The following is a 288,358-nucleotide window of genomic DNA, read 5'->3' as shown; positions in this document are numbered from 1 at the left end:
CATGTTGGCAGCAGTGCACCTACAACTCTACATGGCGCCAACACTGCACAGTTGGTAGTGGTGGGAGTGCAGGCATTTCCAGGTGGTGAGACTACTAATATTAAACATTTGTGATGTCATGTTAATGGTAGTACCTGTTCAAGTTTGTTGTTGGTCCGGCATTACTGTGAGCATTTCAGGTGTTGCAAGTTTCTAATAGGGACACTGTACATTGTGACACTAGTGTCATGTTGTGGTGATTACTTTGTTTACCTGCAAATAGCATGACATGGCACGGTGTGTCGTGTGGCGGTGCTGGGGTTGGGTTGGCTGACATGGCACTGTCCTCTTGTTGCATTTTGCAAGTGGGTATTCATTTTAGCTGCTTGAATGTGTTACTTCACAAAACTGCATTGGTGGTGTCTGTGTGGGTAGGGATGCACACATTGTGACACTTCCAGGTGAACAATCTCAGGCTGATATGGTTTTCACGGTTCATTCTCCAGACATTCAGGATCAGTGTCAGGTTGAGTCATCATTGATTGTCAGATGGAATGTGCCAGGGCAGTGTGCACTCCACAGGGGTGTGATTTCTATGTGAAGTAATTAGCCACTAGCTGTGTACGGGCTGCCTCCCCCGTGCCCTTTCCCCTCCCATGCGCAGCGGCTGTGCATGTGGTTGGGGATGTGGTGCCACCACCATGTCCACGGCCAGGCCCCGGCATGTTGCAACGTTGTGCAGGACACATGCTGCCACTATGATCCTTCACACTACTGGGGGAGCGTACAACAGCTGGCCGCCAGAACGGTCAAGGGAGCGAAAGCGTGACTTTAGCACTCCGAATGTGCGCTCCACTATGCCCCGGGTTGTAATGTGGGCTGTGTTATATCTTACCTCGGGTGGCGTGGTGGGGTTCCGAATTGGCGTCATCATGTGGGGGCTGAGAGGGTAGGCACTGTCCCCTGTGGAGGTGGTGATTGGTATCATTGGTGGGGTTGTGACCTTGCTCAGTATCTGACATGCATGCATGTGCAGTATCATTCATACTCACCAAGCAGCCATGTATCGCCATGCCGCCCAGCTTCTAGGTCCCGGTTTAGGGTGGACATTCGGTAAATGAAGCTGTCGTGGGTTGACCCGGGATAGTTGGCATATACTGAGGTGATGATTCCCTTGGCATTACATACTACCTGCACGTTGATGGAATGCCAGTGCTTGCGGTTCCTATAGATGTGCTCTGATGCCCTGGGGGGACGTAGAGCCACATGGGTGCAGTCGATGGCACCTAGCACTTTGGGGAATCGTGCCACACCGTAAAAATCCAGGGCGGCAGCATGCCTTTCTGCAGGTGTTCTGGGCAGGTATATGTGCCTGCGGACTGATGGGCGTGCAGTGATGATGTTCAAGACCTGGTGTAGGCAGCGTGACTGGGTGGCCTGTGATACACCACCCACAATGGCACTTGTCCGCTGAAATGATCCAGTGGCTAAGAAGTGCAGTACATTGAGGACCTTCTCCAGGGGGCTGAGTGCTTGTGAGCACAGGGTGGGTGATGTGAGGTCATCCTCCCACTCACTCACCAGGTCCAGTATAATGTGAGGTGGAAACCTGTACCTCCCATGCACCTGGTCATCAGGCATCCCGAAAAGGCTGGTTCTGGGTGTGAATATTCTGGCCCTGACTATCCTCCTCCTCCTCCTTTGGTAGCCCACGCCCACTGCTGCTAGGAACGGTATGTTCATCCTGGGTCTGAGCTTGTTATTTTGTTAGCGCGCAAATTTATGCGTTGCGCGTGTTGTAGGCGAGCGTGTGACCCGCGCACCCCTGAAATCCAGTACACAGTCCAATAGCGTGTGGAAATTCCTGCGCACCCCGGGATACAGTACTTACGTGTGTAAGTGGCCGCGCACCCCTGATATACACGTACATAGGCCAATCGCGTGTACGCGCACTTTTGTCCAATTACACGCGATGACACTCGGACGTGCAGTCTTTCCACGTGTGCTCTGTCATCACGTGCTGTGTGGGAAACACCCGTGCGGGTCACGTCACAGACGCACTTATGCGCTGAGGGCCTTTGGTACAATAGAATCGCGTATGCGTGCTGACGCGCTTACGCGCTAAGGGCCTTTCCTCGATTTTCACGCTGACGTGCAGGATTTTCACGTGCCAAATCACTCCGTACCAAGCTGGCCACGTGTAAGCACACGGAAGACCATGCTCCTGCCCAGAAGGCCGAACTACTGCCCCCCAGAGCCCCGAGCACGCTCCCACCTGCCATCTGCTGCTGCCTGACTGCCTGCTGCACACGTGCACTGCCATTTGCTGCCTGCACATCAGCCAGGGGTGCTATTGCTGTGACCACCCCTGCTGGAACCGAAGACTCCCGACTGGAATTCCATCGCTCCACAGCCCAGCCCCAGGACCCAGTTGCCCACCCACTCCTGCCTCTGGGGTTGTCATGTCGGGGCAAACACCATCTGTGACCACTGACAACCCCCGGCCAGAGAGGCAGAGGGGCACCAGCTTCAGTGCCACCGAAGTTGGTGTCCTGGTGGAGCAAGTCCTGGGGCAGTACGATGCCCTCTTCGGAAGTTCCCGCGCCGACAAGGAAGGACAGACTCGGATCTGGACTGACATCGTGACTGCCATCAACGCGGATGGGGTGGCAGTCCGGGTCTTACAACATGTCAGGAAGCGCTGGGAGGACTTCAGGTCCAGGACCCTGAACTAGGCCCGGCGCCTCTTGAAGGCAGCGGATGCCAAGGGGCGCCGGGGCCACTTGTCGGAAGAACAGATGGGGGTCCTGGAACGCATATCCCCAGCGCTCCACGTCCAGGTCCTAGAGAAGCAGACCCGTCTGGAGTCGAGCGGTGAGTGTACATGCATCCTGATTGTGAGCAGTGCGTGTGGTGATTATTCGGTATTGTGCAGGTTGCACATCTGTTTGTATGGGGTTGAGTATGGGTGGGGGTGTACAGGGCCGTGGGGCTGACACATGCGAGGGCTGTAATGTGTGAGACATGGATGGTGCTTGTGTGTGTAGGCTTGGATGGCAAATGCAGTTGTGCGTGCACACATGTTTGGATGAATGTGTATGTAAGTAGACATGTCCGTCATGTCAGGCATGTATGTTGGTTTTGGCTGCATGTATGAGCACTGTGTACATGTGCATGTGTGTGTATTTGACAAGGGTGCAACAGTGATGCAACATGGATGCATGTGACAGCGGTATGTGGAAGCCTGATTGGCAGATGTGACATGGATGCCCGTCTGAACAGTGCGACACTTGGCAGAGGTGTAGACATGCATGCAAGTGTGGTGGTGTGTGTACATGTGTGGTGCAATTCCTGTGTTGCATGTGATGTCTGGCTCCCCTTTGGCTGCTGATGCTGTTGTATGTGTAGGGATGGTGGTGGCAGTTGCGATATGGCTGTGGTATGGCTCATGTGTGCGAGTTGCAATGACATGTGTGTTGGGGATTGTGATGACATGTCTGAGGTTTGCCAATGCCACTCATGTGCAACTGTCATGTGTGTATGTGTCCATTGTACAGTGCCCTGATGCCTGTGTTTTGTTTCTCCCTGTCTGCAGCGTCAACTGATGAAGAGGGTGGAGAAGGTGCTGTGGAGCACAGCGGCGGGGATCCGACCGCCAGCCGGAGACGCAAGGCCCGGCTTCCCTCCCGTGTTGTCATCTCGTCGGGGAGTGAGGAGTCCGGTGCCGCGTCCCAGGCCGCAGCTGCCAGGGGGGAGGTCCAAGAGGCAGAGGTTGCAATTGGACTCCTCGGCAGCAGAAGGGGCAGCTGGGACCCCACAGGGCCCAACAGGGGAAGATGGCACGGAGTCATCCAGGTTGGTGGGGGGTTTGGTGGAGGAGGAGGCCGTGCAAGCACCAGAGACGGGGTCTGGAGGTGGGGATCCCACTGGTGCTAGTGGCGCAGTGCAGGACCAGGGACAGGAGGCAGCACAGGCGGCCGTGGAGGTGCCTGTGTGCAATCCTGTCCCCGATCCTGTCCCTGCATCATCTTGCACCAGCAGGGATGCCTACGTCCAGACCCGTTTTCAAGCAGGGGATGAGCTGACGTCAACTGGCCTTCCTCTGCCTGCGGACGTGGCCATCCAAGTCCGGGTTGAGCCTGTCCTGGCTGGTGTGGCGTTGCGTCAACGGGCCATGCGAGGTGACCTGCAGTCTTTTCATGGAGAGACTGCACGTCATCTCCAAAGGCTCGTTGACCACGTCAGCCTGCTGGGACAGGTCACCCAGGCCGGATTCCTCCGTCTGATGGGGCTTGCTCCGACCCCCTCCTCAACTGGACCCCCTACGCACCAGTCGTCCTCTGTGCCATCTTCCCACCCATCAGTCACCTGGGTGCCCTGTGGAGCTGCCTCTGACGGTGCGGCCAGGCTGGTGGAGGAGGCATCCCTGCCACAGTCGGTAGTCGGAGATCCAGCATGGGTGGCCACATCAACAACTGCACCACAGCCGGCGGAGGATGTGCAGGCAGCAGGAGGCAGTGCACGGGCAGAGGCAGAGCAGCAGCAGCAACATGGTGGGAGACATGAAGGCTCGGGGCCTTCCACATCGGAGGGGCAGGCATCGGCCGGAGGGCAGGAGGACCCAGGACAGAGAGTGTCTTCCGTGTGGCAGCGGTTGGGCCACGCCATAGGTGCGGAGCGGCGGCGGGCGGAAGAGGCGCGGCTCACAATGGTCAGGGCGGAGAACTCCATGCGGAGGGCCCTGAGGCGGGCCGAGTGCCTCGAGGCAATCCACAGGGGGTTGGAGGAGGACACGGCGTCGTCCCTGCAGACCCTCGGGCCATGGAACTGGACCGCCTCCGGGACATCGAACAGGAGTTCGATGATGCCCTGGCCCGGGACACCACGGAGTGAGCCGCTGGACTTGCCCGCCGTCTTTGTATATAGTTCTTTAGTTTTAGGTTTCCTTTGTTTCTTATTATGATTTGGAGTCGACGGACACTGCTCCACTTTTTGTATATAGTTGATTTTTAGGTAGGTTTTTTAGTAGGTTTCCTTTGTTCAGTTGGGCTCATGGACCCTTGGTAGTTTTTTACATAGTTCTTTATTGCATAGAGGTTTTTTTTACATTTGACTTTGGACGACATTTTTTTGGATTCTGATTTGCAGTTATTTTTTTTAAATACGGACATGCAGCTTATTTTTTCTCATTCCCATTGTAGTTTGTTTCCTTTCTTTAGCATTCTTTATTTTTTTCAATACAATTTTGTTTTCATACTTCACTGTGTGGTATCATCTCATTGGTTTCATGCATGTCATGTTGGGTGTTTTCCCATTCAATTGCAACCATTGTGTGTGACGGACATGGGTTCATTAGCTTCATGAACATTGGGGGTGTAACATGTAATTTCCATTTCCATGTGGGTGAATGGGTTACTTGGTAGGGCTTTTTGGCTGTGGAGGCTGACCATTACGCACATGATTGGGGATTGTGAGGACCTGGTGGGGGCTGCCCCTGGTGGCTGGGGGGTGGGGGTGGTGGGAGACATGAGTGGGGGCCTGGTGGAGGGTGCCCCTGCACTGCTGGGGGGTGGGGGTGGTGGGAGACATGGGTGGGGGCCTGGTGGAGGCTGCCCCTGGTGGCTGGGGGGTGGGGGTGGTGGGAGATATGGTGGGGGCCTGGTGGAGGGTGCCCCTGCACTGCTGGGGGGTGGGGGTGGTGGGAGACATGAGTGGGGGCCTGGTGGAGGGTGCCCCTGCACTGCTGGGGGGTGGGGGTGGTGGGAGACATGGGTGGGGGCCTGGTGGAGGCTGCCCCTGGTGGCTGGGGGGTGGGGGTGGTGGGAGACATGTGTGGGGGGCCTGGTGGAGGCTGCCCATGGTGGCAGGGGGGTGGGGGTGGTGGGAGACATGAGTGGGGGCCTGGTGGAGGCTGCCCATGGTGGCAGGAGGGTGGGGGTGGTGGGAGACATGAGTGGGGGCCTGGTGGAGGCTGCCCCTGCACTGCTGGGGGGTGGGGTGGTGGGAGACATGAGTGGGGGCCTGGTGGAGGGTGCCCCTGCACTGCTGGGGGGTGGGGGTGGTGGGAGACATGAGTGGGGGCCTGGTGGAGGGTGCCCGTGCACTGCTTGGGGGTGGGGGTAATAGGGGACATGAGTGGGGGCTTGGTGGAGGCTGCCCTGGTGGCTGGGGGGTGGGGGTGGTGGGAGATATGGTGGGGGCCTGGTGGAGGGTGCCCCTGCACTGCTGGGGGGTGGGGGTGGTGGGAGACATGAGTGGGGGCCTGGTGGAGGGTGCCCCTGCACTGCTGGGGGGTGGTGGTGGTGGGAGACATGAGTGGGGGCCTGGTGGAGGCTGCCCCTGGTGGCTGGGGGGTGGGGGTGGTGGGAGATATGGTGGGGGCCTGGTGGAGGGTGCCCCTGCACTGCTGGGGGGTGGGGGTGGTGGGAGACATGAGTGGGGGCCTGGTGGAGGCTGCCCCTGCACTGCTGGGGGGTGGGGGTGGTGGGAGACATGAGTGGGGGCCTGGTGGAGGGTGCCCCTGCACTGCTGGGGGGTGGGGGTGGTGGGAGACATGAGTGGGGGCCTGGTGGTGGGTGCCCGTGCACTGCTGGGGGGTGGGGGTAATAGGGGACATGAGTGGGGGCTTGGTGGAGGCTGCCCCTGGTGGCTGGGGGGTGGGGGTGGTGGGAGATATGGTGGGGGCCTGGTGGAGGGTGCCCCTGCAATGCTGGGGGGTGGGGGTGGTGGGAGACATGAGTGGGGGCCTGGTGGAGGGTGCCCCTGCACTGCTGGGGGGTGGGGGTGGTGGGAGACATGAGTGGGGGCCTGGTGGAGGCTGCCCCTGGTGGCTGGGGGGTGGGGGTGGTGGGTGATATGGTGGGGGCCTGGTGGAGGGTGCCCCTGCACTGCTGGGGGGTGGGGGTGGTGGGAGACATGAGTGGGGGCCTGGTGGAGGGTGCCCCTGCACTGCTGGGGGGTGGGGGTGGTCTGAGACATGGGTGGGGGCCTGGTGGAGGCTGCCCATGGTGGCAGGGGGGTGGGGGTGGTGGGAGACATGAGTGGGGGCCTGGTGGAGGGTGGCCATGGTGGCAGGGGGGTGGGGGTGGTGGGAGACATGAGTGGGGGCCTGGTGGAGGCTGCCCCTGGTGGCTGGGGGGTGGGGGTGGTGGGAGACATGAGTGGGGGCCTGGTGGAGGGTGCCCCTGCACTGCTGGGGGGTGGGGGTGGTGGGAGACATGAGTGGGGGCCTGGTGGAGGGTGGCCATGGTGGCAGGGTGGTGGGGGTGGTGGGAGACATGAGTGGGGGCCTGGTGGAGGCTGCCCCTGCACTGCTGGGGGGTGGGGGTGGTGGGAGACATGAGTGGGGGCCTGGTGGAGGCTGCCCATGGTGGCAGGGGGTGGGGGAGGTGGGAGACATGAGTGGGGGCCTGGTGGAGGCTGCCCCTGCACTGCTGGGGGGTGGGGGTGGTGGGAGACATGAGTGGGGGCCTGGTGGAAGGTGCCCCTGCACTGCTGGGGGGTGGGGGTGGTGGGAGACATGAGTGGGGGCCTGGTGGAGGGTGCCCGTGCACTGCTGGGGGGTGGGGGTAATAGGGGACATGAGTGGGGGCTTGGTGGAGGCTGCCCCTGGTGGCTGGGAGGTGGGGGTGGTGGGAGATATGGTGGGGGCCTGGTGGAGGGTGCCCCTGCACTGCTGCGGGGTGGGGGTGGTGGGAGACATGAGTGGGGGCATGGTGGAGGGTGCCCCTGCACTGCTGGGGGGTGGGGGTGGTGGGAGACATTAGTGGGGGCCTGGTGGAGGCTGGCCCATGGTGGCAGGGGGGTGGAGGTGGTGGGAGACATGAGTGGGGGCCTGGTGGAGGATGGCCATGGTGGCAGGGGGGTGGGGGTGGTGGGAGACATGAGTGGGGGCCTGGTGGAGGCTGCCCATGGTGGCAGGGGGGTGGGGGTGGTGGGAGACATGAGTGGGGGCCTGGTGGAGGGTGGCCATGGTGGCAGGGGGGTGGGGGTGGTGGGAGACATGAGTGGGGGCCTGATGGAGGCTGCCCCTGCACTGCTGGGGGGTGGGGGTGGTGGGAGACATGAGTGGGGGCCTGGTGGAGGGTGGCCATGGTGGCAGGGGGGTGGGGGTGGTGGGAGACATGAGTGGGGGCCTGGTGGAGGCTGCCCCTGCACTGCTGGGGGGTGGGGGTGGTGGGAGACATGAGTGGGGGCCTGGTGGAGGCTGCCCATGGTGGCAGGGGGGTGGGGGTGGTGGGAGACATGAGTGGGGGCCTGGTGGAGGCTGCCCCTGCACTGCTGGGGGGTGGGGGTGGTGGGAGACATGAGTGGGGGCCTGGTGGAGGGTGCCCCTGCACTGCTGGGGGGTGGGGGTGGTGGGAGACATGAGTGGGGTCCTGGTGGAGGGTGCCCGTGCACTGCTGGGGGGTGGGGGTAATAGGGGACATGAGTGGGGGCTTGGTGGAGGCTGCCCCTGGTGGCTGGGGGGTGGGGGTGGTGGGAGATATGGTGGGGGCCTGGTGGAGGGTGCCCCTGCACTGCTGGGTGGTGGGGGTGGTGGGAGACATGAGTGGGGGCCTGGTGGAGGGTGCCCCTGCACTGCTGGGGGGTGGGGGTGGTGGGAGACATGGGTGGGGGCCTGGTGGAGGCTGCCCCTGGTGGCTGGGGGGTGGGGGTGGTGGGAGACATGGGTGGGGGCCTGGTGGAGGCTGCCCATGGTGGCAGGAGGGTGGGGTGGTGGGTGACATGAGTGGGGGCCTGGTGGAGGGTGCCCCTGCACTGCTGGGGGGTGGGGGTGGTGGGATACATGAGTGGGGGCCTGGTGGAGGCTGCCCATGGTGGCAGGGGGGTGGGGTGGTGGGAGACATGGGTGGGGGCCTGGTGGAGGCTGCCCATGGTGGCAGGGGGTGGGGGTGGTGGGAGACATGAGTGGGGGCCTGGTGGAGGGTGCCCCTGCACTGCTGGGGGGTGGGGGTAATAGGGGACATGAGTGGGGGCTTGGTGGAGGCTGCCCCTGGTGGCTGGGGGGTTGGGGTGGTGGGAGATATGGTGGGGGCCTGGTGGAGGGTGCCCCTGCACTGCTGGGGGGTGGGGGTGGTGCGAGACATGAGTGGGGGCCTGGTGGAGGGTGCCCCTGCACTGCTGGGGGGTGGGGGTGGTGGGAGACATGGGTGGGGGCCTGGTGGAGGCTGCCCTGGTGGCTGGGGGGTGGGGGTGGTGGGAGACATGAGTGGGGGCCTGGTGGAGGGTGCCCCTGCACTGCTGGGGGGTGGGGGTGGTGGGAGATATGAGTGGGGGCCTGGTGGAGGGTGCCCCTGCACTGCTGGGGGGAGGGGGTGGTGGGAGACATGGGTGGGGGCCTGGAGGAGGCTGCCCCTGCACTGCTGGGGGGTGGGGGTGGTGGGAGACATGAGTGGGGGCCTGGTGGAGGCTGCCCATGGTGGCAGGGGGTGGGGTGGTGGGAGACATGGGTGGGGGCCTGGTGGAGGCTGCCCATGGTGGCAGGGGGGTGGGGGTGGTGGGAGACATGAGTGGGGGCCTGGTGGAGGCTGCCCATGGTGGCAGGGGGTGGGGTGGTGGGAGACATGGGTGGGGGCCTGGTGGAGGCTGCCCATGGTGGCAGGGGGGTGGGGGTGGTGGGAGACATGAGTGGGGGCCTGGTGGAGGGTGCCCGTGCACTGCTGGGGGGTGGGGGTAATAGGGGACATGAGTGGGGGCTTGGTGGAGGCTGCCCCTGGTGGCTGGGGGGTGGGGGTGGTGGGAGATATGGTGGGGGCCTGGTGGAGGGTGCCCCTGCACTGCTGGGGGGTGGGGGTGGTGGGAGACATGAGTGGGGGCCTGGTGGAGGGTGCCCCTGCACTGCTGGGGGGTGGGGGTGGTGGGAGACATGGGTGGGGGCCTTGTGGAGGCTGCCCCTGGTGGCTGGGGGGTGGGGATGGTGGGAGACATGAGTGGGGGCCTGGTGGGGGGTGCCCCTGCACTGCTGGGGGGTGGGGGTGGTGGGAGACATGAGTGGGGGCCTGGTGGAGGGTGCCCCTGCACTGCTGGGGGGTGGGGGTGGTGGGAGACATGGGTGGGGGCCTGGTGGAGGCTGCCCCTGCACTGCTGGGGGGTGGGGGTGGTGGGAGACATGAGTGGGGGTCTGGTGGAGGCTGCCCCTGGTGGCTGGGGGGTGGGGGTGGTGGGAGAAATGGGTGGGGGCCTGGTGGAGGCTGCCCCTGGTGGCTGGGGGGTGGGGTGGTGGGAGACATGAGTGGGGGCCTGGTGGAGGGTGCTCCTGCACTGCTGGGGGGTGGGGGTGGTGGGAGACATGAGTGGGGGCCTGGTGGGGGCTGCCCATGGTGGCAGGGGGGTGGGTGTGGTGGGAGACATGAGTGGGGGCCTGGTGGAGGCTGCCCCTGCACTGCTGGGGGGTGGGGATGGTGGGAGACATGAGTGGGGGCCTGGTGGAGGCTGCCCCTGGTGGCCGGGGGGTGGGGGTGGTGGGAGACATGGGTGGGGGCCTGGTGGAGGCTGCCCCTGGTGGCTGGGGGGTGGGGGTTGTGGGAGACATGAGTGGGGGCCTGGTGGAGGGTGCCCCTGCACTGCTGGGGGGTGGTGGTGGTGGGAGACATGAGTGGGGGCCTGGTGGAGGCTGCCCCTACACTGCTGGGGGGTGGGGGTGGTGGGAGACATGGGTGGGGGCCTGGTGGAGGCTGCCCCTGCACTGCTGGGGGGTGGGGGTGGTGGGAGACATGAGTGGGGGCCTGGTGGGGGCTGCCCATGGTGGCAGGGGGTGGGGGTGGTGGGAGACATGAGTGGGGGCCTGGTGGAGGGTGCCCCTGCACTGCTGGGGGGTGGGGGTGGTGGGAGACGTGAGTGGGGGCCTGGTGGAGGCTGCCCCTGGTGGCTGGGGGGTGGGGGTGGTGGGAGACATGGGTGGGGGCCTGGTGGAGGCTGCCCCTGGTGGCTGGGGGGTGGGGGTGGTGGGAGATATGGTGGGGGCCTGGTGGAGGGTGCCCCTGCACTGCTGGGGGGTGGGGGTGGTGGGAGACATGAGTGGTGGCCTGGTGGAGGCTGCCTATGGTGACAGGGGGGTGGGGGTGGTGGGAGACATGGGTGGGGGCCTGGTGGAGGCTGCCCATGGTGGCAGGGGGGTGGGGGTTTTGGGAGACATGAGTGGGGGCCTGGTGGAGGGTGCCCCTGCACTGCTGGGGGTGGGGGCGGTGGGAGACATGAGTGGGGCCTGGTGGAGGCTGCCCATGGTGGCAGGGGGGTGGGGGTGGTGGGAGACATGAGTGGGGGCCTGGTGGAGGGTGCCCGTGCACTGCTGGGGGGTGGGGGTAATAGGGGACATGAGTGGGGGCTTGGTGGAGGCTGCCCCTGGTGGCTGGGGGGTGGGGGTGGTGGGAGATATGGTGGGGGCCTGGTGGAGGGTGCCCCTGCACTGCTGGGGGGTAGGGTTGGTGGGAGACATGAGTGGGGGCCTGGTGGAGGGTGCCCCTGCACTGCTGGGGGGTGGGAGTGGTGGGAGACATGAGTGGTGGCCTGGTGGAGGCTGCCCCTGGTGGCTGGGGGGTGGGGGTGGTGGGAGACATGGGTGGGGGCCTGGTGGAGGCTGCCCCTGGTGGCTGGGGGGTGGGGGTGGTGGTAGACATGAGTGGGGGCCTGGTGGACGGTGCCCCTGCACTGCTGGGGGGTGGGGGTGGTGGGAGACATGAGTGGGGGCCTGGTGGAGGCTGCCCCTGCACTGCTGGGGGGTGGGGGTGGTGGGAGACATGGGTGGGGGCCTGGTGGAGGCTGCCCCTGCACTGCTGGGGGGTGGGGGTGGTGGGAGACATGAGTGGGGGCCTGGTGGGGGCTGCCCATGGTGGCAGGGGGGTGGGGGTGGTGGGAGACATGAGTGGGGGCCTTGTGGAGGGTGCCCCTGCACTGCTGGGGGGTGGGGGTGGTGGGAGACATGAGTGGGGGCCTGGTGGAGGCTGCCCCTGGTGGCTAGGGGGTGGGGGTGGTGGGAGACATGGGTGGGGGCCTGGTGGAGGCTGCCCCTGGTGGCTGGGGGGTGGGGGTGGTGGGAGATATGGTGGGGGCCTGGTGGAGGGTGCCCCTGCACTGCTGGGGGGTGGGGGTGGTGGGAGACATGAGTGGGGGCCTGGTGGAGGCTGCCCATGGTGGCAGGGGGGTGGGGTGGTGGGAGACATGGGTGGGGGCCTGGTGGAGGCTGCCCATGGTGGCAGGGGGGTGGGGGTGGTGGGAGACATGAGTGGGGGCCTGGTGGAGGGTGCCCCTGCACTGCTGGGGGTGGGGGTGGTGGGAGACATGAGTGGGGGCCTGGTGGAGGCTGCCCATGGTGGCAGGGGGGTGGGGGTGGTGGGAGACATGAGTGGGGGCCTGGTGGAGGGTGCCCGTGCACTGATGGGGGGTGGGGGTAATAGGGGACATGAGTGGGGGCTTGCTGGAGGCTGCCCCTGGTGGCTGGGGGGTGGGGGTGGTGGGCGATATGGTGGGGGCCTGGTGGAGGCTGCCCCTGGTGGCTGGGGGTTGGGGGTGGTGGGAGACATGAGTGGGGGCCTGGTGGAGGGTGCCCCTGCACTGCTGGGGGGTGGGGTGGTGGGAGACATGAGTGGGGGCCTGTGGAGGGTGCCCCTGCACTGCTGGGGGGTGGGGGTGGTGGGAGACATGAGTGGGGGGCCTGGTGGAGGCTGCCCATGGTGGAAGGGGGGTGGGGTGGTGGGAGACATGAGTGGGGGCCTGGTGGAGGGTGGCCATGGTGGCAGGGGGGTGGGGGTGGTGGGAGACATGAGTGGGGGCCTGGTGGAGGCTGCCCCTGCACTGCTGGGGTGTGGGGGTGGTGGGAGACATGAGTGAGGGCCTGGTGGAGGCTGGCCATGGTGGCAGGGGGGTGGGGGTGGTGGGAGACATGAGTGGGGGCCTGGTGGAGGCTGCCCCTGCACTGCTGGGGGGTGGGGGTGGTGGGAGACATGAGTGGGGGCCTGGTGGAGGCTGCCCATGGTGGCAGGGGGGTGGGGTGGTGGGAGACATGAGTGGGGGCCTGGTGGAGGCTGCCCCTGTACTGCTGGGGGGTGGGGGTGGTGGGAGACATGAGTGGGGGCCTGGTGGAGGGTGCCCCTGCACTGCTGGAGGGTGGGGGTGGTGGGAGCCATGAGTGGGGGCCTGGTGGAGGCTGCCCGTGCACTGCTGGGGGGTGGGGGTAATAGGGGACATGAGTGGGGGCTTGGTGGAGGCTGCCCCTGGTGGCTGGGGGGTGGGGGTGGTGGGAGATATGGTGGGGGGCTGGTGGAGGGTGCCCCTGCACTGCTGGGGGGTGGGGGTGGTGGGAGACATGAGTGGGGGCCTGGTGGAGGGTGCCCCTGCACTGCTGGGGGGTGGGGGTGGTGGGAGACATGGGTGGGGGCCTGGTGGAGGCTGCCCCTGGCGGCTGGGGGGTGGGGGTGGTGGGAGACATGGGTGGGGGCCTGGTGGAGGCTGCCCATGGTGGCAGGGGGGTAGGGGTGGTGGGAGACATGAGTGGGGGCCTGGTGGAGGGTGCCCCTGCACTGCTGGGGGGTGGGGGTGGTGGGAGACATGGGTGGGGGCCTGGTGGAGGCTGCCCATGGTGGCAGGGGGTGGGGGTGGTGGGAGACATGGGTGGGGGCCTGGTGGAGGCTGCCCATGGTGGCAGGGGGGTGGGGGTGGTGGGAGACATGAGTGGGGGCCTGGTGGAGGGTGCCCCTGCACTGCTGGGGGGTGGGGGTAATAGGGGACATGAGTGGGGGCTTGGTGGAGACTGCCCCTGGTGGCTGGGGGGTGGTGGGAGATATGGTGGGGGCCTGGTGGAGGGTGCCCCTGCACTGCTGGGGGGTGGGGGTGGTGGGAGACATGAGTGGGGGCCTGGTGGAGGGTGCCCCTGCACTGCTGGGGGGTGGGGGTGGTGGGAGACATGGGTGGGGGCCTGGTGGAGGCTGCCCATGGTGGCAGGGGGGTGGGGGTGGTGGGAGACATGAGTGGGGGCCTGGTGGAGGGTGCCCCTGCACTGCTGGGGGTGGGGGTGGTGGGAGACATGTTGGGGGCCTGGTGGAGGGTGCCCCTGCACTGCTGGGGGGTGGGGGTGGTGGGAGACATGGGTGGGGGCCTGGTGGAGGCTGCCCCTGCACTACAGGGGGGTGGGGGTGGTGGGAGACATGAGTGGGGGCCTGGTGGACGCTGCCCCTGGTGGCTGGGGGGTGGGGGTGGTGGGAGACATGGGTGGGGGCCTGGCGGAGGCTGCACCTGGTGGCTGGGGGTGGGGGTGGTGGGAGACATGAGTGGGGGCCTGGTGGAGGGTGCCCCTACACTGCTGGGGGGTGGGGGTGGTGGGAGACATGAGTGGGGGCCTGGTGGGGGCTGCCCATGGTGGCAGGGGGGTGGGGGTGGTGGGAGACATGAGTGGGGGCCTGGTGGAGGGTGCCCCTGCACTGCTGGGGGGTGGGGGTGGTGGGAGACATGAGTGGGGGCCTGGTGGAGGCTGCCCCTGGTGGCTGGGGGGTGGGGGTGGTGGGAGACATGGGTGGGGGCCTGGTGGAGGCTTCCCCTGGTGGCTGGGGGTGGGGGTGGTGGGAGACATGAGTGGGGGCCTGGTGGAGGGTGCCCCTGCACTGCTGGGGGGTGGGGGTGGTGGGAGACATGAGTGGGGGCCTGGTGGAGGCTGCCCCTGCACTGCTGGGGTGGTGGGGGTGGTGGGAGACATGAGTGGGGGCCTGGTGGAGGCTGCCCCTGCACTGCTGGGGGGTGGGGGTGGTGGGAGACATGAGTGGGGGCCTGGTGGGGGCTGCCCATGGTGGCAGGGGGGTGGGGGTGGTGGGAGACATGAGTGGGGGCCTGGTGGAGGCTGCCCCTCGTGGTTGGGGGGTGGGGGTGGTGGGAGACATGGGTGGGGGCCTGGTGGAGGCTGCCCCTGGTGGCTGGGGGGTGGGGGTGGTGGGAGACATGAGTGGGGGCCTGGTGGAGGGTGCCCCTGCACTGCTGGGGGGTGGGGGTGGTGGGAGACATGAGTGGGGGCCTGGTGGAGGCTGCCCCTGCACTGCTGGGGGGTGGGGTGGTGGGAGACATGAGTGGGGGCCTGGTGGAGGCTGCCCCTGCACTGCTGGGGGGTGGGGGTGGTGGGAGACATGAGTGGGGGCCTGGTGGGGGCTGCCCATGGTGGCAGGGGGGTGGGGGTGGTGGGAGACATGAGTGAGGGCCTGGTGGAGGGTGCCCCTGCACTGCTGGGGGGTGGGGGTGGTGGGAGACATGAGTGGGGGCCTGGTGGAGGCTGCCCCTGGTGGCTGGGGGGTGGGGGTGGTGGGAGACATGGGTGGGGGCCTGGTGGAGGCGGCCCCTGGTGGCTGGGGGGTGGGGGTGGTGGGAGATATGGTGGTGGCCTGGTGGAGGGTGCCCCTGCACTGCTGGGGGGTGGGTTTGGTGGGAGACATGAGTGGGGGCCTGGTGGAGGCTGCCCCTGCACTGCTGGGGGGTGGGGTTGGTGGGAGACATGAGTGGGGGCCTGGTGGAGGGTGCCCCTGCACTGCTGGGGGGTGGGGTTGGTGGGAGACATGAGTGGGGGCCTGGTGGAGGGTGCCCCTGCACTGCTGGGGGGTGGGGGTGGTGGGAGACATGAGTGGGGGCCTGGTGGAGGCTGCCCCGCGTGGCAGGGGGGTGGGGGTGGTGGGAGACATGGGTGGGGGCCTGGTGGAGGCTGCCCCTGGTGGCTGGGGGGTGGGGGTGGTGGGAGACATGAGTGGGGGCCTGGTGGAGGGTGCCCCTGCACTGCTGGGGGGTGGGGGTGGTGGGAGACATGAGTGGGGGCCTGGTGGAGGCTGCCCCTGCACTGCTGGGGGGTGGGGGTGGTGGGAGACATGGGTGGGGGCCTGGTGGAGGCTGCCCCTGCACTGCTGGGGGGTGGGGGTGGTGGGAGACATGAGTGGGGGCCTGGTGGGGGCTGCCCATGGTGGCAGGGGGGTGGGGGCGGTGGGAGACATGAGTGGGGGCCTGGTGGAGGGTGCCCCTGCACTGCTGGGGGGTGGGGTGGTGGGAGACATGAGTGGGGGCCTGGTGGAGGCTGCCCCTGGTGGCTGGGGGGTGGGGGTGGTGGGAGACATGGGTGGGGGCCTGGTGGAGGCTGCCCATGGTGGCAGGGGGGTGGTGGGAGACATGGGTGGGGGCCTGGTGGAGGCTGCCCATGGTGGCAGGGGGGTGGGGGTGGTGGGAGACATGAGTGGGGGCCTGGTGGAGGGTGCCCCTGCACTGCTGGGGGGTGGGGGTGGTGGGAGACATGAGTGGGGGCCTGGTGGAGGCTGCCCATGGTGGCAGGGGGTGGGGGTGGTGGGAGACATGAGTGGGGGCCTGGTGGAGGGTGCCCGTGCACTGCTGGGGGGTGGGGTTAATAGGGGACATGAGTGGGGGCTTGGTGGAGGCTGCCCCTGGTGGCTGGGGGGTGGGGGTGGTGGGAGATATGGTGGGGGCCTGGTGGAGGCTGCCCCTGGTGGCTGGGGGGTGGGGGTGGTGGGAGACATGAGTGGGGGCCTGGTGGACGCTGCCCCTGGTGGCTGGGGGGTGGGGGTGGTGGGAGACATGGGTGGGGGCCTGGCGGAGGCTGCCCCTGGTGGCTGGGGGGTGGGGGTGGTGGGAGACATGAGTGGGGGCCTGGTGGAGGGTGCCCCTACACTGCTGGGGGGTGGGGGTGGTGGGAGACATGAGTGGGGGCCTGGTGGGGGCTGCCCATGGTGGCAGGGGGGTGGGGGTGGTGGGAGACATGAGTGGGGGCCTGGTGGAGGGTGCCCCTGCACTGCTGGGGGGTGGGGGTGGTGGGAGACATGAGTGGGGGCCTGGTGGAGGCTGCCCCTGGTGGCTGGGGGGTGGGGGTGGTGGGAGACATGGGTGGGGGCCTGGTGGAGGCTGCCCCTGGTGGCTGGGGGGTGGGGGTGGTGGGAGACATGAGTGGGGGCCTGGTGGAGGGTGCCCCTGCACTGCTGGGGGGTGGGGGTGGTGGGAGACATGAGTGGGGGCCTGGTGGAGGCTGCCCCTGCACTGCTGGGGGGTGGGGGTGGTGGGAGACATGAGTGGGGGCCTGGTGGAGGCTGCCCCTGCACTGCTGGGGGGTGGCGGTGGTGGGAGACATGAGTGGGGGCCTGGTGGGGGCTGCCCATGGTGGCAGGGGGGTGGGGGTGGTGGGAGACATGAGTGAGGGCCTGGTGGAGGGTGCCCCTGCACTGCTGGGGGGTGGGGGTGGTGGGAGACATGAGTGGGGGCCTGGTGGAGGCTGCCCCTGGTGGCTGGGGGGTGGGGGTGGTGGGAGACATGGGTGGGGGCCTGGTGGAGGCTGCCCCTGGTGGCTGGGGGGTGGGGGTGGTGGGAGATATGGTGGTGGCCTGGTGGAGGGTGCCCCTGCACTGCTGGGGGGTGGGTTTGGTGGGAGACATGAGTGGGGGCCTGGTGGAGGCTGCCCATGGTGGCAGGGGGGTGGGGGTGGTGGGAGACATGAGTGGGGGCCTGGTGGAGGCTGCCCATGGTGGCAGGGGGGTGGGGGTGGTGGGAGACATGAGTGGGGGCCTGGTGGAGGGTGCCCCTGCACTGCTGGGGGTGGGGGTGGTGGGAGACATGAGTGGGGGCCTGGTGGAGGGTGCCCCTGTACTGCTGGGGGGTGGGGGTGGTGGGAGACATGAGTGGGGGCCTGGTGGAGGCTGCCCCTGGTGGCTGCGGGGTGGGGGTGGTGGGAGACATGGGTGGGGGCCTGGTGGAGGCTGCCCCTGGTGGCTGGGGGGTGGGGGTGGTGGGAGACATGAGTGGGGGCCTGGTGGAGGGTGCCCCTGCACTGCTGGGGGGTGGGGGTGGTGGGAGACATGAGTGGGGGCCTGGTGGAGGCTGCCCCTGCACTGCTGGGGGGTGGGGTTGGTGGGAGACATGAGTGGGGGCCTGGTGGAGGGTGCCCCTGCACTGCTGGGGGGTGGGGTTGGTGGGAGACATGAGTGGGGGCCTGGTGGAGGGTGCCCCTGCACTGCTGGGGGGTGGGGGTGGTGGGAGACATGAGTGGGGGCCTGGTGGAGGCTGCCCCTGGTGGCTGGGGGGTGGGGGTGGTGGGAGACATGGGTGGGGGCCTGGTGTAGGCTGCCCCTGGTGGCTGGGGGGTGGGGGTGGTGGGAGACATGAGTGGGGGCCTGGTGGAGGGTGCCCCTGCACTGCTGGGGGGTGGGGGTGGTGGGAGACATGAGTGGGGGCCTGGTGGAGGCTGCCCCTGCACTGCTGGGGGGTGGGGGTGGTGGGAGACATGGGTGGGGGCCTGGTAGAGGCTGCCCCTGCACTGCTGGGGGGTGGGGGTGGTGGGAGACATGAGTGGGGGCCTGGTGGGGGCTGCCCATGGTGGCAGGGGGGTGGGGGCGGTGGGAGACATGAGTGGGGGCCTGGTGGAGGGTGCCCCTGCACTGCTGGGGGGTGGGGTGGTGGGAGACATGAGTGGGGGCCTGGTGGAGGCTGCCCCTGGTGGCTGGGGGGTGGGGGTGGTGGGAGACATGGGTGGGGGCCTGGTGGAGGCTGCCCCTGGTGGCTGGGGGGTGGGGGTGGTGGGAGATATGGTGGGGGCCTGGTGGAGGGTGCCCCTGCACTGCTGGGGGGTGGGGGTGGTGGGAGACATGAGTGGGGGCCTGGTGGAGGCTGCCCATGGTGGCAGGGGGGTGGTGGGAGACATGGGTGGGGGCCTGGTGGAGGCTGCCCATGGTGGCAGGGGGGTGGGGGTGGTGGGAGACATGAGTGGGGGCCTGGTGGAGGGTGCCCCTGCACTGCTGGGGGGTGGGGGTGGTGGGAGACATGAGTGGGGGCCTGGTGGAGGCTGCCCATGGTGGCAGGGGGGTGGGGGTGGTGGGAGACATGGGTGGGGGCCTGGTGGAGGCTGCCCATGGTGGCAGGGGGGTGGGGGTGGTGGGAGACATGAGTGGGGGCCTGGTGGAGGGTGCCCGTGCACTGCTGGGGGGTGGGGTTAATAGGGGGCATGAGTGGGGGCTTGGTGGAGGCTGCCCCTGGTGGCTGGGGGGTGGGGGTGGTGGGAGATATGGTGGGGGCCTGGTGGAGGCTGCCCCTGGTGGCTGGGGGGTGGGGGTGGTGGGAGACATGAGTGGGGGCCTGGTGGAGGGTGCCCCTGCACTGCTGGGGGGTGGGGGTGGTGGGAGACATGAGTGGGGGCCTGGTGGAGGGTGCCCCTGGACTGCTGGGGGGTGGGGGTGGTGGGAGACATGAGTGGGGGCCTAGTGGAGGCTGCCCATGGTGGCAGGGGGGTGGGGGTGGTGGGAGACATGAGTGGGGGCCTGGTGGAGGGTGGCCATGGTGGCAGGGGGGTGGGGGTGGTGGGAGACATGAGTGGGGGCCTGGTGGAGGCTGCCCCTGCACTGCTGGGGTGTGGGGGTGGTGGGAGACATGAGTGGGGGCCTGGTGGAGGGTGGCCATGGTGGCAGGGGGGTGGGGGTGGTGGGAGACATGAGTGGGGGCCTGATGGAGGGTGCCCCTGCACTGCTGGGGGGTGGGGTGGTGGGAGACATGAGTGGGGGCCTGGTGGAGGCTGCCCCTGGTGGCTGGGGGGTGGGGGTGGTGGGAGACATGGGTGGGGGCCTGGTGGAGGCTGCCCCTGGTGGCTGGGGGGTGGGGGTGGTGGGAGATATGGTGGGGGCCTGGTGGAGGGTGCCCCTGCACTGCTGGGGGGTGGGGGTGGTGGGAGACATGAGTGGGGGCCTGGTGGAGGCTGCCCATGGTGGCAGGGGAGTGGTGGGAGACATGGGTGGGGGCCTGGTGGAGGCTGCCCATGGTGGCAGGGGGGTGGGGGTGGTGGGAGACATGAGTGGGGGCCTGGTGGAGGGTGCCCCTGCACTGCTGGGGGGTGGGGGTGGTGGGAGACATGAGTGGGGGCCTGGTGGAGGCTGCCCCTGGTGGCTGCGGGGTGGGGGTGGTGGGAGACATGGGTGGGGGCCTGGTGGAGGCTGCCCCTGGTGGCTGGGGGGTGGGGGTGGTGGGAGACATGAGTGGGGGCCTGGTGGAGGGTGCCCCTGCACTGCTGGGGGGTGGGGGTGGTGGGAGACATGAGTGGGGGCCTGGTGGAGGCTGCCCCTGCACTGCTGGGGGTTGGGGTTGGTGGGAGACATGAGTGGGGGCCTGGTGGAGGGTGCCCCTGGTGGCTGGGGGTTGGGGGTGGTGGGAGACATGAGTGGGGGCCTGGTGGAGGGTGCCCCTGCACTGCTGGGGGGTGGGGGTGGTGGGAGACATGAGTGGGGGCCTGGTGGAGGGTGCCCCTGCACTGCTGGGGTGTGGGGGTGGTGGGAGACATGAGTGGGGGCCTGGTGGAGGCTGCCCATGGTGGCAGGGGGGTGGGGTGGTGGGAGACATGAGTGGGGGCCTGGTGGAGGGTGGCCATGGTGGCAGGGGGGTGGGGGTGGTGGGAGACATGAGTGGGGGCCTGGTGGAGGCTGCCCCTGCACTGCTGGGGTGTGGGGGTGGTGGGAGACATGAGTGGGGGCCTGGTGGAGGGTGGCCATGGTGGCAGGGGGGTGGGGGTGGTGGGAGACATGAGTGGGGGCCTGGTGGAGGCTGCCCCTGCACTGCTGGGGGGTGGGGGTGGTGGGAGACATGAGTGGGGGCCTGGTGGAGGCTGCCCATGGTGGCAGGGGGGTGGGGTGGTGGGAGACATGAGTGGGGGCCTGGTGGAGGCTGCCCCTGTACTGCTGGGGGGTGGGGGTGGTGGGAGACATGAGTGGGGGCCTGGTGGAGGGTGCCCCTGCACTGCTGGAGGGTGGGGGTGGTGGGAGACATGAGTGGGGGCCTGGTGGAGGGTGCCCGTGCACTGCTGGGGGGTGGGGGTAATAGGGGACATGAGTGGGGGCTTGGTGGAGGCTGCCCCTGGTGGCTGGGGGGTGGGGGTGGTGGGAGATATGGTGGGGGGCTGGTGGAGGGTGCCCCTGCACTGCTGGGGGGTGGGGGTGGTGGGAGACATGAGTGGGGGCCTGGTGGAGGGTGCCCCTGCACTGCTGGGGGGTGGGGGTGGTGGGAGACATGGGTGGGGGCCTGGTGGAGGCTGCCCCTGGTGGCTGGGGGGTGGGGGTGGTGGGAGACATGGGTGGGGGCCTGGTGGAGGCTGCCCATGGTGGCAGGGGGGTGGGGGTGGTGGGAGACATGAGTGGGGGCCTGGTGGAGGGTGCCCCTGCACTGCTGGGGGGTGGGGGTGGTGGGAGACATGGGTGGGGGCCTGGTGGAGGCTGCCCATGGTGGCAGGGGGGTGGGGGTGGTGGGAGACATGGGTGGGGGCCTGGTGGAGGCTGCCCATGGTGGCAGGGGGGTGGGGGTGGTGGGAGACATGAGTGGGGGCCTGGTGGAGGGTGCCCCTGCACTGCTGGGGGGTGGGGGTAATAGGGGACATGAGTGGGGGCTTGGTGGAGACTGCCCCTGGTGGCTGGGGGGTGGTGGGAGATATGGTGGGGGCCTGGTGGAGGGTGCCCCTGCACTGCTGGGGGGTGGGGGTGGTGGGAGACATGAGTGGGGGCCTGGTGGAGGGTGCCCCTGCACTGCTGGGGGGTGGGGGTGGTGGGAGACATGGGTGGGGGCCTGGTGGAGGCTGCCCATGGTGGCAGGGGGGTGGGGGTGGTGGGAGACATGAGTGGGGGCCTGGTGGAGGGTGCCCCTGCACTGCTGGGGGTGGGGGTGGTGGGAGACATGATTGGGGGCCTGGTGGAGGGTGCCCCTGCACTGCTGGGGGTTGGGGGTGGTGGGAGACATGAGTGGGGGCCTGGTGGGGGCTGCCCATGGTGGCAGGGGGGTGGGGGTGGTGGGAGACATGAGTGGGGGCCTGGTGGAGGGTGCCCCTGCACTGCTGGGGGGTGGGGGTGGTGGGAGACATGAGTGGGGGCCTGGTGGAGGCTGCCCCTGGTGGCTGGGGGGTGGGGGTGGTGGGAGACATGGGTGGGGGCCTGGTGGAGGCTGCCCCTGGTGGCTGGGGGGTGGGGGTGGTGGGAGACATGAGTGGGGGCCTGGTGGAGGGTGCCCCTGCACTGCTGGGGGGTGGGGGTGGTGGGAGACATGAGTGGGGGCCTGGTGGAGGCTGCCCCTGCACTGCTGGGGGGTGGGGGTGGTGGGAGACATGAGTGGGGGCCTGGTGGAGGCTGCCCCTGCACTGCTGGGGGGTGGGGGTGGTGGGAGACATGAGTGGGGGCCTGGTGGGGGCTGCCCATGGTGGCAGGGGGGTGGGGGTGGTGGGAGACATGAGTGAGGGCCTGGTGGAGGGTGCCCCTGCACTGCTGGGGGGTGGGGGTGGTGGGAGACATGAGTGGGGGCCTGGTGGAGGCTGCCCCTGGTGGCTGGGGGGTGGGGGTGGTGGGAGACATGGGTGGGGGCCTGGTGGAGGCTGCCCCTGGTGGCTGGGGGGTGGGGGTGGTGGGAGATATGGTGGTGGCCTGGTGGAGGGTGCCCCTGCACTGCTGGGGGGTGGGTTTGGTGGGAGACATGAGTGGGGGCCTGGTGGAGGCTGCCCATGGTGGCAGGGGGGTGGGGGTGGTGGGAGACATGGGTGGGGGCCTGGTGGAGGCTGCCCATGGTGGCAGGGGGGTGGGGGTGGTGGGAGACATGAGTGGGGGCCTGGTGGAGGGTGCCCCTGCACTGCTGGGGGTGGGGGTGGTGGGAGACATGAGTGGGGGCCTGGTGGAGGGTGCCCCTGTACTGCTGGGGTGTGGGGGTGGTGGGAGACATGAGTGGGGGCCTGGTGGCGGCTGCCCCTGGTGGCTGCGGGGTGGGGGTGGTGGGAGACATGGGTGGGGGCCTGGTGGAGGCTGCCCCTGGTGGCTGGGGGGTGGGGGTGGTGGGAGACATGAGTGGGGGCCTGGTGGAGGGTGCCCCTGCACTGCTGGGGGGTGGGGGTGGTGGGAGACATGAGTGGGGGCCTGGTGGAGGCTGCCCCTGCACTGCTGGGGGGTGGGGTTGGTGGGAGACATGAGTGGGGGCCTGGTGGAGGGTGCCCCTGCACTGCTGGGGGGTGGGGTTGGTGGGAGACATGAGTGGGTGCCTGGTGGAGGGTGCCCCTGCACTGCTGGGGGGTGGGGGTGGTGGGAGACATGAGTGGGGGCCTGGTGGAGGCTGCCCCTCGTGGCTGGGGGGTGGGGGTGGTGGGAGACATGGGTGGGGGCCTGGTGGAGGCTGCCCCTGGTGGCTGGGGGGTGGGGGTGGTGGGAGACATGAGTGGGGGCCTGGTGGAGGGTGCGCCTGCACTGCTGGGGGGTGGGGGTGGTGGGAGACATGAGTGGGGGCCTGGTGGAGGCTGCCCCTGCACTGCTGGGGGGTGGGGGTGGTGGGAGACATGGGTGGGGGCCTGGTGGAGGCTGCCCCTGCACTGCTGGGGGGTGGGGGTGGTGGGAGACATGAGTGGGGGCCTGGTGGGGGCTGCCCATGGTGGCAGGGGGGTGGGGGCGGTGGGAGACATGAGTGGGGGCCTGGTGGAGGGTGCCCCTGCACTGCTGGGGGGTGGGGTGGTGGGAGACATGAGTGGAGGCCTGGTGGAGGCTGCCCCTGGTGGCTGGGGGGTGGGGGTGGTGGGAGACATGGGTGGGGGCCTGGTGGAGGCTGCCCATGGTGGCAGGGGGGTGGTGGGAGACATGGGTGGGGGCCTGGTGGAGGCTGCCCATGGTGGCAGGGGGGTGGGGGTGGTGGGAGACATGAGTGGGGGCCTGGTGGAGGGTGCCCCTGCACTGCTGGGGGGTGGGGGTGGTGGGAGACATGAGTGGGGGCCTGGTGGAGGCTGCCCATGGTGGCAGGGGGTGGGGGTGGTGGGAGACATGGGTGGGGGCCTGGTGGAGGCTGCCCATGGTGGCAGTGGGGTGGGGGTGGTGGGAGACATGAGTGGGGGCCTGGTGGAGGGTGCCCGTGCACTGCTGGGGGGTGGGGTTAATAGGGGACATGAGTGGGGGCTTGGTGGAGGCTGCCCCTGGTGGCTGGGGGGTGGGGGTGGTGGGAGATATGGTGGGGGCCTGGTGGAGGCTGCCCCTGGTGGCTGGGGGGTGGGGGTGGTGGGAGACATGAGTGGGGGCCTGGTGGACGCTGCCCCTGGTGGCTGGGGGGTGGGGGTGGTGGGAGACATGGGTGGGGGCCTGGCGGAGGCTGCCTCTGGTGGCTGGGGGGTGGGGGTGGTGGGAGACATGAGTGGGGGCCTGGTGGAGGGTGCCCCTACACTGCTGGGGGGTGGGGTGGTGGGAGACATGAGTGGGGGCCTGGTGGGGGCTGCCCATGGTGGCAGGGGGGTGGGGGTGGTGGGAGACATGAGTGGGGGCCTGGTGGAGGGTGCCCCTGCACTGCTGGGGGGTGGGGGTGGTGGGAGACATGAGTGGGGGCCTGGTGGAGGCTGCCCCTGGTGGCTGGGGGGTGGGGGTGGTGGGAGACATGGGTGGGGGCCTGGTGGAGGCTGCCCCTGGTGGCTGGGGGGTGGGGGTGGTGGGAGACATGAGTGGGGGCCTGGTGGAGGGTGCCCCTGCACTGCTGGGGGGTGGGGGTGGTGGGAGACATGAGTGGGGGCCTGGTGGAGGCTGCCCCTGCACTGCTGGGGGGTGGGGGTGGTGGGAGGAGTGGGGGCCTGGTGGAGGCTGCCCCTGGTGGCTGGGGGGTGGGGGTGGTGGGAGACATGGGTGGGGGCCTGGTGGAGGCTGCCCCTGGTGGCTGGGGGGTGGGGGTGGTGGGAGATATGGTGGTGGCCTGGTGGAGGGTGCCCCTGCACTGCTGGGGGGTGGGTTTGGTGGGAGACATGAGTGGGGGCCTGGTGGAGGCTGCCCATGGTGGCAGGGGGGTGGGGGTGGTGGGAGACATGGGTGGGGGCCTGGTGGAGGCTACCCATGGTGGCAGGGGGGTGGGGGTGGTGGGAGACATGAGTGGGGGCCTGGTGGAGGGTGCCCCTGCACTGCTGGGGGTGGGGGTGGTGGGAGACATGAGTGGGGGCCTGGTGGAGGGTGCCCCTGTACTGCTGGGGGGTGGGGGTGGTGGGAGACATGAGTGGGGGCCTGGTGGAGGCTGCCCCTGGTGGCTGCGGGGTGGGGGTGGTGGGAGACATGGGTGGGGGCCTGGTGGAGGCTGCCCCTGGTGGCTGGGGGGTGGGGGTGGTGGGAGACATGAGTGGGGGCCTGGTGGAGGGTGCCCCTGCACTGCTGGGGGGTGGGGGTGGTGGGAGACATGAGTGGGGGCCTGGTGGAGGCTGCCCCTGCACTGCTGGGGGGTGGGGTTGGTGGGAGACATGAGTGGGGGCCTGGTGGAGGGTGCCCCTGCACTGCTGGGGGGTGGGGTTGGTGGGAGACATGAGTGGGGGCCTGGTGGAGGGTGCCCCTGCACTGCTGGGGGGTGGGGGTGGTGGGAGACATGAGTGGGGGCCTGGTGGAGGCTGCCCCTGGTGGCTGGGGGGTGGGGGTGGTGGGAGACATGGGTGGGGGCCTGGTGGAGGCTGCCCCTGGTGGCTGGGGGGTGGGGGTGGTGGGAGACATGAGTGGGGGCCTGGTGGAGGGTGCCCCTGCACTGCTGGGGGGTGGGGGTGGTGGGAGACATGAGTGGGGGCCTGGTGGAGGCTGCCCCTGCACTGCTGGGGGGTGGGGGTGGTGGGAGACATGGGTGGGGGCCTGGTGGAGGCTGCCCCTGCACTGCTGGGGGGTGGGGGTGGTGGGAGACATGAGTGGGGGCCTGGTGGGGGCTGCCCATGGTGGCAGGGGGGTGGGGGCGGTGGGAGACATGAGTGGGGGCCTGGTGGAGGTTGCCCCTGCACTGCTGGGGGGTGGGGTGGTGGGAGACATGAGTGGGGGCCTGGTGGAGGCTGCCCCTGGTGGCTGGGGGGTGGGGGTGGTGGGACATATGGTGGGGGCCTGGTGGAGGGTGCCCCTGCACTGCTGGGGGGTGGGGGGGGGTGGGAGACATGAGTGGGGGCCTGGTGGAGGGTGCCCCTGCACTGCTGGGGGGTGGGGGGGTGGGAGAAATGAGTGGGGGCCTGGTGGAGGCTGCCCATGGTGGCAGGGGGGTGGTGGGAGACATGGGTGGGGGCCTGGTGGAGGCTGCCCATGGTGGCAGGGGGGTGGGGGTGGTGGGAGACATGAGTGGGGGCCTGGTGGAGGGTGCCCCTGCACTGCTGGGGGGTGGGGGTGGTGGGTGACATGAGTGGGGGCCTGGTGGAGGCTGCCCATGGTGGCAGGGGGGTGGGGGTGGTGGGAGACATGGGTGGGGGCCTGGTGGAGGCTGCCCATGGTGGTAGGGGGGTGGGGGTGGTGGGAGACATGAGTGGGGGCCTGGTGGAGGGTGCCCGTGCACTGCTGGGGGGTGGGGTTAATAGGGGACATGAGTGGGGGCTTGGTGGAGGCTGCCCCTGGTGGCTGGGGGGTGGGGGTGGTGGGAGATATGGTGGGGGCCTGGTGGAGGCTGCCCCTGGTGGCTGGGGGGTGGGGGTGGTGGGAGACATGAGTGGGGGCCTGGTGGAGGGTGCCCCTGCACTGCTGGGGGGTGGGGGTGGTGGGAGACATGAGTGGGGGCCTGGTGGAGGGTGCCCCTGCACTGCTGGGGGGTGGGGGTGGTGGGAGACATGAGTGGGGGCCTGGTGGAGGCTGCCCATGGTGGCAGGGGGGTGGGGGTGGTGGGAGACATGAGTGGGGGCCTGGTGGAGGGTGGCCATGGTGGCAGGGGGGTGGGGGTGGTGGGAGACATGAGTGGGGGCCTGGTGGAGGCTGCCCCTGCACTGCTGGGGTGTGGGGGTGGTGGGAGACATGAGTGGGGGCCTGGTGGAGGGTGGCCATGGTGGCAGGGGGGTGGGGGTGGTGGGAGACATGAGTGGGGGCCTGGTGGAGGGTGCCCCTGCACTGCTGGGGGGTGGGGTGGTGGGAGACATGAGTGGGGGCCTGGTGGAGGCTGCCCCTGGTGGCTGGGGGGTGGGGGTGGTGGGAGACATGGGTGGGGGCCTGGTGGAGGCTGCCCCTGGTGGCTGGGGGGTGGGGGTGGTGGGAGATATGGTGGGGGCCTGGTGGAGGGTGCCCCTGCACTGCTGGGGGGTGGGGGTGGTGGGAGACATGAGTGGGGGCCTGGTGGAGGCTGCCCATGGTGGCAGGGGAGTGGTGGGAGACATGGGTGGGGGCCTGGTGGAGGCTGCCCATGGTGGCAGGGGGGTGGCTGTGGTGGGAGACATGAGTGGGGGCCTGGTGGAGGGTGCCCCTGCACTGCTGGGGGGTGGGGGTGGTGGGAGACATGAGTGGGGGCCTGGTGGAGGCTGCCCATGGTGGCAGGGGTGTGGGGGTGGTGGGAGACATGGGTGGGGGCCTGGTGGAGGCTGCCCATGGTGGCAGGGGGGTGGGGGTGGTGGGAGACATGAGTGGGGGCCTGGTGGAGGGTGCCCGTGCACTGCTGGGGGGTGGGGTTAATAGGGGACATGAGTGGGGGCTTGGTGGAGGCTGCCCCTGGTGGCTGGGGGGTGGGGGTGGTGGGAGATATGGTGGGGGCCTGGTGGAGGCTGCCCTGGTGGCTGGGGGGTGGGGGTGGTGGGAGACATGAGTGGGGGCCTGGTGGAGGGTGCCCCTGCACTGCTGGGGGGTGGGGGTGGTGGGAGACATGAGTGGGGGCCTGGTGGAGGCTGCCCATGGTGGCAGGGGGGTGGGGGTGGTGGGAGACATGAGTGGGGGCCTGGTGGAGGGTGGCCATGGTGGCAGGGGGGTGGGGGTGGTGGGAGACATGAGTGGGGGCCTGGTGGAGGCTGCCCCTGCACTGCTGGGGTGTGGGGGTGGTGGGAGACATGAGTGGGGGCCTGGTGGAGGGTGGCCATGGTGGCAGGGGGGTGGGGGTGGTGGGAGACATGAGTGGGGGCCTGGTGGAGGCTGCCCCTGCACTGCTGGGGGGTGGGGGTGGTGGGAGACATGAGTGGGGGCCTGGTGGAGGCTGCCCATGGTGGCAGGGGGGTGGGGTGGTGGGAGACATGAGTGGGGGCCTGGTGGAGGGTGCCCGTGCACTGCTGGGGGGTGGGGGTAATAGGGGACATGAGTGGGGGCTTGGTGGAGGCTGCCCCTGGTGGCTGGGGGGTGGGGGTGGTGGGAGATATGGTGGGGGCCTGGTGGAGGGTGCCCCTGCACTGCTGGGGGGTGGGGGTGGTGGGAGACGTGAGTGGGGGCCTGGTGGAGGGTGCCCCTGCACTGCTGGGGGGTGGGGGTGGTGGGAGACATGGGTGGGGGCCTGGTGGAGGCTGCCCCTGGTGGCTGGGGGGTGGGGGTGGTGGGAGACATGGGTGGGGGCCTGGTGGAGGCTGCCCATGGTGGCAGGGGGGTGGGGGTGGTGGGAGACATGAGTGGGGGCCTGGTGGAGGGTGCCCCTGCACTGCTGGGGGTGGGGGTGGTGGGAGACATGGGTGGGGGCCTGGTGGAGGCTGCCCATGGTGGCAGGGGGGTGGGGGTGGTGGGAGACATGGGTGGGGGCCTGGTGGAGGCTGCCCATGGTGGCAGGGGGGTGGGGGTGGTGGGAGACATGAGTGGGGGCCTGGTGGAGGGTGCCCCTGCACTGCTGGGGGGTGGGGGTGGTGGGAGACATGGGTGGGGGCCTGGTGGAGGCTGCCCATGGTGGCAGGGGGGTGGGGGTGGTGGGAGACATGGGTGGGGGCCTGGTGGAGGCTGCCCATGGTGGCAGGGGGGTGGGGGTGGTGGGAGACATGAGTGGGGGCCTGGTGGAGGGTGCCCCTGCACTGCTGGGGGGTGGGGGTGGTGGGAGACATGAGTGGGGGCCTGGTGGAGGGTGGCCATGGTGGCAGGGGGGTGGGGGTGGTGGGAGACATGAGTGGGGGCCTGGTGGAGGCTGCCCCTGCACTGCTGGGGGGTGGGGGTGGTGGGAGACATGAGTGGGGGCCTGGTGGAGGCTGCCCATGGTGGCAGGGGGGTGGGGTGGTGGGAGACATGAGTGGGGGCCTGGTGGAGGGTGCCCGTGCACTGCTGGGGGGTGGGGGTAATAGGGGACATGAGTGGGGGCTTGGTGGAGGCTGCCCCTGGTGGCTGGGGGGTGGGGGTGGTGGGAGATATGGTGGGGGCCTGGTGGAGGGTGCCCCTGCACTGCTGGGGGGTGGGGGTGGTGGGAGACATGAGTGGGGGCCTGGTGGAGGGTGCCCCTGCACTGCTGGGGGGTGGAGGTGGTGGGAGACATGGGTGGGGGCCTGGTGGAGGCTGCCCCTGGTGGCTGGGGGGTGGGGGTGGTGGGAGACATGGGTGGGGGCCTGGTGGAGGCTGCCCATGGTGGCAGGGGGGTGGGGGTGGTGGGAGACATGAGTGGGGGCCTGGTGGAGGATGCCCCTGCACTGCTGGGGGTGGGGGTGGTGGGAGACATGGGTGGGGGCCTGGTGGAGGCTGCCCATGGTGGCAGGGGGGTGGGGGTGGTGGGAGACATGGGTGGGGGCCTGGTGGAGGCTGCCCATGGTGGCAGGGGGGTGGGGGTGGTGGGAGACATGAGTGGGGGCCTGGTGGAGGGTGCCCCTGCACTGCTGGGGGGTGGGGGTGGTGGGAGACATGAGTGGGGGCCTGGTGGAGACTGCCCCTGGTGGCTGGGGGGTGGGGGTGGTGGGAGACATGGGTGGGGGCCTGGTGGAGGCTGCCCCTGGTGGCTGGGGGGTGGGGGTGGTGGGAGATATGGTGGTGGCCTGGTGGAGGGTGCCCCTGCACTGCTGGGGGGTGGGTTTGGTGGGAGACATGAGTGGGGGCCTGGTAGAGGCTGCCCATGGTGGCAGGGGGGTGGGGGTGGTGGGAGACATGGGTGGGGGCCTGGTGGAGGCTGCCCATGGTGGCAGGGGGGTGGGGGTGGTGGGAGACATGAGTGGGGGCCTGGTGGAGGGTGCCCCTGCACTGCTGGGGGTGGGGGTGGTGGGAGACATGAGTGGGGGCCTGGTGGAGGCTGCCCATGGTGGCAGGGGGGTGGGGGTGGTGGGAGACATGAGTGGGGGCCTGGTGGAGGGTGCCCGTGCACTGCTGAGGGGTGGGGGTAATAGGGGACATGAGTGGGGGCTTGGTGGAGGCTGCCCCTGGTGGCTGGGGGTTGGGGGTGGGGGTGGTGGGAGACATGAGTGGGGGCCTGGTGGAGGCTGCCCCTGGTGGCTGGGGGGTGGGGTGGTGGGAGACATGGGTGGGGGCCTGGTGGAGGCTGCCCCTGGTGGCTGGGGGGTGGGGGTGGTGGGAGATATGGTGGTGGCCTGGTGGAGGGTGCCCCTGCACTGCTGGGGGGTGGGTTTGGTGGGAGACATGAGTGGGGGCCTGGTGGAGGCTGCCCATGGTGGCAGGGGGTTGGGGGTGGTGGGAGACATGGTTGGGGGCCTGGTGGAGGCTGCCCATGGTGGCAGGGGGGTGGGGGTGGTGGGAGACATGAGTGGGGGCCTGGTGGAGGGTGCCCCTGCACTGCTGGGGGTGGGGGTGGTGGGAGACATGAGTGGGGGCCTGGTGGAGGGTGCCCCTGCACTGCTGGGGGGTGGGGGTGGTGGGAGACATGAGTGGGGGCCTGGTGGAGGCTGCCCCTGGTGGCTGGGGGGTGGGGGTGGTGGGAGACATGAGTGGGGGCCTGGTGGAGGGTGCCCGTGCACTGCTGAGGGGTGGGGGTAATAGGGGACATGAGTGGGGGCTTGGTGGAGGCTGCCCCTGGTGGCTGGGGGTTGGGGGTGGTGGGAGATATGGTGGGGGCCTGGTGGAGGGTGCCCCTGCACTGCTGGGGGGTGGGGGTGGTGGGAGACATGAGTGGGGGCCTGGTGGAGGCTGCCCCTGGTGGCTGGGGGGTGGGGGTGGTGGGAGACATGGGTGGGGGCCTGGTGGAGGCTGCCCCTGGTGGCTGGGGGGTGGGGGTGGTGGGAGATATGGTGGTGGCCTGGTGGAGGGTGCCCCTGCACTGCTGGGGGGTGGGTTTGGTGGGAGACATGAGTGGGGGCCTGGTGGAGGCTGCCCATGGTGGCAGGGGGGTGGGGGTGGTGGGAGACATGGGTGGGGGCCTGGTGGAGGCTGCCCATGGTGGCAGGGGGGTGGGGGTGGTGGGAGACATGAGTGGGGGCCTGGTGGAGGGTGCCCCTGCACTGCTGGGGGTGGGGGTGGTGGGAGACATGAGTGGGGGCCTGGTGGAGGGTGCCCCTGCACTGCTGGGGGGTGGGGGTGGTGGGAGACATGAGTGGGGGCCTGGTGGAGGCTGCCCCTGGTGGCTGGGGGGTGGGGTGGTGGGAGACATGAGTGGGGGCCTGGTGGAGGGTGCCCCTGCACTGCTGGGGGGTGGGGGTGGTGGGAGACATGAGTGGGGGCCTGGTGGAGGCTGCCCCTGCACTGCTGGGGGGTGGGGTTGGTGGGAGACATGAGTGGGGGCCTGGTGGAGGGTGCCCCTGCACTGCTGGGGGGTGGGGTTGGTGGGAGACATGAGTGGGGGCCTGGTGGAGGGTGCCCCTGCACTGCTGGGGGTGGGGGTGGTGGGAGACATGAGTGGGGGCCTGGTGGAGGCTGCCCCTGGTGGCTGGGGGGTGGGGGTGGTGGGAGACATGGGTGGGGGCCTGGTGGAGGCTGCCCCTGGTGGCTGGGGGTGGTGGGAGACATGAGTGCGGGCCTGGTGGAGGGTGCCCCTGCACTGCTGGGGGGTGGGGGTGGTGGGAGACATGAGTGGGGGCCTGGTGGAGGCTGCCCCTGCACTGCTGGGGGGTGGGGGTGGTGGGAGACATGGGTGGGGGCCTGGTGGAGGCTTCCCCTGCACTGCTGGGGGGTGGGGGTGGTGGGAGACATGGGTGGGGGCCTGGTGGAGGCTTCCCCTGCACTGCTGGGGGTGGGGGTGGTGGGAGACATGAGTGGGGGCCTGGTGGGGGCTGCCCATGGTGGCAGGGGGGTGGGGGTGGTGGGAGACATGAGTGAGGGCCTGGTGGAGGGTGCCCCTGCACTGCTGGGGGGTGGGGGTGGTGGGAGACATGAGTGGGGGCCTGGTGGAGGCTGCCCCTGCACTGCTAGGGGGTGGGGGTGGTGGGAGACATGAGTGGGGGCCTGGTGGGGGCTGCCCATGGTGGCTGGGGGGTGGGGGTGGTGGGAGACATGAGTGAGGGCCTGGTGGAGGGTGCCCCTGCACTGCTGGGGGGTGGGGGTGGTGGGAGACATGAGTGGGGGCATGGTGGAGGCTGCCCCTGGTGGCTGGGGGGTGGGGGTGGTGGGAGACATGGGTGGGGGCCTGGTGGAGGCTGCCCCTGGTGGCTGGGGGGTAGGGGTGGTGGGAGATATGGTGGTGGCCTGGTGGAGGGTGCCCCTGCACTTCTGGGGGGTGGGTTTGGTGGGAGACATGAGTGGGGGCCTGGTGGAGGCTGCCCATGGTGGCAGGGGGGTGGGGGTGGTGGGAGACATGAGTGGGGGCCTGGTGGAGGGTGCCCCTGCACTGCTGGGGGTGGGGGTGGTGGGAGACATGAGTGGGGGCCTGGTGGAGGCTGCCCATGGTGGCAGGGGGGTGGGGGTGGTGGGAGACATGAGTGGGGGCCTGGTGGAGGGTGCCACTGCACTGCTGGGGGTGGGGGTGGTGGGAGACATGAGTGGGGGCCTGGTGGAGGCTGCCCATGGTGGCAGGGGGGTGGGGCTGGTGGGAGACATGAGTGGGGGCCTGGTGGAGGGTGCCCGTGCACTGCTGAGGGGTGGGGGTAATAGGGGACATGAGTGGGGGCTTGGTGGAGGCTGCCCCTGGTGGCTGGGGGTTGGGGGTGGTGGGAGATATGGTGGGGGCCTGGTGGAGGGTGCCCCTGCACTGCTGGGGGGTGGGGGTGGTGGGAGACATGAGTGGGGGCCTGGTGGAGGCTGCCCCTGGTGGCTGGGGGGTGGGGGTGGTGGGAGACATGGGTGGGGGCCTGGTGGAGGCTGCCCCTGGTGGCTGGGGGGTGGGGGTGGTGGGAGATATGGTGGTGGCCTGGTGGAGGGTGCCCCTGCACTGCTGGGGGGTGGGTTTGGTGGGAGACATGAGTGGGGGCCTGGTGGAGGCTGCCCATGGTGGCAGGGGGGTGGGGGTGGTGGGAGACATGGGTGGGGGCCTGGTGGAGGCTGCCCATGGTGGCAGGGGGGTGGGGGTGGTGGGAGACATGAGTGGGGGCCTGGTGGAGGGTGCCCCTGCACTGCTGGGGGTGGGGGTGGTGGGAGACATGAGTGGGGGCCTGGTGGAGGGTGCCCCTGCACTGCTGGGGGGTGGGGGTGGTGGGAGACATGAGTGGGGGCCTGGTGCAGGCTGCCCCTGGTGGCTGGGGGTGGTGGGAGACATGAGTGGGGGCCTGGTGGAGGGTGCCCGTGCACTGCTGAGGGGTGGGGGTGGTGGGAGACATGAGTGGGGGCCTGGTGGAGGCTGCCCCTGGTGGCTGGGGGTTGGGGGTGGTGGGAGATATGGTGGGGGCCTGGTGGAGGGTGCCCCTGCACTGCTGGGGGGTGGGGGTGGTGGGAGACATGAGTGGGGGCCTGGTGGAGGCTGCCCCTGGTGGCTGGGGGGTGGGGGTGGTGGGAGACATGGGTGGGGGCCTGGTGGAGGCTGCCCCTGGTGGCTGGGGGTGGGGGTGGTGGGAGATATGGTGGTGGCCTGGTGGAGGGTGCCCCTGCACTGCTGGGGGGTGGGTTTGGTGGGAGACATGAGTGGGGGCCTGGTGGAGGCTGCCCATGGTGGCAGGGGGGTGGGGGTGGTGGGAGACATGGGTGGGGGCCTGGTGGAGGCTGCCCATGGTGGCAGGGGGGTGGGGGTGGTGGGAGACATGAGTGGGGGCCTGGTGGAGGGTGCCCCTGCACTGCTGGGGGTGGGGGTGGTGGGAGACATGAGTGGGGGCCTGGTGGAGGGTGCCCCTGCACTGCTGGGGGGTGGGGGTGGGGGTGGTGGGAGACATGAGTGGGGGCCTGGTGGAGGCTGCCCCTGGTGGCTGGGGGGTGGGGGTGGTGGGAGACATGGGTGGGGGCCTGGTGGAGGCTGCCCCTGGTGGCTGGGGGGTGGGGGTGGTGGGAGACATGAGTGGGGGCCTGGTGGAGGGTGCCCCTGCACTGCTGGGGGTGGGGGTGGTGGGAGACATGAGTGGGGGCCTGGTGGAGGCTGCCCCTGCACTGCTGGGGGGTGGGGTTGGTGGGAGACATGAGTGGGGGCCTGGTGGAGGGTGCCCCTGCACTGCTGGGGGGTGGGGTTGGTGGGAGACATGAGTGGGGGCCTGGTGGAGGGTGCCCCTGCACTGCTGGGGGGTGGGGGTGGTGGGAGACATGAGTGGGGGCCTGGTGGAGGCTGCCCCTGGTGGCTGGGGGGTGGGGGTGGTGGGAGACATGGGTGGGAGCCTGGTGTAGGCTGCCCCTGGTGGCTGGGGGTGGTGGGAGACATGAGTGGGGGCCTGGTGGAGGGTGCCCCTGCACTGCTGGGGGGTGGGGGTGGAAGGAGACATGCGTGGGGGCCTGGTGGAGGCTGCCCCTGCACTGCTGGGGGGTGGGGGTGGTGGGAGACATGGGTGGGGGCCTGGTGGAGGCTTCCCCTGCACTGCTGGGGGGTGGGGGTGGTGGGAGACATGAGTGGGGGCCTGGTGGGGGCTGCCCATGGTGGCAGGGGGGTGGGGGTGGTGGGAGACATTAGTGGGGGCCTGGTGGAGGGTGCCCCTGCACTGCTGGGGGGTGGGGGTGGTGGGAGACATGAGTGGGGGCCTGCTGGAGGCTGCCCCTGGTGGCTGGGGGGTGGGGGTGGTGGGAGACATGGGTGGGGGCCTGGTGGAGGCTGCCCCTGGTGGCTGGGGGGTGGGGGTGGTGGGAGATATGGTGGGGGCCTGGTGGAGGGTGCCCCTGCACTGCTGGGGGGTGGGGGTGGTGGGAGACATGAGTGGGGGCCTGGTGGAGGCTGCCCATGGTGGCAGGGGGGTGGTGGGAGACATGGGTGGGGGCCTGGTGGAGGCTGCCCATGGTGGCAGGGGGGTGGGGGTGGTGGGAGACATGAGTGGGGGCCTGGTGGAGGGTGCCCCTGCACTGCTGGGGGGTGGGGGTGGTGAGAGACATGAGTGGGGGCCTGGTGGAGGCTGCCCATGGTGGCAGAGGGGTGGGGGTGGTGGGAGACATGGGTCGGGGTCTGGTGGAGGGTGCCCGTGCACTGCTGGGGGGTGGGGGTAATAGGGGACATAAGTGGGGGCTTGGTGGAGGCTGCCCCTGGTGGCTGGGGGGTGGGGGTGGTGGGAGATATGGTGGGGGCCTGGTGGAGGCTGCCCCTGGTGGCTGGGGGGTGGGGGGGGTGGGAGACATGAGTGGGGCCTGGTGGAGGGTGCCCCTGCACTGCTGGGGGGTGGGGGTGGTGGGAGACATGAGTGGGGGCCTGGTGGAGGGTGCCCCTGCACTGCTGGGGGGTGGGGGTGGTGGGAGACATGAGTGGGGGCCTGGTGGAGGCTGCCCATGGTGGCAGGGGGGTGGGGGTGGTGGGAGACATGAGTGGGGGCCTGGTGGAGGATGGCCATGGTGGCAGGGGGGTGGGGGTGGTGGGAGACATGAGTGGGGGCCTGGTGGAGGCTGCCCCTGCACTGCTGGGGTGTGGGGGTGGTGGGAGACATGAGTGGGGGCCTGGTGGAGGGTGGCCATGGTGACAGGGGGGTGGGGGTGGTGGGAGACATGAGTGGGGGCCTGGTGGAGGCTGCCCCTGCACTGCTGGGGGGTGGGGGTGGTGGGAGACATGAGTGGGGGCCTGGTGGAGGCTGCCCATGGTGGCAGGGGGGTGGGGTGGTGGGAGACATGAGTGGGGGCCTGGTGGAGGCTGCCCCTGCACTGCTGGGGGGTGGGGGTGGTGGGAGACATGAGTGGGGGCCTGGTGGAGGGTGCCCCTGCACTGCTGGGGGGTGGTTGTGGTGGGAGACATGAGTGGGGGCCTGGTGGAGGGTGCCCGTGCACCGCTGGGGGGTGGGGGTAATAGGGGACATGAGTGGGGGCTTGGTGGAGGCTGCCCCTGGTGGCTGGGGGGTGGGGGTGGTGGGAGATATGGTGGGGGCCTGGTGGAGGGTGCCCCTGCACTGCTGGGGGGTGGGGGTGGTGGGAGACATGAGTGGGGGCCTGGTGGAGGGTGCCCCTGCACTGCTGCGGGGTGGGGGTGGTGGGAGACATGGGTGGGGGCCTGGTGGAGGCTGCCCCTGGTGGCTGGGGGGTGGGGGTGGTGGGAGACATGGGTGGGGCCCTGGTGGAGGCTGCCCATGGTGGCAGGGGGGTGGGGGTGGTGGGAGACATGGGTGGGGGCCTGGTGGAGGCTGCCCATGGTGGCAGGGGGGTGGGGGTGGTGGGAGACATGGGTGGGGGCCTGGTGGAGGGTGGCCATGGTGGCAGGGGGGTGGGGGTGGTGGGAGACATGAGTGGGGGCCTGGTGGAGGCTGCCCCTGCACTGCTGGGGGGTGGGGGTGGTGGGAGACATGAGTGGGGGCCTGGTGGAGGCTGCCCATGGTGGCAGGGGGGTGGGGTGGTGGGAGACATGAGTGGGGGCCTGGTGGAGGCTGCCCCTGCACTGCTGGGGGGTGGGGGTGGTGGGAGACATGAGTGGGGGCCTGGTGGAGGGTGCCCCTGCACTGCTGGGGGGTGGTTGTGGTGGGAGACATGAGTGGGGGCCTGGTGGAGGGTGCCCGTGCACTGCTGGGGGGTGGGGGTAATAGGGGACATGAGTGGGGGCTTGGTGGAGGCTGCCCCTGGTGGCTGGGGGGTGGGGGTGGTGGGAGATATGGTGGGGGCCTGGTGGAGGGTGCCCCTGCACTGCTGGGGGGTGGGGGTGGTGGGAGACATGAGTGGGGGCCTGGTGGAGGGTGCCCCTGCACTGCTGGGGGTGGGGGTGGTTGGAGACATGGGTGGGGGCCTGGTGGAGGCTGCCCCTGGTGGCTGGGGGGTGGGGGTGGTGGGAGACATGGGTGGGGGCCTGGTGGAGGCTGCCCATGGTGGCAGGGGGTGGGGGTGGTGGGAGACATGGGTGGGGGCCTGGTGGAGGCTGCCCATGGTGGCAGGGGGGTGGGGGTGGTGGGAGACATGAGTGGGGGCCTGGTGGAGGGTGCCCCTGCACTGCTGGGGGGTGGGGGTATTAGGGGACATGAGTGGGGGCTTGGTGGAGGCTGCCCCTGGTGGCTGGGGGGTGGGGGTGGTGGGAGATATGGTGGGGGCCTGGTGGAGGGTGCCCCTGCGCTGCTGGGGGGTGGGGGTGGTGGGAGACATGAGTGAGGGCCTGGTGGAGGGTGCCCCTGCACTGCTGGGGGGTGGGGGTGGTGGGAGACATGGGTGGGGGCCTGGTGGAGGCTGCCCCTGGTGGCTGGGGGGTGGGGGTGGTGGGAGACATGAGTGGGGGCCTGGTGGAGGGTGCCCCTGCACTGCTGGGGGGTGGGGGTGGTGGGAGACATGAGTGGGGGCCTGGTGGAGGGTGCCCCTGCACTGCTGGGGGGTGGGGGTGGTGGGAGACATGGGTGGGGGCCTGGTGGAGGCTGCCCCTGCACTGCTGGGGGGTGGGGGTGGTGGGAGACATGAGTGGGGGCCTGGTGGAGGCTGCCCCTGGTGGCTGGGGGGTGGGGGTGGTGGGAGATATGGGTGGGGGCCTGGCGGAGGCTGCCCCTGGTGGCTGGGGGGTGGGGGTGGTGGGAGACATGAGTGGGGGCCTGGTGGAGGGTGCCCCTACACTGCTGGGGGGTGGGGGTGGTGGGAGACATGAGTGGGGGCCTGGTGGGGGCTGCCCATGGTGGCAGGGGGGTGGGGGTGGTGGGAGACATGAGTGGGGGCCTGGTGGAGGGTGCCCCTGCACTGCTGGGGGGTGGGGGTGGTGGGAGACATGAGTGGGGGCCTGGTGGGGGCTGCCCCTGGTGGCTGGGGGGTGGGGGTGGTGGGAGACATGGGTGGGGGCCTGGTGGAGGCTGCCCCTGGTGGCTGGGGGGTGGGGGTGGTGGGAGACATGAGTGGGGGCCTGGTGGAGGGTGCCCCTGCACTGCTGGGGGGTGGGGGTGGTGGGGGACATGAGTGGGGGCCTGGTGGAGGCTGCCCCTGCACTGCTGGGGGGTGGGGGTGGTGGGAGACATGGGTGGGGGCCTGGTGGAGGCTGCCCCTGCACTGCTGGGGGGTGGGGGTGGTGGGAGACATGAGTGGGGGCCTGGTGGGGGCTGCCCATGGTGGCAGGGGGGTGGGGGTGGTGGGAGACATGAGTGGGGGCCTGGTGGAGGGTGCCCCTGCACTGCTGGGGGGTGGGGGCGGTGGGAGACATGAGTGGGGGCCTGGTGGAGGCTGCCCCTGGTGGCTGGGGGGTGGGGGTGGTGGGAGACATGGGTGGGGGCCTGGTGGAGGCTGCCCCTGGTGGCTGGGGGGTGGGGGTGGTGGGAGATATGGTGGTGGCCTGGTGGAGGGTGCCCCTTCACTGCTGGGGGGTGGGTTTGGTGGGAGACATGAGTGGGGGCCTGGTGGGGGCTGCCCATGGTGGCAGGGGGGTGGGGGTGGTGGGAGACATGAGTGGGGGCCTGGTGGAGGGTGCCCCTGCACTGCTAGGGGGTGGTGGGAGACATGAGTGGGGGCCTGGTGGAGGCTGCACCTGGTGGCTGGGGGGTGGGGGTGGTGGGAGACATGGGTGGGGGCCTGGTGGAGGCTGCCCCTGGTGGCTGGGGGGTGGGGGTGGTGGGAGACATGAGTGGGGGCCTGGTGGAGGGTGCCCCTGCACTGCTGGGGGGTGGGGGTGGTGGGAGACATGAGTGGGGGCCTGGTGGAGGCTGCCCCTGCACTGCTGGGGGGTGGGGGTGGTGGGAGACATGGGTGGGGGCCTGGTGGAGGCTGCCCCTGCACTGCTGGGGGGTGGGGGTGGTGGGAGACATGAGTTGGGGCCTGGTGGGGGCTGCCCATGGTGGCAGGGGGGTGGGGGTGGTGGGAGACATGAGTGGGGGCCTGGTGGAGGGTGCCCCTGCACTGCTGGGGGGTGGGGGTGGTGGGAGACATGAGTGGGGGCCTGGTGGAGGCTGCCCCTGGTGGCTGGGGGGTGGGGGTGGTGGGAGACATGGGTGGGGGCCTGGTGGAGGCTGCCCCTGGTGGCTGGGGGGTGGGGGTGGTGGGAGATATGGTGGTGGCCTGGTGGAGGGTGCCCCTGCACTGCTGGGGGGTGGGTTTGGTGGGAGACATGAGTGGGGGCCTGGTGGAGGCTGCCCATGTTGGCAGGGGGGTGGGGGTGGTGGGAGACATGGGTGGGGGCCTGGTGGAGGCTGCCCATGGTGGCAGGGGGGTGGGGGTGGTGGGAGACATGAGTGGGGGCCTGGTGGAGGGTGCCCCTGCACTGCTGGGGGTGGGGGTGGTGGGAGACATGAGTGGGGGCCTGGTGGAGGCTGCCCATGGTGGCAGGGGGGTGGGGGTGGTGGGAGACATGAGTGGGGGCCTGGTGGAGGGTGCCCGTGCACTGCTGAGGGGTGGGGGTAATAGGGGACATGAGTGGGGGCTTGGTGTAGGCTGCCCCTGGTGGCTGGGGGTTGGGGGTGGTGGGAGATATGGTGGGGGCCTGGTGGAGGGTGCCCCTGCACTGCTGGGGGGTGGGGGTGGTGGGAGACATGAGTGGAGGCCTGGTGGAGGGTGCCCCTGCACTGCTGGGGGGTGGGGGTGGTGGGAGACATGAGTGGGGGCCTGGTGGAGGCTGCCCCTGGTGGCTGGGGGGTGGGGGTGGTGGGAGACATGGGTGGGGGCCTGGTGGAGGCTGCCCCTGGTGGCTGGGGGTGGGGGTGGTGGGAGACATGAGTGGGGGCCTGGTGGAGGGTGCCCCTGCACTGCTGGGGGGTGGGGGTGGTGGGAGACATGAGTGGGGGCCTGGTGGAGGCTCCCCCTGCACTGCTGGGGGCTGGGGGTGGTGGGAGACATGGGTGGGGGCCTGGTGGGGGCTGCCCATGGTGGCAGGGGGGTGGGGGTGGTGGGAGACATGAGTGGGGGCCTGGTGGAGGGTGCCCCTGCACTGCTGGGGGGTGGGGGTGGTGGGAGACATGAGTGGGGGCCTGGTGGAGGCTGCCCCTGGTGGCTGGGGGGTGGGGGTGGTGGGAGACATGGGTGGGGGCCTGGTGGAGGCTGCCCCTGGTGGCTGGGGAGTGGGGGTGGTGGGAGATATGGTGGGGGCCTGGTGGAGGGTGCCCCTGCACTGCTGGGGGGTGGGGGTGGTGGGAGACATGAGTGGGGGCCTGGTGGAGGCTGCCCATGGTGGCAGGGGGGTGGGGTGGTGGGAGACATGGGTGGGGGCCTGGTGGAGGCTGCCCATGGTGGCAGGGGGGTGGGGGTGGTGGGAGACATGAGTGGGGGCCTGGTGGAGGGTGCCCCTGCACTGCTGGGGGTGGGGGTGGTGGGAGACATGAGTGGGGTCCTGGTGGAGGCTTCCCATGGTGGCAGGGGGGTGGGGGTGCTGGGAGACATGAGTGGGGGCCTGGTGGAGGGTGCCCGTGCACTGCTGGGGGGTGGGGGTAATAGGGGACATGAGTGGGGGCTCGGTGGAGGCTGCCCCTGGTGGCTGGGGGGTGGGGGTGGTGGGAGATATGGTGGGGGCCTGGTGGAGGGTGCCCCTGCACTGCTGGGGGGTGGGGGTGGTGGGAGACATGAGTGGGGGCCTGGTGGAGGGTGCCCCTGCACTGCTGGGGGTGGGGGTGGTTGGAGACATGGGTGGGGGCCTGGTGGAGGCTGCCCCTGGTGGCTGGGGGGTGGGGGTGGTGGGAGACATGGGTGGGGGCCTGGTGGAGGCTGCCCATGGTGGCAGGGGGGTGGGGGTGGTGGGAGACATGGGTGGGGGCCTGGTGGAGGCTGCCCATGGTGGCAGGGGGGTGGGGGTGGTGGGAGACATGGGTGGGGGCCTGGTGGAGGCTGCCCATGGTGGCAGGGGGGTGGGGGTGGTGGGAGACATGAGTGGGGGCCTGGTGGAGGGTGCCCCTGCACTGCTGGGGGGTGGGGGTATTAGGGGACATGAGTGGGGGCTTGGTGGAGGCTGCCCCTGGTGGCTGGGGGGTGGGGGTGGTGGGAGATATGGTGGGGGCCTGGTGGAGGGTGCCCCTGCGCTGCTGGGGGGTGGGGGTGGTGGGAGACATGAGTGAGGGCCTGGTGGAGGGTGCCCCTGCACTGCTGGGGGGTGGGGGTGGTGGGAGGGGGGTGGGAGTGTGGAACTTCCCGCGCACCACTGAAATGCACGTACCCTGCAGAAATCGCGTGTGGAACTTCCTGCGCACCCCTGAAATACACGTACCCTGCTTGCACGGGGCCAGTCGCGTGTGGAACTTCCCGCGCACCCCTGCAATACACGTTCCCCGCTTGGCGTTTGCTGTTTGCCAGCCCGGTGAACTGGTCCAGGGTTAGCGCAGCCCTTTGCGATGATTTAGCGATTTTGATGGCTTTTCCTTGCGCGAGGGCGTTCTTGGGGGTGTTACTGGCGCTGCTGCAGGGTCGCTGCGATTCTCTGCGCCATGGCTGGTTTGGAAGCCTAAAATCCATGAATACGCTGTGCGCTGAAATCGGTTTTAGCGCACGTGCCTGGCGCAGTCAATCGCACGCGGACACTCTGCGCCAGCCGCTTGCGACACTTTTCTGCGAAATTCTATGAATTACCCTGTTAATCTACACACGTTGCTGTTTAAAATTTCACTAATATTTTATTCATTTATAATCTGTTACCAACCTACAAAGCACACACCCTCCCTATTAAAACCCAAAATATACAAAAAAAACATCTTATTACAACTGATTTGAATATTTCATCTCCAAATTGTGTTAGTGGAAATACCAGTTTAAAATGTTCACCCCAGCAGTCGAGCGCACTCCTAGAAGGTGTCTTTTGTACAAATCTGCCTAGTTAGTTCTCATATATTTCAAAGCTGGGCAGTAAAGTATCAGGTGCCTCAGTGTTTCCTTAGCCGCATTACACAATCTACAACCCTCAGTCCTACCCAGAACTTGATTACGCGAGTTATGGACCTCTCTGTTATGGAACAGGTTCATCCTAAATCGCAGGAAAAGATCTTGGCGTTGAAGGCTTGGAAATGTTACCAAATACTTGGGGAGTGTGATGAGGACCGCGAAGTGGAGTAGGCTTGAGTTGGGGGGAGGGCAAGGGATAATGTTGATTGTGGAAAATCAATAAAAAAATGTTTACAAAAAATACTTGGGGAGTGTATTCACATCTTTCCTTTCTTGTGCTCGAATAAATTATACCAGGCCTTTTCTGTTTCTCTGGCGATCAAATCCCAGTGCCATATTTATTTTTTACGGCATCTGGGTTACATTTTAAATTGTTCTCCACACCATCCACCCTATCCAATATCGCAACACACTGCTTGTACCACATTTCCAGCATCCAATCCAACCTAACTCCGTTTTCCCCTTTAAGAACATCGAATTGAGGTAGCGATTTCTCTATAATAAGCTTAGAGTACAAAGACAAATGACTTTCAGACCACCACCGCATATGTTGAGAGGAGCCCCAGTTAGTGCCTTATGATGGATATCGGTACACATCAGGGAAGGTGAAGTATCCTTCTCCAGAACAGACCTTCCAGAGAAGGCATAACAAGACTTCAGCGCTGTATGACAAAATCGGTATCACCTTCTGTTTATAAAATGTCAACACTGGGAGAAGTGAGAATTTACCAAACTTTTTATGTATGACCAAACCCTGTGTCTCCAGGTTCTTTACCTTTGATTTCAGTTTCAAAATAGGGGGGTGTCATTCCCACGTGAATTTATCTCAGTTCCCAAGTATCTAGCATACCGTTTCTCTCTCTTCTCCAGCGCCTAGATGCCTTTGGTGAACGTGCACTCAATAAGTAAGCCTAACATAACATAACAAACACTAAGTTCACACTTTCGTTTTCTAGCCGCCAGCTTAAGGTGTCTCTTTTCTGCCCCTTTAAGCTCTCTGGCACTAAAACACCAAATTTTGATACATTTATTTTTAGCCTATTTGCCTTTACATATATCTGTAGGGAGTCCAATTTACACTGAAGGCCAATCAGGGTTTGGTCGAGGATGATCAGGTCATCTGCATATAACATCCAACCGGCCGTTTCCCTATTGACCTTCGGCAGAAATGATCCACTCTCACCCATCCCCACATTTAAATCTGATATGAATAGGGTGAACAGTTTGGGAGCCAGTGCGCAACCCTGTTTTAGGCCTCTAAATGTGGGGATTTTATGGGATAATAGGCCTTTTTGATTCAGTATAACCTGCATTGATGTATGGGTGTACAAGGCCATAATCGGGAGGAGAAGATCACTAGGGTAGCCCCAAGCTAACATTTTTGCCCACAGTAGCTCTCGGTACACACTGTTGATAGCTTGTGCAAAGTTCACAAATGCAATGTAGATTTTTATACCCTCCTTTATCACCCTGAGCTTGAGCACATTTATCAAAAGCAGATTCAGGCTACACCCCACCTCTTTCACAAAGCCTGTTTGACTACGATCATAATGCCCCAATGCGACAACCCACATTTTTTATCCAGTCAGAGTAAGGGATGAAAAAATCTTTCCCAAGACATTGAGAAGGGAAATAGGGTGTTACTTTTTTGGATCGGCCCTGTTGGAAAATTGGAACCACTAGGGCCATCTTCCAGGAGTCTAGGACCACCATCGGGGTTGTGATTTCAGTAAAAATATTCATGCAAAAATCAGCCCAGTCTTCAGGGGCTCCCTTGAGCATAAAGTTTGAGAGAACGTCAGGACCGGGAACCCTTGAGTTACGCATCCTTTTTATCAGGTCCACGACTTCCTCTTTTTTTAACCGCAAATTCCATTGGTTCAAAGCCAGGAGGGCCAAGGCTCGGGTCTCCTTTAGCGAGCGACTCTCAAACAGGGAGCCAAAAAAGTTCACCCAATTTTCTTCTTGCAGTGCATTAGAATGTAGGGCCCTCTGGGATCCCCCTACCTCGTTCAACAGCACCCACAGACTTCTAGAATCGTGAGCTGAAAGGAATTTTAACATTCGTTCAGCATCACCTTGTAGAGTGATGCTTTTGTGCGAAATTAACCAATTTTTATACTGTTGTCTGTACTTTTTGATTCGTTCAGTTCCAATCCGCCCCTAAAAGCGATGCAATTTTCGCATGTCTCTAGGGAGCTGACGTTTTTTAGAGGCTACTTCATTGTCGTACAAGTACTTTAGCTTAAATTGCATCTTTAACCCACCCAATTTAGCCTCAATGTAGTTACTCAACAAGAGGGTGTAGTCAAAACGTATACTTGTGTTGATCATGGCGGCGACATATCAATTGTTAATTGATATCACATCAGTGCGATTTAGATGAATCTATTTCTTCCCTGTTCCACAACCACTTCATTCTCCCACAAATCCACTTTCTTTTCAGTTGATAACCATATTACCAGTTTTATCAGGTCATGGTCGCTGTAATTCATTTTAACGACCTTTAATGATTTAGTCAAGGGAGACACATTTGATGGGACAATTAAGTAATCTAAGGTAGATCGCTGAACACCTCTGCCCTAGGTAGTTGCCCCTGATATATCCCCAGATCTGTCCATTTAATATGTGGAAGTTGCGATCCTCTAAGTCTCTGAACCAAATTATCGCCCTTGATTTCTTTTTTTCCGGGTTTCTCACAGGCAGTGACCCCACATCTTGTACCTCTTTCCCCATACAATCTATGTTGAGTTCTCCACAAATAATTATCAAAGCGTCAGGGAGGTTGACCTTACAATCATCAATCAATGCCATCACAGTGATATGATATATGATCTTTTTTATATAGCGCCTATACACAATGTGTTTCAAAGCGCTTCAAGGCAAGGGAGGGAACAAGGGAAAAAACATTAACATTCTTACAGGCCATGAACAGTAAGGATGTGAAATTAACTATCGTACTCGGCCTGATGACATTTCAGATAGTGCCGGAGAAAAACAAAAGATGAGAGAGAGGGGTGCAGAAAGGGAGGGGAGGAACCAAACAAGCGACTATCGTAATAGGCCTGATGACATTTCATATAGTGCTGGAGGGGGGGGGGACAAGTAAGGCGGGGGGAGGAGACAGACGAGGTTGCTATCATACTAGGTCCAGGGACAATTCTGATAGAGTAAGTGAATAGACGAAAGTAAGGGGAGTAAATAGGAAAAGTGAGAAAGGGAGAGGAGGAGAGAACAGAGAGTAAGCAGTCAAAGAGAGTGGTGGAGCAAGAGGAGAGAGGGAATACAATTGCAGAAGTCAGTAGTAACACATAATGTTGCAAGCCAGGATACAAGATGAAGATGGGAACAGCATGATTCAGGGCCACCATGAATACAAGATGCAAAGGAAGTCCAGCAAGATAGTTGTGAAAGGGTGACACACTGTGAATCAATTAAGTCCATAAAAGTCAAATCCAGCATTGGCCACAAGGCAGTGATGGTGAAACCAGAATGTATCAGGACAGACTCCAGCAGAGGTAGGCTGGAGGTGGGGGAGGGTGACCATGTCTACAAAACACACATCCTTCCAGACCATTGTGTTCCAATATAGATTAATGATTACTAAAAGGGAGGTAACCAGATTATTTTGCTTTCTCATTTGTACTGTTAGTGCTTGCATGTAGGCATTTGGGTTTCTTGTTTTCACAACTTTCATACCCATGCCATTCTTTATCAATGTCAGGAGTCCCGAGGTTGGTCTACCCTTCACTCTTTCTTGGTGGGATTTAGAAAGGGACAAAAACCGTCAACCAAAGGAGCGGTCGACATCCAAGTTTCCTAAAGGCATAAAATGTCATAACTTTGTAAATTGTTCTCCCCTCTGTTGAAAAGATGTCTAAAACCTCTGGTATTCCAGGAATCAAACAAGATAAGGTCCCTGGTGAGCGGTTTTAAACATTACTGATTTTTATTTGAATTCAGAGTTCTAGCCATCCACCACCATTTCTCCGCCTCAAATAGGTTTTGATTTGGGCAGACTTGCACAACTATCAACCTCTTTGACTCTGGTTGTCAATTAAAAAGTAACCTTTAGTGATAATCTATCATCAAAACACTCACTCTCTGAGACATAGGGCCTCATTACGAGTATGGAGGTAGCCATGCTGCTTTTAGCGCCATGGCTACCCCCATACCGGGTACCGGGTCCGGGTTCCAGCAATGGGGAATTACTGGGCCATTCCGCGCTTGGAGGGCCCGGTAATTCCCTTTCCTGGAACCCAGACCTGGTACATCCCCATTCCCATTTGAGCCCAATAGGGCTCAATGGGAATGGGCGGATACTAACAACGGGCCCGTTAATGACGGGCCCGTTGTTAGCATCCTAGTCTGCTAGCGGGTCCCGCTGAGGACGCCTGGTTTACCAGACGTCCTTAGCGGGACCCGCGAGCAGACCTCGTAATGAGGCAGTAGGGGGTTAACGGCGCTGGCAGCTCTACCGGCGCCGTTAACCCCCTGACGCCTGGGTCTCAATGAGGCCCATAGTCCATATCATCTCCACAGGCTGTGCTACCCTTTATGGTGCCTGGCCTGTTAGTATGTACCACCTTGTCATAGGCTACTAGGTATCCAGGCATTATGTTCCCTCCTCGCTGCTCGCTTATCTCGTTGAAGGTCCCCCTTTTCTCTGATATCAAGGCCAAGAGGCCACTTGTCCTCTGCACATTCTAACAGCACATTACAAATTATTTTAGAATGTATGTATAAGCAAACATAATCAAATTGCTTATTTATCCGGAACTAGACTGACGCAATATTTCCAGAGTCTAGGAATATGGTGACATAGGGCTTCATTACGACCCAGGCAGTAGAGGGTTAACGGCGCCGGTAGAGCTGTTGGCACTGTTATCCCTCTACCGCCTAATTACGAGGTCTGCTCGCGGGTCCCGCTAAGGACGTCTGGTCAGACCAGGCGTCCTTAGCGGGACCCGCTAGCAGACCAGGATGCTAACAACGGGCCTGTCATTATCGGGCCCGTTGTTAGCATCCTCCCCATTCCCATTGAGCCCTATGGGGGCTCAAATGGGAATGGGGATGTACTGGGTCTGGGGCCTGGGAAAGGGAATTACCGGGCCCTCCAAGGTCGGAATGGCCGTGTAATTCCCTATTCCTGGAACCCGGTACCCGGTTTGGGGGTAGCCATGCCGCTAAAAACCGCTAAAAGCGGCATGGCTACTCCAAACTCGTAATGAGGCCCATTGTCTCAAAACATTTTTGCGATTCAACATCAGCCTATTGTCCACTGGTAAAATACTATCCAAAATTACCCTGTTTGCCCCACGTTTGCTTCCTTCCAAAGGCTGATCTTCATCTCTAGTTCCTTTGGTAGTTCCCCAATTGGTTACGGCTAAAGGGGAGGCAGCCTTATTCACTTTTTGGCAACCCCTTGGTTGTCTTTCAGGGTGATTCTGGGCAGTGTTCTCAGTGTTTCTTTCGATCCTCTGGAACGACCAACCATTTCCCAATTTCCCAATTCGCTATCATCTAATTTCTTACTGGATCCTCTCAGTTCGGAGACGTATTCCTCTCTAGCGGTTCCTGGTATTGTAAGAGTGAAATTCCCTTTGTTTTTAGATCGCTCATCCGCATGTCGTTGTTTGTCCCACAAAGTCAGAAAACGATGAGCCTGCGTCTCAATAAGTGGCTTCAGTGTATTCAATCTCATTTCAGTTTCCTCTGGGGATTCCTGCTGTACTGAGCTTTCAACGTGCATGGTTAAGGGGGGGTCGGAAGATGAGCTCTGAACACTTGTGTCAAAGTCGTACATGAGAGGTCCAGCAATTTGTGGTAATAAGTCTCGGAATATTTGCTTCTCCAAGGTTTCTGATTATGCAAATTTGCATCATCTCTCAAATCAGTGGGGTTTAGAGCAATTTCCATCCGCCTTCTTTTTTTTTAACCTTGTTGACTTCATGATTCTGTGTCTCTGTTTCAGGGTCAGGCGAGGGGTTTCTTAAATTCCGGATGAAACCTTGTGATTTTGGTAATTTCTTTGAAGCCATATTTTTTTGTTGTTGTTTTTGCAGCTGGACTTTATTATTTCTCGGCAGCTGTTTCTTTTTTCTCCACGTGTAGTACATTTCATAGGTGTTGTCAGGGGCGTTGCTAGGGGGGGCTAAAGGGGCTATAGCCCCTGATCTTTTGGTTGTAGCCCCGGATAGAATCTCAGGAGCTACAGCCAATAGACTAGCTAGCCCCCAGTCCCAACAGTTCCGACATCAGCTTAGACCCGGGTCTTTTCCAGACCTAGCAACTCCCCTGGGTGTTGTCGTCCTCTGTTGCATTCTCCAATGCAGGTTTCAGGACCACTATGGCAGATTTTTCTGTCGGAGATACCGAAACAACAACAATTTACACTCAGTGCTTGAAATTGCCCTGGGGCTGGATCTCATGGTTGTTACAAATGTTTGAGGCACCTGTATTACTGAATCTAAATTTGCTGCAGCATCTTTATCAATGTACCCTCTTAGGGGCCGTGTTGAGTTTGGACATTTTCTTGGGTTGCTCATTTGGGACTCCTTTGAGGGGCCCAGGGGCACTTTCTGTGAAGCTTCATTGCCTCATTTCAAAATCTCTTTTGCTGCCTCCAATTGGAAATTTGTGTTTGCCCCAACTTCCACCATGTGGTTGCAAAGCAATTTCTGGAGCAGGCTCTCTGACTCTGTTTCTCTATCCAGTCTGTTTTGGATCGTAGTTAGGAAAGCTTTGATGTGTCTTAGCTTGAAGAGAGCATGGCGAGCAATGTGGCCTGACCTTTATAGTTATCATTGATCGCCTCGTAAAACTTTAGAAAAGGTGGTAGCAATATGGTTAAAGCAGACAAAAGACTGCATTGGGTCTGAAAATGTGATGTGCTGTCTGGAATGTTCCTTCCTGAGCTCTTCTGATTTTTGCTGCATCTTCTGCTCCTTGTATTAGTGCCCAAAGTGCATGTTGATTCCGAGGATGAAGATTCTGAGTCTGAGGACAGCAGTGGTTTACTATTGTCAAGCGTAGATCGCTGTATCCTGGATAGATCCTCCATACTGCCATTGGGATTGTTTAGCAGGGTCCCCTTTGGAACCAAATCCACCCTTCTAGGTTTCTTTGACTGGTTCATGGAACTAGTAGAGAAGGAGAACTTTCCGGCTTCCTGGAGGCTCTTTTTTCTCGATGGACCCTTGTTGTTTTCCAGCTGCAAGGAAATATTAGCAATGTCCCTCGTCAATCTCGCTACCAAAAAATGTGGTTCCGCCACCACAGAGTTCAGTAGCCGATAAGGTTGTTGGTGGCACGAGGGCTAAATTACACACATCAGCCGCACTATAACTTGTTAAGGGAATGCCCGATAGGGCGAGTGTCGCAGCTGCAATCACACAGGAAAACGATCCACCTTTCGAAGGGCCAAGAGTAACAGCATCATGCCTAGGGTCAAAACCCCAATCTCGTTCTCAATGAGTCCAACCAGAAGGTTCTAATTTTCTAGTAATTCCACATCAGAGAGATCATTGGAAACTGGGTCTTCCCAGTCCTTTAGAAGAGCGACTCGGGTACTTCCAAGCTCCTTGGCAGGTCCCTTAACCAGCAACCTCTTGTTCCTCTTGTTCCTCTCATTCTCCCCACCCATCCCATTTCAGCGAAATAGACATGAGTCACCCGTGTTTTCATTCCAGAGTCTCTCTTTACCCATGAACAGTACATTAGAGAGCTAAGCCAGATGCTTCTGACTGGACCGGTTTGACCTGTCATTGTTTATATCACTGTTTGTGTGGACATTTACATTTAACATGGTGTTTATTTCCATCACAGCGGGTATATCGCTAATCACCACTGAGGCCAGGGCAGCCGACTCAGTGCCACAGCCCCTACTTTTTCCCTGAGCTCTCAAGACATTGGTGTCTACTTCATACACAGACATAGCCCGCTATTGAAATCCCTCACTCACCTTTTCTTCCGTCTGGTGTAGGGCGGGATTGTCCTTGGAGTATAAGCGCACCTGCCTTCTTGTCTGCTGGCCGCTGCCCGCACGGGTCTCCATAGTAGATGCTTGAAATCAGTTGCCGGTCAGGGGACCTTTAATAACGTTCCGCAAGTACAGGCAGAGCTAGCACCAACACAAGCTCAAAGGCTTCTCAGATTCTCGGCTAGCTGGGACAGCTCTGACAGCCACTCTCCGCCAATCTGCACTGCTCAGCTGATAGCAAGGGTTTTTAGTGGTAAGCTCCTCCTCCAGCAACAATGCACACAAAGAACAGACTGCAGCTCTGCTCAGCTCTGAAAGCAACTCTCTGCCACTCCACAGCGCTGCTCGGAAAGTGAGGGTTATTAGTGGTAAGCTCCTCCTCCAGCAGCAATGCACACAAAGAACAGACTGCAGCTCTTCTCAGCTTTGACAGCCACTCTGCGTCGCTCTGCAGATAGCAAGGGTTTTTAGTGGTAAGCGCCTCCTCCAGCAGCAATGCTAACAAAGAACAGACTGCAGCTCTGCTCAGCTCTGACAGCCACGCTCCACCCCTCCAAAAGGGAAATGTGTATTCACAAATAGATCAACTGAACTTTTCAAAACGTTACAGTCTTTAAAAAACGGTCTTGAATTTTTTAAATATTCATGGTTACGTTGAGGTAATGCACCCAAGTGGAAGACAGGACAAGATCTAAAGGTGTCTCTTAACTACACTATATACTGCAAGTGATCATTATAAATGAACATTGGACATTTTTTAAAAGAGCCTGTTTACAAAATGAATAAAATAAATGATCTCCTTTTACTTTCAAATAGCCTCTTTTGTCGAGAATGCATACCATTTTGTCCCTTCAAATATCCTTTCTTTTTGAAAAGCGGAGTGTTGACATTAAAACCAATGATCCGGTTCTTCTGTGAGAACCAAGACAAGCCTCATTACGAGGTTGGCGGTAACCCGCCGGTGCGACAGGGTGGGTTGCCACCAACCCCGTAACACTGAATCCGGGACCTGACTTCCAGGTGCCACCGGGACATTACAAGTCCTGGCGGCGCAGGAACTCATGCAGCGGATTTTGTAACTCCCTATTCCCATAGAGTCCTATAGGACTCTATGGGAGTGGGGAAACGGAAGCACTGGCACTGTTGCTAACGGTACCGGTGCTACAGTGAAAAGTCTGCCTACCAGAGCCGCTGTGCCCGGCAGGTCAGACCTGCTGGGCGTGATGGTCCCGGCAGGCAAACTCGTAGTGTGGCGGTCCGGAAACAAAGGTGCCGGTAAGCTTATCGGCACCCTTGTTTCCGGACACCCACACTCATAATGAGGCCCAATATATAACTGAGAGACATCCAGATGGAGAGAGATCAGTAGAGATAAGATGGAGAGAGAGAGAGAGATAGAGAGAGAGAGAGAAAGAGAGGGAGAGAGGGAGGGAAAAAGAGAGAGGGGAGACATAGATTACACAGAGAGTGACAGAAGGAGGGATAGGAAGAAAGAGTGGCACAAGCTGCTGAAGAGAGATTGGTAAGGAGAGAGGAATAAAGAGCGAGAGAGAGGGAGAGAGAGAGAGAGAGATGTAGATAGAAATACTGAGGGAGAGAGCGGGGATAAGGAGAGAGAATGCCAGATCATAAAGACAGCATGTACCGGACTGCACTGACTCAGAGAGACTACAGTTTTCAAGACCACAATAACAGAGGAAGAGTTGAGAGAGAGAGCGAGTGAGTGAGAAAGAGATCCAGACCCCATCAACAAGAAGGAGAGAAAAAGACTGCACCGATATAGGGAGAAAGTGGCAGCCCACCAGTCCACACTTACAGAGAGTGAGAATTGAGAGACCTTAACTAACAGTGTGACTCTTGCCCAAAGAGAGGGAGCCAGAGGCACAGTGTGAGACAGATAGTGGTAGCTGAAGAGATAGAGACAGAGAGCAAGAGACAGTGAGAGAGAGAGGGAGTGAGGGAGATGGATCGACTAATTATTCACCGGGTACTGCTTGTTGCATTTATCTTATTTACTTATGTTTGATATATCATCATATGATATGATATTGCATTTGTAACGCGCCTATACACAAATGTTTCAAGGCGCGAAATCTTGTTTCAAAACGTGTTTCAATCTTGTTGTGCACTGCATGCCATGGCCACAAGGTGAGCAAAAAATCAGCAAGTGAAGCTTGGTCTCCGGGTATGATATGATGTGATATTTTATTTGTATTGCACTCATACACACGTGTTTCAGAGCGCAACGAGGCAGGGGAGGGGAACAATGGAGGACAGAAACAACAATCTTACTAGTTCCAGTGATATTGAGAATGCACAAGTGCAGGGGAGAGAGATGGGGTAAAGTGCAAGGGAGAGGGGAGAGGTGGAAAGTGCTGAGCAAGGGATAAAAACAACAACTGGTAGTGCAGCCAGCATGGTGGCAAGTGCAACGTGTAAAGCGCAGACAAGGGGTGTCTGATAAGTGCAGGTAAGGGGACTGTAGGGTTACAGGTACAGACCCAAGTGCAAGGGTTGCCAGGAGGCAGTGCGGGTGTGTGGCTGGGTGGGCAAGGACCTGGGCCCGAAATCAGAGGGTAGCCAGATGCACAGAGCCGAAGCAGACAGATCAGCAAGGGAGAGAGAGGACGAGCGAGGCCAGAAGCAAAGAGAAAGGTCTTGAGGTGCTTCCGGAACCAGAGATGGTTCTCCTCACGTTTCAGAGTGGCAGGGAGGCTGTTCCAGATGGAGGCCCCAGCCGAGGAAAGAGGGTAAGAGATAAACTTTGGAAGAGACATATTTTCAGATCTTTCCTGAACTTGAAGAGTATGGCTTGATGATAGAGAGAGATTGAAGGGAGTTCTTAATCTTTCCAAAATCTGGTCAATGTGGATTCTTGCAAGAGACGCATGGGGGAGTTGAAGATGCAGAGGTCTGGGCCTTACCCATGCAGTGCTTTATGTATTAAAGATACCTTTGAACTGTATTCTTTTTGAGGTAGGTCCAGTTGCGTAGACAGGGTAGGGGTGAGTGGATAAAGTCCATAAAAAATCTGTAATTGTCCTCTCAGCAGCGCTGTGTGGGCATTTACAGATGTTAATGTCACTGTAGTGGGCCCAACTACGTTAGCATCAGGCCCCACTAGTTAGGCAATCCTGGCTACTCCTCTGAGTAGGTCACTGAAGGAGGTAAAATAAGGCCAGTAACATGAGCTCTCTGCAGTTGAGGTGAGGAAGGAGTCTGGCTACTGTATTGGGGACCTGAAGGCATTGGTCATGGGTGAACTGGAGACCCATATAGAGACTATTGTCGTAGTCGAGGTAAGGCTGTTTGGCATTGACTATTGGGAAAGGAGAAAAATATGCAATGGAGAATTTAAGTTGAACAGCAGGATCTGATGACAGAGCTCACTTGAGTAGTCAGGACGAGTTCTCAGTGAAGGATCAGAACCAGATATTTCATAGATGATCAATTGTATAAAATAATCTTCACTTCCTCCCGGCATCCGTAATGTAAAAATTATAAAGCTGCACAAGTATTTTGACAAATCGACACCTATCACAAAACTCATCAATGCCTCCATCTGCCCCAGCAAACTCAATCATGCCACAATCAATGCATTACTAAAAAAAATAATGTAGACCCAGATAACCTAGCAAATTACCAGCCAATTTCCAGCCTACCCTGCTTCTTTAAGACTTTGCAATGGATGTCTGGACCAAAATAACTGCCTCTGAGACATTGATGCAGTACATGACCATGTTGTGGAAGCAAAACAATGCACATGTACATCAAGACAGCGTTCCTCTCTTGCAGATACTAGGGCCTATCATGAACACTCTTCCTCTGTGATCTCTTGGCAACATTTTACTAAATCTATCATGACACCCTCTTTGCTTGTCAAATGAAAACTTTCAAGAAAGAAGATATGACCAGTCAGGTGCTGGCTCTAGTCCTCCAGCCAAGTAAAACCAAGCCTCTCTTCCATTGTCTCCAGTGGCAAACCCCAAGCACCATCATTCCCAACTCTCCTTTTCAACATGTAAATGGATTGCTTGCAAAGGTTGGAAAGCTACAACACTGAATCGCATGTACCCTTATGTCCACTGAAGACAAACAACATTTCATCAGGATATCAAAGCAACTAGAAGGTAGTCTTTAAGTCAGTGACTGCTTCTTACAAATCCAAAAATAAATTCAACCGAAATACTCTGCCGCAGTGAGGCAAAGATGGAAATCCTGCTAGTAGCGTACAATAGCCCTACTTAACTCTCCAATAACTACTTCCCTTGATAAGCCAAACTCCCATTGCGTCTTGGAAGGTTCAAACCCTTATGGTCACCCTTGACAATGAGCTTTAATTGTTCGCATTATTTAATACTCCTTTAACCACCCTTGAAGTCTGCAGAGATATCTACAGCTACTAAAATTGAACCAGTGCATCGCTCTAATACTAGTAGTAGCCCTTTCACACATACATGTCTTCAACAGGATTCATGGAGGGTTTCTTGTCAACATCCTGACTGTTGAAAACGTTGCATATCACTTCAATTGGCACTCACACAATGTGACAAGCCCTGAAGATGTGCCACAGGCTGATGACTAAATAGAGAATAGCATTAACAAGGCTGCTGCTTTGCTGTACGCCAGCCTACCTGAAAAATCTGATGCCAGCTTCCCAAAACCAATGATCTCTCCAGCCAGGTAGATACACAGGTTTTGGAGCAAGAACACTTTATATAAAAGGCTTAACATTATGATACTCCCTAAACCCTGGCCCTTTGTTTCAAAAAGAACTATTTCAAGTTCAGCAAAAGTCAGATGAAGTCCCATTCCCATCAAATGTTTGATCCAAGCCCTTCCTGATCATTCCACCGATGCATGTCTACCTCTCTACTGAACCACTTGCTTAAAACTCTGCTCATTCTGCTCCACTTCCACAAAGCACGCTCAAGAAAATGCCTAACAGTGAGTGCAGTTTACAAAAACAATAAGCAAAACATTTGTAATGCTGCTGAACTGACCCAGAAGATTTTATGGATCACTGCCAGGACAAGAAATATTGTATTATATATATATATATATATATATATATATATATATATATATATATATATATATTACGAGGTTCGCCAAAGCTTGGAGTATAAAAATAACATTTGTTGCATCGGGAAGTTCTTGCTCAAAGTCTGCCCACACTAGACATACTTTTTTGCATTCATCATGAATGGCACTCATGCTAGAAAAAGCATTGTTGCAACTTCTGGTAGGAGACCCGACCACGTTAGAAATATTTTCATAAGAAAGCTTGTCTGCTAAGTTCTGTCGAGAATCCCCAGGTAAGTGTGTGATGTTTTGGGGTCTACTGGGATGGCATATTATGGAAAACAAGGGCACTCAAATGTGAATTTATAAGTGCAGTTTAAAATGTGAATTTATAAGTGCAGTTTAGATAACTACTGAAAATATACATTAAAGATATTCTTGAAAGGTCACAGTGCTAAAGAGTCAGAAGGTGTCCATAGCAAAGGAACCTTTTGAACAAACAAACTGTGTAATACAACAGATTACCTTTTGCGTACCCTCTGCCCTCTTGTTGAGTCGATGACTCTTCTTGACCTAATAATGTTATTAATAACTAATGTATTTGATGTAATTAATGCTCTGTACTTATTTTATACCATATCATTTCATTTAATGCAAACTGTATGTTTCATTCAAATAAATTCTGATGTCACAAATGTATCAAATATAACAAAATGATCTATTGTTGTTTGTTCACAAAAGTTCCAACTATTTCCATAGACTTTTCCAACTAGAATTTCAACTAGTAATAAATATGTCTTCATCTAATGTTGCTTGGTATTGTACACCATAAGAACCCTTCTAGCAGTTGGCCAACACATTTCAAATGGTGGTCAGTCAAAAGGTTGAAAAAAAATCTCAAATGTCAATAATCTCGAAACAAAAATCTCGAAAAAAAGGTCGAATTTATTATTTATTTATTTATATGTATTTTGGGGGTCAGGTAAGTAAAAAAAAGGGACAAAATAAAAAAAAATGAAAAAAGGAGGGTTGGGGGAACCCCCCCATTTAAAAAAAAACGTATTGAAAAAAAAATGCGACTTTTTTTTCGAGATTATTTTTTCGACCTTTTTTTTCGAGATTTTTTTTTTAATCTTTTCACTATAAACCATTTCAAATATAAATCTATTCTTCTTTCGGAGTGAAGCATCTTATGTTTAATTCCTAAAATTAATATAAGTCTGTATCAATATTCTGAAATATGCACTGTCCCAAAAAGTAATAATCACAAAATGCATCCTATGTAAGCACTAACCTGTTCACAACCTAACGCATCTCTCTCTGAAACTGGGCATTTGAGGAAAGTGGTAACCCTATCAAATAATTCATAATAGGAAGTTGCAGACATTATAAAATATACTTATAAAAATAGATAGTATTTAGTTACTCACTAATTGGTGACATCAAGTTCTGTTTCCAATATTAAATGGGACTTCATGCAGTAAATGCGAAACAAAAATCCCTAAAAAATATTCATAGTAAAGTTACTAACTAAACTTAAATCACAAATGTTATTAGGTAATGCAATAGCAATTTGTGGTCTTTACCTTGATTTGAGAGAGAAACAGCTTGCCGGTCTCAATTGTCTGTGTGACTAATCTGAGTATAGATAAAAGCTCTGTATTTATTTCCACAACACTGCACAAAACAGATTAATACCTAAACATAGACATAGGACTATCTGCTGTTCCAGATTTTTCTCATGGTGTCCTATGGCGGCATCTTTAAAGAGGTTAATATATATAATAATGTATCGATCAACCAGACTCTATATCACTTATCTTAAAATCAAATGTCAGTTTAACCTTTAAACAAAGGAATACATTATAATCTTCTCTTCAGAAGTGATTATCCTCTGAAGTTGCTGCAAAAGACAGAGCATGTCTATCATTTCAAATAGCCATCCTTATCACTCTGATAGCATTACTATTTGTCCAACATGTATCCTAAGATATTAAGAAAGGAACCAGTAGGTCACAAAACTGTGTTCGTAAAGCATTTCTGTCATGACAAGTGCCTTCTAATACCAAGATTTAATCATCAAACTTTTGCCAACATATGTTTAAAGAAATTGTGAGAACACATTAAAAGATGCTCACTTGTTAAGTACACAACCCATCCACAATGAAAATCAGTAATGGAAGTTGGTAGCAATCAGATTGAATGATTCAATAAGAGAAATACTAACAACAGCCATTGTATACCATCTTTGGCCTCATTTGCCTAATTTTTACACCTCTGTGGATGATTCCAACATATGAATATAAGTGTAAAATGGCAACGTCATTCAACCCTACAGGTATCTGATTCATTTCCTAGACATATCAATTCAGTAACACAAAATGACGTTAAATAACTAAAGAAATGTATACCATTTGGAATTAGGTAGCCTCAAACTATTGGAATAGCACTAACTTTCAAATAAAACTTGATATATCATATGCCAAATTCATTCTCTTGGTTTCAATGAGTCTAATGTTATAATCCAAAAGATGTGTCTCTTTTCTATACATTGCTGCCTCTACTAGGTGGTACCAATTGTTCCAAAATAATAAATCTAATCTGGGAAATGTTGTGTCCATATTTGAAAAAGTGTTCCGCTACTGGGGATGTCATATTCTTAGTTCAAATATTAGACTTATATTCGCCCCAATGAACCTTAGCTTTCTGGTAGACATTACCAAATAGTATAAGTCACAAGGGTGCATAATACTGTATACTAGATTAGTAGTATCACAAGTGGCAGTATGTCTAAATGGTGTTGATCGATTATTGTGCATTGCATTTCTTTGCAGGAGAATTTATCGCATTTTTTCGCATAGCATTTTGCCACACATATATGTGGGGGTCGTTTTAGGGGACTAATGAAGGCCACGGTTTTTAGGAGTAGCTGTGTGGGTCTACCCTCACGTATATATGCAGAAAAATGACTCTGACAAAAAATAAATTAGTCAAAATCTTGTACAAGGAAATGTTTTGACCAATGAAACCCAAACCTTGTTAATATGATCTTCTGGCCATTCCATGGGTGTGTTACAGTGTTTCCCAACAAGATGTTATCAAAATTGTGACAATTGTGGCAAGGTAATGTGCCCTTCAAATCTGTCAAATGTATTTATTTATTTTTATAGTGAAATTTGATCAAAAATGTGATCTTATAAACACAAAGTATTTTTTTTTACAAATTAGCACCATATAAAAAGAAATAAAAAGAAACAAGAAAAGTCACTGCATTGCAGATCTATTCATTATAAAAGTATAATACATTACAAATCAGTGCACTCTAAAAGTACAGAAAGAAAGAAGTAAAATAACAATTTCTACCATTCAGACATATCCCAAGAGCCAAATATATGATTCCCTAGATGAGCTAAATGGTTATGTTAGCTATAGAGATTTAATTCCTTGAGCATTTGAATCACAGCATAGGTTTATAATAGCTCTGCTCCAGCAGACATACATATCCACATATCCTCTGGGAGTACATACATATTATCATTACAGAAGAAATGGCCTAAGTATTGTGTTCTAATATCAGCCAAGGCAGGGCATTCGACCAGAAGATGTTGGGGTGTTTCTGGTCTTTCAGCAACATTACAGTATTTACAGATATTTTTTGTTCCCTCTTGCGTTGTAGATCGAACATATCGAACTTCACAAGTTGGCAGGGTGTTCAGTCGGAATCTCAGGAATGCTTATCTTGTTATAGGACAGGGATAACAACAAAGGTATTTGGCCAAATATCCTAGCGGTTTGTCGATAAACTGAAAGGATGAATGTGTTTTGTATTGACACGTTTTGTCAACAGTGGCAATCCAGTCCCCCTGTTTTAGTAGCTTTTTTATAAACAGGGAATTTGATACTAAAGCAGAGCGATCTTTGTTCATTTGGTTCAACAGATCATCGCTAAGCGCTGACATTACATTCAGAAATGGAGAGACCTTACTAATCAGACGGTCCTGAAGTTTTTCAAACAAAGTACTTAGCCAGGGAGATACCATTTTTGCTGTGATCAATAGCACTCGCCAGTTGAACCAGTAACGCAAAAACAGCAGACCCAATTCAAAGCGCAGCAATGCCATGGGAAGATAGGAGGGCAGGCCCACGACTCTTTTCCAAAGCCTGCCTTCCAGTCTATCCCAATCCATGCTATATGATGCTCTATCTAGTTCAACATCGTACATAATCTTTGGTATTACTTTACCCACATAGAAATGAATCAACAGCTTAATATAGAATGTACAGAACTTTCCCTGGATTTGTCTCATCTGAAAAGTTAGTTGGTGAATATCTTTTTCCAGATTGAAGGTGGTATACAGTTTACTGGTGAATCTATTCATATTAAATCCCAAGTACAGGACCTCTTTCATTGTATCAATCTTGAGATCATCGACATCCCACTTAATTCTATTGGTTTCATTTTTTGCATTGATAAAGGTGTAAAGGTGATGATGTGGCATTTTTTCTGGTTTATGATCACATTGTTCACTTTTGCATATGTGCTAAGCACTGTAATCAACCTCTGGAACCCTATGGGTGAGCCATCAAAAAGTGCCACATCCTCAGCGTAGTAGAGCCAGCTGATTCCCAATCCCACAATTTTGGGGCTGTCCTAGAGGTGATCATTCAAGTCTGCCAGGTACAGATTATATAAACATGGTGCAAACATGCAGCCCTGACACAAACCTTTAGACGTGGGGAAGGAATCTGACAGGGACCCACCGGCATTCAATTTCACTCTTACTGATGTGTCATTATGTATATATTCAAGGATGGCCTATAGAGGTGGCAGTATTCCCAATGTTTTCAATTTTGCCCAAAGTGACTGGTGGTTTGCTAGATCGAAAGCTTTCGAGAAATCTATTAGACATGGATCTGAATTGTTACTCCTTTCACCTTATGCCTAGAGCCATCTTTTAGTAATGAAAGGATTCAAGGAAATTAAGAGTCATAGACATTCCCTTTCTAAAACAACACTGGTTTTGTGGCAATATCTTTTTATGCTTGATCCAGATCTCTAGTTTCTCCAAGATTAGTGCTGCAAATATTTTACTATCACAGTCAAGAAGGGCAATTGGTTGATAGCTGTTGGGATCAAACCGATTGCCCTTCTTAAATATTGAAATAATTGTGGATTCTTTCCATGAATTAGGCATAGTACCAGTTCTCAAGATATCATTCAAAAGAAGGGTAAATATCAGTGACCACATGTTAGGATTTCATTTCAGGATTGAGGTGGTGAGACCATTGATACCGTCTGCATTTGAGATAGATGATTTTATTATAAGATGTCTAATGTCTTCCTACTCAAACTCTACATCTCACGAGGTTGTAATATAAGGGGTCCTATCTTTTTTGGCCCCCATACCACATATCTTCCCAATGTGTCTGCCGCTGTGTTTCATCTATTCCAATGCTCTGATATACAATTTGGGCAGTCCCACCATCATTTACCAAGTTCCAGAAATTCCTAGTGTTAGATTGACATAGTGCTTTCAACATTCACTCGCTGGACTGTTCGAATATTTGCACTTTATTGTTTCTCATCCAGTTTTTCAACCCTCTAAGTGCCACCTTTCTTTCTGTGGCATACATTATCTTATCTAACAACTTCCATCGTAACTGTTTGAACTCTACTTTATACATTTTCTTGCGCTCATAAACCAGAAAATTGAATGTGTGAACATGTGTGAAAATTCTGTGTCCACCATTTGATGGCTTGTCTCTTTGCCAGATGAAATCACAAAAACCACCACTAGTGCATCTTCTCGTAATATTATCTTTTGGGCCCTGTTTTAAGTAGGCTTCTAGTTTTGTAGTCAGGTTGACTCCCTTCATATTGAACCTTTTGATCTTTGATCTCCTACTACTCACCACAAGATTTCTATGGGACACAGCGGTTAGTTGTTTGCTCCTTAGTTGGAATGATGTTGCAAGGATATTGTGCTCACTAAGATGTGTTGTTAAGATCTCAAATCGACTACATCTGTCAAACATTAGACAAGATAAAATGACATTGTCAATGTGGGAAGACTGGAGTCCTCTTTTCCAAGTCAGTCTCTTTATAAAATAACCTTCCACATTACCGTTGGTAATCAAGAGGTCCCAATCTTCCAACAAATCCATCCATCTCAATTTACACTTAAACTTAGGACTTCTTTCATCAACATTTTCCATCAAGTTATTCAGTTTGAGATCACCCGCTATTATGAAATGCATTTCCCCTTTCACTCTCGGATTAGCCAGCACTCCTCAATGTGAGTAACAAAAGCATAACAGTTTATGGCTTTTTCATTCCAGTAAAGATTAATAATCAAGATATTCATCCATTTGATTAGAGATTTATAATTCACTGTAGTCACTAGAATACCAGGAATGTTGCTGGAAACAATCTTTTCCAATACCTGGCACTTCTTGCCCACTGCATTGCTGATCTCTGCCCCAACTTTCAGTGCTATGCGGATGACACTCAACTCATTTCAGGCTTCCTTCTGCCACCTCTCCTACTTCTCTCATCTCTGACATGTCTGTCCGCCAATCAGGAGTGGTGTCCCACCAATGATCTCTGCCTTAAGGCCAGTAAGGCCGAGATTCTCCTCATCAGCATTCCTGCTCCCTCCTTTCCTAACACTCTCTGGCCGGCCTTTCTTGGCCCCCTTCCTAATGTCTGCACTTACCCTTGCACTTGCCACCAGCTGGCTGCACTTTTATGTATTATTTATTGTCTTATTTATTTTACTGTTATCCTAGGTACTTCACTGCCCCCCCTTCCCTTGCACTTTCCCCCTTCCCTGCACTTGTGTGATCTCAATGTCACCTGGTCTAGTAGGATTGATGTCTCTGTCTTCCCTCTGTTTCCCCTCCCTTGCCTCGTCACGCCTTGAAACACTTGTGTATAGGCACGTTATAAATGCCTTATCATATCATATCTTTATGGACTGGATTTTGGTATTTCTAAATGCGCAAAGGAGGCCCCCAGAAGGACGGGCCTTTACAGATTTATAAGCCAACTGTTGCACAGTTTGGAAGCCATCTATCTATATCTTATTCAGCAGCCAGGTTTTTTGAAAAATTACTCGATGAAAATATATTATGCAGATTTTCATACTTCATGAAGCTATTGACGCCTCTGGAGTTCCACATCCTCAATCTAGGTCATTGGTGCACAACATACGGCCCGCGGGTCTGTTGCGGCCCGCCATGCCGGTTTGTCCGGCCCGCCAACAACAAAGACTTTTCTAATGGAGGGCAGCCTGCAAGCAGCATCGGCCACCCTCCATTAGGAAAAGTCTTTGTTGTCTTCCGGGCCGGACAAAACACTGGACCTCATTGGCTCAGGGCACACGAACTACATAGCTCCTACGAGCCACGTAGTGCGTGTGTGCTGCACCAATGGAGGGCCAGCACTATGGCTAGCGTGGCCTGTAAGGCTTGATGCGGGAAGGCATTTCAGCCTTGCCACGGCAGCTGTAGTACCGGACCTTGCCAGTGTTCCAGCTAGCCTGCCTTCCAGCACGTCGTCCGGTAAGTACAGATTTTTTTTTGGGAGGGGGGATGTTTGTTTGTTTGTGTGTGTGTGTGTGTCGGATCTTTGTGCTGCTTGTATGTTGAGATGCAGGTATCGGCTGTGTATCAGATCTGCCTGAATGTGTTTGTGTGCAAGTGCAGTGTGTGTTGAGATGCAGGAGTGGGGTGTGTGTCGGATCTGCTTGAATATGTTTGTGTGCAAGTGCAGTGTGTGTTGAGATGTGGGGGGTGGGGTGTTGGGTCTGCATGAATGTGTTTGTGTGCAAGTGCAGTGTGTGTTGAGATGCGGAGGGGGTGGTATGTGTCGGGTCTGCCTGAATGTGTTTGTGTGCAAGTGCAGTGTGGGTTGAGATGCGCGGGGGGATGTGTGTCGGCTCTGCCTGAATGTGTTTGTGTGCAAGTTCAGTGTATGTCGAAATACGGGGGTGAGGTGTGTGTCGGGCCTGCCTGAATGTGTTTGTGTGCAAGTTCTGTATGTTGAGATGCTGGGGTGGGGTGTGTGTCGGGTTTGCCTGAATGTGTTTGTGTGCAAGTTCAGTGTATGTTGAGATGCTGGGGTGGGGTGTGTGTTGGGTCTGCCTGAATGTGTTTGTGTGCAAGTTCAGTGCATGTTGAAATGCGGGTGTGGGGTGTGTGTCGGGTCTGCCTGAATGTGTTTGTGTGCAAGTTCAGTGCATGTTGAAATGCGGGTGTGGGGTGTGTGTCGGGTCTGCCTGAATGTTTATTTTTGTGTGCAAGTTCAGTGTATGTTGAGATGCGGGGGTGGGGTGAGTGTCGGGTCTGCCTGAATGTGTTTGTGTGCAAGTGCAGTGTATGTTGAGATGCTGGGGGAGGGGGGTAGGGTCTGCCTGAATGTTTGTTGTTGCTGTGTGCACGTTCAGTGTATGTTGAGATGCGGGGGTGGGGGGTCCGGGTCTGTATGTGCGCATGCTTGTGAGTTTTTTGGTGAGTTGGGGGATTGGGGGTTCAGGTCTGTATGGATGCATGGTGTATGCTTGTGAGTTTGTATGGTGAGTTGGGGTGGCGGAATGTTTGGGTGCATGGTGTATGCTTGTGAGTTTGTGTGCTGAGTTGGGGGTGGGGGTTCGGGTCTTTATGGGTGCATGGTGTATACTTGTGAGTTTGTGTGCTGAGTTGGGGTGTGGGGGTTCGGGTCTGTATGGGTGCATAGTGTATTGGTGTATGTGTGTGAGTTTGTGTGCTGAGTTGGGGGTGGGGGTTCGGGTCTGTATGAGTGCATGGCGTATGCTTGTGAGTTTGTGTGCTGAGTTGGGGGGTGGGGGTTTGGGTCTGTATGGGTGCATAGTGTATTGGTGTATGCTTGTGAGTTTCTGTGCTTAGTTGGTGGTGGGGGTTCGGGTCTGTATGGGTGCATGGTGTATACTTGTTAGTTTGTATGCAGGGGTGGGGGGTCTGGGATCTGTATGAGCATGTATGCATGGTGCATGCTTGGTGGCATGGGGCATAGTGTTTGGTTGGGGGTGGGGCCCATGGTGTTTGTGTGAGGGGTGGGTGTCTTGGGGCATAGTGTTAGCTTGAGGGGTGGGTGTCTTGGGGCATAGTGTTTGCATGAGTGGTGGGTGTCTTGGGGCATACTGTTTGCATGAGGGTTGGGTGTCTTGGGGCATAGTGTTTGCATGAGGGGTGGGTGTCTTGGGGCATAGTGTTTGCATGAGGGGTGGGTGTCTTGGGGCATAGTGTTTGCATGAGGGGTGGGTGTTTTGTGGCATAGTGTTTGGTTGAGGGGTGGGGGCTATGGGGCATAGTGTCACACTCCAAGAGTGAACCCAAAAATAAAGCTAAAACAGGCATAGTTAGGAGATGTACATCCTTTGCTTTTTGTGGAAACCTGACTCAACAAAGGCCATACTCTTAGGCAATCCAAACAGCAAAGTATAGCAGTCCAAAATAATGGAATGTCCAATCATGTGTCAATAAAATATATATAATTTAATTAAACAGACGATATGCAATAACTAAATAGAAATAAATGATAACAATGGAAATTGTGTAGTACAAAATGTAAGTTTGAAATACAAATAAAAATCATTACACCTCAAAAACGTATTCTTTTTCCATGTGTTTAATAAAAGTTTAATAAAAATTGGGGGTTGAAAAAGCCTCCTGCCACGACACGCAACACCGCGCCTACCGCCCCACCCCATTTACTTTTTGGCCCACTATAGCCATCATGTAAGGTACTTTCGGCCCTCTGTCAAAATCAGTTGTGCACCCTTGATCTAGGTGATCCACATGTCAGAACTCATCTTCACCAAACAGTTCCCTGTCAAATTCTGTGTTTGGAGTGGCACTATCGCTAATTTGGAAGGCTTGTTTTACACATTAATGAAATTCATCTTCGATTAAATTTAGCAAAGAGTACAATGGTAGGGAGTTGCATAATTTGGATGTTAAGATACATGTGAAGTCTCTGAGAATATAGAGCACTATCTACACTAAACCAACAGATTGCAACAATTGCTTATTGGCAACGTGTTTTCATCCTTTAAGTCTGACCATGGATAGCGGCTAGTCGTAGATTTTTTATTTTTCCTTTCACCCTTGTGTGTACCAAGATAAGGTCTGTCCTTGAGTAGGAGTCGTGGACCATTGAGTAGTACTTGAATGGTGGGTCCCCTTCTACTGGTATCGTTAATGAATCTTTGATACCTAAGTCTTGATTTATTTCTCTGAAACATTGAGATTCCACCATTTGCCCCTGGGGTAACACCAATTTCTTCATTTATTTCCTATTGTGTTCTGAGTCTAGCACCGTGCTATAGAGCCCCCCAAAAAGATCAGGTTCTGTCCACAAACATTGTAAACTTCTCTGCCACGCTCTCCCAAAAGTTGATCTGAGCAGTGTTCGAGCAGTATACCACCTCAGTGGTAGTCTTAGAGCCCTGATAGCAACCCCACAGGAACCGGTCCCTCTGGGGACCAATTTTATGATCTGTAGGGGGAATCCAATCTTAATTTAAACAATATGGAAGTGACTAAGTATCACTAGAGATAATATAATTTGATTTCCAGCTAACGCATGTGAGTTCTATACCCAGATAGGTCAACCGAGGGTCACAGACCTGCCTCGGCAGGTGTGTGGGAAGGTGCTGATGGGTTTACTTGACGTTCTTGAACGCAAGTCCTCTGAATGGCCAGCACCTCTCCCCTTTCTGTGCCTGCTTGGCCTGCTGTTCATGAACAGCAAAATAAGACTACCCCTAATCTCGCAATAACAAGATTAACCATTAACCATACCATATCATTCAATAAAGTATACATCACTGTTACAGTGCATTTATACTTTATTACACATTTATATAATGAGACTCCATAGATAGTGATTAATGATTTGGCACCATTAGGGTTTTCTAAGTGGTTTAAAAGAGAACACCTTCGCTTCCTATTTCAAAGCAAGAATTTAATGAAGATGATCACTGATGAAGACCCAAAAACCTAAAAGTGTACCTCCAGAGCCACCTGGGGGTGCAGACAGGATGACAGCCCGTTGAAGGAGCACCTCTTACCTCAGAAGTTATTTGGGTACTGTGCTCCACTAATAAACCCCTGATTGCACACCACCAGGCTGGAAAGACCCCTTGAGAGGTTCAGCGATGTCGGGGCAAGTGTGATCCTTGTAGGTAGTGCCGATCAGGAGATCCGAATTCGGAGGTGAAGGCTGCAGATTAGAGGAACACTGAGACGGAACGTGGGAGAGTGCTAGGGAGAATTCTCCAGAATGGCTAATTTCCCTTACGTGTTGAGTCCCTCAGCAGCTTTGCTGGATTTCTATGCTTTCATTTTTTCACCTGGTAAGATTGTGAGCCTTTTTTCCCACTCTTACATGTGTTTTGCTGTGTGTTGTACATTTTTTGGTCAAGGACTATGGAGTCTCACCCACTCCATAGGCATCATCTTTTTACTGTGTGTCACACAGCACCTTTAGTGCAGTGATACAGGGTTGTCTTTTTAGACTTACCACTTTAAACTCCATTTTCTGGGACTGACTACTGTCTCCCAGAACATGTAAAGTTGCCATTGACTTTACTAGTCTTTTTATAATTACAGACCCAGTACACCTTATCTTCCAATAGAGTACTGGAAGGGTTAATAGTTATCCCTTTTTGTCTAATTCTCATGGGACATTTTTATGCTCCTCTTTCTCTAAGATTTGGCTGGTGGCAGTGGTATCTACCATTTTTATTCTACCGCAAGCTATGAAAATAGCCTTGGTGCTATTAGCGGTTATGGTGGTAGCCTCGAACACTAACCCGCTGGACCCCTTTTATTTTATTTTGGTTCCGGTCGGGTTTATTCACCATTTCTATTTGTAAAGGTCTTTCTCGTGTTTTACTCTGAGCACCAAACCAGGTTTGGTTCCTTTGTTCGCTGTCTTTTGGCAGGCTTCTGCACAGAAGCCCTCCTTGGGCGCCTTAGTGTCTGGGTGGACAGGATGTGAGGGAGGGGTTTGAAGCCACCTGCACAGGGTCTCCTTGGAGACCCAAGTCGCACTCTAGTGTTATTGGCTAGGTGGCTGTCCTGCCAGGACAGCCACCCTGCTGTGTGATTGACAGCCAGGCTGTGTGAATGGGGGATTTGGTGCATAAAAAGCCAGTCTCTGGATTGGAAGGCAGAGTCGCCACTGGATCGAGAGAACCGAAGAGAAGCTGAAGGAAGACGACTGCTGCAACTACTGGACATCCCGGTGAAGCCCTGCTGCAGGTCCGAATCGCCCGAAACTTCAACAACAGAGAAGATCTGCAAGGAATCTTGTTCTCTTGAGCTTGGTGGGACCAACCAGCTTGCCAAACACCAAACGCTGGCCTCCCTCTCCTGGTCGAATTTGCTGTGCATCGCTGAAGTGAACCGGATAGCCAGGAGGAACGGAACCTGTTTGGGTTTAACGCTGTCCAGTCATTTGGTCGACAGACAAATGGTCGACAGACAAATGGTCGACGCAATTTGTTCGAAAGACAAATGGTTGAATTTTTTTTTATTTATATATATTTTTCAGGTTTTCGTTTAGAAAAAAAAGGGTTTTTTAGCAAAAAATGGGGGTTGAGGGGAACCCCCCCAAAAAAAAACCAAAAAAAGTGAAAAAAAAAACAAAACAATTCGACCATTTGTCTTTCGACCAAATTGCGTCGACCATTTGTCCTGTCGACCATTTATTTTCGACCAAATGACCTGTAACCGGGTTTAACGGAGCGCACCTTCAATTCAACGTTTTGATCTGCTGCTGGCCTCCTTCTTGTCACCATGACTGAAGCTTCAGGAACCGTCAGCCTGCAGGAAGTGCCAGGAACAACTGCCTCAGCTACAGCATTCTTCTCCATTTAAGCTACTGTGCAAATACTGTCATTCGTTCCGTCCGACCGAGGTGAAAGTGTTTGAAATCTCTCGCCTATCCGAAGGGTTGTCCTTCTCTTCTCCTTTGAATGACTTTTCCTCTGTCCAACTTCGTTTTGAACTCTTGGCAAAGACTTAACCGCAAACTACTCTGAACTGTGTGATCCTATGCAAAGACTGTGACCCATTAACATTGGCCCAGGCCTATTGACTTGAATCCTAGTTGTAGTAGCCTTTTCTAGATTGCCCTGTCTATAACCTGTTGGTGCTGTTGATTTTTGATAACCTTGTCTTTCCTCCCCTTTTAAATTACTGGAGTGCCACTTTGCTCACATTTCATTTTGAACCTAACTTGTCCAGAATTGATTGGGTGGTGTTGTAGTGTATTAAGACTATGATTTTCTGCTGCTTTATAAAAGTGAACTGTTTTATAACTGGTGGTGTAAATAAATGTATATTCTTTTACTCAGAAACCTTGAATCAGTGTTTGCTAGAATCATAGTAATTGTCCTTTGTGTAACTTCTTGCACTGCTCACTTTACTCTTGAGATAAGTCTGGCTGCTCAGCCATCGATACCACTTTACTGTGTAGTACAGGCTTGTACTAAATGTGAAATTGTACTTACACTTGTAGTATTAATTGTGTGTGGTGTTCCCAAATGGTAATGCATATGATTCTGCCTAACAGAGAGCTCCAAGTGAGGCCTTTCCGTAATAACACCATTAGTGTCAGGAAGGAACCGCTGAGGTGAACAGGATGCAGAGCGGAAGCTGACAATAGCCCTGGCGAGTCCCAAGTATTGCAGAGAAATACCAAACCAATGTTGTTCATCCATGTGGAAAAAACGAAAGGCTCCCCCTCTCGCAAGGTTCAAGAGGGGAGGTGCAGAACCACCATTGGAGGGTCTGAAGGCAGCCTTGCAAGGTCGAGGAGCCCAACTGGGAGACAGACCATGCCTCTGTATTCTCCTCCAGAACACAGGGAGTGATGAGGGTGTAACAAACTGGGTGGCTTGGGTGAGACGACAAAGAAAGGATCCCGAAGTTGATCGCAAGCAGCAGCCGAGAGGAAATCAAGTAAAGACCGAAGAGAAACTAGTGTACGTAGAAATCAAGTCACGTCATTCAGGTGGACTAAACAGACCACCTCTGCCTTCCAACAACTAAAATCACTTTTTACCTCAGCACCCCATCCTTTCTCAACCAAAGTCCTCTACTGCATACATACTGGAAGCTGATGCCTCGGATCAAGCAGTTGGAGCTGTAACCAAACAATTGCAGGAAGACCAACAGGAACATCCGATAGCCTACTACTCTAAAACACTATTGGCACTATTGGAATTACTCAGTCCTGGAGAAGGAACTCTTTGCCTTAACATTAGCATGTCAAGGGTGGCACCATCTACTTATGAAGCCTTCTCTTCCTACTCTGGTTCCCACCGACCACCGTAACCTGCAATACCTACTTGACTTTGAATGCAGAAATTGCCATCAGGCTAGGTGGGCCAATTTTTTAAATTATTTTTATATCTGGTTTTCACCCACATACCTGGTTCGAAGAACACAGTAGCATACGCCATGTCTAGCAGTCAACAACCTACTAAAGAACCTCTACTGCGAGATCAAAGATGCTTGGTTCTGATGTTCTTATTGCCTCTGTGCACTCTTTCCTGCACTGCCTCAAAACAGCTGTACTCGAAACTGCCTCACAATACACTTGAATCTATCCATGGCCTCACTAATAGAAACGGTTTGTTGTTTCTACACCAGCGATTATTTATTCCTACCGCAGAGTTACAATAACACGTTTTGCACATATGTCATGATTCTTATGTAGCTAGACACTGAGGCATACGTGCCATCAAGGAGCTACTCAAACGTTTTTTCTGGTACCCATCTCTGGAAAAGGATGTTGTACAGTATGTTTCCTCTTGTCCCATCTGTGCACAATCCAAATATGCGCCTGAAAAGCCCATCGGTAAACTCACCCAACCTGAAATACCTGCACAACCATTTCCACAGATTTTATCGTGGATCTGCCACCTTCCAAGGGTAATACAGTGATTATGGTCACCATTGATGTTTTCCAGATTGGCATATTTTGTACTTTTAAAGAAACTTCCTACAGCCAATGAAATGAACGAGATATTCATCACCAATGTGTTTCGGCTTCATGGTAGCTCTTTGAACATCATTTCAGAAAGAGGTTCCCAATATACCTCTAAATTCTGGACTGCCTTCTGGAAATCCCTCGAAATCAACCATTCTCTGTCTTCTGGATTTCCTCATGAAACCAATGGTTTGACTGAGAGAACCAATACCTCCAGTGTTTTGCTTCGACTTCTTGTGACAACTGGGCTTCCTTACTGTCCATAGCCGAATTTTCATACAATAATACCTACCATTCTTCCTTATCCATGACTCCATCTTTTTTGTACATTCGGTTACCATTCTCGATGGTTGCCTGTATCTGATGCAACACACAGCACCAACATACCGTCTGCTGAAAAAAGTACAGGTGCTCTCAAGGATACACACTAAATCTCTTTGGACAACCTAAAAAAGGCTCAAGCCTCTACTAAGTGTTTTGTGGATCGTAAACGCGTGGAAGTTTCCAGCTACAAGAAGGGGGATTGGTTGTGGCTTTCTTCTCACTATTTGCCGATACGTCTATGTACTTCCAAGTTTTCACCCAGGTTCTATGGACCATTCAAGATTTTCAAAATAATAAATCCTGTGGCTTTCAAATTGGCCCTGACTGAAAGCTGGAGGCGAATAATTCCGGTGTTTCAGTCATCATTGCTTAAGCTATATATAGAACCACCATATCTTCAGCTGCGGATGCAGAGGATGCATTGGAGTACGAAGTTGAAGACATCTGTGATTCTCATTACCATCATGGTTTTTTACAATACCTCATCCATTGGAAAGGATAACCTGCCAGTGAAAGAACCTGGGAACCTGTTCAGAATGTTCATGCTCCCTTCATTGTGAAACGCTTTCATCGCACCTACCCTTGGAAGCCAGATGGAATATGGCTTGGACAGGGGCATGATGTCATGATTTGGCGCAGACCAGCGGTCCGGAACTGGTCACTATGGTGACCTTGGTGTCGCGTTTGCCCCTTTCAAGATGGAGGAATGCATATGCTGCTCACGTAACGTGACGTTGTGACATCACAGACCCGGAACACAACCTTCATTCAATCCCATTTGAAGGCTTCCCGACCGGCGTCCGGTGCGTTGCAAATTCTCTCTGTTGCAGTAACGCTAGTTGTCCCAGGTAAGCCCTACTGGAGAAATACTTCTATTACGTGACTCCTTGCCCTTTTCATTTCTTCCTTGCTTCCCCCGGTATTCTCTGGTTTGCTAGTTTTTCTCCTTGTTATGCCATGTTCATTCCTGGATCTTTGTTGTAAATGCCACCTTGCTCAGTAACACTGTACCTGCTGCTTGACCTGTGAGGGCCTCCTTGGCTGCTGTTTTCCCGGTGCAGGTTTTTTCACCAACAAAGGTTTTTTCTCCCGCCGATTGGTTCCCCAGTCCCTGGGCAGAACCAAGCACCTAATTCTATCTCCTGGATCACAGTGGCTGTCTAAGGGATAGGACGCTGCAAGCAACTCACTGATCTGCCTGCTGAACACGAGGTAAGGCGTGATCTTGATAGAATGCGAACTAAAAAAAAGCACTTCAAATTATATTGGAGGAGGGAAAGGGGTAGTTTTGCATCAGGGTAGGGTTGTTGAGGGCGAAAGAAAGCCAAATGGTTAGTTGGGTACTTTTGGGAGGGCTGAGGGACCGGTTTTGAATGATTTCCTCTTGCCGCTGGAAAACTCACAGGATTCATGTTCAATATCATGGTGTGATTAGAAGAAAAAAAGCAGGGGAAAGAGGATAATTGGAAGACATGGGAGAGATTTACACTCGATTGAGCGGGAACCTAAAATGAAGGAAGGCTGTGCATGTAGAGTGGCAGTGGGGAAGGGGAAGACTTTTTAATTTGTGTAACTTTAATAAGTGTTGCACATTGTAGCAGTAATCAGAAACTGCTGTGTTTCTCTGGGAATGATTCCCTTGGCAATATGAGGCAGCCTCATGGTGATTGCAGTAATGTTTCTGTGGTAAATTATTGGTGGAAAAATACTGCAGGAATAAAAGAGTGGACAGTGGCCACAGCTGAAGACAAAGGTCTGTGGGACCTGGTTATTTAGTATTGAGGGGGAATATGAGCCACATATGTGGGACATGGCCTGTGGGCCACAGTCTGTAATCCTGATTGTTGCAGAGTGCCATGGATGGGATATCTCATACCAAAACCCTTCAAATTCAATGAACAAACTTAAGACACAGTTCAAATAACCAATCAATCCCAACAAAAACCATGAAATTCAACGGTTGTAGGAAATGATGATGATCTTAACTGGGAGCTCCCTACCCCCTAGCTCCCCCCACAATGATCAGTCAATTATCACATATATGCGATCGCAGCAGGGATCCAGGAATCAATAATGAGATCAAAAATGGCATCATGTATGACATTTATGGGGGACACTCCACCTTAAGATTGGCATCACGTCCCATACTCACAGAGAGCCTGGTATGGAGAGGTTTCATTTTTTCTACAAGAGAAACTTAACACATACATTCCCCCCTTGTTACCTGTGATCAGGAATCTCCCTTTTTCTGTAGTACTGACCTTCCACCACTGGTCCTAGAGGAGAAATATATTGACGATAGCCACTACGACCCAGTTAGGACAACCTTAACATCGTGGCGCTCAATTTTTGCAAAAACTGGGGCCAAACACCCATTTTATAAGTGGCTCCACTATCGAAATTTCCCAGGCTGAGCCTTACATGGGACAAGACACGGAGTTCACGCTGGCTGGGCCTGGGCTACCTAGTATTGGCCGATCTGTATCCAAACAGTTCCTTCGTTACTCCACAAACATGGTGACAGGACCACGTGACTCTGTCATAGAGCAGATGCAGTACTACAGGATTTGTGTCGCTGTCACTGCATGGTGGCCAGACTACCCCGACGAAAAGCCTGAAAATGCTGAATTGACGTACATTGCAAACTCCACAAACTGTCGTGGCCTCCTTTCCACACTATATAGGATGATATTAAATAAATCATCTGCGAAAACATCAGCAACCAGGTCGAAATGGGGGGTGAGCTTAAATGTGGAGTTTTCTGATACCCAATGGGAAAACATGTGCCTACATACACAAAATGTATCCCTGAATTCTAGGTTTAGGCTCATGTGATTTAAATTGTTAAACCAACTTTACTATATGCCTGGGAAACTGGGTAAAATGCTTAAGACTGGGGAACAACTATGCCCGAGGTGCCGTACACGTGGGGCCGACCACATTCACATGTTTTGGAGCTGTTCCTCTCTAGTTGGATTTTGGGAACCAGTCTTGAAAACATTGTCTGACATAGTGGGGGTCAAGCTGCATCATTCTCCTTTGGGCGCATTGTTTGGAGGTTGGTCCAGATTTCCGTCAAAGCACCTCAGACCCTTTGTAAGTATGGGGTGCATGATTGCCAAAAGATGCATACTGCTCAAATGGAAAGACAAGGACCCTCCAACAACCAAGTATTGCTGGTGGACCTCACAAGGGATCAGAACTGTGAGGAGGCCTACATCAATACACTCCCCAAATCCTCCAGACCAGAGACACATGCGCGGAATTCCACTCCTACTTAGCCAGCCTCACCTCGGACTGATCATCCGGCTGTTCTGTTGAATTGTCCATCATTCCCCATTACCCCCCCCATTCACATCTACTGTGATTTTGAATTGTAAAACCTGCTGCATGTATGCTGTTTCTTTATCATTGATGTGTTATGTATTTACACATCTGTATGCTCAAATATGTCCTCACTGCTGCCCGGTTTCCTCTGTGGATGTCTCTAGTTGTACCTGCCAAGAGTTATAAATAAAAAAAATGTTTTTAAAAAAAGGAATCACCCTTTTTCTCATTAAACTGGATTCTGAAGAATTGGGGACCCATCTTTCTCAGTGGTCGCCCCTCTTGATTTAAAAACAAAGGAATTTAAAATTTAATGGAGGCTGTCAAACAACAATTTTAGTCATATTAAAATCTTTAAATTCTTCTTTGTTTCCATCAGCTATGTAGTTGTTAGTATCTGCCTTCCAGTGCCAGAAGGTCAAACTTTCATTTAACAAGACACTTTAACATAACAATAAAAAAAAGGATCAATGCTTGAGAAAACTCGGCCTACTGGGATTTTGAATTGAAGAATTCAGAATGAACTGGAAGAGCCACTGGCTGAAACAAATGCTTTTGTATTAGGATATTGAAATAAAGCTCTAATTGCTTATGGTAGAAATAACTGGTTGAGAAAATGTTACATGAGTCCAAGTTCACAGATCATGTTGAAATAACCTCAGGTGCATTCTGGGGTATTGTGTCCAAGTTCCCAGGGCTATTGACCGGTAATTGGAAGGCTCTTCTCTGATACCCTTTTTGAAGATCGGGACGATTACTGCTCGGGTCCAGGAATCTGGGATTATTTTTCTTTCTTTGCAGTCCTTGAAGATCATGCTGATTAAAGTTAACCAGTCATCTGGATGTTGTTTTAAGTCACGTCCCGGTGCTCTCGACAACTTCAGCCTTACAATGACTTTTTTAATCTCTTCTTCATCTGAGAGGTCCACCCAGTTTGCGTCTGTTGGTCGGTTGGTTGGATTGTTGTTCTGTGTTGGGGACTCAAAGAGTTGAGAGAAGTGCTTAGTCCAGTTTGCTTCTGAGACTGCGTTGATCATTTGTCTATTAGGGTGTTTGTTTGATTTGTTGATGAGTGACCAGAACTCATGGGATTTTTTGTTGGTTAGTGCATTGAGCATGTCTTCTGCGTAAGTCTGGTATAGGGCAAATCTAGTTTTTCTGAGTCACTGTATTTTCTCGTCTCTCAGTGGAGAGTTTCTCACAGTATTGTTTTGTTCAGGGTAACTGCTTCTCTCTTTAATTTCCTCATAAGTCTTCGTTTAGTTACCAAGTTCTTGTTGTACGTATGGTTGTGGTTGGATTGTGATAATCAATATCATCAATACACTATAGACATCAACCTTGAGATCAATAAAACAAAAACCAAAATCTTGATTTTTCAAAAACCGGGGTACAAAAAGAGTATCTGGGAGTCCAAATTGTCAGCACCAAGAAAGCACTGAGCATGCAGCAAACACTCTGAGCAAAGGCTAAGAACCTAACGGCCCAATTACGAGCAGTTGACAGAAAGTGCGGCAAATTCTCCCTACTACCAGCTATCCAGTTTCATAAGGCAAAAGTTATCCCGTCACTGACTTACGGGATGGACGCAACGCCGGCAAACCCGCCTTTGCTCTGGCTGAAGCTGGCAGGTTTCATCTGGAGATCAGTACTAGGGCTTCCTAACTCTACATCTCCCACTGCGATAAGACAAGAACTAGGTCTACTCTCACTAAATGCAGTCGTGGACCAAAGCACCATGCAACTGTTTAGAAAAATCCAACATCCAGAAAGCCTCCAAATTTACGGAATGATCGCAGAAGAAATTATCAAAGGAAGCAACCACTTCCTAAATGACTGGCCTAAGGCACAAAAACACAAACTATGGGAGGTAGCTTGCTCAGAAGAAGAACTGCTGCAAAACCCATTAAGAATTAAAACAAAAATTAAATGTCTAGATTGGATCAAGACAAATGAGAAAGCAGTCTCAAATAAACTGCTAAGTCATCTGCCAATGACCTTCAACAAACTGAAGGAACCCATGGCATACTGTACAAAGTACCCGCGCAAAACCTTAATGAAAGCCCTACTGGAAGCACGTCTTAACCTGCTATCCACCCAGGAAATTTTAGCAATCAGGACAACAAGTAAAGAGAAAGCGTGTAGACTTTGCAAAGACCCACAAAATACAGAATCGATCAGGCACCATTTGATGACCTGCCTTGCACTAAATCAAGAAAGGAAAGCTTTTCTTCAGCCCTCTGCTCTTAAACTCTTTTGTCAACGATGAAGAAATATGGTGGAACCGTCTCATCACAGGAGCCCAAACCAGATGGTCAATAGCGACGGCAAAACTCCTGAACATCGCTATGGAGAAGACCAAACTATGTTCTGCCCTCCCTATAACTTCCACCTGAAAACATAGTCGAGTAGAAGACTCTCCACTCCTATTTCTGGCACTTGCCTCTCTTTTTTTACTCTTGAACAGTAGCAGCTGTTGTACTTTATGATTTTCTTCTCTTCTCTCTTTACTGCTGAAAACATTCTTGTAAAAATCTAAAATGATTATATACAAGTAAATAAAACAATTTTTTAAAAAAATGTTTAGTTTTTAAAGTTAAAAACATTGGGTTATGTGATGAATTTGGGAAATTCATCCCTCGTTCCCAGGGGCGAGCCACCCCCTTTGAGACTACGGAGGTGATCCTGCTCAGCAAAACCCTCTCTAGGGGTTTGTGAAAGTGGGACCTCACTGGGAGTGACTCCCTATCTGCCTACATGGGAAAGAAACTGAGTTTTTTTCAACGTTTCAAACTGGTGTTTAAATAAACACCCTTTAATGAAGTCCTTGAGTCTGACTCCTTCTTATGGTTCACCACAGAGCATTGGCTTACCAAAAGAGAGGTTGCAGGCGTTCATTGTCTAGAAAATGCTCAAACAGGTAGGCTGAGCTGTCCACTTGGAGGAAACAGTCAACATTTCTAGTTTTTATATTTTTGAAAAAATAATAATGTATCTTTATTTTCATTACAGATGACTCAGAGACAGACCAGCACATTGGTTTATCTCAACTTGCATTGTTAATTCTTATATTCAACTGATACTTTACTCATTTGACAGCATGTCATAGCGAGAACAGCAATGTTTTTTTAAATGGAGACCCGGTAGCTCAGTGGTTGGAGCATGGCCTTACCAGTAGTAAGGGTGCATGTTTAATACCTTGATTGGTTTGAACGTTCTCAAACTAATAGGTTGAGCTGACAATTGTTAGAAAGGGATTCAGGTTTCTAATGGTTTTTACTCTTATAAAAAAAATGGTGTTATCCTTATTTTCTTTACAAATGTCTCAGAGGTGGGGCTACTGATAGTTTTATCCATATTGGCATTGCTGTTTCTTATACTCATCTCCAATACACATTTGACTACCATTTCGCGCTCTGAAACACGTGTACGAGCGCGATGTAAATACAATATCAATATCATGTCATAATGAAAAAAGCTTTCATTTAAAAAAACTAGAGTATGTAGCTCAGTGGTTAGAGCATTTGGTTTACCAATAAAAAGGTTGCAGGTGTAAATCCCTCAGTTGGCTAGAAAATACTCGCACTGGTAGGATGAGCTGTCCATTAAGAGTATATTGGCTAAAGGTTTGCCTTTTAATATTTGTTACCTGTTATAAAAAAACATTATTTTATCTTTAATGTCATTGCAAATGACTCAGAGACAGAGCAGCAGATATGTATGTCACCACTGGCATTGCTAGTTTCTATTCTGATCTTTATCTGCTATGCCTTTGACAGCCATGCCATAACAAAACAAGCTATGTTTGCAAAAGTGTTTCCCAATAGGTCAGGGAATAGAGTATGGTTGTTAGTAAGGTTGCAAGACAAAGCCTCTCATTCGCATGGAAATAATCAAACTGTTAGCTTGAGCTTTCTGTTGGGAAACCACTCACCTAATGTGTATTGTTGATTGCACTTCACTGTTAAATACATTGTTGTATTTGCATTTTCATTAGACATGCCTCAGAGACCTGGGAGCCCAGTTGCTTATCTCAAATGGCATGTCTAGTTCCCATATCTATCTTCATTCATCAGACCTCTGACAGCCATGTTGTTATGAAAAAAGGAATGTTTTCTAATGGGGGATCCAGCAGCTTACCTATGGGTAATTAGTGCATGGGCTTACCTATAGCAAGGTTGCAGGTGCAAGCCTCTCATTGGCTTGAAAATACCAAACCCAGGCTAGTAGGTTGATAAGACCCTTTTTAGGAAGTGGGTTACATTTGTAGTTTTTAATGATTTGTACTGCTATGAAAACATTGTTTTATCATTATTTTCATTACAAATGACTCAGAAAGAGAGCAGCAATGTTTAGCGCACTGGCACTTCTAGGTCCCATATTCATCATTATCAATTACACATTTTGTAGCTAGGTCACGTGGAAAAAAAGCAAAGCTTTCTGCAGTGAGACCCTGGAGTGCAGTACTTAGCGCATGGGTTTACCAACAGGAAAGTGCAAGACCCTCATTGCCTATAAATGTTCAGACTGTCCCTATGAGCAGCTCAGTGGGAGAAAATAGATAAGGTGCTCAGTTTGTAATCCTTATTACTGTTATACGACATGTTTTTTGTATATTACAAATAACTGAAAGAGAGAGCAGCTGCTGTCTTTATCCAGGGTGGCGTTGCTAGTTCCCATGTGCATGTTCACCCCTCAAACATTTGACAGCATGTCATAAGAAAACACGCAAAGTTATGCTTTTGAAAAGGAGACACAGTAGCTCAGTGGTTGCAGCACAGGTTTCCAAGTTGCAGGTTCAAGACACTGATTGGCTAAAATATAATCCAACTGCTAGCATAATATACCTTTGGGGAGAAAAATGTTTTGTTTTATATGCTTTTTACTGTGATAAGACGTTGTGCTTACCATTAGCAAAATGAACGTTGAATGCCTTCCTTTGCTAGTCGATAGATCTGTCCATTGATTTTAAATAGGTGTACTGTTTCCAATGTTTTCTATGTTTAAACAACGTTATTTCAACCTTATTTTCATCACAAATGACTCAGAAACAGAGCAGCAAAAATGTTTATCCCAACTAGCTTTGCTAGTTAATATCTCCATCTTCATTCTTCATGCTTATGGCAAACATAATGTAATGAAAAAAAGCTATGCTTGCTCAAAGAGAACCCAGTAGCCCAGTGCTAGCTGCGTTTCTTTTTGATCACAAGGTTGCAAGTTCAAGGCCCTCATTAGCTATAACATAATCCAACGACTAGCAGAATATACTTTTTGGCAGAAAAAGGTAAAATATTGTATTGTATATGCTTTTTACTGTGATAAACCATGGTTTTATCTTTTTTCATTGCAAATGACTCAAAGAATGCTGATATGTGTATGCCAATTGGCATTGTTTGTTCCCATATACAGCTTTATCCATCACACATTGTATAGGGTATAATGAAAAAGTAATATTTTTTAAAACAAGACTTACTGGTGCAGTGGTGTGAGTATTGTGTTACCAACAGCAAAAGCATGGGTTTAGGCACTTCATTGGCTAAAGATTACTGAAGCTGGTATGTTGAGCCACTGGTTAGTAAATAGGTCAGATGTTTACTTCTCAATGTCACAAAAACATTACATTATCTTCATTTGCATTACATATGACACGGACACAAAGCGGCATGTTTGACCCAACTGGCCTTGCTAGCTCTTTTTCATCTTTTACAACTTTGACAACTATATCATAATGAAAACAACTTTGTTTTATACAGATGACCCCAGTACCTCAATGGTTATAGAATGGGATAACCCTTAGCAAGGTTGTGGGCTCATGCCCCCTAATTGGCATGGAAATAATCATATTGTTTGGTTGTGCGTACCTTAGGTAAATAAAAGAGTTCAAATGTTTTTATAAACTCTTTACATTAGAATAAAACATTGTTTTATCTTTATTTTCATTACAAATGGCTCAGAGACATATCAGCGTATATGCATTTCCCAATTGGCATTGCTAGTTCCCATGTGCATTGTAATCCAGCCCACATTTGACAGCAATGTTTTAGTTTAAAAAGCAATGCTTTGTAAAGGGAAATCCGGTAGTTCTGTTGTTGGAGCATAGGTGTACCTATAGAACGGTTGCAGCTTCAAGCCTCTCATTGGCTTGAAAATAGTGAAACTGGTAGTTTGGGAAGCACCTTGTTAGAAAGTACAGTGGGCCACATGATTCATTTGTAATGCTTTTTACTGTTATTAAAAGATTGTTTTATCTTTATTTTCATGACACATTACTCAGAGGGAGAGCAGCAATGTTTATCACACTGACAGTGCTGGTGCTCTTATTCACCTTAATCCATTACACTTTTGGCAGAGATGCCATAATGAAAAGAGCTATGCATTCTAAAAGGATACTCTGTAGTGCAGTTGTTATAGTGCGGCCTTGCCAATAGCAAGATTGCAGATCCAAGCCCCTCTTCAGCGAGAAAATAGGCCCAATGTTTAATTTGAAATGCTTTTTACTGTTGCACAACAATGTTGTATCTTTATTTTCATTACAAAAGAGTCAGAGACAGCCCAGCAGTTATTCTTATTCCACTGCCATTGCTAATTCCCATATCCAAAATCTTGCATCACACATTTGAGAGCCATGTCATAATGACAAACGCTATGTATTCCAGGGGTCAAGTCCTAAAAAAGTAAGTGGGGGTACTCATCAACAAACGCAATGGGAGTTGACGTTGCCAGAAATTAGCATATCAAGGTGAAATATGCACATTTCATTAAATTGGCTTTGCATAACCCACCAAATGGAACAGGACGAATGGCATTTGCCTTTCCTAAAATCAACACACACGCACAAAACCAAGACAGGATATTTTCTTCTAATAGTGTTTTTGAAAACGTTAAAAGGTGTGTATGTTTTAAACTCCATGAACCAATAAAAATGTTTTCCCTGGGACATGCAGTACTGAGATGGGATATTTCAGATTTAGTTGTTTGCTATTTTTCGTCATGTAGTGCAGTGGTGAAGTGCCTGGCCTTCAAACCTGAAGACTGCGGTTTGATCCCCAAGGTCGGCTTTAACTCATAAATTCACGGAGTGCATCCAATGATTCTATTTTACTGGGGGGACTGAGTCCACCCTCTGAATAAAGTGGGTGGACTCTGTCCCCCCACGTGTACCCTCGACTTGAGCCTTGATGTATTCCGAAGAAGACCCAGTGCTGCAGTGATTAGAGCTTGGGCTTACAAATAACGAATTTGGTGGTCCCAACCCCTAATCGGATAGAAAATACTCATACTGATATTTTGAGATGCCCACTGGGAGAATTGTTTTTGTCTTTAACGTCATTACAAATGACTCCGAGATAGAGCAGTAGATATGTTTATCCCAACTGCATTACTGGTCCCCATGTGCATGTTCATCCATTACACATTTGACAGCCATGTCATAGTGAAAAAGCTATACATTCTAAAGGGAGACAAACAGGCCAGTCACTAGAGCATGTGCTAACCGGGAGCAAACATGCAGGTTCAAGATACTCATTCACTAGGAAATATTAAAGCTGATAGGTTAAGCTGTCCATTGAGAAAAGCAAAATGTTTAGAACTTACAGCATTTTATTATTATAAAAACATTGGGCCTCATTACAATGAGGGCGCCCACGGAATGTACGGTGCCGGTAAGGGACCGGCACCGTACATTCCGGGCTGCACTATTATGAGGTCTGCAGCGGGACCCGCTCTGGAATGCCTGGTCAGACCAGGGGTCCTTAGCAGGACCCGCCAGCAGACCAGGATGCTAACAACAGGCCCATCATTAACGGGCCCGTTGCTAGCATCCTCCCCATTCCCATTGAGCCCTATGGGGGCTCAAATGGGAATGGGGATGTACCGGGTCCGGGTCCCTAGAAAGAGATTTCCTGGGCCCTCCAAGGTCGGAATGGCCTGGTAAGTCCCCTTTTGCGGGACCCGGACCCGGTACCCGGTATGAGGGTAGCCATGCCGCTTTTACCTCCATACTCGTAATGAGGCCCATTGTGTTTTCTTTACATTCATCATAGATGATTCAGAGACAGATCTGCAGATATGCCTATCCGAACTTGCATTGTTAGTTCCAATAAACATGTTCATCCATTACAGATTTGACAGCCATGTCACAATGACAAAAGTTATGTTTTCTAAAAGAAGATGCAGTCGCTCTGTTTTTAAAGCATGGGCTTACCAATTGCAAAGATGCGCATACAGCCCCCCTCAATGGCTAGCAAATACTCACACTGGTACTTTGAAGTGTCTTTTTGGGAGACAACAGGCCAAGGGTTTAGTTTTCAATACTTGGTACTCTCATGAAAACATGTTTTATCTTTATTTTTATTACAAATGAGACTCAGTGAGAGACCAACTGATATGCCTAGCCCACATTCCATTGCTAGTTCACATAAGCATCTTCATCTAGCACTTATTTGATGGTCGTGTCATGATGAACACATTTTGTTTTCTAAAGGGAGACTCAGTAGCGCAGAGGTTAGAGAATTGGGTTACCGATAGGAATGTTGCAGGGTCAAGAAAGTACTAAGTGTTATTTTGCGCTGTCCATTGGTGGAAAGTAGGGTAACGCTCAGGTTCCAGATGACACTGACGACTCTTAATAGAGCAACAAGAGCAGCAGTGCACACTTCTCCTCCAATGCCAACGATACAGCAGCCAGCTGCAAGGGTTCCTTGCTTACCCTACACCATTTGATATTTACCTCCTGTTTAGTTTTCAATGACAGGCATGTGCTTAATGGCCCTGTTGAAGGGTGCCATATCTGCAGGAACACTCTGCAACTAGTCAGTCTTTTGTCAACAAAATCTAGCCTCCCAGAACAAACAGGCAGATTATGCAGCATGAACAAAACACAATATGTGTACTACAGGTAACATTGCTATAACAACAAATGTCAGTTGATGGGTTTTCCAACAGACTCATGGTGATGAAACAGTTATGTATACGTTGGCATACGGCATATCTCTATTGTTCATGTTGAATACCACTTTATATTTTATGTTGAACACAACTTTTTTTTTTTAACATGATATATGTTTCTGCACACCACAAATATGCCTATTCTATTTGACCTTCCATAATAATCTGCATTGTGACTGGAGCAATAGAGTTTCTTTCAACATATGCATTAATATTCAGATCTGTGAAGAGAATCTTGGTTATAACTGGCATAATTATGCCTTATACTTCGGTATATTTAGGGTTTTCCTATACCTTATCCCCAGTAACACTCCGCGACTAGTCAGTCTTTTGTCAACAAAATCTACCCTCCCAGAACAAACAGGCAGATTATGAAGCATGAACAAAACAAAATATGTGTAAAACAGGTAACATTGCCATAACAACAAATGTGAGTTGATGGGTTTTCCAACACACACAGTGGTGATGAGACAATTATATATATTTTGGCATATAGCATATCTCTGTTTTACATGTTGAATACAACTTTATTTTTCATGTTGAATACAACTAAATTTTTTTAACATAATGGCCCTCATTACGAATATGGTAATTCCACAGCGGGATTACCATTACTGCCCTGGTGTCTAGCCGAATCTCTGCCGTATCACATCATGGCGGGAGCGCGGACCCATCATTGGCGGTAAGAGTAATTCCATCCAGCGGAATCACTGTCAACAACAGAGAAAGCAACGGTAAATCTGCCAATAATCAGCAGAATTACAGTTGATGCTGTGTTATTCAACGCTAATTCCGCCAGCGGGATTTCTGGCAGTGGAAATTATCGGTAGCGGAAATTCCACAGGCAGAAAATCGGCATTGCATGAAAAGGAAGCACTGCGGCAGCCATTTTGGAAAACACAATCCATTCAAAATCAGGCTGTAGGAGTGCCATCCAAGTTCCAGAGACCAACAAAATCCTGTCTGCAGGGAAGGCCAAGTCTAGGGTCCCCGATATGCGGATGCACAAACCCAAATTCAATGAGCAGGAGCTTGTTATATTGCCAGAGCAGGTGATGGCACACTCAGAATAACTACATGGTGCCCAACATCGTAAGACCAGCCAGCAATGCAAAAATGCCATCTGGGCAGAAATCGGTGAAAAGGTGATGGCTGTAGGCCACATCTCACAGGATGCTAAGAACATGAAAAAGAGGTGGAATAACCTCAAGCCAAAGTCTGCAGCCTCATAGCAAACAACCAGAGGGAGACGGTTGCCACTGGTGGAGTAACCATTGAACCCCTACAGCTGACTCCATGGGAGGAGATGGTCAGCGGCATCCTCTGCATGGTGGGCCTGGAGGTTTTGGGCTCGGCTGTGGTCCGAGCCAGGGAGTACCTGGTGAGTATCTGGGTGAATGATGGGCCCATTGCAGAACAACCATTATGGCATGTACACATACACAAACTGACATGCATCCATGCGACATCAACCCTGAAAATGCCTGACCCATCCATATGACACTGCAGTCCATAACAACATGAGTCATTGAAGCCATCAACCCACTTACATACCAACCAAGCAGGCTGACCAGGGCATGACCTGGAAAGTACCACATTTAATGGCAAGCAACAAGGACGGACGCACATCTACAGTGCACATCTTAACCAACCCTTGGCCACACACCGGTCACCCATACACAGACACATCAGCAAGCATGGTACCAAGCACGTAGCGCATGTCAAGAAAACAACACCACTGGACGTGTGTCTCAGACTAAAAACCACTGCAACTGGCCAGTAGTTGCAAGGCCCAAATGGAGACAATGATTTCCAACATCATGTCAACATGACTACACCACAACTAGCAGGTCACCCATCAGCCGACAGTACTAAAGGATAACCAAGCAACATCCGTCATGACCTTCCTGTGCACACATGACTCTGTAGGTCATTGATGCTTAGGACAGTACAGTCCAAGCAAGACAGTGCCCCCACACCGACCATATGCATGCATATCAATCAATGCAGTAGAATGCCATACTGCCAGTCACCTGAAGCATGCCACTCACCATACACATTTTCATGTCTCCCAACAGGCACACCAGACACCCAGGAACCCTCAGAAGATACTGGTACCTCGACCACACCAGCACCAACAGGTGCATCAAAGACCACAGGCCATGCCTGTTAGGGAGAATTCGCCAGAATGGCTAATTTCCCTTACCTGTTGAGTCCCTCCCTTTTCACCTGGTAAGAGTGTGAGCCTTTTTTCCCACTCTTACATGTGTTTTGCTATGTGTTGTACATTTTTTGTGCTCATGGACTATGGGGTCTCACCCACCCCATAGGCATCATCTTTTTACTGTGTGTCACACAGCACATTTAGTGCTGTCTTTTTAGACTTCCCACTTTATACTCCATTTTCTAGGACCAACTACTGTCTCCTAGAACATGTAAAGTTGCCACTGACTTTACTAGTCTTTTTAAACCTACAGACCCAGTACAACCTATCTTCCAATAGAGTACTGGAAGGGTAAATAGTTATCCCTTTTTGTCTGATTCTCATGGGACATTTTTATGTTCCCCTTTCTCTAAGATTTGGCTGGTGGCAGTGGTATCTACCATTTTTATTCTACCGCAAGCTATGAAAATAGCCTTGGTACTATTAGCGGTTATGGTGGTAGCCTCGAACACTAACCCGCTGGACCCCTTTTATTTTATTTTGGTTCCGGTCGGGTTTATTCACCATTTCTTTTTGTAGAGGTCTTTCTGGTGTTTACTCTGCGCGCCAAACAATGTTCGGTTCCTTTGTTCGACGTCCTTTGGCGGGCTTCTGCACAGAAGCCCTCTTTAGGCGTCTGAGTGTCTGGGGTGGACAGGATGTGAGGGAGGGGTTTGAGCCCCCCTGCACAGGGTCTCCTTGGAGACCAAAGTCGCACTCTAGTTTCATTGGCTAGGTGATTGTCCTGCCAGGACAGCCACCCTGCTGTGTGATTGACAGCCAGGCTGTGTGAATGGGGGATTTGGTGCATAAAAAGCCCGTCTCTGGGATTGGAAGGCAGAGTCACCACTGGATCGAAAGAACCGAAGAGAAGCTGAAGGAAGAGGACTGCTGCCACGACTGAACCTCCCTGTGAAGCTCTGCTGCAGGTCCGAATCACCCGAAATTCAACGACAGAGAACATCTGCAAAGAATCTTCTTCCCTTGAGCTTGGTGGGACCAACCAGCTCGTCAAACACAAAACGCCAGCCTTCCTCTCCTGGTCGAAGTTGCTGTGCATCACTGCAGTGAACCGGATAGCCAGGAGGAACAGAAGCTGTTTGGGCTTTTAAGGAGCGCACATTTTATTCGTCGCTTTACTCTGCTGCTGGATTGTTTTCTGGACAGTGCAGGACCCTCCAGCCATCTTTCTACTTGTCACCATGACTGAAGATTCAGGAACCGTGAGCCTGCAGGAACTGCCAGGAACAACTGCCTCAGCTACAGCATTCTTCTCCATTTAAGGTACTGTGCAAATCCGGTCGTTCTTCCCGTCCGGCCACGATGAAAGTGTTTGAAACCTTTCGCCAATCCGAAGGCTCGTCTTTCTCTTCTCCTGTGAATAACTTTTCCTCTGACCAACTTCGTTTTGAACTCTTGGCAAAGACTTAACCGCAAACTACTGGGAACTGTGTGATCCTCTGCAAAGACTCTAAACCATTAACATTGGCCCAGGCCTATTGACTTGAATCCTAGTTGTAGTAGCCTTTTCTAGATTGCCCTGCCTATAACTCGTTGGTGTTGTTGATTTTTTGTTGTCTTTTCTCCCTTTTAAATTGCTGGAGTGGCATTTTGCTCACACTTCATTTTGAGCTTAACTTGTCCAGAATTGATTGGGGGTTCTTGTAGTATATTAAGATTGTGATTTTCTGCTGCTTTATACTAGTGGACTGTTTTATAACTGATGGTGTAAATAAATGTATATTCTTTTACTCAGAAACCTTGAATCAGTGTTTATTTGAACCATAGTAATTGCTGTACTTTTTGTAATCTCTTGTACTGCTCACTTTACTCTTGAGATAAGTCTGGCTGCTCAGCCACCGCTACCAAATTCTGTGTAGTACAGGCTTGTACCAAAGGTGAATTTGTACTTGCACTGTAGTCTTAATTGTGTGTGGTGTTCCCAAAGGGTACTGCATATGATTTTGCCTAACAATGCCCAGTCCAGAAGTGGGAGTGTTCCCCCCAAGAAAAGAACACAGGCAACAGCGCCGTCCACCTCCATGGCCACTGGCACAACAGACACTATTGCAAGGCCTACTCAGGCCATTAGTGAGCCTGCAGCTCCTCCTGCAACAGGGGCAACCCCCACCACTGCTGGGGATCCAGGGGAACCACACACTGGCCAAAGTGGTGACAACAGCGAGCCATGTGCCCAGCAAACTGCACCCACTGCCAACGTGCCATCACAGTCATCCTCTCCCACCTCCAATCCACCTCATTCACGCATGAGATATTACTCACCTGAATCCTCCCCCTGAGCAGCCTTTCACCAATACAGTCCTCCCCCTCATCGTTGTCATCTTGCTGTACCCTCCAATTCCAGCATGACGACTCCTCAGATGACCTGGCAAAGCAGTCTGACTGGGCGTCCCACAATGTGGGTCTGGGCCCACAACAATCTCTCCAGCCCGTGCCAGTGCCAGGCCTCACATTTCAGGTCATTTGGGAGTGTCTGGCGGGAATAGAGGAATGGCAGGCAGAAAATCATGCCATTGCCCAAGAGCACTAGGGGCATTCACAGGCCATGATTGATGTCATCCAGAGGGCCGCAAGGTGGATGTCCAGACCCATTGATTGGCTATGCCAGCATACTGTGCATAGCCATGCCAGCAAAAGCCTCATCAGCCAGAGGGCGAGGGAGCTAGCAGAACAGATTTCCGGAGGAATTAATGTGACAATGGACCACCTCAAAGGCAGTGCGCAAGGCAGTTCAGTGTCCGCTACCTCTACCCCTGAGGGGTCGTTGGTAAGCACGCCACCTAAGCGCTCACAGCACAACATGTCCCGTGCTCCCCTGCCTGTGCAAAAAGGGGACAAAAGGAAGCGCTAGTGTGCTAAATATGGGACAGACTGATGTTGTGGGGTGGGTGATGGAGGTGGGGGTTAGAGTGTGGGGTGGGGAATGGAGTTGGGGGCAGGGTTAGTAAATCTGAAAATAAAATACAGTTGTCATAATTATTTGAATATTCCATGGTGTTGATACATGTGCATTCAGTGAATGCACAGTGACTTCTGAGGTTCATATGTGAATAGTCAAAAGAAATTGTCCATGAGTTCCTGGCAGACCATTCATCCTTCCCTCACCTCCCTACATATGTCCTGAGGTGCCCTGTATTCACCTGCATCATCTTCCTCATCTGAGCCGGGCTGGACTGGTTCTCATCTGGAGGCATTTCTATGTTTCTTCATATGCACACGTTGTGCAACACAGCGCATATTACTACAATTTTACCAACTTTCACAGGGCTGTACATGAGGGCACCGCCTGTGTGGTGGAGGCACCTGAATCTGGCTTTCAGCAAACCGAAGGTGCGCTCAATGCATGACCTGGGCCTCATTTTAGGCAGCCTCCTGTGGTCTACCAGGGTTCCTCACAGGTGCCATCAGCTAGGGTAACTGTGGACAGCCTGTGTCACCTACAAAATATTAATGTACAGTGTAAGACATGGCGGTTTGTGTGTCGGGGTACATGTATATGCGCATGATGTGATGTTGGCCCATGTGCACACATCTGTCCATGTGGATTGCGCGCCTTGCTTACAATGTGTTGGATGGGCATTGACCTACATAGTGCACTTGCAGTCATTCACAGTGTATGAGACATCATTCATTGTGTATTTGTCTAAGCGCTGATGTCACCCTTGCAGCTGTCGCTATATAGATGGCAGTAGGACATGTACTGCCCTATGACCATTCTTTGTCAGGGAATGGCTTTGATGGGTGCCTTGGTTGCGTTTTGCAACCTTGCATGCAAGGATGTCCTGTGAAGTCACCTGAGTTCAGTATGTGTACTGGGGTAAGTCAGTCAGGCTCATCACCTGTTCATTGCTTGCTTGCTGATGCATCATGGGACTTGTAGTTCTGTCGCATTACTCCTCATTCCGTTCCGCATGTGAGTCACAGATTGACTGGTACTTACCCACAAGCCAGGTAAACTGTCCTCTGTGTGTGTCCATGTACGCTGGTAGGGTGCTGTTCCTCAGCATCATGGCATCATGTGCAGCTCCAGGGTATTGGGTGCAGCTGTGGCAGATTGTGAGGTCTACATCTCATGCCATTTGGACATTTATGGGATGGTACTGTTTCCTGTTCCAGTATGCATGCTCCATTGCCTGGAGATGGGGGCACCAATGCCACATGTGTGAAATCCAATGCCGCTTTGGTGTTGGGGAATTGGGCAATGGTGTAGAAACAAGCCTTTGCTGCGTGCACGTGCACCTGGGTGATGGGCATGGAGATGTGCTGATGGGCATGCCTCATGAGCGCATCCAGGACTGTGTCCAGCACCTTGCAGAAAGTTGGCTGGGATAACACATGAAGTACCCCAACGGAGTGCTGGAATCCGCCAGTGACGCAGAAGTGTAGGATGGGCACAAGCTCCAGCACGGGATGGCAGTTCTGATTGCATTGGCATTCTGGAAAGCAGCTTGGATCAGGGTGAGTAGGTCTGTGATGGTGGGAGAATCCAAAGGATAGCGTGTCACTTGTTGGTTGTCCGTCAGTGTCCAAGGGGATGGGGGGACCTGTGTTATGGGTGCCCTTCGCAGCTCATGTCTTCTGTGCCTTTATGGTGCCTGTCTCCTTCCGTGCTGGGGTCTTGCGTGCTGGTGTAGCTGGATGAATAGAAGAAGGATGGGGATCCCATAATCAATGTCTACTTGTGGCTGCATGTTGCTTGGCTGTGTGTTTGGGAATGGTGTGGGCATTACATACTCCTTCAGACTGGATCTGATGCACCTGTGCCTTGATTTCCATTACCTGTATGCATTCACCGCCACCTTTTCGGTGGAGGTAACTGCGCTGTATTTTTGGCTGAATTACTGCTGGTTTTCAGGGGGAATTCGGTTGAATTTCTTCTTGTAATACAGAGGAAATCCCTTTCTTGTTTCTGGCGGTAATTTGGCCGACGCAATTAGCCCCGCCGCTAATTCCACCAATTCTCTGAGGAATTACCGATGGAGGTCATTCTGCCAGTGATAATTCCACCGGCAGAATGAGCGCAAATGTTCTAGTAGGCATGATTTAGTGGTAACGGTTGTGGTAACTGATTTATGGCCAATTTAACCACTTTCGGCCATACTTGTAATGAGGCCCAATATATGTTTCTGCGTACCACAAAATGCCTATACTATTTTTGACCTTCCATAATAATCTGTATTGTGACTGTGGAGCAATAGAATGTTATCATATTAATTAATATTCAGATCTCCCTACAGTATTTGTATTATAACTGACATAATTACGCCTGATAAATTGTACATTTTGGAGTTTTCCTATCTCTTAACAATGGCATAATTAATGTCTATCTGATTGGCACCGTCTTGGTCCAGGGCCCTGAGCCCAATCTCCTCCTTTTCGATAGGCGTCTCCCGCGTCTCATCCACTTACTTACTTCTCCTACAAGCAAATCTTGGGCTCCTCAACCACCTCCTTCTTCCGCCGCCTTTCTGGCACCCTCCTCCTCTTTAGCTAACCTCCTTTGATCACCTCTGCCCACTCTCGGGCCCCTCTACCACTTCCACAGGGTGTACCTCAAGCCTGTGCCCCACCACAGAAGTCTTTCAAATGTGGCAACCTGCTCCACGTCGCTACTCTCAACTACTGTCAAACACTCCTCTGACATCTGTCACCTCCTCGAAGAACTTGACCTGGATGTCCTCGCTCTCACTGAAACATGGTTCACGGCCAGCTGTGTCACAAGTTTTGACACTCTCCTCCCTGATGGCTAAAAGATCCTCTCTAAACCCAGAACCAACTGTCCAGGAGCTGGAGTAGCTCTGAACTTTCCTGAGTGGGTCCCTGCTTCTGTCATTCCTATACAGGCCTACTCCACCTTTGAATACCTGGTCTGGAGGCTCTCTACCTCTCCTGGTCTCTCTCTGACTGTGGCCACATCTACAGGCCACCCGGCCCGGTCACCCTTTTCCCCTCAGAGTGAGCTGGCCTGTCCTCTTCTCTCTTTGCCTCTACCTCTCAACTTCTATTCCTTGGAGACCTCATCATCCATCTGGGTGCTTCTAAGCCCTCCTCTGGGCTCTTCTGCAAACTCTGCGGCACTCTATATCTCTTTACATTCTACCCTCTGGTCCGACACACTCTGCTGGGCATACCTTAGATTTTCTCATCTCCTCAGACATCCCCCTCTCAAACCCTCTCACCACTCCTCTCTTTTGGACTGACCACTTTCTGCTCTCCTCTCACCTGAAGTTCCCTGTCACCCAGGCTAATCCCACCCCAACACTGCCACCTACCTTCTCAGTCATTCGGCCCATGAAGCGTGTGTCAGTGGATGCCTTTGCCGCTACTTTCTCTGCTCCTCCTACGCCTGTGGCTGACTCATACTCTGACACAGCCCTCTTTAACCTGCATCTTTCTATTTCCAACACTCTGAATGTCCTTGCCCCGGTCATGAGAATCCGTCTGAAGCCTACCTCCAAGTGCAACTCTTGGTATTACTCTGACCTTGATGCCCTAAAACGCAAGTGTAGGGTGGCTGAGAGGAAGTAGAGGGAATTGGGAGCATCCTCTGACAAACTGGCCTGTCACCTGCTCCAAAGGCATTGCAGACTCTGTCCTCTCCAAGAAGATAGCCCACATCCAAGCACGTGTCTCTGCCTCTTATAACAACACGGCCAAACTCTTTAAAATCTTGCAAGGAGCTTGCCAATCCTTCTACAGTCTCCACCTCTCCTGTTACCTCCCAGACACTCTGTACGGCTCTGGCTTCTCACTTCACCACTAAAACTCTGGACATCCTGTCCTCTCTCTCCTCTTCCTCTCCATCTACCTCTCTCGGCCCCCCTCTGGCTGCCTCTCTCTCTCCTCCTACTTTCTCCTCTTTCTCTCTGATTACACCTGACAATGATTCTAGACATTTCCGATATATGAAGTGTCATCCAAACAGGTACTCCCCTGCTCCTCCAGAACCATCAAGGACCACATTGACACTCTTGCTCCAGCGTTGGCCGATTTCTGCAATCACTCTTTTGCCACTGGAACTTTCCCTTCTCTCCTCAAGCACTTCCTTGTGCACCCCTCCTTAAAAAGCTTTCTGCCGATCCTACTTGTCTGACAAACTATCGCCCGATCTCTATCACTCCTTTCCTGGGCAAACTCCTGGAAATTCTGGCCATCTCCCAGCTTATTCTCCACAATGAATCTATTGGTTGACTCTATGACCATCAGCCAGGCTTCAGAGCAGCCAGAGGGACAGAAAGAAACTGCTCTCCTGAACACGTGTGAGGATCTGCTCACTAATTTCGAGTAATGCCTTCCTTCTATCCACATATTCCTTGGCCTTTTCTCTGCTTTTGGCATGGTCAATCATGCCATCCGGATCAATTGATTCTGTGAGAACCTGGGCATTATGGATCAGGCCCAGAAGTGGTTGACCTCTCTCCTCCTGGACCGACCCTCACAGGTCCAACCTGGGTCCTTCCTCTCCTCCACCTCTCTCTCCACATGTGGTGTTCCCCAAGTCTCTAACCTCTCACCCTGGCTCTTCAATGTCTACTTGGCCCTTTTGGCCCACCTGATCTCTACCTTCTGCTCTAGCTTTCAGTGTTATGCGGATGACACTCTGCTCTCTTCAGGCTCCCCTCAGCCTTCTCTCCTCCCTTGCTCATTCCTGACTGTCTATCTGTGATTCAGGATTGGTGTGCCTCGACTGATCTCTGCCTTAATACCAGTAAGACTGAGATCCTTCTCATTGGGACCCCTGCTCCCGCTTTCTCTCTCTCACTCTGGTCAGCCTATCTGGGCCCTCATCCTTCACCTTCCTGTGAGGCAAAAAACCTTGGTGCCATCTTCGACTCCACTCTTTCCTTCTCTCCTCACATCACATCACGGGCATTGCCACAAAGGCCCATTACTAGCTGAACCTCCTCAGAGGTATTCTTCCTTTTCTCACTTTCACCCAGAAGCTCACTGTATCCAGAGCCCTGGTTCTCTCTAGGCTGGACTACTACAACAGCATTTTCATTTTTCTCAATCTGCCTTCCTCTACTCACTGCCCTCTGCAACCAATCCAAAACAGGACTGCAAGACTGCAGGCCCAGGGACTGTATCTCTCCAGCCCTGAAATCTCTTCACTGGCTCCTGGTGGCTGCAAGGATCCAGTTCAGGACACTCTGCATAGTCCACAAGGCTTTCTGGGGCCAGGGCCCACACTACATCTAACTCTCTCTTCCAAAACACCTTGCTTTTTGAGCCCTTTGCTCGGCCACCTCAAACTCTCTGAGGGTCAGAAGCTCCTCCAGGCAGAGGGGGGTAGATCTCTTTTCCCCGCAGGTGCTTCCCACTGGAATGGCTTCCCTGCCCCTCTCAAACCTGAACCGGACCGCCTCAAGTTCTGGAAGCAGCTCAAGACCTACCTTTTTGCCTCTGCTTTCTCTGTCTCCCTCCCCTGCTAACCTACCAGTCTGCTGCGCTGACTAGTTGCCTGGCTAACCTCAGAGTCTCACTGGGTATTAGGCTCCTCCATGACCAGTCGCCCCTGCATTGCCCCTGGGCAGGGTTGTCATTTCACCAAAATGCCAGAGCTAGCGGAAGGGACATCAAATGACCCTTGGCCTCTGATGACTTCACATGAAGTCATGTAATTTGACCCCACCCCGAAGTGACATCACGAGAAGTGATGGAACACAACCTTTTAGCCCTTGACAAAACAGGAAGTGGCATCACAGAGCATTGTTCCTAAGTATACTATGAAAAATATGGTTAATATATCACTGTAATGTGATATACATTTCATACAATAATGGCTCATATGTATCGTTAATATCAGCGTGTATAGTTCCATATTACCAAATTGCTGTGAATGCAACCAGATGTCCAAAGCCAAAGGATAAGGTACTATATAAGACTTACGTGTAAGCACTTTATTTAGAACAAATATACATATATTATCACCCAACCTGTGTTGGTACTCATTTATCAACCTCAGACAGATGAAGACCTGAGTTGGCTTTGGCCGGATTTTAACCTGTAGACCACACACACATCACAGCAGCGAGCACTCAACCCACTGAGCTATCTTGCCAGCTAAAGCTATCTTACTGGCTCTGGTAAAATGAGCAATTGCATGTCACAATGTTCTCAAAGTGAGAAAGCAAATTACACTCTGTAGTGAATACCATTAAACTTGTAAATGATATTTAACAGCAGGCCAGTTCATATGCAAGCCTGGTGCAAACTTGGCCACATGTCAAGCCTGAATGGGACTACTTTTCAGGCTTCAGATGCTGCCAAAATACATACCATTGGTAGGGTTCATAACTGTGAATTAAAGTAGCGCAGGGAAAGCTGCGCACACACACGGCATCCCGTACTCTGGCTGCTCATTTCCTCATACATGCAAACAAACATCCTGAACAGCAGGCCATGGAGAGGAAAGATACACACATTACAACAAAGCATTGATTGTGGCACAATGAAACCAAGGGCCACTTCATGTGCTATGGTCAAACACAAGCTTTTAGGCACAAGGACACCGAGATGGAATGTCCTGTGATGATCGTAACAGAGAGAACAGCAGAAAAAACATACTATGACTGCAAATGACGAAAAGCAAAATACATAGTCTGAAATAGATGCTTATTCTACTCCAACTGCTTTTTGGACGTTTTGTCTGCATTGTGAAGTTGAGGTGTTTAAGAACAGACTAAATCAGTGACTCACCCCTGAAGTGTGCCTGAAATAAACCTGTAACGAGTCTAGAAATGATCGTATAGAATTCCAGAAAGACGACTTATTTGTTATCCTATTCTTTCTTATTTAGGGTCATTGCTCAAAGTGTTACACCAGTGGAACCCCTTGTTTTTTTTAAGAGGCCTGAACAAGAAAGCCAGCCACTCCCGAAACAAAGAACTAGATGGCACTGCCCACAGCCCAGGAGCTTCAATTTGTTAAACATTTTTTTTTTAGGGGTAGCAAGGGAAGTCACAGCGGTAACACGGAAGACCTCGGGAATCGTAGGTGCTACCCCTCACAATCCCCAAATTACGCCCCTGCTGCGGGCCTACCGGGCACTTAGGGGTTGTAACTATAACCCTACAGTCCTCTGCCTTCTTGGACTGATTCAGAGCCGCGCTGCCCTGGCTAAACGTACTCAGAGCAATGATGTCCTGATTGCACTTCCCCCTTCCCACTCCCTGGCACTTCCCCCTTCTCTCTCCTCCCTCTGCACTTTCGATCTGAATGACACAGGGCCTAGGCACATTATAAATGACTTGTATCAGATCATACAAATTCTGCTTACGCTATAATGCGGCGTTACAATGTTAAACTTTGCAGGCTGACAAATGGGGAGGGCAGGAACATGCTGACATCACTTGTCTGTTATGTTTGTCTCTCTGTACATCTCATGCCCGACAAAAGAGGAACTGCTGTGTGTGGGCTTCTACAATTTGACAAATTTCTTCTCCACGAAAAGCAGTCTAACAAAAGGTCTCTGTCCAGAGCAGCTGCTTGCCGCAAAGGTGCAACTTCGTGGCACATCGGAGCACTGCAGGTAATGTACCTCTCTTGATTATAAAATGTTAAATGTGATGCAACTTTTAAAAATGTTTACAGTACTTGCTCAGCGCGCACATTTAAAATGTCAAGTGCATAGAGATAGGATATTTTGAATTGGCATACCTGTGCATTTAAACGTGGTAAATGTATTATTTTGCCAACTTTAGAAAGTTGCGAATTACAGTTCGACAACCATGACACGATAAGAGTGCATTTTGTACTTTTTTATGAATGTTTTCACATAAGGCCTGATTCTGAAGGATGTGCACTGGAGCAAACCAGGAGAATCTTTGATTTGCATCTGCTGCCTCACACTTGCTGCACAAAGCCTGAATGGAAACCTTAGCAAATCACATTTGCATGTGGACATCTCAGAGATGTATTACGCATCCTAAGGCTTACTCAAGCTCAAGTAACTGAGTCAGAGAGCGTGTTCCTATGGGATTGCGCCATTATATAAACGCTTCTGTGAATCAGGCCCCAAGGCTTTAAGAATAAGTTGTATGGTCGGAGGAGCGAATCAGAGATGCTCACGGACAACTCCCGATCTGCTGCAGTGAAACCATCTTTAAGAATTAGGGCCAATAAGTTATTTTAACCCCTCAAGTGCCAAGAATGAATAAGCTCGTCCTTTTTGCATAGAGTTGCATAATAGCCTGGCACTTATTCAACGTGTAGCAAGCCTCCTTCGGGATGGGGGGTTGGGCGGGAATGCTGCAAAGGATTATCAGCATACATTTTACAATGTAATACATGCTGCCACACACAACTCACTACCGCAGGGGTGGACAGGACAATAGAGACATTTCCCTGTAGGCCTCCACACCCTGCATTTCCTCATAGGAAAGTAATTGTGCTTGCTGAAAGTGTGTAATATTGGCCCACTTTGAGCATTACTTCCAGGGCCTCTTTTGGTTCTCAATCCACCCCTGTTACTATGCAACCAGCCTTTAGCTCCCAGCTACAGGTGATCCCTAAGCACAAAGGCAAGCCAACTTCCCCCCTCTGTGCTGCTGTGGGGCACCGGGCCGCAGGTTGCAGCAGCATTCTCGAAAGATGTAGACCGTAGCCAGGGTGGTCTATGTTAGTTGGACACATGTGTCCTACCCTTCCTTGCTCTTGTCCAAACGCTGCTCCCCAAAAGCTGCCTCTTCCTCCTGGTGCAGGCAAGTTTTACCTATTACCATCTACCCCTATTCTGCATCAGATTTTAAAAAGGGGTCAGTGCCACTGATCCTCCTCTATAGCACCCCTTCCCCCCTCCTCCCCATACCTCTAAGCCCACACCTCCTGTACCTCATCTCCACTTCCGTAGTGGTTTCTGCCATTTCATTTCATCAAAGTTCAAAAGTAAAACCTGCGATGCCTCTGACCCATGCAGTCCTCGCACCACCTTAGCATGCTTTAACCTTTGACACCAGCCGAGGTCTGCTGGCACTGCATGCAGTGAGCGCTGTATTCACCCAGGAGTGGCCCCCCACTTTCAGCTGCATGCTCTTGTGTGGGTTTTCGCCACCCTGCATTTCTATCTTTTTGTAATGGTTTAATGTTGGTTTTCTTGCAGAACAGCGTTTCCTCTGAGCCCCTTTATGTGTTGTAGCATTATATTGAGAGACCACCCTAAACTTGGGGAGTCCCTCCACCCCCAATCAAGGAGTGCCACAACACTTTGCTTAAGTTTATAGCGTTGGCCCTATTGAAGACTCATAAATCCTCCCCGCCTGGGTATATAAAGAATATATACTTATTTCAATCATAACTCAATGGATAACAGGTTGATTTAATCACATACGCCACCTTCTTTGTGGCAGAAAACACTGCTATAATTAGAAAACACACTTATCTATCTGTAGGGTGTTACTTCTAAACACAGTTGTTCTGCATTTACTTGTGTCTCGCAAACATGGAACACAGGCAATCAAAACTCTTTTACCGTGAGCCCCGTTGTACGTTGAATTTCAATACTAGTAGGATGGCACACTACCAGAACATAATCTTCAACGTTTCTGACTGAGAGTTTTAGTGTTAAAACACAGACACAATTTACGTTTTATGAACTTGTTCATCACCTTCAAGCCTTGCTATATGGGGTTCCCTGCGCACTCAAAATTCTTGCAGTTGAAATTACAGATCAGTAAAAATTAATGTGTCAAATATTACTTCACCAACATTTTCCTTAGAAATTAACACAGGTTGGATTTTAAAACAAGACATACATAACACGTTCAGTGTTGGATCCATGAGGTCTCCTTTTTCCAAACACACTTCTCCCCTCAGCCCAAAAATCCAAGCATCAATGACGTGTAGCACCCGACCCGTCTGTTCAAAGGCCAGTCCTAGGAAGTAGGGACAGTTTAGAAGTTTTGTATTTCAGACCCTCCCCTCAATTAAAGGCCTTTGCTGCGGAAGTTGGACAGTTAAAATGGGGATGATAATGAATTTCATTTTTCATCTGCCCTTTCACCTAAAGGCCCTTGTTGGGGAAGTTAGACAGTTTTGAATTTTCATTTGTGGGGCCATAGGCAACCCTTCATTAAATACAATGTTGCAAGAGTGGTAATAATAGGGAATTTCGTTTTAAGATAAGGATACCTTTTATTTAAAAGCACATTTTTGGACAAGTATCTTTAGGATTGAAAGGCAAGGTTTTGAGATGTTGAGAATTATCAATTTCTTTTTGGTGGTAAGTATACCTTTTGTTTAAAGTAAGTTTTGGTAGGGGTTCAGTTGGGAATTTCCTTTTCATTAGAGAAGTCAGGAGTGAACAGAGAAAATCAAGGCATCCGAATTACATCAAATGGCTATCTTGTATCTTCCCGCTAGGAGGAAAGTGAACGTTTCGAATTCTTCCAAGCTTTCCCATGCGTCAATCTATTTGGGAGTTAAGTAAATTAATATGCAGTCAAATCTGCTAAGGGTTTACACAATTTTCCACTCCACCCACTAATGAAAGGGAATGGTTTAATTAAATAAATCCCCATACTGACATTATGTTGGACAATCTATTTACTTTTGGAAATCTCTGAGCTTGGCACTCATGGAGACTGAGCAGGGCTTCGCTCTTAGGTAAAAATAGGATTCTGGCCAGCACTTCAGTCAATGGGCTTTCACAGAGATTCTCCCTCTATAGCTCCAGGGAAATCTCGCAGCATCTGTTTTCTAGTCTCCCGAGCAGTAGAAATCTGCAGATAACATTTCAGCAGATTTCCTTTGGCGATTTTTGGCAGATGTGCCCTCTTCCATAATGCAATACCTTTTTACTCTCTAAGCCCTTCCCAAGGAAAGTGAACATTAGGTGGTGCTAACTTATGATCTCGCAACCAGGATTGGACATTTACATTTCTCTCCATCCCCCAAGTCCAGCTCCTCTTTAAGGATTGGCTCAGGAGTCTAGATCAGAAATATTGCAACTCCCCTTTCAGATTCAAATATTTTTTTCAATGTCCAATTTCAGCCAAAAAGTACCTACATGGCAAAAGTTTGTAATTTACCAATACATGCTATGATATATATTTATTAATATTCCTCTCCTCGTGATGGATTAATGAAGATACTTTCATTTCAACACCTTATTGCACGGACACGCTATAATTATGTGCCCTTTTCACAAAAAGTATAATAGTTATGAACATGAATTTACTCTCCAGATACCTAATTTTCTAACACATCAGCCTGCGAATCCTTAAATTCAGGACATTTTTGGGGAAGCGAGAAAGAGAATTCAGGTAATAACATGATTTCCAAAAATCACATGGGGATCAACTTTACATCAGAATAACCATTGTGTTACTAGCTTTCACATGATATATTAATGAATGCAGAGTAACTTATAGTTGCTGACAAAATCACTAGTTATGTCCATTTAAACTAATGGGCACTCTTCAGCATGCAAATCTTAACTCTCATTTCTCCATGTAAGTTTAATTTCTCTGCAAGCATGTGACCAGAGCATCTTGGGATACATTTTTGTATGAGGTCAGGGTAAAAACCATTGGCCTCTTTGTTCTTTGAAAGTTGGTGGACTGAGGAGATCCTTGTCATGCAGCAGACAGTTCACCCCTGCCCTGTGATGTCATGAGGACATGCTGAACTCTGGCTCTTTGTTCTGTTATCTGAAGTTGACCACAATTTTGATATCAAAACCTTATATTTCTATGTATTTTTCCCCATCCACGGCTGGGTCTGTGTTGACCTGGCCCTGCCGTAAATACGTCAAGTGTAGATTAGCTTCACAGAGATTTCCCTTGCAGATAAGGAGCAAAGCAGATCTTGAAAAACTGCCCAACAACAAGCAATAGGGTCTGTCTCTGGCATAAATAAGATTTACATGTGACATATGGAAACAAAGTAGCCTTTTCAATTGTTGCCGGTATTTTGCATGTGAAGCATATTATATATTTTAATACATTGCATCTTGCCCCTACACATTCAGTATTTTCCCTGATCAATGTTCCCTCTAAGCTGTGCGCATGTGCGCTTGCTCAGCTTCCTTTTGGGTGCCGCTCAGAAGATTTTTAGCAGCAAACACAGACAATTCTCACCTAATTAAAAACATTTAATAAGGTACACACCAGAGTAATTACCTGATATTGTCTTTCTTTTAAATTAAGCAACTAGTCTTGATATTCTGCTCATTTGCATTACACTACTATGCAAGGGTGACTGTAAACACCTAAAATCCCTAACAGCAAAATACACACACAAGAGGTTAAAAAATAAATATGAAAAACTGGCTCCACGAACAGAAGAATCGAAACAAGATATGCCTGCACACATTAACCAAATAATGTTCCCTCCCTACCCATGACCCCTAAACCTGTCTCTACCACACGTTTACCTTATGACTCTAACTTCGGCACCACAACACACTAAGATACTACCAGACAACTTTGACTGTTTCTCTCTTGGCTCTGCAAAAGGTTAGTAGATTTGTACCTACCCCCACTTGTTTTATGTTTGTTGCAACATGAATAACGGTCACACGCCAACATTTCTGTTACTCATTGCGCCTTCCAAAAGCATCACCCAGACTAATCGAACTACATGCTCAAATATCAGATACTGACTGTAAGGAAGTAGGCTACTTCGATGGGTAACCTTATCCCATACTTCCTCTTTTTTTTTACATATGTCACACAAGTGCTTTAAAGCGGCCCCCTTGCAAGTTAACGCATTATAAAACTCAAATATTAATTTACCCTCTAAAGATTTTGAGAAGACAAATGTGATGCTCAGCGTCTACTAACGTTACCCTATAAGTGGAGAGCAACATTGCAATATCATTTACATGGCCAACAAGGGATAATGGGTCTAGAGCATGTCTGGGATTACTTGTCCATAGTATCAGGGCACCGGATATTCAGACAGGAGAATGCTTTTCACACAATCCTCATCATTTCCAAGTGTTTAGAGTTCCTTTTATAGACCTTCACACATTATATGGTAACCCGCTTCTATACAAAAACCATTTCACTGAGCACTTGTGTAATCCTACACAATGATATAAGGGCGGGGTATGTTGCAAACAATCTAGTATGCACTGCAGAAGAATTGTGTACATGCAGACTCATGACATTCTTAAAATGCACATAATATGTTGAGGCATTAAAAATGCCTTGCTTGCAAAGTATTGTGGGTCTGCAAATATCCCAGTGAATGTTTACTGCTAAAATCCCTCACTTTTTACAGTACTCTATCAATTAGCATTGGAGGCTAGCACGGGGGCCGGGGAGGACTATGGGTGGAAGAGCACAGGTAATCACTCCTTGCGGGTGATGAACAAAGCAGCACATTTCAAAAACCAAGGCAGACGTTTCGGCAGTACACTGAAGGAAAATGGTTGCTTGTTTGCTAAAGGATAGGAAATTCTAGTACCTGTGTAGATAACAGCACCTTCTTTTTCTTTCTAAGCTCAGCTGCTGTGGGCTTTTCAATATAACCATGTGTTCTGTGTGTATCGTCTCTAGCAGCTCCCTGTATTTTATTTAACTGATCACAAAGAATTACAAAAGAGGGATCCATAGTTAAAGAAGGCACTCAATCAGTTGTATATGTGATAAATTGATGCTATTTACTTAAAACGCATATATATGTGATTTTCTTCACTAAGGCTCTTGTTTAATTGCATCTAGGCTGCGGTGCGGAAGGGGGGGGCAAAAATATACACTTTATTGTGCACCCTGTCATTTCTCTTCCTATGTATGTGTACAAGCGGGGTTCTAATCAGATTCTGCTCCCTAGATGCAGTCAGATGATTTTTCAGGGAGTAAAAAAGTAATTAGCCTTGCCAATAGGGATACTTTCTGCTTATTAAAAAATATGTTTTTTCATCTTAAAATTCTTCTTGAGATCGGGCATTAATATTATTGATTTCCCTCCTATGCCACTGCTCTAATGGTCACTAATTCAAAAAAATAGCAGTGGGGCTTTGTCGGTTTAAGCAATGATATGTTCATTGTTTCTCATTTTTGTTAGGCACATTTTCCTTTTTTTAGGGAGTAAAAATTGATGGTGCATGTGTTTCTTAGCTGTGAGGCTGGTGTTATCACTACCCACAGGAGATCATAGAGTGGATAGTAAGCAGAGGCACAGGAATGTTTGATCCTCATATTCTGAGGGGCAGTTATTCTGATGCAATTATCATCCTTACACAAATTATTAAAATCATGTTCTTCTGCCCTTGAATTACTTCATTAAAGTGGCACTTGAACTCCTATCAGCATGTTTTTGACACATTGCTTTTAATTGCCATTAATCTATCAGCAAATGTCCTATTCTTTCTGAATTTATTGACAGCCACATCAGTTATGCCAAGAGATATTTGTGTTTTGTAATACACAAGTGATTTTCCAGTGGCATAAAGCAGGCGTTTTTCTCTGCACAGAGGTATGTTTGCAAGGTACTGTGGCAGATTTGGAAGTCTTGGATTGGTTGATGAGTTTTCGCTATAATCACAAATTACATATTTTATTTTAGGCTATGTGTTTGGAAAAAGTGTTCTAAGATTTGTAAAGAATTGCAGTGGCTGGGAAGAGGACATTCCTTTCCAAACTCTCTTCTGCAATGGTAGCTCACAAAGTGGCTTACCACATAAGTCAGTTGCGCACATGGAAAATAATATGCGCACAACAGCCAACAAGTTCCGCACATAGAGAAAAATTAATTGGAGGGAATTATTCCCTGATATCTTTTTTTAGCAGGGGAATATTATTTTCTTGTTGCGATTTAACACTACAAAACGCACATGCCCAACCATTTTAGTTTCGGAGTTTGAAAACCCTGCTTTTCATGTAGAAGGGGCCTTTGAATTTCTCCTGCAAATACGTAGTAAAGGCTGCTTGTCAGTTCGACCTTTCCCTTTGTAATGAAAGAAGGGCCTTTTGATTTTCAATGCTTGGCCGTTACCATAATATCCTTTCCCTTCTATCACAGCTCTTCCTTGTGTCACTTGCAGAAACACCCAGTCTGCATTCATAGGCCCATTTTCAGTGTGACGTTTTTGAAGGCTGGCAGATCGTTTTTCCAGTGGGCCGTTCAGTTACATTTGTGTTGTCTGTGATTACATCCCACAGTGTTCACTATTTCACGTATGGCCTTTAATGCCAGGGGTTGCCATGATGATCACAATGTTTAACAGATTCAAGCTAACTATGGATACCACTGAACCACTGAATGTCAGGTGTGACACTTTTTAAATTTACCATTGGGAGATGGGGTTGGAGGGGGTTCAGCACAACCTTTGACCGGGGTGATGTCATGGGAAGAGTCTTCATGGGGAATACATCACACAACATGACATAACATGTCTATGCCTTGTTTTTTTAATGACCCTCGGCTTTCCTCCCAATCTAAAAAAGTATTGCATTGAAGGTTTACATGAATCAATACTATAGGCCTTGTCCTAGGCAACTTTATCTATGATCATTATATTAGCTGTTTGGGGCCATTGGAGGAGACAAGTCATTTACAAACCATTATTGGTCCTGCCACCAATGTAAACAGTCCAGTGAGCGCTGTGAGGCCATGTCCCCTCTTCACCAGAACACAAGTCACCTCAGACATGTTTCAACATCGCTGGACCTAATCAGTGAGAAGGAGCTTAATTCCTTAGCTGTAGCAAGCAAGGGATCCAGGCTTGAGCTCATACTCACACTCTAAGGGTGGGGGGGGGGTGCTCCAAAACCAAAAAGGGATGGAATTAGACCCTGGAAGCAAGCCTAACCGATGGCAATGTTCTGTGCAGCCTTCGACAGCATAATACTGCTCGACTGCAAGGCCGAAACATGGCTGGGGTTGCTTGTTTTCTTGTGCAAAGGGCGCATGGACTAGCAGGTTAAACTGCACTGATCCTTTTGGAGACAAAACCAAGAATTGCGTGTATGTGGCTGGTGCAGATGTGATCAAAATAATGCCCAGAGTAACAATCAGGTTATGGTTAATTCAACCTTTTCATACTTCACTTTTCGATTTTACACAACTTTCCCCTCCATTTAACAACTGTCATTTTTCACCTATCCTTAACAATAGGCAAAAGCATGGAAAGGACACTTGTATATAATCTGTACAGTAGCTTATTTGCTTGCTGCAAGTGACAGGTGTGTGTCCTGGATGATCCAGCAGAGCATGTATTCCATCTGAGGCTGAACAAATCATCAACCTCGAATTGGCTCATGCCCTCCTGTCTGGGGGAGGGATGAGTTGAGCAGCAAGCAGAGCTGAGCTGCTAGCAGTCTTAAACCCTAGGGGGTCCTTCCCTGGTCCTCCAGCCGACACACCGTAGCAGGAGCAATCACTCACATGTCCTTGATAATGGGAGAGAGTGGGGAAGAACTTAAGCTATGTGTGGCAGTTGGCAGCCATAAGGTCTAAGAAAGCATGTTCACCTATCACCCCACTCACAAACTAGCCAGCACACTCCTTACACAGTCAAGGCCCATGCACCAGGTGAGCACTCTTGCCCACAAAACATAGTAGTACAACACTTCTTTCACTTTTTTCCTCTTAGGAGAGAACCATAGCTCAAATGAATTGTGAAAACAGCAAGTTAAACGTTATTTACATCCTTTAGTGTGCACTATATAAATTATCAATATCATTAGAATATATGAAGCAAATACTGTAGTTTGTTTATCCATGTATGAGTGGGATTTGTGTGTAGTTTTAACTTTACAGAATCACTTCTAAGTGATGCCAATGTTTGCAGCCAAAGAACATAAGAGTCATTTGCTGAGGGATATGCCCAGGATCACATAGTTTGATCAAGCGCAAAAGCCTGGCGTGAGTGCAGGTTTCCTGTTGTACAGTTCGCAATTTGGAAGGTTTCAGACTTCTTATTCGCCTGTAACATCTTTAATTTTTGCACCAACATACAATGCGGTCTGGAAAGTAGCTGGGCAAGAGTTAAACTAGTACTTTGTGCCTGGGTGCTACTAACTACAGCATGTTATGCTTTGTGGACTTAATCTTAAGAAGTGACATCACAGGAAGTGGAAATATGCCCCCAAAAGGTAGAAGTGAAAAATGGGGGAATGGTAGCAAGCCCAAGGGTAGAAAGGTCATACGTTTAGTGCCCACCTCTCACATGGGGAGGGTGGCACTTTGCAAGTTTAAATTCCATGGACGACTTAGCATATCATCCTTCTGGGGTGAATAAAATGAGTACCATTAATTGAGGTAATGATGCATGTTATTACAGCGCTTAGAGGCTGGAGGAATCTGGCATGGGGAACTGAAAAAGAACACACATTATCATTGTTATTTCAAGCGGATATCCGATCCCAAATGTTGTCGTTTCTTTAAGATGTTTAGTATTAACTTGGTGGCACAGTGGCAGTACTGGCGCCTAAAACACGACATGGACACAAGTCATTTGACTGTCGTTTATGTAGGGAAGGCAGGGCATGTGAAACAATGAGACATTTGATTATTTACTGTGAAGCAGTACTTTACCTGCGTATCACATGTTTAAGGAGCTATGGGTATGACAAAGTGATGTTGAAAAACAAGATATTCTGGCAAAGGTGCCTGAATGGAAGACAAGTGTCGTTATTGATTTCACTGTCACACCTTTGGACTCAAATAGAGACTTTATTTTTAATTGTATAGATATATTGTTAAGTAATGAATCGTGCCAGTACATTTTATAATGTTAAGAATTGTTATGCAAATACAATATTTGTTATGTATTTTGTTAGAAGTGTGAAAAGTGTTCATGTAAACGATGACACAGATCCTCCATCGTGTCAGTCCCAAATAGCCTAATAGTCTGAAGGAAGAGAAAGTAACGTCTAACCCAGAGAAAGTGTGCTATTTTTACAGGTTTTTTTTTTAAAGCAGAAACAAAGCTTTTAACTTCAAGTTGTCCTGAGTAAGGGCTTGAGTATTTTACAAGTTCCGCTTTTACAGCACATCATTCTGTTTTCTTGTAAAGTGCGTGTGCAGACCTAAAAGTACCAGAGATGGTAGTAGCTCAAAACCAGGACTGGATGAACAGTTGGCATTGCGCAATGCTCCATATAAGATGTAATTAATTACTCTGGCTTTACATGTGTGGCAACTGTCCTTATTGCTGATACAACCATCATATTGGTATGCATTATCATGTAAGTTGCATTCCCGCCAAAAACGAAGCACACAGCAAAATACGAAAAACAACTTCGGGCTGTCAGTTTAAGAAAGAGATTTTGTTTGTAGAGTGGAGGCTATACCGCGCAAGCAAGAAGAACGCATGACTTCCAAAAGAGGAGACCTCAGTGCTCTGAGGAAAGGTTAGTGTGCTCCGAAGGTGACGCACCCCCTCTCACACATACCACCTCGGGCCTTCGCTGATTGGTCTAGCTGGTGCTCAACCAAAGAAAGCAACAACCCTTGACAAACACTGCCACGCCCTCGGACATGAGGGAAGGCCCTTCCATGTCTTTATTCATGCTAATGAGCTTGCAGTGCCCGGGTGGGGGTTCAGCGCCCTTTGGAAAATGTCCCCTGCAGTCGGGCCACTGCTGAACACTGACTGCGGTTTGTTCACCTGTCATGAGAGGTAGACGGCTGATTAAGCAAAGGGGATTCACAGCTGGTTCACACACAGCTGCTCTCCGTAATGGGAAGCTAACCTCGTGCAGCACTTGACGGGCACTTGCATGGGGAGTGTGTTGCATTGTGCGTTTTCATTATTGAACGTGATTACCAGGCTCTGAGAGCAATGAGTGTAATAGACCCTTTTGATGTTTCAGGCTTGCCATTGGTGGAAAGAGATTACTGGGAATGCTGGCATGTTAGGGAGATTTCTCACACAAGTGCTACATTTCTTCTACCTCAGAGCCCTCCAGCTCTTTTGCTATATTTTTGGGCTTTGAACTTTTCATTTTCAGTGTGTTGTACATTTTATGCTCATGGACTATGGAGTCTCACCCACTCCATAGGCATCATCTTTTTACTGTTTGTCACACAGCACCTTTAGTGCAGTGACAGGGTTGTCTTTTTAGACTTCCCACTTTAAACTCAATTTTCTGGGACTGACTACTGTCTCCCAGAACATGTAAAGTTGCCATTGACTTTACTAGTCTTTCTAAATTTACAGACCGAGTACACCCTATCTTCCAATAGAGTACTGGAAGGGTTAATAGTTATCCCTTTTATGTCTAATTCTCATGGGACATTTTTATGTTCCCCTTTCTCTAAGATTTGGCTGGTGGCAGTGGTATCTACCATTTTTGTTCTACCGTAAGCTATGAAAATAGCCTCGGTACCGTTAGAGGCTATGGTGGTAGCCTCAAACTCTAACCCGCTGGACCCCTTTTATTTTTATTTGGTTCCGGTCGGGTTTATATGCCATTTCTTTTTGTAAAGGTCTTTCTCGTGTTTTACTCTGCGCGCCAAACCAGGTTTGCTTCCTTTGTTCGCCGTCCTTTAGTGGGCTTCTGCACAGAAGCCCTCCTTAGGAGCCTGAGTGTCAGGGTGGACAGGATGTGAGGGAGGGGCTTGAAGCCTCCTGCACTGGGTCTCCTTGGAGACCTAAGTCACACTCTAGTTTGATTGGCTAGGTGGCTGTCCTGCCAGGACAGCCACCCTGCTGTGTGATTGACAGCCAGGCTGTGTGAATCGGGGATTTGGTGCATAAAAAGCCAGTCTGTGGGACTGGAAGGCAGAGTCGCCACTGGATCAAGAGAACCAAAGAGAAGCTGAAGGAAGACGACTGCTGCAACTACTGGAAATCTCCATGAAGCCCTGCTGCAGGTCCGATTCGCCTGAAACTTTGATGATAGAGAAGATCTGAAAGGAATCTTCTTCCTTTGAGCTTGGTGGGACCAACCACCTCGCCAAACACCAAACGCCAGCCTCCCACTCCTGGTCAAATTTGCTGTGCATCGCTGCAGTGAACCGGATAGGCAGGAGGAGCGGAACCTTTTATTCAACGTTTTGCTACGCTGTTGGCTTCTTCCCCGGGCAGTGTAGGACCCTCCAGCTATCCTCCTTCTTGTCACCACGACAGTCGCTTCAGGAACCGTGAGCCTGCAGGAACTGCCAGGAACAACTACCTCAGCTACAGCATTTTTCTCCATTTAAGGTACTGTACAAATCCGGTTGTGTGTTCCGTCCGACCGCGGTGAAAGTGTTTGAAATCTTTTGCCTCTCTGAAGGCTTTTCCTTCTCTACTCTTTTGAATAACTTTTCCTCCAACCAACTTCGTTTTGAACTCTTGGCAAAGACTTAACCGTGAACTGTGTGATCCTTTGCAAAGACTCGGAACCATCAACATTGGCCCAGGCCTATTGACTTGAATCCTTGTTGTAGTAGCCTTTTCTAGATTGCCCTGCCAATAACTTGTTGGTGCTGTTGATTTTCGATAACCTTGTCTTTCCTCCCCTTTTTAATTACTGGAGTGCCATGTTACTCACACTTCATTTTTGAGCTTAACTTGTCCAGAATTGATTGGGTGTTGTTGTAGTGTATTAAGACTGTGATTTTCTGCTGCTTTATAATAGTGAACTGTTTAATAACTGATGGTGTAAATAAATGTATATTTTTTTACTCAGAAACCTTGAATCAGTGTTTGCTTGAATCATAGTAATTGTTGCCCTTTGTGTAACTTCTTGTACTTCTCACTTTACTCTTGAGCTAAGTCTGGCTGCTCAGCCATCGCTACCACTTTACTGTGTAGTACAGGCTTGTACCAAAGGTGAAATTGTACTTAAACTTGACGTCTTAATTGTATGTGGTGTTCCCAAAGAGTACTGCATATGATTCTGCCTAACATGGCATTCCCATTGACTATTTTCCATAATTCACTGGAAGGTCAGCATTCCTGGGGAAATAATGGGAGTTGACACTACAGACTATTTATGCAACATGCATACATACATGAGGGCACTACATTTACTGGACTACGATGCAGTGAATGTGTTTGTACATGATTTCTCCTAGAACAATGTGTAAGGTAGGTCATAAACATTTCAAATGGGCTTCAAGGCTTAGTTTGTGAGTTATCTGTGAGTCCATGGATCACGGGTAAAAACTCTAAGGTTGGCTGGGAAAGTGACAGCAGGAATAAAGGCAATGTCCATCATGCAATATGCATGTGGGGATAAATACTGATACAGTCAAGTTGGGAATCCATTTTTCGCTTGAAACATTTGTCAATGGGAAATGTGTCCTGTGGATGCTCCCTGCGAGCACAGTACTGATGGTTATTTCACATCATGCGATGCACGGCCTGTGCTTTTCTTTAACAGTGCCATGTGCCAGGCACAGATTCTAGTCGGGCGCCCCATCGTGTAAAATGAGGCGCAGCTCACAAGCGTAAACTGATGTGATGTGCACCTGTATGTCCGTGCCCCGACACAGTGGGGGAAATGGCAATGTGACTCAACCCACAGCTACTTGACTGTCTGGTGGGGCGCATCCTGCCCTGTGAGAAACTGTCCATAGCGGTGTGTGCTCCCACTATGCACAGCCTTAGGAAGGCTTAGGATTTCGTGTATTGTGATTAGGTCTCAGGTATCATCTTCTGCTCGGAAGGTCTCGTCTGGAGTATTGCATCCAGTTCTGGGGGTAACACCGTGAGCACGGTGTCCACTTCTCTGGGCCACCTCAATTTGGTGTCCCAGTTTAATTTTTGTTACACTTTTACTCATTTAGGGGTCCACGCCTAGGGCAGTGTGTCAATTTCTGTGGTCTGCGTATGGAGTTTTGTGCAGAGGACTGGTGCCTCACCTGTGGCATTTTATCCAGTCATGGGAACATCTGCGGTTGTTTTTTTTTTGTAACTTAGAGGTCAGATTCTCCAAAGATTTTTTTTTTTTTAACATAGGGAGCCAGATTCTCAAATCCTTTTTGGCCTCTCGCAATGAGAGCCACTAGAATATCTCATCATTTGCCCCCAAAAAAGGGGACAGCCCGATTCACAATGGGCACCTGAATGAGTGCATCTTAGATGCGCTTGTTCAGATGGCCTTTTTCACCCCTTTGTGCATTTGCACAAATCAGGGGGCGTTTCTGCAGTCACAAACGGATGCGTTTTAAAATAAAATACCCAGAAATGTGGTTCATCCCCCTACACCTGTTGGGAACATGCACAGGGGCAGGTTGGTGGGGGGGAGGATTCTGGGGGGGGGGGTGATAATAATGACAGGGGGTCATTTCTGACCCTGCCATGATTTTAATTTAAGCCGTGGCTGTTACACTTGCAAATCCATCCCCAAGCATGGGTGGAAATGCTTTTAGGGCCTGTTTCTGTGAAATGTGCTTCCAGCAACCACCTGGTTGCAAGAAGCCAGTCATATAAAAGTACCCGAAGCGCGCTCCAACATTGATATATGCAAGGAGGCTGGACATTACATCTCCCCCCCACTGCTGTTCTGCATTTGTGGTGGGTTGGCGCGAATCGATTAGTGACAGACTCCTCCCCGAGGGGTTCCTGATGCGTCACTAATCGTGGCAAAAAAGCAGTGAAAAGTGCCATTTGACTCAGGCCGCCCCTGAGTCCAGTGCTGTCAGAATGTTGGAGAGGGGCGCACAAATCTCACAGAGGGCGCAGGCAGACCTGGGGCCGGTTTCATCCAGCGCTCCCTCTGCCACCCTAAATGTTTGCACGCCAGTAAAGAATGGCCCAATTCCCTTTCTGTTGCAGTCGGCAGTTGCATGCTCTTTTAAAACATCCACCCTTCCCCTGAGATCATCTGTCGTTCGGGCCATAGCTGATTTGTCGCCTTTTCATGAACAGATTCCTAAAGCTCAAACCATAACATTTTTGGAAATCCGACCCACCCTCTGTCGCACTCACCTGTGCCTCTGCAGGAGCGATGGACGAGCCTCCCTTGACCTGAGTCTTCATTTCCCCTTTTTCACCCGGAGGAATACCTGTCAAATACAAGGTGTACACTCAGACCTAAATTCACCCGATTCTCCTGGGCCCTTCCCTTCTCTTTACTGTGTGCTGTGATGTCCCCCTATGGGCTTACCTTGATCTTTAGTAGGGTGTGCACTCCATCCTGCATTCGCAGGGGCACGATTCACTCATGTGATTAGTGCCAATGTCTGTAGGCTGAGTTCAGATGCCAAATGCTGTTTTATGCCTTCACAGCGAGGCCGAGAGTTCAAGGTGCCAGTTTCTTCACTGACTAGAAAGTCCTTCCCACAAGTGAACATTGCGCAGAGAATGTTGAGTGTCCAGCATTGTCCGTATTGTCTTTGTTTGCCGGTATTTTTGTGGGTGAGCAGTGCTACGTGTAGAAGCTAGCTGCTGGTAGGTTTGCGCAGCCCCTTCAATTGGAGCGCTCCCTGGTAATGTCTCTCCCTTTCCCTTGCAGGAGAAATTATGTGGTATTAGCGCCTCGAGTCCGGGTTCGGTGTTACTGGAGACTTGGTGGTTAGGTAAGTTTGCACACAGGCTTTTGGTAAGTATGCACCGCATAGAGAGAGAGAGCACAGTGAAATAAGTGTCCGCGTTATTGGAGCGAGCGCAATGAATAATGTCTCTTCTTTCTTTTACAGGGGTTTGTGCGCTCGTACAACTAACCTGGATTCCAGCGCCGGGGGAAGATTCGGTAAGTATGCGCAGCATTACTGATGTGCGCAAGTTAACGCTGTTCTTCTTTGTTCTTAAAGGTGCCGGTGTAGAAGTCCCCTCTTGACTGGAGATAGCTGTGGCGTGGAGTAAGAACCAGGACAGCTGAAGCTGATTGATCCGGAGCGGGTAAGAACAAGTAGGATGATCCGGAGCAGGTAAGCTGAAGCAGAATGATCCGGAGCAGGTAAGCAGAAACAGGATGATCTGGAGCAGGTAATCAGATGCTGGCTGATCCAGAGCACGGCAAGTGTGTTGCTGATACAGCTCACAGTAAGCAACACGAAGCACTGGAAGAATCTTGGGTGTGGCTTATATAGCCAGCCACACCCAAACACTAGAGAGCTCATGAGTTATCATGCACTTCCTGTTTGGCAACAGGAAGTGGTAACCAGGAAGTTACTACAAACACTAGGATGGAATGAAAGGAGGGATTTATTATGGGTTCTTTGTGTGCCTATGCCAGGCCTGCCAAGCCTCCACCCAGCTTGCCCCAACTACCTTGTGATCCCCTAGAAAAGCACTGATAGATCCCGTAGGGGACTGCGCAGCCAATAGCTTAGAATTAACGGCGCCCAGGAGTACCAGACTCAGGGGAGGCCCCTGGTAAAGGGGGAGGGTTAGGGGGCTTGGAAGTCATTCCAACCCCAAATGCGGGGGGGGTTAGGGGTGAACGGAGAATAAAAAATGGGAAGAAGGGAAGCCGTGGCGAATGAGAAGAAGGTGTCACACTAAGGATTGGGAAAGAAAGAAGTAGGGGAATGGATAACGGAAGAAAATAGGGATGGGAAAGTACCTATAGGAAAGGGAAGAGTGGGAACTGGAAGGGCCCTGGGGGAGTTTAAGGTTGCCAGGGCGGTGAAAGCATTAAGGGTTGCGGAACTATCTTGCTGGGGGATGATGGCTAGAACCGGGGGGTAGGGGAAGGGGCAGGTAACTTGGGGAATATATAGAACAGAATATGGAGGGAGGGGCAAGGGAAATGGAAGAAAACTAAAGGGGGAGGAAGAGACTCGGAAATGAAGGGTGGGGGTGTTAGACGGGAGAAGGGGCCTGGGTGGGGGGTTAGAAGGATAGGTTTGGATTTAGCTCAGATGTAAGATCAATGAAGACAGTTAGGATGGGAAATCAACACTAGGGAATTGAATTAGAATAGTAGCATACTAGACAGAACAAGCAATACTATATTTTTGTTCTTATATTGCGAAGTACCGCAAAGGACTGTTTGCTGTGCTGCGGTCTACTCCCCTCGTGGAATTCGTTTTCACCCGCCTCTTCATTTCATGCTGGATTCTTCGGATGGGTCCCTTTGCTCTCTGTAGGCGGGTTGCCGCTCTTCCTGGAGGAAGTCCTTCGCGGTAACACCATTCTGCCTGTCCCACGTTTGGCTTGAATCCAGGTGTCCCGCCCCCATGTTGCCTACGTACTTGGCAACGCCTACTGCGTCACCTCATAAGCCCTGACCTCCAGCGCACCAGCGCTGCGCACCGCGAAGTACCGCAAATGACTGTTTGCTGTGCTGCGGTCTACTCCCCTCGTGGAATTCGTTTTCACCCGCCTCTTCATTTCATGCTGGATTCTTCGGATGGGTCCCTTTGCTCTCTGTCGGCGGGTTGCCGCTCTTCCTGGAGGAAGTCCTTTGCGGTAAAACCATTCTGCCAGTCCCACGTTTGACTTGAAACCAGGTGATTGGTGGACTGCCTTTTGATCGTGCTTTTGTTCGTGCTCGTGCGACTGTGCTCGTGCCTAAATGAAGTGAACTATTGAATTGTCTTCCTCATTTCTGCAAGAACTCTCTTTAATTTATATTCATTTCATTATTTTCAAAGGTGTCCCGCCCCCACGTTGCCTACGTACTTGGCAACGCCTATTGCGTCACCTCATAAACCCTGACCTCCAGCGCACCCGCGCTGCGCACCGCGAAGTACCGCAAAGGACTGTTTGCTGTTTGCGGTGCGCGGCGCGTGGTGGCTGGACTCTTTCAGTGGTGTGCGCACAGGGCATTGCCCTTTTTGGAATTCCCAATAATTGCTTTATGACTCTACTTAAGGTACAACTGTGCTTAATCATGATGTTAATCTTCATATGTTGAGAGGATTCACTATAATAGTTTCACGTCATTTTGTGTGCCCTCCTCTATGGATACTTCTTCCCTCACTTTAAGGAACGGGAAGAGATTGAAAGACTCCAATAAAAAGCGTTTATCTAACAAACCTCTAAAAACAAAAATTGAGCCATCTCAGCCATTAGAGGAAGGGCAGCCTTCCTCTTTTCCTATTCCCCTTCAAGAAAGTTCCATAGTAGATGCTGAGGAATTTGTGATGTCCCATTATCCCACTGATACACACTCAGAACCGTTCCCCTCTGTCTCTGCATCAGAAATAAAAGCAGATGTCTCTTTTTCACTCAAAATGGCCAATGATATAGACACTAACTTTGATATTTTCCCTAAGGCTTTAGACAAAACTTCCATCCCAATTTCTGATACTTCGATGCTCGCACCCGGGATTATCGCTGCTATAGAAAGACGTATTAGCCTTTCCTTAGGCCCCTCCACTCCAGCAGCAGCGTCTTGTGGTTTGCGTGAACAGGTCCACTTTCACCCTATTCCACCTGTTACCTCCCCTACATTCGCTCATCCCTCTACTTTGTTCAAACTCACTACTGACTTCTTCACGCCAAACGAATTAGGCAGCTCACCAACTAGTGAATTTGACCCTCTAAAGAAAATTCATTTAGATGATCTCCCAAATTTAGACTCTTACGATAAACAGCTGCCACAAGAGCCTCGTTCTAGTTCTTTTGCATCGCATCCTCAATTGTCGCCTCTTCCCCAAGCAGAAAACTCTTCCCATCTGTTGGAACAAGAATTACATTCCTTTCCCGTTCTCACACGTATATTAAATTTGCTGGATAAAGGTCACGAACTTACACACTTACATATAAAGGATATTAAAGATTCAATCATGCATAACTCTCTGCAACTCTCCAAAATTGAAGGATTTATGCTTGCTCAGGAAGCCTGTCACACTTTTCATAACAACTGCGCAGAACGGAGTGCTGAGCTTGTAAGGAAGAGTTTACAGTCTATAATCCCAAATCCAATCAAATCCTCCCAAAGTACTCAAACTTCTGATATGACCTTTCTCCTAAAGGGTAGGCCGACCTCATTTGCGGATGTTGTCACCCTACCAAGCAATCTTGTATTGCCTGACGCCTCTGCTTCCCCAATTGACCTGTTGGAAGTGGCTCAACTTCAACATGAAAGAATTCGGCAAATTGAACAATTACTGTATAAATCTCAGTTATTCTCTGTTGACTTATTTCAAACTGATAACACAGTGCAGTTAAACGCGCCCCTGGAAACCTCTTCGAATAGTCCTTCAGCTCTTACTAATTTATTAGATGAAGAGGATGTTAAGGAGAGGCCAGAAGGCATTGAGACTTCGCCAAACTTGTATCATGCCTCTCGTAGAATGAAAAAATCCTATCAAAGAGCATTAAAACGCAGAAACAAATCCAAGGCAAACAAAGCCCTTATGGTCATTACCAATAAGGCCACTGTTGCTGCACATAATTCAGACGGGAATCAAGTCAACACTGATGACACACTTAACTCTACTTTATTGAGTAACGAAGACCTTCAGATCAATGTCAGTCAATTAAACGAAGAGAGTTTATGTGCACTTCAATTGAAATCATCCAAAAAATTGCAAAAAGGAGCAAAAAAAGTTGCTTGTGCTCCTTCTCTCAAACCGATTGCCGAATCATTAACCAATAATGAAAAGGAACCAGTAATAACTTCATGTGCTGAAGGCCTTGTTCCCTGTATTGCTATGTCTCAAGCAAATCTCAACTAATTTTTTCCCTCAATAGAGAACAAAAAAACAACCAGCAGTTGCAATTTACGTAACTCCATAAATGTAAGTACTACATCGTCTGCTCCAGAGCTTCTGAGTGCGCAGGCATTGATTCATCAATCGGTACCATCTGTAGCTTTACATGTATCGAATACTCCGCACTTGCAGAACTCTGCTCCTTACGCATCAGCCCCACTCATAGCTTCACAAATGCCCATTCCTCCCAATGCTGAGTTGAAGTTAAACTCCTCTCCTTTTCTGGAATCTACTACCTCTCCAGTTTCAGTAGCAATGATGGCTAGTCACATTCATGGTGAACCAAAGAATGCAGATGCACAGCCGCCTCTCATTCATTCCCCTTCCACCTCATGTATAATCAATGGGGAGCTTTGTTCTTTCAATGACATTCCTGAAGAAACGCAAACAATATTTGAATTTCCAGTCACCCACAAATAAATGGACTAGTGCCAATTAATCGTTCATTTTTGATGAATACTCTTTATAAAGTTCCTGCCCTGCGTAATTTGATTTCACAAGATGTTGAATGGATAAAGCTCCCTCTGCTGAATAACAATAGGATGTTGTGCAAAGCCTTGTCACCTATCATTACGAAAGTAATTTGTGAACATAAAACTGATCTAATTTTTCTGGGGCTTGAAGTACAAGCATTTCCATCATTGGAGAAGGCGATGCAATTCTTAGAATATAAACCCCCATCGTTACCTCAAATTAATTCTATAGTTGACAATGCTTCATCTATATCCCCGGATAATGAAAAAATTCTCTCCAACCTAGCTCTCCTTACTTCTGCCCTAAATGGTCTGCTAGGGATTTTACCCTCAGCATCATCATCTGGTCAAGTTGTGCCCTCCAATTCCAGTTCTAATTCAAAGTCATAATGTAAACAATTCCTTATTCAATCCTGGAACTGCTGTGGTTTTAACAATTTGCTAACATGGTACAACAATAAGAGTCTTGTTGACTTGCCTTCACTTTTCTTTTTACAAGAAACTATGCATTGTTATGATTTTCAATTTGATGGGTTTACTGCTGTCCACAATGCTGCTTCTCTTCCTTCAGTTGGTCGTCCAAGTGGCGGCATTACTCTTTTACTTAACAATAATCTTTTATTTACAATAATTCATACGATTTCTAACCAACTATGTTTAGCCCTTATCGTTGACATCAATCTATCTGAAAAGAAAAGAGTCAAGCTAATCTCCTTATATTGGAATCCTAGCTCTCTTCGCATAGAAAATGCTCTTTACATCTTGAATGATTTGTTGTTGGACGCTATTTGCAAGTACCCTGACATTATGGTCATCATTTGTGGTGATTTTAATGCATTTCTATATGCACCTTTAGCTTCTTCTTTGCACAACATACCATCTAAACATTTTAAGATTGCCTGTGCAAATGGTAAAAAATGGGTTCAGTTTTCGTCACATTGGGATCTCGTTGTGACTCAACCACATTGTCATACATCCTTTTTTACTTGGCAGCGGGGTAACCTCTGCTCCTCAATTGACTACATTGTGGTCTCAAAACATCTTTCAGGACTTATTTCTCCAATTAGCGTGAATTTCCACTCTTACGGAGATCACGCTATATTGTCAAGCAGTATGTTTGTTGAATTAGCGTCTTTTACTAGCTCTCAAATACTAACCCTAGTTCATAGCGATCGCCAGCTTCTATCAATTAGGTGGAATACTTCAGCCTGCCGCCAAATAACCTTTCTTGTAAATCGTGATTGGTGGCCCCTTTCCAAATATGAAGCTAGGAATTCACAGACTATCTTATCCTGGAATCTTCAGATGATAAAACTGCATCTAACCGCCATAGCTAATTCATCGATAAAACAACATAATACCTGTCGCGCTGAATGTCTTTTAGCAAACACGTTAGGCAAATTAAAGCATGAAAGAAATAATGCATTAAGAATACTGAAAAAACAATTTGCTTCAGTGGATGGCACTAGATATATGGCTACAAAAAATGTCTCTTAATGAACCACAAAAATAAAATAAAGGCAGCACGTTTTTCATTCCAATTAACTGGGAATCAAAACTTGGTGAGGTTAATTTGCAATCGTAATATCCGTGATATATGGAAGATTCTTAGGGGAGCGAATAATAGCACTCAGCCCTCTTTTGAATCTGCCATGGATGGCATTTCTTGGGCTGCTTTTTTTAAACAAAAATATCTCCTACCAGAAAGTTTTAAAGAGGTTGATATTATGGCCCTAGCTTCACAGATCCCTTTGATCTGTCCATGGTCCACAGAAGATGTCCTCTGCGCTATATCTAAGTTAAAAATCTCAAAATGCGCAGGCCCTGATGGCCTCCCGCCTTGTGTCATAAAGGACGACACCCTTTTTTGGGCCACTTTATTTTTGACGATCTATCAATCTATTTTTGTTTCAAAAAGTCTTCCTGCATCCTGGACAACTTCTAATATCATCCCGCTGCATATGAAAGGGCCTTTAAATAATCCATTAAATTTTAGGCCCATTGCATTAATCGATGTTGCAGCCAAACACATTGTGGAAAAACACATTTTAAACAAAGCACAGACTGGTTTTAGAAAAAATATGGGAACCCAACTAAATGCAACCATTCTAGCACATCTTACAGTGGTAGCACATATCTCCCTTAGCGGACCTGTTTTCATTGCCTCACTGGACCTTTCGTCCGCATTTGACTGCGTCATTCGCAGTAAATTATGGGATAAGATGCTAAAACTAAATTTTCCGACATCTTTAGTTGCACTTATCGCCTTGTTGCATCACCATACTTCTATCAGAGTCCGTATTTCTAATAGTGGGTTGCTAACTGAAGCCATTCCGACAGCAATCGGCGTGAAACAAGGTTGTAACCTTGCGGCAGTACTATTTAATCTCTATCTGTCGGACATTGAAGATCTCTGGGATTCTTCACAAATTAACACAGTTCGGCTTGGCAAACTTAAACTTTTTTGGTTAGCATATGCTGATGATGTGCTTCTATTTGATAGCACCAATCCGGCCTTCAGAAGAAACTTGAAATCTTCAATCATTTTTGTGTATTAAACAACCTTACGATAAATTTCTCAAAATCTAACATCTTAGTTTTATCTTCCAAAAAAAGGTGCGGAAATTTAGTTGGCATATCAATTTAAACCATCTTCAAATTGTTACACAAATTACATATTTGGGATATAATCTTGCTAATAATTCCTCTGCTACTTTCAGGTATAAAGCATTGAGCGAAAAAATTATTCCTTTACAAAACCAAATGAAAATAATTTTTCGAAAATATTGTATGTTTTCTTTAGCACCATTGTTTGAATTGTATTTAAAGAAAGTGGAAGCAATCATTTTATATGGTCTTGATCTTCTTTTAGACCTATCCACTTTCTTAAACAAACTTCAGGCTAAATTATGGAAAACAACTTTAGGACTACCTACATATCTTCCAAATGCCATCCTCCGTCACGAACTAGGCTTAAACTCGTTGGCAGTGCGTCATAATTGGTGCATTCTCAAAATCTTTGCAAAGATGAACTTTCCGATTGAAAATTCGCTTTATGAAGACCTTTACATCATGTTACAAACCCTACATCCGGGATCGATAAGAAACTTTCAAAAGCGTATATTCTCCATCTTATCTGGAATAAATGTATCTCCTCACGAGTAAGAGTATAAATTAACCACTGCACATAAACGGTTATTTTGGAATGACTGGGCAGCTACGTGTGATCAAATCTCACTTTACGCATCATTTTCGGAATACGCATCCTTTAGACACAAACAATCTCCACGTTTACAATACCTTTTGCATCAATATTTTGTAAAGATGCGCATGCATCAAAAACAAAATTTTAAATAAAAAAAAATAGTATATAGAAGGGAAGTAGTGAACACTAAGCGGTAGAATTAGAATGGTAAGCGGGTAGAACAAGGGAATACAAATTAAATGAAAGAAGGTACGTGAAATTAGGAACGGAAGTGAAGAGTAGAAGACCATGTGTACTGTGTATAAAGGCACCGAAAGAAGTGTCTGGGTAACGTGTACTGTGAATAAAGGCACCGAAAGAGTGTCTGGAAAATTTGTACTGTGAATAAAGGCACTGAAAAAAGTGTCTGGGGAGAGTGTACTGTCAAAAGTAAACAAAGAAATGGCCATGGGTAGAGAGGGTAATGTGTAGGGAGGGATGGGCTTATCCGGCAGGGTCCACAGGACACTGATGGTGGGGGGGAGGGGTGTTTTTAAGAAACCACATCCGGCGTAGAATATCCTGTGGTGTGGGGGAGAAACGGATCACCTTTAAGATAATTCCTTGGCTTTATGCAATAAAGCTTGCTATGGCATTGTGACTTCCACCTTGAAAACTGGTCTTGCCTCTTTATTCCAGGGAATCTCCTAGAGGTCTTTTTGGAGGGGGGGGGGGTTAAGGGTGTGTGAATGAGGTAAGAGTGCCGGTGTCCGGGTAGGTGCAGTTGTGGGATGTCCCCGCTAAGAGCATGATACATTGGTAAGGAGCTGTATGAACATTAAGAATAGCCCATAACGCAGCTTCTTCTCTTTCCTGAAAGCGAGCTAAAACCTCCTTTTTCATAAACCCATAAATCATTGTCACAGCTGAGGCAATGTCCGGATATCTCCTCATCCTATTATATGCTTGACCCAAGGTGTTCTGATGTCAGGCCCTTACAGGAGTGTCTAACAAGTGTGGCCTGAAGCTAATGTAGTTGGGCCCACCACAGTGACATTCACATCTGTAAATGCCCACACAGCTCTGCAGAAATGTATCTTCAAGTTTGCCCCATTTCTTGGCACATTAAAGCAATGGGGCTAAGACCTTTGCCAATATCGGTAATCTTGAAAAGTTCTTAGTACACAAGACACTGGTTAACTTGCCAAAGACGCCAGCACTCCAGACACCAGACACCAGAAAATATCACAACATCACGCCTCCCCCAATTTCTGCCGCATACATTCATTCTACTGTAAAAGAAACATGTCTCTTTCTAGGGGCCACTTCTGAATTGTGCCCACTTCTGTGGGCCACATCAGTAGTATTCTATCCAGTTCTAGAAGCCACGTCTTCAGGCAAACAAGGAAAGATCAACAAATGTGCAGGAGCAGGGTAATGAAGGAGAGCATGGTTTAAACCACACATGTATCTTCTTGTTTATGTGTTTGTACAGCAGGCAATATAGATCTTCATAGCGTCTTGGTTTTGCAAGAAAGACAGTGATTTGAAAACCCACCCGCAGAAAGGCTGAAAGTTAAGTCATGGTTAGATAGGTCAGGCATTGGAGTTAGGTGGAGCATGTTAGAGCAGCCTTCAGAAGGTGACATGATCAATGCCGAGCTGCAAGGGCAGTAATGACATGAAGCAAAATTGGTCAGTGTTGCACACAGCCGCCAGGGGACCTGTGTTCAGGGGAGCAATTTCTTTTAAAGTTGTATTCTAAATGAGTTTGATACCATTTTGAAGGCTGTTCCAGGGCTGGGATGTGATGTGCTCTCGACATGTAGTCCTGGTTAGCTCTAGCAGGTTGGCACATGCTGATAGCTGTGAGTAGTTGGACCTTTCCCTGGAGGTACATGGGTAAGAGAACTCTCTATGCATTTATGGGAAAGGTAGGGGACATTGAAGGTGATCCTGGCTTGACAGGGAGGGAGTGGTTAAGACATCCTTATGGACTTGATATGGTCTTCATGAAGGACAATGGTCTAGGAAGGTGGTAAGTGATTCAGGACACGGGTGTCCTATCGGTACTTATTTCAATGGTAAAGAAGGGCAGAATGTTCCTCAGCAGTGCTTTTTGGAAGAACTAGGGATTGGCCACAGTGCTACCTAAGAGTTTAGGGTGAGGTTCAAAGCCTGCATAACATCAAGGTTTCCGAAATTAGCTGTGATGGGACGTGTCTTGACAAAGAAGGTGAGAGCTGTACAAATATTTCAGGAGGTGTGCTGGGAGTAGGACAAGGGTTTCTGTTTTGGAGGCATTTGTATTGAGGCTCTTCTTTGAGTTCCATGTCTTGATAGGTTGGGGGCTCTAAGATGGGTGGGAGAACATTTTTGGTTGGAGTGTGAAACATGGGGCGACTTGTGTACAAGTGGAAGTGCAAATTGTAGGACCAGAAAAGGTGCATGAGGGAGTTAATTGCGATGCTATATAATAGGGGTTGTAGAGCAGAGTCGTGTGGGACTCAGCAAGCCACAGGACTTATGGGTGGAGAGTGGAGAGACCCCTCAGTTCCATGGTCTATCTGTATTCAGAGTGTTGTATGTGATATTAGTGTTTTTAAAACAAATATTGCAGAAATGTAGCTGAAAAAATAAAGAGTGCTTAAATATTGTGCACTGTTAAAAGTAATGGCACGTTTAAAAATATAATTCTTAAAACTTCATTGAAACCAACGGTTTGCGGAAAGTTGCAAAATCGAATATTTGTTATTTTTTTAGATATTCTCTCGACCTTTCAAATCATATCCAATTGATGGCTTTGAGGAGACAGGTGCCTCATCGATGGATCAAATTGACGGATGACAAAGTCTAGCCGTGATGATGTCACGAGTGACAACATGACATAGTAGCATTCGTCATGTAGCAGTTTTGCATTCCTACATAAAAATATGCAGACACACACAAGCCTACATGAAAACATGCTTACACATTCTGTAGATAGAGGACAGATACATTTACAAACTGCCAAAGATTTTCTTTTTCTTTAGCCAAATGCAGAAATGCAAGAAAACCAAATATACATGGACCAAGCTTGCAACCACTTTATTGCAAATAATCATAAGAAGGTAGGGGAACACGTAAGGAACCTATAGGGCTCTACCGCGACTAATATCTAAGAAGATACTAGAAGGCATAGGGGAAAACATAGAATGACTGTAGTGAATACACATGAAACAGGCCTCAAATACCTGGAGGGAGAGGTGCAGTCCCTGCCGCAAGAAGCACAGACACAGTGTTCACAGCCAAGGACAAGGGTGGGTGGAAGATTCCTGATTCCCAAGAAAGTGAGTCAACTGCAAAATTCTGAATAAAATCTGCATAATTGTAGACAAAAAGGCTCAGTTTTGCAGTCCTCGCACACGTGACCCAGCAGAGCCAAACAACTACTATTTACTCATGATGTGAAGAGGAGCTGTTCCCAGCGAAGCAGACAAGATTGATGCATGCATTGTCCATCAAACTGCATGCTGCAGGCACTCTCTCAGGCTCGGTGATCATACCAGTGGCAACAATTGGAACACACAGTCTTTCTCATTTCCTTGAAAAGATACACCGAGCGCTGTGAATGGAACAGGGACCCAGGCTGGGGGGATCAGTTCCAGCCAATCCAGACGCTCGGATCATGGGGTGGTGGAGAATGTTGCATGGGCAAATGGTCTTCGTGCGACTCTGCAACAAAGTAATAGATACGTTTTGTGGGGAAGTCTCAGGCAAAGCCACCTGACATGGGAAGACCAGTGGGTTCCATAAGTAGTAGGCCCAAGCTAACCAATGGGGGACTCTGATAGGTTTTTAGGGATGGTGTTGATGTCTGTGACGTCACCACGGTACAAAACTGTGTGACACAGGCTCAGAAGATGAGATTGACAGAGATTTGTGATTTCCTGCATGATCCCTGTCTATTGAAGAATAGAAGACCGCAACCTTTGCCCAATGGCTCAGTCTTCTGTTATTGCCGGGGGAAGGTTTCTGATGGGCCATAGATACTCTGCTAACTTGTGATATCGTTACTGCAATCCTCCCCTACAGCCTCTGGCATACTATTACATCTTCACGTCTGAAACTATACACTTAAGAACTGCTGTGAGAATGAGCTGTCTCCTACCCCCACCCTTCCAGTCACTCCCCTGACATGCAAGTACTAACTCTCTATCACAATTTCAATTGCCTAAAAATGTATGAATATGAATGCAGGTGCTAACAATGAAATGCTTTGGGTTAGTAATTGCAGGGCCTTTGTTAACAGAGAAGCCCAGGTGCTGTTTAACATCTGTGGGCCCGATTCTCATCTTGGCGCAGTGAGCGTGCTAAATAGCACAACTCACTGCGCCATTTCTTGACGCCCAGGCACCACTGGTATTCTCATGTGGGCCTGGGCGTTTTCGCAAAGCACGACAGTGCTTTCGCTGTAATCCGCCTGTTTCTAATGGAAACAGGCAGATTGCAGAATCTCGGCAGCATTTTTGTTAAATAACGAGGGAATCATTATTTAACGAAAAATGCTGCCGATGCACCAAAGTAAGCAGCTTCAACATTGCAGGATGTTGAAGCTGCTTACTTTGGTGTATAAGCAAGTGTTCATGTACACCCGTGTGGTGTATATGAACACTCTCATTTAAAGCGAGCAGCTTCAACGTTGCATTCTGCAACGTTGAAGCTTCTGGCTTTGGTGTAAATGAAAGTGTTCATATACACCCGTGCGGTGTACATGAACACTTTCATTTACACCAAAGCCAGCAGCTTTGACGTTGTAGAATGTAACGTTGAAGTTGCTCGCATTGGTTTAAATAAAATTGTTCCTATACACTCGTGCGGTGTATGAACACTTTCATTTAAAGCGAGAAGGTTCAACGTTGCATTCTGCAACGTTGAAGCTGCTGGCTTTGTTGTAAATGAAAGTGTTCATATACACCCGTGCGGTGTATATGAACACTTTAATTTACACCAAAGCGGGCAGCTTCACCGTTGCAGAATGCAATGCTGAAGCTGCTCGGTTTGGTGTAAATGAAAGTGTTCATGTACACCTGTGTGTTGTATATGAACACTTTCATGTACACCAAAGCAATCCGCTTCAACGTTGCAGCAACGTTGAAGCTGCTTGCTTTGGTGTACATGAAAGTGTCCATATACAACACGGGTGTATATGGACACTTCCATTCACACCAAACAAGGCTTCTTGTGGCACTCCTCCGTACGGTACCAATTGTGTACCGTAGTTCAGCGCCAATTTCAAGCGCTTGTGAAAGTGGAGGAGTGCCACAAGAATAACCATGCAAATGCATAGTTAACGAGAGTGCCGGTTGCTAGGTTGGTTTCCAGCCCTTCCTAGCAACTGCCACCCATATTCCTAAAGTGGCGCAATCATTCTGACTTCGGAATATCGCACCACCTTTAGAATAGGGTGTAATTACGGAAAACGTCATTAGACCATTTAACAACATTTTCGGCAATTACCACCCAATTGAGAATCGGGCCCTGTGTCCTGTTCTGTCCAGTCATGGTTCTTTAGGTCAGAGTCAACATAGCCTAAAAATGTTAGGGGTAGGAGGGGCTGCAGCCTGTGCTGCTCAATGGTGTTGCGCCACTGGATCACACCACTTCAGTGATTTACGAGTTCTGAAGCCAGTGACATTTCAAAAGCTAATTCATGAGTATTCTCATGAAAGAGGCTGAATGTAAATTCTGGAAAGCTATATCTAGAGAGTGTTGCTTTTAACTTAAAATATTTAGAGACTGTATGTTAATGTTCGTTGTGCCTCGAATTCTAGGTACCCAAAAACTGTCTTTGTAATGTGCATGCTAGTGTTTTTGTTTATGCATGGACACGTTGTGTTTCAATATTCCATTTTATATTGTCAATGAAAGTACAAAATGACAAATGATTTCAGTGTTAAATCCGCAGCTTTTATTTGTGCACTGTTTTTTTCTACAAGGTATTCACTGGTTACCAATTCAGAGACGAATGATCGGGAACTGATGCTGGGAAAATGCCAAATGTTAACAGACGCTGTAGAAGGAAATTGTGGTCCACAGTATCAAAAGTCACAGCTAGGTCTAGTAGAATGAGTTCGCACAGAGAGCCTTTCCCTGCAATGTCAGCGGGTCATCCCAGACAGACACCAGCATTGTTTCAGTTTCCTGTTGTGGGCATCAACCAGATGGGCATCCGTCCAGAGTGTGGATAAAAATACACCCTGTTGCTGCAGTGTCTTTATTCGCAATTAAAAGGACTTTGCTGCCAAATGGTGGCTCCAGCCACTTAAGTGTTTTCTCCCCACAACCTCCAACCAAGACAATCGTACATTACTCCACCGTCCTGCCAGAGCCCCCTCCCACTGCTCAGGCTCTCAATCTAGGGAGTCCTCAGCTGGTGGGACCAGCCAGTCGCATTGAACCTAGAAAAGCGACACTGAAGATTAACTCCATCTGAGTTTAAGATATGTATAACCTGCACCACGTCTGTGGTGGACGACACATGCCGAAGGTACGCCAGCCATTCATGCACTATAGAATGCAGCTATGGCATGCAAATCCGGTCTCAACACCTCTGCCATTAGTATACAGTGATAACCTATGAAAAATGTCAGTCTAGCTGGGCACACATCGAATCACCTGCACTAGCACTCTATCCTAAACCACCCACAGCACCCGCCCATGTGCTGAAGCCTAGTCCGCCCTCCTAAGCCCTAACCTGGCAGAATGCACACACGCATCTTAAAGTTAACAGTTAGAATCTACAATACATGGACTTTGGTCCCGAGGGCGTTCTAACCACAAAGCGCATTGAGGACATACAAATGGGGAAATGGCGCTTTATTAATGACAAATATAGTACCATACAAAGCATTAACGCTCACGGAAGTAGATATTTGTGAATGATAATTGCCAGTTCTTGTGTTCCTAAATCCTGCAAATAGAGGGCAGTCTAGCTGCCACTTCCAGTGTATCCCCTACATTTGTCAAACAGCTTCCCACTTTCGAGTTGCCATGTAATAGCAGTCATGAAAACGGTATTAGCATAATGGACCTAAAAGCATTTTACCTAAAAAATGTGATCGAATTTGTATGACCTTTTTTTTGGTCAAATTTAATTAAATATATATATGGGGGTGGTTAAGGGTATAGATTAGGTTGAGGGGAAGTGGGCGATGGTGTTCCAAGGGGTCTCCCCCCCACATTTTAGACCGAAACAAAAGTCAAATAAATTTGATCAAATGTGATTAAGTCAAATGTTTTAGGTCAAATAGACCCAAACCATGAAAAAAGATGGCAGCAGCTATTACACTTAACCTGGCTCTATTTCCGTCTGTTGTACCAACAGTTACGCAGACTAAGTCTCACGATAAAAAATACATCACTGTATAAGATATGGTTTTCTGAATCAATTTCTGCAATTTAAAGATAGTGCGTCTTCTCCCCCAGCCAACAAAAGTTTTTTTTTTGTATTTGTAGATGGTGTGTCTGTATTCCTGGGGCTCGGCCTCGAGAAAGGCTTTCCTTCTGCTCTTGTGAGGAATTAATGACTCCTTCATTGATACGGATTTGGCCGGCAATAAAAGTTGTAAAATGTACTGCGTTTCAGACATAAATATACTTGAAATTGAAATGTCCGACTAGCAATTAGATTGTTTGGTTTTTTGTGGTGGCTCTGACATGGCGACTGGCAGAAATAACCTAAGCCAACAGCCACATTCCATTTTGTCCCATTCCATTTAAGTTTGTTTAACCGACTTTTGCAGCATTTAATGTGGTGACGTCATCACGGAATTTACCACCGAGCACTACTTTGGGATCAGGCAAGTAAGTCCTTACCCCTTGACACAACTAGCCTGTGACTTGTGAATCACCACTCACCAGGTAAGACCTCATGGTACTCCCTGAAGTACTAAGCAATCGTGTTTCCTTCCCTGCTCTGCAAAACCCTTCGTTAACCCCCTTTTAAAATTTTACACAGACTTTTTAGACTTTGCTTTCTGGACTCTTTTCTTAACCACCTCACCTCCAGATACTTTGCCTGACACTGTTTCATACCTATGATGCATTACAGCTAACAATCTGTACAGCTATGTACAATTAGATGATCTGATTACACCACTCTCCTGGTTTCTAATATTTTTTTCTATCTCAGGTAACTCCTTGCACCGTTATTTGCAGAAATCAGCTTTCTGTACACAAATATTCCCAGCATCATAGCAACCCATCATCCTACCTCATCTGGGACTACTGGTTGGTGAGTCTTTTCTTCTCATTTGTTTGAGTTGCTTGTCTACAAAAGCCACATCATTTGACATAGCTTCACTATTTTATGTTTCACATTACAGGTTCCATTGAAACCACCTTTTCGGTCCTGATGAAGTCACACTACTATCTAACATGCAAAAAGTCTTAGACATCGACCCTGGCTGCACAGACCTGTGGTTCTCCTCAACGGTGTCTAAAAATTGTATTGAAAACCTTGTCTACACACACTAGTGATCTTACACCATCTACTCTGTAACTGAACCTTGGCAGACTTTGTTTACTAAATCCTAAAATGTATGATCTTTGTCTTCTTATATGTGTCACTTATCTGAAAAGGCAACCTCTCAAAAGGGCATGTTGTCTTTGATGATGTAATTTGCTGTTCTAATGAACATCATTCTGATATCGAGGAGAAGAATAAAATATCCAGAAGAATTGAATGTCTTTTCTAACTTTGCTCCTATCATAATATTCCAGGAAACACTCTTTGGTCTCTTAAACTTAACCTTAATGTAATTGACCAAATCACTGTTTCTTTCACATGCCTTTTTTCATGTTGTGAATGCCTTTTACACTTCATTTACAGTTGTGTCTTGTACATACAATTTCACAAAGACGTCTGGGAGCCCCTCTACCGAGAATAAACACGACCGAATAACATGTTCTATGGGAAGGTGACCACTCAGGAGAGTTTACAACCATGTCTTTTTGAATGTTTAGAAACTTTGGGTTTCACCCTAAAATACCCATGGTAACCCAGAGGTGGATACCTTGTTCACCCTGCCCTGGAGTGGACGTATTTTCCACATATGATAATCCCTTTCATAGGGAAAGCACATGTGTCAAAAATTCACTTTAAATGTGTCCAACACATGTAAAGCAGCATCCTCAACGATGTGTATGTCCACGCTCTGTTCAATAGATAGAGATTGCATAAGACTTCTGAGGCCATCTCCTTCGCAATCAAGTGCTTAAGGATCCATCACTGTGAAATGTACTCCCAGCACCCACATGGGAGCTGGGAGTCTATCAGACATTGCATTAACCCTTCATATAATTATGCACTTTGCTCTTTTCCAGCACTCATGTTATTCATTTCCTGCTTTTGTCTTCAGCAATTTTGCTGATTGACTGTTTAATGCCTTCACTAACTTTACAAGCAAATATTGTAATGCTTTTCTTGAGCCTTCTCTTGCAATTTAATATTGTGACCTTGTGTACGGTCTTTATCCCTTTGGAAATGTGAATGTCAAAATCTCCCCTCTGATTCCTTTTTAGTTTTGGCTATTAGGTGGCGCTGAAAGTGCTACCTTTAAGCCGTAACTATTGTCATTAAAAAAAGAGCTTTAACATAAGAGCTTCAAATAAGGTCTTTGAATGAGGGTCTGTAATGCTTATCAATGCAGATGACATATGAGGATGGATTTGTGTTCTTTGGCTATGCATCCACCCATTTAACACCCATCTCTAAGTCAAATCAATATATGATTTTCCTCCCATTTCCACCCATCTCCACCCAAAACCACAGCCCTTTTGCACTCTTTGCCTGCATCTGCAATGCATTTCAATGCAGATGACATATGAGTATTGATTTGTGTTGTTTGGCTATGTGTCCACCCATTAAATGCCCATCTCTAAGTCAAATCTATATGATTTTTCTCACATTCCCACCCATCTCAACCCAAAACCACACCCCTTTTGCACTATTTGCCTGCATTTGTATTGTGTGCTGAATGTGTCAGCCAATTTACTTCCAAGATGGCTGCCACCATGTTAATGTAATAAAAAAGTTATTTGACTTGATTGATGCTTTAAAAAATATTTACTGCAGCTTTAAAGTTTTGTTAAATATTTTTATGTATTTTCTATTAAAAATAAGCAAATTACTGCTAAAGATACATTTTGTTATAAAATGTCTCTGAAAATACCTGTGTACTTATTTGTGGGTGTTGTTCAAGTGTGTTGTGATGTAAGAAGAATCTGATTGGCATTTTTATTGTGATTTTTTATTATTGCTGAATGTTTAAATAAAATTGATATGCGAATAATCTGTTTATTGTGCATTACTGTGTATCTACTCTCCATTGTGTAGTCCTTGAGGTGGCTACCAACCCTTTAGAGGTATTGGAAACTGATCCCTCCCTCTTTTTAGGTTTTCCTTAGGTGAGGTTGGACATCTCACCCTCTGACGACACACTGTTGACCAAGTCTTTAGATTATGTTATTTAGGTGTACCTAAAATTAGGGGGTCAGTTTTGTCAAACAGTTTAATTCCCCTTCCTCTCCTTGTTATTCGGTTGTGCTGAATTTGTCAGCCATTTTACTTCCAAGATGGCTGCCACCATGTTAATGTTGATTGATTCTTTAAAAAATATTTACTGCAGCTTTAAAGTTTTGTTAAAAATTTTAATGTATTTTCTATCAAAAATAAACAAGTTACTGCTAAAGATACATTTTGTTATAAAATGTCTCTGAAAATACCTGTGTACTTATTTGTGGGTGTTGTTCAAGTGTGTTGTGATGTAAGAAGAATCTGATTGGATGTGCAGTTTTGTGATGTCAGTAGGATGTGATTTGGTGTACAGGAGGGGCTAGTTTCCCAAAGGCAGCAATTTAAAATGTGCACTGCTAATGTGCACTGTGGTGCCCTCTTTTTTTCTCTCCCTGAGAGCAGAGTGTGGGGAGCCAACTCTGCTCTCGCCATCCAAGAGCGTGCATGTGCTCTGTAGCAGCATGAGTGTAAGGGGCACCGGGCTTTCGTTCACCTGTTTATATACTCTATCCATGCTCTACCAGCTGACATGCATTTTCTCCCCACGATGGGCTGGGCATTCAGTGAGCCCCCACGACGCCCGGCCTCCCTGGGATACAGCAGACACAATCTTGATTCCACCTGTACTGCGCCTGCTGCTGAGAGGTGGGGCGTATAGATTCCTATAGGGATATGTTTTCCATCTGCAAAAGCGCATCTACTCGGCACACAACTCGCAATCCAAGAATACCAACCACACTTCTCAAGAGCACATCTCTGTGGAGCACATGGCTGGGCGGGCAGTGATTTTTATGTGAACTTACTGGCGGTGTTCTCGGTGCACACTTTCTTGTCATCACTTTTCAAGCTGTGGAAGTTCTACCATATCCCATTGAAATATTTGTACGGGAAACCTGGCACTTCCATTAAGATCACAGAATGTGTCAGGGTCTGTGATAATAAACTGCTTCGTGCCTAGTCTTGGAAGACTGATGTGCCTGTTTGACTGAAGTGCAGTTTCGGGTTCGCAGTTGAAGCTGATACGCACGCTGGTTCAGCACTTTCAGTTCACAGTATTCAAACATAAATGACATTTGCAGTACTGCTCATTTTGCTGACGAGTTGTTTTAATGGTTAACCACAGTGGGATTTTTCCTGCCAGATCCTGCATAGGTGAACAACTGTGACTCGCTTTGTAGTCCAGAAAAGCATTTTTTTGGTATAACCTTTGTGGTGTTCTCCAGAGTTTCTAAGAAATGTGCATTGTTCCAGCCAAACATTCGGATGCTTGTGCCGCTCCTTGCCACTTTGCTCATTTTGATTTATTGTGAGTGGCCGGTAGATATCACTTCTGTTGGTAACAAACTGTTATTTCGCTCAATGTTCACCTATGTTATGTCCAATGCGACGGCAGAAGGGCCACTGACCCACATCAGCAATATGCGCTCATGGCGCTATATTTTGTGCCAAATGCTAATTTGGTCCATGAATCTGGGAAAACACACAGCAACAATTTCCTGAGGAAGATTAGCATCAGGGCTCACACATACGCAATGAGGCAGGCAGGGAGCAAGCATCAATGAGGCAGACACTAAGTGAGGAATGTATAATATTTAATGTCAGTAGGTACTCTCCGTTATTCTACAAAATGGTGTAAAGCCAAAGATGCAATTGCCCCATTCTGGCTGGCAATGTTGCCATTGAAGCCAATAACTAGAGGGCCGTATAGATTTCTATGTACTTTCCTGCCATTATGGAAGGTTCTCCCTTAGGGACAAGGATGAAAGTAACCTATGCCTTTTGTTGATAAAATATTGCAATAGTCAGACCCACGTGCTCCTAAGGACTTGTATAAATGCAATAGTCAGGCGTTTGCATAAAGTCTGAGCAGGAAAGACTAGCGACATTTGAAGGTAGTGTTGCTAGAGTCCTCCCTGGTTCAGCGTCTGGATATTAGGCCTGCATAGATCTGATAAGACCGCCATAGTGTCCTTGGCTTCCTTAAGATAGCTGTGATTGAGTAATAAAGGCTGACGCTCTACAGGATGACTGTACAAGGTGGAACAACATACTGTATAACACACACTAATCCTTGGCTCTCTTATGGCAGTGAATGAACTGGTGCAGACCCTCCAATGCATGTGAGGGAACTATGCTGGGCATGTAAGCTTAGTCCCAAACATTAGTAAAAGGCTCTGTGGAGCTAAGGATCAATTAACTCACCACAGACATGCCTACAATCCATTTAGTGTAAAGTGCTATATTAGTTTTCTGGTATTGCTATATTTCCTCACATTATCATGTAACAAGCATTGAAAATGCCAACAGTGTGGGCTTTTGTGCAAACATGGGAAAAGCACTTGCCAGGCACTGCTGTAGTGGTTTAAATGGCCATTGATGATAGCAGGGTGCAAAATGGTGAGAGTACCTGGGAATCTAATAGCGGTGCATGGCAAATGCCTAATACTTATACAGAAACCAAAACTGTTGGCTTTGCCAGTGCTTGTTTCTCCAGTATCAGGATCCATTCATTTGAATGCATATTTCCCGTTCCACTCCTTCGTCCATAACCCTCACTATTATATGTCCTTGTCATTAAATCTACTATTGCTCTTTTCTGCAAATACTCAAATACCTTTTTACCTGGATATGTGATCATTGTGATTTTAGTTTATTCGTTTTTTATATGTTTTTATTGCTTTTAATTCCATGTTATATTGCATGTTATTTGTGGAGCACTCAGTTGCAAGTGGTAATTGCTCAAAGCACTAGAGCACTCTTTATTTATTTAATTGTTGGTGGCAACGGAGACCATGGTCTGCCTTTTCCAATATATATATATATATATATATTACACGGTAGTGGCCATGTAGTTATGGTTAAGTTGGTGTTTCCATGGGAAGGGCACTTTTTTGGGTGGCTTATAACTTCGCTCCCCCTGGACGAATCCTCACCAAACTTTACATAATAAGTATATGGCTCACACTGTATTCTCTTACAAAGTTTGGTGAGGATTCGTCCAGGGGGGGAAAAGTTAGGGGGGGGTCCCAAAACTTATTTTTTTCCCATAGACTGAATGGGAAAAAACTTTGCGCACGGCTACAGCCCGAACCGTTGGACGGATTTATACCAAATTTGCAGCAGGAGCAGCAGCCTGGTCCCAAAAGCGTGCTTTTGCAAATTTGGTGTAAATCCGTCCAGTAGTTTTTAAAAAAATGACCAAAATGTAAGGCAAAAAAATTAGTGATATCTGTGTTCGCTTCGCGGACGGACTTCCCTGTTCGCTCCGCGGACAGCACCCCGATTGGCCCATGGCCTTCCGTCATGTCCACAGACATGCGATGTGTTCGCTGATTGGACGGGAGGGGCGTGGAGCGCGTCAGATTTTCTGTGGCGCCCGCCATCTTGTATTCGCCGTCGACCGCGTACAGCACGGTGAAACGTGGATAAAAAATTGTATTTAGTGCCGTGTGTTGGTGTGTAAGAGTGTTTGGGGAGGGCGGGGGAGTATGAGATAGGTTCAATGTTTTGTTTTTTTATGTGCTAGACGTTTTGTTGCGTTCGATTTGTCCACGGAAAACACGGCTGTTCTGACATTTTGTAAATAAACTAAATGGTGGGGTGTTTAGAGGACGGAGTATGTGTCATTTTTGTTTGCAAGGAAGGTAAAAATGAGCTATGAACACTCGCGGTGTACTTAATTGTTCGTAAATACACAAACTGGGGGTGTCCTCAGGACGCTGTCCGTATTGTAATCTGTCTAGTTGAATGTGTTCTAAGAACACTCGCGGTGTCCCAAAATGGTTGCAATTACACAAAATTGGGGTGTTCTGAGAACGTTGTTTGTATTGTTCGTTGTCAGGGTGAAAGTGTTTTAAGACCACTCCTTTTGTCCACTAATAGTACAATTTCCTATGGGCGCCAACCGACTTTTTGTCCACTAAAGAAACGATAAATCCGGCTGGTGTGCGCCGACATTATGTGATAATCCTATGACTGGCGCTATTGACCTGGCTGACTTGCTTTTGCGACACTAAATCATATCTCCCGCCCCTAAGCCTGATATTATCAAAGCATTCATCTTCCCCGCCTCTCTCCGTGACATTACAGGGTGCGCCATCAAACGCGCCCAGTTCTCTGCAGTCCTAAGTGACTTTACACAGAACCCGGAAGACAACACATATTATGTCACAACACAGCGCGCCACAATTCGGAATATGAAACAGTGATTTAAAAGCAAACAGCAAGATTGTAAATTTTGTAAAGTACATTTATTTGACATCAAATGTTTAGAGAATATTCAGCAATTTGCATTTGTCTTTGTTGTCGATCCGCAAAAGTTCATGTTGAGGCACGCGATGTTCCTTTGCGGTACAGAGGGTGTTAGATCAGCTTACAACTCAGTGCGGCACAATTCGGAATATGAAACTGTGGTTTAAAAGTAAACAGCAGGATTGCACATTTGGTAAAGTACATTTATTTCACATGAAATGTTTAGTGAATATTTAGCGATTTGCTATTGTCCCTGCTGTCGATCAGCAAAAGTTTATTTGGAGCCACGCGTTGTTCCTTTGCGGTAGATAGGCTGTTGGTTTATGATAAAAGCAGTAAATGGTCGCTCTGATAATCGGAAGGTTGCTCCAACAATGAGCCATTAGACCACCCTATTGGTTGGTATGTTGTTTGTAGCCGCTAGTACTGCGTAAGGGCATATTGGTCCTTGGCGATTGTCCCATAAAATGGTGAGGGTCATGAAGTTGCATATTTGGACCTGCACCTGGCAGTTGAAGACCCCATCCGCTGGAGTCTGTAAATCGTGACATAGGCAAAATGGGGCCACATACCTGTTTTAAAAAACATAACTTAGTCTCACCAGCCGATCTTCATTAAAAATCATCATTTTATTTATTAGGGCGTGAAACTATTTGCTATCGAAGATAGTGCAACGGAGTATGTTAATAATAAAATAATATTTTCCCATTCATATAGCGCTAAGAACCGTGAGGTATCTAAGCGGTGCTTATTATTAACCACGGTGTGTAGTGCTCATTTATCGACCACGGAAGGATGAAAGGCTGAGTTTGGCCTTGCCGGGATTCGAACTTGCGTTAGCAAGCTGTGCATGGATGTCAAAGCGAGCGTTGTACTCGCTGTGCCACTTGACAGGCTACAATGAAGTGGCACAGCGAGTAGAGCGCTTGACCGCCTATAGACCGGTTAAATTATTTCTATTAACCCACCCTGTGTCGTCTGCCTTTTTCAGAGCCCTCTAAATGACAAGGGATCAATTCGGCGGTGATAGTGCACGGTAGAAAACATTATGCCACTTTCAACAAACAAGTTCAACTTGAGCGGTCTTTAATGCTACGCTATTGTAATTATATTTGGTAAAAAATAATCTAAAGGGTTACTTACAGTACAATTGCAATTTCCATTGTCTACGAGTGGTGCAGTCCCAAAATACGACTCCGCGTGTGCCAACGATCTTTCGCATAGTGATATAATATATAAAAGTGGTTTCGTTTCAGAAACTTCATCTTTATCTTCTCTTACGTTTTAGCAACACTCCTTCAAGAGAAGTCTTTCATCACAATCTCTGTCTGTCAAGGTCAAAACACAATACAACCTTATAGTCCACTTCGTGAGCCTCTCCGGGGCCCGAGAAAAAAATTGAAGCAGCTGACCTTCACTGTGAACGAGCATAAATTCTTACTTTGCAACATTCTGTGTAAAGCCATCTATAGAAGTTGGTTTTTGCACGCCATGTTTGTATATTGTTTGCGTGATATTAAAAAAAGTTTGTTTAAAGGACGTTATGGTTCTAAGTACAGCCGAAAGACCCCTGAAAATCGCAAGTTATGCTAAGCTATGAAAAATAACTCGCGCCACCACCGTGCACTGCTAAGACTAATACCCAGGACATCAAAGATGACATCGCAAATGTCATTGATGAAATCACTGATGACATCACATGTGTATGTACTTTTCATGGAATTTGTGTACTAGGGATTTTTATTATAATGTTGCGAAAAAAGTGTCAAGGATATTGCAATAAATATACCGTTATTAGTGCTTTGAACGATGCATTGATATAAATAGCATTGTATTATGGGATTCTATCTAGTATACTGAGCTACTAATGGAGAAACATACCATTGTGTGCAGAGTACAAGATGAAAGTATAAAATTTGTAATGTTAATATGTTGAATAATGAAATGATAATTGTCCTGAAATGTTAGAAAATTCACAAAATGGGGGTGTTCTGAGGACGTTATTCGTATTGTGTGATTGCTTAGCTGTATGCAATGAGGGAATGGCACAGAGAGTAAAGTGGACACCGTCTGCGGACACCGCGGCTGTTCGTGGACAAGGCGTGCTACATCCGGGTTTTTCCAGGAAATCCAACATGGAAAGAAGACTGTACGGATCAGCCAATCAGATGTCGAGGTTGTGGATTTGTGTTGAAAGAGACTGTGTGTGGTGAAGATGGCAGAAGTGGAGAAAGTCAGGGTGTTGGTGCTCGCAGATATGTTTGTGCATGATTTACAGCAGTACGCTGAATGCAGGCATGTTGCAAAGAACTTTGATGTGAAAGGAGTGGAGGTGGTGTGGAGCACTGTGCCTGATTGCAATGTACAGGGAATTGTATAAGTTTGTGAGGATATGGCCACGATGAACAGTCCGCATGTGGTAGTTTTGCACTATGGTGCTTTCCATTCGGGCAACGTCAGTGCCCCTACTTTGTTGGCTGATTTGGAACGCTTGGTTCAAGCCGTAATGAAGAGCCTTCCAAATGTGAAAGTAATTTTTTCTGGATTACTACCTAGGGCAATATGGGACAATAGTTCAGTTTTTTGTCCTCAGCAAAACATTGCTAGGTGTGTCATCAACCGAGGCATGTGTGCCTTCATGCTTAGAGCTGGTATGTTCTTCTGTAACAATGAGAATATTGATGCCAGTAATGCTGTTAATTTTAAAGAAGATGGCATTTCTTTATCTTTTACGGGAAATGCCTTTCTATTTTGGAATGTAAGGGTTGCTTTCGAGAAGGTTATGTGAAGATTTTAGGAGTAAAGTAAGAAAAAAACAAGAAAAAAATACAAAATAAAAGGTGTCTGTCAAGCATCTGTAAAAAACAAAAAAAAATGGCTCTTTTCAGAGCCAACTTCAAAGGGGAAATGGGGCACACTATTTAAATTTACATTCACCACGCTCAGATTTTCGATGTGTCCGCGGATATGGCGGTAGTCCGCGAACATGAAAATCACTACGAGGGGGTTAGTATGTTCTATGTTACATGTATATGAAGTCAGGGATATTATGGTTAAGTTGTGCTACTAAAAACCTATGAAATTCAGTGAAAAAACTTTGTTAAAGGGACGTTATGGTTAAGTTGCGCTACTAAAAACCTATGAAATTCAGTAAAAAAAAACTTTGTTAAAGGGACGTTATGGTTAAGTTGCGCTACTAAAAACCTATGAAATTCAGTGAAAAAACTTTGTTAAGGGACGTTATGGTTCAAAGTAAAACCGAAAACCCCCTGAAATTCGGCAGTTATGGTAACATAAGCAACCATAACTCGCGCCACCGTGCACTGCTAACACTAACACCCAGGACATCAAAGATGACATCACAAATGTCATTGATGACATCACTGATGACATCACATGTGGATTTACTTTTCAGGAAAACTCTGTAGGAGGGATTCTTATAATCTTGACCAAAAACTGTCAAGGATCATTGGGATAAATATCATGAGCTAATTAGTGCATTAAGCAATGCATTGATATAAATAGCATTCTATTATGAAGTTCTATCCAGTATACTAAGCTACTCATGCAGAAACATAGGCAGTGTGTGCAGCATACATGATGAAGGTGCCATATTCATAATCTTGCCATGTTGAATACTGAAATGATAACTGCTTTCTTATTAGAGTTTTGCGTACTGTGAAACATGTAATAAGTAGATAATAAAACCCACTTAATACATAATTATTACAGACAAAACACAAAGAGACAACAACACATACAAATATGAGTATATACAGGGACAGTGAAGTAAACAAAAAAGCAGAAGTAGTAGCAGAAAGAGTTCATAACCTAACTGATTGTCTTTATGCAGAGAAACTATTGCTCTGTTTCAAAGCTGCTACTTACCATATGTATGTGTATCACATGATGCGACTGCACCCAAAGGAAAGGAGAGTGAGTATAATGTATACAAATATGAGCATATACAGGGAAGGTAGAGTAAAAAAAATAAAACTATGAGAAAGTGCTGATAACCCTAATGATTATCTTCATGCACAGAAAAGATTGCTCTCTTTCAAGCCTGTGTCTTCCGCTATGTATATGTTTCATATGATGTGACTTGACCCTAAGTCTACAAATATAGTACCTTTTCAATTTTTACTTCCTGACTGTTACTGAAGAAAACTATGTGGCTTCGATATGTCAGTAAAGGATAAAAAGGGAGAGCCAGCCATGTGATGTCATCAGTGATGTCATCAATGACATTTGTGATGTCATCTTTGATGTCCTGGGTGTTAGTGTTAGCAGTGCATGGTGGCGCGAGTTATGGTTGCTTATGTTACCAAAACTGCTGAATTTCAGGGGTTTTACGGTTTTACTTTGAACCATAACGTCCCTTTAACAAAGTTTTTTCACTGAATTTCATAGGTTTTTAGTAGAGCAACTTAACCATAACGTCCCTTTAACAAAGTTTTTTTTACTGATATATATATATATATATGAGCAATACATCACATAATAATCACTGGAAACTACCATTCAATCCTTAGAATTATTGGAGAAGAAATCTCTTTGTTTGATGAGGTCTGTGTATTCACCGTAGCGGCCCTGTAGTTATGGTTCAGTTTCTGAACCCATAGGAAGAGCACTTTTTTGGGCGGTTTCTAACTCCGCCCCCCCAGACGAATCCTCACAAAACCTTGCAGAAAAATGTATATGGCCCCGTCAGATTGATTCTACAAAGTTTGGTGAGGTTTCGTGCAGGGGGGGGGCAAGGTTGTAGGGGGACTCCCCCAAAATGTGTGTCTTTTCTCATAGACGCAATGGGGAAAAAGAAATGTGCTCACGCTTACAGCCCAAACCGGTGGACGGATTTTCAGCAAGCTGCGGCCCAGTGATTGGGTGGTGAAAAGCATGAGTTGCGTCATATTTTTGGAAACGCTCACCACGTTGGGTTTGCGGACAGCGGCCGTGTCCGCGAACACCGCGGTGAAAACATATTAAAAAACACAACATTGCACTTATCAAACTAATGAAACAATCTATGGAGAGGTGAGGGGTGATGAGGATGGGATATGGCCTTAAATACCCCCAAAAATTGTGTTTTTTCAGCTCAGACATGTGCGAACAGTCCTGATGTCTGGGGCAGTCCTGTGATGTTCGCAAACATCGAAGATGTTCAGGACATTTATACTTATTTATGCATTACATGGTTGGTGAAAATACATTTTTGGATGGTTTATAACTTTGGTGCCACTCAATGAAACTGCATGAAATTGTGGAATTTCATTCCAGACCTGACTTTGAATGATTCTGCAAAGTGAGGTGCTGTTTTGTGAAGAGGGAACAAAATTAGAGGCGGGGTCCCAAAATATTTTAAAGGTTTATAAATGTGGTGCCATTTGACAAATCTGCACATTAGTTTTGCAAAAAAATTGTAGACCTAGATATGAATGTTTAGTGGAATTTTGTCAAGAGGAGGCAACATTAGAGGCAGGGTCTTAACATTTTTACATCGCTTACAACTTTGTTGCCATTTGACGAATGTGGACAAAAAGGTTTCAGAAAGACCCAACCTTGTATGTTTGTGCAAAGTCTGAATGGATTTTGTCAAGTGGGGGCTAAGTTATATGACTATTGTATGTATGTACATTTTGTCACTTGTGAAAAAATAAAAGATGGGCGGATTTGCAGCAAACTTGTGTAAGGAGCATTTGCAAGTGCCTGAAAGCATGGTTTTGCAAATGTGTCTGTGTTTTAGTTTTTGAAAAGTGTCATAATATAGGTACAAAAACATAGTGATATGCCTTTGCTGACTGAGGTATAGCCTAAGGCCATGACCTGGACAATCTGACTACTGGCCATGACCATAAGGGACCAGCAATGGGGATAAAGTGGGCATGGCCACCAGGGACTAGCTATGTGTTAATGAAAAAAACATCTGCCTGTGGGTAGAGTTTGAAGTGCTGGACGGGATTTCAGCAATATGCACAAGGAGGGTTAGCAAGAACTTGAAAGCATGGTTATGCAAATATGTCCTGTTTTATTTTTTTTTTTTTAAAAGTGTAAAATGTAAGTAATGTTACAGTGATGTAACATTGATGTCTGGGCAATGGGCCTGGCCGCTAGCAAGGAGAATTGTGTACTGTAATTTGCTTATTGGGGCATGCAGCATGGCCAAAGCGGTAGGTTTGAATGGGAAAAAAATATTCTGCGTGTGGTTACAACCTGAAGTGGTGGACTAGATTACAACAAACCTGCGTGACAAGCATTAGCAAGGACCTGAAAGCATGTTTTTGGAAATATGTCTTGTGTTTTATTTTTCAAAAATGTAATAATGTAAGTAGAAAAACTAGTGATATATATGGGTAGTGGGCCTGGCCGTCGGCAAATGCAAATGTGTACTCTGATTTGCTTTTTGGGGAATGCTGCATGGTGGACGCCTATTCCCCATGGATTTTAAGACTGGACATGGCTGCAAGTCATGAGCGATGGCTATTGGTTAGATGATTAGGGTAAAGTGGACACTGAGCTAGGGTGGAGGGTATGTGCATTCAATAATAGGGGTGGTTTGGTTTGGCTGGGCTTATGGTGGAGGCTTATGCCATAGGCAATTGAAAGATGATTTCCAGCTCCAGCATGTGCTGCTGATAAAGACAGACATAAGTATGGGTTGCAAAATATATGTTTCTTAAAGGAGGTTTATAGTACTTTTATATGTATATGAAAAGAGGAATTATTAATAACTTGTATACAGTGATGTAACACCATGAAAAAGTTTGACTTATAAAAACTGATTAAATTGAAAGAAACAACTTTGTTAAAGAGATGTTATGGTTAAGATGCGTCCCACCCTTGGGACTCCTCTGCTCCAGTAGTTAGCCAGTGGCGTCCCACCTTGGCATTTGTATTTGTGTTTTGTATTTTTGTATTTGTATTGTTTTAATTAGTGCCTTAATCCAAGGCGCTTTACAGTTAACAACAAGTAACACATAAAACATGGAACAGTAGAAGCAAAACAGTAAACATGAATCAAGCCATAAAATTAGCATTTAAAACAATTTGCAAGTAAGAAGGGAGAGGAGAGGAGGGGGGTAGGGCAGAATCGAGAGGGAGAGAGTAATGAGTGAAGTGAGCAACAAAAGAGAGTAGATCATAGGAGAGACGGGGACAGATAAAGATAAGGAGAACAGAGAGAAGATAATAGAAGGACGGAGGGTATAGAGAGAGGGGGAAGGTATTAGGGAGGGGAGTGAAGAAGAAGTTATTTTAATGAGGAGCGGAAAGAGGAATAGGTGGGGAAGGAGCAGATAGAGAGAGGTAGGGAGTTCCAGTGTAAGGGGGCAAGACGCTGAAAGGAGCGAAAACGAGAAGAGGCACATGGTGGTGGGGGAGCAGAAAGTAAGAAGAGACCAGCAGAATGAAGGGAGCGAGAGAGGTTATAGAATGAGAGGAGAGAAGAGAGGTAAGGAGGAGCAAGGTCATGAAGAGATTTAAAGACAAGACAAAGGAAGTGAAATTTAATCTGGGAGTGGAAAGGAAGCCATCCTAGGTAAGAAAGTGAGTTGGAAATAGAGTCATGAGAATAGAGTAGACAGAGAGTACGTATGGCAGAGTGATAAAGGGATTTGAGGGAGGCAAGATGGGAAGTAGGAAGACCGAAGAAGAGAGAAGAACAATAGAAAAGGTGAGAGAAGATGAGGGAGGAAATTAAGAGTTTGGTAGCATGGAAGGTGAGAGAGGGATGGACTTTACCGGTGTTGAAGAGATGATAGCAACATGCCCGAGCAGTGAAGGAGACATGATGAGAGAAGGAGAGGGAAGAGTCAAATTATATGCCTAGATTACGAGCATGGTTGGAGATTGGAAGATTAGAAGAGGGAAAATGGATGGATGGAGGGGGAGATGGAGAGTGTCGGGAGTTGGAAGGAAAGAACAGGACTTCAGTCTTGTCAGTGGTAAGAGAGAGATAGTTAGATGACATCCAGTCTTTAATGGCAGTAAGACATGAAGAGAGGTTGAGATATAAATCAGAGGTGAACGAGGAAAAGGAGAGGAACAGCTGGGTGTCATCGGTGTAGAAATGGTGAGAAATCCCAAAGGAAGAGATAATAGGGGCGTACAGAGAGAATAAGAAGGGTCTGAGGACAGAGCCTTGGGGGATGCCGTAATTAAGAGGGAAGGTAGTAGAGGTTCGTCCTTCCCAAGAGACTGCAAAAGAGCGGTGGGAGATGTAAGAGGAGAGCCAGTTAAGAACAGATCCTTTGAATCCAGGAGAGGAAAGAGTGTTGAGAAGTAAGGGCTGATCGACAGTATCAAAGGCAGCAGAGATGTCAAGGAGGATGAGGATTGAGGAATGCTTAGAATAGCGAGCGGTAAAGAGGGAGTTAAGGACATAGGTAAGAGCGGACTCAGTGAAGTGTTTGGGGTGGAAGCCAGATAGAGAGGGGGGAAGGAGAGAATGGGTAGTGATGAAAGTTGAGAGCTGAGAGTAAGCTAAGCGTTCGAGTAATTTAGAGAGACAAGGTAGAAGTGAGATTGGATGAAAGTTGGAGGCGAGGAGAGGATTAACAGAAGTTATATTTTAGTATAGGGGTGATAGTGGCATGCTTGAAGGCAGAAAGAAAGGTGGCCATGGATAAACAAGTGTTGAAGAAGGAGGTTAGTTAGGGAATGAGAGGGAGGTAAATCTTGGGAATGAGAAGGGTAGGAATAGGGTCAGAAGGGGCGGCAATAGGATGGGATTTAGTCAGGAGGTTAGAGACATCAGAGGGAGAGATAGCAGAAAATGTAGACATGTGAGCCGAGGCGGAGTGTAAGGAGAGGGGAGGAGGGAAAAAAAGAAGGAGAACAGACAATTTTTTGGCGAAGAGAAAAAAATGTTCAGAGAAGAAGTTCGCAAAGTCAAAAGGAGAAAGAGGAGAAGTAGAAGAGGGGTCGGGAGTTGGAGTGGAGAGGAGACGAGAGAGGGTTTGAAAGATACAACGAGGATGAGAGGCTTGGGAGTGAAGGAGGTTAGAAAAGTACGCACGTTTGGCAGAGTTAAGACAAGAGTCATATAAGGAGTGATAAGAAAAGTAGGAGGTGTCATGATCTCTGCCTCCAAAAGGTCAGGGTTTTCCCAACTCCCTTGGAAGCAGATCCATAACCCAGGTTCCGAGGGCCAACCAGTCCCAATTGGGACCTTTTGGACCCAGTCCTGGCGCCAGTGGCACCAGGCTCATAAATATGCCCAGTCCCAGCGCTGGAAGCGCCGGGCTCATAATGCTTGGGTGGACTTACCTGCAGCAGACCATGCTGCTTACTTGCCTGCCAGTTGAGCCTCTGATCCTCTTCTGTTTGGAACTACTTTTCCTGTTGGGTGGGGCAGGAGCCACTCCCTAGGTTCAGAACACTGGAACTCTTCTGGAAAGCAGGAACTCTTTTCTTACCTAGGCGTGGCTGTGGAAGGAGACACCTAAGCACTACAGGAGGCTATTTAAACCACACCCGATGGATGAATCTTGCTTTGCGTTATTCTGCATCCTCTGCAGCAGAACGCTCATCGTGTCTTCTGCATCTGATCCTGGGCCTAAGGAAAAAGGCTTACCATCCTGAATCCAGTCTTCAGCAACACCTATAAAGACAAGAAAGAACAGGTTAGCATTACGGTCTTCAGTGACAGCGCTTCACTTACCTGGTCCATCGGCTGTCATCAACGCCTCGCGCTGCATTCCGGCATCTGAAAGACAAAGGCTTACCTACTCTTCGTGCGCTCCGGAGGTCTTCGCACTGCATTCCGGCATCTGAAAGACAAAAGCTTACCAACTCTTCGCACGCTCCGGAGGCCTTCGGCGCTGCATCCCGCATCTGAAAGACAAAACAAGGTGCGTTTAAAGACATTGGGGAACTTTAATACTCACGTGCCAATACTCCTTTCCACATCTAACCCAGTGGGTATTCCAGCACCCTGCAGCCGCTCCGAACTTGTTCCTGCAAAATAAAAAGACAGTTAGAGCGCATCGTGAAGCAGGCAACAAGCGCTTACTTACGTGCTTCCAGGCGCTTCTAATTCATCACACGGGCTCCATCTTCAACTCACTTCAGCCCGTCATCCGCCATCGCCGGAACCCTGCAAAACAAGAGACATCATTACTAAAGACTTTAAAGACATTAGAATTACTCGAAACTTACCGTTCGTGCAGTAAACGACGGACAGCAGTCCTCTGAAGTCAAGAGGCCTGCTCCCCTTATCCAGTGAAGAAACTGGTTACAGCACCCTGCCCCGAGGCAGATGGAGAGCACGGCGTTCACTTACCTAAGACATCTTACCCTTCGAGTTAGACATACAGTGCACAGAGGTCCAGCCCAAAGAGCCAGCCGTGTGTTACACATCACCTTTGAAGATACGGTATACGCCCAGTCAAGACCGGCGCCTCTACGGGAATCAGGTGAGCGTTACAGAACGCAAAGCCTACCGCAAAAATCCCGTCCAGGCGCTATGGAAACCTCGGATACCGACCAGCTAGCCCAGTTACTTGGGGAACTAAGGGCAGAAGTGCATGCAGCCCGTCAGGAAACGAACGCTCTAAGAAGGGAACTGATTATTTCTAAGGAGCGAACAGATGATCTCGCTAGACAATTGCTACAGTCACAAGCCGGACAGACCCCGTTACCCGCATCTGGGGGAAATCTTCCTTCTACATCCTCTATGAATCCAGTGCAGATCAACCTACCTGGGAATGTACCTCTGGCTCCGCCCGAACAATTTTCTGGTGACCCAAAAAGGTTTGCAGTATTTATCAATCAGTGCCGGTTGCATTTCTTATGCCGCCAGCAGCCTTTCCAACTGATCAAGCTAAAGTAGCTTTCGTGCTTTCGTACCTTAGTGGCAATGCGGGAGACTGGTCGATCCCTCTAGTAAATCAAGATGATCCGGTCCTCCATGATTTTCAAGCTTTTCAGCTCAGTATGGAAAAACTGTTCGCAAGACATTCACAGGGGCAGGCCTTGGACAATGAGCTTCTTTCGTTGCGACAAGGCAATCAAGACCTTTTGGCTTATATTGCGTCTTTCAACAGACTGATAGTGGAAACTCAATGGCCTGAGGACAAAAGGATTACGCTGTTTTATAGAGGTCTACGTGGAGAGCTCAAAGATGTGTTAGCCCAAGTAGTGAATCCCCCACAAGATTGTTCGGACTATATAGACTTAGTCGTTCAAATAGATCACAGACTGCAGAACAGGAAGGCCGATCGTTCCAAGTTTGATGCTCGAGTATTTTCCAAACCGCCAACTCCTTCCAAAGGAGTAGACTCCGGGGAACCCATGCAAATAGGGGGCCTGAAAGGTCCTCTAACACAAAAGGAGCGGGAAAGGAGAAAACAGTTGCAATTATGCCTCTATTGCGGAAACTCAGGGCACTTTCTTCGAGACTGTCCGGTGAAACCTGCCAAGAAGGCAGTAGGAGCTGCAGTTACCAAAGTTACAAACTCTGAGCAGGGAAACGACCTCGCCCGACTAGAATAGAGGTCCTCTTGCCGAGCGTGAAAACCAGTTCCGTGACCTCGCATTTCGTGATACCTATGGTCCTCATTAGCCCTGATAATCCGGATCGATTACATGCAATTGAAGCTTACGTTGACAGCGGTGCCATCGGCAATTATGTGGATCATGAAATGGTTTTGAGGATGAATCTAACTCTTTGTCCCAAGGCTGTAAAGGACGTCATTACTACGGTGGATGGAACGGAGATAGCCTCCGGACCAGTAACGCATACCACTCAAGAAGTGACGCTAGTAAGTCAAGATGGACACCATGAGAAGATCGTGTTCGATGTGATCAAGGCTCCTCAGTTTCAGATTATTCTAGGAATACCTTGGTTGGAGAAACACAATCCTCTGATCGATTGGCGAGCAAGAACGGTCCAGTTTCCAGAATGTGTCTCTACTTGTCACCCTCCACCTGGTGTTGCACTGGCAGCAATTTCTTCAGAGACTCCCCAGTTACCTCCCAAATACCTATAATACCAAGATGTTTTCCGGAAAGATCAGGCTAACTCTCTACCTCCTCATAGGTCTTATGACTGCCAGATAGACCTGATACCTGGATCTACTCCTCCTTGTAGTAGAATTTATGCCCTCACCAAGCCTGAGAACCTTCACCTTCGACAATACCTGGATCAATACCTGGCAAATGGGTTTATTCGTCCTTCCAAGTCCCCTGCTTCTTCAGCTTTGTTCTTCGTTCCAAAAAAGGAAGGAGACCTTAGAACTTGTATAGATTATCGCTCCCTGAACCAGATCACCGTCAAGAATAGATATCCGTTACCTTTGATCCCTGAACTCCTGGACCAAGTCAGAAAAGCATGCATATATACAAAGCTGGATCTTAGAGGAGCCTACCACTTGGTACGAGTAAAAGAGGGCGATGAATGGAAGACGGCCTTCCGCACCAAATATGGGCTATTTGAATATCAGGTCATGCCCTTCGGACTTTGCAATGCCCCGGCCGCCTTTCAATATTTTATGAACGATGTCCTCAGAGAGCTCATAGATGTGTGTGTTTTTGTTTACATTGACGACATCCTCGTTTATTCTTCATCGGAATCTGAACATCGGAAACACGTGAAAATGGTCCTCGAAAGATTGCGTCAACACAAACTTTTCGCTAAATTGGAAAAATGTGTTTTCAACGTGACTGAAGTTGAATTCTTGGGATTCATATTATCACCTAGCAGAGTGCGTATGGATTCAAAGAAGGTCGATGCAGTTCTCAAATGGCCATCACCATCCTCCGTAAAAGGTGTGCAAAGCATGTTAGGCTTCGCTAACTTTTACCGCAGGTTTATCCCCGAATTTTCTCGGATAGTCCAGCCCATCACTGCCTTGTTAAAGAAAAACAAACGTTTTGAATGGTCTACCGAGGCGGAACAAGCTTTCCAGGATTTGAAGACTAGATTTATCTCTGCACCAATCTTAAAACACCCTCGCCCCGAACTCCCCTTCATCGTGGAAACTGATGCTTCAAGCCTTGCCATGGGGGCAGTTCTATCACAAAAGGACCCGGTAACCAATCAGTTGCATCCCGTGGCATTTTGGTCCCGCAAATTCTCGCCTCCTGAAATCAATTACACGATTACTGACAAGGAACTTCTGGCTATCAAGTCTGCCTTTAAGGCTTGGCGGCATTATCTGCTGGGGGCCCGACACACCATTACTGTGATTACGGATCACCGAAACCTGCAATATTTGAAAAGCGCAAAAGCCCAATCCTCTAGACAACTCCGTTGGGCATTATTCTTTGCCGAGTTTGACTTCATAATTACCTATCAACCTGGTACAAAAAATGGTAAAGCTGATGCCCTTTCTCGGATGGGAGTGGAAGAACACTTGATCAACCCTAAACCTGTACCAATCATTCCCGAACAAAGAATTCTGGGTGTAATCGCCACACAATCCATAGAGGAAGATAAGGATAAAGCCAGGCAACTTGTAACTCCAGCAGACATACAGAATTGGCATCTGCAGGGAAAGGACTTTGCAGTAAAGGACAACTTATTGTATTTCCAAGAACGATTATACCTGCCCAGCACAGATTTACAGAAAAAAGTAATCTCTTGTTATCACGATTCTTTAATGGAAGGACATCCCGGTATGGCCAAGACCTCAGAAAAGATCAAGCGCTACTTCTGGTGGCCGTCTTGGAAAAAAGATATCAGAGACTTTATAATGTCCTGTGGAGTATGCGCCCAAAACAAGAGTCAAAAGGAAAGACCAGCAGGCCTCTTACGCCCTATTGTCATCCCACCTCGCCCTTGGCATACGCTTTCTATGGACTTCATCACCGACCTACCTCCATGCTCCGGATACAATACGATTCTAGTAATCGTGGACTTATTCTCCAAGATGGCGCATTTCATTCCGCTCAAAGGCTTGCCAACAGCAGCAACTCTGGCCCGAGAATTTCTCGAAAACATCGTCCGACTGCACGGTTTTCCTTCGGTTCTAATTTCGGATCGAGGTAGTCAATTTATTTCTCATTTTTGGTGAAGTTGCTGTCGATCGGCTCAAATTGATGTGAGACTATCGACCAGTCACCACCCTCAGACCGACGGACAAACCGAGAGGACCAATCAAACTCTGGAACAGTATTTACGCTGCATGCTGCAACAAACTGAAAAAACTTGGAAAGACATCCTTTGGATAGCCGAATATGCCTACAACAACTCTGTCCAATCGGGAACTGGGAAAACCCCGTTTTTTCTTTTATACAGCAGTCACCCTCGAACCTCGGAGTTGGATCCCCTCCAAGATCTTGAAACACCAGCAGTAGACTACCTGCATTCTACAATCACCCAAGCCTTTAAGGAAGCTGTTTCTCACCTTCAAAGGGCTAAAGAACAATACAAGAAAGGAGCAGATCAACATCGGAAGGAAGCCCCTCAATATCAAGTAGGGGATCAAGTCTGGTTATCCACCAAATATCTACCTCTAAAAGGGCCACGCACATTCAACCCAAGATACCTTGGTCACTATTCCATCACTACCATAGTAAACCCAGTAGCGGTCAAGTTGGACTTGCCCCCGCACATGAAGATACATCCGGTCTTCCACGTCTCTCTATTAAAACCCGTGCAACCTCAAACCCGACTAACTAAATCTCCAAAACCCATCCTAGTTGATGGAGAACTCGAGTTTGAAGTCAAAAGCATTCTGGACTCCAAGATCTCCAAATTTAAACTATTTTACCTAATTGACTGGAAAGGCTACGGCCCCCAAGAGAGATCCTGGGAACCTGCTGAATATGTCCACGCTCCTCGCCTAATCAAAAGATTTCACCGAACATTTCCTGACAAGCCAAAACCCCCGGAGAAGCCCGGTTTGGGAGGGGCCTTGAGGGGGGGTACTGTCATGATCTCTGGTTCCAAAAGGTCAGGGTTTTCCCAACTCCCTTGGAAGCAGATCCATAACCCAGGTTCCGAGGGCCAACCAGTCCCAATTGGGACCTTTTGGACCCAGTCCTGGCGCCAGTGGCACCAGGCTCATAAATATGCCCAGTCCCAGCGCTGGAAGCGCCGGGCTCATAATGCTTGGGTGGATTTACCTGCAGCAGACCATGCTGCTTACTTGCCTGCCAGTTGAGCCTCTGATCCTCTTCTGTTTGGAACTACTTTTCCTGTTGGGTGGGGCAGGAGCCACTCCCTAGGTTCAGAACACTGGAACTCTTCTGGAAAGCAGGAACTCTTTTCTTACCTAGGCGTGGCTGTGGAAGGAGACACCTAAGCACTACAGGAGGCTATTTAAACCACACCCGATGGATGAATCTTGCTTTGCGTTATTCTGCATCCTCTGCAGCAGAACGCTCATCGTGTCTTCTGCATCTGATCCTGGGCCTAAGGAAAAAGGCTTACCATCCTGAATCCAGTCTTCAGCAACACCTATAAAGACAAGAAAGAACAGGTCAGCATTACGGTCTTCAGTGACAGCGCTTCACTTACCTGGTCCATCGGCTGTCATCAACGCCTCGCCCTGCATTCCGGCATCTGAAAGACAAAGGCTTACCTACTCTTCGTGCGCTCCGGAGGTCTTCGCACTGCATTCCGGCATCTGAAAGACAAAAGCTTACCAACTCTTTGCACGCTCCGGAGGCCTTCAGCGCTGCATCCCGCATCTGAAAGACAAAACAAGGTGCATTTAAAGACATTGGGGAACTTTAATACTCACGTGCCATTACTCCTTTCCACATCTAACCCAGTGGGTATTCCGGCACCCTGCAGCCGCTCCGAACTTGTACCTGCAAAATAAAAAGACAGTTAGAGCGCATCGTGAAGCAGGCAACAAGCGCTTACTTACGTGCTTCCAGGCGCTTCTAATTCATCACACGGGCTCCATCTTCAACTCACTTCAGCCCGTCATCCGCCATCGCCGGAACCCTGCAAAACAAGAGACATCATTACTAAAGACTTTAAAGACATTAGAATTACTCGAAACTTACCGTTCGTGCAGTAAACGACGGACAGCAGTCCTCTGAAGGCAAGAGGCCTGCTCCCCTTATCCAGTGAAGAAACTGGTTACAGCACCCTGCCCCGAGGCAGATGGAGAGCACGGCGTTCACTTACCTAAGACATCTTACCCTTCGAGTCAGACATACAGTGCACAGAGGTCCAGCCCAAAGAGCCAGCCGTGTGTTACACATCACCTTTGAAGATACGGTATACGCCCAGTCAAGACCGGCGCCTCTACGGGAATTAGGTGAGCGTTACAGGAGGTTTGGTTAGGAAGAGTGGGGGATTTCAGCCAGCAATGCTCAAGGCGACGAAGGAGGCGATGCATGGACAAGAAGTGAGGAGAGAGCCATTGTTGGGAAGGTTTACGAGAAGGGCGGAAAGAGGAGAGGGGGTAGAGTTGGTCCAGACTAGATGATATAGAAGAGGATAGAGAGGATAAGGCAAGGTCAGCTGGGAGGGAGGAGAAATCAGAGAGGGGTGGAAGAGAAGAAGAGCAGGTATCAAGGAAGAGTGACTGGCAAAGGTTCCAGAGGTAAAAGATGTGGAGGATGGTAAAGGAGAGGAAGGTGAAGTGCTGGGGGTAAGGGAGAGGGCATTTCCCTCCTGGGTTCTCATGAGCACTTGCCCATTCGCACAGCCCCTTCTATTTATGCACTTCTCTCACTACACAATGCATATGTGTATTTATTAGAGCATTGTGTATATTTATTTTGTATAACTAAGGGAAATGCAGATGCAAAAAAGATTTGTAGAAGATTGTTAAGTGGCAGTTGGTGTGTGGAAGCTTAGTATGGTCATATGGTTATATGTACAGTTTTTTATAAGTGATTGGTGAATGGATGTGTGACTGTTTGAAAGCAGGTATTGAGGGAGTGTTACAAATATAAAAATTAAAAAGGGTAGAAGGGCTGCTCTGTGCGATGGTGTACATGTGCCACTTGGGTCTTTTAATGATTCTTGGCCTGGAAAGTTTACTGTGGTGACCGTGGATAGTTATAAAGGTTCATTGATTATGGTCATTATTGTATACTAGAGAAAAGTATTTGATACAGGAAATTGTTTTTGTGCTTTTATATTTTTCTCTAGTATACCATTGTCCATTAGGACTCTGGGCAGGGGAGCCAGATAATGAGGTGGCTAGGAATGCATGCTGGTACAAGCCTGTTTTTGAAGCGTTTGAAGCCGCCTGATGGCCGGCTCTCCCCACCGCCATCTTCACCCCACCCTTCGTTCCATTAATTCCTTTTTTTCACCCCACACCACCCTACTTACCTTATTTCTGCAGCGGCAAGTGCCGCTGCCACATTTGCTCCTTCTCTTTGCCTCCTGCAGGCCACTATGGAAAGGGAAGAGGGGCTCCGTACAGACCCCTGCCTTCCCTTTCCATGGCAGCCTTCTTGGAAAAGGATTTGTCTTCCTATAGCAGGACGCCACGCGTATCCCGCTGGAGTAAGGAAACTCCTTTTTGTTAGCACCCTGGTTACCGTTTTGGCAACACAGGGTACTAATGGACTTCATCCCCTGTTGCAGGGGCTGGAACGGGGGAATAACAGCCCGTAGACCTTGTTATCCGCCCTTGCTTCGCTTCGGCCAATAACTTGGGCTGCCGAGCCATTATCCCCGGAGGAACGGAGGATGAACACCACATTATTGAGTCTATCTACTTTATTGAGAAATGTAAAGGAGATGCAGTCTATACGATACATTTTTTTGTTCTATTTTTTGACTGTTAAAGGTGGTTCTTAAAGGAACCTTTTTTTTTTAATTTTGCATTAGAGGTCAGAAAGTAAGGTGGGGAGGGAAATGAGGGATCAGGCACCAACTACTAATATGAAGGGGCAGATGAACAGGGGAAGATGTTGCATCTGTTATACATCTAAGGTAGAGGGCCGTGTTGCTCATGCTCCTTGATTACAGCTTCAAAAGCACTTCGAAATTGCTCTGCTCCGCAGAGTAGTGTGTTGCATTATATACCGAGGCCTGTTGTCTTCGAAAGATATGGATCAACAGCCTCTTTTATCGCTTACAAGGTAGCTGGTGGGATTTTGTGTCCCACAGAAGTAGGCTGCGTGGTTACAGCATTGGTTGAGGAAGATGAGGTGGAGGAAGACAGCCTAAGAAAGGAACAACCTTTCTGAGAGCATTGCAGTGGTTGGATTTGGTGTACGGAATACAACGATGCATTTCACTTTGGTAGCTTTAGCCATTGGTACATTCCCAACAGTGGTAAAGAACTTCCACGACCCATGATTCTCTCTGCTGCTAGAGATAGGCACTTCCTCTACCTCATCTTCTTGGTCCTCTTCATTGTCTTTGGAAATACTGTGCTTTTTTTTGTTGTGTAGGTCTTCCTGATGGTGGTGGCTCTTGGGGAGGAGGGATGGCAATAGCTGTTGCCATTTTTAAGATAAATAGCTGTTTTGCTAATATTCTTCCAAGTATGTGATTTGTACTAGATTCTTAATGGATAATGAGTAAGTATAGATGTAGGAGCTATGCAAGGGTACATTTTGAGCTTGAAAGTTCCTAGATGATCAGAAAATGCAGTTCCAAACTGTCCGCAAAGCACAGACCTGATCGCAAAGTGTGGAAGCGTTCATGAACACGTCATCATGCTGTGTGTGCGAGGTCACGTGACTAATGGACAATTGAATACTAGAGAAAAATATAAAAGCACAAAAACAATTTTCTGTATCAAATACTTTTCTCTAGTATACAATAATGAAGGACGAACGAAAGTTTTAAGGTGACATTTTGCAAATTGGACAAACATGTTGCCATATTGGTAAATTGTAGGAAATTGGCATGCACTAGTAAAAATCCATGAAAGTCACTGAAAAAACTCTGTTAAAGTGACGTTATGATTAAGTTGCACTAATAAAAACCTAAGACATTCAGTGGACAAACGTTGTTAAAGGGACATTATAGTTACAAGTAAAAATGAAAAACCCCAGAAATTCGCCAGTTATGGTAAGCTAAGCAACCATAACTCGCACCACCAACGTGCACTGCTAAGACTAACACTCAGGACATCAAAGATGACATCACAAATATCATTGATGACATCACATATGAAATTGATTTTGATGAAAAGTCCCTACAATGGGTTGTGTTTATAATGTTGGTAACACGATGTCAGCAGGGATCGGGAGACCTGTCATGAACTACTTCATCAATAAAGAATGTACTAATCTAAACTAAACATTATATTGGAGCGTTGTTGTCAATATAGGAACCTAATCATACATAAACATAGGCAATGGCTGCAGCATGCACCATAGAAGTACAATATTTCTAATCTTGTAATTTTGGATAGTAAAATAACGAATACTACCTTATCAGAGTTTTGAGTAATGTTAAACATGCAATAAATAGCTAACAATTCAAGACTTACTACACACTTGTGCTAATACGAACAATACATATGAAGACCCACAATGCATACACATCAGAGGCACATTCAGGGAAACTAAAGTAAGGAAGAAAGAAACAGCATCACCAGAAAATGTTAATAACATTAAAGTTCATCTTCATGTATATAAATTAGCTGGCAAGAGAAAAGAAGCAGATCCCAGGAGGGCCATGATTCTGGTGACTCTGTGCTGAGGTCAAGGACAAAGAACGTTGGTGAGAAGACCCTGGTGTGTGGCAAGGTAGTAGAAGTGTTGTCCAGAGAGGACGGGGAGATTATCTAAAAAGGGAAGAGGGTGCAACATTCTAGGAGCAGAGTATTACTGACCACATACCACACTCCATATGTTGTTGAGCATTTGGGGTGCTCTTTGGGAGTTTTAACAATGGTTTCAGAAAGTGGTTTTTGGTGGCTGCTAGGGATTGACAATTAGTATAGCCCCATATTTCTGCTCTATAAAGATAAAGTTTGCAGGTTGGAAATGTGTAGTGTGAGAGAAACCACCGTACCATGTCTCAAGAGGATAGCTCAAGGGCAATGCGCTCGCCGTGGAAGCAAGACAACGCAGAGCAACACATGTTCGATCCCCGGGTCTGCACTTAGAAACCTCTGGGTATTAAGCGCATTAGAAATAACCAATTATAATTATAATCTCCTTCCCGCCGCCCCAATGGAGGTCTTTATGTTATTCAAGCAGAGCTCCCTTCTTGAAGTAAAGGCAGTTGTACTTGTGCGTGTACAAAGCAGGGCACACAGTCAGCACCATGTTTGTAGTATTTCCATTTGTGCTCTCTACACTTGGCTGGCAAAGGTGGGTTAGTAACATGGTGCTTAATTATTGGCAAAGAAATTGTGCACTGGGGTACAGTCCTGAACTGATGATGCTGGGAGAGGTTTGCAGAGGGAAATCCCACACTCGGTTATCTGAGGAGGATGACCATTCACTGCGAGCGGAGCTTTTGTGGTGAGGAATTTGTACTGCTGGGAGGGTGAATCACTTTTCGAAGGAGACACAGGGTACACATTGATATTAGTGATCGGAGCAGGAAGTGATACATACCTTAGGAAGAATGTCAAGTGCACGTAATTGGATATTCCCTGGTCTTAAGCAGACTTTGGAGCCTGATACCATTGCCTCATTATACTTGAACAGCAATATGCTCATGAGTTGATAGCCTGGGAGATGCGTTAGGTCCTATAGCCCACAATGGAAGGCTGCTGGTAAAAACGGTGTTGCAGCATTCCTTTAACAAACGTTGCAGCTGGGGTAAGGGAAAGGCTTAGATTGTAAAGGATTTGCAGGGTACGGGGGATCCCGCTGTTAATAGAATGGTAGATAGAGTGTGAATGTGTCACCTCTAGGATATTTTCTGACAGCATTCCACTTCCTTTAATATGACCTAGATCCCTTGGGAGCACGTGAGTACTGTGATGCTGTTTCTAAATTGTAAATTGGGGGAAGCCAAAATTATTGCACTGCATTTTCATCGAGAATCTCGATCATGGAGGGTTTTCAATTGAGTAACCTGTAACCGAGGAAGTATTTCCATGGGGTGATTTTTGCATGTTGTACACGGATAGTAGGTTAGGGGTGAAGTGTTGAAGGTAAGGGAGCAGGGTAAGGTGGACGACATAGTGTGAAGGGATAGTTATGGACTAGTGGTTAAGGGCCAGGTGTAAGAGGTTAGGGTTAAGTGTAAAGTGAAATGTAATGAAAGGTAGTAGGTGAGGTAGGTCAGGAGCTTAAAGTGAATGGTTAGGGGCTACGGGTTATGGGACAATGGGTTACCAAAAGAATGCAACTCTTGTGGGGAATGGGGAGCAAAAGTCCCAAAGATTAATTCATTTTCAAGGAACTACTTTAAAATATTCAATGCAGAGAAACCTGAGGAAAATGCACTCACTGAAAATGGTCCTTGAGTAAAAAACACACAAGGAAGTAACATAGAACCGTAAATTGGTGGGAGGATAATCAGCAAGGGGTTCATGTCATTTCATCGAGGGATGTTTTTTCGTGGGTTTTTTTCTGCGGATTTGTTTATGAAAATAACTCATTGAATTTTTAATTTTTTTATTTTGGGGGTTCTCCCCCAGCCCCTTTAATTTTTTATATATTCCCGAACACCACACCCAATTTGTATATTTTTCTAACCTCCTCCAAAGAATTCAATGAGATTTTTTCGGCAAAAAAATCCCTGGAAAAAACCCCATGGAAAAACATCCCCCGATGAAAGGACGTCGTACCCAGCAAGGATCCTCCTCTCCTCACCACCACTCCCTCCCTCTCCCCTCAAACGCTATTTTTCTTGCTCACTCACTCTTTGATCTAAAGACTGTGGATGTCCCAGATTCAACTGATTGAAATATGTTAACCTTAGAATTGGAGGGACTGGTAACAACATATAGGCCTTAAAAAGTCACCAATAAATAAGCAATACCCTGCTGAACAGGCCTTCACCCTGGGATATCACATCTGCACACATGATAATGTATAGTTGGCAACTACAATAGAATTTTTCCTGCTGACTGTTTAGTGATTTTATTAATATCACACAAGTAGCTTTTGTTCTATAATCTAACGTCAATGATGATTCCTTCTTTGATGCTACAGAGGGTTCCAGGGCACACAAAGCCACTTGCTATAATGCCATCCGGCTTAAAGGTTTTATGAAATCAAACGATGTGATATCGTTGGTGGCAGGGGACCGCTCCCCCAAGTTTTGTAAGATTGGAAAATGTTCATCCCACCAACTTCAGTACTACTGGTATTGCAACTTGAAAATGCAGTCATGATATTGATGTATCCACGTTTCTCAGCCTCCAGGCAGCATACAACACTGTGTTTGCTGGAGAGGACAAAACATCAATTGAAACAAGGGACTGTTTAGAAACACTTTCACACCTGAATTGGCGATTTTCACTTTACTGTAAAAGCTCACGCACTCTCTGTCCCAGTGTTACCATGGCTGCAGTGGCATGGCCTTGTGAGCCGGCAATCCTGCGGGTGCACCCCTCCAGGAAGTCCTGCATCGCCTGCATTTCTTTCAGTTGTTGGCCCACAAGTGTGTGGATGTCTGCTTGCTGTCTTTCGTTGCCATCCAGCATTGCACATATTGTGTCAGTGCCTGTCGAGGCTATGCAGTGTGAATTGGGTCTGCAATCATTAAGATCTTGCTGACTCATGCAGCAGAGTATTATGTATATCACTATTTTGCAAGCTATTGAAAGCCCGATAGTCTCCGCTCTTACTTAGCTGCAGCTAATACAGGCTCTTGTAAGAATGCGTTTCTCTTGCAATTGCGTGAGGATACCGACGTCTTACTTGCTGACCTAAACCTCTCATTAGATATGTTATCAACTCTTCCCAACTGGGTCCAAGTTCTAAAGAAGAAGGCCCAAGTCCTTGCTCACTGTAAAGATGTTGATCGCCTGTCCTCCCTGACACTATATGTAGAATAAAGCAAACAGGGCTTTGGCAGAAATGGCAGAAAGGAACATGAACATCGTACCTACCCTCGAGCATACGGGTAGATGGGAATTATTGCCATGGGAGGAAAGGAACTGCCGTCTCTGCAATCAAACTGTGGAGTCTGCACGGCACATTCTCACACAATGCCCAGCCATGACTGCTTTGTATGTAAAAGGGTATGCTAGGTTTATTTCCCATGAGCTGAGTAGAGAAGGGGATCAATTCTGGAGTACAATGTTGGGAGCGGAATCAGTTGTGGTCACAGCTGCAGCATACTATGTATGGAACTGCGCCTGTGCACTTATCAATTTAATCTCTCAATCTGATTTTCTGATCATATCCTATTTAGCTGTATATTCTTTTATTATTTATGATATTGTTTTTATATTGTATTTTTCTGCACTGATGTATTAATAGTATATAAAGTTGGTTTTAACCAATAAACACACGCACAAAAAACAAATGTAGATTGTGCGCATGTTGGTGTAAGGCAGGGGTATTGGGCTGTGTGTGGTTTGTGGCTGGACCGGGCTGAAGCAAAGTGTGGTATTACCATCATAATCCTCCTCCTCGCCCTCCACCTCCTCTTCTACTTCCTCTTCAGTGGTAGGGAAATGGGCTCTGCTGTGATATGCCATGGTCCGCACGCCACGCGATGGGGATGATGGCGTGCTGGCTCTCTGTGGTCTGTGTGTGTGGTACGTTTACCTGCATCTCCTGGCACGTATGTTTGTGCACACTGGCCATTTGAGGAGCCTGCCATGTGTCAAACCGTTTCCCATGCCCATTCTGTGCATCTATGCTGTTGGATGCATGCAATTGGGAACTACATATACATGTACATGCAGTTGTACTTACCGCCATCACCTTGGACCCCTGCTCCAGCTTTTGCAATCCCTATCCCCTTGATGCCCTCCATGTGTACGATGCTGCTGGTCGTCTCCTCGCAAGGCATGAGACAAAAGGGTTCCACTGTGCCTTCTCCGGTGGTAGCGCACACTCTCCTATCCTTTGCAAATAGGCTACAGACCCTTGCCTTCAGGTCATTCCACCTTTTTCTGCGATCCCTGGTACTGGGAGAGACAGTACCCACAGCCGTCACCATTGCTATCACTTTGGCCCATATGGCACTCTTCGTCTGCACACTGGTCTTTCTGTGCTTACTCCCAAAGAGTTCATCAGAATGTTGTGGCACTGCATCAGACAATACAGTGAGCTCCAACTCTGAGAATTTAGGCTTGAGGAGCCAGTGATCTGGTGCATGGGACCTCTTCTGCTGGAACATCTTTTGGCAGTACTCCTGGGACTGGGTGGCAGCAGGAACTGCGATTCAGGGTGGATTGTGTTTTCAAACTGTCCGCGCCGGCCTTCCCATCCTGTCAATGATACTATTTCCGACGCTGGTTATACCAGCACCGGTATTACAGGCACCGATATTACCAGCAGTTTGGTTGGCGGTATCAGTATTAACGGCACTTATCTGCTGGTAATACGGGCAGATTACTGTTGTTGCCGGTAATGTCCGGCATGCCGGTATTAACATTTACACCAGGGGGGTGTTCCTGCTCCCACAGACTCGTTATACGCCAGTAATTCCAGCAATCGCCCTGCAGGTAATGGTAATAGTGGCATGCCGGTATTACCGCTGTTTTACCGGCGTACTTCTAATGAGCCCCAATGTTCCTTGTACCGCTATGCTGGAATTTGTATTCCCACTGAGTTCCAAAGATTTGCAGTCATCCCCAAGAGCCAGAGTTCCTACAAACACACTCTCATGATAGGTAGTGCAACTGTACTATACATAGATGTCAAACATAAGTTGCACTTGAGCCGATATAAGAACAATATGGCCTGAATGAGCTTCAGGCCCATCCATTGAGAGTCATGTTAGGTGATGCAAATGTCCTTGACTCTGATTTTGTGGGAGACCGGAAGTCAATAGAAAACACATGGGCCGGTAGATAGGTTTGTTTAAGCCAAGAATGATAAAAAATGTTACAGCTATGTTTTTGACATGCTGAAATCTGTGCTTCAATCATTTAAATGCTCTGCTGTAAAGTTGGTTCACATATTCGGGGCAAATGAGGAGTAATGCCATTGTTTTTTTTTAATGTTTTGAGTTTGTGAAAAAAGCAACGACTCACAGGGGGCTATGAGGAGGAAGACATAGCCTTTGGTTGCTGAGTTGATTTGGGGGTCAAAGACCGATTTCTGTCCGTAATGATATGGATTTCTTCACCTTCTTGGAGGGGAACATTGTGGGGGAGGATCTAACTATTGACCAGGGGTTTCGCCATCAATCTGACATTACATGTGTATGTGCATGAACCTGAGCAAATGTTCCAATGCAACTGCACCTGTTAGAGCAACATCTATGTCATATATCACTAGAGATGTGTGACCCATGAATGCTTGCCAGTGTATGTAAAGTGTCCTGGCAATATAGCCACCTTAAGTTGGCAAGTTCCTCTCCGCATGTTGCATGCATTGGTAGCCGACAGTTCTCCCACAAGCCCTGCTGCTCACTCTTACCTAGTGACTTGGAACTTCGGAGACGTAGCACCATGTCCTGCCCCAGGGGCCACCTCCAGGCATGTGGCACTGGTCAGTCACTAATGAGAGTTGAGGATCAGGCTCCGATCTTTCATTGTGAAGGATGTTCACGTAGAGCGTCACAAAACAGTGACCACCTGGCAGTACGTGCAGACGAGTTTGGTAGAATTAATTATACTAAAACCATGAACTGAGCAAAGCAATGCAGGGACTGGACCTGAACCCATAGGCAACCTTACTTGGAAAGTTTGCATACACTAAATTTTGCAATCTCTGCCAGGTGGGGCATTATGTATGACTTCATAGTTCTATACACATATTATAAGTGTGGTATTCATTATGCAAGGTTTTACTCCCTGTTAGATCCACTTTTCTTTCTAAGACATTGTACTTCTCACTTTCACTCGCCACACTTTGTATCCACTCTAGTACATTTTAACAAAAGAGTTGAATGTTAGAACGACATTTTAATGCTAGAGGATCACAGATGTAACAGGTTGAGAGTTATCAGAGTACCTACTGGAGCATTATGACATTTCAGCACTGCACAAATGTGCAGTGTGTGTCACGGTAAATGGGGTATTAGGGAAACTTGCAACATGTACTATCTGAAACATAAGGAGGGGACGCATCCACACACAGCCCTACTACCACACTCACTAACCCACCCCTTAATTCAATCTGTTCCTATCCTTTCAAGGATTTTGTTTGTTTGTACCATCTCACACTTCACCCACCGTCTTCCATTGCTCTTTTCATACCTGCTGAAGCCATGGGCTGGTTCATGCTGGCAGGGTAACAATGTGCCACACTTTGGACAAACCTCTGCCCTGTAGTACCACTATGGTGGTGATTGGCTCCTCTATTCAGGTGACACTTGACCAGGGCTCTAGCGAACAACATTGTGATGTGAAGGGCCCATGTTTAGCAGTAGATGAAGGATACCTTAAATTGCCTCCAAACAAATGTTGATGCACTATGTTCTCTGAGGTTACTCAGAATACCTATGAGGTACTTATTCTAAATGTTACTTTGTCTAAAGTCTTTCTTATGCAAAGGGTTTCAAATAAGCCGCCTACATTAGCAGCAAGAGTATTCATGAAAGTGAAGAGTGTTTCCCGAGGAAGACCCCCTGGTTGTGCCACAGCCTTGGAAAACGAGTGTTAGGATCTATGACACCTCCTTCTGTTAACCATCTTTTTATTGCTTGACAGCATTCGGAAGGTAATGGAACAGCAATATGTTGTGGTTCTTTCACTGTTCTAGTATCTCTGTTATACATTTTATATATCTTTGAATTGTAAAGGTGGACAACCCCTTGATCTCGTCTTCGGTGACTAAATAGGGAGATTTTTCAAAGGAAAATGCAAGAAGGTTTTGGGGACAGAAAACCTTTTTTGGCTATTTTTATTTTTTATTTTCTAGATTCTAAGCACAAATGATAACAGTATCATGCTGTCTTGAAATGCCCACATTAGGCTTTGACGGGTTTTGTGGCAGACAATAGTGCTTTAACTGATACAAGGCTCTGGAAAGAGTTGGATCTCTGCACTTAGTGCCATACAAACCACTACCCCAGAGCACCGGACTGGTTTACTATCAGACAGCAATATTGTTGTGGGTCCACCTCTCGAGCATATTGGAAACAAATCTTATTACCAGTGTGGGAGTGATTTACACAAGATATCAATATCTTTCCTACAGAGTTTTATCACTACTACAACACATATTTACACTTGCAATATAGAGCCATTTGATACTCATGAATCGCTCTCCCTGTATTTGTTTAGCATTCATGAATATTTATTCTCATGTAGAGATAATGGGCCTCATCACAAGTCGGGCGGTAATCCGGTGCAATTACTGCTCAGCAGAAATAGTGTTACAACTGGGTTGTGCAGCCGTATCAGAAGTGCATTACAACCTGTTGTTCACGCACCCCGACTCTGGCAGTAGCGCTATTAGCGCCCAGTGGAAACTGGAAGTTGCGCTACCACCGGTGACCCCCCGGCGCTATTAGCTCTGGCAGAAAGAGCATCCTCGCCGGAACGGGAACCATTGCAGCAGCCATTTTGAAAGGTACTATCCATCAAATATCTCGACTTCCTGCAGTCATCCGGACCTGTAAGTCATCAAAAATGTCACAGGAGAGAACAAGAGGCAAGATGGCCCGAAAATCATCTCTGTAAAGCTAGGTTCAGTGAGTGAGTATTGGTGGCCCTCACTGATGAGGACCTGGCACACAGTGACAAACTGTACATCAGCAGGCAGAGGAAGACATCGGCCAAGCGCAGAGCAGCCATCTGCCACACCATCAGCCAGAAGGTGACTGTGGTGTCCAGGGTCCACAGACTGTGGTGGAACAATCTGAGGGTCAGGGTGCAAGGACTCCTGTCCCAACACCGACAGCTGTACCTGGCAGCTGGAGGTGGTACTGTGGAACCACTGGCCCCGACCACCTGGGAGGAGAAGTGCAGCACGGTCCTTGACATGTAAGCCATTGAGGAAGTTGGAGATGCGCAGATGGGTGCCAGCAGTCAGGAGGCAGGAGGTGAGTGACACCTCCCCCATGCACAAGTCCATGCACAAATATCAGCCTACCACAAGATGCACCAGTGGACAAGGACACATGTCAGCAGACCCAGCAACTGGGCAGGCCAATCAGGGTGAAATGATGGGGTGCCACATCAGGCACCCTTCACAGCAGCCATGGGTCAGGGCACCAAGGGCACCCCTGAGTGTGACAGCAGTGTGAAGGGGTGGCAAGTGACCAATCCAAGTGCCATGCACACTGCACTGTTGCTGGTGCATCCTGTGCCAGAGGGAATGTGGTGCGTCAGTAGCCACAACACCATGCAGCAGTCACACCAACATGTTACGGTCTCAGTTGGGCTGCCCCATGTTGGTATGGCAGACGAGCCACATGCTTCCTGCGATTATAACTCTCCAGCAACTGAAACATACTTCCAATCATGAAAAGGAGTAAAAAGATTACCAATAAAAACAGAAAACAACAGATACATAGAAGTCTGCTCCTGCTTCCACCCATACAGCTCCATGGATACAGTAACTTTCAACATGTCCTCTACTTATTGTTATTTTTGGCCGTATCAGGTGCAGATCTCGACGCTGGTTTGGAAACAATTTATCATCTATTCTATATTGGTTCCCTACAGTCTTTTGATGCACTGTTTATCATTTCACTTCTAAGTGGCTCATTGCCATTCACTCTAAGTGAAAGCAGCGCACATGCAGGAGCTGTCCCTGTGATGTGGCAGGATTATTATGCTATGCTAGGCTATGATATGCCACACTATGTTATGCTATACTACCTTATGCTATGCTATGGCATGCTACATTATGCTCTCTACATCTAGGCCTCAGATCCTCAATTTTGCCACTCTCTGGCATCCTCTGCTTCCCTCTGCACTCAGCTCCTCTGACATGCCCACACGCCGCGCGGAGCAGATTATCCAAAACCCTGTAACAAGGCAAAGGGACGCGTTAGACCTTCTCTCCTATTTGCTCTCTATGAGCAAAGCATTAGAACCATATGTGGTAGATAACAGTAGGGTTTCTGCGAATGCCGCTTATCCATATTACAACACAATGTACCCGTACAGCTTCATCACAAGATCACAAGTCAGATGCTGACAGTCATTGCCAAATATCTGCAATGTCATGCCAAGTAATATCCCCATTATAAAAATGCTTTAATATATTAGTGATTGCTTATGATATACTATATAACCTGCGCTCTAAGGGTGGCCCCTTCAGAGCTCTGAGTGCCGACTGCCCGCCATTTGTCCTGTATTTTCCTGCTTCTCTGCTGATAATTTTTCTGAATGCTGCATACTTTCTATCTAATACAGGAAGCTTGGTTTGCCATCAGTCTGGTGACTCGTCTCCTTATTGCTGCAAGCTGAGACTGATGCTGCTGTGAGCATCTCATCATATCCTAGACCACAGGAGCATTTTTTATCGGCACCAGCGCAAGGCAATCGCGCTAGCAGCGGTAAAATATTTAGGCGTATCATTAATATAATTTTCTATGCTCCGGGGATCTCAGTGCACTTACAGCACCTATTCCATGGCTGTTTTGAGAGGAGGCCAATAAAATGGCATTGATGGTAAAGAAGACACACAGTTCCTCATTGAGGCAGGTTCAGGTTGCGTTGCCTTATCCATGGGTGTAGTCTTCAGTTTGGTCATGGAATTTATTTGTCTACGGTCGACGCCCCACTTGATTATCAAGTTATTCCTGTAGTTGTACCATGAATATTTTTCTTTTGCTGGCGACGAGAATGTTTCATGCACTGTGTTTAATCTGATCGGATTAGGGGTATCAAATGTTTTAGTTTTGAGATAAAAACAGCAAGGACTGCGATACATTTTGCACTAAGTTCTGCCCATAAAGCATTGCCAGAAGCGCTGTGGCCACTCCCTGCTATATTTCGCAGGAATTTATTCTGTACCACAATCTAGTCTACCACAGTTGGAATAGCCCCATATTTCGCAGCCGTATAGTACAGAAGCGTGTATTTTAATTTCCATAACTCTTAAACATTTATCCATTCTCTTGCCACCATATTTGTGATAAAAGCGGCTCAGCCACCTGAGACCTGCTTGAGTTCAAATTAGTGTCCTATTAAAATGATGAGACAAATTGCCACTTTGGTGGTAAAGAATTCCTAAATAATGATATTCCTTCACCATTGTTATACTGGGATTATTTATTGCCCACACGAACTTCCCTTTTGAGTTTCCAAATTGAACTATTTTTGCCTTTTGCAGCTACATTTCTAAAGTGTGCTCGTTAAAAAACGTAAGCGCATAGTTAAGTGACTCTTGAAGGCCCCTGTGTGTTAAATCAATGAGAACTGTATCATCAGCATACATTAACGCGCCATATATTGCCCCATGGATAGGATTTGTATGAGCTAATGAATTAGACCTATCAAACTCCGATAAGAATAGAATAAAAGTAATGGGGAAAGGAGGTAGCCTTGCCTGACCTCTTTGTTGGTAGTGAACTCTCTTGAATATCTCCCTGCTCCAGTACATTTTACCGTAGCTGAGGTGTATGTATAAATTAGATTAACTGAAGTAGTCCTGGTGGTACACCCAGTTTATTCCATTTTTTACACAGAATTGCCCTGTCTAAGGTATCAAAAACTTTTGTTAGATCCAAGAAAGCAATAAATATAGCTCCTTTCCTGATCTTGGTATACTTCTCTATAATTGCATTCAGCAGAACGCAATTATCCAATGTTATAAAGCCTGTCCTAAACCCAGCTTGAGTTTCGGGGAGGATGTTGTTACTCTCGGCCCATTCGCACTGTCGAGTAAAGAAATGGGCCGGTAACACTGTGGATCACAGGTTGATACTTTTTTTTTAAATAGGGACAATTAGACTCCTTTTCCATGATGCAACATTTTGTTGATTGGTTGCCTAGCAACCTACACCTACGTTTATTGGAGGAGTTACTCTCTTTACTGCCCTGCATCTGTGGGATGGCATAAGGCGGCCCCAATCAAAGGCACTCAATACAAGGCACTAGCCTGTCCGTGTCTGTCGGTGACGGGAGGTCTTGAGGCCTGCTCGTGCTTCTGCCCACTACCTTACTCACCCGTCACCTGAACCAGCACGTATCCCCTCCAGTCGATCCATGTATTGCCCCCGCCTCCCATCATACCATAAGGTAAAAACACTGACAATCTTTCGTGCTGCGTACTCTACTAACTCATCCAGTGACTTACATTCCCATACTGCATGTTGTTAATACAACATTCAGCCAGGATTCCATAATGGCAGTCTTTATGTACTGAACGTCCGGTCGCCGATTGCCCCTCAACCTGCAATTATCACCTCTGGTACGACATTAAGGCACCCATCCCAATATTATGTTGCACACCTAAGCAAGAGTTGCCACCTTTTCACTATCTAATTGTTCTTCTCATACCGTTTGCCTATGTACCCATTCATATTCTACCCTTTCACGCTATTGATCCGACTAGCCTTATACCTGTGTATTGTACTGCGTTACTGTTCACAGTACTTACGCACCGTCGCATTTGAAATTGCTCATATCATCCAGTGCCATTTGTATGTTAATTACCAAATTCCGTAAATTCCATATGTGATCCTTAAATCATATTGTGCCCACCAGGAATACTGTATTACTACTCTATCGTGCCTAGCCTAGCCTAGTGTGATCCTTAAATAATAATGTGCCCACCAGGAATATTGTATTACTAAGCTATCGTGCCTCGCGATCTACATACCCTCTTTGCCTGCTATATTTTATTACCTACAGATGTATTCTCCATAAGGGATTACCTGTATTGTTTCACTGCCTTTTGATTGCCTCTCTGACACTGTATTGACGCATGGCTCTTTATGCTGCCTCTCGCACTCTCAGACTGTACCAGTACATTCTGCTGCTTTTGCTCTCTAGGACTGCACCACAGGTCATTCCCATTGTGCATTCGCGAGACCGAAGTATATTTACATATTATGTTACTTTAGTATTGCCTTACACCTCAAATTGTGATCACCATATTGCCTGCCGTTTGTGAAACCAGCGCATTTTCTGCACTGGATGGATTATCCATGGTGCTTAGGCTTGCTTACTATTCAATGCTCCCAAATGTTAAACAGCACCATAACAGCCTAGCCCACGAATTGGTCCCTTTAGCCATAAAGGTACCAGACTTAGCTGTAACTTTCTTTATTTGCTGCCTTGCCTACCAGAACATGTTTCCATCAGCATCCAACAGAGCCAAAGTCCACACGACACATATGGATCACTGTCCCAATATTGGTGTGTCCACCAATGTCATCAATGTCAATGTCATCAAACCTTCCCCCTTCTACGCGCATACCGCCGTCAAATTTTCAAAATTCCTACCATCCTGTATGGACTCTACACGAAATCATTCCCAAAAAGTACTGGCATTAAGATCAAGTACTGAAAACAAAGCTTTGCATCTGGCTGAATTACCCAATGGCATATCAGCTACACATGTGAGCAATCCTCATGCAATTCTAATGGCCAACTACATCTCGGGCCCACACCCATAGCATCACTCACCCAGCCTTGCTCTACCAACCATAGAAACTGCAGACTTAGGTCTAGATTTCCATGCAAATACAGTGCCCACACCACAGTCGTCAATACCACAGCAACCAATACAGCCAATATAACTGCCTTACAGGCCCTGGAACCTAGCCTGGATTCTGCTATGAGTAAACATAAAAACAACTCACTGCCCATTAAAGCTGCCCTTATCAATGCCCGATCCCAACAAGCTCACGCATTGGTTATCGCAGACATCATACTACTTCACGACTTAGACTTTGTTGCCATTACAGACAACTGGCTACACAGGGCCTCAGGTCCCTCCCTCGCCCATGCCATTCCAAACAATTACTCGATCATCCAAGCAGATAGAGACACCAATATCTCTAAAGGAGGAGGCATTGCATTTATACACAAAACCTCACTGGGTCTGAGAAATATTTCCAACTCACCCCTGCCATCAGCAGAGCTTCTATCAGTTGAGCTAGCCTCGTCACCCACCTCTACTATTACCATCCACCTTGTTTATCATCCGCCAGGTCACACCACCACCGTTGAAAATGATATCTCTCACCTACTATCCACCAACACCAAGAAGAACTTTCAAATCATCATCCTGTGAGACTTCAATTTAGGCTTACATTACTCCAATGACCAGAAAGTGTTTGCTCTTAAGAACACGATGACTGAACTAGGACTTACCCACCGCATATCTGAACCCACTTACAATAAAGGGAGAATTCTAGATTGGATAGCGGACCTCAATTGCAATATCGATCTCCATTCCAATACCCCCTGTGTCCGGACCGACCATCACCTCATACTGTTTAATATTAATGAATCTGTATCACAAATCCCACAAACTCCAGCGCCAGCCACAATGACCAGGAATAAACACAATCTAACCGTAGATAAACTCATCCCTCTACTTGAACCTATCACCAACCTCACCACAACTAGCTCTAACCCCACAGCGCTGGTTGACCTGTAGAATCACACCGTCCTTAAGGCCATTAATACGCTATCGCCCATGAAACTACGCAAATCTAAACCATGTGCTCATCTCAATACCTGGTATACCCCTCACCTTTAGGAGCTTAGGAAAATGAAAAGATCCTCTGAGGCATTATGGAAGAACACACCATCAGCGTCAAATAAGGCCAACTTTGCCGCAGCCTCCTTCAACTATAAAATAGCTATAATCCAAGCTAAAAGAGATAACTACAATGCACGTATATCTAAAGTGGAGTCCAATACCAAGGAACTCTTTACCATCTTGAAAGTATTAGAAACCCCGGTCCCACTACCCGACACGTGCATCAAGGACACAAAGTGGTGAACCAATATTCAGAATGCACTCCAAGACAAAATCACATGCTCCAAAACAAAATAGCCACTAAGAAATCTCTTATCTCTAACTCCGACCCTATCCAGAACTCACACTCCACAACAAGGAACACTCAGACGCAATTCAACTTTTCACCCCTATTAATCAAAGAGGTGGAAACTATTATACTGAAACTTAAACCATCTAATTGCCAGGGAGACGCCTGTACTGCCTCTCTCATTAAGGAAGCCGAAAAGGAACTAGCCCCCTGCATTACATCAGTTATCAACGCCTCATTCAAATCCAGCACAGTACCAAACAACTTAAAAGATGCCTAGGTAATCCCGCTTATGACGGTCCCATTTCTGCTAACAATATTGGATACAGCTGCTTATTTATAGATACAGCAATATTGGGAATCTAACAACTTACTAGGCTTAAGACAATCAGGATTCAGACCTAGACATGGAACTGAAACTGTTCTTATTGACCTCAAGACACAAATCTCATGTCTCGGGAGAATAGCTCAGGGAGCAACATTCTCGCCTTGGAAGCAAGATGATACTGAGCACCACAGGTTCCAACCCCCGGGTCCGCGCTTAGAAACCTCTGGGTATTAAGCGCGTTATATATAACTTATCATATAAATCTAAACCTTGAAAGACAAGGGCAAACTAGCCCTGCTTCTTTTACTTGACCTATCAGGAGCATTTGATTTAGTGGACCGCAAAATCTTATGCAAACACCTCACATCAGCTACACACTTTTCAGACCAAGCTAACACCTGGATTGAATCTTGCCTCAATAACAGATCTATGAGGGTCTTCACACCCTCTGCTCCTGTTATTCCTTCCCCAGTCATGTGTGGGGTTCCACAAGGATCCTGTGTGTCTCCTACTCTCTACTATGTATTCACTAAGCCACTTTTTGATAAGGTTGACTATCTGTGTGTAACCTATATCAACTATGCGGACGACACTCAGATACTCATCCCCGTCACTGGTGATTATGCTGTAGATAGCAGGACACTCAATGACATCTATCTGGTCGTGCGAGCATGGATGGCGAAGCGTGGGCTCTGTCTTAACGACGATAAAACAGAGCTGCTACTCCTCAGCTCACCTACAAACTTGAACAAACTTAATGTATTATTTGCCTCGTTCAATATTGACGGCAACATTATTAAAGTTGCTAATGCAGTGAAAACACTAGGAATCCATATCGATTCATCATTGACATTTAATAGACAAACCAACGCCCTGGCCTCCTCCTCTGCCTACACCTGTAAGCTTATAACAGCCTGTCGACCATGTCTGTCCACAGCCAACGCATTATCTTAGCAAGAGCCCTAGTACTCTCTAAACTCAACTATTGTAACGCACTATATCTTGGCACTTCACAACAAAGCCTGAACAAGATGCAAGTCTTGCAAAACAATGCCATCGCGCAGCCTTAAACATCCTAAGGAATCTACACATCTCTGAAACCAGAACCTCATTGAAATGGCTTAACATCAAGCAAAGAATAGCTCACAAAACCTTGTCCCTCACCCACAAGTGCCTCTCAAACCAAGCGCCTATCTACCTGGCTAACACTATTTCACGCCACACAACATCTCGGCCCACCAGCACTGCCATGTGGCATTGCGTTAACATACCCCGATTGAAACAACAACGAGCCGGTGGGGTTAGCTTCCCCATCCTTGCGGCTAGAAGAGAAGAACCTTCCTATCATCTATTCTGGAAAAAGACCAAAGTTTGGCTCCAGGAGCAGGACACCACCTCGATGGTTTAATCATCTGACTTATTTATCTTTGTAAATATCCTGGTAAAATCTGATGTAAATACCAAACGCTGTAACTTTTACTACTCTATGCTCTCATATTGTATATCTGTAAAACTTGTAATTTATTGTTTTTCTATAATATGCCTGTACTTTATGTAACTTGTAAGATTAGCGCGCAGCTGCCTAAATGCTTGGTGGGCTCTATTAATAAACTAAACTAAACTAAACACCGGGAGTCTCTGTGAGGTCACTATCGCACTAAAAATAGTAGATAGAATAGGCACCCTACCATACTAGAGGTCGCTTTATAAGTGTGGCGCACCTGTATTTTCGCCATCACTGAGGGACCATTAGAGTTACAAGTCTGTGAACAGTGCTATTGGTAGACAAATTAACAACAAACAATTAGATATCCCTCAGTAGTTTATCAAAGCAGGTCCCTGCAGATGCAGAAGCACTTTCAGGGTTCCTGCCACAGCCCTAGTCAGAGCAAATGTTTTCGCTGAATATAAAACAAAGATAACGGCTAGCGCTCAGCTACAGAATGCAGTCCTTCTGTAATTCTATTCGATAGATTTAATCTGGATATCGTAGTTTACTGGCTCGTTCTTTTCCCTGCAGAAAGATCTGCTGCACATTTTAATAGGGCCTTTCTTGCAAACCGCTTGCCTATCGTGTTCATACTGTCATTTATGTCCTGTGAAAACTGTTTGTGCGTCTGCTGGTGTTTGTTTTTTCTTTGCACTTTTGCAGGTGATGTTTTGATTTCTATTTTTGGTTTCTCATGTTAGGTTTAACCATTTATGTTGCCGTTCGTTTTGCTACTCGCACTGTTTGTAGATGTTTTGATCCCTGGTGAGTTTTTCCTGTGTTTCAGGCCTATGGCCCCCATGTAAACATCACAGTCTATTTCTGGTGTTTGCAAAATATTGGGACATGCTACTGTCTCAAGAGCGAGTGAGTTCCAGAGTCACTGCAACAGTGGTTAATGTGTGCGGCCACATAACCATGAGTTGTGACCTGGGTGAGTGTACGGATTGGGGGTCCAGGTGTGTTGTCATCAGTTGTGTTGTCACATGGCCCCCAGGGTTGCCCGCAGCTTATGGTGCAGTTTCCCCTCGTCCAATGGCCGAAATGGGAAATGGCGATCTAACGCCTTACCACTACTCATGATCTGGTGCAAATTGTGCCAGACCGAGCAGCAGTAATGGTAATTGCGTTGGGCGGTATCCCAGCGCAATTAGCACTGGGATACCACCAAACTTGTGAAAGAGCCCTTTGTGTTTTATTTTTTTTCATTTATTGTGGGCTGTATCAAGATTTTTTGCTACTGTTCACCAGCACCCCGCCCATGCTAGAGACCAATTAGTGCACAGACATACCTACATGCTTTATTACCATGCACAGGGGCGGCCATCATTGCCAAAAAGAAAAAATTATAACTACATTTTCATGATTGCCTATTCTTTCATTACTTTGGGCCTCATCACGAGTTGGGCGGAGCAGTAAAATGTGGCAGTAATGATATACCACCACATTTAGCGCTCCACCCAATCCTGAGTATAGCCCTACCTGGACACAGTCACCTCCAGTGAATGCGCTGATGGTATGGGCATTTTCAGCTCTATTACTGCCAGCGGTATTTGCAGCAGCAGTAATAGCGCCACCAATCCCCAATGGGAAATGGAGATTTACTGCCTTACCACTAATCGTGATCCAGCGCAATTGCGCTGGACCGAGTAGCAGTAACGCTAATTGCGTTGGGTGGTATCCCAGATAGGCAGCATTCCAAATAGTACAGTACATTCTGTGTGTCGCACAATCTTTTAGCCCCCCCTTTGTGACTGGGAAGAGGTGGAGGCCCTCATCCAGTGAATCAGTAAAAGAAGAGTGTGTGTGTCCTGCTGCACGATTACACACAGAAAAACATTCCAGCAGAGGATGAGCATTCGATTCTTAATAGCTGTAAGCACTGCCCAAGCAATATCATATGCATATTGGGCAAACATTTGGCCACTTTTGAGCATTAGGAGCAGCGGCACACAAGGGTGGTCTTGAAATGATAAGACAACAAGGTGGGTTTACAAGCACCACAATCCACGCTTTTGTGCACAGGTGACCATACACAGCTTTTTTAAGAATAAAATATGTTCATTCTCTATATGTAAAGGTGGAACCCATACCCATCCCTCTCCTGTCCCCACCACTCACACTTAATTCCACTACACCAGTGTCTGCAATCGTCCTTCCCCTTGTCCCTCACCCACCTCTCACTTTTCACCCGCAACTGTAGTGGCAGCCATCAACGTCCCCCATGTCACATCCACCTCTCCAGTCTCTCCATTTGTTGATGACCAACACCAGTGTCAACTATCGACACTTCACCTGCCAAATGTGACTGTTCCTGCACGGAAGAGGACCAATCACATTTGGCAGGAGGAGTGTTGTTGCAGGCAACTCTTTGCGTTATACTGAACACGTTACCATACTGTGTGCACTTGTGTTCTTATTCCTGCAAGAAAACCTTTGACACCATCCCTAATATGTACTTATTTTTTGTTTATATGTGTGTACTGTGTCACTGGCAGAGTATAATACATGGAAAGCTGAGTAATGTAACATAATTGTCCGAGCTATCCTAGGGGTTTATAAAGAGCATTCGCTTAACTGTCACAGCCCATTCTCCATAAGCATATGTAGTACCTTCTTAATGTGGTTTATCATTCTTGCACAGGTATCTGAGCTGAGGATCTGCCACTAAAGCATTGATATGCCCTCCATGTGAGGTGCTTTATTGGTGGACGTATGCACATGTTTGAGGTACCCCTTAAATTGTCCCAGATCAATGTGTAGGATTTTGGTCAGGGGATTCTCAGGGAATTTGAATCCAAGTGAGCCCCTCTCCTACCATAAAGACAGCCAATTTGTGGGTGTCTTTCGGGTAATATTTCCTCACATACAACAACATTTCCTGCATAGTTATGATCTCTATAAAGAAGGTTGTGTCCATCATGCCCTCACAAAGATCAGGTATCCTCGGCCCTTCCTGGAGATGCTGCTCCATAAATGCACTTTAATTGGATGATTTGGGGTGAGCTTGTTTGAAAAGGGTCCTTTCCAACTGAATGCTATCCTGCTGAATCTTTCGGGAGTGATGTAGTCTCATCAGTGAACAGGACATCTTTGAAGTCTTCCATTGTCTCCATCTAGATCTTCAAGTGGGCATTTTCCTTATTGATGTCATGGATCATAGGGTAGAGCCTATGGAGCATGAATAAGGCATGTCTAAAAATAAAAGAAAATTAAAACTGTCTTGGGTTGGTGAGGTAGAGTGGGTGAGCAGGATGAGGAAAGGTGGAGTGAGGTAGAGTATGTGAGTCAGGTGAGGTAGGGTGAGTGGTGTGAGATAGAATTTGTGAATGGGGTTAGGTAGAGTAGGTGAGTTGGGTGAGGTAGGGTTGGTCAGGGAGTCAGATGGGTCAGGGTGGATGAGAGGAGTGAGATATATTGGTGTGAAATAGAATGGGTGTGACGTAGGGGTGAGTGGTGAATGGGGTGAGTGGGATACGGGTTCGTAGGGTGAGGTGGAGTGACTATGTGGTAATGTAGAGTTTGTGAATGGGGCGAGAGTGGATTTGTGGGGTGAGATAGGGTATGTGAGTGGGGTGAGGTGGAGTAGATGAGTGGGGTGAGGCAGCGTGGCTGAGTGGGGTGAGGTAGAGGGTATACACGCATTTCGTCGAAGTATTTTTCAACGTGAGACATTTCATCGCCAACATTTTTATCGACCAAAACTCGTTTTTAAAAAAATATTTTTTGGTGGGTGTTTTGTTGGGGTTGGGGTATGATTATTTAATTAAAGGGGGTTTCTGGGGGGGAACCCCCCCCCCCCCCCCCCCGAAATAAAAAAAAAATAATGAGTTTTGGTCGATGAAAACGTGGCGATGAAAAGTCCCACGATGAAAAATACTTCGGCGAAATCACGTAGAACCGGGTGAGGTGGGATAGGTGAGTGGGGTGAGGCAGTGGGGGCCAGTGGTGTGAAGTAGGGTGGATGAGTAGGGTGGAGTAGTATAGGTGAGTAAGGTGAGGTACAGTGGGTGAGTGGGGCATAGGAGATTGCAAGAGTGGCTGGGTGGGGCAAGGTAAAATGGGTAAAGTGTGTGAGGTAGTCTGTGTGAGTCGTGTGAGGTAATGATAATGATAATGATTTGTTTACATAGCTCTTATGGAAGAGTTGGTGAGTGGGGTGGGTTAGGGTGGGGGAGTGGGAAGGTAGGGTGGGAGAGTGGGGTGAGTCTGTTTGGGTGAGTGGAGTGAGACAGAGTGGTTGAATGTATATCAGTTAACTTTATTTGGTAAAATTGCCATAAAGGGTAGCACAACAAATAAAAAAATAAAAAAGAAAGTACATTCAACATAATAATACATCAAAACAACACAAAAATGATAAAACACTTAGATTAATTCTAAAATGTCAACACAATCTAAAAGCTCATTATAAAAATAAAACAAAGACAGCTCATATGCATTCGAATGCATTCATAACAGAGGAAGCTCCTTCTCACATGTATGCCTGCAGAACCATGCTGAAAATAAAACGTCAACAACAGCTATCCCCCGAGAGAGGGGATCTTACATTTATTTTAAAATTTCAGAACCTCGAAGGTGGTTCTTATACGACCAGGCTCGGACATGTCATCATGGGTCAGGACCATACCCACAATTCTTAAGGGCGGAAGATTCCACTTTGACCGGGCTCGGACATGTCATCATAGGTCAGGACCATACCCACAATTCTTAAGGGCGGAAGATTCCACTTTGACCGGGCTCGGACATGTCATCATAGGTCAGGACCATACCCACAATTCTTAAGGGCGGAAGATTCCACTTTGACCGGGCTCGGACATGTCATCATAGGTCAGGACCATACCCACGGCTCAGACATGTCATCATAGGTCAGGACCATACCCACAATTCTTAAGGGCGTAAGATTCCACTTTGACCGGGCTCAGACATGTCATCATAGGTCAGGACCATACCCACAATTCTTAAGGGTGGAAGATTCCACTTTGACCGGGCTCGGACATGAGCTTGCTAGAATAATATCAAATGTGCTTCAGATTCAACTGCGGCCAAACATAAGGGACAGCTAATGCTGTGGCCTGAATTGCATTTGCGTGTATGCAGGGTCAAGGGTCAAGGGTAATAAGTTTAGTCTGAATAATAAAAACATGAGGTGCTTTTATGGGTGGCTGATCGAGTTTAAATAATATTGGTATTTACTATAACTCTTTAGGGAAAGATAAACTACCGTGCCATGCATATAGGGTACTTTTGACATAAAATGGCTCAGTGACCATACTTAACATGTTTTTGTAATGTTAGAAATGTCAAAACGGGATGGATGCGCCTCAATATGCCAAAGGTGTGCGTACCCCAGTATACAGAGGTTACATTTTATATGGTGCAGCCAATCTTACATACAACCATCCTGATTTAATGTCATATCCCAAATGATGTTCCTAAATACTGTCAATTCGTTCACACTATGAATGTGCAGCCAGCACATAATAGGTCTTGGCTGTGCTTCACAATGTAATGAACAAAGCCACAGTTCCAGATAAATTGGGGGTGTCGGTGGGTTTTTGGGTAAGAATAACAATCTTTTGAGAAAGGTTCTTTCCAAAGTATCCAGAGGCTCACATCCGCGATGCCTCCAGTGCTCGTCTCGATAAAGGGATGTGGTTCATGCTTGAGACCTGTGCATATCTAGTACAGGCGAAACCGCTCTATTTTTTAATCTCATTGAGAATGCAGTCAAAGCGCCTATTCTTTGTGTAAATGAAAGTTTACATCGCTCCGTATGATGATGTCAGGAACCATTCTGATGTAGTCTGATTCCCAAATAATCTAAAAGGGTACTTGATTGATTGTGTCATTATTGAGATAAAAAGAAAATGTAAAAATGTTTGAAGAATTTCAAACCACCAAGACCGTTTCCGTAGTGTTTACCCCGAGGGAGTTGCTCGAGTTTTCCCAATTGTCTCTTCATGCCGTTTGGGATCTTTGCTATAAGTACTGCATCGTTGCCATAAAGAAGCAATGGGAAATTCAATAAGTGGTTGAATATGTGAATGAGGTGGGGTGAGAGAGTAGGTAAGTGGGGAGAGGTAAAGTGGGTTGAGGAACGGGAGATGATTGGGGTGAGGTGGTATGAGTTATTGGGGTAAGGTTTTCAAACTCAGAGCTAGAGTATTTCATATGCCAATGCTTGGTTTTATAGTTTTATCAATATACGGGCAGATGGCAGGCTAGATAACCTTTCTCTAGATAAAGAATGGTCATAAAAGAAAAAAATAACTCCTGCTCCCCACATAAATAAACAGAATTGAAACTGACTTTCAGCCCTCCACTTCCAGCTCAGAGATGGCAAGCACAATAGATTAAAACTACCAACATTAATCCGGTGATCATGCAACAGGATTGCCTTTAGATGCCAAACTCTTCTCTCAGTCGTCTTGTTAAAGCAGTTCCCAATGAGCCCAGACAGGTTCCTGCAGTGAATAAAAGCCACTAATCTCTTGGATGATGTAAGGGTGTAGAAAGAGGAGACTGACAGACAAGTGGCATAGTGATTTCGATAAATCTGTATCTATATTTATAAAAGTGAAAATGTGTGGGTTTGTAGCTGAGTTTGTGGCGAAGCGTTGTTCTACATACAATTCCACACTGTTTCACCAATCTGCACCAAACTTTGCATGCTTAACTGTTAGGACTTTCTGGACATTACCGTCTATATGACATTTGGACACCCCTCCCTATCCCCAGATTTCAGCAGCACTCTGAATTTGTGTGTGGGTTTGCGGCTTGGCTAAGCATTGTTCCTTACAAAATTCCACACCGTTCCACCAATCTGCACCGCATTTTACACAGTTGCCTGTAAGGACCCTCTGGACATTGCTGGCTGCATGACATCTGGAAACTGCACCCCTTTCACCAGATTCCAGTAAAACTCTAAGTTTATTTGTAGGTTTCTGGCTTGGCAAAGCGTTTATCCTTACACAATTCCACACTGTTTCACCAATCTGCACCACATTTTACAGAGTTGCCTGTTAGGACCCTCCGGACACTACTGGCTGCACAACATTTGGACACCCCACCATTTTCTCCGGATTTCAGAAATCGTTGAAACATAAATGTGGTCGTACAAGGACCAGGCCTACAACCCTAAAATGCACAGTTTCTGGGAAATTTTCACTGCAATGCACTGCAAGGAACTGCACCATGCCAGGGTGAGGCAACAGGTGGGGAGCGAGCACAGTAAGTCCCAGTACGAAGCAGCACACGAGCTCTTGCTTCCCCCAATGTCTGCTGTAGGGTATGTCAGCCAGCAACACACGCCCTTTCTCAGTGCAGTTTTCTTCAAGGTGCAAGGCACGTCAAGCCGGAACAGCAACCTAAACAATCATTGATTTTCAACAATTGATGAGGGTGTTGTCATGTCTGTCCAGACTTTTTGCTAGCTTGAAATGAAAGTAGTTAAATATCCTACCGCTCCCTATATCTATGAGGGGTTTCCTTGCCTCAACTAAAATGTTAATGGGTCTGTCAGGATGTCCTATATACTAAAAATAGTGCACCGTCCTATGTCAAAATGTCCCTATCTCTGTCCCTTACACTTGTAACTAAATTAAACAGTTGTCCCAAATTTCCTGATCCAGGAGAATGGCTCCCTCCTCTTCCACTAGGTTGTACAGTTCTGGCTCAAAGTTCTCCAGCAGGGGGAATGACTCCCTTCTCCTGTATTCCTGATTTGACCCTCCTTGTGAGTTGGATCACAAGCAGAATGACTCCCTTCTCCTGGCCCTTGTTAGTTTAGCTTTCCTGGTTCACAACACCAGAGTGAATGCTTCCCTTCCCCATGTCTTTCTTTGACTTTATTTCACAGTTCGCAACAAAAGGGGGAATGGCTCTCTTCCCCTGGCCTTTCTTAGGCTCCATTTCACAGTTCACAACACCAGGAGGAATGACTACCTTCCCCTAGCCTTTCTTAGCAAGCAAACACCCAATTGTGATAAGGGTCCTCGACCCTGGTTTCTCTTCTTTCTCCCGGTGTATTGATGTACTTGCCTGCCAAGTACTGCTACGCAAAAGGGGGTTTGTAACCTTCTCTTGTGGGAGCGGTTCCCAGGCCCGTACTTCTCTATTGCTTGTTTAAGGCAGACCTTGTTCACTCTTCTGCCAGGTACTGCCATAAAGAAAACAACTTCCAGTGTGCTCTCTTTCACTCTTTACTTTGGGAGTGGTTTGTGATCAACCACTGTGCTGAAGAAGATGACTTCTGATACACTCTTTCTCACTCTTGTTCTCAATAATGGTCTGCGACCAACCACTGTGCTGAGGAAGATGATTCCTGTTGCACTCTTTCTCACTCTTAACTATGGTTCTCACACCCGGACCCCATCCAGACTTCCTTTCTCTTCCGTTGCCTGTTTGCCGGGAGCTCTTCGCCGATTTGTGCTGTGCTTCTCTGCTCTGGGTGATCCTGCGCGGCTCTGCTGCAGGATACCGTTGGCGACCACAACGTTGTTCTCTTGACTCCTGGTCCAAACTTTTTGGGTCACGCCACCGTCCTCCAACCTCCAACTCTGCCTTGGAGTGGCTCCATGCCACCGGGACAAGGACTCCCCGCTCATGCCTCCAGGCTCGGGAAGTGGGTTGCTGGTGGCTGCCTTGGCATCCTCTCGTCGAACTTCCCAGCTCTCCTGCTGATTGCTGACATCAGCTGGTTGACAATGGCTAGCAATATATTTTAAGTCCCTTGTCTTTGGTCCTTCAATCTTTATTCTTCTATGCCTCCTCCTCATCTCAGTACTTCTATTGTTACTCTCCCTTGGGTAGTCCATGTTCTTCCTCATCTCAGTAGAAGTCAAGTCTCTACACTTACATAAATACATAGGTTGGTTAGGCATATTACAGGGATTTACCGGGTGGGGAGATGTATAGGATGATGGTTGAGGGTTTGTCATATCTTGCCCTTCCTGGCGGTTGTGGAGGAGATGGACATTCTGCCATTAGCATTCCATCACGTATATTACGGACCGTGACTTATCAGTGTAGTGTTTTCCAAGATGGCCGCCGTCTGTCCAAACAAAACCATTCCATTGCAACCATTTGCCTTCCTTCCTGAGTAAAATGCTAGTCCAGTTACACTCCGTTTTCACTGCTACCTTCTACTCTGTCCTCCCGCTCTTGTTCTCGTTTAGTGAACACGGAGGTCTGCAGCCTATTTCCCCTATTACTACCTTCGTTCTCTTCTTTGCCTGACTGTAACATCCTGGACAGTCTTTCTCTTTCCCCTGTTTCTCCAGAGTCGTTCTGTGTGGCACCAGCTTTGCTTCTCAGTGTTATCTCATGCCCTTTGCCTAGCTGCTACTCCTCTGCCTCTGATCCTGTTCACACATACTGCTTAGGATAAAGAACAGCTGATACCTTCTCCATGGATCCACCTGCAACAGACCACCCAATCAACACCTCTGTTTTTTTTTAACCATCTAGCTTTCTCCCCAGCTGGGTCGTCCCGAGGCAGGGCCTCTTGCCTGGGCTGTACTCTAGACAGGCATAGTGGCTTCCCCTTGTGGCAGGCCATATATTTATAGAGAGAGGAAAACTTCTAAGAAGAAGAAGGACAAAGAAACCTCCCATGCAGAATCCTCTCCGCTATCATCTGAAGGTGATTCAGGTGAGGAACAGAAGGGAATCGCTGAAAGTTCGCAACACCAAAGGACCATGGCAACCACTGAACAGTTGAAAGAACTGCTTGCAGCAGTTCAAGGACTTACCGTTGAGGTGCAGAATTTCAAGACAGAGAATACTTTTTTATGACAGCTGGTAACTGCCAAAGAGCATCATGCAGCTGACCGACCAACAATGGGTTTGGCATCAGGAAAGTTTGACGGCTTACCTTAGAAGCTAAAGGAATTCATAGAAGCTTGCTTGTTGTACTTTACATTTTGCTCCAGCACCTATGCATCAGATCACTCCCACATGGGCTTCATGATCTCCAACATGGTTGGCAACTATTTGGCGTGGGCCACACCACTAGTCATGATGGCCAACCCTGTTTTACAGGATTACAGAACTTTTCTTGCCCTGCTTAAGTAATCCTTTGAAAGACCCTGTCTACAAGTGAGATCAACTACTCAGTGATAGTAAAATAACTGCTGGCCATCAAGTTTGATTGTGAAGAATGGCACCATCTTTTACAGGGAGCTTGCTTTCCTTCTGAAGTACGTACGGAGCAACATAATTTATGGATTCTACAGCAGATGGAATGCCTCAATACCAGACAAGCCAGGTGGGCCCATTACTTTGCTCAATTTTACTTCTCCATTACATGTCTTCCTGGAAGCCAAAACACCTTAGCCGATGCCGTCCACGAGATGCCAAGGAACAGACTACACCCAAGAAGCCCCTCAAGAATACTTGTTCCGCAGGAACACATTCATTTTCACTGTGTCATCCTTCTTACAAAAGGTTAAGGAAGCCTTGGTCCTTGGATCTCACTGTTTATACAGAGACAAGGGGCATCATTACAAGTTTGCCGGTCCGGTAGTAACGGTGCAGGTAAGCTACTGGCATCGTTACTACCAGAACGGCAAACTACGAGTTCTACGGGCAGGGGCCTTCCCGCCTACCTGGGGATGAATTAATTCCGGCGCTGGCGAATGGGCAAATACCGGGTCCGGCTGGGCCGTAATGACCCGGTAATTGCCTATTCGTGGGTGCCAGAAGAAATTGCAAGTTTGGCAGCAGCCTACCGGTTTTACCGGCAAAGCTACAGCCAAACTTGTAATGAGGCCCAAGGAACAACATATGATGAAAGAGAAGGTCTACTGTTCCATCAAGATCTGGTGGTTCCCGAAACCTCTTTGCAAAGACAGGTCCTGGCATGGTGCCATGAAAACAAGAATACAGGCCATAGAGGGTTTGCCGCCAACTTGGACTGCATAAAACAAATCTTCTGGTGGCCTACTCTTACGAAGACACAAGGACATACACCCGTTCTTGCCCTAGTTGTGCCCTGGGAAAATACTGTACCAGAAGGCTGGTCGGTTATTTGGAACAATGCCCCATTCCTACTCTTCCTTGGAGCCATCTCTCCCCAGATTTTGTGCCTTCAAACACCTGTGTATAGGCGCGTTATAAATGCCATTTCATATCATATCATATCATATCATCATAACTACCTCCTTCCCGGGGTTGTACTGCCATAATGGTTACCATCAACTCCTTCACCAAGATGACACATTTCTCACCACTTCCTGGGAAACCTACCACTCCCAAAATGGCTGACGTGTTTTTCTGCAAAATCTTCGGACTACATGGTCTCCCAGAACATATTGTTTCAGATCGTGGGTCACGATATACTTCGAGGTTCTGGGGCACGTTATGAAAACTTCTGGGAATCAAGAGAAACTTATCCTCCAGTTATCATCCACAGTCTAACAGGAAAACTGAGAGACTCAACAGCACAATTGTGCAATACCTTTCACCAATTCACAACAGGACAATTGGTGTATTTTCTCACCACCTCAGAATTCTCTGATAACAACTCCACCATACTTCCATCAAACTGAGCCTGTTTTATTGCACATATGGACTGCATCCCCGTTGTAAGGAACTCATAGAGGCAACAGTAAAGACAGACACAAGTGATCACAGTTCAAGGGTGTTTATTAAACTGTATAGGTAGGCTGGAAAAATGCCTACTCTAGACCTAAATCTAAAATGGGAGCAAGCTATGACCATCAAATAATAATAAGGCAGTCCTAGTGGCGTTGTGTCAAATAAAAAGGGCCTATACTAAAAAAACTATATTGCCAATCCTTACAACTAAATACAAAAAAAGAGTGTGGGATAGGGTTCACAAGAAACAAAGAAGTGTTCAAAAATGACAAGTCATTGATGTTATAGCTGGGGGTCTCCCTTCCCCACGTTTTGAGCACAGGACAAGGTGGGACTCCTGAGCACAGCACACTCTCGGGCTTTCCCAGCATGAGGCCACAGTTCCGTTCTCAGGTATCACAATCTTTGGTGGTTAAGTCTCTTTTCTACAAAAAAGTTTCTTGCCTCTGAGGACCTGATGTGTTCAAAATAACAAAACAAATGTTCCTTTTCCATATGTATGTTGGGTGATGGCTTTCACCCCTGGGTCCCCCACTTCCAGGCTCAGACCCCTCTCTAATGGCAGCCTCCCTCCGTCGGGTTCACTATGGCTTTTATTCAAAGGATGTCCCCTATTTCGTTACATTGGGATATGGCTTTTACCCTTGCCCCCCCCCTCTTCCGGGCTCAGGCCCTTCTCAAATGTTAGACTCCTTCCGTCGAGTTCGCTAAGGCTTGTATTCAAAAGATTTCACTGGTTGCATTCACTAGTCTCAATGGGCCTCATTACACGGAAGGCGGTAAGGGTTAACGGTCACCGGTAATGGTACCGGTGACCGTTAATCCTTACCGCCTTACTACGAGGTCCCTTAGCGGGTTGCTATTTTAACGCCTGCTTTTTAGCAGGCGTTAAAAACCAACCCGCAAAGGGACCAGGGTGCTAATTACGGTACCGCAATTTGCAGTACCGTAATTAGCACCTTCCCCATTCCCATTATGCCCTATGGGGAAAAAATGGGAATGGGGAAGGGCAATGGGGGAAGGGGGAATTACCGCGCCGCCAACCTTGGAATAGGGCAGTAATTCCCCTTTCCTCCAAGGCGGTGCCTGTATTTTACCGGCATGGACCGAGGTGCTAATAGCACCATGGTCCACCGCCTACCGTGTAATGAGGCCCAATGTCTTTTTAAACAATCCACTGTGGACATCCCTCAGTCGGGTTCAATCTTGTCAGCACAATGTTTATTGGGGCATCATTCTTCACCCCGTTCTGCAGGCACCCCTCAACTGGGTTCACGTTTACCAGTCACATATTTCCTTCTACTTAATCACATTACAAGATTTTTCCCTTAGCTTTCCATTTACTTGTCGGTCAAAGACTTTTGACTGTACAGGGGGGTTTTGCGCGACCCCTGTATGACCACTTTGACCTTTTCCTTGCGGCTCTCTTAAGGCCTTCTGGTATCAGTAGTTTCAACAATAAGGGGGATCATCCAGAGTCTTTTGAGTGAGCACCCACATGGCGCCGGACCCCTCTGAAGCTGGTTTTCCCCTGCAGTGTTAAAATTTCTTTGATTTTTCCTAATTTGCAATTTGCAAGTTTCGCTCAACACAGTTTGGTTTCTTATTGGTTCTCTCTTCGACTCACCAGCTGTGATGAACCACTTGGCTTTTCTTGTCTCTGGAGTCATGGATGGTACCACGGTAGCAAGTGTCTCTCCCTGATTTGGTTATTAGCGGAGGAGTGCTCCATGCACCGCTGACACTGTTACAGTATACGTCAGCTATTGTTCTTGGTATTATGAATCCTTCTACTGAGGCTTCGCGGGTCTGTGTCAAAAAAGGGCAAGGCCGCTTCTCTCCTTGTCTCCCCTTTGGTTGTCACCGCCTTTCTCCTCCTCTTGAACTGCCATCCTGGAATGGCTCTCTCGTTGTGCAGTCTGCATTGCCCATAGTGTGCTCTCATGCTCCACCTTTTATCCCTGTGGGGAAGGGAAAAGGCCATCAGGTGTGTGTGGTTATTATGAATTTATGAATTGCCTGACTCTGCCTGACCTTTGTGTTGGGACATGTCAGGTAAACAGCTCTGGTGTTAGTCCGTTGTCTTTCGTGGTGTAAGCAAGTGTTTGTGTCAGAAAAGTGGGGGGGGGGTAGAATTTTCAAGCATCCTACGTGGTAGGATGGGGAAAAGGTGTTATAAGAAGGGGGATACAGCGTCTCACCCGTCAGCGTCCCACTTCCACTCCCTGAGGACACCCCATCCAGGGGATCCTCGCTCACTGGTCCACTTCCCAGGAACTGGATCCAATAGCGATGGCTGTGTCCTGGCCACCTGGATGACAGATCCCGGGGACTAGTAAGTGAGACACCTTCAGGTTTCTCACATAACCTTACCCTAGGTGAGCTGGATATGACTTTACTTTGCCCAGTTCCCTATTGTTAAGACCTGGAAGAGAACAGGGATGAGAGATATCCAGGAACTCTCGCATATTCCACTGATTGGTCTTGATCGGTGTAGATAGAGGTGGAGTGGTTTTACCTGGTTCTCTACAATAACCTATGAATTAGGTTTTAAGGGCTGTTTTGGGTTTCATTGGCTCAGAGTTTTCCCACTCCCACATTGGAGAGTTTTGGAAGTGGTAGTTCGCCTACCAGGATCTCTGGGGTAGAAAATCTCTGAAGGGGGGTGGAGATTCCTGTAAGAGAGCAGAGAAGGTGGGGAAGTCCCGCCCCAGAATAACTTCTTTGGGGAGCCTGGGAATTACGCCTGATGATATTTCACAGGCTTTGCCTCGGATTTCAATGTGTACTGGTATTTTAGGATATACTACATTGTCTCCATGTACACACGTCACTCTAACAATGGCTGCGTTGTCTAGGTCTTTAGTTGTAACTAAATCGGCCCGTATAGCGGTTTGCTTACTACCTGAGCCGATCAAGACCCTTGCTTGCCATGGCACAAACAAATGCTAAAGGTCTCATGCTCTTCCTCAGGATCTTCCCATTCTTTGCCCTTCAAGCAGCCTATTTCCATAGGTTAGTTTTTTATATTCTTTGGGCAGTGTCTAGCTAGATGCTCTGTTTCTCTACAGGAAGAACAGACTAGAGGAGGTGGTCTGCTTCCTTTTTACTCCTCCTTTCTACTTTCATCCTTAGCCTTTGGATCAGTTTTCATGATTTGTACTCTCTCTCGTGGTATCCCTTCCTTGATCCTATGTAACCCCCCTTGTGTCATGATGCATACCCCCGGGCATCCAGACCACGTCCATCAGCCCCGGGAGCAGGCATCATGTCGCCTTAAGAAAACCCAGCAACCCCTGCTAGGGGCTGTCTGGGTTCAGTCCTGGCACCTATGGCGCCAGGCTCATATGGGACATCAGTCCTGGCGCCATAGGCGCCAGGCTCATAGGTGCACACTTACCTGATGCAGACCATGCTGCAAGAAGATCCAAGCCCGTGTGAGGCCTGGAAGGGACTACTTTACCTTAGGGACTATTTTGTTACTCGGGTGTGGTCGGGGACAAATACCTACCTGGGACTACTTTGGAGGCTATTTAAACCACGCCCGAAGAGCCGCACACGCTTCGCGTTAATCTGCATCCAGCAGCGTAACGCTCACCGTGCCAGCAGCAGCATCCAGCCTTCTGCCACGCCCTCCTCGCACCTGGAGCACCTAGAAAGAAGGAAAGAAGCAAAGGTTAGAACAAGAGTATTACCTGATTTCTTACCTGATTCCGGATTCATCGCATCTTCAAACCAGAGGAAAGACTTTGTTTTAAACGCGTCGCATCGCCAGCAGCAGCGCCGCGCCAAACTCACCGTTCCACGCAGCATCTCTTCGATCCGGCGCTGTCTCCATCTTTACATCGCCGAATCCCAGCATCTAAGGGGGACAAGAAACAACAAGGTGAGCAGAGAGAACAGACAGAGACAATCTCTTTAGCCGCCATATGCTTACCTGATTTTACCACCGGAGGTATATTTCATCAGCACGCCACATCTTCTTATGCCGCACCTGTAAGATAAGGAGAAAGCAGCAAGTTTAACCCTTGGCAGCTTTCAGCTGTCAATCTTCTTATTGGGTCAAAGCTGCAGAATAAAAGAGGAATTGGACAGGAGTGAATTCCAGACATTTTGAACTCTTACGAACTATATACTTACAGCTCTTTGCCAGGATCTTTTGGAGTCAGGATTCGTCTACAACTCTTCCAATATCTTCAAGCCAAAGAAGTAACTGGTCATCAACACGCCCCTGTGTGCTTCGCAGGATGGAGGACTCATCCTTCAAGAATATAAGGTGAGATTGCTGAGAGGGCGCTTCAGAGGTGATTAGTGGGGAGGACAGTGAGGGTGCTATCACCTGAATCCACAAGTGGCTACATCCATCTCTCCACTTGTAGGAGAATATTTCTACGGGCCAAGCAGACAAGATGAGGAGGGCAGATCCAGTCAGTCATCGCTGCACTACGCATCATGTGGGTGGAGGCCGCAGCAGTCCGGGTCCGACCGACGCCCCTGTGGGAGCCAGGTGAGCGTAACACCTTGTTTATCTATTCCCTGAGGTTGAGGTCGATGGATGGACTTATAATCCCTCCGTTCTTTCCATCGATGGGCCAAATGGAAGTGTTTAGCTGCATCCGAGTGGTTTTGTAGAGTCTCAAAGACCAGTTTACCCGCATGCCTTTTGGCTTGTCTTCCGCTGCGTCAGTGTTTCAGCGCATGATGGTCTCTCTCTTGCGCAACATTGGCAAAGTATCATACTTTCAGGACGATATTTTGATTTACACTGAAGACTCAGTAACGCATGACATTGTGCTTTGGAAGGTGGCAACCAAGTTACAAGTAGCAGGAGTGAGATTACGCTTCAACAAATGTGTGATAAAAGTGAAGGAAGTGGAATACTTAGGGTACAAGATTTTCAGAGAAGGGATCAGCCCGAAAAAAATAATCTGATGCAGGCTATAGTGAAAGTGCCAGCACCGGTCAACAAAGAAGAACTGAGGTCATTCTTGGGCCTGGCTGAATATTAAGCAAAGGTTGATCACAATTTCTCAGAGGCGACCGCCCCTACGAGGGATCTACTGAAGAAGGGTGGCGAGTACCGGTGGAGTGAAGATCAGTCCAGAGCGTTTGAGAAAGTCAAAGTGAGTATCATACATGCCCCATGCTTGCAGCCGTTAAATCCCCTTTGGAAAACTGTTATAACCACAGATGCCAGCTCGTACGGATTGGGAGCTAGGTTGACCCAGAAGAAGGGTGATGTTGAGCACATAGTGTCCTTTGCATCCAAGGCACTCTCCCCGGCAGAAAATAAGTACTCCACAGTGGAGAAGGAGATGTTGGCATGTGCATGAGCAGCTGACTATTTTCGGAAATATGTGTGGGACACAAAGTTACAATTTGTAACAGACCACAAGCTGTTGGTCCAGATGCTCAGTCCAGGTGGGATGACAACATCCACGCATCGTTTACCCCGCATTGCTGCCAAGTTGCAGGAATATACATATGAGACATTGCGGGATGGAAGAATGCCCAGGCAGACTGCATGTCCAGGTTGCATGAACGCAGTGATGCAGCAACCAACTTCCTCAAGGACGAGTGTGTGGTGGCATCATTGGGAGACCTCAGAAGCAAGGAATATCTTGAAATGAGCAAAAGGCACTGGAAAGAAGAAACGGCAAATGACGCAACCATGAGGAATGTCACAGAATGGGCCAAGAAAGGGTGGCCACATGAAAGAGCAATTCCGAAGGCTTGCATACATATTGTGAGGTGGCAGAAGACATTTTCGAGAGCAAGGGCATGTTAATGAGAGGCGATCAAGTTATCCCACAAGTCGTATGAGAAAGACCATCATGTGCAGGGCACATGCAGGGCATTTAGGGAGCAACATGACAAGGAGACGAATGAGAGAGTCCTATTCGTGGCCTGGCAAGCATCAAGACATACAAATAATGACGGAAAGGTGTCATGAGTGCTTGAACAGCGATAAGAGGCTGAAAATGAGACAAGCTCTGTTACACCCCACAGAGATACCGGAGGAAGTCTGGCACACACTAGGGCTGGTTTTTATTGGCCCCTTGGACCTGATGCCGCAGGAGCACAGGCACAGAATTGTTATAGTTGACTACCTATCAAAATGGGTGGAGGTAGAGTTTGTGCCCGACATCACAACAGACACAGTTGTTACTGTGCTCAAAGAAATCTTTCAGAGAGGACTGCCCAAAGAACTCATCACAGACAACAGAGTCCAACTTGACTCCAGAGAGATGGAAAAGGTTTTGAGCGACAACAACATACACCAGGTAAAGGGCGCACTTTATCATTCCGAGGCCAATGGGCGGTGGAGTGGACCAGTAGGTGTTTCAAGGAGGCAATGCAACTGGGCATGGCAGCGGGCATGGGCCCCTACAGTATGGTCAAGGAGGCAGTCGCAGCCCATTGCTTCACTCTGAATGCTACCTCCAAAGCCTCCCTGTTTTGGTTGTTGAGAGGGTGCAGAGCAACTTCCTCTCTAGTTCTGCATTGGTTGTCAAAAGCAATGAAGGATGACGCCATACAAATGGATGAATTATCCTGGAGGATGAAGCTATGGAATAACAAAAGGAGAGCTGCCCAGAACAGTGACGTTCAGGAAGGGGATTTAGTCAAATTAAAGTTGCCACGTAAGGACCCTGTGACAGGATCCAGGCTCAGCAAACCAATCAGAGTGTGGAAAAGAGATTCTAACCATGGGCCTCATTACGACTCAGGCGGTAAGGGGTTTACGGCGGCGTAAACAGCGCCGACCCTTACCGCCTGATTCCGAGGTCCCTTAGCGCCATGGAGGTTTTAACACCTGCTTTTAGCAGGTGTTAAAATCCATGGCGCTAAGGGACCTTGATGTTAATTATGCCACCGTAATTTACGGTGGCGTAATTAACGCCTTCCCCACTCCCATTATGCCCTATGGGGCAAAAATGGGAATGGGGAAGGGTAAATGGGGATTGGGGACTTACCGCCCCGCCAACCTCGGAATGGGGCGGTAAGTCCGCCAACCACCATGGCGTAAACGTAGTTTACGCCATGGTGGTAAAGGTACGACCCAGGCGGTAACTTACCGCGGTCGTAATGAGGCCCCATGTGTGCACTGAAGATGGGAAGAGATGGAACTTGGTGCAAGTGGCGCTATTTGAAAGGAGAGCCAAAGAGTCACATGACCTAGAGAGTTGTGAACAAGTAAACAAGGACAACGAGACAGTGGGCGACAATTTGATCAATGACTTGAACATAGCTCTCAACCATTTGTGTTGCAATGGTGGGTGAAATCACCTGATTTTGTTTTTGGCCGGTGAGACGCCCATTGGAATGAATGGGCATGCAGGAGGCTTGGCGGGTGAGTCAGCCTTTTACAAGGCGGGTGACACCCGCCAAAAGCGTGTGAGTTGAGAGCTATGCTTGAAGGAACCTGCCTGCGGCGAGAGGTCAGAGAGCTCCATGGATCAAGAAATTACACGTCATGCGGAATGCGAGCTGAAAGAGGAATTGAGTGAGATGGCTGAGAGGGCGCAGCAAAGTCAGGGCTGCAGAAAAACCGCCCCCTACGAGAAGGGAAAACACCAGCACGCTTGCAGATTTCGTCCTGGAGTAGCACTAAGCTGCTCAACAAATGGAGTCATTGTAGAGACTAAGCATCGCGATACGTCAGCGCCCGAAGTCTCGCGAGACTTGGAGCGTGACGCAGGCTCTGCAAGTGCTATTCAGAGCGCAGGGACGGCACGGACCACACAGCAGCCTCGGCGCTCCTCCCAAGAATATATATATTACTATGTTTCAGATTTTCGATCCTTTAAGAACATGTCTACCTTCAGCCCATTTAGTTTATGGCAGTCATCACACAGTGTTGCCAACTGTGCTACTTCAATGCCTGATTGAGAGAATAAAGCCTCTTCAACCCACCCAAGGCTCTGTGTGTGTTCTGTGGAGGCCACAAAACCCACCCCATATTTTCCCTTCACCCCTACCTCACCCATGCCCGCTCCATACCATGCTGGGCAGCCACTTCCATGTGCGATTTCGGCAATCTGCTTTTCCCGACAGGCCGCCGGTCAGAAAGAGCAGCCTGTTATGAACATTTTTTGTGGCACATTTTTTAAAATGCATAAGTAATGTTTAGATACATATATTCGAGGTCAGTGACTTTGTTCTGTTGTTGCCATATTGAGCGGATATTTGCTTTGGTGGTCAGTGTAGCATTGTGCGTTCAGACGTATCTGGCATACCCGGCATTGTTTTGGGTTGTTTTGAGGCAAGAATAGATTAATGTTTGTTAGCATGTTGGTTCTACATGGTTCCACCGATTCCCATTTGTTTGTAGACACTTTTGTCATCGTTGTTTGTGTGATTCCACTTTCTCAACTATCTGTGCCTTGGGTCTCATACCGTTTTCTCCAATCTAATTTGTTTGCGACAAAAAACGTTTTAAAAAAACGCTTTAACCAACCTGTTGTGTAGTGAACCCTCCCGTGTGTATTGCCCCTTTAAGGGAGTGTGCCCCCGCCTCGTGCATTGCCCTTTTATGGCCCAGGCTAATAAAAGGGAGCCCTGCAGGCACGTGCGACAGTTCGGCTGCAGACTCCATGAGAGAAGCAAACTGAGCCCGTCTCATATTGTGGCCTGCAGGCAAACCCTGTCTAAAGAGGGCAGGGTGCCATGGGGCCACCCTGCCAGGGAGGCAGCTTGGGTTCACAGGAGCTGGGGGTGCTCTAGCCTGCCACCTCTAGAGGCACATGGCCTCCCCGGTGCTGGTGTCCCATAGCACTGCAGTGTGGGGCTGGTGCGATGTCCATGGTCAGCCCCACCCTTCCGACCTCCGAGGCACAGGGCCTCTTGATGCTGGTGTCCCAGAGCATCATACGGGGAGCTGGTGCGATGTCCATGGCCAGCTCACCCAGGAACACAACCGTTCCTTTTCCAGCTCCAAAACATTCTGCAAAATGTTTTCTAATCCTCACCATTCCACTCTTAACCCCACTTTGCAAAAGAGGGGGTCCTTCATACGAGGGACATGCCCTCCCTCACACCATCTTTCCCGACTCTTGGCCACCTAGTGTACCCACAGACTACCCTCCCCACTTTCTTTGAACCCATCTCCATACTCTGCCCCCTGGCCGAACCCCCATGCACATGTGCCATACCCCCCATGCCCCCGCTCTCTACTTACTGTCCTTGGAGCAGGCCATCTCCCACCACCGTCCTTTCGCCACACCAGGTTGTAATGAAGCAATCCGCCATGCCACGTGAGCTGTGTGGTAGAACAAATGGGTGCCAGTGAAATCACATGTTAAAAGTATGTCCATTTTTATTACGAGATATGTTTTGAGCTGCATCACTTCTGACTGGATTTCTTTGTAGCACCTTTTATATTCTTTTATGTGCTTCTATATTTGGGAACCGTATTAATATGTGGATGAGGTTCTATTTTTAGGGAACATTTTGCAATGTGACTTTAACTGTATGGTCATATTGTGTGTGTTTTTGATGAGTTTTTGGGGAAACTGACCTGGCGCTAAGTGGTTAACGGCGCCGTAAAAGGCTGCGGTGCCATTAACCACTTAGCGCCTTGCTACGAGGTCCCTTTGCATAGGGACCCGCAAAGGGACCTCGCAGGCAATTATGGTACAGCAATTTGCGGTACCGTAATTGCCACCTTCCCCATTCCCATTGAGCCCTATGGGGCAAAAATGGGAATGGGGAAGGGCCATGGCGAAATTCCGCCCTGCCTACCTTGGAATGGGGCGGTATTTCCCCATTTCACCATGGGGGACTCATTACAACACCGGCACCAACCATGGTGCTAATAGCGCCATGGTTTAGCGCAGGTGTTGTAATGAGGGCCAGTGTCTAAATTGAAGTCAGCATAAGCTTTTGGAGGTTTGAGCTTTTGTTTCTGGCTAGTGGAACACGCTTTGACAGTCTTAACTGCAATAAGGTAAATGTTTTGTGCAATTTATCACATGTGGCTTCATCCGTTTAACGAAATAAGATTATGCCCTGCTGGTCTTGATGTGTTTTTGGTTCATGAAAACTTCTTTCTTGTAAAGAACAATTTTTAAATGGAAAAATGTATACTTTTTCACTTATTAAACGCGGATCAAATATTGTTCTACCTGAAGTGAAATGACTATCGAAATGAATTTTGTTTTCATTAACAAGCATATTGAACAATATGTTTTTTTTTCCATCTATTTCATTAGTTTCTTTTCATTTTCGTTTCAAGCACAGTTTACAGTTTACCTTCCCTCGTCTTTTGAAAATGCAACATTATCCATACAGATTATAGAATGAATGACTATGTCTGGGACCAGTGGGTGCTGAACATTTGAGCGATGTTACTTGCTTGTGCCACGGAAAAGTGAAGCCTCTTTGAGAGAACTGGTAATATCACTACAACTTTTTTTTTTCCATAAAGGACATTTGTTATATAATGGCATCAAAGCCTTTCTCTTGTGGTTTTGTTGTTTAATGTTAATGTGGGTTGCCCCATTCATTCCCGACGCCTTTTGTTCAGTGACAGCAATGGTATTGTTAGGGAAATCTTCCATCCTCAAATACTCCACACAGACACGGTGGCAGACGTCTTGAATGGGAAGCAACACAATAGTGAAAGGAACATCGACAAGAGAGGGCGCCACAAACAAATCCCGAGGACCCCCTTTCCCAAAATCCCTCAGTTAATGCACCTTTCCTTAAAATTAGCCTCTATGTGAGGTGCGTGCTTCACAACTCACTTTAAGGAGTAACCCGCAGTTGTCTGCCTGTCGTCACAAACTTTAAAGAGATCCATGTAATAATGTCGCCGTGAAAAAGTCATCAGCTTCTGGCGACTTTTTCCTGGCTACCAACATTCTTTCCCCAAATATTCTAGGAGGGGTATTATTAGATCTTATTACCGCCAGTCCTATAATATTTGGGGAAAGTGCTTGATAGCCTGGAGAGTGCATCATTAATGCATTTTGTTTTAAAATTCGCCAACCTGACAACTTTTTTCATAGCGACATTATTTCCTGATACCCTTCAAAGAGGATATCATGCATGTATCACGATGCCTACTCCTAGAGGTGGAACATTCACATTTATACACCACTTACTACTGCATTGTGCTATAATTGTGACCGGACAGCCTTATATGGTCTATATTGCAGCAGCATATCTATTCAGTTATCATGTTACACGTTCTATCAAATTAGTTTGATGAACAGAGGAAAAATCATTTGACAAGAAAATCCTTGCCTGCCCATGCAAAACGTGATGTGTGTAAAGTTAAATCTCTAAATAGGCCAGAGCACAGTTACATTGACTTGGCCTATCCTATTCATAGAAGCATTATAAAAGTTTGCTTTCAACTGCTTCAGTACATTGCTACTTTATAGTCAGGAATACATTCTAGGAGTTCACATGCATTGCCCTACAAATTACATTGCTATACATAACATTCATAATTTTTTTTCACCACAGTATGTATGCACTAATATCCATGTTTCTTAGATGATTTTGAATTGTGACCTCGGTAAGGGATATGCCTCACCAATAAAGGGTGGCACAATACATATGTGCCCACAAGATGTCACATGTTGTACTTCAGGTAAGTGATTGTCCATAAAATGGTCCGCCAAATGCAGACATTGACTGCTGAGGCTGTTGCTACAGTTTGGGGTGTGTTGGATATTCTGTGAAGATTCACAGGATCTCATCACTTTTCCCCAGAGGTGAGACCTTCCATGTGAGGGTTAAGGTTAGAGAGGTGAGCCCACCCCACAACATTCCCCCAATTGATGGGGGTAAGCGGGACCTCACAGGGAGAGGCTTCGCTCTTGGGGATAGTGACTCCCGTTCCGTGAAAGAACTCCATAACCCTTAGGTCATCACTGCCTCAAAAACTCCAACCTGAACAGACCACTGTTTGCTATTGTAACGCCTCTTCCTTTACCCAATTTAATAACACAACTACTGAGAAGAGAAAAAGTGAAGGAAACAGGAATAGTGCCAACAGGTTGGAATCCACTCATACTAGGAGGAAGAATGAAGGAGTAATAATGATCACTCCTCCATTGGAAACATACATCACTGGAAGAGCTGGAACCATGGAGTCGCGAAGAATACTCCATGAAAACTGAGGAAGACCAACTATCCTCTGCTGGGGAGGACCCAGCCAGATTATACAAAAATTGAAGAAGGGCTTGCCGAAGAAGGAAGCCGATGCTGAGCAGGTGTAGCCCAAGAAGTTCAAACCCGGGAGGGAGAAACCTGTGGAAACAGGCTGGTCCTCGGTCGAGAAAACATGGCGAAGTAGATCTGTCCAGGAGAAGGAAGTGAGCCGACTCACGTGAAGAACTGGAAGATCCAGGTGGTGGAATGACCTCGAGGATGTGGACCGTGCGGTCCACAAACAATGCTGAGACTGCCGAGGCTAAAGCTCTGCGCAACTGCTGAGAAACACCAAAAGCCGGAGAGAGAAACGCTGGAAGCGTTTACTAGCACAAAGGAAACCTGCGACCCCAGGAAGAACTGGTTAAACCAACCCGTCAAGACAAAGGTAACGAGAGCGGTGGGAGACCCGGTAGGGGACATGGGCATAGAGAAGGCAATAATAAAAATCAAGAAGACTTTTGGAGTTATCTCCCTCATCTAAGTAATTGAGAAAACATTAAAGCAAGTTAAGACTTCGAGGAACACCACAGCAACAGGAAGATATTCAAGACTTATTATACCAGTTTTCTGATGTCTTCAGTGACAAACCAGGGAGGGACCAGGACTTCATGCATCACATTCAAACTCAGCAGGGAATGTGGTGAATTAAAAACCATACAGGATCCCAGAATCCCGAAAGGAAAAAATCCTCTGAGAAGTGGACAGATTGTTGGAAGCCGACAAAATAGAACCGTCGGAAAATCCTTGGTCCTCGCCAATAGTCCTAGTGGCTAAACCTGACCAATCGTAGAGATCTTGTATTGACTTTAGAAAGCTAAACTCAATTTTCCAGTTTGGACCATCGAAATACATCTCCACGATAGACCTCAGAAAGGGCTATTGGCAGGTCCCCTTAAATCCCTCCGACAAAGAACAAACAGCTATCTCCACTCCCATGGGTTGTTTTAGTTTGAGGTTCTACCTTTCAGGTTGCATGGGGTCCCTGCCACCTTCCAATGTTTAATGGACAAGTTATTGCAACCATTTTCACATTCATGTGGCACACACCTGAATCATAATCTAATGTACAGCGAGAGTTGGGAGGAACATATGTTCCATTTGTATGAAGTCATAATGGCACTGATAAAGGGTGGGCTGACTGACAAACCTTAATACATTTCATCTGACACAGTACCTAGTGTTTTTCGTAGATAATGGTTTGGTTCAACCCCAGGTAGAAAAGGTGAAGACCATACACATGACATCTCCCCCTAAAACAAAAAAGGAGCGTCAGGCCTTCTTAGACCTTACTGGATACTACTGCAGGTTTATCCCTAGCTATTCCACCACTGTTTCCTATCTCACAGATACACTTAATAATGAGGAACCCCAAAAATGTAAATGGGGCAAACAAGATCAGGACATCTTTGATATGTTAAAATACATTCTATGTAGTGAGCCCGACATCAAGGTCCCAAATTTCAACCAGGAATTTTTCTTACAAACAGATGTCCTCATAGTAAGCCTTGGGACAGTATTCTCCAAGGAATATGAAGGTGAGGTAGAACACACTATCCTGTACATTAGCAGGAAACTCTTCCCTGGAGAGCAGAATTATGCCAATATTGAATTAGAGACCCTTGCCATCAAGTAGGTGATACCATATTTAAAGTATTACCTAACAGGCCAAATATTTTGGTTGGTGACTGACCATTCCCTCTTGACCCGGCTAAGCCTTAAAAAGGACACCAACCCTCACATTGCGTTGGTTTCTTGATCTCTAATACTACTGCTTCTTCGTCAAACACAGGAAAGGGAAAGGAACAGGGGATTGTCAATTTCCTGAGTTGATTTCCTATCTGTAAGGAAGGGAGGTGATCCCGCTACGCAACATTCCCCTAGGGTGGCGTATATGGAACATCACAGGGAGACACTCCACTCTTGGGAATATGGACTCCTATTCCATGAAAGAACTTCCTAACCATCTATCATATGAGACACTTAGGTCATCCCTACCTCAGGAATTCCAACCTGAACAGACCACTGTTTGCTATTGTAGCACCTCTTCGCCTACCCCATTGAAAACCACAACCACTAAGAAGAGGAAGAGTGAAGGAAATATGAAGAGTGCCAACAGATTGGAATCCACTCATACTAGGAAGTAGAAGAATAAAGAAGTAATAACAATCACTACTCCATTGGAAACATACATCACTGGGAAGAGTTGGAACCATGGAGTCATGAAGAATACTCCATGAAGACTGAAGAAGGACAATGATCCAGTGATCCTCTTCTGGGGACGACCCAGGCAGAAAGTATAAACATTGAAGAAGGACTTGCAGAAGAAGGAAGCCGACACTAAGCAGATGTAGGCCAGGAAGTTCAAACCTAGGAGTGAGAAACCCGTGGAAACAGGCTGGTCCGCGGTCACAAGGACATGGCAAGGCAGAAGCTGTCCAGGATCCGACAGTGAGCCGACTCAAGTGAAGGACTAGAAAATCCAGGTAGTGGCATGACTTAGAGGATGTGGAGGGTATGGTCCACAAACGATTCAGAGACCGCTAATCAAAGGGCTCTGCAGAGCCACCAAGAAGCACTAAAAGTCAGAGAGAGAAAGGCTAGAAGCGTTTAACAGCACAGAGGAAACCCGTAAACCCAGGAAGAACCAGGGATGCCAACCCATCAAGACAAAGGTAATGGGAGCTAGGAGACACGGCCATAGAGAAGGCAATAGCGAAAGTAAAGAAGACTTTGGTAGTTCTCTCCCTTGTCTCAGTAATTGGGAAAGCATTAAAGCAAGTCAAGAAGGCTTTGTGAGTCATCTACCTCGTCAAAGTAGCTGGAACACCAGTAAAGGAAATCAAGACTACTACGGCAGACATCTCTCACATCCCAGTAGTAGTGAACTAATTAAAGTCATTCAGGAGGACTACGGGACATGTGGTACTCATCCCAGTAACAGAAAAAAGACACTAACAGAAACCCTGTGGGGAAAAGAGCAAGATCCTGAAATAGTGAAACACAGAACATTGAACAAAAGAATCATTGGACATTTAAGAGAGACTGGAAGAGTCCCCTTAATGAACTACAGGAGTTAATTAAGTATATCGCAAGGAACTATATGAAGTTAAGTTACTAAGGGTGAGTAAACCTGTCCAGGACAACTGAGTCATTCCCCTGGACTCCTTTTTGTTTTCTGAACTTTATTCTTTAGTGGTAGAGTCAGCGTAGGTTCGTTTTTGGACCGAGGATGGACTACTTTTGACTACTTTGGACAACATCACTGATGATGAGCACCATAGCTAGATTTCTGTTAGGCATGGAATCCCCCCTTATTATAGAGATAGATAGGCCTTTGTTTTATAAGTTGAATGGAGGATTGGTTAAAAATGCCACCCCTTTGTCCGCCTCCTTCTTCTGGCCTACCACAATTCCCACACTAAAAAGTGCAACTTTTCTCCAGTTAGCCCTATACAGGGCTGAACAGCATTGGAAGAAGTCCCAATGCCTTCTTGACCTTACTAATGTTCCTTCTCTTCATTCTTCTTATGACGTATCACTATTGGCTGCCTGAATGTTCAACTTTTAGGATCGTGCTATTTCTCTCTCTCTCTATTTCTATTTCTCCCTTGTCTTCTTTTTCAACTTTTAAACAATAATCTTTCTCTTCGTCTTCCTGATCCCTCTTTAAACTTTGTACTGTCTTCTTCTTACTTTTGTGACTATTTCACTTCTAAGGTTTCATCCATTCCTTCTTTTTTTCCTTCCATCACATCTTCTTCTGTTCAACTTCTCTTTTCATGCTCAATGTCTTTATCATCCTTTTCTCCACTCATGGATTCACTCATGGATTCAGACACTGCTAGTGTCTTAGCTCGTGCCCTCCACACTTCTTCTTTTCTTCACCCTCTTCCTTCTTCTCTTATAGCTTCATTTCATATTCATCCTATTTCCTACATCACCGGTCACATGATATTTATCTTGCTACTTACTCCTTTCCCTCTGAAAGGAAGGCATGGTATCAATAGTAGACACAGACACAATGGATACAAGTTTCAAAAACCTTTATTCGGTAATTTGGTTTCGTTGGTAGAATTCCTAAATGATTAAAATAATATAGGGGCTACCTGTATTGAATCCCTGGTCCTTCAGGTAAAGATACAGAAAATATGATACAGAAAATATGATACAGTGTGGACCAGTAGTAGTAGGATGACAAAAATTCCCTTGTTCTCTTATTTGTTCTCAAAAACAATATTTATAACAAAAATACAACATATTCATTCTATGTTTACTTTAGATGTATACATACATTGATTCTATACAAAAATTATTCAAAAAGAATTTCTTGGCTCACAAACATTTTTCCCATTCTACATTCATACTCTTACCCAGTTGCTGTAGCAGAAGCTTCTTTATTCATGCACCGGAGTGCGAGCAGCTTCACTTTCACCTTCTCCCATTCCGCAGGCCTGGAGGCTGTGCAGAGCACCTCGCCATTCCACGAGGTGGGTGGAGCGTGCTCACCCCACCTACAGTGCCCGGAGCACCGACGGAATTCTAGAGAAAAAAAGTATTACAATATTTTTACATTTTTTTTTGTTTCGGCTGAAAAGCATTGCTAATTGCGCATTTCCATCGCGCATCCCGCCATTGGCCCATCTGTGCCCACATCCTGGTTTGTTTCCTGATTATTGCCACTATTTGTGCTTCTATCTGCATTTCTGCTGATTTTGCAGCACTTTTAAGATGGTGGTCGCTCTACCTTTGTTCCTGGAGCTGATGCTTTAAACTTGACTGCCTTCCCTCTGCACCCCCATTGGTTGCTGTGTGGTTTTATTGGCCATGGGGTGACCAGCAGGCTTTAGCCGGCACACTCATGCCCAAGACCCACATCTAAGGCCCCTGTCAGCTTCCCTGTCCGCTGACAGGCCGCTACATGAGTTTTGTTGGCAAACGGAGCCTGCCCCCTCACCATGGCCCAGTTGCTGTAGCAGAAGCTTCTTTCTTCATGCACCAGAGTGTGAGCAGCTTCGCTTTCACCTTCTCCTGCTCCCATTCTGCACGCCTGGAGGCTGTGCAGACCACCTAGATATTCCACAGGTAGGTGCGGTGCGCTCAACACACCTACAGCGCCCAGAAGGAATTCTAGAGAAAAAAAGCAAACCAAAAGGCAATATTTTTTTTAATTTCTTTATTTACATCTGAAAAGCATTGCTAATTGCGCATTTCCATCCAGGAACCCGGCATTGACTCATCTGTGCCCACATCCTGGTTTGTTTCCTGATTATTGCCACTATTTGTGCTGCTACCTGCCTTTCTGCTGATTTCGCTGCACTTTTAAGATGGCGGCCGCTCTACCTTTGTTCCTGGGGCTGATGCTTTAAACTTGACTGCCTTGCCTCTGCACCCCCATTGGTTGCTGTGTGTTTTTACTGGCCATGGGGTGACCAGCAGGCTTTAGCCGGCACACTCATGCCCAAGACCCACATCTAAGACCCCTGTCAGCTTCCCTGTCCGCTGACAGGCCGCTACATGAGTCCTCCACCACAGCTCAACCCTCCTTGAGGTGGCTATCCATGGACTACCGGACTACCATGACTCTGCCAACACCTCACTCTGCATGGGTTAGTTATCTCCTCTTAACTGCCCTGTACCCCATCTTTGCCTGTACTTTCCTCCCTGTAATGTACTAAATCAAGTTGTTTCTGTACTCACCTTTACCGTCTTACTCCCACTTCATTTCCTTAACAACAGGGCCGCACAGTTAACTTGAAAGGCAAACTTGGATGTATTTTGCATTTACTTGAAAGTCAAACTTGGGTGTATTTTGCATTTACTTGGGTCCTTCCTCTCTGACATCTTTTTCTCCACCTGTGGTGTTCCCCAGGGATCTAATCTCTCTCCCTGGCTTTTCAACCAGTATCTGGCACTTCTTGCCCACCGCATCGCCGCCCTCTGCCCCAACTTTCAGTGCTTTGCGGACGATACCCAGCTTATTTTCAGGCTACCCTCGGCCTCCTCCTCTCCTGCCCTCATCTCTGACTGTCTGTCTGCTATCCAGGAATGGTGTGCTGCCAACGACCTCCGCCTTAATGCTAGTAAGACTGAGATTCTACTCATCGGCACACCCACTCCCTCCTTCCCTGCAGCTCTCTGGCCAGCCTCTCTTGGGCCTCTTCCTGCTCCTACCTGCAAGGCAAAAAACCTTGGGGTCATCTTTGACTCCACACTCTCCTTCTCTCCTCATATATCTGACTTCTCTAAGAAGTCACACTACCAGCTGCACCTCCTTAGAGGTATTCTTCCCTTCCTCTCCTTCCCCCAGAAGCTCACTGTCTCCCGAGCCCTGGTTCTCTCGAAGCTGGACTACTGTAACAGTCTCTATCTTAATCTGCCTGCCTCCACTCTCCGCCCTCTGCAACTCATCCAGAACAGAACTGCGAGACTTGTCCTTGGCCTCAAGCCCAGGGACCGTATCTCTCCAGGACTGAAATCTCTACACTGGCTCCCAGTGGCTGCGAGGATTAAGTTCAAAACCCTCTGCATTGTCCACAAGGCCTTCTGGGGCCTGGGGCCTAAATACCTGCAACTCTCTCTTCCTAAATATCTTCCTTCCCGAGCCCTTTGCTCATCCGTCTCCAACTCCATCAGGGTCAGCCGCTTCTCGAAGCAACGAGCTGGGGGTAGATCTCTCTCCGCGGCAGGAGCCTCCCTCTGGAACAGCCTTCCTGCCTCCCTGAAACTTGAGGAGAACCATCTCCGGTTCCGGAAGCACCTCAAAACCTTCCTCTTTGCTTCTGCTTTCTCTCTCCCTCTCCCCTGCTAATTCTTCACTAAATTCTGCACTGAATCTGAAACTTGGCCACTCTCACCGACCTCGGTCCTGGGCCCAGCCACTCTCCACTTGCACTGCCTCCCTGGCAACCCCTGCACTGCGGGACTGTTCTCTGTATCCCTACAGCCCCCCCTTCCCAGCACTTGTCTGCACTTACCTTGCACTTGCCACCAGCTGGCCCTTTTTATTTATTTATCTATTTATTTCTATTCTACTTACCTTGTACTGCACTTTTCCCTTCCCCCTACCCCTGCACTTGCGCGGTCTGAATGACACCTGGCCTAGTAGGATCGTTGTCTGTCCTCCCCCTGTTCCCCCTCCCTGCCTCGTCGCGCCTTGAAACACTTGTGTATAGGCGCGTTACAAATGCCATATCATATCATATCATTTACCTTTACCTAGTGATTGTAACCTGCTAGCCCAGTGACTGTTCCACACCGCTGTACCTGCATACTCCTCCCTCTTCCCACTCATGGCGCTTTCTGTTTCTCCCATCTACTCCAACTGCTTCTCTATCAACTATCCTTCCCTTATCACTAAGTCCTCGAAGACGAAGTTTAAAAAGGATATCTTGGCCTCTAACCCTGGTCTCCCCATCGCTGATATCTATTCCAGCGCCTCTTCCAGACAGACCCTCACCGACATCCTCTCTGTCGTTCCTTCAATGGATCTATGGACCCCGCATATGATCTCTGTGCTCTGTCCTGTCTCCTCCTCTCCCATTGATGGTGGTACACGCTGGGAAGTTCTCATGGCTTCCTTCAACTCCTCCAGAGTCATCCTTAATGTCTATCTTAATGGCACTGTCATGGTCCAAGCTCCTCATGCCCATCTCTTCCTCTTTGATAGGTGTTTCCCTTGCCTCATCAACTTCCTTTCATCTCCAGCTGTCCCTTCCTCTCATTCCTTGGCTACCTTGCCCACTCCTCCATCCTCATCTGCCCCACTTCTGGCTACCTCTACTCCTCCGCAGGGTGTACCCAAGATTTGTATCCCTCCATGGAAGGATTTTTAAGGCTGGCAACCTTCTTCATCTTGCCACTCTCAATTCCCGCTCTGCTGTCAAACACTCCCCTGACATCTGCCATATCCTCGAAGAACTGGACCTTGATGTAATCGGTCTAACAGAGACATGGGGCCTCATTCCGAGGCTGGCGCTATCCATGGAGTAAATAGCACCATGGTAAGCAACCATGGAGCTATTTACTCCATGGAAATCCGGCATGGTGAATGGAGTAATTACCGGTCCATTCCAAGGTTGGAGGGACCGGTAATTCCCCATTCACCATACCGGTTCCCCATCCCCATTCCTGCCCCCATAGGGCTCAATGGGAATGGGGAAGGAGTAAATTACGGCACCATAAATTACGGTGCCGTAATTTACTCCAAGGTCCCTTTGCGGGTTGGATTTTTAACGCCTGCTAAAAGCAGGCGTTAAATGCCAACCCGCAAAAGGGAACTCGGAATATGGTGGTAAGTGTTAACGGTCACCGTTGCCATTAACGGTGACCGTTAACCCTTACCGCCAGCCTCGGAATGAGGCCCATGGTTCATGGCCAGCTCTGTCACAAGCTTTGACACTCTCCTCCCTGATGGCTACAAGATCCTCTCCGCACCCAGATCCACCCGACCCGGAGGGGGTTTAGGCCTGATCTTTCCTAAATGGATTCCTGCCACTATCATTCCCACTCAGATCTACCCTTTTTTCGAAATGCCTTGTCTGCAAGCTCTCAATCTCTCCTAGCCACTCTTTTACTGGTGCTACCCTCTATCGGCCCCCTGGTCAAATCACCTCTTTTCTCACTGAGTGGGCTGACCTCTCCTCCTCCGTCCTGGCCTCAACCACTCAACTCCTAATCCTTGGTGACCGTAACATCAATCTTGATTCTCCCTGTCCCTCATCTCTGCTCTTTCGCGAACTCTGTGATTCTTTCTCTCTCTCTATCCTCCCCTGTGGCCAGTTGCATTCTGCAGATCACACACTTCATGTCTTCATCTCCTCTGGCCTCCCCCTCTCAATCCCTCTGACCACTCCTCTCTCCTGGAGTGACCACTGCCTCCTCTCCTCTCATCTCTCACTCTTCTCCCCCCAAGCCAGCCTACCCCAACAATTCCACCTACCTTCTCGGACATCCAGCCCATGAAGCGCATGTCAGTCGAGGCTTTCACTGCCACCTTCTCTCCCCACCTTCTCCTCTTGCTGACTCACACCCTGATACAGCCCTATCCCTTCTCTACTCCTCTATTTCTGATACTCTTGATGCTCTTTCCTCTGTCATGAGAATTCACTTTAAGTCCAAAGCCAAGTGTAATTCATGGTATGACCTAGCTACACTTAAGTGTCAATGGGCCTCATTACACGGTAGGCGGTAAACCATGGCGCTATTAGCGCCATGGTTCATGCTGGTAATTTACTGGTACCTCCTTGGAGGAAAGGGGAATTACCGCCCTATTCCAAGGTTGGGAAGGCGGTAATTCCTCCTTCCTCCATTGCCCTTCCCCATTCCCATTTTTGCCCCATAGGGCATAATGGCAATGGGGAAGGCGCTAATTACGGTACTGCAAATTGCGGTACCGTAATTAGCACCCGGTCGCTTTGCGGGTTCGTTTTTTAACGCCTGCTAAAAGCAGGCGTTAATGTACCAACCCGCAAAGGGACCTCATAGTAAGGCGGTAAGAGTTTACCGGTACCAGTAAAATACTGGTACCGGTAAACCCTTACCGCCTACCGTGTAATGAGGCCCAATATCTTTGACACCCTTTCTTCGATACAGGTGTCAATGGGCCTCATTACACGGTAGGCGGTAAACCATGGCGCTATTAGCGCCATGGTTCATGCCGGTAATTTACCGGTACCGCCTTGGAGGAAAGGGGAATTACCGCCCTATTCCAAGGTTGGGAAGGCGGTAATTCCTCCTTCCTCCATTGCCCTTCCCCATTCCCATTTTTGCCCCATAGGGCATAATGGGAATGGGGAAGGTGCTAATTACAGTACCGCAAATTGCGGTACCGTATTTAGCACCCCGGTCCCTTTGCGGGTTCGTTTTTTAATGCCTGCTTAAAGCAGGCATTAATGTACCAACCCGCAAAGGGACCTCGTAGTAAGGCGGTAAAGGTTTACCGGTACCGGTAAAATACCGGTACAGGTAAACCCTTACCGCCTACCGTGTAATGAGGCCCAATATCTTTGACAACTGTATCGAAAAAAGGGTTGAAATATTTGATGAATTGATTGTGTTTGAGGTGGCAATATATGAAGTGTCACCCTGTGAACAATTTAAGATAGTTTTCGTATACGTGAAATGGAAAAAAATTTGTGAGCCAAGAAATTCTTTTTGAATCATTTTTGTATAGAATCAATGTATGTATACATCTAGAGTAAACATAGAATAAATATATTGTATTTTTGTATTTTTGTAATAAACATTGTTTTTGAGAACAAATAAGAGAAAAAGGGAATTTCTGTAATCCTAAATCTACTGGTCCATACTGTATCATATTTTCAGAATTCCTGACGGGCCCTAACTCTAGAATGGGAGTAATCTCGACCATTAAATAACCAATAGAATAGTCCCAGTCAGTCTAGTCAACATAAAAGGCCTATACTAAGAAAACCTATCCTTGCCCTCCTTCTAAAAATGACAAATGTGTTAAGGAAATGTGAAATGAAAATAGTGTCTCAAACGAAATGTCAGAATGGCTTTAAACTACAACTCCCTTCCCCACACTAAGCACCAAAGGATCTAGAGAGTTTCCTTAAAAGTGTAGGTGGATGGCACAGTTCTTTCAGTCTTGCACACTTTGGCTTACTGGTATAGTTTAACAGTTCAGGCTTGGGCTTCATGCTTCTGGTTGTTCAATCACTTCCTTTAGCTTTGTCCACCTCATCACAAATATACAGTTACACTTTTAACCTTTACTGTACAGGCTTCCCTCTGCCGGGCTCGAGCCTGTCTTTCAATTTTCACTTTATCACACAGTTCCGCAGAGGTTTCCCTCTGCTGGGCTCGAGCCTGCCCTTCACCTCGTGGGAAGTTGTCTTCCCCACGTTTTGTATGAGCAGTCTTTGTTGAAGACTTTCGAAACTGCAAGGATTTCACATAGACCTCTGCATGACCACTTCGACCTCTCTTTCAATGATTCTACAATCCTCAATCTTCCTTCTCTTACAAGACCAATGCCTCTTGGTACTTGTAGTTTCTTATTCTCTTTGGTTTTCCTTTTAGGCCTCTTTCATAGTTAATATATTTTGCCCTCTTGGCATATTCAGAGGTCACATACTTTGCTTGCTTTTCATTCAGTCAACTTTATTTTGGAATCGCGATTGCTTTTTTGCCTTTGATTTCCACTCAACTCAGAACGTTTCACAGAGACTTTTGAATGTGCGATTTCGCCTCGCAGGACCACTCTGTTACTTCATAACTATTCCTCTTACAATTCAGCAATTGTCCTTTATCATTATGCGTTTTGTCGGCATGCGTACAACCTTCAACTCTTCAGTTACAATTGCTTTTTCTTTTAACACAAACCAGAGTTTTGTTGCCTTCGATAACTCACTGGTTGTGTTAATCAGTCTTCCTTCATCAACACTCTTCATGCAGCAGTCAAGGCCATCTCCAACGTCTCCTCTGCTCCTCCCCAACTCCGTCATTCACCCAGGAGGGTCACGGGCTGCTTTCAAGTATCTTGAAGGTTTCTTTCTTCTGCTCACTCGGTTTCAGTCTTGGAACATTTGTGGCTTCCGGAAAGCGGGAGATTCTCGCCTGGTTTTCTCTTGATCTTAACTATAGATCAGCCCCATGGCCTTCTGACTTCCATCACCTGGTTCCCTTCAGCTCCGAAAGAGCTAATCCTTCTCGTACCCAGCCTCGCTCCTCGTGTGCCTGTGCACGACACCTTTTATTTGTCTCAATGGGAGTGTTAACAAGTGGCAGGTGTACACAGTTAGGATTACATGCCTGACTCTGACTGGCCTCATTACAGGGACTGAGATATTGTAGGTCAGTGGAAGTAATCTGACTGACCTTATTCCTCATCTTGCTCGGCTTAGTATTGTTGCCTATGTAACATGGGTAAGAATTATGGGAGCTGTAGTTCCCCATAAAGTAAGCAGGGATAGTGGTTAGACGGGTTGTGGAAATAGGGGGATACCATGCCTTGCCACCAGGTGTTTCTCCCCCACACCACTAAGGGCTGCCTACTCAGTCCACAACCAGGGTCGGCATCCAAAGACGATGGCCTTTCCCTGGCCACCTGAGTACGAGATCCCAAGGACTAGGCTTTGAAACATCTTCTTGTTTTTCACATACCCTTCCCCTATGCGATGTGGACAACTCTGTTTCACAGGGGGACCGCGAAAGGAAATCTATGTTGCTCTGATCATTACCTTTATGATGCTCCACTGTGAAACACTATAGTTGTAAGTCCAGAAACCATTGCATAATACGTGGGTTGGATTCCTTTCGCTGACCTATCCAATCAAGGGGAGAATAATCAGTAACTAGAATTAATTTCCTTCCCAAGAGGTAATATTTGAGGTAAAGGATGGCTCATTTGATAGCTTATGTTTCTAGCTCTATCACTGAATAGTTATTCTCTCTGGGAAATAACTTGTGACTGTCAAATAATATAGGATGTTCTAAGCTCTCGTTTATTTGGGACAATACAGCTCCCAGTCCAGTCTGAGAGGCATCAGTCTGAAGTATAAACTCTTTTGAGAAGTCTGCCACTTTCAATATGGGGTTTTGACATAAAGTTTGTTTCAAACTATTATAACAGACTACATCCTCATCAGTCCAAAAAATCTTCTGCAGTTCCGCGTTTTTTAACTTGTCAGTCAGTCTGGATTTTTTTTCGGAGAAATTAGGGATGAACCTGCGATAGTATCCAATTAGATCCAAAAATGCTCTACGGTCTCGCTTGGTCTTAGGTGTTGGTGCATTTAGAATGGCTTTTACTTTCTCTTGCTGATGCTGTATACTACCATTTCCTACAAAAAGCCTAGATATTTTACAGCCTACTGAGCCAGCTTATAATTTCTAGCGTTAGCTGTCAGCCCGCTTTTCGTAGGGCTCTCATAATGGTGTAGAGATGATAAAGATGGTCTTCCCATGTTTGGCTATAGATAATAATATCATCAATATATGCCACGCAGAAATCACACAAGGGCTGTAAAATCCCATCCGTTAGTCTTTGGAATGTCACTTGTGCACCATTTAAATCAAAGGGTACGATTGGAAAAGTCCTATCAGTGTTGAAAAGGCTGCTTTTCCTTTGTCTGGGTCATGTCAGGAAGCCTTCCAGTATCATTTAGGTAAATCTAATGTTGACAAGAAAACGGCATTCCCCAATTTGTCTATCGAGGCATGGCATACAGGTCAAAGGGTGAGATAGCGTTAACTTGCCTAAAATCTATGAAAAATCCCCAGGTTTGGTATGGTTTGGTCACTAGTACAATGGGAGATGACCAAGGACTGAAGAAGGCTCGATCTTGTTAGCCCTGAGCATACGCTCCACTTCTTCAATAATGATCGTTTTCATTGCCTCTGGGAGTCTCTAAGATTTTAAATGAACTACTTTCCCCGGTGGTGTTTGTATATAGTGGTAGGTTCGGTGTACCCTTCCGGGTGTCTCGCAAAATACATCAGGAAATGCAGAAACAAGATCATTCAAACTTTCTTTCTTATCATTGGGTTGTTCTCGGGGTATTAAGTCTATGTTTTCAATTTCTTGGGGTGCCAAACAAGAAAACATATAAGCATGGGAGGACGCTGGATTTTCTTTCCACTCCTTTAGAAAGTTGACGTGGTATATATGAGTCTTTTGCCGTATGTCTGGTTGGGCTACTTTGTAGTTGCATGTTCCCACCTGTTCCAACACCTCATAGGGGCCCGTGCCACTTCAAGATTAATTTATTCTCTGAAGTTGGTAAGAGGAGCAGATCTTTTTGACCTACTGAAAAAGTTCTTAAATTTACTTTTATATCATATGAAAGCTTCTGCTGGGATTGAGCGTTCTCCATGTGGGTATGGACTAATTACCTTACTAAGTTCATGTGTTCTCGTAAACGGTTTGCGGTTTGAGACAGGGGTATTGGGACCTCCTCCCTCTCTTACCAGGTTTCCCTGAGCATGTCCAGGACATCCCTTGGATCTCTGCCTTACAGTAGCTCAAAGGGTGTGTTCAGATGGATTTCTGAATGCTGACTTGGTGGGTAGAGGTTCAGAAGGCCAGCCTAGTTTCTTGGAACAGGGTAACCTTCTGAACAAGCCAGACCAATCAAGGTAGCATTGGCGGAGCACAATACTACGTCTCAGGAGGGGTGAGGGTGATCGAAAGTTCACAATGAGCACACACAGTAAATGACAACACAAATGGCTCTCAGTCAGGTGTTTATATAAAAAATACAAATACATATATTAAAGGTCTTTTAAATGAAACATAAGCTGAAACCACAGCAATGTTAAAAATACTAACACAACCTTATACTAGGGAACATATATACATAAACTAGTGGCCTAAAGTAATATTAAACAAGTAAAGATCCACAACCTGGAACAAAAGAGGGTCAGACAGAGCAAATATACTTTAGGCAACTCTTCAAGAGTCTGAACCCTAACTAATAGGCAGTCCAATCCCTCCGAAGTGTGGAGCATTGTGCTCAAAAGTATGTTCAGCGCCGCAGCATTCAATCGTGTGTTTAAGTACAAAAACCGGTCTCTTCAAGAGGCTGTAGTGTCTCAGGAAGGGTGGTAAGGCGATGAAGAATAGAGTTCCACTATTCGAGGAGGGTCTCCACAAGGGCGCAGAGCTATGTCCAGGAATCAGGAATAGGATGGTAGTTCAGACCATCCTTACAAATGTGAGTGTCCCTTGGGGGACAATCATGCGTAAAGGTCTATGGATGCGCGAGGGGCCATTGGTAAGTGTTGCTAGTACTCACCAACCCTCAATGCACTCTGGACAAAACTTTGCCAGTCAAGTCCAGTTCGCTTGCAGGTTCGAGTCCAGCAGTTGTGCGTCTCTCTGGCTTTCAGGGGCTGCTTGCCGGGTCCTCTGTCTGTGGCAGCACAGTGTCGATTTCTCAGCTTCTGGGGAAGGGATTGGGCCAGATAAACTGCAGCCAATCTTAGGGCACAGGGGGGCACAGCAGCAAGGCACCAACAAAGCTTGTCACCACAGCGAGGCAGCATGGGTACCGCGTAGGCTCAGGTTCAGGTGGACTCTCCTAATTCCAGACCTAGCAATGCTAGGTGTATGAAACTCGGCAGGAAAGTGCCTTCTACCAAGAGCTTACGGTTCCCAAAGTCTCAGGTCAAAACTCAAGACAGCGGCGATTCCAAAGCAAGGGTCCAATATGAGCTGGTCAGTTCACTAGGCAGTCCAGGAACACTTCCAAAGGGGCTTGTTTGCAGGTTAAGCAGGAGGTGCCGAGAATAGTAAGTCCCACTATTCCAACCGGTCAAAGCATCCTTGCAGGCCTTCTGTGATCAATGGGAAACAGGGACTCCAACGGGACAACAGCAGGGTCAGGGTGCCAAACCTTCCAGCGGGTCACCAGCGGTTCCACAGATCTGTTTATTTGGTTCAGGATACTTTTCTCCTTTGCTAAGTTCATTGTGAACTCAGAAGATCGACCTGGAAAAGAGACCAATTGGAGATCTGCTCACATTCATCCATTCCAGACGTGGACCAACAACAGACCATGGTGGTTCCAGTCATCCCAGCACACCAGCCATCCTGGCACCCAGGATGTGTATTGGAACTAGACAGCTCCAGCCCACATCCTGGGCGAACACACACAAGGCATGTAGAAGCCTACGAAAGCTTTGGTTTGCACGGGGGTCTGCATTACCAATAAGGAATTTTCCAGGTCTGCTCAACCTGGGGAAGGCAAAGGGACAAAATGATCAAAGGATAGAACAAAGGACCTCATGGCATGGCCATTTTAGGCACTGCCCACTGTCCTGGGCCAAACGCGTTAAATGCAGTTTGGACCATTGAAAAGAGTAAAAAATGCTTTACAAGTAACTGCTGCTACCAACTCTGTCCTGGACACACTTGTATGTACATTCACCAAAAATCCTTCGAGGGTGTCTAGGGCCTCAAAAATGAAAAAGAGACCACAGCACACTGTACTGGAAGGTACATTGTGCACTGATAACATGTTGCCAAGAAATGGCAACAAAGTGAAAGAGTAAGGGAAACAAAGTCTCCCAGTACTGACAGTCTGAAGGGCATGTCAGTTTCCCCTTAACAAGATGAGCAAAAGCCCAGCGGAGTACAGCAGAAGGCTGGGCTCCACTGGTGAAAGTCAGGCTTGGATGGTCAGAGAAAAACAAAAAGTAGGGCAGTTCACAACTAGAGGGAAAATTACCCATAAATGTAAATCTTTCCTAACAGGGTAAAAATCCGATAGAAGCTGGAGGGGTTTTTCTCACAGCCAATAGTGCCCATGCAATCATGCGATTCCAATCTTTCCCGCCTTCATCAACTAGTTTTTTAGAATGGTGCTCTGGGTCTTATTAAATCGTTCTACCAATCTGTCTGTTTGAGGATGGTAAACTGAGGTTCTTAATGTAGTGATATGAAGTGACTAACTTCTCCCATGAGCTTGCTCATACAACTCGTTCCTTGATCTGTTAGAATTTCTTTTGGGAACCCAGCCCGGGACAATAATGGTAGCAGATGTTTTACTATTTGCTATGTCATACTATTTCTCATGGGGAAGGCCTCAGGGTACCTGGTAGCATAATCAACAATAACTAAGACAAACATATTGCTCAGTTTAAAGGTTTTGAGGGGCCCAATGATGTCTCTATTATAGGTAGTGGATTTAAAGGGGCAGGTGGAGGAATATTTGTGCTGGTCTTTTGACATATCTCACATCTGCACAAAGGTTTTATTGTCAGCATATATTCCTGGCCAATAAAACTTTCCACTGGTATGGGCCTGAGTTTTAACTTGTCCTCAACGTGCCCCGGTTAAATGTGTGTGGTCAATTTTAAGAACTATTTTCTGATGGGTTTTGGGGATAACCAACTGGGTTTTACAAGTTTCCTTTTGATATAGCAGTCCCTGTTTCAAAAAGAAGAAGGGACCCCCTTTATAAATGCATTCAGATTCCAGGATTACTTGTCAGAAAGCCTCTGCTAATAATGGATTGTTTCTCTGAGCAAAAGCCAAATCTGGAAGGACAGTTGGTTTGTCATCATGGCTAGTATTGATGTTAGGTATCCTCTCTCTGTCACCTCTTGTTATATGTCTTCTTTTAACTAGTGAAGTAAAGCCCTTTCAAGAATCCCTGGTGCTATTTTATCCCCAGGATGTATGTCAAATGATGTCTCCCAATGATTGTGTAAAAGTACTTTCACAACTCCCCTGAAATCCAGGTCAATAACTCCTGCAAGTACATCTATTCTGAATTTCCAAGCTAAACCAGATTTGGGGATTAGTCAGATGTAGCATCCAGGGGCAGGTTTTAAAACTAAGTCAGTGGGAATCATACTCCTTTTCCTTGGAGGGATGGATGCTACCCTACTACTGCAGATGTTGAATCCTATGGAACCTTTTATAGCTGCAGTGGGGTTTGAGGCTCGAACACTTTGTTTTTGAAATGTAAGTGTTCCCCAATTTGTTTTGATTGAGTTGAATCCCACCGCTGACACCATATGTAAGGAATCAATAGTAGACACAGACACAATGGATACAAGTTTTGAAAACCTTTACTGGGTAATTTGGCTGGGTTGGTAGAATTCCTAACTGGCCCTAACTTAAATAAACAACAAACAGTCCCTGTCAGTCTAGTCAACATAAAAGGCTTATACAAAGAAAACCTAGCCTTGCCCTCCTTCTAAAAATGACAAAAGTGTAAAGGAAATGTGAAACGAAAATAGTGTCTCAAGAGAAATTTGAGAATGGCTTTAAACTACAACTCTCTTCCCCATGTTCAGCACCACAGGGTCTAGAGAGTTTCCTAAAAAGTATAGATGGATGGCACAGTTCTTTGCATCTTGCACACTTTGGCTTACTGGTATAGTTTAACAGTTCAGGCTTGGGCTTCAAGCTTCTGGTTGTTCAATCACTTCCTTAGGCTTTGTTCTCCTTGTCATAAATATACAGTTCCACTTTTAACCTTTACTGTACAGGCTTCTCTCTGCCAGACTCAAGCCTGTCTTTCACCTTTCACTTCATCACACAGTTCTGCACACGCTTCCCTCTGCCAAGCTCAAGCCTGTCTTTCACCTTGTGGGGGTTCCCTTCCCCACGTTTTGTCTCAGGAGTCTTTTCACTGTCGAAGACTTTCGAAACTGCTAGGATTTTACATAGACCTCTGCATGGCTACTTCAACCTCTCTTTCAATGATTCTACAATCCACAATCTTCCTTCTCTTACAACACCAATGGCTATTGGTACTTGTAGTTTCTTATTTTCTTTGGTTTTCCTTCTAGGCCTCTTTCATAGTTCATATATTTTGCCTTCTTAGTTGAGCTGTTCAACAAGAGCCTTAAGGGCATGATAGGTGGTTTGGAGGAACACCTCAGGAGAAAGTGGGATATTCTCCTGCCGTGCCTCTTGTTCTCCTAGCGGGAGGTGCCACAGAATGTTGTTGTGTTCAGTATCTTCGAGCTTCTGTTTGGCCATTCCGTTCGGGGTCCACTAGGTCTGGTGTGGGTATGATAGGAGGGCAATGCCTGAACTCCCTACCATGACATAGTGGACTAATGACTCAGCCTCTGATCCCGGATGGCCAAGTACAGAGCCTGCAAAGGAAAGGTCTGCATTCTCCATCCCGGAAGGGCTTCATCAGTTCACTGTTCTGCTGTTTGGGTTAAAGAATGCCCCTGCCACCTTCCAGAGGATGGTAAAGCAGGTCCTAATGGGGCAGGAAGACTTCAGCATTGCCTACCTCAACGATGTTGCCATATTCAGCATTACCTGGGAAGATCATCCCACCTGGAACAGGTGCTTCAAGCCATCCGGAGGTCTGGCTTGAGTATCAAGGCGTCCAAATTCTATATAGCGCAGGGTACTGTAACTTATCTAGGATACCAGGTCGGTAGTCGTAAAAAACAGCCTTTTCAGGCCAAGGTACAGGCAGTGATGGGAATGCATCACTGCCTGGGGACACTGGCATGGCCCCATCATCCAGGCTAATGTGAGGGCCTTCCTGAGCCTCAGAGGTTATTTGCAGTCTTTTATTAAGTGATATGGGACCATTGCCCTTCCCCTGAACAACGTAACCTCAAAGAACCTGCTGAAAAAGGTCACTTGGACCCCTGCCTGTCAGTCAGCCTTCCGGAGCATGAAGGATGGCCTTTGCTAGGCACCCGTTCTGAAGATCCCGGATTCCAGTCAAGAGTGTATCATACAGACAGATGCTTGCGAATTTAGCATTGGTATAGTGTTAGCATAGCTGAACTCTGAAGGGGTAGAACAACTTTGTGTGTACCTAATTAGGCACTTGACCAAGCAAGAGTACAACTGGGCCACCATTGAATAGGAGGGATTTGTGGTAGTTTGGACATGATGCAAGCTGAAGCCCTACAAATGTGGGTCTCACTTCACTGTCCAAACTGACCACAGACCTCTGAGGTGGCTTATGGCCATGCAGGGAGAGAACCCCAAGTTATGGCATTGGGCTATAACCCTACAGAGATTGGACATGGACATCCAACACAAACCGGAGGCACAGCACTCCAATGCCGAGGGCAACAGTATGTACTTTTTCCAGGAGGATGAGCCAGACCCTTAGAACGGTGAGTCTCATCCTTTTTGGCTGGGGGGGCATGTAAGGAACATGATTGAACCGCTGCCGTTCAACCGCACAGAGCATCCGCATTCACCCTGGTCGACATCCGCTTGCTGCCAGGACCTCCACAATCCTACATGCCCAGACTGAGCCTCATGAGCTCACATCATGGTTGTACATTGGGTCTGATGTATCGGCCCAGCAAGAACTCAATCCAGATACTGTGACACTGGAGTGCCCCCACAGTCCACTTGGGCACTAGAGACTAATTAGGTCAAAATCGCTCCTGCTTTCAACAAGATATCCTTTTTTATTTTTTATTTTATTGTTTTTTTATACTGCATTGTCTTGCTTTCAAGACCAGCACGTTGCCCCTGTGCTATCCTCCGTTCACGATGGTAGCACCTTACCTACCTAACCTGAAACTACACTCAGAGTACTACTTTCTCCAGCCTGTTGCATCTTCTCTGTTCTTTCCTTTGGGGTGGGTTTTGTACAGTAATCTCTTTTCATTCTACGTGCAGATGGTGTTATTGTTATTGTTATTGAGAATTTATATAGCGCCCTATATATCATTTGTATGATCTCAAAGCACTTGTAGGTTGAACGCCCTTGGGGACCGCAGTCCAGGGCAGTCGAGAGAGTAGGGTAGTATAGGGTTCTTGGGTGCACTCACTATGTGTGCAGCAAGTGTGATTGCTGATTGTAGCTGCATCCTAACAATAGGTGGGGTGATAGTGAGAGATCAGTCGAACGTGTGCAGTCAGGTGTTTGGTCTTCAAGACTGTAATCTGGCAGCATTAGGCCTTTGTAGGACATTTATGTGTGCAACTAGGCTGATTTTTTCGTGGGGAATAGCTGCGTTCTAGCAGGATGTTGAGGTGGTCATGGAGTATTGTTCGTATGTGTGCAGCTATGCCGAAATTGATCGAGGGGTATAGCTGTGCTCTGTTGTGTGTTGTTGTAAAGTAGAGAGGGAGCACAGCGTTAGGACAGGTGAGTGTCTGGAGTGGATGATTTACTCTTAGGAGCCAATTGTTCCTGTATTACTTTCTGGATCTGGACGAGCTGGGAGTGGTTGCCCACGGGTTTCGCGGTAGCGTCACTCTGAGGAACATTCAAAGGTAGGATGATGGTAAGTTATGTTTCGCTCTGTCAGATAGTCATTATTCATGGGCGTCACTCTGAGGTAGATTCAAAGGCAGGACCGTGGTAAGTTATGTTTCGCTTGGTCATAGGGTCATTATTCATACGCTCACCACTATGAGTCTTAGGAGCCAATGTTTTGTTCTGGTCTCTGGTTTTGGTTTATGATAGGTTGCAGGGTCGGTCTAGGGAGGATATTTGGTGGTAGGACAGGATATATCTCACACCGACGTGGTCATACTGAGGAGGTGATGCTATAGGACAGGATGGACATTTGTCAGTCGGCTGTGACGTTAGTCGGTCAGCCGTAACATTTTACAGAGTAATGTCGTTGAAGTCATGAATCATAATCTCTGTGAGTTGGGTGTGTAGAATGTGCAGAGGGAGTGAGTTCCACAGAGTCAGAGCCAAAGCTGAGAAGGCGGACCATCCAATCCTGGCTGAATTGGAAGCTGGAATCGCCAGTAGGAGGGCAGTGCTTGACCTCAAAGTTGCGAGATGGGAGGTAGGGTTTAATCTTCTCTTGTAGGTAAGATGGGCCGGTCATGCGCACTGCTCAGTGTGTAATGCACAGGATTTTGAAGGTGGCCCTTCATCCAATGGGGAGCCAGTGAAGGGTGCGGATAGCAGGGCAGTGTCATGGCTACCCAATCAAGGGCACACATGCCCATTCCCCTCTATACAAGGGGCTCTTTGAAGGGATCCAGGACCCCTCATGGAGCCCGGTAGGTGCTGTCCTGGCACTATGGGGCGCCAGGCTCATGAGAAGGGTCCAACCATGTGGAGCAGCAAGTCTGGCCTGTTACCAGGCCAGACCTGCACGTGCCTTGTACATTAGGTGTAGCAGGAGCTGCCCAGCACCTTCTATCGGGTGTGGCAGGGCATGTCCAATGGGCGGGGCTAAACAGCCCAAGGCTATTTAAACCCCACCCATACATGGATAGGGGCTTCACGTTACTTTGCTCTACAGCAACGTGACGCTCACTGTGATCCTCGCTCACTGGAGAATCTGATGAGCAGCAGCTTACCTTCTGACACAGAGCCAACCTTTTCTGCAAGAACGGAGAACCTGGAAAGCAGCAAATACTCACCATCGGATCTAACAACTAGCCATGACCACTACGCAGCAAAGAGAGAAAAGGAGAAAGGTTAGCATATTGAGACATACGCAGCACCCAAACCGCCCGTGCTGCCAGCCAATACTCATCACTGGAATAGACGTTTCGCCGCGACCGCTATGCTGCAAAAGAAGAAGGGAGACAAGTTAGCACATCGAAGACACACGCAGCGCCCAAACCACTTGAGCACTCGCGTGCAGCTCTACATGCCTGTACTCGTATCTTCTGTATACCGCAACGCCATCATCTGCTTACTGCAGAGTCACTCCTCTTCATCGCAGTGACCCCCTACATACTGCACAGCGATCTCGAAGTCGCAGCAACACCTGGAGAAGAAATGAAAGACGATATTAACACACGGACAATAGCCATTCATAATGAACAACACGAAAGAAGACTAGGGGAATAAAAGTACAAGGACAATCAACGAAATTGCTAAAGAAAAGAATCGGAAACCGACAGGACTAAGCCACAGCTGGCCTGGGCAGTAATCATCAGTGATGTAACTGGTCCAACAAAGAATTGCGCCCCTGCATGAGCAGGACGGAGAGTTCATCTTTACGAAACATCAGGTGAGCCATCCGGCCCAACCATCCATAAAGAGGTAAGAACTGGTGGGGCAGGAGAGGGTGTCACAACCCTAGATTTGCCCACAACTCATCATCCTTTCCCTATTTTCTAGGAACAGTTCCCAGGGGGGTTATCCAAAGCTACCAGGGCAGGGAAGGGAATCCGGAGAAGACCGTCCATCTGAGTGAAGAGGCCCAGCGCCCCCGCAGAGACAAGGTGAGCGTAACAGAATGCGAAGACTCCTACGAACCTCTGCCTGGGCATTGTGGTTATGGAAATGTCGGACATGGATCAGTTAGCCCAGTTGCTGGGGGAGCTTCGGGCTGAGGTGCATGCCGCCCGACAGGAAACTAACGCACCACAGAGAGAGTTAATTGTGAACAAGGAACGCACTGATGATCTGGCAAAACTTCAGACTCAAGCTGGCCAGGCCCCGCTACCCGGAACGGGTCCACCTGCTGTCTCCTCACAAACCACGCTGGTACAGGTGGTTCGTCCAGGAGCCGTTCCATTGGCACCACCCGAACGTTATACAGGTGATCCCAACAAATACGCTATAGTCATGAACCAGTGCTGCTTGCACTTTCTGTGCAGACCAAGAGCCTTCCCCAATGATCAGTCCAGGGTAGCATTCGTACTCTCCTATCTGGTTGGCAGTGCACCTGATTGCTCTATACCGCTGGTCAATAGGGATGATCCACTGCTCCGGGACTTTGGGGGATTCCAAAAGGAATTAGAGAAGTTATTTGCTCGTCAAACACGAGGGCAGGCCCTAGATAACTAACTACTATGCCTCCGGCAGGGTAACCAGGATCTCCTAATGTATATAGCCACCTTCAACAGATTGGTGGCCGAGACCAATTGGCCTGGAGAAAAAAGAACAACATTGTTCTACCGGGGTCTCAGAGGTGAATTAAAGGATGTACTGGCCCAGGTAGTGAACCCACCAGAAGGATGCGTGGAGTATATTGAACTGGCCGTGCAGCTAGATCACAGGCTGCAAGACAGAAAGTCTGACCGAGCATGGTCTGAGGGGCGACCGGTTTATGTACGGCCCAGGGAAACGTCATCAATCAAACAATCTGAAGCCCCCGAACCATGGGGGGGGGGTGTCAAGTTCACTCACCAAGGAGAAGAGAGAAAAGAGAAGGAAACAGCAATTCTGTCTGTATTGTGGCAAGGCAGGCCATTTCTTCTGCGATTATCCAGTGAAACCACCTAAGAAAATTGTAGGAGCCACAGACAGGGAAGAGGCAAGACCTGAGTCGCAAAACTCCAAGGCCCAGCAAGTGTAGGGGTCCACATGTCGAGCAATGAGAAGGAACCATTACAGACCTCGCACCTAGTCATTGCAGTGATTTTGATCAGCCACAAACAACCGTGTAAGCTGCATGCCCTAGAAGTATACATAAACAGTGGAGCAGTTGGCAACTATATTGATCAAGACCTGGCTAAAAGGATAGGTCTCCCCTTTCGCCAGAAGCGAGCTTCGGAAAAACGTCACGGCAGTAGATGCCTCTCAGTTAGCCTCGGGTCCGGTAACGCATTACACCGAACAGGTTACGCTTCTGTGCCAAGATGGCCACCATGAAGATATTACCTTCGACCTCTTTGGAGCTCCTCAGTTCCAAATGATCTTGGAAATGCCCTGGCTGGAGACCCACAATCCTAGAATCGACTGGCGTACAAGAGTTCTAACCTTCTCTAAGGATTGCACTGGCACCTGCTACAACATGGTGTCTCTTTTGGCAGGATCAGGGAGATCAATACAGAAAGAAAGGGTCATGTTAGTCTTAACTGGCTCTCTGCGATCAGAATACATGGACGTCTTCCAGAAGGAACAGGCTAATACTCTTCCTCCACACAGGCCATATGACTGCCAGATAGATCTAGTGCCTGGGGCCCAAGTCCTTTGTAGTCGGACCTATGCCTTGACCGAGCAAGAAAACCTCCACTTACGAACTTATCTTGACCAATACCTGGCAAATGGCTTTATTCGTCCATCCAAGTCACCTGCCGCCTCGCCCCCCTTCTTCATACCTAAGAAGGAGGGTGACCTGAGAACCTCCATCGATTACCGCTCACGCAACCAAATAACAGTAAATAAACATTACCCTCTACCACTCATCCCCGAACTCCTAGACCAAGTTAAGGACGCACAGATTTATACAAAACTGGACCTGAGAGGATCCTATCACTTAGTAAAAGTAAAAAAGGGGACGAGTGGAAGACTGCTTTTTGCACGAAGCATGGTCTCTTTGAGTACCATGTCATGCACTTTAGGCTTTGTAACGCTCCTGCAGCATTTCAGTTTCTTATGAACAACATACTTCGGGAACTGCTAAATGTCTGTGCCCTAGTGTATATTGACGACATCTTAATATACTCAGCCAACGAAAAAGGCCATGTTACTCATGTTTGTGCCGTTTTGGACAAACTACGGCAACACAGATTATATGCCAAACTAGAAAAAAAGAAATTCCACGTGACGAAGGAATTCCTAGGTTTTATCCTTATACCACAGGGAGTTCGAATGGACACGCGCAAAGTGGAAGCCATCCTTAACTGGCCCTCACCAACATCCATAAAAGGAGTCCAGAGTGTGTTAGGATTCGCTAACTTCTATCGCTGATTCATCCCAGGATTCTCCCAGATCGTGCACCCAATAACATCTTTACTACGAGAAAACAAAAAGTTTAACTAGTCTACAGAAGCTGAAGAAGCTTTTCAGAAATTAAAGAAAGAATTCACTATTGCGCCAATTCTACAACACCCTAGGCCAGACCTCCCATATGTGTTTGAAACAGATGCCTCCAACATCGCGATGGGAGCCATATTATCTCAGCAGAATCAGATACAGGACAATTGCACCCAGTGGCATTCTGGTCGCGCAAGTTCACTCCACCAGAATTAAATTATGCAGTCACTGACAAAGAGTTTTTAGCAATCAAAGCAGCGTTTAAGGCCTGGAGACACTATCTACTAGGAGCTCGACATACGGTCACAGTAATTACGGATCATCATAACCTACAATACCTCAAAACAGCCAAGGCACAATCATCCCGCCAGCTCAGGTGGGCACTCTTTTTCGCCGAGTATGATTAAGTGGTCAAATACAGACCTGGGGTGAGTAAAAGCAAGGCCAACGCCCTATCTCGTATGGGTGAGGGAGAAGAAGCGTATGCTACACAGGTCCCTGTAGCTATCATCCCAGAAGAGAACATCTTGGGAAACCTCACGGCACCTTCAGCCTTGGACAACCTGAAGACCAAACTTCAAGATTTTATGAGCAAGAAGACACAACAAGAATGGATAACAAGAGGAAAGGATCACACTGTTATTGATGGGCTACCTTATTATCAACAGCACCTCTATGTCCCAAATAAGCATCTACAAACTCAAATAATTACTAGCTATCACAACTCTCTGGTAGAAGGGCATCCTGGCATATCTAAGACCTTGGCAAAGATTAAAAAAGGGGTATTGGTGGCCAACCTGGCAAAGAGAGGTCATCCAGTTTATCTCAACTTGTGGAGTCTGTGCACAAAACAAATCTCAAAAACAAAAGCCGGCAGGTCTTCTACACCCACTAGCTGTGCCTCCCACTCCATGGCACACTCTATCATTAGACTTTATCACAGATCTTCCCCCCTTTAATGGATACAATACTATCTTGGTGGTGGTGGACCTGTTCTCAAAGATGGCCCATTGTATTCCCCTGAAAGGCCTACCAACTGCCTCCACCTTGGCTAAAGTATTTTTGGAACAAATCGTAAGGTTACATGGATTCCCATCAGCCCTAATATCGGATAGAGGGAGTCAGTTTGTCTCCAAATTCTGGAAAAGAAGTTGTGAACTAGCAAAAATTGCCCTACGATTATCCACAAGTCACCATCCACAAACTAACGGATAAACTGAACGAACTAATCAAACACTGGAGCAATACTTGTGGTGCATGCTACACCAAACCGAAAACACCTGGAAAGATGTGCTGTGGTTAGCTGAATACACTTATAACAATTCCACCCATACCAGCACCAGGCAAAGTCCGGTTTTGATCCAGTGGAAACACTGGAAATGCCAGCAGTGGCTGATATGCACACCACCATCACTCAGGTTCTTAAAGAAGCCACTGAACACCTCAATAAAGCTAAAGACAGACAAAAGAAATTTGCAGACCAACATTGAAAAGAAGCACCTATCTACAAAACCGGGGATACTGTTTGGTTGGCATCCATATACATTCTTATAAAAGGACCCAGAACACTGTGTCCAAGGTATTTAGGTCCATACAATATCAAGGCTGTGATTAACCCAGTCGCCATGAAATTAGATCTACCATCCAACATGCGGATTGACCCAGTATTCCACGTCTCTCTTCTGAAACCAGTTTTGCCTGGCATGGAAATGGACACACCACCAAACTCCGTGATCATAAACAACGAGCCAGAATTTGAAGTTAAAGACATTCTGTATTCTAAGATCGGCTGATCTAAACTATTTTACCTTGTGGATTGGACCTCAAGAAGAACCTGGGAGCCCAGCAATAACATTCATGCCCCGCAGTTAGTCAGAAGGTTCCATTTCAACCATCCATCCAAGCCGGCACCGTAGAGAGGACCACCCTTGAGAGGGGCCTTGAGGGGGAGTGCTGTCATGGCTACCCAATCAAGGGCACACATGTCCATTCACCCCTATACAAGGGGCTCTTTGAAGGGATCCAGGACCCCTCATGGAGCCCGGTGGGTGCTGCCCTGGCGCCTCTGGGGCGCCAGGCTCATGAGAAGGGTCCAAACATGTGGAGCAACAAGTCTGGCATGTTACCAGGCCAGACCTGCACATGCCTTGTACATTAGGTGTGGCAGGACCTGTCCAGCACCATCCTTTAGGTGTGGCAGGGCATGTCCAATGGGCAGGGCTAAACAGCCCAAGGCTATTTAAACCCTGTCCATACATTAATCGGGGCTTCGCGTGACTTTGCTTTACAGCAACGTGATGCTCACCATGATCCTCGCCCACTAGAGAACCTGATGAGCAGCAGCCTACCTTCTGACACAGAGCCAACCTCTTCTGCAAGAATGAAGAACCTGGAAACCAGCAAATACTCACCATCGGATATGACAACTAGCCGTGACCGCTACGCTGCAAAGAGAGAAAAGGAGAAACGTTAGCATATTGAGACACACGCAGTGCCTAAACCACCCGCGCTGCCAGCAAATACTCACCACTAGACTAGACGTCTCGCCATGACTGCTACGCTGCAAAAGAAGAAGGGAGACAGGTTAGCACATCCAAGACACGCACAGCACCCAAACCACTTGTGCACTCGCATGCAGCGCTACATACCTGTACTTGTATCTTCTGCATACCGCAACACCATCATCTGCTTACTGCAGTGTCACTCCTCTTCATCGCGACAACCCCCTACATACTGCACAGCGATCGCGAAGTCGCAGCAACACCTGGGGAAGGAAAGAAAGATGATATTAACACACGGACAACAGCCAATCATAATCAACAACACAAAAGAAGACTAGGGGGATAAAAGTACAAGGGCAATAAACAAAACTGCTAAAGAAAAGAAGCGGAAACTGACAGGACTAAGCCACAGCTGGCCTGGGCAGTCATCATCAATGACCAGTGAAGTAACTGGTCCAATGAAGAATTGCGCCCCTACATGAACAGCAGGACAGAGACTTCATCTTTACGAAATATCAGGTGAGCCATCTGCCCAACCATCCATAAAGGAGTACGAACTGGTTGGGGCAGGAGAGGGTGTCACAACCCTAGATTTGCCCCCAACACATCATCCTTTCCCTATTTCCTAGGAACAGTTCCCAGGGAGGTTATCCAAAGCTGCCAGGGAAGGGAATCAGAGAAGACCGTCCATCTGAGTGAAGAGGCCCAGCGCCCAGCACCCCCGCAGAAACAAGGTGAGCGTAACAGGCAGATGTGGTCCTTTTGTCCCAGAGCAAGATGGAGTCTAGTGGCAGCGTTTTGGGCTCTTTGGAGTTTGTTAAGTTGGTATGCCGGTGCACCTAGGTATAAGGAGTTGGCATAGTCCAGTCTCGACATGACAATGGTCATAAGAGCGGTGAGTCTGTTGGGGTAGGTGAGATAGGGGAAGATGCGTCTCAGGGGTTTGAGGTGGTAGTGACAGGATTTTGATACATTGTTGAACTGCTGGGAGAGAGTTAAGCCTGAGTCCATAGTGCAGCTACATTTTTGACTATATTGAAGGTTGGAGGGGGGATGCCAAGGGAAGGGGGCCATGGGAGAGGTTTTAGGAGAAGGCCAGTGTTGCAGCACACCATGATTTCAGTTTTATTTCGGTTCAGAAGGAGTTGGTTTCTTGTCATCCATTGGACAATATCTCTGAGGCAGGATTCAAGGTTCAGGCTGAGGGTTAGCGCTTGTTTTGGGGATTCTCAGGATAATTTGGGTATCGCCAGTGCAGCTGTAGCAGTTGAGACTGTGTGCACGGATGATCCCTGGTAGAGTGGTCAGATAGAGGTTGAAAATGACAGCAGAGATGCAGGCGCCTTGGGGTACTCCCATGTTCAGGGAGTGAGCGGTTGAGACAAAAGGGGAGATGAAAGTGATTTGTTTCCTGTTGTTGAGGAAAGAGGCAACACATTTGATTGCTGAGCCTCGGATTCCTAGGGAGTGGAGTGGGTCCACGAGGATAGGATGGTTCACATTATCAAAGGCTGCTGGCAGATCAAGGAGAACCAGTGCTGCACAACCCTGTGTTTAATTAAAGTGTTTATATTATCATAGAACCTTGATTGGACATCCCCTTTATTTTGGACTGTGATACTGTGTTGTTTGGGTCACTACTAGTTCACCCTCGGACCCCTCTTGAGAGTATAGTCTTCCCTCTGCCCGCGTTACCACAAAAGGCAAAGGGGGTATATCTCTTGATTGGTTTGATTGTTTTGGTTTGTAGAAGTGTGAGGGCTGAGTGGGCCAGTTCACCCCTACTCACCCATGCACTCCTGCGAGGCAGAATCCAATTCATCACAATGGGCTATTGCAGAGATATTCATACTTCACAACAGCAGTATTGAAAGACTAGGACCCAGCCCACTTCCTTCTACAATGCTGCTTCTGGGTGTAGGGTCAGTATGCCAAAGAACTCTGAGCACCCGGCTACAGCAGCATTGCTGCAGATGGCACAGACCTCTGATATGCCATGAAAAAAGCGGACTGTGAATTTGCGGCACTTCCCTGCGGTAAGTAAAATGCAAAGCAATCTATGGTCCCTGCCCATAGTGTGTCAGCAAGTCTGTGAAAACAGACCAGAAAAAAGAATTGGTAGAGCGGGGCATAGTGCGGGCACGTTATGATGAACTGGCTGAAGATAAGGGGAGGAGACTTCAGGCGCTCCAAAAGTTTTAAGGTTGGGGAAGTATCTAGAGGAAACTAAGTGATGTCTGGGAAAAAATGCAGGCATTATTTTGTTATAGTGAGGGAGGCGAAGAGGAGGACGGATGGGGGTAATGGGAATTTCTCCCTGTCAAAGCACAGTGAGTTAAAATGTGATTGTCGACTCTCCTGACTGGACACGATACCAACAAACAGGTTATTTGGCCCTCAGTTGTAAAGTTCTCACAATTTTGGAAATGTTAAACATTTGGGATTTCATCCTAAATTAGTATAGTGAATCCAGACGTATACACAGAGGCATAGACATGGTAGGGCCTGAGTGGGCACGGCCCACCCAAAATATGTAAATGCATACCCAGCTATGTCACTGTACAGACTGAGCAGCAGGGATCGCTCTCTGGCTCATTTGCGCATGTCAGGAACCAGGAAGCTCTCCCAGAGGAGCAGAGGAAGCAGGGTTCTGCCGAGTCCGGAGGGAAACAGGTAAGGGGGAAAACAAACATTGTTGTTTGTGTGTATGCGTGTGTGTGAGGATTGGATTGTTTTGCATAAATGTATGTGTGCATCCATGCAAAGGGATGTGTTAATGTGTGTATGTATGTGTGTATGTCAGGGGGTCTGTGTATGAAAGAATGCAGTGTGAATGGTGTACATGGGTCTGAGTGCTTGTGTGAATGAGAATGCCGGAGAGTGCATGAATGAGTAAGTGGGTGACTGACAGATGACGGTGTGAGCATCAATAAGAGGAAATCAGCAAGATGAAGCGTGAATGGGAGAGTTAGGGACTGAACCATAACAGAAATAATGGGCCTCATTACAAGATTTGCGGTAATGGAAAAATGATGCCGGTAAGGGAATACTGGTACCGCTTACCGCTCTGGCCTATTACGAGTAGACATCCCGGTATCAGCGCCACCACTGAGAGCGTGCCCCTCCGTACCGGCAGGGGTGCCAGCACACGCCCCTTTGGGCCGGCAATACCGGGGTGCCGCTAACAGGAGGACATTACAAGTCTCGCGGACATGCACCTACCAGCATCTCGAAGGCGATAATAAGGGATACCGCGATGCCGGCATCACAGGCATCGCAAGCACACGTTAAAAGCAAACTGCTGTGTATCCAAATGTCAGAGGTGCACACAATCAGCACAGGTGGAGGCAATGGAGCCTGGCGAAGCACAAAAGGAGCACAGCCACACACCACACCCCTTTCTACACCAAAATGATCACACTTGCTGTGCAAATTCGTGGCTGGAGGACATGCCTGCATTGCCACTAGATGACCAACAACTACAACCAGCACATCAGAGGAGACACAGGAGGCGAAGGAGGGTGAGACAGGCCCAGCAAGTACCACCAGTGCAGCCACCGGTCCCATGTAGGCATCCACCAATTCCTCACATCAGGGCCAGTCCTTACAACCAAACCCCTATGCAGATCCACACCCAGTACCACCAGGGCCATGACACCATCACCACCATTGTGGACATGAAACACGATGACATGGTCAGCCTGATTAAAATCCGCACCGCCAGCCCCCCTCCACTGAAGGTAGTAACTGTGATCCATTTCCTGGCCAGAGGCACCTACCAGCACACAGTGGGTCAGCTGCATGGCATATCACAACCATGTATAACATGCATGCTGAACCAAGTGCTGGATGCCCTCCCGAAGCACGAAAGGGACTACATATCCCTAGCACGCACTGGCCAGGAGGTGAATGACACAAAAATGGCCTTCCAAGCACTGTCAGGCATATCACATCGAATCGGTGCCCTCAACTGCACCCATTTGGAATTGGTGACCCCACATGCCATGGAGGTGGTGTACCGCATTCCTAAGCCATACCACCCCATGAAAGTGCAGATGGCATGTGACTGCAGCAATTTCATCGCACTTTGCTGTGCACGATTTCCGGGGTGAACACATGATGTGAAAGTGCTGTGGAACTACTCGCCACCCCACCACATGGAGCAACAGGCTGCATGACGTGCCTGGCTGCTGGGTGAGTCTGCACACAGGCCCATGGCAGTGTGTGGGTGGGGGGTGAAATGCATACTCCACCTGGGTGAGAATGGGATGGTGACTGGACACTGGCCATACTGCAAAACACTCTCCCCTAAACATCCCAACCTAAACATGACACTGAAAATGTCAACCCACTCACCCTTGCGGCACAACAATGCCAATATGTCAGACTTGCAAGAAGCCCACACCCCTCACATGTGACCACATAATGGTCCCTCTCACTCCATCTGGTTGCGTGGTGAGTTACGTGGTGAGTCTGATATGAAGGCCCCTCAGTCCTGTAAGTCACACTTGCCCTACACCATGTCGTCGCCAAGTAGTGAACAGGCCAGATAGTTGCACATATGTGTAGCCAGTGACTGACAACTGTGATATCCTACGTACCAACATTAACAATGTACAGCCTTAGTACAGATGTCATGGAGGACATACCCCCACTCATACACTATTGTGCTGCCATGCAGGTGATGCTGGCTATCCCTTGATTCCGTGGGTCCTCACCCCTGTCAGGAATCCACAGGACAGGCACGAAGAGAACTACAATCAGGCTCATTCCCGTACCTGTGCTGTGATCGAGCAGACCATTGGCCTGTTAAAGGCACGGCCCCATTGCCTCAGCAGGCCTCTTGGCAGACTCCTCTACGGGCTTGAGAAGCTGGATGAGATCTTCATGGTCTGTGCCATGCTGCACAACATGTGCATCTGGCGGAATGTACCTCTGTCACCCGACATTGACCAGCAACCACCAGGGGTGGATGAGGATGAGGAGGGAGTACATGTCGAACGACGGCCAGGGCGCCATGCACCAGATGGACGTGTGGTGCGCCAAACAATGCTTGACAATTTCAAATGAGAGACAAGGATGCAGAGGGTGGAATAGTGGCTGTAATCTGTGCACTGGGATCGTGTGATTATGGACACAGGGTGTGGTGGTAGATAGACACTATACACTCTAATGCATTGAATGGACACACGCCAAATAACTAATGTCCACTCGTGATTTCTTTTTTAAACACAACCGTTGTATTGAACATTAGATTTCGGCATAGTGAATTGTCCCTCCACCACCACCCCTCCCGCCACAACTCCCCCACACACCCCCTCCCCCTTCCCTCTCCCCCAACACCCCACACATGATGTGCAATGCAAGTCATTCAATACAATATGAGTCCGCACATGCAGGCTGCCCCTGCTACTGGCAGCCTCTGTCGGCCTCTGGGGGCTGTATATCAGAGCGCTGTGTGATGCGTGCAGATCTATGCACGGGGCTCGTTTGGGTTGAGCTGGTAGATGACGCTGTGCCCGCATGTTCCACTGTTGGGGCAGGACGCTGCACCTCCAAGGCCTCTGCAATCCTGGCCAGGACCTGCGTCACCGCTGTTAGCTTCTCACATATCAGCCTGGAGTTTGTCTCCATGGCCCCTGTCATGGCCGCAGTGTTGTCACATGCCTCTTGCCTTGTCAAAGCACCATCGGAAACATATTGCTTTATGAGCTCCGTGAACTCCTACTGCCGCCCCTCCATTCGGGCCATGCGCCCCTCTCCATCCTGGATGGCTGTGCAGGTGGACGGGACAACTGCCGAGGGGCCCAATGCAGATCTGTCCTCTGGGGGCTCCAGGCCTCTTGGATCGCCTCTCCTCCTGACTGGTGCAGAGGGGTGCTATCTGCCTCCCCTATGGAGCTGTTTGCGGCTGACACGGTCCCATCTGCCACTGCCTCCGGATCAGTGGATACCTCCTGTGTTCCCTCTAGTGGTGTTGCGGCAGTTGTTTGCCGCCCATGTGCATTGGCATGTTGAATTGGCTTTAGTTTGGGTGGCAGTTGTTGCTTGCTAGTGGCCTTTGATGTGGATGGCCTGGTGCCGTTATCCCTGGCCCTGGCCTTTTTTGCTGGTGTCCTGGCCTGTGACGCAGTATCCTCACCATCGCTGTCGGCATCTGTGCCTGTGGGGAACCAAGAGAGGCACGGCATCAGTGATGTTTGTACATGCATCATGCATACTGTTACGCTCACTTGGTATCCACGGGGACGCCACTCAGCCCGGGTTGGTTACTGGTATCTTCTCCCCAGTTTCCCAGGATGTTGTCTACGGAGGATGTTCAGCCTGAAAATATAGGAGGGCTGGGTTCAAGACTGGCCAACTGAGGTAAGTTTCCTCCCACCACCCTGTGTGACTTCAGCCCCTCTGAGCCCTCTCCTCACCTTGTTGTGGAATTAGGCATGCTCTCCGTCCTGCCTTCTTGTCAGGGGCGCGTTGTTGTCTGTGGGCATGTGCGGCCAAGTTACTTCACTGGTACGTGCCCGTTTAAGTGTCTCGCGGGTAGGTCTTATTGCAGCAGCTCTGTATAGCGTTGTTATTCTTGCATGCCTTTCTTTGTCTAATAATGTCTTTTTTCTCACCTGGGTGTGCAGAGCTTCAGCGTGGCGAACTGGTTGAGTTGGGCCTCGGTGGTAATGATGGCGCGTGATGTGCGCTACAATGCGGTAAGTAAGCGCTATGCGCAGCGCTGCCTTGTCTTGCCTTTGCTAACCTGTTTTCTTCTTTCCTTACAGGTTGCAGTGCTTCTCCAGCGTGTTTGGAACTCCGGAGCGGTGCTGGCCGGGAGGCGACCAGCCAGGTAAGCTTCTTGTGCTGTTTGTGGTTTAGCAATGTCAGAGTATGCCTTCTCTAATGTTGTCCTCTCCTTTCCCATTTCAGGTCTTTCAGTCCGGAAGGTAAGCAGAGTCCAGAAGAAGCTGTTCACTGGAGCTGAGAGCGGATAACAGGATGGAGAGTGCAGGTAAGATGCTGCTAACAATGTCCCTTTTTGTCTCCTCTGCAGGTTCGCTTCTCAGAGGCTCATGGGTATCACAGGACACGGTGAGCTTCACGTTGCAGTCTGCAAAGTAACGCTAAGCGTGCTTTCTTGTTCGGGTGTGGTTTAAATAGCCTCAACAAAGTAGTCCAGGTAAAGTAGTCCCTAGGCCACCACACCAAAAACACTATACCGCATAGCTTAGTTCCTAGGAACCAAGCTATGTGGGTGCCTCCATGTTGGCTGCAGGCCCAAATGAAAAAAGTAGTCCCCTTTTACACATGTTCTTCAAAGTGCATGAGCCTGGCTCCATAGGTGCCAGGACTGGCCCCAAGAGAGTCTTGGGAGCGGGTGCCAGGTCTTCAAGGCCTTAATGGAGACCCGAGCCCTGATCCTACCTGGCAAGTGGGCTTGCCAGTGGGGTTCTGGGGTAAGGGTTGTAACACATACATTGGTATTGGTGCAGTGGTACGCATGTGATGAATTGCTATCTTGGAGTTGAGGCATACAGGTTGTCTTGCTTTATGGGGGGGGTTATTCAGGCATATGTCAGGTTCTCACATGTGTAAGGTGGTGTATGCTGTGTGACATGCCTTTGTGTTGTGGACTGCGTGCAGTGTGACACATGCTGTTTAGCTGTTTGTGGGGTGTGTTTGAGGTATGGCATGCTTCATGCATGTTGATGTGACAGTGCTGGGGACAGCATCTGGACAGGGATGTGTCCATGTGTATGTGATGGGCCATGCATTGCCTAATGTCACTATCACATTTGTAGGCCTTCATCATGCTTTGGTTTCCTATGGTTTGTGTGGACACTCACCTCCATCTGCCGATGACAGTACTCCACGCTCCATATCTACGACTCCCTCTATGCCCTCCGTGCCGATGGTACTGGCACATGTCTCCTCCCATCTGGTGAGCTTGATGGGGGAGTGGGCCCCACCGCCTGTTGCTAGACCCTCGCTCCGATTGGTGGATAGTATGTTACTCACACGGAGGTGTAGGTCATCCCACCGCTTTTTCACGTCTTCAACCTTGCGGGCGGTGCTGCTGACTGCACTGACCTTTCTGGCCACTTCCTCTCACATCTCCTTTTTCTTGATTTGTGCCGGTCGCCTGAGGTCTGCTGCAAAAACCACATCAGCATTCTGGATCAAAGTGTCAGCCAGCATATTCAATTAATCCTCGGAAAAGCACACCTTGCGCTGACGGGAGGCACCTTTCTTGATCGCCTTTGGCATTCTGGTGGAGATGTATGTGGTGGTTTGTGGATCCAGGTCCTGTGTGTGGAGGATTGCAATGGATTGTGTTTTTCAAGATGGCCGCCGTTGCATTTCCCGTTCTGGCGTGATGGCGTTACTTCTGGTTCCGGTATTGCTGGACCTAGTATTGCCGGACCCGGTATTGCCAGGGCCCGTTATTTAGGGGTGGATGGAGGCAGAAGAGGTGTCCGCGCTTTACATGATGCTGCTAATGGGAGTTTTAGGGCGTTACCGGCATGCCGCTACGCGCGTGCACGCGTTCTTGTAATCGGCCGCTATTAGCGGCGTCAGTGCTACTCGGATGCGGTATTGCCTCCATGTCGGTAAGGATTGTTTTTACCGCGAATCTCGTAATGACGCCCAATGTCTATTTTATTTTTTTGAAAAGAAAAAAGTTCATTTTTTTAGTCCAAGGAGACCCCCTCCCAGGGCATGTGGTGTCGGGGCCCCCTGCACCGCGGGGTCCCCGCTAGGCCAGTGGTAATTTATGGAATCCGCCAGCTGTTAGTAAGTGCAAATTGCAAGCATATTTACACCAGCATGAAAATCTACTGGATGCTGGAGAGGTTTTTGCAGATGTAGTGGGAAGCACGAGGTGTAAAGGAATTGTCCCTCTTGTCTCCCAATCTGCAAAGCCTTTGGAAATCTAACTGAGCAGTATAGCAAAGCATAAACATCTTTAAGTCTTGGTCTTACACCTTGCGATGCCTCTCAACCAGGTTTAAAATAACCTCTTAAATGTTTCTTTGGATTATTTGAAAATCTTCTGGGGTCATTTTATTACAAATCGTTATTGCATGCAGGGGACTGCCAGCATTAGCACTTCTGTGCTGTCGTGTGCCCTGCGTGCAACTTTAAGCATTTGCAAGGCAGTGTGGAAAAAGACAAAGGAAAGCCAGGCAAAATCAATGTTATTATTTTCTTTTGTTCTGCTTTGCCGTCTGAAAATGACACCTGGCAGACAGCATTTACCAATGGATTCCTAGGGAATCCAACTGCTTTTTGCAGGTGCTAAATAGAGGTGGATTATATAGGAATCAATTCATGTTATGCCTGCATAACAATTTCATGCTCAGGGGCATCATTAGGGGGGTCGCCAGTGGTCGCAGTTGCAACCCCTGGGGACGCCCTTGCGACCCCAACTTAAATTATTTTTTTTATTTTTTTGCAACAAAAAAAACAGGTGCTCCTGGTGGGTCTCCGGCCCAGTCCTCACCCATCAGGATGAAGGCTGGGCTGGGGAGCCACTCAGTAGTGGTTGGAGCTGAGCGTGACATGTGGCATGTCACATTCCACATTCAGCTCCAATCCCTTCTCCCTTGGCTTCCTTACAGCTCAAATAAAGGACCCAGGGAGCTCTCGTAGCTTCTTGGTTCCTGTTTGTGAGCAGCACGGAGGAGTTGAGGGGGCCTGGAAGGCTGGACCGAAGCTGCAAGATAAAGGTAAGAAGGCTTTTTTGTATAATATGATGTGTATTTTGCATGTATGAAGTGCATGTCAGATGTATGTTTGTGAATGATGGGTGAATGAGAAGTGATGTGATTTGTGTTTTGAATGTGCTGGGTGGGTGGGTGCGTGTGTGCCTGTGTAGGTAATGCAACAAGTGGATGGAAGAGAAGGTGTGAGTGACTGGTGGGTGAATGAGAAGTGATGTGATGTGTGTTTTTTAATGTTCTGGGTGGGCGAATGTGTGCCTTTGTAGAGAATGCAATGAGTGGATGTTATAGAAGGTGGTAGTGGTAAAACCGGCACGGCTGCCGCCAAACTCATGATTATACCGGCACCCGGCAATGGGCATATTACTGGGGTATTGCAGCCCTGCCGGACCCGGTAATTACCCTTTGCCGGGTGCCGGTACCCATTACTCCCCATTCTGATTTGAGCCCCATAGTGCTCAATGGGAATGGGGAGGTTGGATGCACCGGCACCATTCATGAATGTTGCCGGTGCATCTGACGAGTCGTGCTTGCGGATGCTGGTCTGCCCGCCAGGTCAGACCTGGCAGGCAGAAAGGTACCCGCCAGCACAACTTGTAGTTTGCCGGTCCGTTAGCAACGGTGCCGGTAGCTTACGCCGGTAGCTTACCCGCACTGTTAGTAACGGACCGGCAAACTTACAATGAGGCCCAATGACTTTGCTTGTACAGCTTGCATTCATACTCATCGTAGGAAGATTTATTGAGTATTGTTTATTAGTTATCAGTGTTTATTTTATCTTTGGAACATGCATTGATTTGGTCTTGCAATAAAATGGTTTAAAAAAATAGGTGTTGGATCGGCCGCCAGGGGGCGCACAGAGGTGAATCTCCTCCGTGTGAGCTCCGACCTACGGGCCTCAAAAGTGGCTTGAGCCCCCACTTTTAACCCCCCCACCCACGCAACAACGGCTGTCCAGGCTGTAGGAACTGTACCCCCACCCACCGGGCGAAAATCCGGAAGAAATTGGAGTGGTCTGCCCCGAGAAAAGTCTCCCGGCCCGTGCCTCCCCCTCCAGGCCTTCTGCGTGACACCTTCATCGAGCCCCGTGACCTGCAGAGGCCCAGGATTATCGGCTCTGCCCACCGACCTCTCACGGAGCCATTGAGCCATGCTGCGGTTCCCCTCGACGGCTGATGCCCCTCCGCTCTGTCCTCGGGCCCCTGCAGAGTGGGGGGACCCTGGGTGTGTGAGGTGGGGCCCACCCTCTCCGCACTGTGGCCTACGCAGTGGCAGCCCCGGACGCTACACGGACCGAGGCCCGACGATCATACGGGTGAGTGCCCTCCTCCCACCCGGCGACGCACGGGCCCGTCCCGCGAACATTGTGCCCTCTCCCCTGGAGGCACACCTCGCCCCGACTCCACAAGCGACCGGCGCTGCTCCATCCGCGAGGGCGGACCTGAACTCGTCCCCACACCGAAGCCAACACAGAGGGTTGGGCCCCCACTCGAGGGGCATGTGCCCTCCTCTGTACGCTCTCCCTGAGCCTCTGCTAGGACCTAGCCTTCCCGCCCGGAGCCCCCTTCTACGCAATCCTAACAGGGCCTACAAGTCGACTCCCAATACCGCTGGAACACCTCGGACACTGCATCAGAGCCAAAGGCTGGAGCCAACGTGAACAGAGGGTGACACAGTTGGAGGGTAGGGCCCCTGGTCTCAGGGCGTGTGCCTCCTCCCACCATAACACCATTGCTCGCCAGGACACACCGGAAACTGCTCCACGACACACCCCAGGACCGGTCTACTGCATCAAGTGCTGAGGATAGTGCCCCCGCTTTAGGGGCGTGTGCCTCCTCGCACCCATACATCGTAAGAGCACGAAAAGTAAGCTAGCCAGATACGCCTACACTCCACCACATCCTGATCCAGAAATTACCTGCACAATGTCGGCGGAACCCTCGGAGATGGGAGCGACAGCCACTCATGGAGACATAGCCGCCCTCCTGAGCCAAATCAGAAATATGGGCGCCAATCTGGGTGGCAAAATTGACAAGATGACCCAGAGGGTGGATAACATTGAGGAGATACTAGAGGGAGTCGAGAACAACCAAGCCTCGATCGACACACTAGAAGCCCAACTGGACCTCCGAATGCGCAATATAGAGAAAAGAGAGGAAGACATCTGTCTGAGGATAGACGATTTAGAAAATAGGGAAAGGCGAAACAACCTGCGATTCTTCGGAATTCCGGAATGGGAAGGAGAAACAGAAGAGGACCTTAAGCATACCATACATGACATCATCAGAATCCTAACCGCAGATGAGAATATTGACAAACCCGCAATAGAAAGAATACATAGAGCTGGTGGCCCTTCAGGGGGCCCGAAGTCAGTCCTGGCCAGATTTCATAGGTACCAAAACAGAACAAGGACACTTACGAAAGCCAGGTCAGGTGGCGCCCTCACCCTCGGGGGAGCCCAATTACCATTTCCAGGATCTATCTTTGCTCACCCTGGCCCTGCGATGCCTCTGCAGCCCTCTAACTAAATGGCTCAAGGACCAAGGCACAAGATATAGGTGGGGATACCCCTTCTCCCTCACGTTTGAACATGGAAGCAGGAAGATAAAACTCCGCTCTGAAGAGGAAATTCGAGACTGTATCGTGGATCTCCTTGGCACTGACCCCAAAGAAGGACCACAAGATGAACCAGCACAGGATAGAGCACGATGGGGACCTCAAGGCCCGAAAAGGAAAAAAGTCAGGGGATTTTGTGTCTTGACAGTCGTGTAGTCAGAAGAGTCCTCTGTCCACAAGTGGCGCACAGAGAGAATCTAAATCACTCTCTGTACAACCTTTGAGGCCACAGGTGGGAGATGGTCTTCCGGAACCGTGGACCTCTGGGAACGCTGAACCACTGTAAAGAAAGCACCGGTTAAGTAACAAGCCTAAGACAGCAATAACAAACCAGACAACAAAGAAGTGGAACGGTCTTACCAATAAGCGGCCGTGGTGTATCTGCTGCACCTATAGAGGAGGTTCCGGGACCCAGCAAGGCTGTTTCCTTTTGCAGGGCAGTAGAAGACACTGAGCTGCGTGTGCCGGGCCCACCTGATGCCAAAATCTGGACAAGGAAGCTGAGCGGAACGTAGTACCAAAGGGTTAAGTAAGTAGAATGTCCAGAAGGCAGTCAGTGAATCGTAACAAGGGATCCAATGAAGCAAAAGCCAGAAGCCAGGGTAAATCCGATAGCAGTCCGTAGTGTAATCCAAGGTCAGTGTCCAAGTAATCCAAAGGAATAAGTGTAGCACCGAACAGGTGTCCAAATAAACAGCTGTGAAGCACCGAAGTGTTGAGATGCGGCTGTTTAAATACCGGCGCTGCCTATTACCTTCCAGTCACATGAGTCGCAACCGCATCACGTGAGCTTAACTTAGAAACACGTGAGCGGGAGATGCTGGTCATGTGACGCGGAAGAAGCCGGTCTCGCAATCGCCAAGAGACACGCCAATGGAATGGGCGTCTCCGCGAGTAGGCAGCATGTAGAACCATGCGCGAGGGCACATGGGGACTCGAGGGAAGCACAAGTGAGTCCCGGAACCGGGCAAGAGGACGGGATGGGGTGGAGGTGCGAGGACAGGCAAGGGGAACACTAGGAGCACTGAGGGGTGCGTGTGTGGAGTGCGTGACAGGGGAGCCAGAAAATACAGACGACTAAATGATACTCCGGACAGTGCCAAATGATGCGGTACACACAAATTTCTCGACCTGGCTACGTCTACTCAGGAATCATGGCTCGGAGACTCTTCAATACGCTGGAGACCGGCGCACTACAGCCACCAGATCCAGCCCACAATGAACTTTCAATCAGAGCTATAACAGATGACCGGCTGGCGGCCAATGAATCTGGAAACCGCATGTATCATTACACTTGCTATTTCACAATAACAGTTGTTGTTGCTTGTTAAGTTGTAACTCAAGTTGATTTTTGAAAGATGTGGGGGGAGGGGGTTCCAAATGTTAATATAATATTTGTGATGGGGGTCGCGTGGTTACGACCCTCACGGGCGGTCTGACAGTAGACCGGCTGCATGCATCTGGTTCAACTCGGACGCCATCAAACTGGGACTGAGATCCTCGCTAGGAAAATGATGTGCATAAAGCTAGAACTGAGGACAACGGGTATTATGTTCAATACCCTGAAAGAGGAGAGGGGGGTGGGATACACAAAACTTCAAAGTCCCATTCGGCTCGGGACAGCTATCAGAATACTTCCACGGCGGCGACTCTGGGCGAAGGCCAATGTGACGTGATTAGCGAATCCACAGGACTTACCACTGATCAACGGTCATGACGAATCAGGTGACAGGCCTGGCACTCTTAAAATTGGCACGCTCAACGTCAAGGGGCTTAATTCCCCCACCAAAAGGTCGCTAGTTTCCTGAGAATTCAAGAGAGCGAATGTAGACGTACTTTTCTTACAAGAAACCCGATACAGCAAAGGAGAAGAAAGGAAGGTACTCTACGCCAAACTAGGCATAGAGTACTGGGGCTCCAGCCCGCTGAAGAAAGCTGGAGTTGGTATTCTAGTCAACAAAACAATCCGATTTGAGCTCTTGAGGTCCTGGTCAGACGTGAGTGGTAGAGCACTTGTGTTGGTTGGCAGGATACAGGACACCATCATCACACTTGCACACGTATATGCACCCAACACTGGACAGTCCCGGTTCCTTAAACAAACAATCCCCAAGGTCATGAACGAGGCAGAGGGGGAAGTGATACTAGGAGGCGATCTCAACATGTGGATGGACCCGGATATGGACAGACAAGCAGGCAACCCGTCCACAATCTTTTCACCGGGCGCTGGACGCTCGCGGGCTACAGATATGATGGACGCCTACAATCTCACGCATGCATGGAGACGCATGAATCCGAACCGGACAGGCTTCACCTTCTACTCTACACCACATGCCACGTACTCCAGAATCGATTATGTATACGTAACCTCGGCACTCGCCGCAGCAACGACCAAAGCAAGCATATCACCTGTTACGTGGTCGGACCATGACATGGTAACAGTCACCCTCGATCGGATGGCTCTCCCTCGGAGGAGCTCCAAATGGCGATGCAATGAGGCGCTGTTCAAGGACCCAATTTTTCAGGGAGCAGCTTGAACAGGACATCACCCAATACTTCAAGCAAAACAATACAGGTGAAACCCCCATTAACATAGTCTGGGAAGCGGACAAAGCCACATGGAGGGGAATTCTTATCAGGGAGGGAGCAGTGAAGAAAAGAGAACGCCTACTCATAGAAAATAGACTTCGAAATGAAATTACCCAAATCCATCTCATGGCCCAATCGGCGGACTCTGACAGACCACACAAGATCAAACAGGCCAATGCCAAGACGGAAGAACTGCGGCAACTAGAAACAAGTAGCATTGTGCACAAACTCCAATGTCTGAAGCAAAAGCACTATGAGCATGGGGACAAAGCTGCTACCTTACTCGTTGCAAGAGTACGCAGCCAACGCCGCGAGCGATGGGTGCCTACGGTGCACGATACAGAGACACCCCACAACCATCGTCCCCCCAATATTCCCGAAACTTTCGCCAATTTTTACGAGAGATTATACACCTCGCAGGCCATACCGCACTCACAAGCGATCACAGACTATTTAACCAAGGTAGCCATGCCGACCCTCCCGTTGGAAATTACACAAGCCATGGATGCTCCCATCACGGGGGAAGAAATCGAGGAGGCAATCAAAAGACTCCCAGCGGGGAAGGCTCCGGGGAATGATAGATACACGGCAGGGTTTTACAAGGCTTTCCAGAATGCCCTGCTCCTGTTCATGGTTGACCTCTTTAACAACATCCTCCACTCTGGTGTGGCACCCGAATCCTTCTCTGAAGCGCTAATAACAGTGATCCCCAAAGAAGGAGAGGACCCCAAGCAATGTGCCTCCTACCGCCCAATATTGCTCCTGAACATCGACGCCAAGATCTACACAAGGGTTCTCACTGCATGTCTAGAGTCGCACATGCCCACAATAATCCACAATGACCAAGTAGGCTTCATCCTGGGCAGGCAAGCTGCAGACTCCACCCGCAAGACCCTCCACCTAATACATGAGGCCAGAACATCGCCTTAACATGCCAGCACTGTTTTCGATTGATACTGAGAAGGCGTTTGATAGAGTTGAATGGCATTTCTTGGAGGCCACGTTAAAGCAAATAGGACTGGGTCCCACTTTTCGACGAGCGATCAAAGCTGTCTATAAAGCCCCAAAAGCCTCTGTGGTAGTGAACGCCCAGTTCTCCCGCTGGTTTCCTCTTAGTAGAGGAACGAGACAAGGCTGCCCCCTTTCGGCGATACTTTACGCACTCTCCTTAGAACCACTCGCCCGAGCCCTCCGAGCAGACACCTCCGTCGAAGGAATGCAAGTCAATGGCAGAGAATATAAACTGGGTTTGTATGCAGACGACATCCTGCTCCATGTATTAAACCCACTGTCATCAATCCCAAGGGCGATACGCCTCATAGAGGAATATGGGACACTCTCTGGTTTCAAAATAAATAAAGCCAAATCCATCCTCTTTCCACTCCACGAACCCTCCCCAGAGCAGCAGATCGAGCTTGAACGCCTTGGCCTGATCATCAGGGGCCCCACACTGAGATACCTAGGGATCAACCTAACAAGAGATCTAGCACAGCTCTACGAAGCAAACTTCCCACAACTCCTAAATGCTCTCAAAACTGATCTCTCAAAATGGAAGTTGCTCACAATCTCCTGGATGGGGATTCTAAACGCAATCAAGATGGTGAGCCTCCCGCGTTTCCTATATCCCTTCCAGGTCCTGCCCATCACGATACCGGATCACTTTTTCAAGCAGGTCAAGAAGGTCATACTGGAATTCTTGTGGGACGGAAAGAAACCCCGGATACCATACGATATCCTGATACTTCAGAAGGAACTGGGGGGAGTGGGCCTCCCGGACATAGAGCGATACTACCAGGCAATCCAACTCAGAATCCTGATCCCACACCTGCGCGATAGAAAGGACCTCCAATGGGTCCAATTAGATAATGATAATCTGGTCCACGTAACCCTCGCAGAGTGGCTATGGGTCCCCAGATCAAAGCTCACGAAAAGCCTGCGCGATCACCCAATACTGGGCACTATGTGGAACATCTGGAAGAAAGGGAAAGGGATGACTGGAATCACAACGTGGCCTTCCCCCCTAAGCCATCTCTGGTCCCCCGGGATCCGAGAAGAAATCCCCGAACATGCCAGGTACCAGGCCTGGTTTGATGCCGGGCTAGAGAGAGTTGACCAACTATGGAGAAATGGGAAATTCATTTTGATCTCGGAACTAGAAGAAGCCCTCCAAATCCACCCGATTCCGATTTTCTTGTACCTGCGACTGAAAGGGGTCATATCGAGGAGAGAATGGAAGGACACCACACAAAGAGAGCTTACGCCCTTTGAAACTATCTTGGACACGACCAACTCAACTAAAGGTTTAATAGCCCGCATGAACAAGACCTTAATCACTAAAGACCAAACGCTGAGTCTCCGCCTCAAAGAGCGATGGGAAAAAGATTTCAACAGAGAATTCGACCAACAAGCATGGGACAGAATTTGCGAAACACCAGCCAAAATGTCAATTGCCACCCAGTACAAATTGCACGCCGTACAATTACTCCACCGGTGGCAGTATGATCCACAAAGACTGTCTAAAATGTTCCAACCTCCAGTCGGAAATGCTGGCAACAATGCGGCATGGACGCTGATTACTGGCACATGTGGTGGAAGTGCCCCAAGATATGCATTTATTGGCAAGAGGTCCTGGGATGGATAAAGCAATTGGATGGCATAGAAAGGGAACCTTCCCCTCTTCTGATCCTATTTGGCCTTGCAGAAGAAGACGACGAATTGGTGCGTGTAAAAGGACTGGTATCCCCCCTGCTACTGGCAGCAAGAGCAGCCCTAGTCATGAAATGGAAGTCCCCACGCCTACCAGACGAAAAGGACTGGCTACAAATTGCCATGAACATATATACAATGGAGAAAATAACTGCGGCCCTGCATGACAAGGCCGTGCGACACGAGGAAGCTTGGAGTGACTTTACGGGACATTACATCACAGATACTGTCGCGCGCGACTCCCCGCGCCAATGAAATACCACTCACTGTGCCCCACCAGGAACTGAACACTGAACACCGAATACCATATACCATGCAGCCTAATAACCATGCCTGTCACAAACTTCACCTGTAACTCATAACACCAACAACGTTCAACATCACACCGCCCGTATAGCTCACTACAGCAAACGCCGAGACCTGGACGTTTTACGAGAAAGGACAAAGGGAGGGAGGGGGTGACAGGGGGTTCTATTGTTCGACCATTAAAGGTGAACATGTATGTTATTGTTAGAATATTATATAGGTGGATTGCAGTAATCTTGTGAAGTAACTATGTATGCTCAGCTATGCTTTCACCCGGCTGTTCACCTATGATGTTAAAAAAATCAATAAAATTGAATTTGATGAAAAAAAATAAAGTAGGTGTTCTGATCAGGGTCGACTGGGCATAAAACTGTCTCGGGCACCAATAAAAAAGTGGCCCACAGTTGCAAATGGCAATTCATTCCTTTTGTGACAGACTGTTTGAGAAGTAACCAAGGGAGAGTTTTTTGATAAAATGTGATGCAAATTGTGCAATTTCAGCAACAATGGTCAAAACTACTAGCCGCATGGTGAAGTAACTTAAACAGGCCCATATTAGCATTTAGTGTTTTTGATTCGGGCATTGGCCTATTGCCCTGTATGCCAGGCCGAGCCTGATTCTGATTATACTCAAATTGCTTAGAGACTCTTTCAGCCCCATTTTTCTAAAATGGTATATTGCAGGGGGCCACCAATGCTAGCAATTAAGTGCTTTTGGGTTCCCGGCATGCAATTTTAAAAGTTCCTGAGGGGGAGTGGACATGGAAAGAGTAAAAGGGGGGAAAACATTGACACTTCCATTGTTCTCGGAATGTCATGAAAAATTAAACGCTGCCTGCAAATTCTGTTTGTATGCAGTATTTACTGAGGGATTCCTATGGAATCTGACTGAGTGTTGAGAGTGTGCAAAACCGAGGCGGATTCCATAGTAACACACTTGTTCCACACCTGCCCAGAAATCTAATGCAGGCATACGATCGGAGGCAGTGATGAGACCGAAGACTGAGGAGGACAGCCATTATCTTACCTCTGCACCGTTAACCCTCCATTTCCTCGTCCCTGCACCTAAATAGCGCAGAGTGTTAAAATGGAGGCATACAAACCTGCTTTCACATCTCCATTCAATGCCCCGCCCCTTTGCAAATGAGGAGCTTTGAATCGATTTATGTTGTTGATGAGAAAACTGTCAAATGGAAATTGGGCCTCATTTTCAACGAGCATGAACTCTTTTTCTTCACCTTGTCATGCGGCGTCGACTGGCATACCTCCTCCTGCACTTTGTCGCACACGTCGAGATGCAGATGAGTGCCCAAAACAAAAGCAAAACATAGCTGTCAGTGGCACCTAAAGCCCTACCAGTGCCAAGAAGTGCGTACTACCATGGCACACCCAATAGTAAAACTGTGCGGGTATGATTACATTCTTTCATGACCTCATACATATAGGACTATTTATGACAACAGCTGATACAAGTTTTTAGTTTATGTAGTTTATTCGATTTCACGCGTGCATTCAAATGTATTGTGTAAGCAATACGTCTGACAGAAGCGCATGTATAGATGATCGAAGGGAGCGGGAAAGGTCGGGCAACGGTGTTCCACTATTTTTTTTTTAATCTGTTTACCATTCCTTTACTTTTTACAACCATATTCACCATTCTATACAGAGGATTTGTCCATTCATGTCCCTGTGCAAGTGTAAAGTTGTAATAGGAGTCTTAGTTGCTAGTCACTTAGACTATTGCAATGCCCGGCTGCAACACTTTGTCACATGTTGCAGGATGCTTCCACCTACCCTCTCCCCTGCTGAGACCACAGTTCCACTAGTTCGTTAGGTGCACTTCTACCACTGCATATAATCACATAGAGTTAATGTATTATGACCACTGAAAACCTTCACCAGCATCACTGGTATCTACATAACGTATGGGGTAAGAAGAGACGTTTTTTAATATCAAGTTGTGATTAATTTTTAACAAAGTTAGTCTCTGCATGCTGGCGTCAGACAAAGATGTCCTCTTGTGTGTGATTATGCCCCCAGCCCATTCCAGAAGAGTGCTGCAATTGGAAACTTGATAGAGGCCTGCTAAGCACTTGAATTATAGTAAGTGCAAGCACAGAACACACTGCTTTCTTCTTGCCTTTACTGCAGTGGCTCACCCGGCACCCTGGTTTCACCATGTCCTGCAGGAATAGTGTCAGGGTGCCTGAGACGCTAGGACCAAGTTGTTGCACATTTCGCACTGCAGCAAAGAATCCCACAGTGGAAAGGCAATAATCGCGCCAGAGGTTGCAATCCTCTGCAGAGGAGGTACACCTCCCCTCCACTGCACCTTGCTGCAATCATCCGAGAGAGGGGGCTTTTGCAGTCCTATTTAAAGCATCCTGAAATTCGTTCATCTAAATATGTTTGCACTGGCCAGTAATTGCGATGGGCTGCTGATCCAGAAAAAGTACCATCATACAGTTCCGGAAACCTCGGTCAAAAAAGTGCCCTGTCATGAATTTTCTTAAAGGGGAAAAGCAGCAATAATAACTGCTACTGTCCCCCTTGCATTTCTATCCCTCAAATAGGCAAAGACATTTGTTTTTCTCTTTTTCGCATTTCATGGTGTCACTGGGGGTCATTACGACCTGGGCGCAAAGGGATACCGGGCACCGGTAATGACACTGGTGCTGGTAATCCCTTTGCGCCCTATTCCGAGGTCCCTTTGCGGGTCCTTCCCTTAACGCCTGGTTTTAGCAGGCGTTAAGGGCGGGACCCGCAAAGGGATACCGTGGTCAATAACGGTACCGTAATTTACGGTACCGTTATTGCCTCCTTCCCCCTTCCCATTGAGCCCTATAGGGGCTCGAATGGGAAAGGGGAATGGCTTTTCAAATGGGGACTTACCGGTCCCGCAATGATCGGAATAGACCGGTAGGTCCCCATACCACCAAGTCGGTGGCGGTACCGGTATTGGTGCCAGTCATGGTGCCATGACTAGCACAAACCTCGGAATGAGGGCCACTGTGAAATGCTTTCCCAGTACCAATCTGGATGCTGGGAGCCAGTAATACATTAATGTTGAGTGCACGCTCCGGTCACTACTGTGTGCCAGGGGCTGGCCAGCAACTCATTTCCACTGCTGTTCAAATGAGTCACCTTTGAGAGTAAGGGGACCTGCGCATTTCAACAAAAATAAATGGATATGATAAAAGAATTTCCTCTGTACCTTTTCCATTTGCGTTAATTATTGAGAATCCGAAACGAAGTGGGCAAACAAGGGCAAAGGTAAAAGGACGAAGCACATTAATGCCAATGATGAGAACTAGTAAGCAAAATCATAGTGATATTGCAGCAAAAGGACATAAAAGCACAGTGCACGATACAACATTAGAAAACCAACAGTGTCAAACAATGATTTGTCTCGGTAGGATAGCTCAGGGGCAACGTGCTCTCCTTGGAAGCAAGAGGACATGGAGCAACGCAGGTTCGATCCCGGGTCCGCACTTAGAAACCGCTGGGTATTAAGCGCATTATAAATAAACAATCATGTCATAATGATAACAACACGTCTACTAAGGGTTGAGCTTGCACACAGCCCTCATACACACCTTCCCCTCTGGGCCCCTCCTCTTCTAAAATTCAGCAAGGAAAGGGGAAACATTCTTAGGGAACGAGGAGGAAGACAGCCCTTGGATCCCAATGAAACCATTTAATCCTCATATCCAAATCTTGAGGCTGTCTGAATATATATGGTTCAAGCTTGCAAGCGCTTTAATGTTCCGGTGAGCGTGGTGAAGCATGAAGGACCACAAATCCTAGCATGCATTTCGTGCATAGTGATTCAAACATACAACCCTTTTATCACAGACATGCTTGTCAAATATAAAGATCCGTTCTCATTCCTATGTTCTCAAGATTCTTTCTGATTGTATGAGACGCAGCCAAGAAATCACATTGGCGCTGCTTGCTCCCTCCCCTATTCTGGTGTGGGTATTTTCAAATAATGTTCAGTTATGATAATGTGCCTTGTGCAGTTAGACAAATGTAACATTCTTATGATGACTACACTATATAATGGAAGTGTTCATTGGATATGAGTTTTGTAAAAGTGCAAAAAGTGCCGGTTTACAACTACTTTTGCCGATAATGCACACCATTTTATCTCTAAGAAAGTCCTTCTTTCTTGTAAAGTGTTGTTCCCAGTTTAAGACCAATGATCTGTTTCGTCTGTGAAAACCAAGACTATGGGCCTCATTACAACTATGCCGTTCCGGTAACAACAGTGCTGGTAAGTCTACTGGCACTGTTGTTACCGGACCAGCACAGTATGACTCTGTGGGCGGGTGCCGCCCCGCCGGCAAGGGTCAGACCTGGCAGGCGGAACGGCACCCGCCCGCAGAGTTTCACGGAAGTACCGGCACCGTTATTGACAGTGCCGGTGCTTCCATGGTCCCCATACATTTACCGGCACCTGACTTCCTGGAACGCTGGGGTCGTAATCCCCCGATGTTACTGGCAAGCCAGGCACCGGTAAATCTTGCAAGTCCGCAGCAACCCGCCGGTAGCACCGGCAGTGTTAACGCTGGACTTGTAATGAAGCCCAATGTTTAATTGAGGGATATACTGAGCGGGAAAGCAAGAGAGTTAGAGGCAGATCGTGGAAGAGGTAGAGGGCAACAATAAGAGTGACATGCACCGGGAGAGGGGTAAAGAGAAAGAAAAACAAAGGAATAGGGAATGATAGAATGCGAGAGAGAGGCAGAGATAGGGAGAATGACAGTGACCAAGAGAGAAAGAGAGAGACAAACAGAAACTGAGAGGAGGGCGGGATGGAAGAGAGAAACCCAGACTATACACACAGAGAGTGTGTATACCAGACTGCACTGACATAGAAAGAGAGAACAGACTCTGCAAGACCACACTAACAGAAGAAAAAGTAGAAAGAGAGACTGTGTTGTTTTGACAGCGAAATTTAGAGAAACAGACTGCACCAACAGAGACAGTCGGGACATAGAATGCACTGAAAGAGAGAAAACTGAGAGAGTGCACATGACAGCATGGTTTTTGATTAGAGAGGCACAGAGAGATAGGAAGAGAGAGTGTGAGCTACAATGGCGTATGATACACTTGACGCATCTAATTTCTCTTAATTCCTATATTAATGTTTGTGCTTCAGAGTAGAACCATAATCATGCGTTAAGACAAGCGTTGACTGATGGTGACACAGCGCTGATTGCAAAAGGTATGAGCCCATGGGAAGCGAACATTTTTGACTGTGAGGTGTTATACTGCGACATTGGGAGTAAGCAGCCCCTACACAATGCAGCTCACAGGCTATCAATAGGCTGTGGGTGAGATCTGAGAGAATCTACATGGGAACAACAATGTGACGCTGGCATATTATAATGACATGCATGACGCAGCGACCATCAAAGGCAATAACTACTTTATCAAGGTAATTTACCTGGCCGCCCATATTAATGAATGAGAACAGGAAGATTGATCCATATTTTTAACCACAGCGGTTGTGTTCTTGATCCTGAAGGATGTGGCGAATTACATGCCACTGAAACTGGTCGACCTTCTCCTTGGATATCCTTTTTTTATTAAATACGATAGGAATACCATATTAATAAAGAAGATATTCTCTTTTCTTTTTAGCTCAGATTTGTCGCTCTTCGCTTGGAAGTAATGACAAATTGAAATTGGTTGAATCCACACGAATGCACACTGGGGTCGGGTAGATTAAAGCAGAAAATCCCCTGCGCAAATCTGATGTGATTCATTTGGCGACACTGATTTCAGTGTTTCAGTACAATTGCGCGTTTCATGTGTGTTTTATAAGTGACTGCCTCCTGAGGTCATAGCTGTTTGGCAAGCACTTTTTTGAAGCAAAACAGTGAGATTACTTACATGACGTGTTAGTTATAGTTTAGTGGAGGGATTGTTTCCTCCTTAACTATTGCTGTTAGATTGGTGGCGCAACACCTCTTCCTAGGGGCAGTTTTCATCCAGGGTCAACGTAGTACTTCGTTGAGGGATGGATTTAGTTCACTTAGATATGTTGATTCAATCAAAGCACCAACATTGTTGTTCTAAGGTCACCAATGTGTGTTACAATATATCCTTATGGTGGCAGAGTTACAGAATCCTACATACAATAGGCTCCCTGTATATGTGTGCTGTGCTCCATAAGGATAATTACTGGTTTGTTCCTACGGAAAATGTCTATGGAGAAACTTAAAGAATTCTCAACTGATAGTGGAGACCATTAGGACTGAGGTAGACGATTACGTCAGCAGAGTGTCATGCTCCTACCTAAGAAGCCTCTCAGAGGAACTTCATGTTGGACTTTTGAGTTCGTGGGAGGCTTACTCAGTGGTCTCCCAGGATAAGGTGGGTTCTTTGATTCACACTTCCATTCCAGGAAGATGTTCTGGCACCTACAGGCAGAGGTTCACCTACAGGGAGCAGGAGGGCAGCAGCAAGACCTTGGTCCACAGCAATGTCACCCCAAATGTGCCTTTAAAGTGACCAGAAAGAAGAGCATTCCTCTTCTGTTGAAGCTTCTGTCTTCACCTCTATGGCAGAGCACTTTGGAAAAGACTGTAGCCCCAACACAGCTGTAGGTGAATAATGGGGTCCAAAGATCAATCAAATAGGGGCAGGGTTTCCCCCTTTATTAAAGCAAAATACTGCAGCGGTCCGGATTGGTCAAACGCAAGCCTGTTTTCAGGGATCCGATCCATGCTGCTGTAACAAGTGACCTTGGCCTTCTGATGTCTTACCCAGAGTACTTTGTCTGCAGGAAGTGTAGGGAGCCCTAGCAGACTACAAGATGGTGGACCCCTCTCTTGGCCTAGACCGCTCCTCTTCCTACTCTAACATCACCCTCTTGCCATGTCTGCCTACTACAAAAGGACTCTAGATATCAGCACCATGGTGTGAGAGATTCTTTGTTATGCTAGGTCTGTCTTTGAAGTACTGCTCAATGGTATTCTTGTCCCTGAAGGAAGGTATCCACTTCTGCAAGGGGCTAAAAAGAGCAGCCTAGTGGAGGGGCTTCCTGCACGGTTGTTGTGGGGAAACCCAGCCTCAGATAGCTAATACACGCCAGCCTTGTCATGGCGAGAGCACTGCCCACAAAACCGACAATAATATGACATCCGGATGCTGTGGCTGCATAATTGTGTGATCACAGCAGCCACCATGTCCTAACCAGACATGGCTTATATTTACAGTTTAACATGCAAAAAGGCTGACATGGGCACAGAGTGATTATCTTTTGAATCAGAGGTGTAGATGATTAAACAAACCACCTCTGCCTGTTGGAACTTTGTGACACAGCCACAGTTAGGAATGTGCATGCGAACTTTAAACCTGCCCTGCTGCTACTGCAGTGCATTTGATGGAGGTGTGAGGAGTAGATCACATCAGAGGCACATGAGTGCACTTTGATTGTGGCATGGGCATTTTAAAAGGGGGTCTGATTATCAGACCTCCCTTTCAGAAACGGAATTCCCTGCATCATTTTATTTGCAGTAATCAGCAAAGTTCAGGCTATCTAGCCCTCACCAGATAGTTTTCTGTCACATAGCCACACTCAAATGTGGTTAAGCACCACCCTTTTAAGGGTCAGGCTCATCATCCTGGCGAATGTACCTACTGAAGCCATCTGCATTGTAGTACTATATTCCAGGTTTATGTTGGATGTCCATATTAACTCCCTGTAGGACTATAAACCATTGCAGCAACTTTGGATATCCTCCCTGCATGACCATTAACCACATTGACAAATTTACTGAATGTGTCCCTTCTCCCTCAGGGCAGTCACTCCCTTTAGGACTAGGGAGGTGAGCCCACTACGGAATGTACACCCTTGGGGACAGGGTATGTCAGATCTCACTGGTGGTGATTCCCCCTTAGGTGTCATGATCACCACAAAGACCCCTAGGTTGGGACATTGACAGCAGTGCAGCAGGTCTACCACGAGTAACCATGTAGGTGCCAGATGGGTCCTGGCCTGGCGTGCCAGGCATTCCTCATACTTTTCACACACACATTATTGAAATTCAAAGAAATAGACAGGGTTGGTGTTCCGCCAAGATGGCGGCATTACGAGACGCTGGCTGAATTGCATGTAAATCCAGTATTTGGGCGAATGGCCTATTTAAGCCCCGCCCGCGCGTTCGTGCTTTGCATTGTTTCCGCTGACAGTGGCTCAACGCTTACCAACGCTCCTGTTCACAGACCTGTAACGAGAAATAGAAGATACGTTTAAAGACTTCTGAATTCACTAGAAAATCCACAGACTACAGAACTGCACTTACCTGATTACATTTCGTGGTTGTTGCTTCCTGACCGTCAAAGTCTTCCCTGAGTTCCACGCCTGAGTTCTGCGGCATTTCCTCGTTGATCCGTGTCAAAACGTGAGCGTGAACTCTGAATCCTGTGAAAACCTGAAAATACAAGGTACAGACATTCATTTTCAAGCAAATAGCAATGCGCTTATTCTTACCTGAGTATTCCAAGAACGTTTCCAGCTTCTTAGAGTCTTCGTTGTGCGTTGCCACCTGGGTGAAGAACACACAAGACTCCCCGTGAGTTGTGGGGACTAAGCTGCGCCATTTTCAGTAAGTTGTTTTCCACAGATCACATTCCTAATACAACAAGACTCAAGATTTCGCAACAAATACATCAAAGAACTAAGATACTCTCCCAGACGAGGCTGATCCTCATACCGCACTTAAGGCAGTCCTATTCCTCAGCGCCAAGAAATGCAGCCGCCTCACCAACGACTTGCGACCCTGTTAAGAAGCAGGAAGGAGAGCCTACTAATTATCAACCAACAGGTGAGAATAATGTTAAACCTGAGTACAAGGGAAGAAACACTATCGAGTGGGAAGGGGTAGAAGGTTCTGGCCCATAGATAGTTACTCCTTCCCCTTTTTTCTCCACTAGCACAGGGTTCCTACCACTTGCAGGAAAACAATAGCAGTACCCATAGAATGAGTGAAGCCCAACGCTCCCGCAGAGATAAGGCAAGCTTTACATTAGGTTCCCAAGTAAGGTTGTAACTACACCTCACCCCACGCGGCCAGTGAGGCCAGATAACCCTTGTCAGGCTGAAAGACCCAGTAACCCTAGAGGGGTTGAGGACATTGTACTACACATACAACCAATTAGCATGGCTAGCCCCTACAGGGCTAACAGAGAGAAAAGAAAGAGGGTGATTAGCTAAGGCTAAGAAACATAATACCACTGGCAGGTGTGAGAACATTGCAGACATATGGCTAGCGAGGCCGAATATCCCGCGACGTGCTGAGAGACACAGTACCCTGAAGGGGGTGAGCACATTATATCAAGCACACGGTCAGTGAGGCCAAATAGCCCATGACAGGCTCAGAGATTCAGTAACCATAGAGGGGGTGCAGAAATTGTACTATACCTATGTCTAATTAGTCCCGATAGCTTATGCAAGGCTAACATAGATAAGAAAGATTGAAATACTCTGGAAAGGTGAACTTGTAGCCAAGACCCCACGAGGGTGTAAGAGACCCAAGACAACCACAAGGTCTGAAGGACCAGAGAGCCCAGCCAGAGCTGAGAAACCGATTGACCTACAGAGGGTTGAGAATCACAGTAATTTGCAACGAGCAATAGAATCAGAAGGTATGGGCTGGACCGAGAAAACGAATCAGGTAAGAAATATAGAAATACACTGGAGGGGTGAGCAACAAAGACCACGGAAACAGAGGTTCAAATTCCATTGTGACACACACGTGACTGAAGTAGAAGTGACTGAACTACAAGAACAAATACCGCAACTAAAGACAGGACGTTTTCAGTTAAGTAGAATCTTGGTGAGGAGTCCCCTTCTACAGAGAGTAACACAGAACCTGTTTTGAATGTATCTGCAGACAGAGGCCTGAACCGCAAGGAAAGAATTGGAAATGCCATTGGGTGTGGGTCATGCATCCGCCAGCCCAAGCCAAGAGGGGAGCAGGATACTTCTATAGGCTAATTTGGGTTTCTTTGTCATTGCTGGTAGAGTCAAGCAATAGGACAGATTAGGTTTGGGGGAGAGGACAAATGCTATTTTACAAGACATCCTGGTGAGCACAATTTCTGTAATTTTTTAGGGTAGGGAATCACCATCACAGAGGTAGGGCTAGCAGAGGCATTTCTTTACTTTAATAAACCTGAATCAATTGAGAGTATGTCTTTGTGTCTGACACCTAAATCTGACTTACCACGCCAACTGAGAGATCTGAGGACAACCTGGGTTGTAAAATGAGACCAAAATGTTTAGGAATTCAGCTGGCTTACCAGCCAAACTACTGGAAAGGCCTCTTTTTCAATGGGTGCTCTAACAAATTGATGGTATTCCACCCTTCTTCCCAATGGGGAGCCACTCCCTGTGAGGCTAGGGAGGTGAGCCCACACCCCAAAAGCCTCCCTAGGGGTCGAGATAAGTGGGACCTCACCGGGAGGGACTCCCCCTTCGGGGACAAGGACTCCCGTTCCTTTGAGGAACTCCCTACACCGATGAATTTAGTTGCATACATGGGACTACCTGGTAAGCTGCAGAATGTGGCATCCTTATCTTTGGGTGAAGGCAATGCAAGATTAAACCTAGTGGAACAAGAAAAGGAAGATGTTTCTTTAACAAGAGGTGCATATTTAACGGTAACGAAGAGGAAGAGAAGAGGGGCGCCTGATACACAGGGGAAGTCCCCTGACATCATTACGCCAGCTGGAGTCAGAGAGCAAGCGACTTGTGGAGAGAGAGAGAGAGAGAGAGAGAGAGAGCACGAGACGCTGGAGAAGTGGCGTATGCAGACGCAAGAAGAGTCTCGGTTCGAGCGAGAGAGGAACAAGCAATCCACTGGTGGCGTGACCACAAGCTGAACATGGTGGGCAGGATGCCCCAGGAACAACCCTGATACCACCGATGTGGGAAGCATGGGTCGCTTCCAACCAGCAGCACCGGTATGAGGCAGGAGTCTGACACCGACATGAGAACGTGAAGCAGAGACAGAGAGAAAAAAGAATATACTGAGCGAGAGCCAAGCCCAACCACCAGCCCCTACAAAGTGAGAGGTATCTGGGGGACCGGCAGAGAGGGAGGCCCATGGGATATCATTATCAATCAATCACAGAATGCTCGACCCAGTCACAAGAACGAGAAAGCAGAGCTAAAATGATGTGATGGGACTTGGAGGCAAATAACAAGTAATCCAGTGAGAGAGAAGAGAGTTATTGTATTTATTTATTTATTTATTTATTTATTGCGCATTTGTAAGGCGCTTATACATCAAGTAAATTGTGTTTCAAATTTCCCACAGGGCAAGAGGGAGGGGACATGGGAATGAAAGGAAAATATATCAATGAAAGAGAGAGGCGGTCCTACTAGGCCTTTTGAACATTCAGAACGTGCAAGTGCAGAGTGAGAGATGGATGAGGGGGCGGAGGGCTAAGTGCTAGGAGTAACACAGAGGGAAGTAATAGGGGTCCGTTGCAGGCAACTGTTAAGTGACTGGAAGAGATCACTTGGTAAGAGTGGTCAACTGCCAATAAATAAGTGCAGGCCTGTGATAGCACAGTCCAGTGGGTGCCAAGGCAAGTGCTGGGAGTAGGCAGAGATTGAAGGCGACTGGAGGTGGGAGGCCAGGGCCCAGGTGGACACATAAGGGCCCTAGTCACCAATCTCAGTGACTGTGAGGTTTAGCAAAGGAGGGAGGTGAGGAAGGAGGAGGGGGAAAGGAAAGTCTTGAGGAGCTTCTGGAAATTGAGAAGATCCGGCTCAAGAAAAAGGGGTAGGAGGAGACTGTTCCATAGGAGGGAGCAAGCGGGGACATAGAGATTGGCCACCAGCTTGCTGTTTAGCTAAGTGCTTGACACGCAGAGAGTTTGTGCCGGAGGAATGTAAAGATCTGGAGGGAGTGTATTTAGTGAGAGCCAGTTGTAGATAGCGTGGTCCCCAGTCCCAGACAGCCTTATGGATGATGCAGAGGGATTTGAATTTGATCCTTGCAGCAACCGGGAGCCAGTGGAGAGTTTTTAGGGCTGGAGAGATGCGGTCCCTGGGCTTGAGGCCAAGAATAAGTCTCACTGCCCTATTCTGGATTAGCTGGAGGGGACATAGGGAGGAAGAGAGTAGATTAAGGAAGAGACTATTGCACTAATCAAGCCTAGAGAGTACCAGGGCTCTAGAGACATGGAGCTTCTGGGGAAAGGTGAGAAAAGGAAGGATTCATTTGTGAAGGTGAAGTTGAAAGTAGGCCTTCTTGGCAAGGTCTTGAATGTGAAGGAGGAAGGAAAGGGAGGAGTCGAAGATGATTCCAAAGTTTTTGGCTTCCGATGAAGGAGAAGGGGGAGAACCCATAGAGGGTGGCCAGAGTGAGGGGAAGAAAGAGGGAGCAGGAGTCCCAATGGGAAGGATTTCAGTCTTGCCTCAATAGGCAGAGATAATTGGAGGCACACTATGACTGGATGGCAGATAGGCAGTCAGGAATGATGAAGGGGGTAAGGAGAGGATCAGAGGGAATTTTGAGGAAGAGTTGTGTATCATCTGCATAACACTGGAAGTAAGGGTAGTAGGTGGAAATTAGGTGTGCCAGCGGAGAGAGAAAGATGTTAAAGAGCCAGGGTGAAAATTAGGAGCCCTGGGGGACTCAACAAGTGGATATAGAGGCGGCAGAGTAGAAAGAGCCTAGGATGCCCTGGGAGGGACAGTCATTAATGAAGGAGGTCAGCCAGTCCAGTGCCCGCTCCGAGATACCTAGGGTATTGTGGAGCCGTTTTATGAGGATGGAACGGTTGACTGTGTCAAATGCAGAGGAGAGATCAAGTAGAATGGGAACGGCAGGAGAGTTAGACTCACAAGATGTGAGCAGTTCTTCACAGGTGTTCAGAAGAGCAGTTTCCGTGCCTCTGGATACTCGGAATCCAGATTGAGGGTTGTGCATGCAACCAACAAGTTCAGTATGCTGCGTCAGTTGGGGGAATAACAACTTCTCCAAGAGTTTCCCAAGGAAGGGTATGATAGAGATGGGGCGGTAGTTAGCCAGACAAGACAGACCTGCAGAGTTTTTTTTAGAAGGTGACGGACAAGAGAGTGCGTGAGGGAGGAGGGGAAAGACCTGGTAGCAAAATAGTGATTGCAGAAATTAGTAAGTGCAGGGGAAAGAGAGCCAATATTGTCCTTAATAGTTCTGGAAGAACAGGGGGGTGCCTGTTTGGAGGAGACCTTCATAGAGCTGACAACTCTAGTGACTCTAGTGACCTTGTTGGATGTCACTAGGAGGAGAGAAAGGTAGAGGGGGATTGGGACGCCACAGGTGGCAGGAGGGTGGAGAAGAGCTGGTGGGAAAGGGAAGCAGGGATGCTCAGGATGTTTTTGCACGGAAGTGTGTGGCCAGCGCATTGCAGAGGGTTTGGGAGGGAAGAGGTGAGGTGGAGACTGCAGAAGGGTTGGCTAGTTCATTGCAGATTTTAAATAGTTCAGCCGTGTTGTTGGATGCACCCAAGATGCAAGCCTGGATGTGGGCCCTTTTCTTGGAGCGAATGGAGATTCAGTATTGCCTTTGGAGCAGGCGATATGCCATTTTGTCAGAAGGTGAGCTTGTGGTATGCCACTTCTGTTCCACGGCTCTGCACTTGTGTTTCAGGGCTGCAGGTTCAGAGTCGTACCAGGTGTTAGCCTTGGAGGCATGTTTCAGGCAGATCCTCATGACTGGGGCAAGAATGTCATGTTGCTGAGAGCGGAGTCAGAGGTAGAATTTGCAGTGTGGGAGAGGCGCTGTGAAGGTAGATGCGATGGCAGCAGCTGACACTCGTTTTCATAGGATGGATGTTCGCGAATAAGGTTGGCAGGGCTGGGGGAGGTGCAGTCAGATGGAAAAGAGGACCCAGGTGAGAGGAGAGGTGAGAATGTATTGATCAGTAGAGTGGGTTGGTGAGTGGAGGGGGGGGCAAAAGATCAGTGTGTATGATAGCATCGAAAGTGTGCCCAGTCAAGTGGGTAGAGGGGAGAATGGAGAGGAAGAGCGAGGTGCAGAGGTCACGGAAGAGAGGGGATGCCGTGATTGAGGAGTCAAGGTGGATGTTGAAGTCACTCAGGAGAAGGAGTTTCGAGATGGATGAGATGAGAGAGAGGAGGAGAAATCAGCCCATTCAGAGATGAACAGAGTGGTAGGGCCAGGTGGCCTGTAGATAGTGGCAATGGTCAGGGAGGAAGTGGAAGAGATGACCAGTTTGCAAACCAGGCACTTGAAGAAAAGTAAGGCTGGGCAGGTATGAGGGAAGAAGGAATCCAATCAGGGAAGATCAGGGCAACTGCACCGCCAGTGCGGTTAGGGAGCGACATGGAGATGATCTTGTAGCCATCAGGGAGAAGGGAGTCAAAAGCAGTGACTGAGCTGGCATTGAACCACGTCTTGGTGAGAGCGAGGATATTGAGGTCAAAGTATTCAAGCAGGAGGCAGATGTCGGCAGAGTGTTTGATAGCAGAGCAAGCATTAAGCGTGGCTGGATGCAACAGGTTACTGCCTTTGAAGATTTGCCAAGGAGGGGTACAGGGGCGTGGTACACTAGTTAGAGGAGTAGGGACAGAGAGAGAGGTAGGAGAAGTAGCAGGTGTGGGAAGGAAGTTGGTGAGGGATGGGATGCGCTCGTCAAACAGGAGAAGGGTGGGTTGAGGACCATGATAGTGCCATTGTGATAGACATTAATGATACACCTTGATGATGAGAAGCTCGCCAAGAGTACTTCCCATCTAGTGCCACCACTAATGGGCGAAGATGTGAGAGGAGAGAGTGTAGAGACAAGATGAGGAGTCAATAGATTTGGAGAGGGAACAGAAAAGAGGATATCAGTGAAAATCTGTCTGGATGTGGCGCTGACATAGGTTTCTGAGGTGGGTAGGCCAGGGTTAGTCAGGATGTCTTTTTTAAGCTTTTATCTTCCACACTTCATGAGTGAGGCAGGATAGGTGATAGTATAGCAGTTAGAAAAGTTAGCAGAGATGGTAAATGCCATAGGGCTGCAGAGGATAGGATGAAAGATAGAGGAGGGACTGCACAGAAAAGTACGAGCATAAAACTCACCAGGCGACCTAGTAGCTAAGGGAGGCAAGAAAACAGATGCAATGGAAACACTTTGGGTCCGAAAATGGTATTCGAATTATGCAGAGGCACAGAAATGCAATGGAAAATGGGGTGCAGAGAAGTTAAAAGCACACCAGGATTCGAATTACACAGAGGCACAGAAATGCAATGCAAAATGGGGTGCAGAGAAGTTAAATGCACACCAGGATTTGGATTACACAATAGTCAGAGAGATGCAATACAAAATGGGGTGCAGAGAAGTTAAGAGCAAACCAGGATTCGAATTACACAGATGCACAGAAATGCATTGAAAAGAGGGATTAAGTAAGGCAAGGAAGGCAGAATGGCATAGGCACACCTAGGTTCAACAGCTGTTTAGTCTAGTAAAAAAGGCGATAACACTGTCCAGCCATGACTCCGGGTGACTCTTCGTGGAGGCAGAGGCTCTGCAGCAGGCAGCTGCAGTAAGATGAGCCACCTCTGATGTCGTCAGGTTTAGAGGAGTGACATGGACAGGTCTCTGCCCTCAGCCTTCAGGATAGGTAGTACTATCTTCAGGGGTTTACCCCCGCTTATCCCTCTTCATGGACTCTCCGCACCTTGGGAGGGTGTAAGCACCCCCTCTGCTAAACCTCCTTCAGTGCTCTTAATACAGATTTCTGCCGGACCTGGAAGCTCTCCCACCAGTAATGCCTTTTTGCTAAAGTCTGCCTGATCTGGGATGTCTGTGTATCACTGGATGACTGTCCCTCAGCCCGGGTCTCAGAAAGTCCTGCCTCAGAAGGTCCTGTTTGCAGGATAGTGGGTGGATCAGTAGCCCATGGCACAGGTAACAAACCCAGCCCATCCCTCCAGCTGTGGGCTCCTCTGCCTTCTGTCTCCTGCACCTCCTCCCTTGAAACAGTTCCAGTTGGCCTGGCCTGGTGACCTTTGGCTAGGTGAGCACTCCCTGTTTAGCTTCTTAGCGGGGGTCTGGGAACCCCGCTGCGGGCGGTCAGTAAGCCCTGATCCCAGGGGCCCAGATGCCACCACACCGACTTACTTTCCTGCTCTTACACTTGATCACCAGGGCCGATCTCTGCACCTCTACCTGGATCACAGGTGCTCATCCCACTCCGTCTCCAGCCATCTTCAGCTCTGTTCCACTTCTCTCTCCCTGGTCCTGCTGCTCGTAGCTCATCACAGGGAGGAGAAGGAAAACTGACACCCTCACGGGTGCTATTCAAGGCCTGCATAGGGCTCCCAGAATCAAAGGGGAGGGGCCCCAGGGCTCTGGGCACCACAACGCACTGCAGTCTCTCGGGACCGGCCCGCTTCACCTTGTAGGGCACACTCTCATGTGCTGTGCCGTGCTCGCGTCGGAGCCCACTCCACCGACAAGGAGAGGGTGTATGCTCTCTCAGTCATTTCAGCACCGCCTGCCTCAATCACTTGGCTCTGCCTCTGAGGCACCCCCTGCTTGCAGCTTTGGCACTGTGCGTTTCTTTCCCCCAGCAAGCTGAAAACTCTTTCCAGTATGCAAAATTAGTTATCAAATGGGCAACAAAGTCAATTAAGAAGCCGCTGGGATGTAACAGAGACACTATTAGACTGAGAAATTATAATAATTGAAGCTTAGAAAGGGGCAAAGAAAAACCCTGATCCAGTACTCCTGGAGGGAAGACCTGGGAGGAAACTACAAGTAACAATCTAAGTATTAAGAAATGTTATCGTGGAAGACATTCTAAAAAAGGGACGACAAAGTATGAGAGGGAAAAGTCAGGGCCAGATAGTGTAGTTTGGATGGAGGACATTTTTTCTTTTGGACTTCATGACAACGGATGAACACCTTTCGTTTCGTAAGATAGGTCGGGTACTCCCTCTAGTGATAGGGAAAGTTAGGCCTTCTATTTATAAGAACCTGAACCATGTCTTCTGAGTTCCCTACACCTTCCTCCGACCCGCCAAGTACAGAGATGTGCTCGCTTTTAGTCAGTTGTCTGTTAATGGCAACAGCTTATTCAACCCCTTGTGAGTTTAGCTGCACTAAAACTGCTCCAATGCCAAATTCACAGGCGTCTGTTTGGATCATTATTTCCTGTCCATTATTGGGGTTCTTTAGACCCAAGGCCCTGCACAAGCCATCCTTTAAGTTCTATGAAAGCAGTTTGGCAGGCAGGAGTTCAGGAAACTCTGTTTGGCATCTTTTTCAATGTCAAGTAATTTAAGGGAATTAGATAAAGGATCTGTAGTACTCACTGAGGTCGAGGAAGGCTCTCACCTGAGCCTGCATGGTAGGAATGTCCCTATCCTGATCCACTTGTACTTTTGTTTGGAGAGGCTGTTTCATGCCACCACCCAATTGGTGGACGAAATAAGTAACATTACCCTAGGCTATATGGCATTTTGAAGCCTTGATAGTTAAGTCAGCATTCTGCATTGCTTGAGGCACCTGCTTCAGATGGGAAGCATGATCTTCCCAGGTGTGGCCATAAACTGCAACATCACTAAGATAGGTAATGCTGAAGCTCTCTGAAAGCACAACACGATTAGCCCATGAGCTATGGGATGGATTTCATGGATTGGCCTGATAAGGCTAAGGTCTCCTCTCACGAAGGTGACTTTACTCCTGAGGTAATTGCACCAGTACTATCCTTGTACACACATAGGCAAGAAACACAGATGAAAAGGCTGGGAGGCACTGCCTGGTATATTCAAGCTGCAAGAAAAAAAACAGACAATAATTAGAATCCGTACCTATGTCACCACCACTCACTCTCATTCCTCCCCTCCCCCCAAACTGAGATCCTACCTGGAAGGAGACGAGTTCAAGCGAAGAACCTACAGGCTGTCGCCTTCTGCCGAACTTATAATCCATAAAACAGAACCCCGACCATCGTTAGTTGCCAAGATGCAAAGTCCAAAGTACAACATTCACAATGGACCTGACCCAGGTGGCACAAGGACGCAAAACTATGGGAGCGTCTCTAAAAGAAAGATCCAAGAAGGAAGAAAAACAATAATCCCGATTCCAGGTATTAGCACCAGTTGCCAAGGAAAAAAACAGAGGTCCAAAATCCAATTTCCAAGACGGTACAAAAAAAGGCACACAGTGCTCCCAAAGTACCAAGTTCCAAAATACACCAGGCAGGATAAATGCAAGAAAAAACTGCTGCAAAACAATGAAAGTCCCAAAAAAATCGAACTAAGAGGAAATGAACCTAGCCAAAAATGAATAATCCAAGGGAGTCTGGTAGGAAAAGCCATGGGTGAAAACCGTTAGTAGAGTCCAAATGCAGAGTACACAAAACCACTCACCAGCGCGAAACACAGGAACGCTAAACAGTTGAGAAGCAGTGAGTCTGCCTCCTCCATTGTTTAAGAAGTGGTACCTGGTTGCCCGTGAGGATTTCTAGACGGCGTGCAGAGTGACATCATTGCATACTACACAATGACTTCACTCCGAACCGCTGCCGGGCCTGGTAACCCATGCAACGCAACGCTACCACAACCGCCATGGGAAGCTCCAGCCTACACGCTGCGCCTGCCTTCCAGCGGCATGAGCACAGACCCTGACAGTGGCTCATTAATCCTAAAGTCCAACATGTTTAAAACTTCCTCCATGGTGGTGTCCCACATCTTGTCATACATTCAGTGGTTTCTGATCTTCAACAGTTTACTGTCTCTTCTGTCTATGTCATGAACACACCAGTCTGTGCCACCTCGAGTCGGTGAAAACTCATTTTAGAACTGGCCCAGCACACTCTGGCAGTCCTGCAATTGGTGTTCTGTTAGGTCAGAGAAGATGCACACCCATCGCCATGGACCATTCTGTGGTGTCTAAGTGTAGTAAGTTTGGAAGGGCATTTGTCTTCGCTTCAGTCTCACCAAAAGTCCCAATACCAAGTAATCTTGGCTGTGATTAGTTTTCAGCCAGTTGACATGAACAACACTCTGGGCCTCATTATAAGTTTGCCGTTCCGGAAACAAGGGTGCCGGTAATCTCAGGCGTGCTTTCTGGGTCCCGCGAGGGGAAGAAGGAGGTAACAACGGGGCACTCATAATGTGCCCGTTGTTACCTCCATCCCCATTCCCATTGAGCCCTATGGGGGCTCAAATGGGAATGGGGAATCGTTCCTGCAAGGAGGAATGACCGGGTCCTCCAATGTTGGAATAACCCGGTTATTCCTCATTGCAGGAACCCGGCAAAGGAGTCCGGTTTGGCAGCAGCCATGGAGCTAACAGCACCATGGCTGCTGCCAAACTTGTAATGAGGCCCATTGTCTTAATACGTGCCTATATGAAGTTAGACCTCGCTGTCAGAAATAAAATCTTTATGGAAGCACACATGAAAGAATATCCCTATGAGTCTTCACCACCACAGGGGCTTTGATACTCCTCAAGGATACTGCTTCTGGGTACCGAGCGGAGTGACATACCACTATCAAGATGTACCTGTTCCCTGTAGTGTTCATGTCAAGCCTCTCGAAAGGCCACCCAAGCATTGGTAGTAGAAATAAAGAGGCCTTCGTCAACCCACCTGACTTACCAGAAGCTTGGCAAGTGTGACAGGACTGGGCAAATTCTTTGATTTGTACACGCATCTAAGGCCAGTAAAATTGTTCAGATAATCTATCAGCTATGTTGGTCATATCTAAGTGACCTGCCAAAGGAATGCTGCGAATCAAGGCCAGCAGGACTGTTCTGTGGCTTGGTGGAACAACCACTTTTTGTTCTTCCTCTGGCTCATAATGCTTGGGAGCATTGTACAGGAGACCGATCTTTCAGTACACCTTGAACAACATCTGCCCTTAGCTTGTTCCTCTGCTTGCTTCTGCTGGCCTGCTAGAATTGGATTTTCCCTCTGCACCTTGCAAAAGTCATGGGGCCTCATTAGGACCCAGGCGGATTTCGCGGTGCTAAATGCACCGCGAAGCATGGCGGAAAGCCGCCGATAGCGCCATGGGGGTTGGCGGATTTACCGCCCCATTCCGACCTTGGCGGGGCGGTAAATCCCCAATCCCCATTCTGCCCTTCCCCATTCCCATTTTTGCCCCATAGGGTATAATGGGAGTGGGGAAGGAGTTAATTACGCCACCGTAAAATACGGTGGCGTAATTAACAACGAGGTCCCGTAGCGCCATGGTTTTCTCCGCCTGGTAAAACCAGCCGGAAAAGGCCGCCATGGCGCTACGGGAACTCGTAGTATGGCGGAGAGGTACGCCATGCACTACGCTGGCGTAAAACCCTCTCCGCCAGGGTCCTAATGAGGCCCATCGTGACTTGGACCTCCAGCTGAAGACAACTAAATCAGTTCTAGCAGGCCCACGAGGTCTTAAACAACTGTGTATTCCATCTCAGGTTCTGGTTCCATGCAAGTAGGCAACTCTGAGATCACCAAATCATGACCTACTGCAGTAGGCACACCAGTGGCCACTGGTCCCTCTCCTGTAGGAGTAGGCACCTCAGTGGATTTAGGATATGGGCTTGGCACTAATGGGGTCTACCGGCTTTCCCAGTAGCTGTCAGCAATACACATGTGACCTTTGAACCTGCCTTGCTGCCATTGCAAAGCAATTTCTGGAGTTTCAAGAGACGGTCACAGCAGAGGCACATGAATTAACTATGATTCTGTCATTAAGCATTTTGAAAGGGGGTCTGATTAGCAGACCTCCCTTTTAGAAACAGAATAGCCCTCTTCATTTTATTTTTAAAAATCAAAAAAGTCCAAGTTATATACCTCCTCACAGATGGTATTCTTTCACACCACCCCTCTGTTAAACAAATACAAAAAAAAACAGTAGGGTAAGAATGAAAATCCTTAAAATGGGTGAGGTGGGGGTAAAGCATCTGTTCTATTTCCTCTGCCTCTTCCTGGACTGCAACCAATGAGAAGTGGAAAAGGGTTGAGATGTGAAATCAGGTAGACATTTAAAAAGTCTGCATAGAGTGGTTGATTGCATGTAAGTCGACCATGTGCATTTATATATTGGAACAACTTTTAAAGGCTGAGATTTAGACCTGATACGTTTTTTAGTTGTGTTTATCGTGTAGGGGGCAGGAATACAGCTTACATGTGATTAGCAATTATAGTATAGCATTTGGAAAGTAGTTCTAAACTTCAATTAGTTCTCACAAGAATTATTTTCCTTTTCATTTTGCAGGCTTACCTTGGACTCTGGATCGACACAATGCTGAACGCTACAGACAACAACTTGGGCTGCCAGCCTCAAAAACAGCATATATTCATCCCATATTTTCTGGGGGTGTCCTTTCTCTTTGGCTTCATACTGAACAGTCTTAGTTTGTGGATTTTCTGGTTTCGCATGAAGCGCTGGAAAACAGCGACAATTCTCCAGTTCAACCTGGCCATGTCGGACGCCATTGTGACGCCGGGGGCAGCCCTCATCCTGGTCTATTCCGCGACCGACGACTGGACGTTTGGGACGTTGCTTTGCCAGCTAACAGTTTTCTTGTTGAGTACTAACATGTATGGAAGCATATACTTTCTCGCCCTCATCAGCGTACACAGATATTACACGATCATTCACAATGCCAAGAGAACCGTTGTAACCAACTCTTCGTTCGTAAAAAAGGTTTGCATGGCGGTATGGGGGTGCCTTGTAATACAGGGCATCCCCTTCTTCTTCCTTTTAAAAACCTCTGTGATACGAGGGGCTACCAAATGTTTGAACATCCATCAAACTGAGATGGCGCTGCTGTTTTTTGTGTGGAATTGGGTGATCCTGTTTTCTGGGCTCCTTGTACCGTTTGTGATCACAGTCGTTTGCTATGCCTTGCTGATCAGATTCATCTTAAAAATGAACCCGGTGAACACCGTGAGCAAGGCCATGAAATCCAAATCCATCCAAAGTATCGGCGTGTCCTTGGTCATATTCATTATCTGCTATGTGCCGGTGCACATCACAAGGACCGTTGCGGTGACAATTAAGATGTTTTTCCCAACATATTGCAGGTTATTGGAGACGGTTGAAATCATCTATTACATCACCTGGACCTTCACAGGGACAAATTGCTGTCTTGATCCCATTTTGTACTGCTTTGCTTCGGAAAGGTTTAACTACATTTTCAGGGAGTATTTCCATTGCTTCTCCTGTGTACCGAGGCGTTGTTCTCGTGGCACTGGTACAACCGTCCAAAACGTACAACCTGTGGAAACAGGCTCTGGAACAACCTCAGAAAACTCCCATCGTAGCCCAATTGTAACTTGGATCCCTGCTACAGAAGTAGCCATGCCATGATCTGCAGGAAGACATGTTCTTCACACAAATTGGGTAATAGATAAGCAATCCATAAGCAATGCCATATCCCACATTTGCTGGTACATTTTCCCTCCAGGGCTATTCTCTTTCCCCCACATCTCTTTCTTCCTCATGAATCTTCATCAACTTTGAAATGACAAGGCTGTACCTGAGATGTCTATTTTGTGGGTCACTCAGTAATGGCAAATGTTGCAGCATTGTTGTTTAGACACCTATGGATTAACATATATTAGCATCTGGCGACGGGGCTGGAGGTTATGGGGCGCCAGCCTCCCAGCCAATCAAGAAGTTCAGAACAGGGTCTTTACCTCATAGAAAATCCCGTTTCGAGCCTCCTAGGAAGCGGGAGGCTGCCATCTTCCCTGCGGGGAAAGCAGGTAAATGCACTCTGCACTCCCCTTCTTGTTCTTCCCCACACGCTCCAACCCCAATTTCCAGAGCCCGGGCCCCACTTACCTAGGGCTCCTTTGTCCGTCGCTTGTGCCAGGAACAATCAGTATTCCTTGTGCATATCTGTCACACCAATGGCTGCCATGGAAAGGGAGAAGAGAACTACGTGTAGTTCCCTTCTTCCTACTCCATGATGGCAATCTTGGTTTCAACTTGGAAAAAAAAAATGATAAGCATCCCGGCAGAACATGCTGGATAATAAAAACAATAAACTCCACTGGGTCTGGTAATGCTCCAAGCTAACGTTGAGGCCCTCGATTTGCTACGGCCTCTAACTTGGCCCTCGGGGCATTACCTGACCTAGTAATGCCCTCTGTTGTGAGGTGTATTACTTAATTGTCCTTTGTTCCATGCTGTGCTGAAATTCCATTTTGAATCAGGAAACATCACAGCACAGGCTAGAAATTGTAACATCATTAGACAGAGCAGGCAACAGGTTAATTTCCTTGGTCCTATGATTGGCACACACAGAATAGTCATCAGCAGTCCTACTGTAATCCTAGAATGAAATATTTTAATTTTTCATGATCTTGACTAGATCAATTTCTGCACAAGTTACGTCTCACGTGAACACATAATGACCAAGGTCTCTTTACCTTTTAGTATATTTAACCATCTAATAAGTGTTAATCTGTGAGTGCATCTAGCCAAAGTACAAGTCACAGGGCAATGGCCCTCATTACGAGGTTGACGGAATGGGTTTACCGGCACCGGTAATGGTGCCGGTAAACCCATTCCGCCCTATTACGAGGTCTCCTCGCAGGACCCGCTATGGGCGCCTGGAAAAACCAGGCGTCCATACCGGGTCGCGCGAGGAGACCAGGGAGCTAACAACGGGCCCGTTATAAACGGGCCCGTTGTTAGCTCCTTCCCAATTCCCATTGAGCCCTATGGGGGCTTGAATGGGAATGGGGAGGGACAGGGTCCGGGTTCCTCGGACGAGGAATGACCGGGTCCGCCTAGGTAGGGATGGCCCAATAAGTCCTCATTTGAGGAACCCGGGACCAGTATGCGGTAAGGAGGCAACCATGCCGCTAAATGCGGCATGGTTACCTCCAACCTCATAATGAGGGCCAATGTGTCTATAAAATATAGGGCCTCATTACGAGTTTGGAGGCAGCCATGCTGCTATTTGCGGCATGGCTGCCTCCAAACTCGGGTCCGGGTTCCCTGAATGGGGATTTACCGGGTCATTCCAACCCTGGAGGACCCAGTAAGTCCCCATTCAGGGAAGCCATCCCCATTCCCATTTGAGCCCCTATAGGGCTCAATGGGAATGGGGAGGGAGCTAATAACGGGACCGTTAATTACGGGCCCGTTATTAGCTCTCTGGTCCTTTAGCAGCTCCCGCTAAGGGCGGCTGGTTACCAGCCGCCCTTAGCGGGAGCCGCTAAAGGACCTCAGAATGTGGCGGTAAGGGGTTAACGGCACCGGCATCCTTACCGGCGCCGTTAAACCCTTACTGCCGCACTCGGAATGAGTCCCATAGACTTACAAAACCTAAGACATTAGCTATTTTTATTTTGCCAGCTTAATGTTCTTTATCTTGTGCAGAAACATTTGCCCATCGCCCAGGGGGCAGGGTGTGAACAATAGCCATTCTTCTTTAGGACACCCTAACATGGAAGAAGTGCCTGCCCTTTAACCAGGCCCGCTCAGACACTTGCCTGGGACTGCAAAGTTAAGGGCGGTAAGAATTGGCAAATAAAACATTAACCAATATAAGCACTCGTGGTGTCACCAAAAGCTGCAAAAAGGAAATTAGATCAGAGGTCAGGGGTCAGACCTGAGACTCCTCTGGCTAGATAATTCAGCTGGGATCTCATATTCGCTTATTTGTTTACTTCAAACTATGTGTTATCTTATTTTATTGTAAAAGTGTTTGAGAAATATTAAAAATGAAAAAAGTACATTTGGGCATTAGTTCTAGGAATGCGAATTTATAAGAACATATATAGTCTGTGTACAACCTTTTTTGTCAAGACTTGTACACAGGGAATAACCATAATCTGAGGCTCCACCTGATTGTCTGTACCTAGTTGTGTAACGCCATGTAACATGTAACACCATGGAGTTCGGTGCATGCCTAGTTATGTAACACTAGGCATCTGCCACCCTAAAGCTATTGCTTCTGCATTTATCCAATGTCATTGTTAGCTGTTACCAATCTGTCATTGTTACACTCTTGCTAGGCTAGGCATGCCATCTCATCTCAGCTGCCTATCGCTCATTGTATTCCTATGTTTTGTTTTATCTCTGGCACTGTACCATGAGGTCTGTACTACATGTATGTAACTTTTGTTTTATTTATAAGTAAAGCGCCCAGATACCCACACGCTAGGTGCGCTGTATAAGCAAATAAACTAAACTAAACTTCATACTTCAGCCTTCATAACCAGCCTGCTCCTTACTTGATCATCTAATGTTTCATTCTGCAACCCCTGTTCCTACTTCGCCTTTGTACTCTCTCTCCATGATTGCTGTCTCCTTCTCCCTCATTTTCTTGTAACACATTCGTCATATACCTAGGACTTGCTGGATACATGGAATGCCCTGTGTAGGAAAGTGAGTGAGGGAGAGTGACAATAATTGCACTGCATTCGAGAGCGAACTGTCTCAAGGAACCAATGTTACTTCTTTGGCATGCATCTGTACATCACATTGCTAAATGTAAGTATAACACACTAAAAGTATTTATCTCTCTAGCTGCCCTTCTGTAATATTGTTCCCTAAATGTCATCGTGTGTTTTCAATGCAACAGATTCGAAGAAAGTGATTTGTGAAAACCAATGAGGCCACTACTTTGTTTACGCCTACAAAAATCCCTACTATTTAGTGTAAAACGTAAGTTTGTGTGTGGCTTCTTTATGGGAACAGGCCAGCAGTGTGGGAACTCTTAAGCAGGAAATGACACGCATGGTACAGGGATGTCATTTGGGAATCAGTAGAGGACGCAGCTGTGACCCCTTTGGTCTCCCTTGCTACCACTGTGGTCTCCCTTGCTACCCCTACATTTTTAAATGATTTTCTTTTTTTTTTAATGGAACCTCCTGGGCTGTGGGCAGCGTCATGTGGCTCTTTGTTTCTGGAGTGGCCGGTTTTCATATTCAGGCCTCTTAACAAAAAACAGGGGGTTCCACGAGTGTAACACTTTAGCAGTGACCCTAAATAAGAAAGAATACGCATAACAAATCATTAGCCTTTCTGGAATTCTATACAATAATTGCTAGACTCATTAAAGGTTTGTTTCAGGCACACTTCAGGGGGTGAGTCACTAATTTACAGGGTAATTCATAGAATTTCGCAGAAAAGTGTCGCAAGCGGCTGGCGCAGAGTGTCCGCGTGCGATTGTGTGCGCCAGGCACGTGCGCTAAAACCGATTTCCGCGCACAGCGTATTCATGGATTTCATGCTCCCAAACCAGCCGTGGCGCAGAGTATCGCAGCGAGCCTGCAGCAGCACCAGTAACGCCCCCAAGAACGCCCTCGCGCAAGGAAAAGCCATCAACATCGCTAAATCATCGCAAAGGGCTGGGCTAACCCTGGACCAGTTTACAGGGCTGTCAAACAAGGAACGCAAAGCGGGCAACCTTCATATCAGGAGTACGCGGGAAGTTTTACACGCGATTAGCCAGGGTACGTGTATTACAGGGGTACGCGGGAAGTTCAACACGCGATTGTCCAGGGTACGTGTATTACAGGGGTACGCGGGAAGTTCAACACGCGATTGTCCAGGGAACGTGTAATACAGGGGTACGCGGGAATTATCACACGCGATTTGGCAGGGTACGTGAATTACAGGGGTGCGTGGGAATTATCACACGCCATTTTGCTGGGTACGTGTATTACAGGGGTGCGTGGGAATTATCACACGCGATTAGGCTGGGTGGGTCCTCACAGGTGTTCCCTGTACACCCTCCACGGCCCCTGCAGGCAGCCCACAAAACAGGAGACTACCCTGCACACCTGCTCATGTCCCCCTGCACCCCCACCCCCCAGCCACCAGGGGCACCCACCACCAGGTCCCCATCCATGTCTCCTACCACCCCCACCCCCCAGCAGTGCAGGGGCAGCCTCCACCATGCCCCCACTCATGTCTCCCACCACCCCCACCCCCCAGCCACCAGGGGCACCCTCCACCAGGCCCCCACTCATGCCCAACTCATGTCTCCCACCACCCCCAGCCACCAGGGGCATCCTCCACCAGGCCCCCACCCATGTCTCCCACCACCCCCACCCCCCAGCCACTAGGGGCACCCTCCACCAGGCCCCCACCCATGTCTCCCACCACCCCCACCCCCCAGCAGTGCAGGGGCAGCCTCCACCAGGCCCCCTCTCGTGTCTCCCACCACCCCCACCCCCCAGCCACCAGGGGCACCCTCCACCAGGCCCCCACTCATGCCCAACTCATGTCTCCCACCACCCCCAGCCACCAGGGGCATCCTCCACCAGGCCCCCACCCATGTCTCCCACCACCCCCACCCCCCAGCCACCAGGGGCACCCTCCACCAGGCCCCCACCCATGTCTCCCACCACCCCCACCCCCCAGCAGTGCAGGGGCAGCCTCCACCAGGCCCCCACTCATATCTCACACCACCCCCACCCCCCAGCCACCAGGGGCAGCCTCCACCAGGCCCCCACTCATGCCCAACTCATGTCTCCCACCACCCCCACCCCCCAGCCACCAGGGGCATCCTCCACCAGGCCCCCACCCATGTCTCCCACCACCCCCACCCCCCAGCCACCAGGGGCACCCACCACCAGGCCCCCACCCATGTCTCCTACCACCCCACCCCCCAGCGCTGTGGGGCACCTGCCAGCAGGCCCCCACCCATGTCCAACCCATGTCTCCCACCACCCCCACCCCCCAACAGTGCAGCCTCCACCAGGCCCCCACTCATGTCTCCCACCACCCCCACCCCCCAGCAGTGCAGGGGCAGCCTCCACCAGGCCCCCACTCATGTCTCCCACCACCCCCACCCCCCAGCCACCAGGGGCACCCTCCACCAGGCCCCCACTCATGCCCGACTCATGTCTCCCACCACCCCCACCCCCAGCCACCAGGGGCATCCTCCACCAGGCCCCCACCCATGTCTCCCACCACCCCCACCCCCCAGCCACCAGGGGCACCCACCACCAGGCCCCCACCCATGTCTCCTACCACCCCCACCCCCCAGCACTGTGGGGCACCTGCCAGCAGGCCCCCACCCATGTCCAACCCATGTCACCCACCACCCCCACCCCCCAGCCACCAGGGGCACCCTCCACCAGGCCCCCACTCATGCCCAACTCATGTCTCCCACCACCCCCACCCCCCAGCCACCAGGGGCAGCCTCCACCAGGCCCCCACCCATGTCTCCCACCACCCCCACCCACTAGCAGTGCAGGGGCAGCCTCCACCAGGCCCCCACCCATGTCCAACCCATGTCTCCCACCACCCCCACCCCCCAGCAGTGCAGGGGCATCCTCCACCAGGCCCCCACCCATGTCTCCCACCACCCCCACCCCCCAGCCACCAGGAGCACCCTCCACCAGGCCCCCACCCATGTCACCCACCACCGCCACCCCCCAGCACTGTGGGGCACCTGCCAGCAGGCCCCCACCCATGTCCAACCCATGTCTCCCACCACCCCCACCCCCCAGCACTGTGGGGCACCCTCCACCAGGCCCCCACCCATGTCACCCACCACCCCCACCCCCCAGCCACCAGGGGCACCCTCCACCAGGCCCCCACCCATGTCTCCCACCACCCCCACCCCCCAGCAGTGCAGGGGCAGCCTCCACCAGGCCCCCACCCATGTCTCCCACCACCCCCACCCCCCAGCCACCAGGGGCACCCTCCACCAGGCCCCCAATCATGCCCAACTCATGTCTCCCACCACCCCCACCCCCCAGCCACCAGGGGCATCCTCCACCAGGCCCCCACCCATGTCTCCCACCACCCCCACCCCCCAGCCACCAGGGGCACCCTCCACCAGGCCCCCACCCATGTCTCCCACCACCCCCACCCCCCAGCAGTGCAGGGGCAGCCTCCACCAGGCCCCCACTCATGTCTCCCACCACCCCCACCCCCCAGCCACCAGGGGCAGCCTCCACCAGGCCCCCACTCATGCCCAACTCATGTCTCCCACCACCCCCACCCCCCAGCCACCAGGGGCATCCTCCACCAGGCCTCCACCCATGTCTCCCACCAACCCGACCCCCTTCAGCCACCAGGGGCACCCACCACCAGGCCCCCACTCATGCCCAACTCATGTCTCCCACCACCCCCACCCCCCAGCCACCAGGGGCAGCCTCCACCAGGCCCCCACCCATGTCTCCCACCACCCCCACCCACCAGCAGTGCAGGGGCAGCCTCCACCAGGCCCCCACCCATGTCCAACCCATGTCTCCCACCACCCCCACCCCCCAGCAGTGCAGGGGCATCCTCCACCAGGCCCCCACCCATGTCTCCCACCACCCCCACCCCCAGCCACCAGGGGCATCCTCCACCAGGCCCCCACCCATGTCACCCACCACCCCCAACCCCCAGCACTGTGGGGCACCCTCCACCAGGCCCCCACCCATGTCACCCACCACCCCCACCCCCCAGCAGTGCAGGGGCAGCCTCCATAAGGCCCCCACTCATGTCTCCCACCACCCCCACCCCCCAGCAGTGCAGGGGCAGCCTCCACCAGGCCCCCACCCATGTCTCCCACCACCCCCAGCCACCAGGGGCACCCTCCACCAGGCCCCCACCCATGTCACCCACCACCCCCACCCCCCAGCACTGTGGGGCACCTGCCAGCAGGCCCCCACCCATGTCCAACCCATGTCTCCCACCACCCCCACCCCCCAGCACTGTGGGGCACCCTCCACCAGGCCCCCACCCATGTCACCCACCACCCCCACCCCCCAGCCACCAGGGGCACCCTCCACCAGGCCCCCACCCATGTCTCCCACCACCCCCACCCCCCCAGCAGTGCAGGGGCAGCCTCCACCAGGCCCCCACCCATGTCTCCCACCACCCCCACCCCCCAGCCACCAGGGGCACCCTCCACCAGGCCCCCACTCATGCCCAACTCATGTCTCCCACCACCCCCACCCCCCAGCCACCAGGGGCATCCTCCACCAGGCCCCCACCCATGTCTCCCACCACCCCCACCCCCCAGCCACCAGGGGCACCCTCCACCAGGCCCCCACCCATGTCTCCCACCACCCCCACCCCCAGCAGTGCAGGGGCAACCTCCACCAGGCCCCACTCATGTCTCCCACCACCCCCACCCCCCAGCCACCAGGGGCAGCCTCCACCAGGCCGCCACTCATGCCCAACTCATGTCTCCCACCACCCCCACCCCTCAGCCACCAGGGGCATCCTCCACCAGGCCCCCACCCATGTCTCCCACCACCCCCACCCCCCAGCCACCAGGGGCACCCTCCACCAGGCCCCCACCCATGTCTCCCACCACCCCCACCCCCCAGCAGTGCAGGGGCAGCCTCCACCAGGCCCCCACTCATGTCTCCCACCACCCCCACCCCCCAGCCACCAGGGGCACCCTCCACCAGGCCCCCACTCATGCCCAACTCATGTCTCCCACCACCCCCACCCCCCAGCCACCAGGGGCATCCTCCACCAGGCCCCCACCCATGTCTCCCACCACCCCCACCCCCCAGCCACCAGGGGCACCCTCCACCAGGCCCCCACCCATGTCTCCCACCACCCCCACCCCCCAGCAGTGCAGGGGCAGCCTCCACCAGGCCCCCACTCATGTCTCCCACCACCCCCACCCCCCAGCCACCAGGGGCAGCCTCCACCAGGCCCCCACCCATGTCTCCCACCCCCCCCACCCACCAGCAGTGCAGGGGCAGCCTCCACCAGGCCCCCACCCATGTCCAACCCATGTCTCCCACCACCCCCACCCCCCAGCAGTGCAGGGGCATCCTCCACCAGGCCCCCACCCATGTCTCCAACCACCCCCACCCCCCCGCCACCAGGGGCATCCTCCACCAGGCCCCCACCCATGTCACCCACCACCCCCACCCCCCAGCACTGTGGGGCACCCTCCACCAGGCCCCCACCCATGTCACCCACCACCCCCACCCCCCAGCAGTGCAGGGGCAGCCTCCACCAGGCCCCCACTCATGTCTCCCACCACCCCCACCCCCCAGCAGTGCAGGGGCAGCCTCCACCAGGCCCCCACTCATGTCTCCCACCACCCCCACCCCCCAGCCACCAGGGGCACCCTCCACCAGGCCCCCACTCATGCCCGACTCATGTCTCCCACCACCCCCACCCCCCAGCCACCAGGGGCATCCTCCACCAGGCCCCCACCCATGTCTCCCACCACCCCCACCCCCCAGCAGTGCAGGGGCACCCTCCACCAAACACCCCACCAACCTGGATGACTCCGTGCCATCTTCCCCCGTTGGGCCCTGTGGGGTCCCAGCTGCCCCTTCTGCTGCCGAGGAGTCCAACTCCGACCTCCGCCTCTTGGACCTCCCCTCGCCAGCTGCGGCCTGGGACGCCGCACCAGACTCCTCACTCCCCGACGAGATCACAACTTGGGAGGGGATCCGGGCCTTGCGTCTTCGGCTGGTGGTGCGACCCCTGCCGCTGTGCTCCACAGCACCTTCTCCACCCTCTTCATCAGTTGACGCTGCAGACAGGGAGAAAGAAAACACAGGCATCAGGGCACTGTAAAATGGACATGACAGTAATACATGAGTGGCATTGGTAAACCTCACACATGGCATCACAATCCCCAACACACATGTCATTTCAACTTGCACACATGAGCCATACCACAGCCATAATGCAACAGCCAGCACCATCCATTCACATACAACAGCATGGGCAGCCAAAGGTCATCCACACATCACATGCAACATAGGGTGTACACTACACATGCACACACAACACCAAACCTGCATGCATGTGTACACCTCCGCCAACTGTCGCAGTGTCTCGATCGACATCCATGTCACACCTGACAATCATTCCTCCACATCCTGTGCCATGCAAGCCCACACACACAAGCACCATCCATGTGTCACACATGAGACCCCTCGCATGTGTCACCCTCACAGCCCTGTACAACCCCCCTACTTGGCCACATAAAAATACATGTTCAACCTGCACACTCCTGGCACACCACCACACGCACAGCTTACAATCAGTATGCATGTACACTTACCGCTCGACTCCAGACGAGTCTGCTTCTCAAGGACCTGGATGTGGAGCGCTGGGGATATGCGTTCCAGGACACTCATCTGATCTTCCGACAAGTAGCCCCGCCCGCCCCTTAGCATCTGCTGCCATCATGAGGCGCCGGGCCTTGTTGAGGGTCCTGGACCTGAAGTCCTCCAAGCGCTCCCTGACACGTTCGTAGTCGCGGACTGCCACCTCCTCCGCGTTGATGGCAGTCACGATGTCCATCCAGATCCGAGTCCGTCCTTCCTTGTCGGCGCGCAACCTTCCGAAGAGGGCATCATACTGCCCCAGGACATGCTCCACCAGGACACCAACTTCCCTGGCACTGAAGCTGGTGCCCCTCTGCCTCCTTGGCCGGGAGTTGCCACTGGTGCCAGATGTTGTAGTGCCCGACATGGCAACCCCAGAGGCAGGAGTGGGTGGGCAACTGGGTCCTGGGGCTGGGCTGTGGGGCGACGGAAAAGCAGTCGGGAGCCTTTGGTTCCAGCAGGGGTGGTCACAGCAACAGCACCCCTGGCTGATGTGCAGGCAGCAAATGGCAGGGCACGTGGGCAGCAGGCAGTCAGGCAGCAGCAGATGGCAGGTAGGAGCGTGCTCAGGGCTCTGGGGGGCAGTAATTTGGCCTCCTGGGCAGGAGCGTGGTCTTTCGTGTGTGAACGCGTGGACAGCTTGATACGGAGTGATTTTGCACGTGAAAATCCCACACGTCTGCGTGTACATCGATGAAAGGCCCTTAGCGCGTAAACGCGTCACTAGCGTATGCGCGTCTATGAAGTCACGTGCACGCGTAGGAAAAAGTTGCGTGACACGTCCGAGTGTCAAAGCGTGTTATTGGTGGAAATAGCCCTACACGCAGAAGTTACAAAGCGTGTAATTGGTGAAAATGGACCTACACGCAGAAGTGTCAAAGCGTGTAATTGGTGGGAATGGGCCTAGCACGTACACGCCGCGTAAGTGACGCTGTACGTGTGGGCCTGCATATAAGGTACGTGTAGAACACCAATTCCTTGTACGTGCTTTTCCTGGAGAGCGAGTGGGTGAATTCTGTACTTCTTGTCGTTTCACACGCGATTTACTTCACGGCGTTTCAAGTTTGTACTCCCTGTTACCTCTGACAGCTTTTTCTATTTTTTCTCTTGTACTGGTTTACCTGGGCCTGTTCCCTCAAACAGTGTTCCCTTCTACTGTTGTCCTGTCTCCTCAGACAGCGTACATATCTTCTTTTGGCGGGGGTGTTGCCAACCAAACGCGCTCATTTTTCACGCTCTTTTACCTGGCAGACGGTGAGTCACGCACGTATCTAACATCTGTGCTTGCCCCGTGTGTAGCCTACCCCTTCAGAGGTCATTCTAGGCTGCGTGTGACACGCATACGTTCATTCTTGTGTTACTGGGTGCCACAGCGTAGTGCAGGTTTTTCTTTCTGCACACGTGGTCTAGGAGGGGTTGCGTGCACGTCATCTCCCTTTTTTGGGCCTCCTGTGCGTTGCGTGACCCGTCATCTTTCCCCAGGGGTTACATTCAGCCTTGCTAGAGCACTAGGGTACAATTACCATCTGGTACCCAACCCCTTTGACCCCCAATTGCCCAGGACAATAGTCTACAGCCACTCCCATACGCACATTAATATCAGTGCCATGGCTGGGAGGCGAGGATTCCGTAAGGGTGGCAAAGGTGGAAGAGCCACAAGTGGTGGCCGTGGTGGATCCGGTAGGGGACGTGGTCGTAACTTGCAGGGTGAGCCTGTCCCCCCATGTGTGGAGGACCAGTCAAGGGCACCCATAATCCCCCCCCTCCCCCCTCCCGTTGAGGCTGATGTGGCTGACACCATCCATGCTCAGCCCTTGTTGGACCAGCCCATTGTGGCACCAGACCTGGCTGACTCCATGGCTGACTTCCAGGTCAGCAGGGCTACGACACGTGCGCTGGTGCACGTTGATGCCATCATGCCACGTGGATCTGGGGCAGCAAGGTCATCTGCTGCCCCAAGTAGGCAGAGCGGAGAGGCTGCAGGGGCAGCTGCGGCTCCATCCACCCCAGCTCTCACACACCCAGCCAGGACAGTGTCGGTCCTAGTCCATCCTGCTGACATTCCCCCTGACACCATTACACTTGAGCCAATGCCTGCACCAACTCCCATGCTGAGTGTGCAATCCCACACACCTGATACAGAGCCCACCAGGGCTCCTGCCCCTAGTGTCCAGAGCGGCGCAGGACACTCAGGATCACCACCACCTTCCAAGCGGAAGAGGAAGAGTGCTCGTCCGGCACAGGCTGATGCCCCAGACACGGCTACACAGTCCGGCCCGTCGAGGAAGCCCAGCTTCACGGATGACGAACTGAATGCACTTGTCGAGTATGTGTCCGGACATGATAACGAGATGGTCATTGTTGCAGGATCCAAGACCACACCTGCACAACGCCAGGCACACTGGCAGACCGTTGCGGACATCGTAAGTGCCCTTGGAATCGTGAGGCGCACAGCCAATGATTGCTATAAGCGCTGGAATGACCTAAAGCGCAGGGCAAAGAAGAAGCTGGCCTCAAGTCATGCCGCAACTCTAGTGACTGAAGGTGGGTCTCCAGTAGTAGACATGGAACTCACTCCACATGAGTCAGTCGCTGGGACCTACGTCACGGAGGAACAGATCCAAGGCGTGGGAGATCTGCCTGATTACGAGGCATTGTCCGGTGAGTGCACATGCATGTGTGTGTCATCCATGTGCATGGTGTGTGTGTGAGGGCTTCTGTTTGTGTGCCAGGTGAGAGTGTGTGCGCCTGAGTCGTATGGGTCAGCCATGTGCTTCATGCAATACATCCTGCGCAGCTGCATTTGGCCATTGCAGTATCCCTTCTGCCAACAGTAGACATCTAGCCCAACAGCACGCCAGTTGCCCTTGAAGTGTCACCTTGCCACAACATTGTTGCTTATTTTTCTCTGTTCATTCAGACAGATTGTTTGCATTCCACCACTTATACTAGGCATTTCTCAGTCCTCTAGTCACATGTCTGGCATGGCTATGCTAAAGTGGAGTGACTTTGTTACCTGGATGTCATATGTTCACACATGTCCCTGTGCAATTGGACCATTTAGGACTGCCAGCTCCAGGTGAAAATCAGACCTGTTTGATTTAGAAAAGCTATTACATGCGGGAACTGGACTGAATGAATAAGTGCTGCCCTCCTCTCCATCTTGCCTCAATAGCAATGGTACATGCCATCTGTGTGATGGCATGTGTGTGTCACCTGGCAATCACAGGCCAATGTGTGATGCCACTGCCAGGCAGCATGCAGGAAATGTGTTCATCTTCCATCTTTGTGTCATCAGTGTGTGCCATTTGCCTGCCCTTCATACGCAGTGAGGGTGCATGCATGGGAGGGTCTTAGTCATGTGGGACATGTGTCAATCAAGTACTGGTTCTCTTGCTTCTCAGCCCTCATTGTGTGCCATGGTGCTAATGCCTGTTTCCATTTCTTTGTTATTATGTCTTTGCAGGGGAAGACGCACCTGATACTGCTGGGGTTGTGGAGATGGTGCAGAGCCAGGAGGGGTCCGAGGGCCGACCAACCACCAGTGAGGGACGTGGTGTGCTGGTGGGTGAGAACCCACAAGTGCTGCAGGTCGTGCTCTCAAGGGGTGTCTCTGGCTGCACCTCCCCCGAGCTGTACTCAGCTGTTGATTCGGATGATGAGACCTACGTGCCGTCGCAGGTGAGTGTTCCAGGGAGGGATTCTGTTCTGTCCCACCCACCTGCACCAGGGTCAGAACCCTCAATGGGGATGTCAGTGTTGGCAGCTAGGCCTTTGGTGGTTATGGATGCAAGGTCACACTCCGCGACATCTGATCCTGTTCCTGGGCCAGCAGATCAGAGGGGGAATGCAGTCCTGCAGCCTCAGGCAGTGCCGGCACAGCAAGGCGCAGTCCGCCTTGCCCCAGACAGGTGTGGTGCCCGCCGACGTGGTGGCCGTACGCCACCTGGCAATACCGCATGGGAGCAATCCATTTACGGTATGGCTACCCAACAGGCAGCATCATCCGAGATGATGGCTCAGGCCATGGATAGGGTGGCCACTTCCATTGTCCCCCCTGAAAGGCTGATGGAGCGACTAGAGCAGGCAACCGACTCCATCTGCCAGTCACACAGGGAGGACATGTTGGCGTCCAACAGGGACAGGCCGGCGGCACTGGCGACTCTGCAGAAGGCCATCTCCATAGAGTCCCAGGGCCACAGGGAAGCCCTGAGGCAGGAGCTCCATCAACTCAGGACGACTCTTGTTGAGCTTGAGGCTTCAACACACCAAAGGACAGAACAGCAGCTGGAGCGTCTCACCCGTACGCGGGCGGAGGTCCGGGCATCCCGTGAGTTGTTGCATGGGGACCTCCGCACCCTCATCCTCCAGAACGAGACCTACCACACCCGCATGCTTGCAGCCATGGAGGAACAGAGTAGGGCCTTGCGTGGGCTGCCTCCCATAGTGCAACCACCTCCGGATGCAGCTGCACAGGGTGATAATAGCGACAGCAGTGATACTCCCACAATAGGGTAGCCGTGTGGGCCATGAGCCCATGGAGGTGTTTTTTTTTCCCAGGATCCACACAGGTGGGTTTTGGTGTGCACCCTGTCCTCGGACCTCCTGGGTGGCCTCCCCAACCCCCCCGGGCCCATTAATGGCCATTTTTGATTTTATTTTATTTTTATTTTTATTTTTATTTTTATTCTTATATTTTTCCCAATTTTTTTGGGACAATTTGTTGGCTTCCGTGGTTCCTGTGGGCATACGCTGCATTGTGGCTGGGCACATGCAGGCTTGTCATGTATTTGGTTCAGATGCCTGGGTTTGAGTCACACACACCCCTCCTGCTTCCCGTTTCCATGGGCTTGCAAAGGGTGTGCCCAAGTGACATTGAAGTACATGGTGACATTGGACTCCCACTACATGTGTGGGTAGTCTAGTCAATACTGTGTATACATTCCTAGTGCATATTGCTGTTCTGTTGTACACTGCATGTTGCATTGATGTGTAACTCATCATCTGTGTCTGCCTCCCAATTTGCAGGTTCCTTCCTCATGTCTACACAAGGCCCTCTAGTCTAGAGATGGGGTCCTTGTTGGCAGCAGTGCACCTACAACTCTACATGGCGCCAACACTGTACAGTTGGAAGTGGTGGGAGTGCAGGTATTTCCAGGTGGTGAGACTACTGATTTATTACATTAGTGAAGTCATGTTAATGGTAGTACCTGCTCAAGTTTGTTGTTGGTCCTGCATTACAGTGAGCATTTCAGGTGTAGCAAGTTTCAATTGGGGACACTGTACATCGTGACACTTGTCATGTTGTGGGCATGACTTTGTTTACCTGCACATAGCATGACATGGCACGGTGTGTTGTGTGGCGGTGCTGGGGATGGGTTGGGTGACATGGCACTGTCCTCTTGTTGCATTTAGCAAGTGGGTATTCATTTTAGCTGCTTGAATGTGTTTCTTCACAAAACTGCATTGGTGGTGTGTGTGTGTAGGGATGCACACATTGTAACACTTCCAGGTGAACAATCTCAGGCTGATATGCTTTTCACGGTTGAATCTCCAGACATTCAGGATCAGTGTCAGGTTGAGTCATCATTGATTGTCAGATGGAATGTGCCAGGCCAGTGTGCACTCCACAGGGGTGTGATCACTATGTGAAGTAATTAGCCACTAGCTGTGTACGGGCTGCCTCCCCCCGTGCCCTTTCCCCTCCCATGCGCAGCGGCTGTGCATGTGGTTGGGGATGTGGGGCCACCACCATGTCCACGGCCAGGCCCCGGCGTGTTGCAACGTTGTGCAGGACACATGCTGCCACTATGATCCTGCACACTACTGGGGGAGCGTATAACAGCTGCCCGCCAGAACGGTCAAGGGAGCGAAAGCGTGACTTTAGCACTCCGAATGTGCGCTCCACTATGCCCCGGGTCGTAATGTGGGCTGTGTTATATCTTACCTCGGGTGGCGTGGTGGGGTTCCGAATTGGCGTCATCATGTGGGGGCTGAGAGGGTAGGCACTGTCCCCTGTGGAGGTGGTGATTGGTATCATTGGTGGGTTTGTGACCTTGCTCAGTATCCAACATGCATACATGTGCAGTGGCATACATACTCACCAAGCAGCCATGTATCGCCATGCCGCCCAGCTTCTAGGTCCCGGCTTAGGGTGGACATTCGGTAAATGAAGCTGTCGTGGGTGGACCCGGGATAGTTGGCATATACTGAGGTGATGATTCCCTTGGCATTACATGCTACCTGCACGTTGATGGAATGCCAGTGCTTGCGGTTCCTATAGATGTGCTCAGATGCCCTGGGGGGACGTAGAGCCACATGGGTGCAGTCGATGGCACCTAGCACTTTGGGGAATCGTGCCACACCGTAAAAATCCAGGGCGGCAACATGCCTTTCTGCAGGTGTTCTGGGCAGGTATATGTGCCTGCGGACTGATGGGCGTGCAGTGATGATGTTCAAGACCTGGTGTAGGCAGCGTGAATGGGTGGCCTGTGACACCCCACCCACTATGGCACTTGTCCGCTGAAATGATCCAGTGGCTAAGAAGTGCAGTACATTGAGGACCTTCTCCAGGGGGCTGAGTGCTTGGGAGCACAGGGTGGGTGATGTGAGGTCATCCTCCCATTCACTCACCAGGTCCAGTATTATGTGTGGTGGAAACCTGTACCTCCCATACACCTGGTCATCAGGCATCCCGAAAAGGCTGGTTCTGGGTGTGAATATTCTGGCCCTGACTATCCTCCTCCTCCTCCTTTGGTAGCCCACTGCCACTGCTGCTAGGAACGGTATGTTCATCCTGGCGTCTGAGCTTGTTATTGTTAAAGTGCGCAAATTTATGCTTTTCGCGTGTTCTAGGCGAGCGTGTGACCCGCGCACCCCTGGAATCCAGTTCCCAGTCCAATAGTGTGTGGAAATTCCCACGCACCACGGGATACAGGTGCGCTGACGTACTTGCGTGTGTAAGTGCCCGCGCACCCATGAAATACACGTACATAGGCCAATCGCGTGTACGCGCACTTTTGTCCAATTACACGCGATGACACTCTGACGTGCAGTATTTCCACGTGTGCTCCGTCATCACGTGCTGAGTGGGGAACACCCGTGCGGGTCACGTCACAGACGCGCTTACGCGCTGAGGGACTCTGGTCCAATAGAATCGCGTATGCGTGCTGACGCGCTTACGCGCTAAGGGCCTTTCCTCGGATTTCACGCTGACGTGCAGGATTTTCACGTGCCAAATCACTCCGTATCAAGCTGGCCACGCGAAAACACACGGAAGACCACGCTCCTGCCCAGAAGGCCGAGTTACTGCCCCCCAGTGCCCCGAGCAGCCTCCCACGTGCCATCTGCTGCTGCCTGCCTTCCTGCCTGCCTGCTGCCACCGTGCCCTGCCATTTGGTGCCTGCACATCAGCCATCTGCAGGGGTCCAGTTGCTGTGTCCACCCCTGCTGGAACTGAAGACTCCCGACTGGGATTACATCGCTCCACAGCCCAGCCCCAGGACCCAGTTGCCCACCCACACCTGCCTCTGGGGTTGCCATGTCGGGCACTTCCACATCTGGCACCAGTGGCAACCCCAGGCCAGAGGGGCAGAGGGGCACCAGCTTCACTGCCACCGAAGTTGGTGTCCTGGTGGAGCATGTCCTGGGGCAGTATGATGCCCTCTTTGGATCGTCCCGCGCCAGCAAGGAAGGACGGGAGAGGATCTGGGCCGACTGTGTGGTTTCCATCAACGCGGAGGGGGTGGCAACCCGCAACGTCCTGAAGATCAAGAAGCGCTGGGAGGACTTGAGGTCCAGGACCCTTGTGAAGGCCCGGCGCCTCGTGGAGGGGGGCCGGGGCCGCATGAGTTCCATCCAGATGAGGGTCCTGGAACGCGTACGCCCAGCGATCCACACACAGATCCTTGAGAGGGAGGCCCGTCTGGAGTTGAGCGGTAAGTGTCCAAGCATTACTGTGTGAGACAGGGCATGTTGCGGTGTGCTGGTTCTATGATACTTGCCTGTATGTGTGCCATAGGCCATGTATGCATGTATGTGTGCAGGGACATCATGGTAATGCATGTGCGACCAGTGATGTGTGACCCACATGGTTGTTGCATGTGTTAAAATGCCGCATGGGGAGCCCTATGCAGATTTTGAACATGAGAGCATGCCAGTCTCTGTACCTGGACATAGGTGGGGGTGAGGGATGGGTGCTGATGCCAGGTACATATATGGTAGCCATGTCTGTGTGCCTGACCTGCGTGTCTGTGACTTGTGCATGCCATGGATGCATGACACATGTGTGTGACAATGCACAGATTCAGTGAAGCAGCCAAATTACCCTTGTATCCGCTGTGTTTGGTGTGTTTGGGGCCAGATGGATGTGACTGAGGTGAAGTGTGTGCATGTGATAGGCATGAGCCATGATGCATGTGAGTTACATATCATTGAATGTTTCAAGAGTCCATTGGACATGCATGGAAATGTTCATGGCATGCACCATGCCTGTTACTGTGTGTGTTTTGCCTGGACTGACCCATGTGTTGTGGAGGGACATGATGGAAGTGTACTTTGACAGTGGTGCTCATCTGCTATTGCTTCCTGTCTAGGGGACCATTGTACAGTGCCCTGATGCTTGTGTTCTTTGTCTCCCTCTACGCAGCGGCTAGTGAAGAAGAGGACGGAGACGGCGCTGTGGAGCAAGGCGGCGGGGATGCCCCCACGGCTGCAGCGGAAGGGGTGGGTGAGCCCCCACAGGGGCCTGCTACGGTGGGAGACGGTGAGGAGCCATCCAGGTTGGTGGTTTGCACAGAGGAGGAGGAGGCCGCCACTGGGGCACACATGGGGCCTGGTGGGGGCATCCCTGCTGGTGCAAGTGGTGCAGTCCAGGGCCAGGGGCAGGAGGCAGCACAGGTCACCGCGGAGGGGCCTGTGCATGTCGCTGTCTCTGACCCTGTGAGTGCACCACCATGCACCAGCAGGGATGCCCCGTCCCAGGCCCGTCCGCAGGTAGAGGGGATGTCCATGTCACCTGACTCCCCTCCACCTGCGGACGTGGGAACCCCTGGCCGTGTGGAGAAGGTCCTGATTGGGGTCGCGATGCGCACGGCTGTGATTCGTGATGCCGTGCGTGCTTCCCGGGAGGAGCACGCACGTCATCACGAAGTGCACCGTGCCGATGTGGCCCAATTGGGATCGGCCATGTTCGGGGGTTTCCTGCATGTGTTGGCCAATCTGGCGGCCCTCTCCTCCTCTGTGCAGGCTATACACCAGTCGTTCTCCTTGCCGTCTTCCGGCCCAGATGCCACCAGGGCCCCCTGTGGACCTGCCCCGACCAATGCAGCCAGCTCAGTGGGGATCCCATCCCTGCCACAGTTGGGAGTCGGAGGTCCAGCAGGGGTGGACAACACAGCAACTGGACCCCAGCAGATGGAAGATGTGACAGCATCATCGGGCAGGGCACGTGCACGACGGCGTCGGTGGTTTCCATCAGCCTGGATGCCGTCGTGCTGGCAGAGGCAGTGGCGTCGGAGGCAGCAGCAGGCTCGACGTGGGAGGCATCATGGCTCGGGGCCATCAAGATCAGAGGGGCAGGCATCGGCCGGAGGGCAGGGCAACCCTGGGATGGTGGTGTCTTCCGTGTGGGAGCAGTTGGTCCAGCGGATAGGTGCGGAGCAGCAGCGGGCGGAAGAGGAGCGGCTCACCATGGTCAGGGCGGAGTTCTCCATGCGTCGGGCGTTGAGGCGGGCTGAGTGCCTCGAGGAAGCTCGCAGGGAGTTTGAGCTGGACATGGGGTTATCCCTGCGAGACCTCGGGGCCAGGAGAGAGTCCCGCCTCCAGGACATCGACATGGAATTCGATGATGCCCTGGCCAGCAACATCACCGAGTGAGCCGCAGGACTTGCCCGCTGCCTTTGTATATAGTTATTTAGTTAGTTAGTGTTAGGTTTCCTTTATTAATTTTTATTTTTTTGGACCGCTCGGACAATGGCCACTTTTTTGTATATATTATTTTCATTAGGTAGTAGTAGGTTTCATTTATGGTGTTGGGCTCATGGACCCTGGAATATTCGTGTATATAGTTTGCTTTTTGAAGAAACATTTTTTTAATTAATTATTGTGTTCACCATGAGGAAATGGTTTTTAATTATTTTCCTTCCACATGATATTGCTTTGGACAACATTTGTTTTTGGATTACTTTGTTTTTTTTATTTTTACATTTGTTCTCGGACATGGACCATTTATTTTGTTATCCCCATTGTTGTATGTTTGATTTGTTTACTTATTTTTCATCTTTAATACATGTTTTTTTAACTTTCACTTGTGGTATTTTCTCATTGGTTTCATACATGTCATGATATGGGTTTTGACATTCACTTGCACCCATTGTGTATGTGTGTGTGACGGACATGTGTTCATTTACAGACTTGCCATTGGGGTTGTATCATGTAATTGCATTCACTATGTGGGTGGATGCAATCCTTGCCTGGGTGTTTGTGCTGGGTATGCTGCCCATTACTGCCATGATTGAGTATCGTCAGGACCTGGGGGCAGGGGGACATGTGTGGGTGCCTGGTGGAGGCTGCCCATGCACTGCTGGGGGGTGGGGGTGGTGGGAGACATGGGTGGGGGCCTGGTGGAGGCTGCCCCTGGTGGCTGGGGGGTGGGGGTGGTGGGAGACATGGGTGGGGGCCTGGTGGAGGATGCCCCTGCACTGCTGGGGGGTGGGGGTGGTGGGAGACATGGGTGGGGGCCTGGTGGAGGATGCCCCTGCACTGCTGGGGGGTGGGGGTGGTGGGAGACATGGGTGGGGGCCTGGTGGAGGATGCCCCTGGTGGCTGGGGGGTGGGGGTGGTGGGAGACATGGGTGGGGGCCTGGTGGAGGATGCCCCTGCACTGCTGGGGGGTGGGGGTGGTGGGAGACATGGGTGGGGGCCTGGTGGAGGGTGCCCCTGGTGGCTGGGGGGTGGGGGTGGTGGGAGACATGGGTGGGGGCCTGGTGGAGGATGCCCCTGCACTGCTGGGGGGTGGGGGTGGTGGGAGACATGGGTGGGGGCCTGGTGGAGGCTGCCCCTGGTGGCTGGGGGGTGGGGGTGGTGGGTGACATGAGTTGGGCATGAGTGGGGGCCTGGTGGAGGGTGCCCCTGGTGGCTGGGGGGTGGGGGTGGTGGGAGACATGGGTGGGGGCCTGGTGGAGGGTGCCCCTGGTGGCTGGGGGGTGGGGGTGGTGGGAGACATGGGTGGGGGCCTGGTGGAGGCTGCCCCTGGTGGCTGGGGGGTGGAGGTGGTGGGAGACATGGGTGGGGGCCTGGTGGAGGGTGCCCCTGGTGGCTGGGGGGTGGGGGTGGTGGGAGACATGGGTTGGACATGGGTGGGGGCCTGCTGGCAGGTGCCCCACAGTGCTGGGGGGTGGGGGTGGTGGGAGACATGGGTGGGGGCCTGGTGGAGGGTGCCCCTGGTGGCTGGGGGGTGGGGGTGGTGGGAGACATGGGTGGGGGCCTGGTGGAGGGTGCCCCTGGTGGCTGGGGGGTGGAGGTGGGTGGGAGACATGAGTGGGGGCCTGGTGGAGGGTGCCCCTGGTGGCTGGGGGGTGGGGGTGGTGGGAGACATGGCTGGGGGCCTGGTGGAGGGTGCCCCTGGTGGCTGGGGGGTGGGGGTGGTGGGAGACATGGGTTGGACATGGGTGGGGGCCTGCTGGCAGGTGCCCCACAGTGCTGGGGGGTGGGGGTGGTGGGAGACATGGGTGGGGGCCTGGTGGAGGATGCCCCTGCACTGCTGGGGGGTGGGGGTGGTGGGAGACATGGGTGGGGGCCTGGTGGAGGATGCCCCTGCACTGCTGGGGGGTGGGGGTGGTGGGTGACATGGGTGGGGGCCTCGTGGAGGGTGCCCCTGGTGGCTGGGGGGTGGGGGTGGTGGGAGACATGGGTGGGGGCCTGGTGGAGGATGCCCCTGGTGGCTGGGGGGTGGGGGTGGTGGGAGACATGGGTGGGGGCCTGGTGGAGGATGCCCCTGCACTGCTGGGGGTTGGGGGTGGTGGGAGACATGGGTGGGGGCCTGGTGGAGGATGCCCCTGCACTGCTGGGGGGTGGGGGTGGTGGGAGACATGGGTGGGGGCCTGGTGGAGGATGCCCCTGGTGGCTGGGGGGTGGGGGTGGTGGGTGACATGGGTGGGGGCCTGGTGGAGGATGCCCCTGCACTGCTGGGTGGTGGGAGACATGGGTGGGGGCCTGGTGGAGGATGCCCCTGCACTGCTGGGGGGTGGGGTGGTCGGAGACATGGGTGGGGGCCTGGTGGAGGGTGCCCCTGGTGGCTGGGGGGTGGGGGTGGTAGGAGACATGGGTGGGGGCCTGGTGGAGGATGCCCCTGCACTGCTGGGGGGTGGGGGTGGTGGGAGACATGGGTGGGGGCCTGGTGGAGGATGCCCCTGCACTGCTGGGGGGTGGGGGTGGTGGGAGACATGGGTGGGGGCCTGGTGGAGGATGCCCCTGCACTGCTGGCGGGTGGGGGTGGTGGGTGACATGGGTGGGGGCCTGGTGGAGGGTGCCCCTGGGGGGTGGGGGTGGTGGGTGACATTGGTGGGGGCCTGGTGGAGGGTGCCCCTGGTGGCTGGGGGTGGTGGGTGACATGAGCAGGTGTGCAGGGTAGTCCCCTGTGGTATGTGCTGCCTGCAGGGGCCGTGGAGGGTGTACAGGTAATACCTGGGAGCACACAGCCAAATCGCATGTGAAACTTCCCGCGCACCCCTGCAATCCACATACCCTGCCTAATCGCGTGTGGAACTTCCCGCGCACCCCTGAAATCCACGTACCCGGCCAAATCGCGTGTGGAACTTCCCGCGCACCCCTGAAATCCACGTACCCGGCCAAATCGCGTGTGTAACTTCCCGCGCACCCCTGAAATCCACGTACCCTGACAAATCGCGTGTGGTACTTCCCGCGCACCCCTGAAATCCACGTACACGGCCAAATCGCGTGTGGAACTTCCCGCGCACCCCTGCAATCCACGTACCCTGCCTAATCGCGTGTGGAACTTCCCGCGCACCCCTGAAATCCACATACCCGGCCAAATCGCGTGTGGAACTTCCTGCGCACCCCTGTAATCCACGTACCCTGACTAATCGCGTGTGGAACTTCCCGCGCACCCCTGAAATCCACGTACCCGGCCAAATCGCGTGTGGAACTTCCCGCACACCCCTGAAATCCACGTACCCTGCCTAATCGCGTGTGGAACTTCCCGCGCACCCCTGCAATCCACGTACCCTGACTAATCGCGTGTGGAACTTCCCGCGCACCCCTGAAATCCACGTACCCTGCCTAATCGCGGGTGGAACTTCCCGCACACCCCTGCAATCCACGTACCCTGACTAATCGCGTGTGGAACTTCCCGCGCACCCCTGAAATCCACGTACCCGGCCAAATCGCGTGTGGAACTTCCCGCGCACCCCTGAAATCCACGTACCCTGCCTAATCGCGTGTGGAACTTCCCGCGCACCCCTGAAATCTACGTACCCGGCCATATCGCGTGTGGAACTTCCCGCGCACCCCTGCAATCCACGTACCCTGACAAATCGCGTATGGTACTTCCCACGCACCCTTGTAATCCACGTACCCGGCCAATTCGCGTGTGAGACTTCCCGCGCACCCCGGTATACACGCACACGTTTTTTTTCTGTCAGCGCGTGTCTGTGTTTGTGGGTACCCCTTTGCACGTCATTTGTCCTGGAGGGCCACAGTATTGGGCATTCATCATGGCTGTATATAGGTGCTATTTGTTGGTGCACCTTTTGGCGCACATTTCTTCCAGGCGCAGAGACGCTACCGCCTGCTTTCTTGTGGCGGTCGTGTTTGTGCCTGTGCGCTGGTTTGAGCGTGCGCTTTTTTGCCCTATTCTATTCCATGAATACGTGTTGTAGGCGAGCGTGTGGGCGTTCCGCGCACTTGTACCCTGTGCTTCCCCCGTGACGCCCACATTTTGGCAAGTTGTTCCCCATTCCGAGTGGTACACCCCGTGTTCCGCCTACTTTTGTTGCCTGCGCCGCGCTATGTGCGATTTTCGCTCTGGCCTGTGCGATTTTCGCTGTGACCTGGCGCACGCTGTTTGATGGCCTGTGCGCCAACGTGCGCCGCGCACTTTTTTATCGCACATCCGCTGGTTTTCTCGCGCACGGACTTCCATGAATCGATGTGCGCTGCTTTTCGTGCGATTTTCGCACTTGCACTGAGATTTTCACTATTCCACTGCGAATCGCACGTTTTTGCCCACTTGCGCCGCGCTAATTATTCCATGAATCAGCCTGCTAGTCTGTTCTTAAACACCTCAAATTCACAATGCAGACAAAAACGTCCAAAACGCATTTAGAGTAAAATGAGCATCCATTTCGGACTATGTATTTTCGCTTTTTGCAAATTGCAGTTATAGCATGTTTTTTTCAGCAAGTTGTCTATGTTACAATCATCACAAGACATTCCATCTTGGTGTCTCCTCGGTCACTTAAAAAAATCCTTGTGCCTAAAATCTTGTATACAGTGTAGAAATGTTTGATCAGAGCCCATAAAGCGGCCCTTGATTTCATTGTACCACAAGTAATGCTTTGTTGTATGTGTCTATCTTTCCCATCTCCCTGGCATGCTGTTCAGGATGTTTGTTTGCATTTATGTGGTAACACATGCCCAGAGTACAGGATGCCCTGTGAGTGCGCTGCTTTCCCTGTGCTACTCACAATTTGTTAATACATAGTTATGGCCCCTCCCAATGGTATGTATTTTGCCAACCTCTGAAGCCTGAAAAGTAGATTCATGCAGGCTTGACATGTGGCCAACTTTGCACCAGACCTGCGGATCAACCGAACTGCTGTTAAATCTCAGTTACCAGTTTAATGGTATCTACTACAGTGTGTAATTTGCTTTCTGACTTTGAGAACATTCAGACATGTAATTGCTCATTTTAATATAGACGGTAAGATAGCAATAGCCAGTAGGATAGCTCAGGTGGTTGAGCACTCCCTGCTGCGATGTGTATGTGATCTGCAGGTTGCAGGTTCGAATCCTGGCAAGATCAACTCAGATTTTCATCCGTTTGAGGTCGATAAATGAGTACCAACACAGGTTGGGTGAAGTTGTATGTATATTTGTTCTATATAAAGCGCTTAAGCCTAAGTTCTATATAACACATCATTAGCATTTGACCTTGGACAGCTACTTGTATTCACAGTGATTTGGTAATATGGGCCTATACACTGGTATTAACAATACATTTTTTAATTGAATGTATATCACATTGCAGTGATATTGTGACCATATTTTTCATAGTATACTTATGAACAAAGCTATGTGATGCCCCTTCCTGTTTTGTCAAGGGGTGACAGGTCGTGTTCCATCACTTCCCGTGATGTCACTTCAGCGTGGGGTCAAACGACATCACTTCCTGTGATGTCATCAGAGGTCAAGGGTCAGCAATGTCACTTCCGCTACCCCTGGTATTTTGGTGAAATGACGCCCTTGCACATAGACTGAGTTTTATGCATATGCTTTCCGCAGCCACACAAGACTTAAGCATAAGCTGAGCCATAGGAGACAAATCAATCTTTCCATCCCCATTTTTCAGACCTCTAATTGTTGAGGTGAATTTCCAACTAAATGAAGATTAGCTAAATTACACATTAGACCTGAGGAAGCAGTGATGTGTGAAACCCATGCTGATTCATTAATAAAACATTAATTTTCATGATTTATATAAGCGTACATATTATTTGATACCAACAGCGAGTTGGATCAGCCAATAATTCCTTAAAATTATCTAATACATATTCAAATGTACAGTTGCTGGACCCCGTGTGCTGCAATATAGTGATTCCTTGTTTTTTAGTTTTGCAACCCAAGAAATCCTATGTCAAAGCTGCCGTCCTCTGCTGAAAGTTGAAAGCATGCAGAAGAATCGTCTTTCAATGACTCCCAAACCCCAAGAGCCAGCATCGAGAGCAAATGCAAGAACCAAAGCAGATGTGTCACAAAGTAAGAATATTGTCAATTTTTTCTGGAAGTAAGAACTGAACGAAGGCCTTAAGCACTCAAGGATGAACTTATTGAAATGCACTTGTTGTTCATGACATTACATGAGGAATGCCTGTCTGAGGTTATGGGGGTCCCTGTTTGAGATTTCCCAATCACATTTTTTTACCCATTCATGGCATTATTGATTTCCTTGCTACATGTGAACAAGAATAAACATTTTGTACATGAAATAAGTCTTATTTCGGTACATGTCCAAGATTGTATGTTAAAGACCAATGGGTCAAAGTGAAGCATTTTGTTTGTTCCAGGAGTGACCCTTAGTAGACTGATAGGTGACCGTAAATCAGATCTCCCGCATGTCACACTAATGCCACATGTCATCCATCGCCTCATGTAACCTGGCCTGGACCTCCCTATTTCACAAGCTGTAGATACCTCTGTTCCCAGACTCTCTGGTGCAGCTTTGTCTTTGCATCACATGTTGTGATCTTAAGACAATTCAAGGCATGGAAGGCCCAGATGCAAGGGGCATTTGTGCTTCTTAGCCACCACCCAAATACATATTGCTTTGTAACCAGTTAGTGTCTAAAACACGGCCAAAGGCCTTACCAGCTGGAGGCAGAGGTCACTGCCATGTAGGGAGACACATACATTAGAGAAACAACAATTTATTTCCTGCAAAAGTTGAAAGTTAGTTTCCCAATTTTCATCTTCGCTTTGCGCTATTCAGTTAACAATCACAGAACTATTGCACTAAATGTGTGTATTGGGTGTCCACTACTGTCATTAGCCAGTACATGCATCTGATCAACTAGAGGAAGCAATGTTCACATATATACGAATTACGGGCATAACATTAATTCACTAGTGTATGGTTACCCTATTGTACATGTTGATAGCCTGGGAAACGTTGCATTAGCTAATTGCTAGTAGTCCTACTTTAAGGTAAAAAAAAAAAAACGCTTTTATATCAACAGTCACCCTCCTCAGTATTAAAATCTTTTCTTTCATTTCTTTTCGTGTTTGTAAAGGTGCTACATACAACAAACATAGCACCCAAAGCAAAGGACAGAACATGAGAAAGTAGATGAGCGTCCATGAGTTGAGGGTACCGGTGTTACTTACTGTACATTTTCATTACTCCAAGTCCAAATCTTCCTTGTATCAGTCTTTGAGAGCTCTCCCCCTTCCAGCCTCTTCCCGAGACTCAGTTTACAAACCTCATGGTAATCAAACAGGAAGTCTGAGAGAGCCAGAACTAATGTTATACGCAAGTAGGGTAGTATGGCATCAACAGACCCCAGGTGTATGTGGCGTGTCGGGGATTTAGTGTGGTCTTTGATACAGCATGAAAACACTTCTCGTTCAGCAGTACACAGGCCCAAATGTATTAACTTCTTTTGTTTGCTGTACATAGTGCCAAACATATGCCCTGGTAGCTAGCACTAATACATTGGTTTAGTGGACACACATGGGTGGACAGGAATGCTCCTATGTCAAGAGTTTGCCGTAAGTGACCCTTGGGTTAGGTACTTGCTTCAGGAGGGAAAATCTCCTCAGAGTAATGGGATTAAGGTAGGTGTGTGACTAGTTGGGATCCTGGCAGGGGAAAGAAGTGGAGGAGTGTTGGTATACAAATAAGGGGTGAATGTTAAAGGCTGAGGGTCAATGGTAGTGAGAATGTTGCCGAACTGCATGCCAAGACACCCAGTGAGTGGTACGTAGTCCGTGTATTCAATTGTACAAGTCAGAAATTACAAAGTTC

At 49.7% G+C, this 288,358-nt stretch overlaps 1 protein-coding gene across 1 annotated transcript; it reads left to right on the top strand.

Annotated features, from left to right (window-relative positions):
* The first annotated feature begins 94,862 nt into the window (after positions 1-94,862).
* On the top strand, positions 94,863-263,764 carry LOC138471978 (P2Y purinoceptor 2-like). The gene is made up of 2 exons (XM_069609882.1): positions 94,863-95,154; positions 259,811-263,764. The coding sequence occupies exons 1-2, from the start codon at positions 94,909-94,911 to the stop codon at positions 260,906-260,908; spliced, it is 1,344 nt and encodes a 447-aa protein (XP_069465983.1). The 5' UTR covers positions 94,863-94,908; the 3' UTR covers positions 260,909-263,764.
* The last annotated feature ends 24,594 nt before the right edge of the window (positions 263,765-288,358 follow it).

The sequence above is a fragment of the Ambystoma mexicanum genome, chromosome 8 (genome assembly GCF_040938575.1).
Source record: "Ambystoma mexicanum isolate Mex_15411 chromosome 8, UKY_AmexF1_1, whole genome shotgun sequence".
Lineage (NCBI taxonomy): Eukaryota > Metazoa > Chordata > Amphibia > Caudata > Ambystomatidae > Ambystoma > Ambystoma mexicanum.
This window is presented reverse-complemented; position numbering and strand designations above follow the sequence as displayed.

What these genes read in the sequence shown, in the direction of transcription:
- LOC138471978 (XM_069609882.1), top strand. Translation starts at nt 94,909, where the DNA reads ATGCGGCGTTACAATGTTAAACTTTGCAGGCTGACAAATGGGGAGGGC. An exon ending in GGCACATCGGAGCACTGCAG is followed by an intron (nt 95,155 to 259,810) that starts GTAATGTACCTC and finishes TTCATTTTGCAG; the next exon opens with GCTTACCTTGGACTCTGGAT.